The 280,448-nt window shown below is 49.3% G+C and overlaps 7 protein-coding genes across 10 annotated transcripts; 5 read left to right on the top strand and 2 right to left on the bottom strand.

The window, feature by feature from the left end:
• Positions 1–49,365: 49,365 nt before the first annotated feature.
• On the top strand, positions 49,366–62,061 carry RBBP8NL (RBBP8 N-terminal like). The gene is made up of 13 exons (XM_040080202.1): positions 49,366–49,432; positions 50,782–50,824; positions 51,227–51,322; positions 51,670–51,782; positions 52,803–52,875; positions 54,133–54,299; positions 54,740–54,828; positions 55,767–55,930; positions 56,924–57,749; positions 58,169–58,277; positions 60,285–60,346; positions 60,677–60,797; positions 61,922–62,061. The coding sequence occupies exons 1-13, from the start codon at positions 49,366–49,368 to the stop codon at positions 62,038–62,040; spliced, it is 2,049 nt and encodes a 682-aa protein (XP_039936136.1). The 3' UTR covers positions 62,041–62,061.
• An 8,652-nt stretch (positions 62,062–70,713) lies between these two features.
• CABLES2 (Cdk5 and Abl enzyme substrate 2) lies at positions 70,714–92,471 on the top strand. The gene is made up of 10 exons (XM_040080197.2): positions 70,714–71,219; positions 82,815–82,886; positions 83,079–83,171; positions 83,904–83,981; positions 85,436–85,544; positions 86,083–86,248; positions 86,963–87,066; positions 87,460–87,566; positions 88,866–89,070; positions 89,491–92,471. The coding sequence occupies exons 1-10, from the start codon at positions 70,714–70,716 to the stop codon at positions 89,629–89,631; spliced, it is 1,581 nt and encodes a 526-aa protein (XP_039936131.2). The 3' UTR covers positions 89,632–92,471.
• An 848-nt stretch (positions 92,472–93,319) lies between these two features.
• Positions 93,320–96,859, top strand: RPS21 (ribosomal protein S21). Its single transcript, XM_040080044.2, has 6 exons — positions 93,320–93,383; positions 94,035–94,122; positions 94,748–94,811; positions 95,807–95,878; positions 96,557–96,612; positions 96,804–96,859. Exons 2-6 carry the CDS (start codon positions 94,073–94,075, stop codon positions 96,811–96,813), a joined length of 252 nt encoding a protein of 83 aa, XP_039935978.1. The 5' UTR covers positions 93,320–93,383; positions 94,035–94,072; the 3' UTR covers positions 96,814–96,859.
• Positions 96,860–128,179: 31,320 nt separating this feature from the next.
• Positions 128,180–212,789, top strand: LAMA5 (laminin subunit alpha 5). Its single transcript, XM_040079701.1, has 80 exons — positions 128,180–128,464; positions 134,093–134,245; positions 164,232–164,349; positions 167,715–167,833; positions 168,172–168,342; positions 168,791–168,888; positions 173,731–173,846; positions 174,679–174,797; positions 175,570–175,660; positions 175,810–175,944; positions 176,359–176,421; positions 177,538–177,678; positions 178,046–178,183; positions 178,426–178,560; positions 179,018–179,152; positions 180,517–180,654; positions 180,819–180,871; positions 181,040–181,139; positions 181,635–181,687; positions 182,086–182,191; positions 182,972–183,071; positions 183,223–183,379; positions 184,991–185,129; positions 187,866–188,008; positions 188,105–188,211; positions 188,911–189,064; positions 189,355–189,515; positions 190,016–190,124; positions 190,629–190,726; positions 191,226–191,427; positions 191,821–191,947; positions 192,127–192,266; positions 192,981–193,096; positions 193,363–193,574; positions 193,682–193,886; positions 194,042–194,186; positions 194,716–194,856; positions 195,215–195,376; positions 195,504–195,605; positions 195,691–195,774; positions 195,994–196,224; positions 196,656–196,769; positions 197,040–197,167; positions 197,391–197,471; positions 197,881–198,095; positions 198,364–198,464; positions 198,907–199,087; positions 199,302–199,445; positions 199,526–199,677; positions 199,760–199,870; positions 200,707–200,818; positions 201,359–201,529; positions 202,361–202,557; positions 202,644–202,760; positions 202,837–202,991; positions 203,215–203,356; positions 203,586–203,688; positions 203,773–203,886; positions 204,000–204,179; positions 204,574–204,716; positions 204,909–205,085; positions 205,328–205,464; positions 205,544–205,697; positions 205,807–205,940; positions 206,048–206,210; positions 206,655–206,783; positions 206,979–207,130; positions 207,514–207,646; positions 207,935–208,075; positions 208,231–208,361; positions 208,445–208,612; positions 208,704–208,836; positions 208,951–209,108; positions 209,224–209,410; positions 209,662–209,814; positions 209,931–210,090; positions 210,195–210,325; positions 210,418–210,508; positions 211,216–211,335; positions 211,448–212,789. Exons 1-80 carry the CDS (start codon positions 128,180–128,182, stop codon positions 211,600–211,602), a joined length of 11,070 nt encoding a protein of 3,689 aa, XP_039935635.1. The 3' UTR covers positions 211,603–212,789.
• Positions 212,790–212,921: 132 nt separating this feature from the next.
• On the bottom strand, positions 212,922–219,719 carry ADRM1 (ADRM1 26S proteasome ubiquitin receptor). Of its 3 annotated transcripts, XM_040079702.2 has the most exons (10): positions 219,645–219,719; positions 218,738–218,948; positions 218,374–218,490; positions 218,171–218,294; positions 217,650–217,736; positions 215,479–215,560; positions 215,038–215,267; positions 214,550–214,707; positions 213,777–213,879; positions 212,922–213,147 (listed from the first exon to the last, which is right to left on the bottom strand). In XM_040079702.2, the coding sequence occupies exons 2-10, from the start codon at positions 218,945–218,947 to the stop codon at positions 213,041–213,043; spliced, it is 1,218 nt and encodes a 405-aa protein (XP_039935636.1). In that variant the 5' UTR covers position 218,948; positions 219,645–219,719; the 3' UTR covers positions 212,922–213,040. The 3 variants fall into 3 exon arrangements, with proteins under 3 accessions (XP_039935636.1, XP_039935637.1, XP_058278695.1); XM_040079703.2 differs by lacking the exon at positions 217,650–217,736; XM_058422712.1 differs by lacking the exon at positions 219,645–219,719 and having other exon boundaries at positions 218,738–218,952.
• Positions 219,720–220,770: 1,051 nt separating this feature from the next.
• On the bottom strand, positions 220,771–254,966 carry OSBPL2 (oxysterol binding protein like 2). 2 transcript variants are annotated; one of them, XM_040079699.2, is made up of 15 exons: positions 254,885–254,966; positions 254,027–254,115; positions 242,171–242,335; positions 236,167–236,314; positions 235,845–235,920; positions 234,606–234,740; positions 233,479–233,576; positions 232,626–232,808; positions 230,009–230,116; positions 229,010–229,099; positions 228,249–228,369; positions 226,291–226,419; positions 225,434–225,557; positions 224,683–224,773; positions 220,771–223,475 (listed from the first exon to the last, which is right to left on the bottom strand). In XM_040079699.2, the coding sequence occupies exons 3-15, from the start codon at positions 242,205–242,207 to the stop codon at positions 223,373–223,375; spliced, it is 1,443 nt and encodes a 480-aa protein (XP_039935633.1). In that variant the 5' UTR covers positions 242,208–242,335; positions 254,027–254,115; positions 254,885–254,966; the 3' UTR covers positions 220,771–223,372. The 2 variants fall into 2 exon arrangements, with proteins under 2 accessions (XP_039935633.1, XP_039935634.1); XM_040079700.1 differs by lacking the exon at positions 254,885–254,966 and adding an exon at positions 254,384–254,570.
• A 20,571-nt stretch (positions 254,967–275,537) lies between these two features.
• Positions 275,538–279,931, top strand: HRH3 (histamine receptor H3). Its single transcript, XM_040080028.2, has 3 exons — positions 275,538–275,772; positions 276,293–276,459; positions 277,306–279,931. Exons 1-3 carry the CDS (start codon positions 275,565–275,567, stop codon positions 278,182–278,184), a joined length of 1,254 nt encoding a protein of 417 aa, XP_039935962.1. The 5' UTR covers positions 275,538–275,564; the 3' UTR covers positions 278,185–279,931.
• Positions 279,932–280,448: the final 517 nt, after the last annotated feature.

Genomic DNA, 280,448 nt, shown 5'->3' with positions numbered 1-280,448 from the left:
CCTCGGAACTATCAATTGCCTTTGTTCAAAGGTTGCCTGCCCAGATGATTTTACAACATGGCTACAATGATTTGCTCCATTTTGCACTTTAAACTGATGCCACGGTGATTTCCACCAAGTCAGCGAGCGAGTAATGAAGCACTTGAGCCTATAAACACATGTTGTTCTTGTTTATGGTCATATTAATAGCACAATAAAATCATTGCTCACCCAAGAAGCTGCTTAAAAAAAAAAAAAAAAAAAAAGGCCTAAAAAGTTTGTTTCATTTAGGTTTCTGCATGGAAAATGGAAAGTTGTGGTTTCACGTCTGCTGGACCCCCAAAGCCCCAGACTCTCTAATGGGGTGTCACTTATGCTGGAGCACAGAACCATCATTCTTCCTGTGCTGCACACAGAAATGTTCAGCACAACTTGTGTGGCAGCTCAGCTGCTGCCTGGGCTCTGCCTGAGCTGCAAATACCACCCAGCTGGCAGAGGGGTTTGAGCGTTCCCTGCACGAGCCCTGGGGACACAGAGCCCCCAGGAGAAGCTGTGCACCAGGTCACTGGCTTGGCTGGTCTGTGGGAACCTGCACACCGTGGTCATAAGGGCATCAAACCTCCTTTCCTTGCTCCTGTGGTTGAAAAGTCTGCCAAGCATTATGGGGATCCAAGAGATTTCTCCTGGAAAGAAGGTGGGAGGTACAGCAGTGGTCTAGGGGGTGAAGGGAGTTAGGGCTCTGTTGCTGGTTTTTAATCTCTCTGGAAGTGATTGGTGATACACAGAGGGTGAACACTGATAGTCCAGTGTTCCTTCCCAGTCTCTGTCCACTGCTTCACTACTCCTCTCCAAAGCTTTGGGGTGTTTTTGCCAAGTTGGTGCGGTGTGTCAGCCAGGAAAACAACTCACGTTGCTTTCCAGGTCAATGTGCTGCAGTAATTAAATATCCAGGCTATTTACTAGTGCAGCAGCTAAAGCAGAGGTGAATATTCAATCTCACCATTGTATGCATAGAAGGAGAAAACAAATAACACCGGTCCTTTCATCACATCAGGTGGTCCTTCCTGGAGAAAGCTTTGTGACCAGGGGTTGGTAAGAGGTGATGTCTCCAAGAATTTCTTCTGTTCAGTATCAAATTTACATAGAATACACTTAATGAGGAGCAATAACACCTTCTGCAAAGTGATTTTATTTCAAAGAAGTTCCTCCTCAAAGGGAAGCTTGTTGAGCAGCACATTCCAGAAAGGCTCTTGTTAAAGGGAATTTTTCCTCATCCAGCTGTCCTCTCTGAAAAAACACCCATCCCATGTTCCAGTAAAAGTTCTACCTAAGAGCACCACCACAGGTAACATGTCAGAGATACAGCAGGTGTTAAGAAAAAGGATGGGGAGAATATTTGGACAGGTTTTTATGGCAAAACTTGGCAAAAAGCATCTTCACCTACAGTTTTCCAATGCTCTGAGGCTGCTGGGGTTTAGCAGGGGTTACCCTGTTGCTGCAGGCTCTCCTTAACATCATTAGGAAATGCATTAATATTGGAACTTCAAGATTTTATAAGCAAGCATTTCCACACCAGTTAAATGTGGCTGACAGCAGACCTTGACCATTGTGCTGTTTGAAAATGTTGGAGGCTGAGCTGCTTCCAGGGCCAATTTCTCAGCTGGTGCAAAGTAATACTGCTCATCAACTCTCCCATAGAAACAATTAACCTCATTAAAGGGATGCTGTTCGCATTTCCTGATGACCTAGAAGAAAACAGGAGGAAGTAGGAAAGTTTTATCATTCAAGTAGAAAGTTTTATCATTCAAGTAGAAGATTCTGGCTTGGTTTGGGTGTAGAACTAGTTGTTTCATGCTTGGAAAAGCTTTGGAAGCCCTGGTATTGGGAATGAGTGCAAGTAAACACACATGAGGGAAAAGCTGGATAGAAAACAACAAAGATGTTTCTAATGATTTCGTTCCTCCAAACCAAGCAAATGGCTCCAAGCAAACACTGGTAGAAACTTCCAGCCCTTGCTCCGGTTCCACCTGTGCTCACATTTCCCTTCCCTAGGGAAAGACATGGGACTGATCCTTCTGTGGGGCCACCTGAGACAACATCTGGGAGGAAAAGAGAAGTGGGCACAGACAGGATGGGGAGCAGGGTCCTCATGTCACTGTTACTGCAGTGTTGCTATCATTCCTCCCACCTGTTCACTCCTTGCTTGCAATAAAGAACAGCTCCAGTTCATTGAATGAATGGAAATGATGGGAATGTAGCCCCAGGAGCCCACTGTAACACCTGGCTGGGGGCTGTTCAAGCTTCTTTTAGTGCTGTGGCCTCAGCCAGGGGTTGGGAAACACTGCTGGAGACCCCACCCCTCCTGCATGAGCAGGACTAAGGTGAGCGCCAAGGCGGAATGGGCGTTAATCATTTACCCCCGGAGGCTGTAACAGACACTGTGTGTGTCTGTAGGGATCTGCAGCAGGAACGCTCAACAGGGAAGCTGCTGCTGCTCAAAGGGCACCAGAAAGCGGCCTTTTGGGGAGGCAGCTGGTTCAGATCCACCTTTGTTTGCTTTGTGGCAGCACATTCCCCTGTCACCGGCACGGCCACCACTGCATGGGGACTGCAGGGTGACTGCTGCTCCTGAGCCTGACCTTGACACCTTTCCTCCCTGATTAGAAACGCCACAGCACCAAACAGGAGCAGGGAACTTACAGGTGACAGCGAATGGTGAGTCAGGAGTGATGGTGGTGTTTGAGCCTCACTCCACGGGAATGGCTTTGGAAGCATTTTAAGCTGGCTTTTCTGCTGTCCTAAAGCATTTTTAACATATTAGGTCATCATGGATATAGTATGTATGTATTTCTTATTAAATAATGCAGATAGAACAGCAAGCCAAGATTTGGGACTGAGCTGGCTCCCAGGCGTAGCTGAACATGTTGTTATCACCTTCCTTCAGGAGGAAAAAGTGATAAATACAGGTTGTCATTCCTCCATGTCTACATTCATCCCAGACAAAAGCAACCCAGAACTTTCTATCTTCAGCTTGGGCTTCTTCAGTTCATGCCCAGAACCAGGCTTTCCCCCAGAGAAAAGCCTCCCTCTGAGCTGAGGTGCCAGAAGGATCTTGGAGTTCCATGTGGAAAACCCATGATAAAAAGCAAACGGTAAAGGGACATAATTCCTGAGTGTGTTTCTCTCTTGGTTCATTGCAGAGCTTGCTCCTAAATCCAAACATGCATCCACAGAAAAGGGTCAGTGAGCACGAGCCTGGTGTGCCAGGTTTGTCCTGTGCTCTGCATCCAGGGTGAATGCAGTGTCTGTGGGTCACAGGACAGTCCCAGTACATGAAAGATCCCTCACCTTCTCCGGAAGGAGGCTGAGGACCCAGCAAAGCTGTTCCAGAATCATCTCTCCCAGAAGAAAAGTTGGTCTCATCAGTATTCCTGCAGCAGGCTTTGCTGCATGCCCAGGAGTGATTGACAATGGCTTGAGCTTCGCCTTTAAATCATGCAGCTTTGCCTCGTATTAACACACAGCTAGAAAGGATTTAGCAATTTAAAATATTAATAATGGATAGCTCATTTCCGAGCAGACAGTTTTACTGACAGTGCTCCTTCTCGGGCGGGCTGTGCTCTGAGGTTGCTGACTGACACTGCTGCTTGCCCTCACCTCCTTGCAAGGATGCAGAGCTGTGTTCCCCCCTTTCCCTGCTCGTGGGGCACCCTGGGCACTCCGGCTGCAGGGACAGCGATGCCTTTGTGGTGTTAATGGCACCAAGCCTGGGGAGAGAAGAGCCACACCTGCCCCATCACCTCAAAGTCACAGAGCTGGGAGAGCAGGAGCACCCTGGGGTGCTCGTGGGTGCTGGACCTGCCCTTGTCTTCTGCCACTGGAAACTGTAGACACATCTAAACCAAAGTGCAAACAGGATTTTTATAAAGCACTCTTTTACACCATTTTGGGACAGCCAGGGCAGACTGGAGACACCACAAGCTGCCTTGAGAGGTCGACACCTTCTCCTCAGGAGCTCCAGGTTTCAGAAAGTCTCTGCGCTCACACAAAATGTCCTCTTAAACTTCTTAAAGCCTATGGCTGCTCTGAAATGTCGATAACTCTTCACTTTTCTTGGCTTGCTTTGCCTTTGTGGCTTGGTTGGTGCCTCACCAATCATTTTGGCCACAGTGGTGTCAATGAGGTTTGGAACATAACCACAAAATCAGACACATCTGGAGAAAGCTGTGCTAGGTCACCAGACTTTTTGTTTTTAAAGGCAGCCTGGAGAAATGTCAACCAAGCCCTCTTCCACTTGCAAGAGGCAAAAGCCAACAATGAAACCACAATAGCATCCACAATTTCTAAAATAGCTGGCTTCCACTCCTGCAATTAAATTTAGTTTCGATTTTTCTAAGAGCAACTGGCTAAAGATCAGTCCCTAATTCATGGCAAATTGGTTTGGATAAAATAGAAATCTATTTACCTCTTTATCAGAAAACAAATGCAAACAAAACCAGAATCTGATCTGAGGCTTATAATCTTTTTAAAACTCAGTATTTAAGTGCTTCAGAATGCCTCACTGAAACCCAAAACTAGGAGAAAAAAAAAATATGTCAGGGAGAAATTGCTGTGATTTCTCAGCAATCTTTGTCAGAAGCAGGAAATTTGGGGACTTGCTCAGAAGGTTTCTTGGGAGACTGACATGTTTTCCGTTATCACTGATGCCTTTTATTGATGTGCACAGTTGGTCTGCAGAAAACACGAGGCAAAGGTTTCGGTCATTTTTCCCTCCCGAGCCAGGCTGCCCAAACGTGGTAATTCATTAATTGTGTTCTGCTCCCGCTAATTGGCAGCTTAGGTCTAGGCTTCAGTGTGGAGCGTATCCTTGGAGTGGAGCCTTATCTCGGGAGCTTCCTGAGTCTGCAGAATTGAATGAAAGTCTCACCAGGAAAAGTGGTTTGTTTTGCTTTTAGTTTGTTTTGTAAGAAAGCTGAGAGTTTCCCTTCCCAGCCAAGGCTGGACTGACCATTGGGAAGCTCACAAATTTCAACGCTTTGGATGGTCAGGCACTCCAGACTCCAGAAGTGCTAAATTCCTTTTGAAAAAGTATAGCTGCACATTTTCAGTCCTCCACTGAAGTTACTAATTCTGTTCTGATTTGGAAAGAGGCTGTGAGAATGCTGCCTTGTTGTCAGTTGATTTCTTTCCTTTCCCTGGAGAGATTTTTGGTCAAACAGAGATAAAATGTTTATCAGACTTTCAAGCTTGGCTCTCCATTTTTAACCCTGTAGTTATGAGGGCACTTTCTGTTGTCATCTTCGTGATGGAATTAATTCAATACATCCACATTTCCTCAGTGACTGGAGCTGGGATGTCATGAGGCAAAGTGACCTGGAAAAGGTCCAGGATGAGGTCAGTGGCAGAAATGGCCCTGGTTTCTTGGCTCTGGATTTTGTTGTGGAACTGGGGCAAAACCAATCCATATAATAAAGTTTAGATTGTGTCTGAGAAGTGAAACCACTGCTAGGGAACAGTGGGTTTGTCCTGCTGAGGGACCTGAATCTACAAACCCATCCTAGAGTGGAGCTGAGCTGCTGTTGAACAGCCCTGGCCGCCTCTGCCTGCTCCCAGCTGTAGTTCTCCAAAGGCTGGCAAAATCTTCCTAAAAAAAGGTCATTTCAGGCTGAGAAGTCACAAAGTTTCTCCATTTCAGACAAAAAAGAGAGATTTTTGGGGGGTGTGGGGGAATAAACTAAATTTGGAAAACACTTAACCAAGTTGCCTTAGCTTAACAACAGCTTTTATTAGATTGCACTTGTCCAATGAGATTAATGGACGTTTTCCTTTGAAACTCTGGGAGTCTTTCCTAGACACTGGGAATAAGTAGGTTCCTTCAAATGTTCTGCTTCCTACAGGATTTACTGGTGAAAGATTTAATACAATTCAGCACAAACATTTTAACCTTTCCATCTAAAACGCTGAATTCAACCGTTTCCTGAATGTGTATAATTTAAAGGCTCGTGTTTTCCTGTGTCATGCTCTCCGAAGCATTTTATGTCGCCTTGCTCCTATTGACTCTTTTAAGAAAACACTGCAGGAGTATACAGTCACTTTCAGATAACTCAGATTGTTTACTTTATGAATGAAAGAGGAAATTGAATACTCAAATAAAGTTATGCATCTAAGTGCCCGGAGCTAACTGCCCTCTTAAATTTGCTTGTCTCCTTGAAAGAGTCTTTAAATACAATTTATGACGTAAATAGCCTTTCTGTAGTGCTGAGAGGGATCTCCACTGTCTCTGTTATAAATGGATGCTCTCAGCAGCTGCTGGAGTCCGGGCCAGGGACAAATGCTGGGCTTTCAGGAGCTCTTGTGCATCCCATTGACCCATGTGGGGTGCAAATAAGCAGGGGCTGCTGCCTGGGCTGCTGTTTTGACAGAATTATATGTTACAGACTGTGGAAAATAAAGGAAAAGAAGGTTTTCTAGCATCATCTAACCACAGTCATACTAAACTTTAATATTAGGTTTAGATCTCACCATTGAGGGAGGTGGTGTGTGGCTGCCTATGTGAGCAGAGCTATTTGTTGTCCTGTTTCTCCTGCCCCTGGTTTGGAACCACTTTAACCTGGTTTGTGTTTAGGGATATAACTCAGACCAGTCCCAGGTTATCCTTGTCTCCATGGTGTCTTAGCACCTGAGGTAATTGGTTTTTTCCCTTAAAATAGATGCCAAACATGATTGAATTTGCACTGAATTAAAAAAAATAAAGCCATTCCCCTGTGAATTAACCTTGCAGATGCCCCAGCCTGTTTCTCCACCCCTTTCCTTCAAGAGAATTTCTCTCAGGATCTCATTCCACTGCACTAATGAATCGCTACAGTAATGGGATTATGATTGACATGTTAAATGTCCTTCCTTGAGCCAGCGTGATTCGAGAAAGATTAATATGAACAGGCTCATGTGGCTGGTTTGGCTCTGACAGCTACAGGCAGGGGTTTTGGGGAGGCTTGGGGGATGCCAGGGTGCCAGAGGGACTAAAGTGCAGCCCCCCCAGTAGAGATTTAATGCTCATAAACCAACATTTGGCACAGGGCTTTTCCAGGTTCACATCCAAATACAATGCTCTGACATATACATCCCTTTATTTACAAAAAGAGGAAAGATTCAGAGCTCCTTTGGGTCCTGTTGGCTGGGATTTGACAGCAGGATGAGGGAACAAGGTGAATTTCATGGATTCCAGTTGGATGTGGGGGGTTGATGGCCTTAAGTTCTGCTCTCCTCAGCAAAGCCTTGACGTGCTCAGAGCAGAGAGTGACCGTGGAAAGCTGCCTCCTGATGTCCAATATCCTTATCCAGAAGAAGGACCAGGGGCCAAACTCTGCTTCACACAGTAACCTTTGAGCCAAGGGCTGCCATCACCTGGACTGTGGGCATGGAGTGCAGAGATTACCCTTGAATGGATTATTCAGGTGCCAAAAAGGCGAGGTCCTTGAAACCTGGAGTGATTGAGAAATTGTAAGATAAAGGGCAAGAACCCAAACGAGATTATGGCCTGAAGAGTGGGGGAAAGGGCCAGATTTGGCAGGTGGATTGATGGGGAGAGGCTCTGATTTGCATCCAACCTCCTCTTCAGCCCCTCAGCGTCTCCCCAGCACAGAGTTCTCCCCATTTCCCACAGTCCTTCCTGATGTAAATTTGGGAAGCTTTTGGGGCGTGAAGGAGACTTGGAGAGATGTGATTATTCCCGTGGGTCGTCCTTCCTGCAGAGCACGTTGCACAGGGGCGATGACTGGGAAGGAAGTGTCCTAGGCCTTCCTGTCCCCTCCCAAAGTCACAAATGCCCCTGTGTGAGGGAGGTGCTGGGGGCTGAGGACAGGTCAGCCCCACAGAGGTCACCCACAAGGTCCCACCTCTCCCCCTGCCCCACCAGCAGGACCTCTATCACACACTAATATTGGATTATGATCGTGAGACTCCGCAATGTCGCACTGATAAGGGCCGGGGTTTTTCCCCGAACGAGCCTGTCACATTTTAACACCTAGGTATGTCAAGTGAAGGGAATATTTTCCCTTCTGCATCAGACTCCAACTTTGCTGGGGTCGGTCACGGGAGAGCGTGTGCAAATGTCAGGGGGACATTTTTCTGGCAAGGAGAGCAGTTGAGGGGTGCAGGGTGCTCCAGAGCTGTGGAAAGGGAAGCGGCTGGGATGGGATAACGTGGATCAGGACGTGGTGAGGATAAATCTGATTTTCATGACTCACGCTGGCAGAGCTGCCTGGCTCCGCGTTTCAGAGGTTGCTGCAATGTTACAAAGACAGCTAAATCAGGAATAGTTAGCAGTTCTCCCAGGCTTATCCAGGCAGTGTTTCTGGAGTGTCTGGTGGACACCTTCACTCTTATTTTCTGAGGTTCTACTGAAACGAGCAGGAGCTTGGTACAGCTTGTGAGGGTCTCTCCCATCTGCACTTACACTGCCCATCAGTGGCTTCAAAATGTGCTTCGAAGGCAGGGAGGGACCCAGAGTTGATGCTGGAAACATCGTACTGCACTGACTGAATGAGAAAGCACTTCTTGCAATCCTAGATAAAAATTTTCACCAGAAAGTGATGATGCAACAGAAATACCCCGCGGGCTGAAAAATTTGATGTTGCTTCACTTGAACACAGCCTGCTTGCACAGTGCAATCCCAAACCTGGTAATATTTGGGGAAAGAGAGATGGGAGTCATTTGAAGGAGAAAAATACGGTGGAAAAGAGCAAATATTCATTTGTAAATCCCGTTGTCTAGGGCCTCTCCCACACAGGCAGTGTGATCACCTCCTCTCTCCCTCCAAAACCAAGGGTCCCTGGGGGAGAAGATAAAGCGGTGCTTGAGGAAGTGCACCAGTTTCCCTTGGGCTGAGCTCTAATGAATGAATTAAAATGCAGAAATGCATCACAGCTTGTGTTCCCTGGTCACTTCCTACTGAACAAGCCCTGCAGAACCTCTGCCAGCTCCACGAGCATCCAAGTCAATATGTGCACCAAAATGTCAGAGGGGACAATAGCAACTAAAAATAGGCAAAGACAGGAATTTGCCTATAATATTTTTAACCTTGGAGGATGGCAAAGTTATATATAGCTAATACAGAAAAATGGGGTTTGTTGCTTAAATGAGGAAAACAAAGAGTGTGTCTGTTTAGCTGGGTTGAGTGTGGGTGGAATTTCAAACCTAAGAACATTTTTTTGGCTCTGTACCTGTGTGCACTTCTCCTGGGGCTGTTGGATGGTGTGTGGGGGAGCTGGGGAGAAGGATGGGGTCACATCATAAAGGCACAGAGTGTTAGTGGGGGATTTTATCCCCTTGTCCTGTTAGCTGTTTAGCCAGGTAGGGAGGGCAGGGCTGGGGTTGCAGAGACAGTTTTTGGAACTGGGCTGGTGCAGTTGCTGCTGCCTGCTCCATGGGCAGGGCACCACGTGTAAGGTGGCTCCTGACATCATCTTTAGCTCTCCAGTCTGTGCTGGAAATTTGCCCTCCATGCTGCTCCTTGGAGGGACAAGGAGACAAGAGCAAGGCAAGGCTGCTGAGGCTGAGACCCAGCAGTGCCTGTGCCCAGCCAGGATGGGAACCCCCTGCCAGAAAAGCTGCTTGGTAATGCTCAAAAGGGCAGTTTTGCCTCACAGCAGAAAGAGATGAATAAACAGGAAATAAGGGGTTGAGCAACTGTTCTCTTTTTTATTTTAATGTATGTCTGTGACAAACCATGACTTTTAGCAAAGAATATCTTGATGATAAAGCATTCAGGATCCAGCACGGAATCAAAGAAAACTTTACCATTTAATTTAATGGGAACACGTTCAAGTCTGTAATCTGCAACTAGAACTCTGCTTTTTTTTTTCCCCCTGCAGATCCCTTTAATCCTTTAGCAATCGTGGGTTTTTTTCCAAAGAGGTTTTCTGTATGTCCCGGGGGTATAAAATCACAGTGGGAAAGAAGTGCTGCCCATAACCCCTGAGCAACTACAATCTGCCTCCCACTCTGCTGGTAACACCCAGTGGATATTTGCTTCTCAGAGATTAGAGGAACAAAGCGAGAAGAGAGCAGCGTTCCATTATGGTGGAGCATATAATATTGTGATTATTACTCATGCCCCCTGTCTAATTAATCATTATGTGTGTTATTTGAAGGCAAACAGGGCCTTTGGTTCATTATCGCTTATACATACACAGAACTGGAGTCACTTCAGTGCTGTCAGACTTGGTTAATCCCTGCCTGGGTTTTGTACATGTCTGGGTATCTGAATCATGTACATGGCAAATGATCTACTAATATGTTTGCTCCACCAGTTTGTTCATATGGAGCCAAATATATGAAAGCATTCAAACTCCGGAAGGTGCAGATATGGTCCTAATGGACTTGACAAAGGCACCTAATGTTAAAGGTTATGAAAAAAGGGTTGCTGATGAAATGCCTTTTTTTTTTTTTTTTTCCTTTCTTTCATTTCCAGTATTTTGTTTGTGTTTCTTTTATTATTTATATTTTATCTTGCTTGGTGTTTTAAACTGGGAGGCAGGAAAGGGGATCAAGAAAGCTCTGAATGTTATGAGAACAGACTTAGGGGGTGAAACCATCAATTTAATCTGAAGTAAAGGGCGGTTGCTGAAGTTGGGTGTGTTGTGGTACCCAACACAGGAGCCATGCCCAGTTACCAGCGTTACTGGGATGCTGCAGGGGTGGAATAAAACACTATGGCAAAGGTTATCCAGGTGCAGGTATCGTGCCTGCCCACCCCATTGGCGCAGTTGCTTCCATCTTGCCTCACTGCATGGCAGCACTCAGAAAATCTGGGCCATGAATTTTAAAATTTAAAGAATCTCTGGATCCTTCTTCCTCACTGCTTGTTTGTACGAGAGCTGAGCCTGCTTTGAAGCCCTGCACTTGGAAGACTTCACATTCGGGCTGTAACATTTTGATTACAAGTTATATAAAATGCAGTTCACTTTATTTCCTAATTAATGACAGTACATAAGGCAACAGTAAACTCAATTGCTTCCAACAGCTTTTTATATTCACTTGGAGGCATTTACAGAAATATGACTCGTGTACCCAGCAAAATCTTCCCTTGACCAGATGTAGAAGGAAAGCAGTTTTATTGGCTCCATGATAATATCACTAAAGAGGAAACAAGCTATAAAAATAATAAAAAAACACAAGCCACACTGAATTTGAGAGTTGCTAAACTGAAAGATACAGAAACAAATACAGAGAAGATAATAAGGCCTTTTACTGATAGTGCTGTCCTGTGTAAATAACGCAGACACCGAGTAAGTCCCTCTGCAGTGAGACTCATTAGAAACACGTACATCAGCCCAGAGCAATTACTTTGATGGTTCCCCAGCTGCTTTTCACAACTGACGTCCTTGGACCCACTAAGGTTGGAGTCAGGTCCTTGCAGATACACAGCCACGCTGGAAAACAGGGAACTGCCACGGGTTTCCCTCTCGGGAATCTTGGGATCGTTGCTTTATAGACCAGATTTTAGGGGCAGTCCTGGTCCAGGGCAGCTGATTAAACAAGTCTGTTCAAACAGAGAGAGAATGAAGCACCCATTTCCATAAGGAATGAGCACGGCCAAGGATTATACCGATCCATGGCTGTCCAGCACAAAGATCTTGGCTTGGGTCTTGCATCTGAGGAGTGAGATGCTCCTGAACTGCAAAGAAATCCACGTGGATCTGGTCTTCCTAAACATCAAGCCTCTCCACAAATTACTCTAATTAACAGGTTTTTTGCCTGAAATTAGAGAAAACAGTGTTCTGCGCACATTGACGCTCCTAGAACGCAGCAGTGGGTTTTCAGAGATGGGACTTGCCTTGCAGAGGTATGGCACAAGTACCCACACTGGAAACCAGCTGTCTCCTGGGGGAGCTGCAAGAAGTCTAGAGAGCTGTTTGGCTGAAAGTCAGCAACGAAAGCTAAATTTCCTAAGGTAAATTTTCTTCTTTTTCCCTTAGTTTTAAATATTTTGCCTGGGGAATGTCCAATGAAAGAACAAAACAAATTAACATGGGAGACTACAGCCTTTGCAGCACAATCGAGTGCAGTGTAATAACAAACATAAGCTGAAAGCCAGTCAGAGTGAAAATACATACATTGAGGGTAGTTTTGTCTCTGTATTTGGTAGTTTGAAGGTAAGGAGGTGAGTGAATGACAAGAAACACTAAAGAAAGCAGAAACACTAAAGCTGACTCTGAGGCATAAAATTTCATGGTTGCATGGGAAAAGGTGAGCAGTGAGAGTCAGCAATGGGCAAGACATCAAATAAATTTGTGTATCACTGTTCCTAAGTGACAACAAGCACTTCCTCTCCTCTTGTCCCAAGTTTTTCCTTCTCTATACATGTTTTACAGAGGGATGGGACAAAGCCAGCCCAAAGGCTTTCTCTAGCAGGAGCGCAGTGGCTGAATGTCCAGCTTCTGAAGAAAATTTTTATTTTGCCATGACCATCTTACCATGAAAACGGAAAGAAGGACACCGCCTTCAGCAAGGCAGGAAAATGGGAACTGGAAAGCATGAAAATATATATGGAGAAAATTGAACGGAAAGCAAAGAGACATCTAGGATTTCCTGAGATCCCCTTCCCTTGTGAGGGTGCAATCCTCATGAATCAGAACAGGTATTTGCTCCGAAGAGTTAATCTTTATTAACAGCCCCAGAATGCCCTTCAGCTGGTGCACAGCCTGGTTCAAAGGTTTTCCAGAAAAACAACATACCATAAACCAAAGGGCAACACTAATTGGAAGCAGTGTAATTCTGAAAACAGCAATACCTTTTTGTGGGTTAATAACCGGAAATTAAATTTCATGTATGTTAGCAAAGCCCATCATAAAGCACCAGGTGAATGAGGGGCACGGGCAATAAGGGCAAGGGTTTGGGGCACGCACCGTCACCGTCCAGCACCAACCCCTACTCCTTGGTCACAGCCGGTATTCCCAAAGGATTAGTCCCCAGCCTTGAACCCCCAGCTGAAGGAAATGGTTTGCACAACGTGGCTGCTCGTTGCTGCTTTGGTGGTGGAACAAGGAGTGACGCGAATTCAGCCGTCCCCAGAATCAGCGTTGCTCTGCTCACGTCCACGTGGAGTCAGGGCAGCAGCAAAGGGTTGCTGTGGCTCGTCCCTCTGCTTTGATGCTGCCCCAGTCCAGTGCTCAGGCTGCTGGTGCTGTGAAGGACCTTGCCGTCTGCACTGGATACACAAATGAGAGACTTGCCTGAACAATTAATGGGGTTTCAATGTTAAAATGTCATGCAATGGAGAGCAGGCACGGGCGCATGCTGGGGTTGGGTTTGCTGCTGATGGCATTGCCTGAAATGGAAGCTCAGCTAATATTTGGACTGCAGGGTGTGCGTCTCTTATAAGGAAATGGCTTAATCTGGAAAAGGAGGCAGAAACACAAGGTCAGATCCTCTCTCCTCTGCCCTCATTTCCTCTTCTGGCTGCCCCGGCTTCCCCAACACCGCAGAGGAGTCAAGAGATTGATGTCTCCAAGACCGGGTTGTCCCTCTCTAGGGATTCCTGCAGTGTAAGCCACCACCCCAAGCAGGGCTGTGAGGGGTGGGTGCTGGGCAGAGATGCCAAATCACTTTGAGTTCAGTGACACCTTGCAGATAGCACAGCTCTGAGGAGATGGATCCCATCCAGAAATTGTCCTGACCCTGCCTGACATAATAAAATCCTCTGCTGGTCAAGCCAGGCTGATCACAGTTAGTTGGAGACACCCATGGACCATCTTCATTCCTGGGAGCTCATTTGTGAACAACCAGAGCTGTGGCCTCGGGCAGGTGTTGTGTCTGTGGTGGCAGGTCCTCCCCCTGGACAGTCCCTCCACGGCGGTGCTTCTTGACACACTAGAGAAACATTTGCGGCTGTTCACTTTATTTACAGCTCTTGGAGGTTAAGATGAAGAGTGGGAAAGCCTGAAAGCCAACTGGCAAGAGAAAAAGCTCTCCAAACACTCCATGGGCTGCAGAAAAGGATGGTGACAACCAAGTGTCCCTGAGGAGGGACAGCCCCTTGCAGCTCCAAACCACAAACTCTGCTTGCCACAAGCTGCTGCTGCTCAGGGTCTCTTTTACTCTTCCCTGTCGCTGTGTTTGAGAGACTTTTTGTCTGAAGGCCTCTCTCCCACTGAACCCATCCATCACCAGTGCTGACAGAGGTTCCTGCTCCCGAAATGGCCAGGAAGACTCAGTGGAGCCAGAACCTCAGGGGTCAAGTCCAGGTTGTCATGTCTGAGAGATCGCTGCTCCGGATACACGTGGCCCAACGTCACATTTGGAAGACAGTGGAGGACGAAGAGGGAGGAGAAGGAAGGATAGGATGTAATCTTTCATCCTGAGAGCAGGCATGTGGGATGGGAATATTTCATTCTGCTGCTGCTGATGGTCTGGCTCCGAGGAGGTGGAGGAAAGGAGTCCCCAGCCCAGGCAGGGAGCAGCCGCCCTGGCACCGCTCTCCTGCTCGCTATTTTTGGCTGCAGGAAAAATACAAAGGCAGGGAATGCTGGGGACATCCAGGAGAACTCAGTGATGCTTCTTGTGTCATCAAAGAGGAGAGGGTCTGAAGGTGCACGTGTGCCATGGTCAGGGCCCAGATCACACGTGTGAGCAGAGGAGGAAGGCTGCAGGCGCAGCACTGAAGTGATGGGCACAGAATGGGCTCAGGGTACCCCAAAGCAGCTGGCTCCCGGCTCACCTGATGGGTGCAGGGCTTCCTTTCTCTCCAGGGTACCACCACCAGCTTCCTTTTCGCTCCTGCCGGTACCTCCAGCAGCACCAGTAACTCAATAAAACCTGCAGCTGGTTTTACCCAGAGCTTTTGCCCAAAGGTAAAACACATCCCTCCGTACCCCTGCCAGTGTGACCCACAAAACATCAGTCTGTTGTGGGGATGAGCTCTTACGGGCTCCCCCAGCCAATGGGGACAGTGACACGCCACAGTCCACCTCAGCACCCCACTTCACATCGGACAAACCCCATAAAGCGATCCTTGTTCCACACCACGTCCCAGAGACGGGCACCCTGAGCTTCCCTGGAGCAGGCACTGCGGACGCAGCGGTCATGGCCCGCTCCCAAATCGCTCTTTGCTGGGTCCCACGTCCCTGGAGGAGAGCTCTGCTCCCCACAGGGCTGCCTCCTGCCCCGGGAGCAGCCCCAGCCATGCACAGAGGGGCGAGCGCCGAGTCACACTCACATTGCTTCAACACATTAGCTTAATTAGTTTATCAAGAAATGTGTTTGGCCTCGTCTGAGGAAAATGCTGTCTGTCATTCCCAGGCATCCTGCAGGGCCCTGGGGAGCTGACAGATCCTGGCTCCTTTCTATCTCTCCTTAACTCCATTTGCTGGGCCTATTTCCCATTTTTTTTTTTTTTTTTTTTTCCATGTAGCACTCCCTTACCATTTTGGGATTAAAGTAATAGATAACAAAATTATGTCTAAAAGAAGACCATGACAGGTAGGGAAACAATGTAAGGACTGGGAAGATTATTTGGAAATATGTGAAATCGATGGAAGGGCAGGAACATGAAATTACTTTTTTGTCACTCCAGACAAATTCGCTGTCGATTGGACTCACTTCATAGAAGTGGCACTGAATGAAAAATTACTAATTATGCATAAAATATTAATTCTGTGCTTCCCTACAGGGAGCAAAGGATGCTCCATCAGTGTTGTTTGGCCCAAATGAGAGGTGGGCATGTGAGCAGGGTATCCCCCAGCCCTGGCTGGAGGGGCTGGGATGTGTAAGGGAGGTTATTTGGGTGCTTGGGTGCTGCTGGAGCAGGGAGACGAAGGCACTGCTGGTCCCAGGTCAGCAGCAACCTCCAGTGATGTCACATTTACCCCATGTGAGCACTTGCTGCTCTCCTGGTGTGCAGCAGTTGAGGTTCAGAGGCCAAGCAAGCCCAGCACACGGGAGAGAGTGAGAACCACAAACCTGCTCCTGCCCGGGGCCCGTGCAGTGTGTTAAACTGTGTGTTGTCCCAGGAATGCAGCTTCAGGGTCTGAAGCAACCCTGGCCTCTTCCAGAGGTGCTTCATTCATTGGTGGAGAAGCCTGAAATCTTCTCCCCTCGAGGTGATGGGGTCTGACCTTCCTGTTCCTGTTCCCACACTTCTGCTGAGGACAGGGAACTTCCAGAGTTTCTAGGCTCAGTTTTGGCAGAACAGGCCCAGGGAAGATCACCTCTTAGCTGGACCTGTAGCTGTTTATCTGTGCCTGGGGTTACTGTGGTGATGCAGACAGTCCTGGCTGCTTTAGCGGTTTTGTTGTGATAACAGCTGAGCACTTTTAAACCATTATTCTTATTCTAATCCTTCCCATGGTTCCTGATGACAAGTTTGGATGTATCACATGTTGTTTCCTGTTGCTTTATAGCCATCTTCTATCAAATTAAATTAATAAAGTGGGGGGTATTTTCATGTGTGGAAGATAATCCTAGGGCTCTTACTGGTTCTCCTGTCACAGCTGTGGCAAGCTGAGTGTCTTTGTGACTGTGAGGAACTCAGCTCTGGAGGGTAGTAACCTGCTGCAGCTGATCTTCTCCTCCATGGCAGCCAATTAATTACTGTTTGGCAAAGCCCCATGGTGTCCTAACTGAGGTTTCATAGGTTTAATGGTTTAATGCCCTTTTTGCAGCTTCCTTTGTGCCTCAGACCCAGTGAGTTGCTGTCAGCCCTGTGATCCTGGCACAGCAGCCAGCTCATTACCTGACATTACCACCACCAGAGCAACACTACAGCACTGGGCAGGGCTGGAGCAAGAGGGCTCTGAAGAGGGGAAACTCAAAAATCTGTTCTTGTCTTGGTGGGTTTGATGGAGATACGTCTGTTATGGAATGATGAGATTTGACTTTTGCAAGCTGCAGAAAAAAAGCAGTACTACGGTTTTTAACTCCTGGTGGTCACCCTGCTCTGTTAAACTAAACCAAACTAGCTCTGGTTTGAGGGAAAAGGAGCTTATTCAGTTCAATGCTTGAAAGAGGAACATAAGATGGGTTTTCAGACTGGTTCTCTCTTCCTGGGTAGGCTGGCAGCCCAATGCCAATGATAAATCTCTGCCCATCAGTAGTGGGATGTAGAAAAACATCTTTAACTGCTTCTGTTAGAGCCTTCATTGCACTGATGGGTGTAGGGTGTGATAACTCACAGTGCAATGGCAGCCGTGTTTCCTTTGTCCCATCAATCCTGCCCGTGCTGACACCGGTGCACTGATGGGTGTGCCTGGGACAGGTGGAGTGGGGTCTGTCCCTCTGCCCCAATCACACAGGAGACACCGTAACTCATCCCTCTGGACAGAGACGTCTCCCCCCTGGCTCAAGATGGGAGCAATTCCCCCCGATCCCCCCTGTCCTGGTGGGGACTGGGAGGAGCTGCAGGTCCCGTTATCACCCGTGGGACGGAGCCAGGGCCGGCGGTGTCGGGTGATCCCCGCCAGTCCCCGGCTGGCACTGCCAAGGCACGCAGGGCTCTGCTCCAAGTGCTCCCACCACAGAGGAACACGGCTCCTGCTGCCAAGGGGGCAGGAATGGCACTCAGCTCGGGGACAGCAGGCCGTTTCAGTGTGACAGCCACTTCAGCAGTCAGTCCAGCAACGCTCTGTGAAAACAAAAGGTGTCTCCATGCCAGAAGGACTATCTTCACCCCCGGAGGAATACATCAGATGTCTGGAAATTTCTGGGAGCCTTCCTCAATAAAAACAGGAGGGAATGGGAGTGATGAGTTGCACAGCAGTGTCCTCTGAAGTTCAAGGCATGCTGGCTAAATATATGTCACATTCCTATAGCTCTTGCCAGGGTAAAAGCTGTACAAGCTACATCCAAAGTCTGCTTTCCTTCTCCATCAAAAGCCCCTCTAGATCCGAAGATATCTGAGCCACTTACACCCTGGATTTCTTTCTGCTTGATTTTTTTTTTTTCTTTTAAAGCAAGCCAATAACAATGGATGCTTGCTTCTCAGGCAAATGTAACACCATTTCTTTGACCTATTTCTATGTGCTTCTCTCTCTATCACAGCATCACTTAAACACAAGGCATAAGACAAGGGAATCTTGTCTCCATTTTAGCAGTAAAATGTTTGTGTTTTCCTTATCCAGAATTGCAGAGAGGGTGGAGAAGCACTGAAGGAACACCAGTTCTCAATCATGGGTCTTTAGAAAAAAAGTTGGAGCAAGCTGGCACTTTCACTGTCCAAAAAATGGACAGAAAATAGCAAAATATCACTAAAATTTCCTGTGGATATGAGACCAGCGTGGAGCTCTCTAAATAACTGAAGAGTTCTGAATAGAGTTCCTCTTTATGTAGAAGGGTCAGTTCTCACTAGAAAAAATTTGGCGCATACTGCCCAATCTAATGCCCACAAGCAGACTTCCTATCTTAGTGAAATTTAGGCTGGTTTAAGTACAATTTAGGCCCTTGCCTAAATTGTAGGCATGGAGTGACTCCGCTGATGTCTCTGCTGTGGACAGTGTGTGAAGGGTAAATGCTGATGCCCTTCAGAAGGTGACCAGAGCTCTCTTCCTGAAGCTGTTACCAGCTTCTTACTGACTGGTCACTGTCCCTTGTCCTCGAGGGATGGCCTGCAGTTGTCTAAAATCACTTCTCTTCTGCAATGTTTGGTAGCAAGCACATGAAAGGCAGATAATTAAAACACTTCAAAGAACCTACTAATCCAGACTGGGATTGAGAAAGGAGCATCAGTCTGCCACCACTGCTCTGCTGGAAGGGCTGTTTGTTTCCTCCCGTATTCCAGATTTCCCAAGGCTGTCACACTGTCAAACACTGCCGCGATCTGTGAGTCTTTATTCCCAGATAAAGACGTGAACTCCCGGCTCTTGTCACAGATAACGGCGCAAAGCGTTACAGCGACAACACAAAGACTTAAAACTCAGCTTCAAACACGCAGCCATTTGTTACTGTCCTCAGCCAGGGCCAGGCTGCTGCAGGTTGCTCACAACTGGGAGAGCCGAGCTGGGAGAGCTCATCTCCATGTCCTCGTGCTCCTGAGGGATTTCCATCCTGTGTTGCCGGGCCAGTGCGTCTGTCCCCACCACCAGCTGCTGCAGGGCTGCTAAAGGCTGCTTACCAAGGGAGGATGTGCAGCCTTGGGGTCCTGCGTGCCAAAATGCCAAAATTCCTCATCTGTGTCCCCACAGGCGTCTTTGCTGGCAGCGGGGGCCGGATCATTTCTGTCTGACTGTGTGAGCGCTGCTGCACATCTGGCCTGTGGGTTTCCCTCCTGTCGTACTGCAGATCAAGAGCTGAGATCTCATTTTCCTCTTGCAAGTGTCAGACCCATCTCCACTGGGAACCTCTAAGTCTGGTTCATTCACTACATCATAGCACAGCTGTAAAAAAAACCCAACATACCAGCTTTTATAAGAAAACCTGTTTTGAAATAAGTCGATAAATGGAGATACATCTGGAATCTTCTACTTAAAATTAGTTTGGGGTAAAATCATATTATTTTTTGAGCAGTACACAGAAAGAACTGCACCTTCTGAAGGTCGTGTCATTTCATGTAGAGTTGCAGCAGCTCTGGGCTGATGTAGCTGATTTTGGGGGACCATTGGAATTTCTGATGATGCATTTCATTACCTACTTAGAGCGAGAAAAGTCCCTTCTATCTGGCAGAAAACACTTCAAAAATAATTCTCTGCTCCACCAAGATGCAAGTAACCTTTTCCACGGAGCTGGAGGCTGATGGTCTCCAACATCCTCCTTTTGCTCAGCCCATCCCGGTGCCTGTGACCAGGCAGAGACCGGCAGCTCCTGCCGGAGGCAGGGCTGGAATTGGGATCCCCAGCTCCCATTGTTCCCGGCCTGCCAGACAAAGGGTTAAGTAAATGTTTGGAGAAGATAAGGTGCCCTGTTGACAAGCAGCAGGCTCCAGCGGTCTCAGCAGGATCTCTCCCAGCAGTGATAAATGGGGAGGTTTTCAAAGTGGGATCAGCAGACGCCACGGAGAGGGCGGTTGCTGATGCCGTGATTGGCAGTGGGGAAGGAATCTGAAGGTGTTTAATGATCCCACACTCTGCCGCAGCTTTTTTAAAGGCTCTGTGTCTAGCCAGAGGAAAATCCTCTATCAGCCACAGAGGCTCACGTTCCCGGGTCTTTTTTGTTCTTGTTGCTTTTTTTTTTTCCTACTAAAACATGGGAACGTCCACTGAAAGGGATCCTGATAAGGACCCTCTGCGATTCCTCATCCTCTCATATCGGTTTTGTCTCTTTTAATTTTCCCTTTGAAGTGCCCTGTGTATAGTAGGTGGACTGTTTAGTTTGGCTAACTGTGGTGAGTAACTGTGTTTGGGGGAAATAGTGTCTATTAAACTAAAAATTTGGCTCTTTTCCTCTCTGCATAGATGTGTTATTCCAATGACTGGCTTTTCATTCTTTTGCTCTAGTAAGTATATAATTAAAATTACATCAAGAATAAAGTCCTTGGAATCATTTGAATCCCTGATGTGACATTATTTGGTATTCAGTCCATTAAAGGGTTTCCTTCCTTTTAAATAGATCCCAAAAGCTGTTTGAAGGGCTGACCACCAAACTTCTTTTTTTCCAGGTAGGTGAAATATTTTCTGTCCTCATCTCCATGTGAAAGCTGCCCTGGGCAGTAGGAAAAGCTGCAATGTTGGTGTGGGAGGTAGAATAGAGCAGTAGAGCTGGGGAGGAGGAAGCTTTGCCACCTACATCCATGGACTGCCCTTCAAACCAGGATTTTGGTCAGCTGTGCTCCCTGTGGAGCGAGAAATGGATATAAAACACTGTCTGATCCAATTTATGCCTGATTTTAAGAGAAGTGAGAGAGCCAGGAACATTGATGGATAACCAGGAACCAGGCACAGGGAATGAGCTCTTCCTTTGGGCAAACCTCATCCTAGGAAGACTGGGCTGGGTGGATGGGTCTTTTTGGGGGGAGAACGCAGTCTGGGCAGTGCTGGTGCTGCTGACCTGGGCGGGCTGGAGGGAGCCAGGGCTGGGAGGCTGCTCCATGGGCGGAGATGAAAGGAGCTGGGTACCCCCAGCAAAGGGCCAAATGAGTCGGGACATGAAAAGCAGCGGAAAGCATCTGAAGAATGTAAACACCAAGGTGGAAGAGGAATTATTTAGCGTGTTACAGGCTTGGAACTAGGTGCCAGGGGATGGAACAACGAGGAAAACTCCCTCTTGCTAGCAGGGAAGCTTTGCTAGCGGCTGGAGGTGGAAAGAGAAGCAATAGTTTCAGCAGAGCAACTCAAGAAGTCTTCTTGCCTGGAGGCTGCTGGGGCAGGGGGGCGATTGGAGCCGTGGCTTGCAGAGTGCATTCCCACTTCCCCAGCCCAGGCTGGGAGCCAAGGGGGGTCACGCCGAGAGCAAACAGGATTTAGGGATCGTAAGAAGGGAATGCAAAATGCCCGGAGGAATTTTGATTGAAATTTTATAACTTCAAGAAAAATCGGTCGTAGATAAATCAGGAGGTGGTTTAATAAACAATTTGAGAGATTAGTATTGAAACAAATCCCAGTTAAGTCTCAGCAGAGGAGCGGGTGAGGGAAGACCACTGCAGAGAAAGGACGTCAGGGGTATTACAGGCACTAAACAGAAGGCTTTCCAAATATATAAACAATCTGGGGAGGGGGCAGATTGGGAAACCTGTAAAAATAAGCAGAACCACATTAAAAGGCTAAGCAGTGGAGCACAATCAAATATTGAACATGGGATTGCGAGGGAGCTTTCATCTCTCAGCTCTGGCCAGGCCATTCGTTCCCGGCCAGGAGCCAAGGCCAGGTCCCCCAGGGGGTGTGGGGCTGGAGGGGCACAGCCTGTGCCATGGTGGGACCCTGGTGAGGTGTGGCAGCCAGCAGCCAGGCTGACCAGCATCCTCCTCCAATGGTCACATCAGGGGAAATATTCCTTTGATGAGAATCCTAAATGCTTTAGACACTAAGCAGATGTCTTCCATACAAGATTTCCTAATATCTGAAGTACTAAAAGGGATTTGTATCTAAAAAACTTCATAGCAAAGCCCTGAAGATCTGCAGGACATGGTGATCCAAAAGAGATGAAGGATTTGGCAGCGTGTGTGCAGGTGACTTACACGGAGTGAAAGCTGGGCCAGCAAAGTCTCTGTAAGCAACAAGCCCAGGAACAGCTCTGCAGGGATCTCACCCACTGGGGCCACCCCAAACCCATTTCCACCACAGAAATCTGTACCTTGGTCAGTAATGTCCCTGAGAAAAGGAGATGGTGTGGAGGCAGGGATCTTTAACTTGGGAAATCATTTGAAGCCAGAGTCTGTGACAAGCACACAACTCCAGCCACACATCCCACTTTCCCCAGAGCACCTGTGGAAGAGCAGACACTGCTCCTTGCCCAGACCTTGTGTCTCTTGCCTGCCTGCAATGAAGCTGCAGGTGGAGTCACTAGGAACTTCAGAGCCATCCATCAGGTACTTTTGACTCCCTGGATGTCTGTTCCCAACATCTCTGTTCCCAGCATCTCTGCCATCAGTGTGAGCAGTCCCTGTAACCAGGGTCTGCAAGAGCAGGGCCCCCTCAGCCAGAGCCAGCGCACACTGATGCTGCAGGCACAAGCAGGTTCCCTTGGGTGACGTCTGGCAGAGGAGCAGGGTGTCCTGGCGCAGCTGGTGGCATCCTCAGGTACCACTGTCACATCTGCCAGGACCCATGCAGACGAAGCAGCGTTGCTCCATCCAGTCCATCTTCAGGCTTTCAGCTGTGCAACTCTGTCACCTGGGCTCAAGCAACCAGTGCCTGAAACACTCAGCCCACCCTGAGAAGGGAAAAGCGTGTCCTTGGACAGTGGGACTGCTGCTGAGGGGAAACAGGAGAGGAGAGCGATGGAGCTGGGACCAGGAGGAGCTGGTGCCTCCATCCTGATCCTCTGGCTCCCCGGCAGCAGCGCAGTGACAGACCCTGTAGATGTCCATGGAGGGCCTATTTTTAATCACCTTTCCACTGGGTTTTTTTGCAACGCCCCGTTCACACTTGCTCCGCGAAAAAGGATGTCAGAGCAGATTAACAGCTGGTTCCTGCCTGCTCCGACAGCTCTGACAATGCGTCCCTTCTTCTCAAGGTGACAGGAACATGCAGCTGCCTAATGGGTACAGAAGTGTCTATTCTTTCCCAGTGACATTTATTGTGAAATATCTGAGTGGGACTGAGAGACATGCAAGGCTTTCCCTCCCTTATCAGGCGACCCTGGTCAGTGTCCTGCTGTCAAGGACTAAAGTAATTTATGTCAGAGCTGCAAGTGTTTACTTATCTGCCCCAGCGCCCAGCTCGGCCGAGAGCAGCCAGACTGGCTCCAGTGGGGCTCACCAGCCTTTTCCTGCCGCTGGGAAAAGCTGGGTGCCGGCCCTGTCCCAGCCAGACGGGGCAGGAGGGGCGAAAACGGGCCAAAAAAACCTCGCTGTGGCTCTGATGGAGGAGGACAGCGGCAGCACAGACGTGAGAGATATGTCAGCAAGAAGTGACATCCCGGAGCAGAAGGGACTAAAGCAAACCCTGAGCAGCAGCACGAGGCATCTGCTGGCAGTGGCGTGAGCTGAGGTGTGAATTTTGAGAGGGTTTTGTCAGGTGGAGCAGAGCAGCACCCGGCCGGGGGAAGCTGCAACTGCTCCCTGCGTGGTTTTCCTGGGCACCACACCTGGGAGCCACAGACAGCGCTGGGGAAGGGGGGAAGAGCTACTTGACAGCTTCATTCCTTCCTGTTTCCTCATTTTATGGACCTCTGGGGGTTTATTGAGTGGAGGCTTTGTGAGGGCAGAGGGGTTCCAGGAGGCAGAGCTGTCCAGGCACCAGGACAGCCCGATACTGGGGATTGTTGGCTCTGCAGCAGCTTGGCAAGAGCATCCCAAATCCCTGTGAGCCTCATGGGTGGCTTTAAAGGACTGGTCCAGTGCTTCTGTCTTGTGTCATGGCAGAAACCGGAGATTTCAGTGCATCTGGTCCTTAGACTGTACAACTTTCCCTCAGATTTGGTTCCAAAACTCGCCAGTTTTTGTAAAGCAGCACAATTCTCCCGGCAGTCCTCCCCCATGCTGGCCACCATCCGTCATCCCAAGCAGGGGAACAGCTTTCATCTCTGTGGAACTGCACATCCTTCGTGGCACGGGAGAGATGAGCAGGGGGCTGATGGCTCTGCTGCCGGGGCTGCCTCCTTCCTGATGGATGTGCCCAGAGATAAATATTAGGCACTGCTGGTTTCCCCTCCAAAGCTCACAAAATCTTGTTGTTGGGCGGGAAACCTTTAACCAGCAGGGATGTCGTGAGCAATAGATTAAAGGAGACAGACTATCTCTTGCTAAATGAGCTGTTATTTGAAATCAGCTTTTTCTTCTTTTTTTTCTTTTTTTTTCTTTTTTCCCCAACTCAGGGCACTCCTCAGAAAAAAAAATATATATATTCCACCCACGTTGTATTTCTCTTGACAAATGTTTTTCTGAGCTGTCTCCCCTTCCCACCCATCAGGGCATGATCAAAGGGCTGGTCCTGCTCCGGGGAGGAGCTGGGAGTGCTGGGGCAGCTGCAGGGCCCTGGGTCTGTGCTGCCATCCCTGCCTGAGGGGCATGGTGTGGATACTGCAGGAGCGCAGAACCCTCCAGAGATGTCCTTTGGGGAGTGAGCTTTGGGCCATCAAAGAGCCATTGGTGGTGCTGATGCCAGGAGCGATGCCAGAGGAGTGGCAGAAGCAGTGAGGCTCTGCAAGGTGCCTTCCACCTGCGTCTCTGCACTTTCAGGTGCCCGGTGTCTGCTCAGCTTGTTGTCAAAACACCAGGAGATTTCTGAAGTGCAAGCTGATCCCATGAAGTGTAACCTCTCCTAGTTTTTGCTGAAAACCCAAAGCACAGCAGTCAATAACACACAACCCCAGAGCTCTCCCTCCATGCTCTCGACAGAGGCTCGTAGGCAAAAGTACAAAAGCCTCATTAAAAAAAAAAAAAAATCAGATATTTATTATGCCTTTGATGTTCCATAAGAACAGTTGTGGCTTCTGCTTAGTCTCCAACATCCGATTGACAATTGTTTATTAGTTTTAAAATAGCTGAAATTCATGTCAAACATTCCGCATGTTAGAAAAATGTTTATGAAGTGTTATCATAGTTTATTTAACTGTGAATGTTTAGGAAACTGGCATAAAATATAATGGACCACACAAGGCTCTTGAGCAGCCCAACAACGAGTGGTAGGCACGGTTTATGGACCGTGGGGAAGAGAGGTGCCACCTTATCCTCGTGGAGAATCCTCCTGGGCCTTGGGTATGCCGTTGTGGCATCAGGAGACGGAGAGAACAGGGCTTGCTTTATTTTTAGGGTGTTTTTCCTGAAAGGTTGGCAGGAGCAGTGCTCACAGTTGCGATTTTTGCACAGCTGCGTTGAGCACAGGTTTTAAACGCCAGGAGGGAGGGATCTCCTCCTCTGGGCCGTGAGGGTTTGCTGATGGACACCAAGTGCCCTGAAGGAGGTTTTGGATGCAGGGCATTGATACTCATTCACCATGAGCAGTCACACTACCCAAGCACAACGTACTCTCCAAGGCACTGCGGATTTGGCTTTATAATCGAGATGAAGATGCCTTTCTAAGAGGTTTGGGTGGAATTTTAGTCCTTCTTGCTCCAGATCTGCCATTCCCAGGTTGGGGGTGTGCTGGCAGCCTGACCACGCAGCCCAGCTCTCTTTGTGTTCAGCTGGAGCAGGGCAGGCACCATGCTCCAAACAGGAGACCCCAGATGGAATCTGGCCAAGCAATGCCCATCCTTTTCAGACCCTTCTGCCCTGCTTTGCAGCAAAATCTCTTCATCTTCAAAGAACAAGAAGAGCTGCAGAAAAATATCATAGAATCCTGTAATGATTTGGGTTCAAAGGGATTTGATTTCATTTCATTCCAGCACCCTGCCATGGAGAGGGACACCTTCCACTATCCCAGGCTGCTCCAAGCCCCATCCAACCTGGCCTTGGACACTTCCAGGGATGAGGAAGCTTCTCTGGGCACCCTGTGCCAGAGCTTCAGCACCCTCACAGGGAAAAATATCTTCCTAATATCTCATCTGAACCTGTCCTCTTTCAGTTTAACTCTCTAAAGACACGTATTAAAGCAGCAAATGATTGCAAACCAGCTCAGGAGCATCCCAGAACCCTGATTCTGTTCAGAATCATGTCAGTGAAATTCAGATTAGAGCCATGCCGACAAGTAGCGGCCAATCACATCTGCTTGCCACTGATGGTTGCACACGGGATCAAATTTTTAGAAATTCCCCATTTTTGTGAGCTTTCCCTTGAAACCTGCACGTTTAGCTGCAGGCCACAGGAAGGAAATGCCAGGTTATTCTTCCCAGTGGCTGATAGAGGAGTGGAACAATAGGAATGGATATTTTAGTCACTGGGTTAAAAACGCTTTTTTCCCCTGATAAAAATGAACTCGTGGGACTCTTTTTTGTTCCAGAGCCCGGATGAACCCAGGAAGCAAAGATGTTCCGATGCTGTGAGCTCTTCTATGATATTTCTCAGAGCTCAGAATAAAAACAGAATAATCCATACCCAGTTTAATTGATTTTAGCTCCAACACTTGCATTTTACATCAAAACCTCGTTTCTTTCATTGATTTTATTTTTGATCACTGGCACATAAGTGGATCTGGTTTAAGCAGCTTTGCTTGCCTGTTGTTTTACAATCTAACATTATTTTGTGCTTGCATCTCTGATCTCTGGGGCCTGGCCATGCTCCCATTTAATTAAAAAATCCCTCTGGTTCCCTGGTTGCAGAATGGGTGGAGGGAAGCGTTGGTACCCCAGGCTCAGCAGCTCAGGGTCATTGCCCTTGGTCACTGCAGCACCACCAAAGGTACCAGCGTTTTATTTCCGGCCTTTTGCTGTTCCCACCACCATCGTCCGAACATTTTTTTTCCCCTCCGATCATAAAATTTTCCACTTTTGATATTTAAAAATCTTATTTCTCATAAAACTCCCAAGTATGAAAATTTCTTTTAAAAAAATATACCATTAATGTATCTTTATGATGTGCAGCTGATGCTCACAGCATGGGCTGTGACTTTTTTATGTTCCCTACTTGTCCTCGAGACGTTTTATTTTGACACCATACCCTCACATTCTAAATTAAAGCATATTTTTATTATCTGTTACACGCCGGCAGACAGCAGTGCCTCAAAGCTGTTGTACAGCTCCTCACGTCCATCTCAGGCCACCTTCCCCTCTTCCCCTCCGCTTCCCCCGTTGCTTCACCTCCCCAAAAAAAGCCAGGGTTGGGTTATCCATGCCGACAGCGATTTACAGTGCCCATTAACGGTCATATAAATTCCAGCGGATCAAGGCAGCTCGGAGTGTATGATATTCAGGCACAGCTAATAGCTCTGGGCTAATTGCCATCTCGCGTTTCTGCTCCCCAGCCCCAGTGTTTACATCTGCAGCACAAGCAGGCGGTTAAACGAGTTTCCAGGTTCTCCCAGTGACCCGGGCAGGGCTGGGAGCTGCTGGCTCCAGTAGCAGGCGGAGGGCTGGAGGTGGCAGTCACTTCCCATATTTCATGGGAGATGCTCCTCCGGATCCTGGAGGAAAGGAGCCGGCTCTGATGGAGCTCCTGCAAGAGTTGGATGGGAAAAGGTGTCAGCTCGGTGTCATCACTGCTCTTGTCATGGCTTGAGGGAGCAGAGAGGGGTTGGTGGCTTTGGAGGAGCCTGGTAAATAATCTACGTTAAAAAACGCGCTTTTCTTTTTGGAAATCCAAAGGTGGACTAATAGGGATATTTAGTGTGGAATCCTTTGTTGGCTTGCAAAGCTGGTTGAGCAGGGATATTTACGGTGAAATCTTTGCTGACAAATAAATAAACACTCGGGTGTTAATTGTCGAGGGAGTCTGGAAATCGGGACATTGCTCCCACTGTGTGGGACTGTGTGCTGGTAGCAGCACGGAAAGGTGCTCCCTTCTCTCACCAGCTGCCAGCAGAGGGGTTGTTCGTGCCGGGTATCTGTGTTCTGAGCACTGCAGGGCCAAGAGGAGCACGCCTGTGCGCCTCAGGGTGTCGTTTATTGCCTTTCCCCATCTCATTTGCTGCCTTCCAAGCCAAGACACCCATTTTCTTCTTCTTCTTCTTCTTCTTCTTCTTCTTCTTCTTCTTCTTCTTCTTCTTCTTCTTCTTCTTCTTCTTCTTCTTCTTCTTCTTCTTCTTCTTCTTCTTCTTCTTCTTCTTCTTCTTTCTTTTTTTTTTTTTTAGGAAATGAAAATTAACTCTCTCCAACATGCACACTCTTACTGAATTATTTGTGAGCTCATGCCTTTCACGTGTTGGTGGGGTCTGTCAGCGGTGTTTGCTCTCGACTGATTCACCCTGCCCTGTGCCAGGGTGTGGGGGGAGATTCGATTATGGCACAATTAACCCTGACAAGGTTATCAGATGACCCCTGGAACAATTGTAAAGCGCTTTCCATCTTCTGCAAGACAGACAGGTAGATCTTGTGGGGCTGCTTAGGTGCAAGAGCTGGAAAACCCACCTGGGGTGGGACTGCTGGGGAGGTGCAGGGCAGAGGGCAGGGGTCCCACCTGCGTCTGGGGTGGGTCACGTTCGTGTTGTCGGAGCGTACAGAGGTGATCCCGCCCCCTTCTCAGACATCCAGGCCGCCCCTGGGGTTCCTGGCAAGGATGGAAGCCAGCCGTGCTCAGCTCACAGTGCAAAGGCCGATGGATGTCGCTGGCCACAGGCTGGAGGTGTCACCGCAGAGGAAAAATGGGATTTAAATTTGCCCATCACCAGTGCCAGCGCAGCGTGTACAGACCTTCCCCCTTGCACGCTGTTTCCATGTCTTTCTGATCACATCTCAGCACGGAGAGAGGGCCAAAACTATTAACATCAGGTGGGAGTTTCACCCTCCCACCCCAACACACTCTCCTGCTCCTCTCCTTCCCAGAATGTGCTGCTATCCCCAGATGTTTGCTGATTCACTCGGTTCAGCAGCTTTCATCCTCCTCATCGCTCCCCAAAACATTTGCTTCGAGTATTTGTAGAGCTGACCCAGCCCTCCTTCGATATTTGGAGAAAAAATGGGTTTTCTGCTACATATTTTTCCCCAGAAATCATCAGCAGGGCTGAAATCCTCTTTATCTGAAATACTTGGATTGCCTGGGAGCTGGGACTCTGGGAGGTGTGTGTCAGACTGTGAAGGATTTGCAGAGTTTTGCCATCACTGCAGCTCAGCCATGAGTCCCTTCTGGGCACTGCTGAGGGACAAGCAAGCCTGAAGAATTTTGTCCAGACTCTTTGCACTGCTTTCCACTAAATCTGTTAAAACATGATTTTTTTTTTGCCTTAAGAAGTCTAGAAATTAAAATAGAGGAGTGGCTACATGGGAGCACTGACTGATACCTGCTGAAGTGTCACAGCAGAGTGACACCCAAGCATCTATTTTTCCTTTCTTTCTTCTCATTATTTTATTATTATGACCGCTGGAATGACTGACACGACATCACAATATTATTTTGCACGTGCAGATTTGCACTTTCCAGCAGATCTTCCACACGTGAAGTCCACGTGAATGTTTTCACACACAGGACCCTTTCAGCAGCCCCTTTCCTCAGCCACATCCTGCACCCCCATCCCAAACTGCAGCTCCTGACGGGCTCCTGAGACAACCAAACCCCCTGCCAGAGGAAATTGGCCATTTCCTTGGGCTTTTTCAGACTTTGTTTTTTCAGGTTGGACTCTTGCCCTCCTTGGAGAGGTGCAGTGAGAGGGGCTCAGGTGGGCAGCCAGGCAGAGAGGGAAGTTCTGTCGGTGCCAGGAGAGCAGCCGTGGCGGGGAGGAGGAAGGGAGCAGGGACGTGCAGGGCTCATCTGTCCCCAGACACTGGAAGGGAGAAGCAGCAAAGCCCTGGACAACAAATGAATTCAGCTTTTCACTTTTGTGATTTTGCAGTAAACCCAAGATCAGTAAATTGATTTTTGTAGTAATAAAAGCTGAACACTCATAACCCCCAAAGCGATAAACATTTTACTGCTGTTTAGAATTTATATTTTTATTTCCAGTCTTTTCCTTGGAAATGCCCTGAGGGGGAGGATTTTATGTGCAAGCTCTATAAATGAACTGAGTGAAAATATTTTTATTTTCTGCTAAACATCAGAATTTTGATGCATCCTCATGAGGCCAAATGCACTTCTCAAAAGTACAGTGAGCCAGCAGAGTAATTTGGCTGGGCTTTTTTCTGAAGGAAAAACATGATCAGTAAAAAAGCTGGGCAATGGGCACTGGGCAAAACAGAATGGCCACTATAACTACCAATTTCTCATTTGGACTCTTTTGTTTCTTGAATTTGAGTTAGAATTAATCAGGTTTTTTTCTGTGTTTATGAGTCCTTGTAATTCCCACTCTGAGAATAGAGGAGATGATATCGAAGAGCCCCAAGAAGAATCATTCCTTTCCCTGGTTCTTGGATCAGTGTTTCCTTGTGTTTCCAGTGTTTCCAGTGTTTCCTTGTCTAGGTCTCAGGGTCAAGCCTTGTGCTGCTGTACAATAGCAAGGTTTGATGCCTTGGACCGGTGCTGGGCTGATTTACACCCGTGAGAAGCTGCTCCATCTTCTTAATTGTGGTTAATAATTTCTAGGAGGGTGTGAAAAGAGTACATGCAACACTCACTTGGAGCCTTGGGATGTCCCAGGGTTCTGAAGCTTAAAATAACAGCACAGTGATGGATGAGGAGACCATTACAGGTGAGTTTTAGAGATTTCTGAAATGTTTGAGCCGTAACTCTTCTCTCTTCACAGTCCTGGGTGGCCAGAATTCATGACAAAAAAAGCACACCTGGCTTTTTATGCCAAGGGATAAAAGAAGCAATGCATATAAAGGATATTAACGCTCTATAAAACATCCTGGAAATATTCCTTCTGTAAAATTATATATATATAACACACATCAATGGCATCTCATAAAGGTGACCCAGGTGATTCGGCACTTGGCTGCACATGAGTGGTGTGGCCATTGCTCTCCCCATGGCAGCAGCCTCTTTGTGCCATGGAATGACATCCAGGAGATGATGTACAGTGCTTTGTACAGGTATAACTGAAGGCTGGGAGAGCCAGAGGCCAGATTTTGGTGAGCTCTCTTAACCATGGCCACGTCTCAGAAAACCTGATGTGGGCAGGAGCCTTATTTGTGCATTTCTGCAGCCACTCTCAAGTGCCTTGCACCCCCAAACCTTGCCATTCACACCCTCTTTTTATTTCCACTGGAGTTTAAGATCCACTTCTATCCTTCACCAGCACAAGAATGGGAGATGGAGAAACTTCTGCTTGGCACCAGCTCCTAAATTGCCTTCTCATCTGTGAATCCCCACCATGAGCCAAGCTTAACGAATCAAAATGTTAATTAACACGCACATAAATTCAGCAGCCCTGGATGGGTGATGCCTGGCCCCCTCTGCAACTCTGAATTCCTCCCCCTCATCATCATCACATCTTCTGGCTCTCTGCTTCATTAGTTTTTATTTGATGATTTAATACCACTGTTAGTCAAAAATTACCAGCTCTAGCGTGCATGCACGGCAAGCTGCGAGTCACAGCTGTAAAACATGAGGCAATTCATGCTGCAAAGATGTCACACAACGAAAGAAATCCGTCCCTCATTTCCACTGAGGATTGTATGGACACAAATCTGAAATCCGGGGCAGTACCCATGGATAGCACTTGGAAAAGCATATAACCATCAGGTAAAATGAAATCAAAAGTAGCTTCTTTGCAATGAGACTGGGTATCCTGGCCTGAAAGAAAAGCAAAAAGTTGTAGGAGTGGCATTTTAATGTGTTTTCCTCTCATGAGTGGACAGATCCAGCAAGAAAGATGGACTGCCCTGGTAGAAACCACTCCCAGCCATGGGCTGAGGAGCTCTGGGCTGCGAAGAAAGCCCTGGGCTGATGTGTCCCCTCCAGGTGCCTTCTCCTGCCCATCAGCATTCACTCAACATGCTCCTATCAGTTTGCATTTTGGGGACCCAGCATCAATCGCCGTGGGGAGAAGTGTTTGACACCGAAGCCTCTGGGTGGGCTCAGAGCAGTTGCTTTTCTTTGGTAATTAAGGAAGATTACACAAACGATTAAGCCTTTATTTACCATTAATGACTGGAGTTTACTGAGCTGTGGCACTGACCTGTCAACCCCACAGGCTGGGGACTCACCCTGAGCACCAGGAGCCAGAGGAGCCCTTGAGCAAGAACAGAATTAGGATTCAAAAAGGGACTTTTGGAGAAGGATGCGAGCTTACAACCCTGGCCACAGCTCTTGAGCTGCCAGGGATGCTGCTGCAGCCGCTGCCTTTTCTGGGATTGCCCTGGGATGCCGAGCAGCAGGGAATATGTGAAATGTCCCAGGCACTGACAGTTAACACACACACAGCCCGGATGGCTTGTGCACCAGATAAAGGAGAGAAAACACCTCCTTGAGACAAAACACAGGATTTCTCCCTCTGCCATCCTTCATCTCTGTTGACTCCTGATTGCAATCTCCCAGCTCCCTGGGTGGGTGGCTCCCAGCTGCCATCCCTTGGTCACAGGGCTTCCAGAGACGCTTTCTGCAGCGTAGAGCAGCCTTCCCTGAAAACCATGACCTCAGCAAGGTTCCCTACGGACTGTGTGGCTTTTGGGGGGAAAACAGCTGGTTTTTGTCAGGTCCTAGTGGTGGCTCCAACAGGATAAGGTCCCAGGGATGTGGCACACCCTGGGCCACCCTTCATCTCTATTCTTTCTAAACATCTTCCCGCATTGTGCAGCGTAAAAATAAATAAATAAATAAATAAATAAATAAATAAATAAATAAATAAATTGCAAATGCCTTTCCTTTGGCTTTGAGTGAGTGAAATGTTTCTGGATCAAGCCCAAATATTCGAAGTTCTTGCTTTCTGACATCCAAAGAAATACAGAGGGTTTTCTTCTGGAAGAAAGAAGAGAACTGAAAAGAGGTCGACAGGTTAAAGAACGGTGAATGTGGGGGGTTAAAGAAGAAAACACCTTCAGAATTAAGTATCTAAGACTAAATGCACTGAACTATACACTGGAAAATTTTTGTCCATCACGCAAGGGCTTGGATCAATTTGTTCTGCCTTTGCACCACCATCGCTTTCCACTCCTGGACCATTAGTGCTGCCAGGGGCCTGCCTGTGCGTGGGGGCTAGAGGCTCTGCTGGAAATCTTCTCATCTCCCCTCTTCACACAGGGAAAAAACCTCAGAGCTGTGCAGCCCTTCAGAAACAAATCCCTTGACCTTGCTCCTACGTGTCCCTGGTCACTGATGGGTGTTGGGACCCTGAGATCCCCCCATTGGGAGCTGCAGGAAAACTGCTGAGCCCGAGTCAAGGATGGATTGGGTGAAGAGGAACGAAATCTTCCATTAAGGGCCAAATCCTGCTGCCAGCCCAGACAGCTGGAGGGCTGCACATGTGCCAGCGTGGGCGGACTCGTCTCCTAAAATAGCTTTGGGATTGATGCTTCCAGGGCTCAACACTTTCCAAGGTGTGGGGGCAATGCTTTGTTCTGATGTGCTGCCTTCCCCCATAACCATAGCAGGGACCAAAGAAGATGCAGGGAAATCAACTGGAAAACTCTCTCATTGCCCCCAGACTGTCACCCCCTGTGAACACAAACCCACAGTAATGTCACCAGCTGCCTGCAGCGACAGCAGCGCAGAGATCTCATAGAAAAGCAGAGATTTCAGGGATTTCCTTCGCTCCTGACCCAGGCAGGGCCAAGGCTCTCTGGGATTGTGTTAGTGGGAGTAATTTTCATTTGATCACAGCGTTGGGAAGGATTTAAATTCAGGCTGCCTCCATCCCGTCTTTCTGATTTTATTTCTTTAATACGAACAAAAAAAACTGAAATGGAATATTTGTACCCCACAGTCCTTGGATGTCAAGAATCTCTCCTAGGGTTTTTATAATGCTGAAATATCACAGAATCATAGGATGACAGAATGGTTGGAAGAGACCTTGAAGACCATCTCATTCCACCCCTGCCATGGGCAGGGACACCTTCCACTATTCCAGGTTGCTCCAAGCCCCATCCAGCCTGGTTTGAACACTTCCAGGGATGGGGCAGATAAGATTTATATGGGCAGGCTGTGACTCACCACCCACACAGGAGAGAATTTCTTGTTAATTCCTAAACTAAACCTATGTAAACGTGGCACCTGCAGTCCATCCTCTGGAGCAGGGAGCCATCACAGTCCTAATCCACCAGCAGCAGAGGGAAAAAGGGATCAACCACTTCCAAACCACTGGGACCAGCAGCACCAATTAAATGAGAATTGCTTTTTGTTATTTCTCCACAGCCTTGGGGTTTTTGCTAATCTTCAGGAGTGGGGTGAAGCTGCAGGGACAGGGTTTCTGTATTAACCCAGAGACACAATGCTGCTGGGATTCACACCCATGCCCAGGTCCTGTCACAGCAGCAAAGTGGCCAGCACGCAGAGATGGGGGAAAAAGATTATGGAGAAAGGAAAGGGCTCCACTGCACCCAGATATGGATTAATAAGTGAGCCATTCATCTGATAGCAACACGAGGGACGTTTGCAGGTATTCATCCCCACTACAATTCAGTAATACCACTGGGCTTTATCTCTCGCCCAAGTAACACAAACATTTATGGAATTACATTTTAAGGCTTTTAAAGGTGTAGTTAGAAGGTGTTTCCTTTGAAGTGTTATCTTTGCAAGCTCTCATACTCTGATAAAAGCCGTGTTTAGCTGCCTCGCAAGGAGCACTCGAAAACTGTCGGTTCGGAGATTTTTCGCTCTCTTTGGGCAGGACGGGGCAGCCTTCCCGGGGGCTGTGCTTTGCCTCATGCTCCTGGCATTTCCCACAGCCCTTTCCCAGTAGAGCCGCGCTGTTTGCAGGAAAGCAGCAGTGGGAGGTCTCTTGTGGTGGGACCGACGGCGTGGGGCAATCCTTGGAGCTGGGCGACGTCCTCGGAGGCTGCGGAGCTTTGACACAACGGAGAAAGAGCCCTGGGGTTTTGCAGACATCGCTGCCTTGAGCTCCACTTCCCTCCCTGGGAACCTTCAGGAGAAGGGAAACGGCGAATGGTGAAACAAATGACTTCATTCCAGGCTGGTTCCAGTTAGCATCCCCATCCCTCCTCCCAGCCCTGCCCAGAGATGAAGACATTGTTCAACAGCTCATCACTCACCGGCAGGCTCCGAGCAGGCAGCCAATGCACAGACCCCAAGCCTCATCCCACAGGCAGAAGACTTGACCCAAAGCTCCTTGAGACCCATGGAAAGGCTCCAGTGGATTTCTGTGGGCCTTGGATCTCAGCAAATGTTGGCAAACTCCGCCAGAGCTAATGGGAACGTTGCTGGCAGCACAGACTGACGGGTCAAGCAAAGGGAGAAAATTAATTTATCAGTCAAGAGGATTTGTCTTGCCTTGAAGTTTCCAAGGAGTTTCTTAACAGGATGCTCATTAACATACCTCTGAGGGAGGAGGGACTCCTCTCTACGTGCCATTTCAAATACCAACAGCTCCAGATTGGCAATGGCTACATGGCAAACAGCTCGAGGGGGTGGAAACAGCTCTCCCTGCTCCCTTTGACCCTTTTCTGGTCCTCCCCAGCTCCATGCAGGCTGTCTTGCTCCTGACCTCCACCCTCGACTGGAGCCGAAATCTTGGTGCTGGAGCTGGGCCATGATCACTCCAGCCCTGCTCAATTGCCTTTCTGGAGTTGCTTTCATTCATTTTCTTCACCCCAAGCATCCCCCCACCTCCAAAATCACCACGCACAACTTGTCTGAGCGTGCGCCGAACCCGATAAGCTTTTGGCAACCGCCAGAATAAATTGCTTTAATAAAAATGAAAACCATTTTGAGGGGGGAGCAGGGAGGGAAGGGAAGCAAAAGCAAATACAAAAATAACGTGCAGGCAAGGGGCCATGTGATCACCTGGCAGGAAGAGGCATTCCCAAATCAAAGCATAAATCACGGGGCCGGGAGCAGCCAGGCCAGCGTGGGGGCAGGCAGAGAAGCCCTTCACTCCTAGGTTCACATCCATTGCTGCAAAGAGCATGTAGCAGGGGTTGCTTTTACCAGGTGATGGAGAGGAACGTGCTAAAATACATCCCCAAAGGAGCTGTTGGAGGGGCAGGCTCCTGGGGGGCACCCGGGAGTGGTGGCAGCAGTGGTGTTACTGGGGTGGGCGTGCTCAGAGCCCTCCAGGCAGGGTGGGTGGATGTAGGGGAGAGGGAAGGTTGGCAGGATCCATCCTCCTGCCACCCCCGTGTGCCAAGCTCCATCTCATCCCACAGCGAGGCGAGGGAGCGAGACGGGCGAGGGGAGCCTGCAACAACGCGTGCCTGGAAGGTTCTGAATTGCGCACAGCCCTTGTGGGGGAGAACTTGGCCCAAACCTAGCGCATTCCACAAAGGAGTTTTCACACTTGGAGAAGGATTTTGCTGAGGTTCTTTCAAATGCTTGGGATGATGCTGTCTTTATCTGTGCTCAGGAGGGAGGGACACAAATCCCAGACGTGGCACGGCTGTGTGCACCACGCTGGCAGTGCCACACTTGATGGAGAGCTACTGCAGATTGCCTAAAAGTCGATCATCCACCCCTGCAAACCCAAATAATTGGGTTTTCTAGGGTTTTTCCTTAAAAAAAAATAAATTTTATTTAGAGATTTGTGAAAAAACAGTGAAGGATTAGTAGATTAGATGCTGGTTTGACATTTGTCTTTCCACTTCAGCTGGACTCAGGGCAGATCACCTCATTCCTGCATTTTGTTGTGGCGTGAGCACTTTGCTGCTGGTTTTCCATCATGGGAAAGAGGAGATGGAAAGAGAGGGAAAAAACCCAGCTTTGGCACATTCAGAGTTCCTGTGTTGGGTATTCAGGTGCTGCCACACTGGAAATAACACATCAGGGAGAGCCAAGGAGAGCTATGGAGCGTCTTTTCTTTCCAAGGATCTCTGCCAGGAATGAAGTTCAAAATAAGTTTTCTTGTCTTTAATAGTGATATATTATTGATTAATTAATTACAGAGGGATAAATTACATAGTTGTGTGTTATGGGTAAACCATTTAAAGCATGAGAGCTGTCATCCTTCCCCAGCTCTGGAGAGCAGGAGCCTTTCCAGTGAAAAGCTTTGCTAATGAAGCAGTTGAGAAAAATATTTACTGCCAGAGTTTCTTCAATTGACATTTGCATCTTCTGTAATTTGCAAACTCCGTGCAATTTGAGCCATTTTCATGGGACTATAATTTATGGGAAGGGTTTTGCCTTCACTTCTCAGTGTCCATGTAAAAAAAAAAAAAAAAAAAAAAAAAACCAAAAACCAAAAGCATCTTTTGCTCTGAAATTCACACTTAATTTTTTACTTCTTTTTGGCCAGGGGAGGAGGGAGGGGCAAGGGAAAATGGATATTGCAGGAGACAGAGCAGAGATGGAGGAGTAAGAGACAGGAAGGACTGTTAAGTGCAGAGTTTTTCAAACTATGGGACATGACCACTTAAAAGAGAGCCAGGATGTGTCAGAGGAGAGCGGAGTCCTCCTTGGTTTAGTCAAGAGGGAGCCAGCTGAAAAAGGACCTGGATCCCCTCTACCCATAGATCAAAAGATGAATTTTGATCAAGATTGGCATCCTGGTCCAGCCTAGATGGGAATGCAGGTTGGAAGAGCGGCTGCCTGGATGTCCTCCATCCCTGGGCAGTGGGAGCTAGCTGTGAACTCCCCCTACATGTTCTCATGGCAGAGAGGAAATGGCTACAAACCCCTAATTGCATTAATCTCCTCCTTGCAGAGGGAGGGGAAGGCAGAGGTGAAGAGAAGAACCCCAACATTTCAACTCATTTATGTATTCCCAGCCTGGGCTGAGCTGCTGGCTGAGAGCTGGCACGGAGATGGATGAGTGAAAAAAAAAAAAGAACATTTCTGTAAAGTTTAAAAGTGTTTGTTTCAACTTCAGGCACAGCCCACCCAGCCCACAGCACCCTCAGCAGTGAGCCCTGCGCTCTGCAAGCCACACCATCCACACAGACAGACAATCCTTTTCAGGGTATAAAATATTTACACTTTTGTTTATTGGCAAAATGTGAGCAACGGGAACAGGTGAATTTAGGTGACATCACAAAAACCTACAACGCGTTTCCTGACTAGACAAGCTGTGCCAAAGCCTGGCACCGACAGCTACCTTCCCACCACCCCTTTGCACTTCTTTGAGAGCAGCTGCCACCCAGTCTGGTGGTGTCTTTGTACTCCCCTGCACGTCCCCAGCACCTGGGAAGGCAAGAGCTGCACACCCAGGGCATTCGCAGCCCAGATGGTGGAGGTTGGAGAAGGTGAAGGAAAACAGCTGGAGTGGAAAGGACTCATCTGCTTCTCCTTCCAGCTGAGAGAAAACCCTCACACCTGGCTGCCCTTTTCACAGCTGATCTGGTTTTGTATCTTTTAGTAATGGAAATTCAAGGTTGTTTGTTTGTTTGTTTGTTTGTTTGTTTGTTTGTTCTGTGCACATTTCTGAGATATGTGGTGACCTCCAGGGTTAAAGCATCTCTCGTTCACCTGCACCCTGTGTCACTCAGTGCCACCCCATGCAAATCCAGGGAGAAGCGGCACAACCACAGCCCACAAAGGCTGCCTTTGTCATTTAGTGTAATTTAAATGCTTATAACACCAGAAAACTACTGGCTTAGCTAAGCCTCTCCTTGTCTCACTTTTACAGAGCCTTCCCACCTTTTCAAGGTGAGAAAAGCAGCCAGCAGCCTCCTCGCCCTGGCCCTGCAGGTAGCGATGCTCCATCCCTCGGGCCCGGCACCCAGCGCTGCCCAGGGTCACCGGAGCCCTCCGAGGCTGTGGGCTCCCAAATCCTCCCCGGGCGACGTCCCGGGGCTGTGTCCCGTGCAGGCAGCTGCAGGCAGAGGAGGTTTTCCGAAGCCATCGAGCAGCCTCTGGTGGAAGCTGCCTGCTATGTGTGCTGCCTTCCGCGCGTGTCCTGCCGGAGCCCGCTCGGTGCTCCTGGGGATGGGGCGGCTCCTCGAGGGAATATTTCCTTCTCTCATTGCAGCACCCGGCTGGTAACCTCGATCTTCCTCCCCTTTATATTTTTGCCTTTGTTTCTGTGTCTGCTGTGGAGCAGCGTCTGCCCAGCGATGCCGTTCCCCTGTGCTTGTTCTTGCTGCAGGAATTCTTTCGGGTTTGCTCTGACGGGATTTGGTGGGAAGCCCAAGAGGATCAGGCTGTGAAGTGCCCTCAGGCTGACGTGTGAGGAGTGACAGGACTGGGGGGAACGGCTTCAAACTGGCAGAGGGCGGGGTTAGATGAAAATTCAGGGAGAGATCCTTCAGATGTTGGCACAGGCTGCCCAGAGAAGCTGTTTGCCTCATCCCTCGTGCCTATGAGTTATTGCTAATGACGTGGGGATGCTTTTGTCGGCACACTAATGGGCTTTAACAGCGTCCTCACCTGGGGCCTCCATCCACATCCATGGCCCATTTCAGCCCAGCACGAGGCTGTCAGCTCCTGTCCCAGCGATGCTGCAGGATGCTGGTCTCCAGCTCTGGCCACGTCACCATGAAATCACCTGGGGACTTGGGCTCTTGGATGTACCAGCATTCGATTTCCAGCTCAGCTCAGTGCTCAGGGACTGCAGCCCAGCCCATAGGGAACATCTCCCCTGGGTGTCCTCAGAGCCCTGTGGTGTCCCCTTCAACGGGAACAAATCATGTGCTTTCCTTCCTGAAACAGGGGTACTTTTTCCATTCTATTGATCCTGTGGAGTGAAGGATAAGCTGCATCCATAACAGATGTTGATTTTGTTGGCCAGCTTTTCCTGAAAGCCTAACTTGCTCTTTGCCTTTGTGTAGGGGTCAGTACGACTGAGCTCTGGGGATGGGTTCTCCCACCATCAGAAGAGTTTCCCCATCACATCTCCAGAAGGTAGGTTGGAACCTATTGAAGATCCCTCTTTTCTTGCCCAGTAAAGATGGTCTGTCATCTCTCTGGTTTTCCAGCTGCAGCCACCTGTCTCAGTCTTGATAAAATAGCATCAGAGGATTTGTATTTCTTATTTTATTGTTTTCCTTCTAGAAAAAAGGCTTGATTTTTTTTTTTTTTTCCCCCAAGTCCCTAGATATAAAGAAATTCATTCCTGCCCATACCTTTTGGCTCTCCAGCCAGGAAGCAGACAACCCTTGGTTCCTGTGAGCAATCTCTGTGATCATCAGTAGACACCTGCAAGACAAGAGGAGGTTATATGGAGATGATTCCCAGAAATGTCCATTCTGCCTTCTTGTGCACCAGCACAACACTTCCAGACAGCTGCTCTGCCTCAAACCTCTCAGACCCACCAGCAGCTGCTCCCATCAAGCCCATCTTTTGGTGTTTCTCTCCCTGATGCTCCAGACAGAACTGCTGGAGGCAGGTGTGGTGTGGTGTCAGTGCCCCCATGGCTCGGTGCCCCGTGTCCCACTGTCACTGCTCGGAGGTCTGGCTGCTGCAGGCGATCTCCCCAAGCCCCACACCTCCCAGTTACCCCGCTGCCCCTCCCATGATGTAACCAGGCTGGTCCGAGCAAGGATCTCTCTTCCATTGCCATTAATTCCACCACCGCAAGCATCAGCCCGAGGTGCCGGACCATATCAAGCAGTCGATCTCAAATTGTCATATCCGACAATAAAACAAAGGGCTCAAAAGGAAACACGGAATATTAAGGCCAAGAACTTCCCTCTGCCCACTGCAGGTGGCTCATAAGAAGGCTTGGATGGAAAACACCCCCATAACCTTGCGCCGTGTCCCTCTCGCAGAGGAATGAGTCAGGCATTTCATGCACGTAGAGCAATCACCAAACAGTCCCTACAGGTCTGCCCGGGACCACGACTTGCCGAGCAGCTGCTTGTTTACCTGCCACCCATTTCCATAGCATGGGTGTGCAGCCGCATTCCTGGGAGCCCCAGCTGCTCCCACCTGCCCGACCTGTCCGTGAGCGAGCAAAGCTCGAAGCCGCCGTTTGAGAGATGTGATTGCCACAGGGAAACACTGCCAAGGATGCTCAGTGCTCCTCTGGGATGACTGAGGAGCCAGCTCAGCAGCTGGGGTGTAAGACAGCGCGGCGGCATCACGGCTGGTGGATGGAGGGGGCTTTACCCCAGCAGAGGGTCTGAGCTGCTGGGGATGCGCGGCGTGGACTGACTCACGGGAGGAGCAGCTCAGCCTCAGCGCTCCAAATCCCCTTCCACGGGAGCTCTCCCTACCCGCTGGCCCTGGAAATGTCACAGGGAAACCACCCTCCCCAGGTTACGTGTCCTATTAAGCAAGAGCGACGCGTCCCTCCCGAGCCGGAGCCGCGCTCCGAGGTGGCTGTGCCAGCACAGCAGGGCCCTCTCGCAGGGCAGCTTTCGGCACAGCAGGATGTGCTGCCTGGGTCCCAGAAAACGCAGGCAACAACTTTTTATTCCCCTTATCGGTGCCAGACTGATGGGGAGCAAGAGCATCTCCTGCTTTTTGCCGGAGCCGCTGCTGTCTGCAGCACTGCGGGGGAAGGCTGTCCCTGCGCAGCTCGGGCACGGGAATCCGTGCCAGCATTTTCCCCAGGGGATGCTGAAGTAGCTGCACTTCAAAGGCTCGGGAAGTGTCCATTTTGCCTTCGGCTCCACCAGCCCACGGTTTAGGGTGAAAGCTGCTTGTGTCAGCAGCTGGAGCTGGGAGGAAACCCGGGCTAAGCTAGGGCTGCTGGCCAGGATCAGCGCCCAAGTCACCTAAAGCATCCCCAGCCGCTGCAAAGTGCCCCCAGAAGAAAATCCAGGATGAAGCTGCCGCTTGTGTCAGTCTGAGGGCGTCCTTTTCCCTCTCCCAAGTGTTTTTTGTGTGCCCTGGGCTGTGCCACTCTAGTTTAGTAAGATGCTGCTGCTGTCACATTTCTTTTCGTTTTCTTCTCCTCTTCTCAAAAAGTGCCAAGCGGTATAAAACAAAGAAAACTCCCCATCTTAATGCTGGATGAATTATTTAAAAGGGTCTGTTTGCTAATGTGATTGACTTCAACCAACAGCGCAGGTTGAGCTGTAATTATGGGAAAACAATCAAATCTCTATCTGGGTTCACACCATACTGGTCTTGCCACTTTTCGTGTTACAGCAGAACCTGTTGGGCAGCTTTAGCTAAGCTGAGCCTCCTTTCTGCTGCTGGGGCAAAGAAACGCAAACCAGTAGAACCAGTCAGGCTGCAAGGAAAAATTACTGGCTTATTGTCTGTGCAAGTTCACCCACACTGCTCACTCCTGTCTCCCGTGTCCCAGATGACCGTCTCCTGATCGCGACCTAGACTGAGCTCTCCGAGGCAGAGACACAGGCGCTGTCCTCCGACGTGAGTATCGTGCTTGCGCTGACTTGGATCTGTCCCCCAGCATCCCGGGCAGGGCTGTGTAGCTGGAAGGGAGCTGGCGTGAGCCACGCATGGAGAGCTGTCCAAAACTCGCCCAGCAGAGTGCCGGGAGGGCTGTCACTTGGTGCCAGCGGATGGAGCGCGCTCCAGCTCGCATCTGATGGGCAGAGGTTGGTGTGTCACGGGTTTGCTTGTTTTTCTGTCCCCTCTCAGAGTTCGAGGAGGAAATCTGGGTTTGCGCAGCAGCTGAGGAGCCGATGGTTTGTGGCAAAGGGGCGGCTCTGAGGGGTCGGGGGGAGCGGACCTGAGCCCGCTCGGGCTGCGCTGCGCTGCCCGGCCACGACCCCGGGGCTCTCCTCTTAACAAAAACTTCTCCTCTGGCGTTTTCCACCCGAGCGTGAAAGGTAATGGGATATCCCTGCGATCTGAAATGCTGAGAAATGGCATCCAGCTCCACTCAGATGGAGTGAAATAGCTGTGGAGAGTCAGAGCAATTTGTGGATGTCAGGGTTTGTGTGAGTACCGGGGAGCCCGGTCGCGTTTGCATCCGGCAAGGGAGGACCAGAGGCAGGAACAGAAAACTTCTCTGAGCAAATATCCAGCAGTGTGACAACCACGGGGGAGCAGAGCTGTGGCCGTGGGGATGGACTGTGGGGCTGTGTGGGATGCAGGATGTGCCCATCCTGGGCAGGCAGCCCCTGGGTGCCAGCGCTGGGTGCTGGGGAGGCATCACCCCCTTCCACACTTCATCCACCTTCCCTGCAGCATCTCAGACAGCCCTGGCCTGCACCGAGCCATGCACATGCTGGGCAGTAAATAACTTTAAATTGAGTTGTGGGTCTCCCTTCCCACCCCATTTTGCACCTTGAATTCATCTGTTGCCAAAGCTGAGAACAAATTTGCTGCTTTTTCCCTCAGTGGCAGCTTGGAGCTGGATTGTGGTGACCTCTGCTAGCTGGCTATTCCTGTTGTGTCCCTTGTGGGACATCCTGACTGTGCCCTCCTGGGCTGGCCAGATATGTTCCTTCAGGCAGTACAAATATTCAGAGAGGCTGAAGCTCACTGGGCTTCCAGCAGCCCCAGGCTCGAGGTGTAATGCTACCGAGGGCTGGCATCCTGCTTCCCTCTTTTAAATCCAGGAGGAAGGAAGTGATGGTGGGATTGCTGCAGGGGAGGGACTGTGCCACACACACAGCAAATGGGGGATTGTTGCTGTGGGTTGAACTGTCCCCACTGCCTGCTCCTTGTCCCTTCTGGTGGGGCAGTGCCACGATGGGGAACGTCCTGAGAGCGTGACAGAGGAGATGGCCACAGATCCTCCGCTGGAGGATGCAGGGCACCCATAAATTGATTCAAAACCTAGCCTAGGTAGCGATGTGTCCCCAACACCAGTGTGTCACCGGGCATTTGGGACATCCAGAGAGGCCTCAGCCTATAAAAATGCCCAGCTCAGTCTGTCCCAGCTGCTGGAGAGCACAACATGGGGCCGAGCTGGCAAGTCTCATCCTCGGTGCTACAGGAGGGTTCTGCAGGGCTGCCTTCCTAGCACATTTCTCCTTTTTTAAATGGTGCTGAAGAGAAAAGCTGATCCTCTTCGAGACTTCATCATCTGGGGATAAGCAGGGATATCTCCATACCCAGGGGAGAGAGGTCTGGTTTTCCCATTTTCATGGCCATTTTCTTGCCTCAGGATGCCCATGCACCCTCACACAGCAGGAGCAGAGGTTGATGGAAGTGTGGCTGAGCGGAATCTTCACGCCCATTCTCCCACACAAGACCTGCTTTCCCAGGCAGGAGCAGGAATGCTGAGTTCCCCATGTCAGGAGCAGTGTGGGCTCCGAGCTGTGCTGCTGGGGAGGTCTGTGCCGTGGAGGAGAAGACAGTGAGACTGAGATGCTCTCCAGGCACCATGAGCAGCATAACGGGTTCCCAAGCAGAGGGTGGGGTGATAACCACCCTCTATCAGAGATTCCCAGGGTATTTTCCTGCCAGGTTGCCCAGCCAGGGGCTCTGGGGCTGGGGGTGGCAGTGGAAGTGTTTTGGATGGGCAGCGACCATGTGCCTCCAACCCCAACAGGGCCTTGAGCTATTCCTGAGCCTCACCACGTCTCAATTAAATCCCCCGAAAAACGTGATAATGCCTCATTACCCACTTCCCAGAGCATTTTGAGGTGTTAATTGAGCAATGTTTATAGAACCTGTGGTTACCCTGAGATGCACAGGCAGATACGTGGATACTTTTATTCATCTTCTGCATCCTCCTGTGGGCAGACAGGCTTGCCCACAGATCTGCCCAAAGCCCACCACGCTCTGGGGAGCATCATGGCATGGCTGGTGGCTCCAAATGTCATTTGTCCTCAAGTGGGGAGCAGAACTAATATTTACTGTTAAACCTCAGCAAAGCAGCAGGAGTTGGGGAGTGGGAGGACAAAACCTCCCTCCCATCTGGGGCCAGTGCAAGGAGAGACCCCCAGACTGCTCACCCTGCTACGTAAAAGCCAGTCAGATTCCTGGGGATATTCAGGAGTTGCAGAGGACCAGCAGCTCTGGTTTTAGTGATCCTGCAAGCCCAGGGCGGCCAAGACTCCGTTGGGAGGAGGGATGTCCCTGTTGCAAAGAATAACAAGGACCCTTGAGGGGAATAAGGGCTCTTGAGCAGAAATGAGGTAATGGAATAAAGCTCAGACTTTATTGTTGGTGATTGCCACAGCAGCTGGAAAAGCAGGAGCTGCCTCCACAGGGCCAAGGTGGTGGGGCAGAAATGGAGCTGCTGGGTTTGTGATCGCCAGGGCCGTGCTGTATTGTGGCAACAGAGGCTTTACAGGGTAGAAGTAAATCAGTGTGCAGGTTGGGACTTGAGGCTGGAGCTGCATCTTGGAGGGTTTGCTGCAGCTCAGCTCTCCCTGCAGTGGGACACGTCTGTGCACACACGGGCACAGCATCTCCCTGGTGCTGCTGATCCCGTTGAACTGGTTCAGGGGGCTGTGACCAGCCCCAGCCTCCCAAAGGGCCATTGGGGCAGGTCACAGCCGTGCAGCAGCTCTGCATCACCCCAGTGGGACCCCCATGCAGCTGCCAGCAGAGGCAACCCTGAGGCTCGCTGCAAACCGGCCCCTGAGCTGGTGGAGCAGCACAGAGGAGCTGCTCTGCTCCAGGGAGGATTTTCAGGTTGTGTGAGGTAGAGGAAGGCACCAAATCCTCCTCCCTGGAGAGGCAGGAGCCAAGGCTGCTCCTCCTGTCTCACTTGTTGGGAGGTAATTTTGCAATCTGGCAGCCCACGTGCAGCACCCAGAGCAAACCCAGCACGGTGGAGAGCAGGCATTGGGCTCCATTTTAGGGCAGTCTGTGCCATGCTAAGTCATGCAAATAAATAGATATCCAGAAAAAAAAAAAAAGAAAAATAATTCTTCAACACCCCAAAAAACTCTTCTTCAAACTGCCAAGCAAGGAGCATTAGCTCCACACTGGCCTGTGAAATACTCCTGGCACTGCAGATTTTCCATGAGTGATCAGGCAGTATTTCTGAGTACAAGCTTGTTTTACAATTCTAAAATTATACCAAGAACATAGTAGGGTAGCCAAGGAAAGAACGTTTGGATGGTCAAAGCAGCTCTGCCCAGCAATCACCCAGAGAAAGGTGTGTGACATCAATCCAGCCTGGAGCTGAGCAACTCCAGCACTGCTGATGAGGAAATATCTGGTGGTAAATCCATTAAGCTTCACTGATCCCACAGTATCAAAATGTCCCAGTCCTGCCTTTTTTCTTTTCTGCCCTTTTTTAAATTATTATTTAATGACTTAAGCTCATTTAGCTAATGAGCTGCTTTATCCTCCTGAAAGGAGACAGGGCTCAGGGTAGGGATGTGCTGTGGCTCACTGTGAGTGCGACAGGCAGTGCTGGGGATGGTATTGAGAAGCCAGGAACTCCCTGGGGACCAAGGAATGGGGGTTGGCTGTGCTGTCAGAGCCAGCTGTCCAAATCAACCCCTTCCCCAGCCCCACCAGAAGGGACAGAAAATCACCTCCCTGCTGTTTTGCTGTTTTTCCTTTCCGCAGCCACAACAGGAGCATCCAGCCCAAGGAGCGATGCCCTCGGTGCCCAGGAGATGCTGGGGGCTGCCCCAGCCCCGTGCATGAGAGCAGCCATCCCACGGACCCTGTGCCCCAAACCAGAGTCCTCATCCCACCCTGAGCTGAGCATCGAGGGGTGCAGAGAGCAGGTGAGCAAAGCCACAGCAGTTAACAACAGCTCACCCCAGCCTCGGGCTTTACAGACCCTCCAGATCTGGGGCTGGATGAGGAGTTTGCCTTCAGTGCCCATGCCAGGGCTCTGCTTGCAGAGGGCACCCATCACTCTGAAATACACCCAGCCCTGCCGGGATGCCAGAGGGCTGCTCCAGCTCCACCAAGGGGCCACCACCAGCTCTATTTCACAGCGACAGCGCTGCAAAGGGCTCAGGGCTGTAAATGAAATCCCTGTCTCAGGCAGCCAGCTCCACACTGAGGGACTCTGTGGTCTGGCTTCAGCAATAAATCTCTCTCAATAAATCCTCCGGAGCAGGGTAGAGGAGCAGGGAGCTGCGGCTTCACGCCTTCACCCATCCACTCCGGGTGAGAGGGAGCAAAGCTGAGCCCCCAGGGAGCCTGGGCTGTCGGTGGGGCTGTTCTGCTGCAGCCAAAGGCTGAATCCTGGGAAAATACATATGGGGAGTGATGCTCATGAAGGATCTGTTACCGTGAGTGCACGCAGACGAGACCCGAGGTCCTCGCCCTGTTTGCCACGGAGTGGCTGTTCCATCTGCAGGCTGAGATCGGTTCTGGCACCTCAAAAAGCACCAGAACTGGCAGCTTTTCCCTGCTGATTGGATCTGCAGCAGGCCACAGGTCCCCACTCACCCGAGGGCTCTAAGAAAAAGAAAATCAGGAGTAAACCCCAACCCTGGTGGCACCACAGCCTCAGCTGTGCACAGAAGGCGAAGCTGCTGCCCACAGCCCGGCCTCAAACGCTGATCTGCCGGGCTCTGCCCGCAGCACTGAGTCACAGCTGCAGGGAGCCAGATCCAGATCCAGCAGCGAGCACCTGGGCTGCCCCCACACCTCCACCACGGGCCAGCCCAGCCCTGCCTCCCTGAGCAGCGGGCTGGCACCTGGCCCAGCCGGGCTGTCACCTTCCCGGGGTGGCTGAGCTGGGTCTGTGTCTGGAAATGCTGGGTTCAGCCCTCCGAGACACCAGCCTTGGGGAAAGGGCTGTACCTTGTAGTACAAGGAGGGCAGGACCTGAGCCAGCAGCAGGAGCACAGGCAGCCACCAACTCCTCTGGTCCCAGTTGCAATCCCTTCCCAGGTTACAGCACTGGAGAATGCAAGGGGAATTAGTGCCTGAGTGCTTCAGAGCCTTCCCAGCTGGCACCTGGGGTGTCAGTCCCGTGATGGCAGTGGTTGATCTCCCAACCTCCCTTCAGCCCCGGGAGGTGCTTTGCCCAGGGCAGAGCCTAATTTAGGACTCAGTGATCCTGGTAAGTGCATCCCATTAACATCAAGAGGGGTTTCTTCTGTTTTGCAGTAGAGCTGCACGTTATTTCCCCCGGCTGGATTTTCAGCTGCAGCTCCTGGGGCTGAGATCAGGTCCCTGTCCCATTTCACGGTGTCACATCTCGAGCTGGACGAGCTGCACCGTGCTTTTATCTGCTGGCTTAGATCACCCAGCCCTGGGAACAGCAGCTGGGTTATGTCCAGGGAAGCAGGAATAATGAACATATTTTAATTGTTCCCCCAGAGAGTGAGATCTCTACTCTGTTTGCACCAGATTTGCTCAAAAGCCAAACAAAGTGACTGCGGGATGGTTCGTGTTCAGGCAGCTGCTCCGCCGATCCGAGCGTGCCGAGCTCGCCGCTTGCGCTTGCTGGCGCGTGCCTCCTTTCTTTTGAAAATCAGATGCTTTAGGGGAAACTTTCTTCTTCCAGCTCTGCGTGCCCACATCTTGCATATGCAGGCGATCTGGCACATCCCTGCTCCGCGTGCAGATAAAGGCAGGGCGGGAGCCGGGCTGGGAGAGCGCTGGAACGCAGCACAAACCTTCCCCATGGGGCTACAAAGCCCAGGTCCCAGCCCACTCTTCACTTTCCAGCAGCAGAGGGGAGGTGTGCTCTCTGCTCATCTCCTCGTGGTTGAAGGCTGAGCATCCAGGTGTTGCTGGGGTTGGAGTTACTCGCCATGACTCACTAACCCAGAATGGTTTTGGGGGGCAGAAGTTCCCGCGTGGAGATGCTGAACGCCTTCATGTGGAAGTTCCTCTTTCCCAGCGTGGTTTTGGTGGTTCCAGAGGACCCCTTGGGTGCTGTGTCCAGACCAGCTTCCTGCAACTCTTGGCTCTGGACACCACCTCTCCTGGTTTCTCTGTAAAACTGGGCGGAAAAGCTCTGCTGGGTGTCCCCCAAGGGTTCCAAGAGGCTGCAGCCACCGAGGCCATGCAGGAAGGCTGGGCAATGACAGTGGGTGGCAGAGTGCTGTGTGCTGCCTCTGTGAAAGCTGTGCATGGTGCCAGAGGGAGGAGGGATGCAGGGGATCACCCCAGCAGGAGATGGGTCCATCAGACTCAAGCACCAAAACTGCTGTGGATTTCCCCACGTGGTCCCAACATGAATTCTGCAGTCCCTTCTTTATGCTCAAGAAGATGCCCTGCCCCACCTCATCTCAGAGAAATGCAGTTTTAACAGCTCAACGAGGAGAGGAAAAGCTTGATTTTCCAGCTGGACTTCTCCCAGTATCTAAGACATGCTCTTTGCTACGCTCAGCGCTGAGGCAGGGTGGACAAAAATGCATCCCATGGTTTAGCAAATTATTTCCTTTCCTAGCTTTGGGCTTTCCCTTCCTAGCTTTCCAGAACACCACATACACCAGACACATCACTTTTGTTGGACTTTTTCTTTCTATTTTAGGCTGAAACCTGAATAATCTGAAGCAAAAGGACGTCCTCTCACAGGACACAGCCTGGTGTCTAGCTCAGCCCTGAAAATGACCACGGAGAGTTTTGCAGAGTTCCTGAACAAGCTCAAGGAAATCCATGAGAAAGAGGTCCAAGGTAGAGAGACAAAAATTTCTTATCAAAAACTGGCCAAGATCCATTTCTTTGTAATAATACCACCTCAATCCGTTTGGTGTCAAATAACCCGAAGGGAGGAGGAGCAGGTGTGGATTAGGGAGATTTGGGGATTAGTGCTGAGCAAGCAGCACCCACGGGGATGGATTGGGACATGAGGTCACAGCCTGTCCCTCAGAGGAGAACACCACTGATGGCACATTTGTACCTCTGAGAAAAAAGTCACTTTTTAATCATGAGATATGAGTGATGTGAAGGAGCAGAAGAGAGAGGACGTACCTGCACTCCATGCTCCTGGAGAGCAAGCCATGGAGGTGCTCAGCCCCTGCAGGAATCCCACTTGCTCCAAGCATTAACCACAGGGGATTTGGCTCCTTTCCTGCCCCTGCTGTCGTGGTGTGTGATAAAGGTGAGCTGGGAGCTTTGCAGGGGGGTGACACACATACACACACACTCACACACACACTCACACACACACACACCCCTGCTGGGCACCTGCTCCGAGCAGCGAGGATTGGAGTGCATTTGGATACTGAGGAATCAAAGGGAAAGCGGAAAGATGCAATAATCTGTAAGACAGAAGCAGCAGGAGGTGAAGCTCTGTTAAAGAAAACATTTGAGTCAGGTTGGATAGCTTATTCCTCTAGGGAATAAATTATTTCTCAGGTCATACATTATTAAAATAAAACCCATTAGGTTAAGCAACCAAGTGCCAAGTCCAATTGTTTTCCTATTAGAATAATTCCCAGTATCAATATTATGAACAAAACTTCAGCACTTTTGGATGATTCTGGCTTATGAATTCATTCTTCTCTTGTGTAATTTCAAGCTCTGTGAGAGTTAGAGGAAACTGTTGAGCAATTTAAACCACATGTTTACATCTACTTTGCATAAAATAGATTTGACAGGATACAATGTCTGCAGATCCATCAAGGAAAGGCGTTCAGCCGTAAATATTCTCCAAGACGCTTTCCAACCCTGAAAGCTATAAAATACTGCCCACCTGGGAAATGCGGGCTGTAGTGAGAAATCAGTAGAAACAAAACCAAACCAGACTTTTTGGGTCTGCAAAGGAAACGCAGACTCATTAAATAGTGGGGATACAAAATGAGTATCACATCTGGGGATTTCACGACTTTCCCAGCTACATTAAACTGTGATTGTGTTTAACACATGCAATGCGTTATTCCTTATCGGAGATGAAGCTTGTGGATGGAGGAGATTTCTGCAAAGCCACGCACCTTCCTGAAATTCCATCAGCGCCCTTTGCCCCTGGGCGCTGGGGAATTGGCAATAAGCACCCACCCCTCTGTGTCTGTTCATTATTCCAGGTCTGCACACCAAGGTGACGGAGCTGACGACAGAGAAGTGCCGGTGAGCGATGCTGGGGCAGAGGGGAAGTTACACCACTGGAATTTCAGACTTCCTGAGTTACTCTCCAAAACTGCTGCTTTGGAGAGCACCGTGTGCCTTTCTGGCACTGCCAAATTCAAGCCTTTTGGCTCCAGGCAGGGTTTGGGGTGATCCCAGACTAACTCCAGTTTGCCTTCACGCTGGCAGGTGATGCTTGTGCCACCCAGTGCTTTCTCCCTTGGAAAATAATAAGTGGGAGGAATTAAGCTGCTGACTCCAAGGAGGGTGTCACAGGGCAGCTCCAAGCTCCAAGGCATTTCTTTCCCCTCCTGCCACACAAGTAAAAGGGCACTGTGGATGAAGGCACGGGTTTTGGGGAGAAATCAAATAACCCTCTTTTCTTTGTTCTGTTTCTTCAACTAGCGATGCTCAGAGAATTGAAGAGCTGTTTGCTAAAAATCACCAATTAAGGGAACAACAGAAAGTCCTCAAAGAAAATGTAAAGGTGTTAGAAAACAGGTAGGATTTGCTTTGAAGTAGGGTGCTGCTGAGTGGCAGCGACCGCATGGTGCTAGGGGCAGAGTTTGGGGTTTGTTGCCTTCCCAGGAGTGGGAGGTAACACACGAACCTCTATTTTTCTATACTCAGCTGCTGGGAGAGCTGAAGGAGTCTGGGCACGTGCATAGGAGCTTTCCTAGGCTGGTGGTGGTGGGGCTGGATCTGGGGGGGTGTGAGGGCCAGTGCTGGGCTCTGGGGGTGATTCTAGGTGATGGTCTGGGTGTTCACACTTCCCTGTGGGGAGGGCAGGGATTTATTTCTCCAATGGAAACCGTGTGGTGGCGAGCTGTGGGGTTTCCTTCCTCCAGGCTGCGAGCTGGTCTCTGTGACAGATGCATGGTCACCCAGGAGCTGGCCAAAAAGAAGCAGAATGAGTACGAGACCTCTCATTTCCAGAGCCTGCAGCACATCTTCATCCTCTGTACGTACTGACACCCACCGTGAGCTTGGCTTTGGCAGGCTCAGCCTTTGCTCGGTTGATCCCTCTCCCAGATATTTGCACGTGAGCCCTTGTGGTGAGCAGGAATCTGGGAAGGGTTTGGGGATGGGGAGGAGGGAGGGGGCAGGACTGTGGATGGCAGCTCACGTCCCCCCAAGCAGACATAGCCCTTTACACAAATCATCAGAGCTGGGGGTTGCAGCCCTCCACACCTTCAGAAAAACGAGAGATTCCAGGCTGTGTCAGCTGCCTGGAAAAAGGATGCATTTGGCATGGCAGAAGCAACACTCTGGCAAAGACAGGGAATTCACAGCAGCAGCTCAGCACGGGTAAATGAAATCAAGCAACACATGTGATGGATCTTCTCCTGAGCCTCTGGCAGAGCTCCCAGCACCGCCGAGGCACAGCGTGCTTTTCCCTGGGGATCTGACCAGCCCAGGGAGGGCCATGGGGGCAAAGGAGATAAGGCATTTAGGAGGGATGGAGAGGTGCCAAGAGCCCTTGGTTTATCTCCCCTGCTATGCTGCTGCTCCCTGAGTGCTGCTTTTGAGCAGGAGCAAGGCGAGGCACCACGCCTGGGAGCCCACCCATGCTCTCCGTGGCCTCCTCGCTGCAGCACCCGGTGCTGGGTGCTCACATCTCCCTCTGGCCTCTGTCTGACCCCCCGAGACCCCCGGCCCTCCCCCTAACACAGCACCCACTCATCACCCTGCCCTGGGTGCAGGGGCAGGATGTTCACTGTGCCCAATCCATCGCTGCCTCGTCTGGGTCGTGCTCTTCCCCTGAGCTGGGTGACCTGAAGGCCGACCCAATCCTGATGAAACCCGAGTCAGAAAGTTGCTCCTTTTTATCCCTTAGCCCCATCAGGTTTACAAAGAAGGAAGGAAATTCGGCATCCCTCCAAGGCTCGGTGCCATTCCCTCCTCCTCCCCCGGCACCCAGTGAGCTGTGAGCGGCATCCTCGCAGCGCCTGAACTCACAGCACCGTCTCTGTCCCCACAGCAAACGAGACCAATCGCCTGAGGGAGGAGAATAAAACTCTCAAGGAAGAACTGAAGAGGCTCCAGAACCTGGAGTAAGCACTTTCCTGGTTTCACTCTTTACAAGGGGCATTTGCAACAACCAGGGCATCCCCAGAGCTGGGCAGGGCAACATCCAGGCTGTGGAATCCTCAGGAGCATTTGAGCACCTAATTCCCGTGGGTTCCTGTGTATGTTAGGCATGGAAAAATCCCCAATGATCTCAAAATCCTTGTTGACCGTTGCTCACTCCCCTGTCCACCAGCATCCAACAATTCATTTTTGGGAAACAAAAATATTTAACACTCCTGAAACAAAGCCCTGGGCAGCTTGCATGGACCTCAGCCTGGGACTCCATGGCTTTTCCACGGCACCAGTTCCCCTCCTGCAGCAGCCAGAGAGGGTCTGCAGGAAGCAGGTGGTTTTAGGGGAAGGAGAGTGATACACAAGGGACAGTGATGGGGTTAAAGTGGGAGAAGTGATCTGCACCAACAGGTTCACAGCCTAGCAGAGCGCTGTGCTGGAAGCCAAGTAACCTGCCAGGCTGGCCAATATATACAAATCAGCTCATTCCTCAAGGGTTTAGAGTCCAGAGGAATTAGCACTGAGGGATTAGTTTAGAAATGTGTTTTCTTTGGAGCACAGGAGCACCATCCGCTTAAGGAGAAAATCTGGCTTTTACTCCCCAGTGCTTCCCAAGTGCTGAGTACTCCAGAGCCGTAGGTTGGGCTGGGCTTGTTGAGCACTGAGTGATTCTGCTGAGCTCTGCTCTCCCCTGAGATGCTGGATAGGAAGGTTTCCAGCAAACATCCATGTCTCAGCATCAGAGTCCATCCTGGACTCTGTGTGTGTCTCCAAGGCTCAGGCACTCCCTTGTGTCACCCAGAGCATCATCCTCTCCACCTTGATTTGGTGACAGGGGGCAGGCACCACATCCCTGTGCTGAATCCACCCCTCCAGCGGGCTGAAAGCCCAGGCAGGGACAGGTTCCCACAGAGCTTTTGCAATAGCCACAGCTGGGTGCTGGCTTACCCAACATCGTGGCTTCCTGCGACGTTACCCACAACCAAGTGGGGCAATCACACCTCAGGCTGTCGTGCTGGCTCTGTCCATGCTCCAGACTGCAGCTGGGCTGCTGATAAGCTGCAGTGGAAGGAGGTGAGTCTGAGGATCTGCCATATCCACATACACACATGAATAAATATGTATATTTGTGTATCAGGCTCAGAGCTCTCAGTACAGTGGCTCCAAAACCTTCCTTCTCCCGCCCCTTCTCATTCATTCATTCATTCATGTCCTTTTCCTTCCCACAGGGACAGGACAAAGACCCCAGGAGTCTCCTCCAGAGAAAGCTGCTCCACACCAAGCTCCCCTTTGACTTTACTGTCCCCAGTGAGCAGGAATGCCAGCACAGAGAAAGCAGAGCACAGGGAAGCAGAAGAAGCCCATCAGGATGTGCCAGACCTCGAGCTCGGTGAAGGTGGGTGCTGCTGGCTCCTGCCACCCTCGAGGGATCTGGGGATGTGAAGAGTGACTGAGCCATGGTGCAAAACTGCTCTGGGAAAGGGTCTGGAGAGCAAAGACCGAGCTGCTGGCAGCTCAGATGGGGATTGCCGCGGGCAGAAAATCTGATGGGGGGTAAATGCAGGTCAAGGGAGAAACACCCCACTCTGAATTAAAGCAAAAAAGTGCTTGGGTGCCCTCACTGAAAGACAATTCCTACAGAGACCATGGCATTCCCTTCCTGCCACCCACACAGACAACGAAGGGCACGTTCAGTCAGGTGCTGGCTTGAGCCAGATGGTAATTTTGACTCAAAATCTTCACTGAGATGTGGTTGGTACCAGCCAGTGGCAGCCCTGGGAGGCTGCAGCAGCTCTGGGGGACCATTGGGGCAGCTGCTTGTGTCTTCTATTGCAGAAAAGCCTCCAGAGAAGCTCCAGAGAAGCTCTCCAAGCAGCAGGACTTCTCCAGGCACTGTCCTCCAAGAAGTCAGCCTTGCAGAAATGGTGAGTTCTCAGAGGTAGCCTGATGTCCTCAAGCCTTCTCCCCACTGCTGTGGTCATCTGAACTGGAACAAGACACGCAGATTGGGATAGGGAAAGAGCAGGAGGCACTTGGGGCATGGAACAATCAGTCAGACTTGAGAAATTTGTCATTTCCAGAGCCTAGCATTTTCAGAGGGCCTGACATTCAGTGGTTGCAGGGACAAACACAGAGAGGGTGTCAGCCCAGGGCTGCTGAGTGACATGGTGACACTGGGCACTGGCAGATGAGACTGCAGGACCCAGACCTTGCTCATGGGAACTGAAGCCCACGTACACACCCACACAGATTCCTCTGCTTTGGCACAGGTTTTGCTTACTTGATCTCCACAAAAACTTGAAAGAGCAAGTGAAGAGGGGTTTTGGTAAGGCTGCAGGCAGGCTGTGGGGATAATTAATAGGGATCACAGGAAGGGTTGGTGACATCTCCAGGTGGGCAGGGGAAAGTCAAGTCAGAACATGTGGTGAGCCTTTCATGACAGCTGATGGAGACAACGATGTCCTGGCCCAGGTACTCCAGCAGAAATACACCCACCAAACCAGTGTGTGCCAGGAGCTTGCATTAATAAAGTCTTGCATGAGTAAAAAGGCCTGACTACGGGACCAGGAATTTGCAGGGTCTTATCTTGGTTAAGGCACTGAATCACGACTTAAGAGGAGATGCAAAACTTCCTGTGCTACCAATCAGTGCAGCCGGAAAATAGAGTGTACATGAAGGGAAAATTTCCTGGGAAAATTAATAAAACTTGATAGAGCTATTGACCAGAACCCTATCAAGCAGCACACTTGGGAGCTGTCTGTCTTGTCCTCATTGGTGAGATGTGTCCCAGTTCAGCCAGGCTCCCCGGAGCCTGGGGCACTCTGCAGAATGGCTCACCTGGACTTTCTCTCCTCTGCCACAGGCGTCCCAGAGGATTTCCAACCAGCTGCATGGAACCATTGCCCTGGTGAGACCCGGCTCCAGACCTTGCCTCCTGGAAAAAAGTCCTTCAGGGGCAGCAGTGTCTCCACCAGCCAGGAAAACTCCTCTCCCTCCGGAGCGCGAGCACAGCCCCAGCCTGGAGGCGTGAGTACCGGCCTGGGAGTCGTGGTGTGAGGCTGACCCACGGCCCACTGCAGCTGCCCCTCGATGGATGCATGGCCAGTGTTCACTGTGTCTGCCCACCTCCCTCTCCAAACTTGTCCCACAGCCTTGGGAAGGGGGGATATCCCAGTTTACAGCAGTAAAAAATGGAATCCAGCCCAACGAGATCAGGCTCTGGTTATTCCAGCTCCTCAGACAGACCCACAAGGTGAACCGGGTGTCCCCACATCCAGGCAGAAGGACTGTGCCAGGCAGGCTGCAATTCCTGCTCCTCCTTATCTATTCTAATGGCCTTTCCTGCAGGGCTCAGCACTTCCCAGGCTTATCCTCCCCACTGATTCCAGGAGCACAGAGGGCTGAGCAAGGCCACTGAGTTCACCTGTAGAGACAGTGAGTTTCCCAGAGTGTGAGCTCTGCTGAGCATTCCTGGGAACAGCTTGCACTCATGGAAGCTGCCCAATAACCAGCGGCAGCAGGGACTGGGTTTGCAGGGCAGGTTCCTGTGCAGTACCAACATTCCTAGGATGGCTGCAAAAGATTCCCATTGAGTCAGATCAGGGAAGGGTGGGCTGTTCCTCTCTCCTGGGGGTCTTCAGGCACTACAAAAGCCCAGGGGGCTAGTTAGGATGTTGCTGGCTGTAAGACAGTGCTCAAAAAGTGACTTCTCAGCAGCAGTGCTGATGTGAGAGGTCACTGCATCCTTACCCTCACTCAACCCCCTGCCTTGAGCTGCTGTGGCCTAGGGACAGGGGATTGCTGCTGGATGGTGGGATGGGAACAGCTTCCTGCACTGTGTGGAGACCAGTGCTGGCTGCCCAACACCCCTGGCTGCCAGGACAGAACCCAAAGACAAACTTGATGTACTGGCCAAGAGCTGCAACAGGGCATGGAAAGAGCAGGAGAGACCACACACATCCCTGCAGAGCTGGGAAACCACGGGAAAACTTGAATGCTGATATTTTTTTTTTTTTTTAGCTATTTAACAGCGGGCAAACTGGACTCCCCCAAGGTTGCTCCATCCTACGAAAATCTAAAACTGAGCGCCCGGAGAGAGCAGCTCTGCCTGCTGCACAAGCACCTTTCCCTGCACCAGCTGGGGCTGGGCAGCCGCTGCTCCCCGGCCGAGCGGGACTCCGCCAGCTTCCCCAGCCACTTGCTCCGCACCAAAGCCGCCGACGGCAGGACGCGGTCCCGGGACGGCTGGGAAGATCCCGCGGCCTTGCTGAAGCTTCCAGCCACCATGGTGTACGTGAGGGACCAGCAGCTGGAGGAGCAGCTGCACCTCCTGAAGCAGCGGGAGCGGCTGCAGCATCTCCTGCTGCGGCAGTGCCAGCCGGGCCAGCGGGCAGACCGCGACACGAAGCCGCCGCCCGGCGAGCGGCCCCCGTCCCCGTGGCTGGGCATCGCGGCGGGATGCAAGGAGGAGAGGTTCTTCCTGGAGGATGCCGCGGATGGGAAGGAAGAGAAGGAGTTTTGGCCGAGCAGGGAGCGCTGCGAGCTGCGAGCGAAGGTGAAGGAGGCGAGGGACGACGACGCGGACGCGCCGCTGGATCTGTCCGACTCCGGCCGAGGCAGGGACACGGACTGGCCCGGCCGCCGGGAGCCGCGGGGCTGCGGCAGCCCGAGGGACAGCCCCGGGGACAGCCCGGCAGCCCGCGGCCCCGCCGGGGGACACAGGGCACAGCGGGACCGCCTGCGCTGCCCCTACCGCTGGCCCAGTGCCACACGGCCACCGCCTGCTGCTGCCAAGGAGGAGGAGGAGGAGGAGGAGGAGGAGGAGGAGGAGGAGGATGCAGCTGTGGTAAGTACAGCTCTTCCTGGCATCCACTGCGGCCCCTTGCCCGCCGCAGGGTGTCCAGCGCTGCTGCTGGCATCGTGGCCAGCATTAATACCCTGTGGGAGGATGGGTTTGATGTGAGTGAAGGCAATTTGCACATGGCAGAGCCGTGGCTGCTCAGTGCTGGCTCTCATTCCCCAGCTCCCCTCCAGGGGCCCACAGGGATTCCATCCAGGCACAAGGGCAGGCAGTGCCTGTGCCCCTTCCCGCAGGCTGCTGCAGGAGGTGCTGGGCTCCCTGCAAACGCACCACAGTGCACAGGAACATCTCTGTGATGCTTGTCCCCGCGGGTGTCACAGTCAGCTGCAAGTGAGGGCTGGGGACAATCCTCTCCTGCCTGGTGACAGCAGTGTTTGTGCTCCCTGTGTCCCTGTGTCCCACAGCTCACGCTCTCGCGGGCTTATCTGACAAACAACTCCACACCGAGCGACCCAGAGCCGCCTCCTGAGGCTGGGATGAGACAGAATGTCAGTGCACAGAAGGGAGAAGCAGGTAAGAATCCCCAGGCAAATGTGACATTTGAGAAGGCAAGAGTGAAAGGTGCCTTTTGCTGAAGGCATTTCGCAGCCCAGAGCTCTCTGCTGGGCTCTGCACACACCTGCAGACCCACCTTCCAGGGAGCAAGTGTTGCTGCCTCCCAACTCTTCTGGGCCTTTGGGGAAGCTCCAGGTTTCACATTTCTGTCCGTGAGAGCTCAATTCTCTACCCTAGAGACGTCCAAAATTCAGGCTCAGGACATATGGGGAGAAAATAATCCTGGTTCTTCTGGAGAAAAGCCCAGTGTCTCTGTCCAGCACGGGCAGGAGCCACCCCTGGAGTGGAGTCCTTGCACACTCAGAAGAGCACTCTGCACTCCACACTGAGGGCATGGAATTCTCCAGGAGATAAGGAGTCAGTGTAGCTCCAACCTCTTGGCAAAACCCACCCCACCGTGGGCAGCAACAAGACAATGTTGCTGCTCCAGCATTTCCCACTCCTCTCAGGGAAGAAGCAGCTCAGAATGCCCCAGCAGAGACAGGGAAAATGCAAGATGTTTGCAGGACCAGCACTGGAAAACCACCCCCGTCTGTCCCCTTGCTCCAAAGTGTGTCCTGTGATGACACAGCACACAGGGTTGAACACAGAGCCAGGGATGCTGGTACCTGCAGCAGGTAGATCAGGATGGTTTCCTTCCTTTCCTTGCTCCATCCTCCATAAGAACCCTTCCAAGGCTTTCTCCTTGCCTGACCCCCTCGAGACACAGGTGCCAGGTTTGTCCAGGCAGGTGGGAGGCAGCAGCCATGGGGATCACAGTGGGAAGCACGTCTGCTCAGTACCAGCCCTACTGGCTTGGCCAGAAAGTTGAGCTCGCCTGGATTAGTTGGTCTGGGCGTGTCGGAGTGGTTTGGGAACACTCTCCCAGAGCAGAATTTTTCAGGGGTGGAAAAAAAAAAAAAAAAAAGAAAAAGAAAAAGGAGTCCTCTGTGATTTACATGCTAAGGAGATATCATCACGGCAGAAGAATTTCAGCTGATTACATTCTGGGTGTGGGAATACAGGACTTTCTTCAGTTCTCACCTTGAGGTTGACACAAAGCCCGGGAAACAATACACAAATACTTCTGCACTTTCTCGTGAACCTTAAACCTGCAGAAGGATAAGGTGAGGATGGGATCAGACTACAGGGAATCCAGGAGTGCCTGGAAGCAGCATCACCTGCTCTCCCACCTCTGTCTCAGCAAGAGGGGGCTGCCCTGCTGAGCTCCACCCTGGCTAGACCTGGGTGTGATGAGCAACAAGTATTGATCTGCTGGGGTGCCCCTGCCCTCAGAAGAGGGCACAGCCCTGTGCCCAGCCCTTTCTGCCCACCGTGGCCAGCAGAGTGGTTACTGTGTGTGCAGACAGGCTGATGCCACCACCAGCAAGGCTTGGCCCCCAGCCCATGGAGATTCAGCATGTGCAGAGGCCGGGTGTGTGCAGGTACATGTCTGGGGCTGTGTAGCCCCAGGGTCCGTGTACAGTGAAATGCTTTTGCTGGGAAGGGAAGTATCTCCCCTGCCTTTCCTTCCTCTGCTCCTCAGCACACATTGCCTGCCAAGAGCCATGGACTGAGCCAGCAGCAAACATGGGACTCTCCCTTTTGGCCTCTTCACCCCAACATGCTTCTCCCCTCCTGGGGCTCGAACATGAAGGTGCCATCTGGGGCTTAAATTCCCCCCAGTTTCCCACCTGAATGTAGCCACAGATGTTGGGACAGCTCTCGTGACCTTGGCACAGCAGCAAAGTCCTGTGGATGCAGCTTTCCTGGGAGCTGGTTTCCCAACAGAGTCTTGTTGGATCACTCCTAAACATTCATTCCATGCCACGTAGCTTGCAGTGCCTCTGCTTCACAGCACGCTTTATTGCTGGAGCTGCTCTCTGCCTCAGTGGCTCTATGAGCCTGGGCCAGTGTCTCTGCGTGAGCTCATGAGCTTGTCGAGCCTCCCACCAGCCAAAACCCCTTCTTTTTGTGCTTCTTTAGATGACAATGATGCCGAGTCTGGGAAGCAAGAATCCGATGAGCCAGACACGACAGACAGCGAGGTCTGTTTGTTTGTTTGTTTGTTTGTTTGTTCTCCTCAGCCATCAGCTTAAGCTGTGGCTCCCAGAGGCAGCAGACAGGTTGTCCCAGCCCAAGCTCCCTCCAGATGGTGATGGCTCTTCCTGCACCAGGTGCCAAACCTCATTCCCACCCTGTTGCATAACTTGCCGCTGAGGGGTAGAAATGCCACTCTTTCCAGCCAGTCAAGAGTGTTTCTGAACAATAGCATCTGTCATCACTCCACAGCAATGGTCACAAAGGTCCCTGGCAAAGCCACCAGCTCCCTGGGAAAGCCAGGGTAGTTTGTAGACTGATTGTTCTCATTGGTTTAGGAGAAGTATGAAGATGAGATCCTACAAGAAGCCGAGGCTGACGGGAAATACTTTTGCACCAAAGACAAAGTTCATGTGCAACAGAGGAAGAGAAAAAAGGGACAGGATCTCTGGATAAAAGGTAGGGAGGAGATGTTCCTTGTGGCATCAGCTCGGGGCTATGACTTCTTCCCTGTGAGAAATTCCCAAGGACAGTGGAGAGGAGAGCTCTTCTCCGTGCTCCTCTGAGCCACGTTTTGGCAACACTCATATCTCCAGCCAGAGGAGCCCCTGCTAATGGTTAGCCAGGACAGCCTGGGCAGGGTGACCAGGAGAGCACCCCAAGCACCTAAGCTAACAGAGCTTTGTCCTTTGTGTTTGCTTATCTGGTCAGGGAGGTGGTGACTGGGGAAGGCCAGATTCCCAGGGGTGAGTTATTGACATTCAGAGAAAGGTTTCTGCCAGCTCTGTTAATCTTCCAGTGTGGCTGTGGAGGTTTCCCTGCTGACAGAGGAATGTGTTGCACCCATGTTTCCTACAGGTGAATAAAGAGAAAACTGCTCCTGATAAGGGCAGGGATAAGACAGTTTGTCTGTCAGGCCTTAAAAAAGTGCTCTGTCAGAAAAACCCTGCTGCTCACCCGCCCCGTGCTGGTGGTAAAAACAGGGAACCATAAATGTAGAGAGGGCTGTTGCTTAAGGTTGAAGGGAGCTTGTTTAACAGCCCGGCCTTCAGAGGGCCCTGCTCACTCAGGGGACAGCACCACAGCTGGGTGACAAGAGGATTGCTGTCCAAAACCAGCCACTTGGAGCAACGGGGAGGAAGCTGTCCTGTGTTGCCCAGGGCAGACCCGCCAGGACCGGATAGGGATGTCCCTAGTGAGGGGTGGGTGCAGCTGTGGCAGGAATGGGGTGATGGAGGGGTGCAGCACCTCTCTCAGCATGTGGTGTGGGCCATGAACCACACTGGAACAAGAAGAAATCCACGGAATGCATCTTGCTGGTCTGGGTACCCTCTCAGGGACGCTTCTGCGTCAGGTCTGTTCTCTGCCTATTTCTGCTTCACATGTTGTTTTGTGTCCAGGATCACAACAGCCTCCCCTGGATACCCACACATCTCACATGTGAGGGGTTTCTCTTCATCTTTCCTTTGCTGAGCTTTGCTTCCTCCTGCGCTGTCCCTGTTTTGGGATGAGGCCATCCTGACTCCAGAAGTGCAAATCCATTTCTCTGTGGTTAACTCCTGCTGTCATCTGGCTGTTTACAGGATCTAAGAAGCCAATGAGAGGAAAAAAGAAAATCAAAGTGGAGCAATGCCCGGTGGGGATCACAAAGGAACTGGAGAATTGCTCTGCTTCCCACACTGATCCCTCCAAGGAGAGTTAACAGCAGGGCAGCATGGAGCAACTGCAGATCAAAGGAGAGGGCTCAGAGGCCTCAGAATCCCACCCATGCTGGGAGAGTGAATCCTCCTGCCATGCTGGGCCAGGCAGTGGGGAATTCATAAGGACTCATTTGTGAGCAGAGCACCCTGAAACTCCTCTCTCAGTGCCACAGGAGAGGCTGGGCAAGGATGAGCCACGCAGGTGACACCTGGAGCTCCAGGTCACTGCTGGTGGAGCCCCACAGTCAGTGACCCCAGCCCTGTGCCAGAGCAGACCCTCAGACTGGAGCTAGGAAGAGGAGATGTCTCTTTGTAACCCTCACCCTGCATCAGAACCGTGCTCTTCCCTGGGATTTCACACTCGGAGAACGGACTACCAGACCCCTCTCCTCACGAAGGGTGTCCCAGTGGCTGAGGGCTGGTGACCAAACCAAACACTGCAGAGCCCCGTGCACAAACCTGCTTCGATTAAATCCCTACCCAGGTTTCACACACACGTGGATCTTGTCTGACCTGGACAAAGTCCAGGGTTTTCTTTTCTAGTTAAGTGAGGAGCAAGCACATGTCAGACAGATGGGATGAGCCCCTGGAGAGGGCAGGGAGAAGAGCATGGGAAGGGAGGGTTTGGGTGCTCCCTCTCCCCAGTGTATCCTGCACTGCCTGGAAAAGGTCAGAGTGTGAGACCCAGCTGTAGCTCACAGCGGAGCACCAGCTCAGCAGTTCGCACTGACCTTGGCAGGATTGCTGGGAGCTATTTTTCACGTGCATAAACTGTTCTTAGTAATTTTTTTTCTTTTTTTCTTTTCTTTCTTTTTTTTTCTTTTTTTTTTTTTTTTTTTTTTTCCTGGTGGGATGAGATGGGAAGGGCTGGAGTGAACATCCTTGCTCACAATATCGATCCAGGGGCCACGCTGGGTTGTTCCTGGCACACGGGTGGAGAACAGGGACAAAACAGAGAGCAGAGAAGTGCCAGAGCCAATTCCTGCTGTGATGCACTCCCACTTCCTTCACCTGCAGTTATTTCTGTTTAAGCGCGGGTTTTTTTTCCCTGTTGGCAAGAACGAAGGCAAAGCACAGCCAGCCAAGAGCAGCATCCTTTGGAACCCTAAAATCCCGTTCAGAGCGCCCCGGCTGCGGGGGAGCAGGGGCGGGAGGGTCCAGCACTGCCCGGGGCAGCCTGGCATGCACCCAGCCGAGCGGGAGCGCTGCGGGAGCGGAGCGGGACCGGGACTGGGACCGGGAGAGGTGCGGGCGATGTGGGACCGGGAGCGGGAGCGGTGCGGTGTGAGTGGTGCGGACTGTGCGGAACCGGGAGCAGTGCGGGACCGGGACCTGGAGCGGTGCGGGCAGTGCGGACTGTGCGGAACCGGGAGCAGGATCGGGAGCGGTGCAGGGTCGGGTGCAATGCGGGACCGGGAGCGGGACCGAGGCGGCGCGAACTGTACAGAACGGGGAGCGGGACCGGGAGCTGTGCAGGACCGGGAGCTGTGCAGGACAGGGACCGGGAGCTGTGCAGGACAGGGACCGGGAGCTGTGCGGAACTAGAAGCGGTGCGGGACCGGGACCGGGAGCGGTGCGGGCGCTGCGGCGGGCGGGCAGTGCCGCCTGCTGGGCAGCGCCGGGCGGGGCTGGGGCCGCTCCCGGAGCTCGGGGGATGCGGTTCAGTCTCCCCAGGGCACGGCAGGTCTGCCTCTGACGGCCGTGGAGCCACGGGAGGGGGAGCGGGAACAGCCGGCAGCTCCAGCTCCAGCAGCGCGGATGGAGCGGCGGGAGTCCGCGGGGCTGCTGCTGCTGGCATGGAATTTCACAGGAGCGAAACTCTCCCAGGCTGAAAAATTACTGAGACAGCCTCATCTTCCTCCTGTCTTCAGTGTTTGGAAGAGCTCGTTGGATGATGAGGAAGGGTCTGGAGCACGGATCTGCTGAGGGAGCTGGGGGAGCTCATCCTGAAGAAAGGAAGTTTGGGGGGACCTCTTCCCTCTCTGCAGCTCCCTGGTTGGGGGGTTGGCCTCTTCTCCCAGGTAACAAGTGACAAGACAAGAGGAAAACGGCCTCAAGTTGCACCAGGGGAGTTTGGATTTGGTGTCAGGTAAAAAAAAAAAAAAAAAAAAAAAAAAATCACTGAATGGATTATCAAGCACTGGAACAAGCTGCCCTGGGCAGCGGTGGGGTCACCAGGGTTGCAGGGCTGATTTATCCCAGCTCGAAGTGTTCATCAGGTCATGGCCATGGGAAATGCATCGGGACTATCACTGTTGCTTTCCCCTCTCAATCCTGGGCAGACGGTACAATGTCTGTCACTTCTTAGACCAGCTAAGAGGGGAGAGAAATAACCCACTGAACACGGTGGTGAATTGGATAAATCTGTCTTTTAAAAATACCCCAGGAAGGAAAAGAAAAAAAAAAAGGAGAGAAGTTGAAATGCAATCCCATAAAGAGGCCCCTCAGACTGTAGGGAGGTTGCTTGGGATCGGGAGAAATGAAGGAGGGAGGGAGGGAACTTTTGTGGACTATAAAATAATCACCTCCCTCTGACAGTCCCTTGATAAGCAAAATGTGCAGAAGTCCTGCCAAAAATAATGAAGTCCTCAATTCTTTTTCTTCCCACAAAGATTTTTTTTTTTTTTTCTCTCACATTGCATGACACCACCACAGAATGCACCTTAAATTATTGGGGGGTTAATACCTTTTATGTTGCCTTTTTTCATTAGACATTTTCACCCGTATCTCATGCTGGGCGTGTTTGAGGAGCTGGCAGGGACACATATTTCACAGTTAGGGCAATCCCATATCTGAAAAAAACAAAAAATAATTTTGTCAGTTCTGAGCAAAGTGCTCCTCTGAGCAAGTTGTTGAAGTAAATTAAACTTCATATGCTGCACTTGATCCAGCCCTGGAATTTCTCTGCTCCTACCTGGCTTGCTGTTACCTCCTCATCTTCCTACAGAAAGATGGATAATTGCTGAGGTCCATTAATTCTCAAAATTAGTTTGTCAGTCTTTTGTTCAAGTCATTCTTGACAGGTAAATGCATGTATTGATCTGGTGATATGCAGGCAGGCAGCCTCAGACTTGAATTATTCTGCTGTAAGGAAGAAATCTGAGCCCTGCGAGCAGCTCTGGATCTCCACAGAGGTTTCCACGTGAAGGTTCAGCCCTGCCTGAGGTGCCGTGTTTGCAGGAACACACAGGGCAGCGTTCAGCACAGCAGCCTTTTATTAACTCCACAGGAGTTTGGTTAATGACTCCAAGTGGCATTTGTGTACCAGAGCCAGCAGTCTCTGCCTTTTGCAGAGTTAATCCCTTTTGTTGCCACACTTCTGTTCAGTACGAGAAGGAGCTTTTACACAATAATCTTCAAAAATGCACTGAAATTACCCTTAGAGTGGATGAGTTACACCTCACAGAGCAATAGAGCAGAAGGGAAGCTGTCCCAAGAGCAGACCAGTTCTTCTGGGAGGCTGGGAGCTCCCACTTGTTTTGTTCAGACAAATTACAGCTCTGATGTCACCAGGGCCATGATGCCAGTAGGACATCTGTGTGCAGTGTCAGAGCCCAGCTTGGGTTCACCCAGGTCAGGGGCTGGATTTGAAATGGCACAGAAATCTGGGAGAGAGAGATGATGTCACCATTTCTGTTCACTTCTAGTCCATCGGAAAGAGCAATGAGTGGTTCCCTTATTGCCTGTCAGACCAAACAATTCCGGTAACAGACCACTGCAACTCCTTCGCTTCCTGATGCTTAAGGATCTGCACATGCTGAATCATCCTCACAGCACAGAGCTCTGCTCCCAGCTCTCAGACCCTCCAGGCCTCCCTGTGCATCAGCCTCCCACAAAACTCACCAGTAAAACAACATTTTCTGTTTCCCTCTTAGGCTTAATTTGTAAAATTTTGTAAGAAGTAAATTTGTGCAAGTTAAGCCGTGAGTATAAATCTCTATCTCAGGGGGAAAAAAAATCTCTCACCACACAAAGGTTCCTTTGTTGCGTGTGTAAGGGAGACAGGCAGGAAAGGTAGGAAGTCCCACAAGCTCAAAGCAAGAGGGAACTGTGCTGGGAACTCAGCTGGCTGCCATGCAAGTTCCAAAAGCTCCAGAAATAGAGATATGCATATCAGATTCTTCCCCCTCACAACCTTCTGCTGTGGCATTGCCTTCATGGCAGTAGATAATTTGAAGGTGGTTTAATCCGTGCCCTTTTCGTGAGCCTGAGCACCACCTTCTCTGCAGTGGAAGGTTTTTAGTTGCTATCTGGTCTGTAAGCAGTGCCCATTTATAGCGCTGCCTTTGGAAACACAGCTTCACTCCTCAGTCCACCGCAGCAAAAACTCATTCCAAGCATTACTGAAGTCTTGCTTCAATCCTGTTTGGGGGATTTAAGTGGGATGGGCATTTTGTGCAGGTCCTTCCCAGGGTCAGATGTGCCCTGAATGTGTGAAAAGGCAGGAGAAGGATGCCGACAGTCTCACATGCAGCTCTGCAGTTCACAGCCAGGAGCTCAGAGGGAACAGGGACAGGGACAGCTTGGGTGTTCAGAACACAGCAGAGGGACCAGCCTTCACACTTGTGAAAGGAGGCTGTGAAGTTGTGGACAGATTTAGCAAATCCAGCAAGCAGTAGCGATTCTTGGAAGGGAGAAATTTGGGGAGTTCTTTTGCTCCTTTATCTCAAGCAAAGTTTAGTGTAAGAATTTTTGAGCCAAAATACAAGTTCTGCTTGCTTCCCTTGGGTATCACAGCTTTCTGTTCTGCCTTGAACATTATCACCAACACTTCAGGAGTTCCCTAGGCTGTGCTGCACACCCTGCTCATACCAACTTGTTGTTGGATGCGCTGAACTCCAGTGGGACCTCTCCAGAAAGCACATTTTCCAAGATTCTCCCATGAAAATTATTGAGTTATTAATATCAGCGTTTAGTTCATCACCATGTGCTTCAGGGAAGAGAGTTTGATCCATTAATTCACAAATCCTCCTGTAAACAGCACACAACGTTTTCCTGACTCGAGTACAGGGCCCTTCTGAGTGCAGAGAGATATGATTAAATCAACTAGCTGAGTGTCTTTTAAATACCCTGTGTCAAGCAGGAGAACCCGAGTCATTCTCCCAGGCACTGGGGCTGCTGGCAATGTTTGCCTCCCGAGGAGCAGCAGCTGATTTGCTGTAACTGTGTACATGCAGCAAGAGCAGAGGGTTGTGTCACCCACCAGGGCGAGTACACGGCAATCCAAAACAGGGAATGCTGCTACTCTGCTCCAGCAGCAGCCAAAAGGAACCAGGATTCCAAACTGGAACCCACTGGAGGCAGATTAAAACTATGGCAGGCTGCACAGCTGGTGGCACTGCCAGCTTGAGTCAAACCTGTCTCGCGGGTTTGGGATGCAGGAGGAGAGAGACGGGGACGGATGTGCCAGCAGGGAGCAGGAGTGGTCCAACACGGGAATGCGGAGAGGAAGGGTTTCATCGTTCCCTACACGACTAACACAAGCACCTGCCGATGTTTTCTGAGACAGACCGAAGAGGAGGGAGAAGGGGAGCTTAGGAGAATTTGTACTCTCAAAAGTTCACTGGCTGTTCTTTGTATGGATGTGGTGAGGGGGAGGCTGAGCTCCAAAGAGTGCTGGTGCCCCCAGATGTGCTGATTGCAGGAGAGGATTTTAAAAGGGTGGATTAAGACAGGAAATTTGGGACCAGGACTAGAGCCTGTTCAGGAGAGAAGGGACAGTAAGTTCTGGATGCAAATTGCACTTTTGTGTCAACCTCCCAGACTTTCAGAGACCATCCTGTGAAGTCTATTGGACCCTGATTCCCACCCTGCTTAGGCTGAAAAAATGTGTACAGCAATTTCTGATGCCTTATCTTAATACCAGTAGTTTCTCCAATTGGAAGCTGCACTTCTGGTTCCCAGCCTAAATATACTTATGACCTGTTTATCTTTGCTTGATTCAGTGCCATGATTTTGCAAAAAATATAACAGCCAGCCCACATAAGTACTTTAAAATGCTGTCTCATATCAGATGCTCAGACCAGATCCTGCAGTTCTTGCATGGAGAAAAATCCTTGTGACCTTGGTTACTCTACTCCCCAAATAGTATTGGAATAAAGATTTGCAGACTTGTACTCTTTCATACCAGCTCCTTATTCCAGTAGCCCCTGACTGCCAGACATGTATCCAAACAACCCAGGGCTTCCTTTAAGGCAGAGCAGAAGCTCCAGGAGTAAAATAAGTGTGAGTTTAGTGTTGGTGACTCAGAGTAGCATTTTACATCTGTAAAATAATGTCGCTATAAATGTAGAACTGCCTGCCTTTCTCTTTGTCCACGGATTTTGTGGTGGTTAAGGCTGGAAAAGGCTTCAGCCAGAACTTGAAGCTGCTGTGCAGCAGTAGGGTGGGGAGTCCAGCCTTTCTCCAAATCCCTGTGTATGAATGAGAGAACATACATGAGCTTGGGCTTGCTCCATTCCCTGCTCCAGGGATTCCCTCACTGCAGAAGACAGGAGAAAAGGTTGTTCGGGGTGGTACCCAGTCACTGCCTTTTGTGGGAGTGATGCTGATGTGCCACTCGTCTGTTTTAGCATCAGATTCTCTGAAACACAGCACTGTGCTCACTGTACTCAAATGCTGTGACTTGTCAGACACAGATAAAAGCTCCCCAACATTAACAGCAGCAACGTTCCAACCGCTAAATTCAGCTTTGAAGTTAGCAACCCACTAAGCCATGGAGGCTGCTCCTTTCTGTGCTGACTCAGTGGGGCGATTTACATCCCACGGCTATTTTTACAGGGAAAGAATGAGAAAAAAGCCACACATTTATTTTTCAAAATCCAATCTTGGGTTCTAGAGAATTGTTTGCAGCCAACCTAGATAGGTTTCTATGCCTATTCATGCCCTGACTTATTTGATGAGCTTGCCAGCAGGAAGGATTTTAATTCCTTTTTATCCCAAACTATTTTTTCCGCAGCTGCGATATGAAATGGTTCTGCCAAATCATCTAGGCTCAAAATCTGACCTATATTGCATAGTGCAAGATGCTGAGCATGTTCTTGGGATTTTAAAGGCAGAGTTTGTACTTCACTGTGGGATTTTTAATGGAAGCCTATGAGAAAACATTGTCTTAACATCTTTTATCCTAATATTATTATTATTATTATTATTTATTATTATTATTATGTTACTAATACTGTAAGACATGTTGATGGCCCACTTGCAACAGCATACAAAACAGGATCTTATGAAACAGCCATATGAAAAGACAGAACCTGTATGTATTTTATAGGACAGTTTCAAAATGCGTCTTTCACTCAGCACACATATTTCAGGCCATATGATCAGACATCAGTTTGGTTTCTGGTGTAGACTCCAAGCAATATTAAGAGTTGCCTCTGGCTTCTCCAAACCTATTTGGCAAAAAGCATTCACCGCTCTAAGGGTCCAGTGTTGCAAATACAGTAATTGCAACTTTTAATGGCAAACACCTCGAACGGCAAATTTGGACTGTACTTTAAAATATGTACTGTGTGGGCAAAATCCTGCTTGGGAGCACAAGCTGCTTCAGGGCATGAGAGGTGGGAAGCATGGGAAGGCTTCATTTCGGTTTCAGAGGAACACAGAGGCCACCAGCACCCACACACTGCTGTTCTCAGCTCCAAAGGCTTCTTCACGCCCAGCGCAGCTCCCAAACCTCCCAAACGGCGTGGACATCGTCAGTACACATCAACGTCCTCTGAGGAAGGGAAAGGGCCGAGCTTTCTGCCTTGGCAGGCGGTCAGGGCATCTTCCCGGGATGTGGCAGACGCTGGTTCAAGTGCCTGAGGGGAATGTTTATCCCGCGCAGTATAAACACGCCGGTCCGGGAAGCAACGTATTGCGCAGAGATGCCTTGAGTCACTTTGTAGAGATAAATACTAAGTTTATGTCCTCCCAGCCCCGGGTCTGCCTTGCCCATATACGGCCCAGGATCAGCACTGCCTTGGCTTTGCTTCAGGAGCTGGAAGCGTGGGGATCCATCCCTCCGCACGGGCTTCGGGGCTGCCGGTGAGTCTGAGGGCTGTGCACGGGGGTCCGCGCCCTCGGGGCCCGCGGATCGGGGTCCGCCCCAGCCCTGCCAGACAGAGGCTCGGGTACGACACCGCAGGGATGGAGCAAGAGGATCAACGACCTCCATCCGCTTTGACACGAGCGCCTTGACGTCCTCAAAAGCCTGCGATGGGTTTAGCAGATGTGTCCTCCTGCCTCCAGGAAGGCCGGGACCTTTCGGGAACAGGCGGCCGCCAGCGCTGCTGATGGTTTGGGTGGGGAGATGAGGGGAGGAGAAGTTGTTAAAAGTAACACAAAGGGACGCGGTGGGTGGTGGTGCGGGGACACGGGGGGGTGTATGCACGGGGGCACGGCGGGCTCGTGGCTGCGGCAGGGAAGTCGCCGAGGAAGGAAAGGGAGAGGCCGGGGAGAGGCCGGGGGTGCCGGGGCCGCCCCGACCCCGCGGAGCTCCCGGCGCTGCCCCCGCCGGCGGCGCCAGGACCCGGCACGGGCCCGCGGGCCGGGGGCGGGGCCTGGCGCGGGCGGCCAATGGGCGCCGGGCTCATTTGCATTCGGGCGCGACGCAGCCAATGGGCGAGCGAGCCGCCGGCCGCGCTGCGCTCCAGCGGCCCCGCCCGGGCGGCCCGCGGCTCATTCGGAGAATGGCCGCGGCCACGGCGTGCGGCTCCCCGCCTCCCCGCCCGCCCCGCGAGCAGCCGCCGCCGCGCAAGCGGGGCGACTCCCGGCGGCGGCAGGCCGCCCTCTTCTTCCTCAACAACATCTCCCTGGACGGGCGGCCGCCCTGCCCGCCCGCCGAGAAGCCGCAGCCGCCCGCCGGCCCGGGCGACGGGGAGGAGGCGGCGGCGGAGCCGGCCGGAGCCCCCCCGCGTCTGCTGCCCCCGCCGCCCGTATGCCAGCCGCCGCCCGCCCTGCTGCTGCCCGGCGTGCCCGCGCTGGCCGCCGCCGGAGCCAAGGGGGATGCGGACCCCTCCCGCGGGGGCATCTTCCTGCCGCAGCTGCTGCTGGGCGGCCCGCTGTGCCCGCCGCCCCCGGCGCCGCCCGCCCTGCCGGGGATGCTGGCGGCTCCCAAGCCGGGCGCCCCGGGGCTGCTGAGCCCCTCGCAGAGCGCGGCGGGCGGCGGCTTCGCGCTGGAGGCGCAGCGGCAGAGGTGAGTGAGGGGACGGGGCTCGCCGGGCCGGCCCACAGCCCCCGCCCCCGCCGCGCTGACCCCGCGGGGCGTGGGAAGCGCCGGGACCCCCGCGGGCCTGGGAAGAGCCGGACTTTCCCAGGGCCCTCGGCCGGCCGGCGGCTCCGGGAGGGGGGAGCGGGGCATGGGAAACGGGCGCCCCCGGGGAGAGCGGCCGTGGGAGGCGGCGCCGGCCCCGCGGTGGCCCCGGGAGGCAGCACCTGCCCCGGCGGCCCGGCCGGAGGTACGCGGGGATCCGGCCGGGGAGCGCTGCCGCCGCCTCGGCAGCGCCGCTCGGGCCCGGGGACGCGGAGGATGCCCCGGCCGGCGCAGCGGCGGATGAGGGGGATCTGCGGAGGGGATCTCTCGCTGAGGCTCTGTCTGCAGGTCTGCGGTACCCTGAACCCTCCCTTCTGCTTTTCCCCAGCCCGGTTTCTGCATTTCTCCCTTTCCAGATGAAGCTCGTAGGGTCACTGCTAGGCAGGACGCTTCCTCCGTGCACCGGCCACACTGCTGGTGTTGTGCCTTCTGCTCTTTGCTGCTTGTCTCTGCAACTGTGTATTAATGAATGCTTGTGCACAGGGAACTTGGAGTCAGCCTCGGGGGAGGATGCTCTGGCCTTCAGAGCAGGATTACCATTGCATTTCCAAGGGACTTCTGTCAGGCTGAAAGTGTTGGTTTTCGAATCGACTGGAAGGCAGGCTCTTGCTCAGATCTTGGGGATTTGAGCTCTGAAAGAACTCTTTTTCAGGCCGTTTCTTGCATAAACAGCTCTGTAAAGTGAGCTGGCCCTCTGAGCCTTCAGATAAGCAGTTGTGTCGAAGGCTTTAAGTCTCCGTGGTCTTTACAGTGGCTTCAAGAGCTTTGTTAGTGAACTGAAATAGGGATGTTGTCAGTGCTTTAAAGCAGGGGAGTTTGCTGTTGCAGTTGATGGGTATCCCCTTTCAGTGTGCATCTCACAGTGGAGATGTCCTGTGTATGTCCAGCTTGGGGGTTCAAGTGAATTTGAAGAGAAATAGCTGGTTGTCAGTAATGCGGGGACGGTCCTCATGTGTTTTCCCTCCTGGGGTGTTTTCCTCTTGAACTGTTATTTACCACCCACTGCTTTTCTTGTCATGGAAGGGACCTTTCCCTCCTTGTTTGTTGGAGAAATTGAAGCTGTGGCTGCCAGCTGGGTGCCCTGCATTGTGCAGTTGTTGAGCAGAAAAGCCTGGACTGATGATATTGTTGTGGAACAGTTCCTACCCAGCACTCCTAGTCCACAAAAGCCAGCACGGGAGGTGCTCTGTGATTTAATTTCATTGATTTAATATTGTAGGCAAAGCTCTTGAGAGCAAGTCTTGCATCAAGAGTTTTAAAGCGCAGTTCCCTTTGTGGATGTGGCTTTCGTTGTGCCTGTCCATACTGAGTTCTGGAGCAATGATCTTTCCCCTTCCCATGCCAAGTCAATAGAACACTAAGAACAAAAATATTCCTAGGATCTTCTCATTTAGTGTTCTTTCTGCCTCTTTCTTTGGCATCAGGTTTGAGCTGTTCCACTACAGTAATTCTAATCAATCTGACTGAAAAGAATGATGAATCAGAAATAAAAGGTAGAGAGAAATGCAAGAGGCAGTCAAGGGAATCAAAAGGCTTCTGTCTGAGTAATGACAAAATAAATCACAATTTTTTTTTTGCTTGGAAGATTTGGCTGGAAGGGTATATTGTATTGATCAGTTTGCATACTACTTTTGGGGGTGATTTGAAGCGAGAGTTCATCTGGTTTTCATCTTGAAAGAAAAAGAACATCCACTGAAACAATCAGACAGAAGATGCACATGTTTACATGGACACACACATCTTGTGACAAAAGGACAGTTTTGTGCTGCCTGTGGAGATGTGTTAGACCCAATGTACCTCATCCCAGTCACACTGGGCACAGGAGTGGGTGAAATGGACCATCCCCCTGTAATGACAATTTCACTGTCAATTTACAGGATGAGGGACTTACCGCTTTATTTTTCACTGGACAGTTTCATGCTTTGATCTGTGACAGAATATCTGTCCATCCCCACTGAGCAGAGGCATCTCTTCTTGTTGTAAACACACCAGGAATGATTCAGGGAATCACCGGAGGAATGTCCTTCAGGACAGCGGTGCTTTTACTCCTTCTCCCTCTGTGTTGGCTGAGCTGTTTGCAAACTAAGATTCCGAAGTCAGCAGTTACAGAATGGATCTTCTTCTGCTGGGACTTGGGAATCTGAGGATTGTTTTGCCATACAGCAATGTTGCTATTCTGGATCATTCACTACCTGCATCATGTAGAGGTACAGAGGAGTGAAGTTGGTGGAGGGAAGAGGGAGTGGGATCTGCACTGCCATCCTGACCTTTTCAACCTTGGTGCCCACTTTAGGCAGCTGTTCTCTTCAGAGTCCTTTTTGAGTCACTGTCAAGAGCTGCTTTGAATTTTCCTCAGATGCGCGAGGATCACTGGCTGCAGGGTCTCCAGACTCACTCTGTGTTCTGTGACCAGCCTTGTGCCATGTCTGGGAATTTCACTGTGCTGAGGCTTGCCCTGATCCATGGAGATCTCTATCTACTATCAGTATCTCTATCTACTGACAGTATCATTGGGCAGAGTTTTATTACAAAACTTGATCTTGTTTGACTTGATTGAGGGGTTGCAAGAAGCTGATGAGACCGGCCAGCGTGGCTCAGGGCAGGGCGTGACAGCACCTCTGCTCGAGTTGGGGCTTAGTTATTGGTAACAGGCAGGATCTGCAGCCCAGCCCAGCCCAGGGCACGAGAGATCTGCTCACCTGATGTAACCTGGAGTTCCCTGGGGTTCCTCCGTGGTTGTCAGGTCCTTTAGGATGGAAACTTAGCAGAGGAGGCACCATTCAAACCTGGATGCTCAATTTCATTGTGCTGCTGGCTGAAATTATAAACTTAATGACTCTAACCTTCCACTTTCATTTTCCTAAGGATGCTTCTGTTTACAGGATCTTAAATTACAATGCTGTTATACCAGCTTGCCTGATCTGCTTGCCATCCCTCTTCCCTTCTCCTTTTCCATCTTGCTCTGTTCTTTTGTTCTTTCAAAGAACGAGCCTCACAGAAAGCAGTGGAGGGAAGCAGCAAACAGGGAACAAATCAGCATTCACAGATTTTTAATGGATTTCTGCAGCTGGGTCTGAAACTGGCTGAGCTTTCTGGAGAAACACAGATAGCAGAGAGCCCTGGAAATAGCCAGGTTATGAAGGCATGAAAAATGGAAACAACAGCCCTGAATGTCAATGCTTGTTGTGCTTCTGAGGTTTCATTATAGTGTAATGTGAAAGCAGCTGGTTTTGCCATAATTTTCTGCATTTTGCTGGGCCTAGGAATAAACACAGTGACTAAATTATTTGTGACTGATGCTTTAATGTCCTTGGAGTTCAGTGGTCAGGGAGCTGAACTGAGTGTTCATGATAGCTTAGTCATTTCTGATTTATCAGCAAATTTAGGTCATTTTGAAAGTGGGAGTTTAAACAGTAGTTGATAACAGAAACACTTTGCTTTTGAGTGTTAATTGGATACCAGATTGCTGACATAGGTGTGATCAGATTAGTTCCGTGGGTGGAACAGCAGAAATGCTTCATCAGGATTTTATACTTATGGTGGTTAATGTGTTGTTTTGTCCTACTGTCAGCTTAGCTGCTGATGTCACTTCAAGAAATATAAATATTTTTATTTAAACCTCTCTGCTAATAAACAGATATTATTGAGATGGGTGAAATAAAAAGTCTTAGTTTAAATTTTGAACCTAATTTGGAATAAGCTGGGCACGTGGTACTTTTCAGGAAGCAGTGAGCTCTGTCAAAGATGGCAAGTTTTGACCTTTCAGAGGTGAACAGTCGACTGGGGTGTGCTGCTTGAGGCTGAAAATGAGCATATTCTAAACCTGAACTTCATTTAAAAGTCAGCTGAAATGTTTAGACTGCAGTCTCCTCCCCAGGTTGCTTCAGCAGATTTCTCTCATATTCTTGACTGCAGGTGAATTACATGTATCCAACATTAAGTGTTTTATAGCTGCTTGTAGACATTCCCAGCCAGGTGTATTAAGCAGAAGTAAGTTGTATGCCTAGCAGGAAACTTGGAGATCAGAAAATCCATGTCCTTGTATCCTGTACACTCCTGTGAATGAGTCTGGGTCAGGCAATCCGAGACACTTCCAACACCAAGGTTATTTGACCTCTTCAATTTAGGCAGTCCAGAGGCTTTCAGGATCTTTGCTCTCCAGGCAGGAGAAGTCTGTGCACAATTAACTGGTCTGGCAGCTGGTTTTACCTGTGGATGGATTCTGCAGCTTTTCAGAGAAGTGGTGCAGGAGGCCTGGCAGGGGGTTTCGGGATGCTGCAGGCTTTGGGATGCCAGCTCTAAGCTCCTCTCTGCAGGAGGTGATGAGAGTGATCAGAATGATGCTGCCTTGCTTCAAGTCAAGGACTCATCAGCCACGAATGGAAATGCTAAGTTAAATATAAAAACCAGATTAACTTAATTTTGGGAATCCCATTCAGACCTCCAGTGAGCAAGTCCTGTAGGAGTGTTACAGTATAGTATATCAAAAGTAATTATTTAGTTATATATAGTATATTAAATATATAGCATATTGAATACTGTGTTCTCCCGCTTTCCATCTGTCAACCAGTTAAAGCTGTGAGGCTGTCAGGCTGAGCGAGCTTGAAGATATTTTTGAGCCTTCTTTTGAAGGTTGTTCTGAAGGTGTCTGGCTCTGTAGTTGGAGTTTTAAAAATGCACAATGAAATTTGGGCTCTTTAATGAGCACAAGGTATTGTTGATGGAGCAGGTGAAGGGTGCTCAGCTAAAGCCACTCAGTCAAGCCAGTTCTGCAGACAGAGCTCCAGTCTCCTGACCTTTGGTTTACAGCTATTGTGTATTTAACCTACTGTAATTGGAATTCACCTGGAATTACTGTAACCTACTGTAATAGGAATTTGTCTATTCCCTGAAAAGGTATTAAAGGAAGAACCTGCAGCTTGCCCTCTGTTTCACAAGACATACCAAGCCAAAAAACTCAAAGCTTGCTGTCAGCTAACCCTGCTGCTGAGGCTGTGATCCTGGGAGCTCTTCTCCAGGGAATGCTCTTTTTGTGCAGCTCTTGCTCAGGTGGTGGTACCCAAGCTGCAGACCTGCCTCAGAGCTGGGCAGCTGCTTCATTTTGGAGTCTCCACAGCATGGGCTGAACTGCTGCTGGTGAGGGCTGCTTGCTCAACAGCAAAGACAGATTTGCACTTGCTCTGTTGTGTTTGCTGCAGTTTAAGCAACAAATTTTTCCCTAGTAAAGCTACAACCTTTTGACTGTGCATTGAAGGGGGTGACTGATGCAGTGGGAAAAACCAGGTGCCCATAAAAACACCCCTCTGGACTTGCTTTGATTGGATTTCCTCCAGTCACCAGTTTTAATTTTCTCCTTCCCAGTTCAGAGCTTCTTTATTCTCTTTTTTTTTTTCTTTTACTTTTCAGCTTGGGAGCTTATTGTGCTGAAGGCTTTTATTTAGCAAGGCACATGATGAAATGACAGCATCATCTCCAAGTGAAGTGCATGAATATTTCTAGCATAATGCCCACAGTGTCATCAAGGACACTCTTTGCATTTCACGTGCCTGTTTTGGTCAGCAGTTCGCTGCTGAGTAAGCAGAGCACAAAGCACAGGGGGCAACAAGGTTGGTGAGCTATGAATGCCTCCAGAAACTGGGAGAAATTTGGAGGAACACTGGTGGTGTTCTGGCCAGCACATCTAGTCTGCTTTGTGAGAAGCAGCAGGGATTTTAGGAGTGAGCTTTAGGGAGAGGGCCGTGGGCACAGCAAACCTTACATCTGGTTTGGTGGTTCTGTTGCAACAGCTGGGCTTTCACAATACTTACTGGAAGGCATTATTTTCTCCTTGCATTGTCTAAACACTCTGAGCACCAAAACAATGTGATTTATGAAACTCAAATGAATATGAAGCTCATTCTCTATTAGGTCTTAATCATATGTGGTTGTGAATCAGCAATGAAGTAGCAGCTGCTGTGAAGATTATCTAATTTCTTTCCTTGTTAGTATTTAAAACTCTCCAGGCTTAGTGAGCTTCCCACTTACTCGGTCTCCACCTTCATTCAAATTATACTTCATTTCTATTCATTCTCATCTGATGCACGGGCTGTGTGACACATTCTTCCCTTGCATGTAGCTTTACTGGAGTTGGAGAGTGCAGGATTTTCTCCTGGCTGCTTCAGACTAGCAGGAAAACCCCTGGTGCCCTGTCAGTTTTGCAAACAAATCTTGAGTAGGAATACAAAGGTGAAGGAGTTAGGCGTCCTCCTTCATCCTGGGCTCTCACAAAGGGACCTGCTCTGTAGCCTAAAAGTACTTTTCATGCTCATGTGGCTGATTTCAGTTTACCCTTTAAAATGAAGATTACTGAATGAATAAGTTAAACTAGCCTTGCGGTGAGACTTGTATTTATTCTCTGGCAGGCTGGTGCTTCAATGTCAGAAAGCTTCTGGGATGGTGGCCTGCAATCCATATGCACGTTTGTGGTGCCATAAACAGCGAGCAGCTGACTTTGTGAAGAAGGAGCACTGAGCTGTGCACTTAGTTGGTGATGCAGAGTGTCTTTCTTCTCTGCCACTGCCTCTCAAGGAACATCTGAGCTGAAATCATCCACCCATGAAAATGGCCTGCTCAGTGCTGGGCACTTCATGGCACAGATCCTTTGTGAAGTCATTTGTTTTACCAAAGACATGGTTTTGATGTGATTCAGTGTAAATGCAGTCTCGGGCTTCTTTTGGCTGTAATTACTGAGAACTTGTTGCTAGCAGTGAGCTGTACTCAATCTGCTTTTGAGCAGGGAACTCATTAGTGGGAGCGCCGAGGGTGGTGAGGCACAGGGCACTGATAGCAGAACAGGGATGCTCCCACTCACACGCTCTGGGATGCGAGCCTGAAATCACTGAATGTCTCCTGGGCTGCAGAAGAAATGGCAGCTGCTAAAAAGTAAGCTTAAATATGACTAGTAGCTTTCTTAATCCCCCAATACCTATATTTTACCTAGTGAAGCCCAAGCATAGTTCATATATGTTTGTTGTCTTGCCCATAAGGAATAAAAACAGCACAGTTTAATCTGTAAAATATGTCTTGGAAAAACAAAGCTGACAGGTATGTCTTCCTGTTGTAAACAGGATTTAGGATCTGGATTTCTTGTGCAAATTACCTTTGACAGTTGTTTCTAAGCTAGTGCTTCCAAAAACCAATAAACGTTTTTTTTCCCCTTGTTATATTAATAACTCAGCCTTTTGAAAGATGTGATCATACTGTAAAGGACATTACAAAGGGACATCGTATTAAAATAAAACTCAAGTCAGAAACAGGAAACCAAATTCTATTAGGCCTTAATTTTACGCAGTAATTAAAAATCCTTGACCTCCCCCATTCCACTCATCTGTTAGCAGCACGGATGGCTAAAGAGCAACAGAGGATATCGGCCCTGCTGCTAATTTTAGCCCAGTGCCTGGGGTGTGTGCATGCAGCATCAGCAGGGCCATGGATGCAGCTCCACTGGGAGCAAATCCACACTGCTGGGCCCCTTGGAGGAGGGCCATGTCCAGCTTTGGCAGCATCTTTGAACGCTCCTCTTGCAGGGCTTGGAGATCCTGGAGGTGATGGGGATAAGGGATCACAGTGTAAGATGAACCGGGGGTGCCGTGTTGGTGGAAACAGCTGAATGTTGGTTGAACTCTGGCTGTGTGAGGGGCTCAGAGTGCAGCCCTGTGCCTGAGAGGGATGGAGGTTAACCAGGATGGGGAGAACTGCTGTGAGATTTCAGAAACTTCCAGTTTCACCCTTCAGGAGGCCAGCTGGTCTGTTCACCTGCTGTGGCAGAAATGCAGGAACCAGAAGGGCAAAATGGAGAGAAGCTCTGAAGTGGCCAAATGGCAGCTGCACACAGGCTTAAGAAAGAACCATTGGCCACTGTCAGGGCCAGTATTGGGAGTTAAGGCCCAACTTTTAGGGGTTAAAATGAGATTTGTGAGGGCTGTTTGTTGCAGAAACTGTGAGTGCAGACTGGGGTCATGGGTGCCCAAGGGAGTGCCTTAGAAGACTGTAAGTGGCCAAGGAACAGGAGTGGACGAGGATTGTCTGTGCCTGAAGCCACATCTGACAGCACAGGACAAGCATCTTTTGCATTCAGTACCTTCTAGAGAATGGTCAGCTTGCACACTTCCAGCTGCAGGAACATCCCAAAGCTTTACCCTTGTCCTCCTGGGTGTCTGCAGGTAGCCCAGTGCGGGTGGTAAGAGGGAGAAAACTCTTGGCAAGCCATCAGAAAGGTCAGTGTTCCCTAATGTGGAGCAGTGACTTAACAAGCTTTCTCTTTTCCATTCATAAGACAGGACATGTAGGGATTACCATTGCTATACATAGATTGCTCTTAGCTGTGTCCTGTCCTGCTGGGAACACTTAGGAGCTACGTCAGCCTCCGGGCTGGGGATCCCACTGCTGCTTATCCAGTGTCCAGCCTCTGCAGAGAGTTTAGTGGGACCCTGGCAGGACCAGAAGATGACAACTCTGAAGCTGGAAGCACTCAAACACTGGGTTTCCTCAGTGGGAGATCCACCAGAAAGAATAATGGTGGGCTGGCTACCGCTTCCCAGGGCAGGAGTCAGAATGTAGCTCTGAAGTGAATTTGTTGGTGTTTTTTTCTGAGCACGAGCGGTTTTTTGGGCTTTTTTTAGTGCGTGTTTAGCTCGTCAGGGATTTGGCAGTGGTGTTGGATTGTGTGAGCCCGTGTGTGCACATGGAGATAACGAGCCAAGGCATAATCCAGAATTCCTCTACTTGATAGCCCCTTATCTCTGGGCATGTGCTCTGTGTGTTTTTGCTCTTGATGGGTCCCCTCGAGGTGCTGGCTCTGTAAACACAGTTGCTGTTTTTAATGGTCTGGGAGAGTTGTGCTTTGGCCTTTATTGGCTCCTGAAATAAAAGGCTGGGGAGTACCCAAAAATGAGCTCCTGGTCAGGGACATCCAAGCACCCAAACCCTCTATGGCTTGTCAGAGCAGTGGCTCGTGCTGACAATCATGTTTGAACTTTCTGTTGGAATTACAGCCTGCTCCATGGAACCCAAGAGCATTTTAATATTGGCTATTTCAGTTTCTAATTGCCAGGTCACACATGGCTAAGGCTGCATAACATAACTCAGCATATGTAGAGATGTTGGTATTCTTAGTATTTAGGTTGCTTTCAGCAGCAAGCACACTGTGTAAACCTCTTAAAATCCTTCAAATTCCATGGACCATAGCAAGAAGTGTTATTCTAGGTGAAGCTGCTTAGCACAGGATAGGTGACTTGACATTTTTTTGTCATCAAAGTTAGCAGGCGCTGGAGTGACCCTGTGCAGCCTGTTGTCCAAATGTGAGTTGGCTGCAAGAGAAGAGCACTCAAACTAAAGCAAACGTGTGTGTGTATATATGTATAAGTGCAGACTACTCAAAAAGTGTCAAAGTTGCTGTATTCTCCAAGTCCTGCACTAGTGACTCTCTCAGAACACACTGAGGGTGCTGTGTTGCTGTGAAGTGTTGGAATGGGCCTACAAACCATTCTGGATTAGTGAGAATTCATTACATACACCCCGTTTTGAGATTTGAGGGAGTGTGTGGCTCAGTGTCAGGGATTCCTCCAAGGTGACAGCTTCACCGAGGGCAGAAATTATTTACAAGTGTAGCTAAAAATGAAGTTTCCTGTTGGCAGAGTGGGGATGAGTCATTGTGGTTCTGAGTCAGGGGGTGGGATCTTCCCTTCACTGCAGCAGGGTTTTACTTCCAGATCTGCTCTCGGTTCAGGTGTTTGACACTCTTGTCCCTGTTACTGAGAAAACAAGGGGGTATTCAGAGGGTGTAACACCCTGGATGAGTCTCCACCGTGGAGTTAGGAGTGAGGATCTAGCTGTGGCTCTCCCAGTCCATCCTGTTACTCACACCAAGCCCTGTTTTACAGAACTGTGTGCTTTATTTGTACCAGTGCCCACTGGCATTAGCTGTGTTTTTCCTCTGCTTGCCATACACGGCGTCTTTCTGTCTCCATCTAGCCAGGTCTCCCCTGGGAGGGGAGGAAGACTCTGGATGTTACCAACTGCATTAAAGCCAGGAGATTTTCAGTTACTTCCTTGTTTCATGAAGGGTTTTTTGTTGAATTTTAGATGCCAGATTAGACTGGAGGGCCATGTAAATGTTAAAGTGTTAAACGTTCGTGTGCCATTCTTGCTGAAAAGCAGCACACCAGTAATAATTTTAAAACTGAAATGATGGTGGAGGGTGTTGAAGCTGTGCCAGGAATGTTCCTCAGTTGCACCTTAATGGCTGTGGATTTGTAGGAGGCAGTCTCTAGCAATACTGAAGGTGTTAGTCCTGTGGGAGGGTTTGCCTCCCTTGTGTTTGCAGAAAGGGACAGTAATTCTTCATCCTCCTACCTGAGTTCTGAGCTTTACTTCCTTTTAAGAGTGCCTGAACAGTGCAGCTGTGAGTCTGCTTTGCTGTAGCTTGAGGTTTGATTTTATTTTTTTTTCCAGCAGCTGGTCTTGTCAAACCAGAGTCCTGCAACTTTTGTCTCGTGTGCTGCTTCTACATTGACTTCCATGGCAGCATTGCCCATTAGTTGAGTTCCTGTGTCACTTGGGAAGAAAACCTTGGACTTGAACACATGGCTTGTGCTAAAAGTGTAGCACAATGTATGCTTAAACAAAGGCAGAAAATATGGACTCTTGATAGCTGTAGTGTCAGCATTTTGCTGGTGCAGTGCATTGTTCCTATGGAAATTGCATAATTCATTTGTAAATCTCTACCAACAAAGAAAGACTTGACTTGGACAATAGTAATGTATCTTACTTTGGCAAAGTCTATTTTTTTTTGCTTGAACGTAATATCCTATTACGGTTACACTAACTCACATGAGCCCTACTATTATTCTTGCATCTTCCATTCTGAGACTTCACATGGGTGCAAATACTTTTTGCATCCTCTAATAACCCTCTCTATTGTTTCTCAGAGAGATCTGTCAGTTTTATAGAGCTGCAGTTGCAGACTCTCTGTCTGCCCACTCCTGCAGCTGGAGACAGCTCTTCTGAATGGAGAAAGCACACAGATGGTTTGGTCATCATACAGATATACCTGCATCCGGACTTAAACTGATATCAAATGATTTATTCCCCTGCCTTGATGGGGAGATCTTTTTGTGACATTCTTGTCAGATTTTAAATTAGTATTTGGAAGCTTTTTCGTTGTTTAACTTATAGGTAGGTGTTCTTCTGTGTGGCAGATAATGAATGGTCTTGTAGATGAAGTTGGTATAAATATGTATTTCAAGGGTCCTAGAGGGGGAGACAAGTTCTTGGCCTTTTAAGGAATTTTAAACTCTTAGTTAAGCACTCTTGCAACAACGAAACAAAAATCCAGAAGGCCTGCCATGCGTCCTAAGAGCTCGTAGATCTGTTGCAGTTCATAACTCGGAGGCCATGAACTAATTCTGTTCACTCTTCGTGGTGTTGTACATTTTGCAGAAGGCGTTTTATCTCCCAGCGCTGCTCTCTAGACTTTTTAGAAGACATAGTGGAATATGCCAGTGTACGAAGGTACTTTTTTTCAAAAGCAGCATTAACCTCAACTCGTTGCATGCAGTCCTCTCCTCCCTCCACCCTCTTCCACGCCAATATCTGAGGTCCTGCATGCTAGTGCTGCCATCTGATCATACAACTGGCATGAGTTTTTCGCAGGACACTTAACAGATTTGGCTTTTTTGTTTGTTTTTCTTCTTATCATTGCAGAACCAAGCATATATCTGGGTCTCCAAGACACAAAAGTTTGAAGAAGATGCACTTCATCAAGAACATGAGGCAGTATGACACCAAGAACAGCAGGTAACGTGTGGAGATCAAGGTTTCCCCTGTACTTGTGTGCAATAGGAAGCAGCCTCCAGTTCCATGCAGTAAGACATTTAATATCAGTAGAATTAGAGGATGCTCCTGGGGCCCTGATAGTTTCATCCAGACTTCTATCAAAGGCAGTAGGTGCTCTTATCTGCTATGTTTGCAGCAATACGCTGATGATTCTGCCATCCTGCTCTGAGGAGGTTAAATAATTCTCTCTTTTCTTCTTTCACTTTTTTTATTTCTCTCACTTTCCTTATCTCTGGCACAGAGGTCAGAGCTGAGGAGGATTTAAGGAGAATGACTTGGTTTAGCCAAATTCTTGGCTCATGGTTGCTGAGCAGAAGAGAACGGGAGGCTACATTTATGCTTATTATTAGTAGAAGTGTGAGGTTTCATATAAATATAGAATATTACCTACATCTTTTCACAAGGTTTATGTAAAAATTACATAGATATATATTTAAGGACTAGGATCTCCTTTGAGGAGCTCCCAAGGTGATGGCAGCTCCTAAACTCTGAGGTTTGAGAGAGCCCCAAGGACCTGCAGGGTCAGCGTGAAACCTCTGCTCTTCTGCTGCTTTCTGAAAACATGAAATCCATAGAGGTATCTATGACTTGCAGAGCAAGATAAGAAGAGCCTTGCATTAATACCCCATAAAAAGCTGCTTTGTAACTTCTGGATCTTAATTCATACCCTGATCTTTCCCCATCTGCTTACAGGATAGTGTTAATCTGTGCTAAACGAACACTGTGTGTGGCGTTTTCTATCCTACCTTACGGGGAGGGGTTACGGATCAGGTGAGTCTCTTCGACTGCTTTGTGAAATGTCTGCTCGGTTGTTTCAAAAGATCTTCTGAAATGAGTGTGCTTGGTGTAGGTCTCCTCTTCTGAAGCAAGTGAACCTATTTAACCTGCCGTTCGTGTGTGAGGACAAGAGCTTGCTGTCAGAGCAGTAGAACCAGACACTACCACAGTGTCAAAGTGTTCATTCGAACTCCAAGAGAAAAACAGTGGAAAAGGAAGAATTTTCTACCGTGTTTATTCATATTTTAAAGCACTCCAGTCCTGTGAAATCTCTGGAATCAGCTTTGAACAGATAATGTGATTGGCTGCTGTGTAGGTTTTCTATACTCCTAAAGTGGTCAGAAATGAACTGTCTTTAGAGCCACAAACAATGGTGTCAGCAAAAAAGCGCAGGGAGTTTCAGGGAAGGATGCTGTTACCTTCAGTGGAAATCTTCAAGGTTTTATAATGAATTTACACCTAAATAAATTAAAGATACTTTTCTGTTTCTCAGCTCTAAGCCGTGAATGGCACTATTTGCAACCTAAGAAACACAGAAACAGTTTGGACTGATTCACACTGCTTTTAGTGTTCAGACTACATTTTTGTTTACAACTGTCAGTATGATCATTTATGAGACACAAACCCCACAAACTGGATTTCCCTGCATCTTTCTTCAATCCCTTGTGAAGTTTAAGTCCATTCTGGGAAGGTCTGTTATCCACAAATATACCATAGAAAACACTAGTTCTGTTCTGGCAAAACAATTGTGTTGTCACTTCTGTGCTGCCCGTAACTTATGGACAAAGGAAACGGATGCTTAGTGGTGGGAATTGTATTGTATGCAAATATGTGCCATAAAAATAGTTGATGGGAAAATATTCTCCACATAATAGAAAGGCAGCGAGGTCACTGGAGCTATTTCAGAGCAGTTCTGAGCACTGTGCTGTTCTGCTTGCAAGCTGGCGAGGCAGTTCTTCACTTGAAAACTGGTTTTTTATATTGGAATACTGGTGACAAAGCCACGTGCTGCCATCGCTAACACAGAGATCTGCAGCTTCATTCTTAGCTTGAGTTTGTGTGCACAGGGGTTGCAAAATTGCACTTGAAAGGCAGGTTTCTAATGCTGGAAAACAAGTAATGTAAATCATGTTTGGTGTTAGGTGTTGGAGCATTAGAGGGTTGGGAATGGTGTGGTCTTGTGCATCAAGATCGTCCTAAAACCAGTTTATTTTCAATAGGTAGATTGGTAGATTTGTGTTAAACTGGAATGAAATTTGATTCTTTGGTTAACAAACATCTCCACATTTTGAAAAGAGCAGTTAAAAACTAACGTTCTCCTGGAGGTGGCATTGAGGGGTTGGCTTGTTTCCACGCAGGAGAACTCTGACCTGGTGGTGTTGGTCGGTGTTTTCCATGGGAAGCTGGGCTTGCATTTTTTGATTGTGCTCTTTCTTACCTGCATTTAGTGATCTGAAAATGGAAGGACAGAAACAGCGACATCCTTCTGGGGGAGTTTCAGTATCTACTGAGATGGTGCTTGGACTGGAAGGAGTAGAGCTGGGTGCTGATGGCAAGGTAAGGACACTGATTTTTTCACCATTTCATGCTGAGACAAATCAATTTATGCAGTGCTTTGCTATCCATTATGTGAGAGCTGTGGCTTTTCAGAGCAGTGGAAGTTTTAGGCCCATAATTTGAAATTGTGGCTTGTCATAATGCTTTTTCTGAGGAGGCTGCTGAAGCTTATGATCACTTCTGCCTCTGTTTCTGGAGAATTGAGTTGATTTTGCTATCTGAGGCAACATGTGAGTGAAGTTTTGATAGAAATATGGATGAAATTCATACTGCTTTAGTTAAATTTATAATGCCAGAATTTACTCGTGATTCTCGCCTTTTCTTTGCCATCCCACCAAATCTTCTACACTTCATTTTAAACTTGAGGAAACGAGGCATGTCTCATCCAACTTTTCCCTTCCTCCTCTCTCACAGTTCCAAGGTCCCCACTCCCAAATCCAGCCTCTAGGGGACTCTAATTTGGAAAATCCTAGATGTCTTGAAATAAGCTTTTCAGTGAATTTCCCCCCCTAACCACCACAACCTGCTCTTCTTTCAGGTTGTGTCCTATGCAAAATTCTTGTACCCGACCAATGCTCTGGTTGTTCGCAAAGCCGACGCCTACGGTGCTGTTCCCCCGTGTCGAGCCAGTGCTCCCCGGAGTCTTCCTGGGTCAAGATACAAACCTGTGACAGCAAAAACGATACCAGCAGGGACAGACATTGGTAAGGACAGGAGGCAGCTCGGTCATCACTCGTGCACACAGCAGAAAAGGCAGAGATTTGTCTGAGACAACTGCAAGTGGTCCATGTGTCATTGGGACGGAGGTGCTGCAGCTCATTAGTGCCGTGCAAACGATGAGCCTTAGGACTGAGGCTTCCACAAACTCCGTACATCCTCCATATATCTGGCCTGGTTCTGTTTATGCCATTCAAGAGGCACAAAGCTTTTCCTTGGGAATGTAAAGTTTTATGTTACTCACCAAGAAACATCTGGTGTGCGTGGATCCAGGTGGTTCTCCTTGCCTTCTAGCACAGTAACAATGCAGAAGCCAGAGTTTGTGCCAAGAATCCCTTCTCATTTGTAAAAGAGCAAACCTGACAACTCTGCTCTTAAGGCTACAGGCAAAAGAATTCAGTCTTGGGCAGTTGTTTTCTGGGTATATTTGTAGATGCAAACTCAGTTTGCACTAGATCTAAAATTGTGTGTCAGGCATGGTGTGTTTGTGGTGGAGAAAGAGTTTGTATAGTTTGTTTAATTGTTTTAATTAGTGACTGGTGCATTTATGAAATGCAAACATGTGCCTGTAGCTGCAATTTGTCTGTACTGTGAGATCTGCCAACACTTAACATTTGCTATTTGAAAACTTTTTTAAGGAGTAAACAGGGAATTTGAAGCTCTTTATCTGCTGACCCAATGTGATTTCTTCATTCCCTCAGGAAGTGAAGCTGGAGAAGCTGCAGAGTACGATCCAAATCTTCTGGATGATCCTCAGTGGCCCTGTGGAAAACATAAACGTGTTCTCATCTTTGCCTCTTACATGGTGAGTGACTGGCATACCTGCACAGAGGAGAGACTCCCTGACAGATCCTCCTATAAAGAGTTTTTTTGAGGAAGAAAAATTCCCCTAGGAAGACAAAGTGTTTTTTCTGATTATTGATCAGGAAAAATACAAATAGTTTGGTTTGTACAGTGAGCTTGTCAAGGGCCAACCTGACACCTGTCTTCATGTTGTCATTTATTTCTTGTAGGCATTTGGTTACTATATTTTTTAAGACTTTGTCTATAGTTGGTATACAACTTTGGGACATTTTAGAAATGTTAAATTGCGAGTAATAAAACTCAAGTTTGCCTTGGCATTAGTGTTTTTGGAACAGTTGTTTGGCTGTCAGTCCTGTTCACAAGACAAATGATAAATTTTGTTCTTGCATTTCAGACTACAGTCATAGAGTATGTGAAACCCTCAGACCTTAAAAAGGATATGAATGAAACCTTTAGAGAGAAGTTTCCTCATATCAAGTTGACACTGAGCAAAATTAGGAGGTAAGAAATAAGCCTTGAATAACAAGAACATCATCCACACTGTCTGAGGCTGCACTTGTATGGAGCAAATACTAAATCTATTAATAGCATATATGATTAAACACTAATCTCCTGTTGTCAGTTGAGCTGACTGTAGGATGACAGCCCTGTACTGGAATCTTCAGGATGCTGAGAAAGGGTAACAGTTGGTTTTCAAAGTTCCACCTCAAGGGTTTTGTTTCACCAACTGTGGTGTACTAACACTAGGAGCCAATTAACAGTGGAGTAGCATTAGCTTTGAAACAAACACTTGTAACCTGATTGCTTGGCTGCAGTGCAATCCCACTCCAACTGGATTGGCTTTCTGGGCCCTCTGGCTATTTTTGCCTTTCAATTACCAGACTCACTGATGACCACAGACTCTAACAAGATTGTAGGATAAAGAGTGTTAGATCTGGGGAGACTTGGTAAAGAAAAGCTTTTTCTGGAGGCCACGCAGAATTTCTCATCCTTGAGTAAATGCATTTGGTCGCTCCTCACCAAGAGATGCACTGTTGCACCTTCAGAGAGCTGTAATCTTGCTGGTGTTACAGGGAGATGAATGCAATCAGAGCCTGTTGAAATAGCCAGCTTAAACACGGTTCTGCTGAGTCACCAGGGCAAGGTGTAGCTCAGCTCCAGGGGAAGGTTTGTTTGGGCAGTCTGTTCTGCCTGAGTCCTGCATGCTCCTCTTTGCAGCAGTTCAGAGCAGTGTGTTTGTGCAGAGATCGTGCAGTTACAGTGTGGGGCAGCCCTGAGAGGAGCCATCCACCTCCAAGCCTGCCTAAATGCTGAGGTGAAGGTCTGGCTGTGTGGGAAGTGTGAAAAGCAGGCTGCCTTCCCCTCACACCCGGCTCTTACACAAGGTGTGTACTAGACAGGTTTCTGCGCAGCAGCTGCCATCATCTGCAGGGCTCTGGTGTGGTTTTCTGTAGGTCAGAGTGGTTCACTCTTCTCATATGAATCACAGACCAGTTTGGGAGCCCAGAAGGAATCCTACAGCCATAGCCTGTGTGTCAGTGAGGCAGCTAAGCTCTGGTGTTTATGGGCAGATGAGGAATTGTTCCAGCACAGTGGATGTTGTCAGCCAGGTGAAATCAGTTTGTGCATCAGCACCAGCTTGCTGCCAGCTGGGCTTTTCCACTCTAGGATAATACTTGTCATGGTTTTCCAAACAGAAGTCTTGCCCATATGCTCCTCGGAGTTGCTGTGCTGCAGTATTTCTACAACATTTAATAAAATCTGTCGTGTCTGGGGGGCTGTCTTTTCTCCTATTCCCAGTTTGAAGAGAGAGATGAGAAACCTGAGTGAGGAGTGCAGTCTGGAGCCAGTGACTGTCTCCATGGCTTATGTTTACTTTGAGAAGCTCGTCCTCCAAGGCAAACTCAACAAACAGAACCGCAAACTGTGTGCTGGTGCTTGCGTTCTGCTCGCAGCCAAGATCAGCAGTGACCTCAGGAAACACGAAGTTAAACACCTAATAGATGTAAGTGCCGTGAGCCTTGTTCCAGCTCTTGTCAGAACCTCCTCCCTAGCTCTTGGGCAAAGATTAAATGCAAGGTTTTCAGTGGCACGTGCTTGCATGAAAGACCAGCTCCTTCAGCCAGTATTATGGCTCGTTAGGGCTCTTCCTTGCTTTATTTTTTTAATTCATTAAAACTATCTGCCTGGTGCAGGCTAGTGTCTTACTGATCCTACAGTAAAGTTATTTTTGCACTTGGATATGTTTGCCAGAGAAGCAGTAACTGTAGTGTGGGTGTCACAGCTGAGCTGATAAGCTGGTTTGGATTCTGAAGATACAGCTCAGGCTGTGCATCACTGACTTAATCTAACAATGCCTTGAAATCACCTGGATTAACTGATTCTTTCTCCCCTCCTGTGTTTTGTTTTGTTGCCGCTGTCATAGAAACTAGAAGAGAGATTCAGATTCAACAGAAGGGATCTCATCGGTTTCGAATTCACCGTCCTCGTAGCTTTGGAACTGGCTCTGTATCTCCCTGAAAACCAAGTTTTACCTCATTACAGACGGCTCACACAACAGTCTTAACCAAAGCTCCGTCCCAGCCATGCTGGGATCCCACCCTGGGATGCTGCTGGTGGAGGTGCCACTGGCTCCAGCTCGTTGGGAAGGCTGCAGGGTGTTGGGAACTGTCGAGGTCTATGGACACAGATGCCAAATCTTGGGGACGGTACGAGAAGAGTTATTGAACTTTTGTTTTCTTTTGGACATTTAAAGCACAAATATTCACCAGTCAGCTGTCATGGCTGCTTATTATTCCTTATTTATCTTCCTGGTTTTACTAAAACTGTTCTTCCCTATGAAGAATACTATGGTATTGGTTCTTTTTCTTTTGTTTTGTTTTAAGCCTTTATTGTATTCCTTGAAACTGAAGGAACATCACTTCCATTCCAGTGCACCATAAAGTTCAGATGTTTCTAAGAACCTTCTCACATTTTTACATTAATGAAATGCATACTTTATTTTTTTAAAGATGTGCCTAAAACTGGCTGGTCTGGTACCAGTGCTTTTTAAGTTAGTTCTGTTATTTAGGGGGGAATCCTGAATTTGTATAGCCATTTATTCTTTACCTGCATTGGCCTTGCATACAAGGGAAACAATTCCAGTATATCTGCACTAATAATATACAGAGCATCTACTCTATGATCTATAAGTAGCGAGATTGAAATTACTCCATTTCAATTTATTTACTATAAATACCTTAAAAATATAGATTTTACTTTAGAAGGAAGAGTGGTTTGAAAACCTGTCATGAAGTACCACACATTGAGTGAGGTATCTGGGAAGTGATTGCCCTCCTGATTCGCTCTTGAGTGAAAGATGAGCACTTGACTAAGAGCAATTTGCTGTCAAATGTAACATTTAAGGGTTTTATTTGTTTCACTGTTCTGTAGCCTGAAATAAGCACCTTTTTTTAGGATGACTGTATTATAGATGGTCTTATGAAGCCAGTAGAGTTACTGCTGCCACCTGAAGCCAATGAAACAAAGCATGCTCGCTATTTAAACAGCTACTTTTTTACTCTCTGTTCTTCCAAGCGTTGCATCACTGTGATTGTCCTCATAAAAACTGGCATTTCTTGCACATCTGAGCAGCCACTACTGGCTGGTGCCCAGCAGCTCTCTAGTGCACACACAGAGCTCAAATAACTTCTCTGCTCTTTGGCTATTCCTTCCTTTATTTTTACAGTATCCAGGTTGGGAATGACTTCATGATTATACGTGGAACCTTCTGTGGTATTGGCTCTTGGGTTTATTTTCTGAAGCAATATTATGATACAAGTTACTGGGTCCGTTTGCAAGGAACAAAGCTGATACTTGGTTATTCCAACTGAGAAAGATGAAATTTAAGTTTGACTCATAAACTGCCAGACCTCACGCTGAGGTCGGGGACTCGCTATCCAATATGTAAAGTAATGTAAATTCCTGTTCCTTGTATTAAATATTGGTCATAGCCAAAACCAAAGCTGAATCTTTGCTCTTCAGCTGTGTTTTGTCTGAAGCTGATTAGGCTTCATTAGAATTGCAGCAAACTTTACTGGAGCCCCTTCCTCTCTGAGTGGGGCTCAAAGTGTATTCTACGTATATAATAATTACAGTGACTATCAAACCTTTTGTAACTGTGCTCAGCTGTATGTAGCTTCAAATTATTTGTGTAAAATTTAATATGCTTGTGATTTCTTTAACACAGAAGGACTTTCCAGTCTCCAGAAGTGAGATGGTAGCTAATAGCTTAGACAACAAGCTTGCCAGTTATCTTCCAAAAGGTTTAAAAAAATTGCCTACTAGTTAAACTTTCTACTGAATATAGCTGTCCTTGCATGCAGAAATAGTGGTGTATTAAACATCTAGTGTGTAATGAGCCTTCAAATTAGCAAGGAGTGGTGCAGACAGCTGAGGTGGTCCACCACTTCCCAAGGCATTGTGGAGGGGACAGAGGTACAACAGAGCAAAGAAATTTCTCACAGAACAGCTTGATTAGTATGAATGAAATCTGAATGTGTATTCCTCTGGGAACTTCTTTATTTAATGTATAAAGAGTTTTCTGTAACAAAATTAGCTTTCCTTTCTCACCATCTAAGGGAACAAAATGTGCTTTGGGTTGCAACATTTTGCAGTCTATTCAGTGAAAGTTTGTCTAGTTCAAGTGGCCATTTGGGCTGTAATTACACTCCCAGAATCTGCGGGTTTACGTCATAAAACCGGCCAGCTTTTGTTTTCTTCCAGGAGAACAAATTGGGACAAAGGAGCATTAAATTACAGAAAGCTGAATGTTGTCTCACAGTTATTCAGAACTTGGCTTGGGCACACGCTTGCGTTGGGGAGCACGGGCCGAGGATGACGCGGGGCAGCGAGGGCTGTGCCAGCCTCGTCTGGCAGAGCTCGGGCTGATGCTGCCCGGAGCCTGGGGTTGTGCACGGGGTGCGAGTGTGTCTGTGCAGGAGCAGCCCTTCTGCAGGGATCCGCCTCTTTCCCGTTCCCAGAGCGCAGCTCGCAGTCCTGTGTGGGAATCTCTCTCTTTTCACCTAAAAGCTGCCACCATGTGGCAAAGGACTACCAGTACCTCGTCTGTCACAAACTCAGCGCGGGACCCAAAGCCAGCCCGAGCTGCCGGTTTACGTTTGCACAGCCAAACTCCTCTTGCTCTGAAGAGAAACAGGTTTACACCGAGGGGAAGGGGGGGTCTGGTGCTTTGTGAAGGTGCTGCTGGGGTGGCTCAGCACGGAGAATGCTCTTGAAAAGAGCCTGTACATTTTCCTGTAAACAAAAACTCTTCTAGTTTTGTCATATTCCATTATTTAAGTCTTGAGTTGTAGCCTGTTTTGGTTTTTCTTCGTTTTGTTTTGTTTTTTCTTCTGTGAAATTAAGATGCTGTGAAATAAAACCTGTTTTGGTACATGGTTTGTAAGCAAATGTCTCATTTTGGAATAACAGAATGGGTGGTTGTTGGAAGGGGCCCCTGGAGATCATCCCATCTGACCCTGCTGCTGAGGCAGGTCACCCGGAGCAGGTGACACGGGAATGTGTCCAGTTGGGTTTGAAATGTCACCAGAGATGGAGATGCCCCGATGTCCCTGGGCAGCTGTTCCAGTGCTCTGCCACCCTTAAAGGAAAATTAATTCCTCAGGGCAGGATTTTTTGTGTTTTAGTTTATAGCCATTTCTCATTGTTCGGTTGTTGGGCATCACTAAAAAGAGTCTGGCAACATTTTCTGCCACCCCTTGGAGATATTTGTACGGATTGAGGAGCTCCCCTGTCATTCTCCTCCAGACTAAGCAGGCCCAGCTCCTCCTGAGAGAGATGCTCCAGAGCCCTCACCATCGTTGGCGCCGGACCCTCTCCAGGAGCTCGGAATGCTCTTTTGGGTTTCTGCGAGGTTCCGGGGTGGTCTGGTCACAGAATCACCGAAGGGTTCAGGACGGAAGGGAGCTCTGGAGAAATCCAGTCCAACGCCCCTGCCGAGGGAGGGTCCCCTGGGGCAGGTGCCACGGGACCGCGCCCAGGTGCGTTTGGAATGTCACCTGAGGGGCCCGCTCAGGCGTGCACCCCCAAGGAGGGGCTGTCCCGGGGGGCACGACCCCCGCTCCGCATAAGGGCCAGGCCTGGCGCCACGGCCCCTGGGCAGCCGGCAGCGCTGTGGGGCGGGCTGGGCCGGGGCTGGGCCGGCGCCGCCATGGCCCGCGCCGTGACGTCACGCGGCACCGCAGGAAGCGCCCCCGGGGCCGTGACGTCATTCCGTGTCCGGCCACGCCTCTTCCTTTCCGCCCGGCCGCGCGCGAGGTGGGAGCGATGGCGGCGGGGCCGGGAGCGGTGGAGGGGACGGTGGGAGCCACGGGAGCGATGGCGGCGGGGCCGGGAGCGGTGGAGGGGACGGTGGGAGCCACGGGAGCCATGGCAGCGGGGCCGGCGGGAGCGGGCCCGGCGGGAACGATGATGGGAGCCATGGCGGGGCCGGGAGCTGTGGCAGCGGAGCCGATGGGGGCCATGGCGGGGCCGGGAGCGGTGGCGGGGACGATGGCGGCGGGGCCCCGGGATGATTGCCGAGGCCGGGGGCGGCGGGGACGGTTCTCCCCGCGAGGTTCGGCTGCAGCGCGCACGCCGTGGACCGGGCTGGGCTCCGGCATCACCTCACGGCGGTGGCAGCTCTGTTCGCTGTGGCCAGCGACAACACGTGAAGGAAGGGCTGGAGCTGTGTCGGGGAGGGTGAAGGTGGATATTGGGAAAAGGTTCTGCCTCCAGAGGGTGCAGGCACTGCCCAGGCTCCCCGGGGAGTGGGCATGGCCCCGAGGCTGCCAGAGCTCCAGGAGCGTTTGGATAGCACTCCAGGGATGCACAGGGAGGGATTGTTGGGATGCCTGTGCCGGGACAGGCTTTACACTCGATGATCCTTGTGGTTCCCTTCCAACCCGCGATATTCCATGATTTTTCCAGGAGCTTCTGCTTAGTGCCTCAGCAGGGAGCAGGACGAGATGCAGAACGACGCTGGGGAGTTCGTGGACCTTTATGTCCCTCGGAAATGGTGAGCAGGGACCGAGGAACCTGAGGAACCGAGGGGCTGGAGTGGCCCCCGAGGCCCGGGCCACCTGTGCGAAGGGGCTTTTTGTGGCAGCAAATAGCTGTGAGGGGAGAGGGAAATCAGTTTTCTGTCAGTTTAAAAAGTCACTAGAAAGAAGCCACTTGTATGAATTTTATTAGATTAAATCAAACATGTTTTACAGCCTGTGATTCCTCAGCATTTTCACCCTGAGTGTCTTTGACAGCTGTAGTGGCTCTCAGCAAAAAAGGCATAGAAACTAATCTTACACATTATCTTGACGGCTGTATTGTTGCATTTTAGAAAAGAAAACAACATTCTGTGTGTTTTGAAGGCCTGTACTGTCCTGTACACTGTATGAAGGTGAACTGGGCACATAGATACTAAAGTGAAGGGATAATTGACAAATTAGTGTGATGCTACTAGTGAAAATTTCCTTTAAAAGCACTTAAAACTGCATTTTAATCTTCTAAGTAATGGAAGCTTAAACTCTTACTGTCTAAATGTCTTGTGCAATTTTATTTTGCCTGTAGAATTGGCTCTAGTAGCTTTTTTGTCATTGTCACTGCCTGTTTCCTTTTGTTTAAGTCTATCCTGTTTTATTCCTTAGCTCTGCTAGCAACAGAATCATTGGTGCTAAGGATCATGCTTCCATTCAGATAAACATTTCTGAGGTGAGTTTATTAACATTTTGATAAAAGTTATGTAATTAAACAGTTTGTGATGTATTTTCAGTAATTCAGTAAAGAAAGTCACAAGAGATCTTGACTCGTGCTGGTTCCCATTTGATACATGTGGGTTTCAGTTAATTTAAGCTCCTTGTACCATGGTTTGGGGGAGGTTTTCCCAATTATTTATTAAATTCAGCTTTCAGGAATATTGTGGATACTATGTTCCTGTAGCTTATGAACTACAGAGCTTGATTTGGTTCTTGAGTGGGAGATCACATTCCCATATCTTTTAAGAATCTGAGTCTCCTGAGTTATCTCACCAAAAAAAACCTTTAAAAAACCACCCTGGTTCTGATTTCTTGTAGTTGTTATGGTAAATACTTTTCTTGTTCACCATGTTTCATTCCTTCAGTGATCCCTGTTCCTTGTTTTCAAAGGATCAGAGATGAGCAGAATATGGAAATGAACCTACCTGGTATTACAGGGTTCACTACACTGTTTAATTCCATGATTTATATTGTTTAGTCTTTTTCCTGTTAAATTTCTCAGCAGCTTGAGAAAGTGAGACAGTTTATGTCTCTCAGCTTGGACATTTTCCTGCCCATGTAACAAGTCCGTCCCCTTCCCACTTCAGTTCAATTTTCCATGATAAGACCTTAGTTAAAAGAAACAAAAAAAGAGTAAAGGCAGGAAAATCTGCTTTACACAGAGCTTTTCCATTTGTTCAGAACTCAGATATTTTATCTTTTGGCCACCATTTCTTGTCAATCTGTGTGATCCACTAAATTTTGGCTGCACTATGTAGCTACAGATCTGCTGTGCAAAGATCACCGTAGCTGACTTTCTAACTTCAGTATTTGCCTTGAAATTTTGTGGTTTACTTTTTCAACACTGCAAGTATTTTTCTGCAGTATTTAACTTTGGGTGCTTGGCAGGTATGATGTGAGGGTGTAAAGCTTTGTAAGAATCTGTGTGCAGCAGCTTTGCTGTGATTGCAGGTGGACAAGGTGACAGGCAGAGTGAATGGCCAGTTCAAGACCTATGCGATCTGTGGCCCGATCCGGAGAATGGTGAGTGCCTTCCTGACCTGCAGAATTAATAATTAATTAGATGTGTGTTTGGCCCTGAAAACTGTATGGAGTGTGTTTTCGCAGTGGTTTTTGGGGATCATGAAGGCAGAGTGAAGATGTGAACAAATCCACAGAATCACAGAAAGATTTGGTTTGGAGGGACCTTAAAGCTCATCTCATTCCACCCCTTCTGTGGGCAGGGACACATTCCACTGTCCCAGGTGGCTCCAAGCCCCATCCAGCCTGGCCTTGGACACTTCCAGGGATGGGGCAGCCACAGCTTCTCTGTGCCAGGGCCTTGGATTAACTTGGAATAATCAATTTCTTCTGGAGATGTTTGTTTGGTTTTTAAGTAAAGGATGCTAGTGATTCTCTTTCATTTAAGAACGTATACCAAGGTACTAATCCTGTCTTTTATCTGTTCATAATTCCTGGAGATTATATTAGCTTGACTTAAAAATGGTGTGAGGAGTTCATCACAAATCCACTTACCCATAAATATATGTTGTTGATGCAAATGCATATTTTTATGCAGTTAAAGCAATTTCTTACCCTTAAGGATGACAAAGAATTAACAGTTTATTTTGAAAACACTAATCTGCATTAACTACTGCAGCTGCCTCTCTTCCACGTGTCAGCAATTATTTGGACACTTGGGAATATTTTCTCTTTTTACAGGGTGAATCAGATGACTCCATTTTGCGTCTGGCGAAAAATGATGGAATTGTTTCCAAGTACGTATGTTTATCTTATCCTCTGACTCTTGCAGGGGGAGCTTCCATTCCCAAATCCAGCTTTTAGGATGACAGTCTGTACCTTGTGTTTATAGGATGGTTACACAGCTGGTAAAAGATATTTACTTGAGCTGTTGAAGCAAACTCATTTGTAACAATGATTTTTTTTTTTTTTTTTCATTTTCTTCTAGGAACTTTTAACTGAAGAAACTGGTATGGAACATGTGAAATAAACAGTTCAAAACTATATTGTGCTGTGTCTTTTGTTCAAGTCATAAACACATGTGAGTTTATTATAGTTAGTCTTAAAAGACTTGGAAATGTGTCTTAAAAATATACATATTCTGAGTTCTTGAAACAAAATCAGCGTGTAAAGCAATGCCAGAGTTAAAAGTCAAGGGTTTTGACTTTGTTCTTGGCTTCATTGTTCTTTCCTAGATTTAATAAGTTTTGCATCTGTAATGGAACACTTGCAATGTAGCAATCTAACTGAGTTTGCTGCTTTTTCACTGGAAAAACTAAAGGGATTCTTCTTGTTAGGACACAAGAAAGGGTCTGTCCTTTCTTCCAGGTGCTGCTTTTGTTTGTCACTTTGTGATTGTCATTTAAGTAAATGTCACGCATGGGTTTGGGTTTAAAATAAGCTAATAGGGTATGACTTGTATGGAAAATTTCCCATCAGCTGCATTTTCCCCATTCCATAATACCCACAGCTACCCAGGGACTCTCCTGGCGGTGGATCCTGATCTGCACATTCTCAGGCATTACTCAGAGGTTATATCCAGATTACACTTCCCTGCCTGTGGTCATCTCTGGGTTAACATTTGCAGTTGTCCATCCTCAAATCTCTGCACAGGCCCTCCCAGAGCTCTCCCAAGTGGCAGAGGCTGTTTGGTGATGCTTTCCTGTTTATGCTGCGAGCTGTCACCTTTGAGAGGGGCTTACCATGTGCTTTATTTCTTGTTTGCAAGTTACTGTGGGTGCTGTGTGTGTGGGAAACGAGGCTCAGGCCTCTCTCAGGACAGCCTGGAGCAGGGATGCTGTTTCTCTGGACTGGGGAGAAGGGCTGAACAGCCCAAGTGTGGTATCTTTCTCCTTATCTGTATTTTTCCTCTCAGACATGACCAAGTGCAGTGTATTTTATTTGGAAGGTCCTGTATTGGCTCCATGGTTACCTACTGTATATTAGCAGAGCAAATCAGTTTGCCACGTTAATGTGTAGTTACTGTGTGGGTTTGGGGTTTGGTTTTTTTTTTGTAATTTTAGTAAGTTTTTTTTGCAAATCAGAAATTAGGATTTAGAGTGTAAGCTACTGTTTGGATACAATGAAATCCATAACTGAACCTTTATTCCGGGAGCAGCAGAGAAGTCAGAACTCAAAAGGCTCAGAGCCCTTTTTAGCAGAGCCATAACCTGGAACATCTTTGGCTGCATGGTCTCCCCACTGATGACACTCGAATTTACTACTACTCTGAGCTGATAGAACTTTCAAAAGATGAACTCCTGGGTGTTGCAAGTAGGGAGGAACTCAGCTAAAAAGGCAAAAAAAATTAGTTTATGTTGAATTAATGTTGAACTTAATACACAAAGCACAGGAGAGAAACCTTCTAAATACTGAAACAAGGGGGAAGTTAATCCACACTTTATTTTTGAGCTATTTTCTTCTGACATCTAAGTTAACCATGAAAGATTCATTTAACAAAAGGGGGAGGAGGGATGACAATGTTGTGATTCTCCTAGTAATAATTCATTTTTCCAGGAGATAAATCTGTGAAAACATTTTCTGGAAAGAAAAATACTGTCTTCAAACCAGAGAGATTGCAGCTTGGCTTATGTCCAATCCTTATTACTTTCCTTTGTACACAGTAAGAGGAGATAAGTTTTAATTGGACTTGATATTTTTTTCTGACATATCTTAAATTAGCTGCTTCTGCCTTGGCATTAGGGTAGAACTCTAAATAAAACCCTTAACTGTTTGCTGCTGATAAATGCCTGGTTTACCAAAGAGTTTAAATATTGTTGACTTCTTCCTAATCCCCTGAGACTCTGTTCACCCATGTGGATTTCAGTGGAATTCCTCCATAAGGCACAGTGAACTGACAGCTTAAAAGTTCAAGATGAACTTGAGTTTTCTCAGATGTCTTTTTAAGCAGCACAACCCCATTAGTGTACAGCTGACCCAAATTTACGCTTCTGGTTTGAGTATTTAAGGATTATGTTGTAATTTAAAATGTTCTGTGCTTTGTAACACTGATGGTTGCCATTTGGTTTTGGGAATTTTAAAAAAATGGAGACAAATTACTCTCGTTAATTTCTTGTCAAAATATGAAATGTTAGTGGTGCCATATCCTGAAACAGTTCAGTTGGGAATGGATTAGTGCTGTGCTAAAGGCTTCCTGAAGTTCACACCATCATCACCAGCATGTGACTGCATGTGAGTCCTACCAAAAATTCTGCAGAATCCTATCAAGGGAGGACATGTGTCCCTTTAAAAATCCACTTTCAGTTGCATTTTCTGGTATTGTGATGTAAAATGTTCTTTGTTTTCCTGGAACAGGAATAGTTCAGATGTTGGAGGGCCATGAAAGGGAATGAACTGTACTCTACTGTACAAGATGGACAGAGTTGCCCTTACATGGTTACATTGCACCAAGTCGTGAAATTCTTTGCTGCTACGAGGACTTGGCAGTGGCATCCTAAAGACATCTGATTTAACTGGGGCTATTTTAGTGTCTTTGGCCAAAATTCTGCTGCTCAGACAAGAGCCTGAAACTCCTGAAAACACCTGGGGGCTCGGTAGGAGCTTGTAAATGTCATAATTCTGATTTTTCTTCTTAAGCCTTGGCATTCTTCTAAGGAACCACACGGTGCTAAAAAGCTGCTTCAGCGTGTCTCAGCTGTGAGCCTGCTGTGCTCAGAGCCCCGGGTCAGGAGGTCACTGCTGCTGCTGTGGGCACAGAGTTACCAGCTCTGGTGACATCAGCCCTGCCCAGGTGCCAAACAGGCACAGCCCAGCCCGCCCTGGGAGGGCACAGAGGCAGAAGAGCTCCCCTGGCACTGCTCGTGCTTCTGCACAGAGGAGGCTGAGACTCAGGGAGGAGTGGAAAAGGCCAAGAGTGTCCTTTTCCTGATGTGTGTCCAAGCACCAGAAGAGTTTTTGGAGCAGAGCTGTCTCACCAGGGCTCCCTGCAGAAAGGGAACCTGGGACAGCTCTGTGGGATATCATTTATTTTTCCAGAGCACATGCTGATGCTGGAGGCTGCTGAAAGCGTACCCAGACCACTGAGATAATCTAGTTCCACCAGATCTGGCAGCAGTTTTGTTTTCCAGTTGGATGTTACGGAGGGCTGTCTATTCCCAGCTCCTGTTTTTAGTTCAGTTGCTGTCACTCTGAGTAAAACACAGAGATATATACACCTCTGCTGCAAATATTACTTTGAGCTGGTTAAGGGAGGTTTTGATTTTAGTTAATTCATTTATGGCTGTTTGTGTTGAAGCATCCCTAGGGAGGCAGCTTCCCTGTAGGTATGTTGGACTAATCAACCATGGAAAAAAAACCAAAGAAAATTATGCTTTTTTTCCTGCTAGGAAACACACTATTGTTTAACATCAGGCAGGAGTTCTGCTTGGCTAAATTCTCAACAGGAACTGCAGGTACTGAGATTTTAAGAATTAAGAACAATTGATAAGGTCAATGTGGGATTTATTTTTTTAATAAATTACGATGAAAAAAGATATTATTTTAACATCTATTTTCAGATAGCTGACAATGAGTAAAACTACCATGACCAGGTTGGACCAAGTGTATTTTGCAATATACACACCTGAGAGCGTTAACAAATGAGCAAACTTTAATTATTAAGAAATCCTCTTCCATGGCTTATTTCTACAGGGCTGGGACCATGGAGAAGAGCAGGTATGTGCCTGTTCTGCTGAGGATTGGGGTCCCTTTGGCTGCAACAGGGCAGAAAATAGGGTGGAAAAGCACATGGGTGACAGCAGGGAGCTCACTTAACCAATTACCATCATGAGCAAAACAGGAAAATCCATTTGTTGCTTATTAAAACAGAACTGAACAGAAAACAGAAAACAGAACACCAGGATTAGGCTGCAGATCATGGGAGCCCCAGAGCTGTACATACATTATCTGTTAATTCAGGTGCTTTTCCTTGTGCAGGGAGCCAAGGCTTGTGGGGCATTGACTGGGGGCTCCTGAAGGGATGCACACTTGCATTTTGGTGAGCCACCTGTAAGCTGTGTGCTGGGACACAACACATCCATCAAAATTAAGGTTATCTGACTCTAAACACAATAATCTTTGCAGTTTTCACTGGGCACCAGAGCCCAGACAAGCACCTTGATCCGTCCTTCCATCAATACCAAAATACAATGCACTGGTGCCCTGACGTGAAGTCACTCAGGCTGTCTCCCTCTCATGAGCAGCAGTGCCTGTCAGGTAAGTCAGGTTGAGCAAAAATGTCAAAATACCACGTGCTTTATTTCACAGAACAGCGTTTTCATGAAGTGTTTAGCACAACTCAGTGCGGGGTGCTCGTCGAGCTGGGAAATGTGATATTTTGTGCTCCAGGCAAAATGTTTCAAATGTCTGAGGCTGAACAAAAATAGCGCTTCAAAATAAATTGGGTAGTGCACAGGGGAGGTGGCAGAGATCATTACTTGCTGCTTGTCCCCGCTTCATTCAGTTCTTTCCCCTACAAGGGCTAGAAAGGCTGGGGATTTAATTCTCCCTTTGACCAATTTGAGGCTAAATGAAAGGGATTTACACGCCTGATTTCTGTTGTGGCCAATGGAGCCATGCTCACAGCAAACTCCCTCGGCATTCCTGGGAAAATGGGGTCATTTGTGCTGGATCACTCAGCCAAGCATGGCTGTGTGACAGTACAGCCCCCAAGCCAGCTGTGCTGAGAAAATAACCTTTAAAAGTTGATGCTGTGGTTAAGTTCAGTGTCTGCTGATGGGTCACTTTTGTTCCTGTCCTGTGTCTGCTCTCCAGTGCCTGGAACCCTTATCCCAGGCTCCAGCACATGAGCTGGTAATCTCAAACTTGGAAGAGTTTCCTGGCAGGCTGACCCAAATCTGAGGATCTAATACCACCTGTACCCAAAAATAAGTAAATGAAAGGAAGCTGATCCCAGATGGTGCTGATTAAAACACAGACTACAAAGGGAGGTGGGGGAAGCGGCTTTCAGGCTGAGATGTATATTACCTGAGAGGGAGCTTGATCACTGTGCACAGAGCTCATATATCTGGGAGCAGCGCTGCCTTTGGAGGGCCTGCATCCTCCTGCAGAAGAGAACAGAGCCAAACTTTGGGTCCTTTGATTGCACAGGGAGTTAACATCTCGGCAGTCTTCTTGGAGAGTGATGCAAGTGTGGCCACAGTAGGGATAAACCCCTTTCAGGGCAAAGGGAGACAATTGTACAAGCTTTTTATGACCTTCTCCCAAATGCTGAATTTACCTAGGAAACAGGAGGCTTTGCAGGTGTGGGACAGGTGGCAGTGCCTGCCTGCCACTGCCACTGTGGCCAGTGCTCACTTCTGATCTTGCCTGAATGCTTGATAACAGATCTGCTTTGGTCTTAAGGCGCCAGGTGCTGATCTTTTGTTTCCCTAAAGGTACTATTTGTCACCTATCTCTGCGGTTTAGCTTTTGCAAGCTCGTTTGAGACTGTCCTGACAGGAAGGTTAATCCTTGCCTCAGTTGAAACAGTGCTGACTCACTGCTGCAAGTCGTAATTCCCTGAAAACTTTGAATATCCAGGAAAGTCTTGCACACAAATCACACCTTTCCACATGGCTACATAAAAACCTCAAACCGTGTCATTTCATCAGACACCTTGTGGCTCATGCCTGCTCTGTTACTCAGCCTTCACTGCTCTCAGTGCCTTTAAAAAGAAACAGAAAAAACAAAGTTGTGTTTGTTTGTGCTGAGCAGGGAACTGCTCCTGGTGTGCATCCCAGGCATTCCATAAAACGACAGCACTGGGACCGGGGCTCAGGAGGCTCGTTTCTGCTTCCAGCAGTGGCATTTGTTTTGAGCAAGACCTGTCAACTGCTACATCCTACACCAGAATTCACCCATCTCTCACGTGAATGTGATTAAAACAGTAGGAAGCTATAAATCAATGTAAGGAATGCTCAGAAAATGCAGTATGAGGTGGCAGAGTTCTCTAAATAACTTCTACAAGGAGGATAAACTTTCAAGATCTGCAGTGAACTCAGTAGAGCTGAGCCAGAGGCAGGTATGCTAATTTACTCTTTTAACTCCCTGGTTTTATCCTCTATCCAGCAGGGGAATTTTACCCCACCAATTTTCTGGACGTGCAAATAAAACAGTGTCATTTTTGTCTTTTGGAATCCGGGAACATTTATGGGGGTAGGACCCTTAGAGTGTTCTTTCTTCCTTTAGGGAGTGGGTAATGAGAGGGAGGGCCATAGCAAAGCTGACTGCTGGAAAGAATTAACTCTGATTTACAATGCTCTGCAGCGGGAGATAATGCCTCTGGTATATGGCGGCTCTGAAATGCAAAATGCAGCGCTCACGGGGAGCCTGCTCTCAGTCACCCCTTGCTGCTATCAGCAGCTGGCACCCAGGAGTGCAAATCCCACAGGGACTGGTCACTGTCAACCCAGCCCAGGGCACAAAGCTGGAGCTGCCACATCTGCTCTGGCCCAGCCTAAAGACTTCCTGCATCTCTAAGGTCAATGCAGCCTTTAATGCAAATTCACAGGATACCATTAGCCTTAGATTCCCATCTTCATGAATTTGCAAGAGACAACGTGGACACTCTCCAGAAGTGCTCGGAGTTGGGAACAGAACAAACCAAGAGAAATTCCAGCAAAGGGGGGCGGTGTCTGATTCCAGCCCCAGATAACAGTTCTTATCAGAAAAGCTCATAAATCCACCCAATTTAAACAGAGTGGCAGCAGCATCCCGTGCTGCTTTGTGTGTCCCCTCAAGGGACCTACAGCTTCTTGTTCCGATCAGCAATTTCCATTCTATCCCTCAGGTTCCCAGAAGCTGCTGCTTCCTGGAAAACATTTGTGGGAGTGCTAATTCTGAATATCTGCGTGGCCTCAGAGGGAGCAGAACATGTTGCTGTTCTAATAACCAGCCCAAATTACTGTTTGGCTGTCACTTGTGATCAAAGCAGCAAATATTGAGAAAAACAACGTGCCAGAAGTAGGGAACTTGTTTAAGTGTTGGCTTTTGGGTCTGAGCTTCAAGTGCCTGGTGGAATATGAAGTTTTCAGTAAGACACAATATCAGTGTCTCTCCTGGGGACCTGATAGCCCTGCCCTTTCTGAAGCACAGACAGGGGTAACCCCACCTTCTCTGGTCACTGTCACCCCTCTGGTGTCATCACTGCCACTGCAGATGATTATTTGAGGAGAAGGACACAAGACCACACCATGGTCTTGTCCCTCAATTCTGGTTTTACCCCAAGAATTAGTTTGGGGTTTTTTTAAGGTACTATGTCCTAACAAAAACCAGGCAGAAAATATACATTTACTGTTTGGAAAAGAAAAGAATCCCACAGCTTCTTCATGGAAAGGTGTGGGTTTGGTGTTAAAGAATGATGTCGATGTGAGAAAATGGGCATCCTGTCAAAGAGCTGGTCCTAAGTAAAATATCAGGCTGACATTCATGTGCCCCAAGAGATTTCTGAACTCCTTCCTACTCCATGAAAAAATATTTGTATTGTGGTCAGCCCCCCCTTTTAGGGATGTGCTGCAGCAATTATGAAGAGTGAGGGGGAGTCATGACCTTGCTATTTTAGTGACTCTGTTAGGGGAAAATCTGTGGATTTATTTCAGCCACATTTTGACTCTTCCAGCAAACATTCTGGTAGTTTCCAACACACCAAGATGAGCATGAGGGGATTTTGTCTCCAGTGTTGTGACTTTTGAATGACCTCATGGAACAATGACCAGATGAAGATGTGACCTTATAAAATACTCTTTTAGGAAACCACCATGTCATACACTGCTGGGACGAATTGTCCAGAACAGGATACTGGGAACAACAGACGCTTTAGAGGAACCTATAAAACAAAACTGGACTTACCCCATGAGAGACAGAGAGTATGGAATGGGAAAAGTTTCTTCTGCCATGGGAAAAAAAAATTCAGCCTCTTGGCCAGCCCCACAAGAGTGTAACAGCCCCTTCCTGACTTGTGTGGTGAGGAAACTTGGGCCACAAAAGCTGTGTCCTTCTATTCATCAGGTAATTTCTAAATACGCTGTTTGTGCCCAAGCAGAAGGGTTGTTGTGTGCTAAGACCCAGTGCTGCAACAGCTCTGGCTCCAGGGGTGACACAGTGCAAAGTGGGATTTCCAAAGAACAGCCCTGGGAAGCAGCATTTAGGGGAGCAAATCAATAAAATAAGAAAAAAGAGCCACAAATATTTTTCTTTTTCTTTACTCTTGTAAAAAGTCACTGAAATATAAGGACAGATGCAAATGTTTGGTGGTTAGTGAAAGGTGAATACAGCAGCAAGGTTTTCTCACTGTCCTGAAAGGAGCTGCTGACGTGGATGCTGAGGCCATGATCCTGGGTGCGTCCTCCTGCAGGTTTGGAATGTGCTGCACAAGGAGCAGGAGATGCTCCACAGCTGTGTGCAACCCTCTCTCCTGGCTGGGCAGGGAGGGCAGAGGGACCCTAAGAGAACACAAGAGGTGAGGTGTGAGGAGGGACAGAGGGGCTTGGTAGTTAGATAAAGAGCAGAGAACTGGAATTGAGTGGAACTGGAGCTGGTGCCACCAGAGCAGGAGATACCTGAGCATGTGGAGTGAGTCTGCTTGTAAGGAGGGATAAAGCAGGAGAGCTGCAGGAGCAATGGGCACATTCTGGAGCAGTGGGAGAGGAAGGAGTGAACATCTGGCAAGACTGAGGTGCTCATGACTTGGGGGGAATTTCAAGGAAAGCCGTGAGAGATCTGGAGGGAGGCACTGCTGCCTGCTGGAAGAGATGGGGAAGGGAGAGCTTTGGTGTATTTATGTGCTCTGTGGGGCCCAGACACTGAGATCACTGTGCAAGCTCTGGTGTTTTTTGTAGCTGCATGGGCAGCTGGATGTGTCCCTTTGAACCTACACCGTGTTCATCTGCCCTGTCTGGCACTGGTTAATCCTGAAAAGACGCAGCACTTCCCTGCCTGCTCCTTGGAAGTGACCTGAGCAGCAGCAGCGTAATCACTTGCACTAAACACATGGCTGGAATCCTTTAGATACAATCCAAGACACGGGACAGCTTCCTAGAAACTGCCTCAGGGGCAGACCTGAGCGTCTGGCTCCCATTGTAGTGACATTTCAGAACAGTTTTATTTGTTCCGGTCGGCTTTAATTGAACATCTGGGTTAACAACGGGGAGATTCCCAAGGTTGGCATCAGAGTCGGGAAGGAAAAGGAGTCATTTTGGAGTCCTTCCTTAATCCCAGCTCCTTTGTTAGAAGTGTTGGTGTTATTTAATTGACTGTTAAATCCCAGTCACATGAGCACCCTCGAGTGTAATCTCCTGTGATAAATTGCCCAGTACTCGTGTCAGAGGCACATTCTGGTCTCTGGCCTGTGCAAGAGTCAGTGTCCTGTGATTACAGCTGACTTTTGCACAGGGAGCGAGGGAGGAATGGATCTTAATTCAGTTTAAATTGATTTAAGAAGACAGTCGACTCCAGATTTGGATAAAGATGCTTTTCTCTAACCTGCTTGAGGCCGTTGTTGTTGCAGTTATTTTTTCCAAGCTTTTCAGCAAATGTTTACAGGGTCCAGGTCGTATCAGACAAAGGCAGACAGCCCTTGGGGGGAAAAACCAGACAATTGCACAAGGTCTCATCTCAGAGGTGGGACAGAAGGAAGGGAAAGGGCTCAGTTAGGGTTAGGGGGGCGTTGGTTATCTGTTGGAAACAGCCTGCACACAGTCAGATCTCTAGGATCAGGAAAGAGAATTTGAATGTGGAAATGGAAACTAGATACAAAGAAGGAACTGAGCAGATAAGAGGAGGAGGGCAAGGAAGATCTGTAAGACATCAAGAAAACCTTTTCTGTCCTACAATCCTCTACAATTCCCCCATTGGATCCCGTTCACTCTCCCCCATTAGACATGGACACGTGCAGCTGGGACAAGAGGTCCTGCACCAGGCTGCACCCGGGTGCAGATGCAGGTGTTACATCTGGAGGAGGGCTGCAGGGGCTGGTCCTGGTGCCAGGCATCTGTCTCCCAGCCCATTGTGGCAATTTCCTGTAATTCTGAAGCTGTGGCAGCGAGGGAAATGGCAGCCTGCTGTGGTGTGCTCAGGGAACGGTGGTTTGGGGGAGATTTTAGCCCAAAAATTTGGGGGGGTTGGGTGTTATCTGGGGGGATTTGACCCCAAATTTGAGGGGTTTGGGGTAGGATTCCAGCTCAGATTTGAGGGCTTTGCAGTGATTTTGGGGTGGTTTAACCCCAAATTTGGGGGACATTTTAACCCCAAGCAGCCTGGCTGAGCCCCTGGGCTGCGATGTCCTGCGGCAGCTGTGACAGGAGCTGTGCCACCACACACAGCACGTCCTCTGGCGTGGCCCTGCCCGTTCCCTCAGCCCTCCTCAGTCACATCACAGCCCATCCCATTTTATCCCAAAGCCATTTCCCCCCTCCCCAGCCCTGAATCGTCACCAGGCTGATAGCAGTGCCCATGTGTCGGTATCAAAGGAATGCCTGATAATATCCTGGTTTTCTCCTCAGCTTTTCCCAGCTCCCTTCCAATCCAGAATAATTTGTGCTTCCTTGTGACCCCAAAGGCACCACAAAACAAATGTATCAACGTGAATGTAAGCACTTTAATCAGTAAAATGCAAGATTTAAAATAATAATAATAATAATAATAATAATAATAATAATAATAATAATAATAATAATAACAGTGCCCTGCAGGGAGAGAGACTGAGAAGAGCAAATAAAAAGAAACACTCTGTATGTTCTGGCTGGGAGCCAAAGGCCCTCTGGGCCAGGTTTGGATAAAATAGGGCTTAATTTCTGGTGTGAGAAACCGCTAGAGTGAATCCGTAGCAAACAAAGGCCAATTCACAAAGGGACATAGGCCAGGGCTGGAGGAGGAGAGGGCAGCCTGCCAGTTCTGCCAGCTCCCGTGATTTTATCATGTCTTGCAGTATCAGATGTTTTACTGCTAGCTTCCTTTTCCTCTTGCTTTTTTTTTTTTTTTTTTAACTACATTTCTTCTCATGAAATCTATAGGGGAAAACTTAGATACACTCCAGAGACAGTCCAGAAAGCAAAATGAAGATAACAAACACTAAAATTCATTAACTTAATGGAAATTAATTTGAGATTCTTAAGCAAGGCTCGGGGAGAGGAGGAGATTTTTAAAAACCTTTGGGCTGGGCAGTGTGAAATGCTTTCCTGGACCAGGAACAACTGTTTACATTTGAAAAGAAATGCTGTGTCAGCAGTGCCAGTGGGCTCATCGCTCAGTGACAGCATTATCTGCCTGGAGAGCTGCCAGTGCCAGAGGAGTGTGAGATCCCCCAGATCTCACAGGGCTCAGCTCTGCCCTCTGCCACACCACCAAAACCTCTGCTCTGCGCATCCCCAGGCTCAGGGAGATGCCACCAAGCCAACTACGGTAACGGGGCAGTGCAAACCTACCAAGGGAATTCTCTCCCTCATGGGAATCTTGCCCGATTCTTAAAAGTCCGCCCCTTTCCCTCGGGAGCACAGCAAAGAGCTCGTACCCACAGCAGCGGCATTTCCATCTCACCCCACAGCAAGGGTGGTGCTGTCAGGAACGAGTCGTGATCCCGTTACTTCTCAGACTCCTTCCACCAAACGGAGCAGGGGGAACGGCTCGTCCTGAAAATCCACAGCTCTGCTAGGAGCTGCACGCCGCGCTTAATGCCCTCCATAATTAAGCGGTTGGCTGCTAGAATATACTTCTTTTTCTCTCTAATTGCTCAGATCCAGGCACTCTGTTGGCCCAAAACTAGATATACCCCTGTTTCTTCCTGGTTCGCTCTCTCTCTCCTCAGCCTCCTGGAACATCACATCGAGAATAAAGCTTGGACGGAAGCTGGTGGTGAGAGCCACTCTTTTGAAATCTCTATTCTGTCTCTCTGAAATATATTTCCCTAAAACCCCTGAATAACTGAGCTAGCGAGAGCCGGGGGGTGGCTAGAGGGAAGTGTATTTTCAAGCATGTACTGCAGCTCCAGGAGCCCAGGGGCATTACGTGCAGCGGGGACAGCTTTAGAGCCACTTCAAGAAGGCTGTTGGGGATACAGGATTGCTTCCCCAAGGGTCATCCCTGGATTTTCCCATGGTATTATCTGATTTTTGAGGCCAGTTGTGGCTGCAGGAATTCTGCCCACGCACATTTCTTCTGGCTGCTGTAGCTCCTGGGATGACAGTGGGTCGGCCCAGGCGGGGCAGCCTGTGGTCAGTTACCAGCCCACAGCAACATAAGCTCAGTCCTCATTTCTGGGTTTGAGAGCCCCGTTCTGGGAGTGTTCACAACTCTGCTGCCACCACGTCCACTCTGGCTCTGCCTCAGGCCACCACGGCTTGGGCTTTCCCCTTGAGGTTTGTGATTGAACACAGGCCACGTGGGGAGCGTTCGTGGAGTGGTTTGGGCTCTTTTGAGGTTCAGTCCCAAAGGAGGCACTTCTAGAAACCCTTGCCTGAGTTGCTGCACTTCAGCAGGCAAAATAATTAAGTTTTCAAGAAGACATTGATCTGAGGAGCTGTCACGGGGTCGTTGGTTGAGAAGAGGCTGATGGTGTTCACATCAAAGCCCGTTCTGTTAATGAAGGATTTATGTCTCATCCCAAAAGAAGGGAGGCCATATATGCAGTGGGAAGGTAAGGTTTTCAAGACAACAATAAAAAAATTTGGAAAATCCAAATTGCTCCATGCCCTGTGAGCTGGAGGGGTGCTGCCAGGCACATGTGGATACAGATTTTTGTACACCCAAGTGGCTTTGGTGACAGCCAGTCCTGTAGCATCGCTGACACGCATTTCCCTCCAAGACAAGAGTGCTGGCACTGACTGGGGGCCAGCGGCCCTCTCCCAGCTTTGGTGCCATGCACAGGTGTCCCTTGCTGGGGAAGGGAGCCAGAGCCACGGTGTGCTTGGCCACATGCCACCCCTTCCATCCTGCCCGTGCCCAGAGGCCAGCCCTGGCACTGCGGGGAGGGTCCCCTCGGTGGGCACCGCCCTGCCCCGTGCCCACAGGCAGATGCAGGCTTTCCACTGCGCTGCACAGGCTCAATGGGACTAATGGAAGGGAAACAAGGAGTGTTTGACCCTCGTTAGTGTCATAATTCCAAGTGATGCCCACCCCTTCCCTGAAGAGTCTTCTACACCCGCGGGGCTCCGACAAAGAGGGCTGTGTTCTTGCTGTGGATGATTAACGAAACGCTGTGCTGGGTGTACCAGGCTGAACGGGGAGCTGAGGACCCTGTCTGCAGAGATAAAGGACGTGCAGCTGCACTGGCACAGGCAGTGCCTCTGCAGGAGCGGGTTTGGAGAGGAGAGAGAGGCTGCGTCCTGTTCTCATCTTGTTTGTAGCTGTGGCACTCGCAGCACATGAAATTTGAAAAATCCCTTTGTTTGGCCGCCCTCGGGCTTCCCACATGGAAAAAGGGTGTGTGGGGATGGGAGGGCACGGGCTGTGAACACAGTGTGCTCTCTGATCCAGGCTCTGGGGAGGGAAGGAGCAGTCATTCCCCCAGTTAATGGGAATTGTTCGGTTACCATCACCACACAGGAGAGGCTCTGCAGGTCGCCCATCAGGGAACTCCCCCAGGGTTCTAAACCTGTTCTCTTCCCTGCCCCTGCCCCAGTCACACTGTTTAGACACAGACATGCCCAGACACCACATTTTTCCTGCTGTTTCCACTTGCCTCTGTTCTCCTTAACCGAGACCACATATATCAAAGTGTTACAAGGGACGGGTGCTCGCAGGGTGAGGAGGCACAGAGAAGTCCCCAGGAATTCATATGCTAATTCATGTCAGCATCACCTGTACCCTCTGCTCATCACCTAACACTGTTTTTAGTACTCATAAATTTTCAAATGGAGCAAAGAAGTTCGGGCAGCTCAATGCGAGTGCAAGTGCTTTTGGAGATTGACAGGAACAACACTTAAATTGTCACATTCCTGCATAAGCATACTTTTCACTTCAGATATTGGGATAAAAGTGATATATTATGATGGTTTTCCAGGTTTAGTTTCACCTAGAGCATCTTGCATGGCAGCAGCTATCAGAAATGAATGATGCCAGAACCAGACAGAGCCTGTGCTCTTAATTGTAGGAGCCATTTGTGCGGTGCTGATGACAGACAGTGTCTGCCTGTGTGCTCTGACTTCACCTGCTCATGTGATTCTTGTTTTGCTGCAGTGTTGGGAGTGGAGGAAACTGAGAATATCCTTTTTGTACCAGCTCTGGTGTGGTTTTTCCACCCCCCCCCAAGTGAGCTGAAAAATCAGCTTGTACTGGGACAAGTGTGATGTTTCTGAGCTGAATGGAGAGATGCCCACTTCAGGAACTGGTCCAGAGGACAGAAGTCAGAAATTAATACTAGAGTCCACCTCATCCTGGTATGGCTGTGTCTGAGCTGAGACTGCACAGCTCCTTCCAAGCAAGTTCACTCAACAGAGGAGCAGGTATGGAGGCAAATGGGATAAAAGAGCCTGCGCACTTTATTGCCCAAATACGAGTGCTGTGTGTGCAGAAGCAGCTCAGCACGTCCTCCTGTGGTGTTCATTAGCACACAGGGCACCACACTCAGTGGGTTTATGCTCAGGTAAATATGCAGCCAGTGGCGTTGGGACAAGAGGGAGACCGACACTAGATGCTTTCTGAAAGTGACATTAGGACAGTCTATTTTGCCTGGCTTGATTTCTGTTTGCAAATATTTTCACGTCTATGTCTGCACACGGTGGGTTTCTTTTGCAATGACTCTTCACCTGTTTGCTAATTGCTGCAAGGCAAAGCCCTGCTGCATTTGGCATCTGGTTTCCTACGAACACCTTCGCTTCTGGATATTACTTTGATAATCCAAACAAAACCAGCTCGACAGCTCTGACTGATTGTCCCCATTCACAAAACTGCATCTTAATACCTAATCCTCCCCACCACTGCCAGCCAGGCAGTTCCATTGTTGAAAAGATTAAACTGTTATCCCATGCAAACACCAATCTCTAACTTTTAAACGTTAGGCTGGAGTCTTCCAATGATGGCAAATGCCAGGATGCATGGGACACTGTTTTCCCTGCAGTTTCATGGCCAATGTGTTTAAAACTCATGAAATATTAGTCACTGCCTCATTCATTACTTCTGTAGGTGAATTAGTGTCCCCTCCCCCAGTGCAGTCCCAGCTGCTTTGTAACTCAGAAATGAAAGTGAAGCATATTTTGTTTTGCTTTTAAAATGTTTTTGTGGGGATTTTTTTTTTTTTTTTTAATTCTGCTTGAGTCACAGGCTAAAATTATAGTTGATTTTGAACTATTTACAGCACGAGGACTTTAATAGCAGGCACTCACTGAAAACTCAAAGAACAATCCCCAGACTTGGACAAGTTAAACTCTTCACTACTGGGCCTTGTGTTAATACCAACTTTTTCCCATGGACTGGTATCAGACATGACCTAAGCGAGGTGAATTTTGAGTCAGATTCCCACTCTCTCAGAAGAGCGGAGTGGTTGGCTGACTCAGGCACCTTCCTGAAAACTTGGAGCACTTTGGGTTTTATCAGCTCTGCTCTGAAAGCTGTGATATCACCCCAACATAAATTTTAAACTGACCCTCTTTGGTTTAGAGGAATCTAATGCAGAACAGATTGAAGTAGCTTGAGCTACAATCAGAGAGCCCCATGAGGTTGTGTTTGGCCAGCTAAACACTTGCTAAAGAGTGACTCATTTTATCTTTGTCATCGTGGGAGATGGTGCATGGTGCAACCACAGGAGAGGATGAATGGAACAGTAAAGCTTTGTCCAGGCAGTGGGGCACTGCTGGGAGCCCTGACCAGGAGCACAGCGTGGGTGCAGATGCCTGTTCTTGTGTGTGAGCAAAGGCAGCAGCAGCCCGAGCTGTGGGGTGGATCATGGGGCCATGGAGTGGATCATGGGGTCCTGGGGTGGTTCATGGGGTCATGGAGTGATACACAGGGCCCTGGGGTGGTTCATGGGGTGGTTCATGGAGTCCTAGGGTGGTTCCTGGGGCCATGGGGCTGTTCAGGGGGTGATACATGGGGCTGTGGGGTGGTTCATGGGGCCATGGGGTGGTTCACAGGGTGGTATGTGGGGCTCTGGGGTGGTTCATGGGGCCCTGGGGTGGTTCATGGGGTGGTTCATGGGGTCCTAGGGTGGTTCCTGGGGCCATGGGGTTGTTCATGGGGTGATACGTGGGTCTCTGGGGTGGTTCACGGGGTCGTCATTCATTCCTGTCACTTGCTGGAACTGCTGAGCCATTGCCTGCAAGACCTGGGAAGTCAGCATGGTCCAGAGACAGTGATCAAACAAAGATCCGGGGCCTAAGGAAATGCCCTGCTTAGCTGAGATTTATGAGCCACGGTTGGAAATGTCACTTGAAACTGCCAAAACACGGGGGGATGGGCACTGGTCCTTCTGGATGTGGTGGAGAGCTGCAGGCTGTCCTTTCCCTTCCATTTGTGTCCCTGCCACAACGCAGTTGTCTGAGTGATGCCTGCAGGTTCAGGGCTTTTCCTTGGTGTTTGCTGCTTTGGCTTTTTTCCATTGGTAAAAAGGAGTCTGTGGTCTTGCTTATTTCACAACTTCGATTAAAAAAAACCCAAAACAAACAGTGTTTTTCTATGTGGATTTGTCTTTTTCTGTACATTTTTTCCTGAGCTGAGGTGAGGAACTGAGGCTGCATGGTGAGGCTGTGCAGATCCCTGGGTTTGATCCATAGCTGCCTGGGGAGTCTCTTGCTGACAAAATGCCTCTTCTCTACAGGAGGAAAGGACTCTGAAGTGCATCTCTCAGGTTTTCATAAGGCAGCACCTCTCTGCTTTGCCTGAAGTACGAATGGGACTGGAGTTAATGGCTTGTGCTTCTGCGATTTCTGCTCCCACCTGTTCTGGGAGTGAAGGGTAATCACCAGCCTCCAGCTCCTTTTCAGAGCTAAAAAGAGCCAGGATCCAAACTGGGAAGAAGATAAAGCAGACATGCACAGATTACAGTGCTCTGAATAACCAGGAGTGACCCGTGGCACGAGGGTCTGTCCTCTCTCTCCCGTTTCCCCCAAAGAAAGGTGCAAGAAGTGCCAGGTCACCAGTGGCAGCTGTCCCCTTTGCCACGGCTGCTTTGTTGCGCCAGGAGGTGACTGGGAAAACAACCAGCCACGAAGCATGGAAACCCCTGGAATGCTGACAGTCTTCATCTCAAAGTGGGGGTGGGATCTCCCTGTGCATTTTGTGTTGAAAGCATTTTATTAAGGGGGAAAAACCAGAGCTGCAGGGGCTAGAGATGGCAGGGAGGTGATTTCAGAGGAGAAAAATGCTCCTGAGCCTCTCTGCTCCTCCCAGGCAAAGAAGCTGCCAGCCTTCCTGTGGCATGTCATCCATCACGCTGTCACCCCGGGCTGCATGGGTTCACCCAGGAGGGAGCGCGGGGCACACCTGTAACCTTTGCCTCCGGAGCTGTCGGAGGTTGTCCCCAAGGCCTGTTCCTGACTGCAAATGCTCCCTGGGCTGTGGGGGAGGCGGGGAGGGGCTGTGGGTGTTCACACCGGCAGGGCTGGGAGTGGGGAGCGTGGGGAGGGTGCCCTGGAAAGCCTCAGCTCCGCTGTGCTCTAGCCCAGGGACACCTGTGTCCTTACAGGGAGCAGCTCCTCTCTGCCCTGGGAGTCCTGGCGCCGCACCCCAAACCCACAGGAGATCCATTTTCCAGGAGGGATCCCTACTGCTGGATTTGCCCACGCTGAGGGTGGTTAAGAGCTGTTTCAGAAGATTTCTGGTCACTTTTGTGGGATGCAGAGCACCTCCCAGACCTGCAAGCAGGCGTCTCCTTCCTAAATGCTGGGGCTCGGGTTCTGTTTTGAGGTAACTCCTCCTCTCCCCATCAACCCAAGGCGTTCAGGTTTTCCGTTTAATGCCGGTTTCCAGATGTCACAGCAGCTCAGCCTCGTGGTTTATCTCAGAGCAAAGCACAGAAGAAGAGCCCTGTGCCCATTGCTGGCTGTGCACGGGCAGCAAAGCTGCAATCCCACCCCGCTGGAGGGGCTCGAGGTGCGCTGGGCAGGCTGAGGGCATGTATGAGCTGCAAGATGCCCACAGAAACGATAGCCAGGCAGGAGATAAAAACCACACCTGGCAGGAGAAATGAGTGGGTATGTATGAGCTGCAAGATGCCCACAGAAACGATAGCCAGGCAGGAGATAAAAACCACACCTGGCAGGAGAAATGAGTGGGTATGTATGAGCTGCAAGATGCCCACAGAAACGATAGCCAGGCAGGAGATAAAAACCACACCTGGCAGGAGAAATGAGTGGGTATGTATGAGCTGCAAGATGCCCACAGAAACGATAGCCAGGCAGGAGATAAAAACCACACCTGGCAGGAGAAATGAGCGGGTGCCAGCTTCCTTTGAAGCAACACGTGAGTGTCTGTATAGGGGGAGCGGTCTTTCAATTAGGGTAAAGCATTTACTTGAAGGACTTATTATCAGGCCAGTAAGTCCCACTCTTCATGGTTATTGTATAATTTATCCAGCGCTTCAAAGGTACCAGGGCTCTCTGCAAGAACATACTGGGGGGAAATCCACTCCTCAGAAAGTCTGCGCTGTGACCTTACAAGCATTAAATCCCCGACTCTCCCTTATTGCTGCAGCCTGGAACCCCCCTCTCTTCCAAAAATCTCCTGAGGTCCCTTTTCCTTCCCTTCATCAGTTGCTTTATGCTCATGACATGTGAATTTATGGATTAAAGCAGACACTGCTCTCTCTCTGATATTTAAGAGGATGCTGCTGTGAATCAGGGAATCAATTTCCTTTCTTAGCTGCTGAATATTTACAGATATTTTATTTTTAAAAAAAAATTCTTGCTCCTCTTTTTGTTGTTTTGTTTTTCTTGCTGGTGTTTGTTTTCTTTTAATTTTTTTTTTTCCTTTTGACCTCTCAGCTTCACTGGGAAGTGGAATCTGGGTGGCTCAAGTATTTCTGGTATCAGGGCTGTAGCGTTTGCTGAAGATCAAAGGAACCTTTTCAAACATCATTGTTACCATTAAGAGGTGGCAGCCGCATTTTAAGTAACCAACCTTTTCATCCGAGGCAGGGGTGATTGAGACACCAAACCCAGCTGGGGGGGGCTGGATTTCAGCTCCTTTCTGGTCAATTTGGGCTGCTCAGTTCTCTCGCAGCCCAGCTCTGGCCGCAGTGAGCCCCCAAGGGGTAAATTTAGTATGAATTTAGATCTGCACTGTGACTTCTCTAGATTATGACTGCCAGAGGTCCTGGGGTCACAGCTCTCCATCGTCAGAGCGCTTCCAGCTCCCAGCACACTCCCAGTGTGGGAGAAGGGATGCAATTATTGATGCTGTTTTTTTAAAAAAAAAAGAGAAAGAAAAAGAAAAAAAGGAGAAAAGCTGGATGTAAAAATGACAATCTGCTGGAGCATGTCCCTGTTTCGACTGCTGTATATTAGAGATGCTTCTGACTAAATATAAATGACACCACCTAAATTTCTGGTGTAGGACAACAAATTATATCTGGACACGTCCCAGGTGGTGTTTCTGCCACCTTACAAATGGTTAAAGTAGAAGAGCCGCCCTCTTTGCTTAGACAAACAGGGTCTCTGTGTGAATAGCTTGCAACCCCCAGTCATAATCCCTCTCTGATCTCTGGTTATAAAAATGATAGATGGAATGTAAACTCCATAAAGATTAGTAATCACCAAAAGAGTAGAAAAAATATTGGGAAGAGTTGTAAGGTTTTATTTTGCATTCCTGAGGAATTCTGCAGGGATTCCTTTTCCTTGGTGGGGCTCGTGCCATTCCCCAGCTCATCTCCTCTCGAACTTGCTGTCTGGAGACGTTCATGGAGGATTTTCAAGTATTTCTGAAGAAGTCTGGCAAGGATTCACTGCAACCTCGTGTAAATGACTCGTGGAAATGATGATTTCCGCACTTGTGAAGCAGGGCAACAGGATGTATGTACTTGTCAAAGAATCTGGGGCTTTGCTGCTGGCTCAGGTCGTGCTGTGGTGTTCTCAGGGAAGGAGGTCTGACCCCAAAGCATCCAGGACAGCAACTCTCCGCCATGCTGTACATTTCAGAGTATTCCTGTGGAATCCTTTTTTTTTCCCAGTCTTTTGCACACCAGGCAGAACTTCCAGACGCAGCTGTTGATCTCGTGTCTCGTGCTGCACGTCTGATTTTCAGAAGTTCATATTTCACCTTGCAATGTAACCATTTTGCAGGGTACAAATGCAGATTGCAAGTCACATCTCCCTCAAAAAACCCCCAAACTCAGTCCTTTAGTACACTTTGTGAAATATTCTGGGGTTAAAAAGTGTGAAGGTGGATCTCCCCAAAAATGGAATAGTTGGGAACTGGGTTATGACAGTGGCAGCCTACGACAGTGGAATATTTGCTGGATTTGAAATTAAGTTTCTGCTAGTTGGTGACAGTAAGGCAGTTTAGGGATGGGGAAAACACACTCAACAAGAGACGGTCCCATCCCTTGGGATGGGATGGGGTCTGGGGGTGAAGGTGCCAAGTCCAGCTGGCGCAGGTGGTTTGGTGGGACAGGGAATATCCGCAGGGAACCCATCAGGCACTCGTGGTGTGGCAGAACCACCAGTGCAGAAGCCATGCTTGGGCTGTGAGCTGAAGAAATTTGGGGGAAATGAGGAGGTGGTTCCACCTACACTTCTGCAGGGTTTTCCCACGTACCTCCCACCTCTGCAGGGCCCTTGGACCGTGTTCAGAGCAGCTGTGGCAGGTTGAACAGCTCCAGGGACAAAGTCAGGCTTTCATTTAGTAGGAAGGTGTTTGAGGTATGTTGCCAAGATGGTGTTTTATTGCAAATTATCGATGTAAGCTGCATCACAGACCACCCAGGATCTCCCCTGAGAACACGGCTGTGCTTTGAAACTCCCGTGAGATTCTGTTGCCATCTTGTCCCTGCAGTGGGTACAAGCTGCCTTGGGTCCTCTGCTGATGCCATGTGCCGTGGGTGAGCCTTTTTCCTGTTATCCTAGGAGAGTGTTTTACTTCGATATCTTTGCAGTCTGATTGTATCTGCATTCCATCTGGGAAACTGGGGTGCAGGCAAGCAATCCTTCCAAGACCATGTAGGAAACTCATGAAAATCAAGGACTTAATCCAGACTCCAGATAAGCACTTAAAATATTTTGGGTTTTTTTCCTCTTTTGCTGCTGATTACTGCAGCTCATTTATCTTTCCTGACAAACTCAGCCATCCCCATTGAAAATCTGGATTTGGCTGGAGACTACCCCAGCAAAACATTTGGGATTTTGCCCTGACAAGATCTGTAAGGCTGGCTGAAACAGCACAGCTTCTGCGTGCTCTAAGAATTAAAAACTCTGCTTTAAGTGCATTGACCTGTCTTTCTCCTGCAAAACAGATAGATCACTTTCAGTTCTGCCCTAATGACACTCCACTTGCCTATACACCGTTTCTCCTAATATTAGGAACTCCTGTCTTAAATCAGCAAGAGCTGCACGTCCCTTTCAGCAGCTTGCAGCGCTCACCTGTGTTAACAGCCTCGCACAGGAATAGTTGTGCTTGCAGATGCCTGACTTGTGCAGTCTCACAGAGAGGGCTATTCCTTAAATGGGTTAGGAGAGCTTTAAAAAAACAAACTGCAAAGGAATTGTTTACACCCCTTTTTATAGCTGGGTCAGTTCACAACCTGGTTCCACAAATGGTTCTGTTGGCACAAGCAGAAGGGAAGAAGGGCGAGCGCTGATTGTGTCAGTGCTGCTGCCAAAGACAACATGTTGTGAAGCCACAGCCTCGGTGCCTCCTGCGTGGGGAGCAGGTCCCCTCCACTCCCTGCGGCCCCAAACACCAGCCACAAACAGCAGAAGGGACTCTGACGCTTCCCCTCCCAAAGCCAGCGAGCGCCTGTAATAATAAGGATTTGATAAACACCCCAGAGCACTTACTCTGCATTTTCAGGGAGCTGCAGGCCAGGGAACAGCCAGAGAGACATTAAAGAGCAGAAGGGAATAGAGTGCAATTAACTTTAAACCCCCATCAAGCTCCTGCTGCTGTGTGTGGCAGGCTCCCTTTGGAACGCAGCTGGGTTTAGCGCGAGTTCTAATCTCGGTGTCAAGTCAAGGCTTGTCCAGAGAAAGTGTGCGTGCCTTTGTTAGCATGCAAATCACACATCCTCCTTATTACACTGTCTCTGCATCCCTCCCTCTAGAGCTGTTTAGTAGAAGCAGGCAAGAACTAATTAAATTGCTTTATTCATCCCTCATCCTTGAAGTGCAGCGCCCAGGGCAGGAATGCCAACGGGCACACGCCCATACCCTCTCTGCTTCCACAGGCAGCGTGGCAGGCCTGACCTTCACCTCATTAGGCAAGGAATAAATCCCCTGCCACGGAGATGAGGATGTCAGGCACTACATGCATAAATCACCCAAGGAGTTTCCAAATGGCTTTCATCTTGGGAGCCCTTCAGAGTTCAGAGCTATGGATCAATCCAGAGTGGGTATCTCTCAGCAGTAATTCCGCATCTGAAGTTCTTTAATGATGTGGCTCCTTTAAATAAGATTCTAAAAGCCCAAGCCAACTGAAATGGTAGCACACAATCAAGTTAATTACTTTAATTACTACAAAATTATCAGACGGTGTATTTGTAATTTTAATCTCCTAATCCGCAAAGTACCTTTTTCCCTTTAGTGCTCCTGAAGAAAGTAAAATAGCTTTTGGTTTCTTTGCCAGCTTTTCAAGGATCTTTGAAAACTGAGAGGAAACCTCCCACAAATAGCCTGGCTGTGATTATGAGGTTTCTTTTTTCGTTATTTAAAATACCATCCTTTATATGAATGCATTTAGAGGCAGTAATAGGATCTATCCCAGCAAACCAGGCATTTGAGTCTGAGATTCCTTGGGTTACTTGGACTGTACAAAGGTAATGGACAACATAAACCTTCTCTAAAGTGCTGAGGAAATTGGAGCTTATGGCAAGGGAAAACCAGCAGCCAAAGAAGGAGCCCAGGGCTACTCTCTGTTTTGTTTTCAGCTGCCTTATTTGAAGTGTTATGGCTGGAAAACCGCACTCAGAGTTTTGCACTGAAGGACCCCAAAGTGCTTCCCCCTGCTATGAAGAAGGGTTCCTGGCCTCCAGAGCTGCAGCCATTCTGCACTTCAGCTCATCTTCTGGGATGATCCAAGATTCTCCAGCATGGCAAGGCAGTTTTTAGAGAAACATCCCGCTGCAACCTCTTGAACTCCCAGCCTGGAGAATCGCTCAGGCTGCCCTCAGATGAGAGCTGGTCATGACTTTTCCACTCACCAGCCCTTGGAGCTGAGTTTAGGGCTCATTGTGTCTCTGATCTGTGTAAACCCTGACACACCATCAGTTCTTGTGCTTGCTGTTTGGTCTCTGGGAAGTGGAGAGGCTGGGCAGAATATGTGGGATATTCACTGAAGTTTATTGGACCTATGGCATCCAAGCAGGGCTTAGCTGTTAAATCCATTTTTTACAAGCTTTAAAATATACCTGCATTGGATGGTTGAGCACCTTACAGCTTTTATTCTTATCATAGCCCTGCAACTGCTACTCCTTTTCATTTTGAGTTGATGTAAAGAGGGAAAGAAAAAGTTAAGTGGCGTGTCCAAGGTCATGCAGGGAAGCAGTAGTGAAGGGATTTGAGCTTCATACATCATTTACGTTCTTGGCTGTGGCACCATCTCTCTCTGTGATGTCTGAAACAGGTTCATAGCTCTTCTATTTTCCTATTTGCTACCTCTTCCTACTGGAGAGAATTATTTTTAAGCACAAAACAGCTGGCTGTTCCTATTAAGCTACTGTAGGAATAATCTGCGTGGAAAAAAAACCTCAGATGCTTTCCCAAATAGGAAGTAATTTAGATTTCAGATTAATGGCTGTGACAATGGAAATATATCAGATCTTTTCCTGATATGGAGCCCAAAGCAAGGGTTGTTCTTATCGATGGTGGACACAGGTGTGAAATCTGTCTCGTGCTGCACACAGGGAGCAAACACTAAAGAGAGGCACAAATATCTCTGTTCTGGAGAGCTCCCAGCCTGCGGTGTGCACTCAGTGTGTGAGCCAGCTGGTGCTGCTGAATGATGACAACTCTTGCTCTTGCAAGCCTTCCTCTCCTGCAGGCACTCTGCCTCAGGGAAAAGAATCGTTTTCCCAGAAATGAGAGCAAGGAGAGAAGTAGGGAGGATCAGGGCACCCACTGAGTTGTTCTGTCTGGCACCTACAAATCCTCAATCCTAGCTGTGAATGGGACGTGAGGGGAGAGGCTGGATCAGAGGTGGATTTTGTGGCTGAGATCTGTGCATGGAGCGTTTCTTACTTTGCATTGCACAAAGGCCCTCAGCACTCCCCACGTGTTCCACTCTCTGATAAGGTTAACAGGATAAAGAAAATGCTACCAAATGCATTCTAACAGATGACTGCAATTTGCACTCAGCTGTTAAGCTGCTGGCTTTTCTGTCTTAGAAACTGCAGAATGGGAAAGCCTAGCCTGTGTTATTGAGAGGGGTGAGATGAAAGTGAGGAGCTGCACGGTGAAGATCCACAAATTTCTGTTGCACTTGGTCAAACTACAAATAATCAGATTAAGCCATAACTGTATAAATGGGGCTTGAGTGTGTTTGCTCTGCTGACTTGGTCATGCATTCAGGAGGTTCAGACTGGTGTAACTACAGCCCAGGAGGTATTAGTCACGCTGGGAGGACTTCAGTGAATATAAGAGGGCTTCATCTGGGCAGTTACCAAGGCAACCCTTGCTAATATTTCATTACAATGCTTTTGCCCTCTGCAAGTCCCACAGATTAGGACTGGGAATCTCAGAAAGAAGAGCTGATTGTCAATATTGTGCTTGGATTGAATGTATCCCAGATGGGGGAAAAAAAAAAAAAAAGAAAAGGTAAAGCATTTCGCATAGGCAGAGCCGACAATGAGCAGCTGGAGCTAAACTCCGTCTGTCATCCAGCACTGCCTTGTGCCCTGAGGAGAGTCTTGGGTAGCAACTAATCTCCCTCTTTCCAGCTCTGAAATAATTGGGAAATGCAGGTATGAACTCATCCTCATCCGTGTCGAGGTGCAGAGCAGCAGAGCTGGGCCAGGTTCCATTCGGAGTACACACACCAGTACTGGCACCAGTACAGGCTGGTGCCCCCAAACTGGGGGACGGTGCCCCCCTCACTCCCAGGGCTGTGGCTGTCGCTGGTGTGTTTGCTGGCTCTGTGCACCTTCCTCTAACTGCGCTCCTTGTCACTGACACCAGAGCTGTTGCTGATTCCCTTGGGAGCCACAGCCACAGTGTGTTGGACTGGGCATCCTCTCCCTCTGGGAAAACACGTGTGAAAATAAAAGGGCATCTGCTGGTGTGGGATACTGCTCGAGATGTTCTTTCCTCTGGGCCAGCTGCTGGGGCCTGTTGCTTGTTCCTTATTTTCATTAGCTGTGTATGGTTTCTCATAAATGAGGATTTATTAGGAAAACGGCAATACAACTGTCCAGTATGGCAGAGATTAGAAGCGCTACTGGGTTTTTATCTGCTACCAGTAATTCCCACCTAGGTTTTGAAAAACTGGATACGTTGTGTGGAAATGATGGTGGTGGAAGCCAACAAGGGATGTCATGACCCCGTGCCTGAAGAGTATTTATGTGCACATAGCCACGGGGCACAGAGACAGCCCCGGGTGAAGTCATCTGTGGGAGGATGAACTTCCCGGCATTCAAAGAAGTTGCAATGACATAGTAGGAAAAGTCCTGTTCTCTGAGTCAGCCTTGAGTCAGTTTCCCACTGGCAGCGCTGGATGCATCCCACCTTTCAGACAAGGAGCAAAAGCATGTTGTGTGTGTGTGTATGTGTGTGTCTCCAGGTTGCTCTGCCACACTCGAGCAGGTGTGTAACCCCTGCTCTGCCCTGGTTCTCACCCCGGGCACATTCACTCATCCCTCTGCTTCCTCCGTGGATTCGACTCGACACGGGCTCTTGGTCCTCCTGCAGTGCTAAACAACTAGCAGAGCTCACCCCAGGAGTAGCTGCACTTTTCTGGTGGGTGAACTGATCTCTGTTGACATGTCAGCTCGTTAAATCTGCAGGGCCCTTCTGGCTGAAGGCAGGGCTGTGTGGCACACATCTAAAGCATGATTTAGTTATTAACATAAAAGCAGCTGTGTTCCTGTTTGAGCTGTGCAAAGAAAAACACGTAGCTAATGATGACCGAGCCCGAAGCGTGCCTAGGAGACAGCGCTTACGTACGTTTTCCATGTGCCCCAGAATAATACAGAGTTTAGGCTTTAAAAGAAAGTATTTGGGTCCTTGCCAGGTAGACAGACAGTATGAATGAAACACCTGTTCTGGCTTTGGGAGGGTTTTGGAACCAGTTGATTACAGGGAAGGTACAGGCTGACCTTAAAGTGAATTGAATTCTCTGGTGTAGAGTAACATGTCCTGCTACATTATGAATCTTCTTGATCTCTTTGTGAAAATGTCCACAGCAGACAAAATACAGATGTCCTCTCCTTTTGGTTTTAACTAAAAGGTCCTGCTTGGACATGGCAAATTGACCAGCTCTGTCTCAGAACAGTCTTTTTCAATTTTGAGTAAATGTTAAAGGAGGAACAGTATAAAGGAAACAAAGATAAAACACATTAAAGTAATTCTACTGACAGAGGAGAAACAACTGTTCATTCCAGATGTGTCCTAATCCGGTTCTTGCCAACGCTCCTTGGTACTTGGCAGTTTTAGGGGGTTGCATTTTCACATGGTGTAATTCAATTCTAAAAAAGATAAAAAGAGTTATGTCTTTCCTAGAGTTGCTTCCTATTGAATCGCCTTATCAGTCTGGTTTGGTTTGTCTAGCCTTAACTATTTCTGTTAATATGACAAAACCAGCACCAGGAATACTCTCATAGAAGCAGACTACAGCAGATGGCAGTGTGATGGGTTTGGTCATCCCCTCTGGCCTTTGGCTTTATATGCTCATAACAACCAGTCTGAGAAACCAAGGCAGATCCTGGTCAAATTCCTCATGCCCTCAACAAAACCCTCCAGTCCTTCCCCACTGTAGATTCAAGCTGTGCCCCAGCTCCCCCGATGCAGAAGGGTTTAAAAAGCTGTAATTGAGCTGTCAGTTTGAAGAACAAACAGAGGAAATGTCCTCTGGGTCTCTGCTTGGGGGCTGTTTGCAGAACTGTCTGTATGTGCCTGTGTGGGGGTCTGTGTGAACAGGAGGGGAGCTCCTTCCTGAGCCTCTGTGAGCACAGCAAACCCAGGGCAAACCTCACATGGGACCTGCCGATGCCGTTTGTGGCTTTGTTTCACAAACAGGTTTGTTTCCTCAGGTAGAGCCTGTGGAGGCTGTAAAATTATAAAGCTGGAGATGTGCTTGAAGGATATTGATTGCACTCCTGGCTTGTGTTAGTCCAACTCCAGCCCATGCAGAATCAGTCCTTAGCTGCTGGTAGCTGCTCCTGACACACTTGTGTCAAGACACAACACGCTCATAAACGGTGAGCTTGGCGTGAAGTTCTTGGGTCAGCGGAGAGCACAGCGCAGGAAACATGTTCCTTCACACAGCCTGCAGCAGGGTAGCGGGAAAGCGATTAAATCTTCCCCAAGATAACACGTTCCTGACCCTACACCATACAAGAACCATGTGCTCACTTATTTCTCTTGGCTCAGGCCCTGCTCTCAGTGATGGCTCTGCCTGTGGTGGTGCCTTGGTAGGAAATGCTGCAAGTGAAGGAAAGGGGTCTTTCTCCATTGGCCATATGTTGCTTTTCCTGGAGCAAGGAGAACTCTTTACATTTCTCTGTGTAATAGACAAGATAAAGCCAGAGAATTTATTCACAGGAAGCAGAATGTGTCTGTGTCACTGCTGAGTTACTCGCTTCTGGCCGTGGGATGGTTCCCTGTGCTCCTGCTGTAGGTTAAAAGGGTCTGTACAGACAGCAAAACTCTCACTTGTAACCTGCAGAATCTTTGTTCAGATTTAGGAACTAGATTCCCTCATTGACATTAGTTGTTTAGAGCCCATATGTTGAATTTGTTCTCAGATTTCTTTTAAGCACTTCCTCTCCCTCCATGCCCCCAAACCCCCTCTGTCACTCTCCAGCTTGCTTGAAGAAAGAGCTTGTGGTTTCTGGTGGCGGCTTTGGACAAGTTCCTCATGGTCCTTCAGTTTCTAGGGAGGCAAAAGCAAAACCTTCAGTGGAACTCGGATGCCTTTAGCGGATGCAGACAGATAACACCACAGCTGAGGTCGTGTTACTACATGTAGGCTCAGAGAAGATTGGAGTAGGAATGCTACAGGCTGGATTCTTTTTTTCCAGTTCTTTCTGTATCGAGTGGTAGTGGATTGGATTTAAAATGAGAAGTCTCTTCTACTTCAACACCTCTCATTTGAGAGCATGTCACTGTGACCGGCTTTGTGAAGCAAAGCCAAGAAGCACCACTGCCAGGCTCAAGAAACTAGTAAAATTCAAAGAGGGATCAGAGCTGTAAAAGAATGGCAAATGTCCAGGGATGTTGAAATTTATGCTTAGAAAAACCTCTTAAATGGAAGAAAAGCTCCACTACTCAAGCTAAGTTCTAGCTGTTATAAATCAGGCAACGTCTTTTCTGGGAGCAGAGCATTCCTTGCCCACCCATGGGGGTTTTCACTGGAAATGTTTGCTGCTGGTGACTCTCAGATGAGATGTTAGACCAGATGGGACCCGTGTCCAGTTCAAATTAGTAAATATGAGGGTTTTTTCCTGAGTGTGGCTGAAAAGAGATGGCATCAGGGAAGGAGTTTAAGTTGTTAACCTCAACTTTTTGGTTAACCTCTAAATTGAATGTTTAGCAATGTTAGAAACCCTCTGTCTTTTTCTTCCTGTGTTGGAAAAAGACCCTCAGAATGCTCTGTCTTTAATCTTTTTCCATTGCTTCTTGGAAAACTTCAGATCCCCTCACTTACAGTAGCCTAAGTATGATTTCAGTCTTCAAACTCTCTTTGGAAGAAGCTCTGCAGTTGCCTGGAGGCCAGTTCAGACTGCAGAAGGGTGATTTTTTTCTGCATGGTGCTCTTGAGTGTGTGCCACACACATTAAAAAAAAAAAAAAAAAACCCAAACTGTGATTTCACTTTCCTTAATTGCATTTTGGAATGGAGATTAATTATATTACCACTAGAGGGATTACAGATATTAGACTGGCCCAAATGTTTTGCCCTGGAACTCTTGTGGGGGTGGGAGAAAGTTATTTCTCCTCTAATCTGTGCCCTGCTTTCCTTGTTAACTCTTTTTATGTATTTACAGGTGCCGTGGGGTGTAAGTAGCTAATTAAATACGGCATTTGATAAAGCTGAAGGAAGTTTTAATTCCTGTCCTGGGGAGTATTGGTCTCCCCCGCATAAACATGTTAGTTAACGATTACTGCAGAGCACAAGTATTTTCAAAGGTGGCTGTTCCCAGAGGAACCTACCCATTTTCAAGCACGGTTTAAAGGGCAAAGACTGTCGGTTCTCTCGATAAGAATTTGTTTTTAAAGGTTCTGTTCAGCTTTTAAAGGATACATTCATCCGCGGGGAGATAAGATCTCGCATTAAGCGGGGAAACAAGGGGGAAAGGTCTCCGAGGAGACGGGCAAGCAGGAAGGGGTTAAAAGCCGTCTGAAAGCGCTTTGGGAAGTCTTTCTGACTGAATGGGTTTGGCGGCCGTGCTTCAGTGCTTCCTCGCCATGTGGAACCGGGCACCTCTCCGCGCCCTGCGCTCGCAAGCCCTGATGTCATGGTGATGCGATCGCCGGGAAACAGCTGGCACGGGATGCTGCCCATGGCAGGGCACTCCTGCTCCCTCCACCTCCCGAGGCTGGCACCCACCAGCATCCCCGAGCAGCACCCGCCCGGAGGGCTGCGAGCGCCCCGCTGCCTGCAGAACCCTGTGGAAAGCTTACAATACCTCGATATAGACACTTACGTACATTCACAGTGTGCATATTACATATTACATATTCATTATGTATTCATTATGTATTAATATTACATATTAAATACGCAGTATTACATATTACATACAATATTACATATTGCAGTGTACATATTACGTGTTACAGATACAGCAAGAGGGATCTCTCCAAAGCCCCCAAAAGTGCTGAAATCAACGTAATTGCAGAGCCTGGCTGGCGCACGCCGTGTGGAAATTCAGTGCGTGGAGCGGTACATTTGAGCCACACGCATCACAATGTTTATTTGGGTTTCCTTTTGGGTTTTTGTTTGTTTTCTTTTTAAAGCTTTTCACTCTTTTAAAGCTTTTCACACATACAGTAACTTTTCCAAGAGGACTGGTACCTCCTAGGCTGTCCACCGAAAATAAGAAACAAAGAGGGTGATGTGATGCACAGAGCAAATGCCCAGCGGCAGCCTGTGAAGACCTGGACACGCTGAAGAGCTTGTTTTGCTTCCTGTGGGGTTCAAATACCGCAACAATCCAACTGTTTGGAGTCCAGACCTGGTCTCTTGGCATGTCCTGGTTTAAAGATGCAGTCTTGTCCAGTTCAGGCACAACATTTCACGGGTATTGTTACTTCATTATTGGATTTTGAGAGTCTCTGTTCGCAAGAAAATCAAAGCAGTGGTTTGATGAGTTAATTTATGCGTTGCTCTATATTTATGTTCAGGTTTTTATCTGTAAAATGCCTTCCTCCCCCCGGCAGCATATAAAGACCTGATAGTGCATTGTGTCCCCGCAAGTCACACCGCAGAGAGATTGTCCATGGACAGGGAAGGGATGGGAGAAAGTTGGGTTATCGCTGAGCTGCTTCCTTCCCCCTCGGCTGAGAAGGTAAAGTCATTTCCCCAAAGCCATCCTTTCCGGGGAAAGTGGAACTAAAATGTTCACTGCCCAAATTAAACGAGAACCCACAGCACACCTCGAGGAGAGCGAGCCGGCTTCGGTCAAGCCTCCCCCTGTTTTGTTAATCAGTAATAAGAGTTTTTCCTGTAGATAACCCGATCCATCGGTTAATGGAGTTTAACGCACTAAAACACCCGCGAGCCGCCGCGGGCAGCGCGGCCCCGCAGACACAATGGGCACATTGTTCCCGGGGGGATCCCGTCCGCGTTTATTTGGGAGGGGGCGGCATCGCTTCACCCCGCACTCGGCCTCCCCTCGCTCCGGCGGGGCCGGGGGGTTCCCGGGGCCGCAAAGGGTTAATCGGGGCGGCGGGGCTGCCGCGGCCCCTCCCCGCCGCCGGGGCTGAAGTAGCGCGGCGGCGGCGGAGAGGGGCAGAGCCGAGCGGAGCCGGGGGGAGCGGGGCAGAGCCCAGCCCAGCCCAGCCGGTGCCGCAGCGCTGCCCGGCCCCGCCGAGCGAAGATGGCGAGGGCGGCGGAGCGGGGCGGTGCGCGGCTCCTGCTGCTGCCGCTGCTGCTGGCGCTGCCCGCCGCCGCCGCCCGGCCGCCCGCCTCCTTCCCCAGCGATGTGAACGGGCACAGCCTCCACCCGCCCTACTTCAACCTGGCCGAGGGCACCCGCATCTCCGCCACCGCCACCTGCGGCGAGGAGGCGGCGGGCGCCGGCAGCCGGCGAGCCGTGGAGGATCTGTACTGCAAGCTGGTGGGGGGCCCGGTGGCCGGGGGGGACCCCAACCAGACCATCCAGGTACGGCCGGGGACGGAGCCCGAGCAGGCGCGGGCGGCCGGCGGAGCCTCGCCGGGGGCGCGCTGCGCTCCGAGCCCCCCCCTTGGTGCGCCCCCGGTTCTCGGTGCGGCGGTGCGGGCAGGGCCCCGCTCCGCTCCGCGAGGTTTCGCACGCATCCCCGGCTGCCCCGGGCGGGGCGGTGCTGGGGGGCTCGGGAGGGGTGGTCCCCCGGCATCCCCCTGCCCAGGCACGCACGTGTTCGCTCGCTCTCCCAGCCTTGCCGGGGGTCGAGTGAAACGCGGCTCCGCTGCGTTCTCGGGGCGTTCTTTTTAGACTCGTGTGTTGTTTTGTGTTTATAAAATCGCGGGCAAGCCAGCACCCAAATTCCGTTTGGTAGTCAGGGAATCGTTGTGGTAGATGCGATTCCCTTGATGCGTCCTGAACTGGTAATATTTACCTCGATGTGTTTTAACTCCGCCGTTCCCCGTGCGTTCGGTGGGGCATCGGGATGAGCGGAGGGGAAAGTTACGAGGGAGGATTTTTACAAGCGAATGTCAGGTGACTTCTCTCAGGGGTCCCATTTTAAGCTGCCCAGAGGGAGCTTGCAGCCAGGAATGCAGACGGTACAAGCCGCAGTGTAGTTTAACAGCTATGGCTCCCTTGGAGGAAAGGAAGAACAGTTGTAAAACGGGCTTGTAAAACACCGGGTTTAGTTGCAGCAACTCCAGACCCAGTGTCCCCCCTGAGGGCAGCCCAAGCCGGGAAGAGCAGCTCTGATTTGAAATGCTCTTCTTGCTGCCTGAAGCCAGCCGTGGAGCCCCCAGCTGCTGCTCAGTGTTTTCTGTGCTGCTTGTGAGGGTGCTGGTGCCGCTCACCTGTTGCAGCGGAGCAGCAGTGTTGTATGTAACGAGAAGGGCGAGCAAAGGAAATCTGTCACTTTCTCAAAGGAAATCTGTCACTTTCTCAGCCTTTTGGTGGGGGAGGCTCTGTTACAAGACAATCTCTGAAGCATTTTTCTCATTCTGGCCACATTCTCCTGAGTTAGTGCTTGCGCTAGGAATTTTCCAGCTATTGTGTGATTATGCCATGGAATTTTGCTGTCTGTGTGGTATAAATGGTTGAAGATGTCACTGGATGGCAAAAACCTGACGTGTCCTCCTCCGAGTTTTGCCACCTTTTAAAGCGATGTTTCACTTCGCTGCGCTGTAAAATAGAGTAGCTCCAAGAAGCTTTGCCTGAAGTCCCAGCAGCAGGAGGCTTTCAGGGACCTCGATGCAGTAATTGTGCCTCCAGTGAGGCAAAGGAGTAAGGAAAGGTGAAGAATTAAGGGCTGTGCACTTGCGAACAAGTATGTGGATGATGTGCCAAGCAAAACTGGGAGGGTAAGGCTGCTTGGAAAAGCTGGCAAATGTGGGCATGCATTTATCACTCCACATGTGTCCAGCTGTGCTCTGGCCACCCTGCTAGTTCAGCATGACACGCAGCACTAAGGATGCTGCTGACCGAAACGAACCCTTCAGGCTGTACCAGCTCCGGGGGCAGCCCCAGCATCCCCCTGCTGCCAAACACAGCTCCTGAGCTGTGGAATTCTGCAGCGACCCCCTCCTGTCCCCTGTGCAGCTCTGGCACAGGGGGGCTTTGATCTGAGCACCACTTCCCAGGCCAGCAGGCTTCGCTCAGTCTGAAAGCTTTAGAAAATTCCTTTTGTAGTGGCTCCTTTCCGTGACCACAGGCAGCACCTAAAAGGGAGGGGAAGGAAACAGGAGGCATCAGAGCAGAGGTCAGAGTTCCCAATTCATCCCCTTTAGGGGTCTTGGCACCACCCGGTGACTAAAGCAAGGAGGGAGGTGGGAGGGAAGTGTTCAATTTGAGCAGACTGGAACAACAATAATGAACTCCACATGCATGTCCTCACCAGCCCAGAGTCCCTTCCCTCCTTCGTTCACCTGCTCGTTACTGCTCATGTGTGATGTGGCTGTGGCATAGGGAGTTTTCATCAGGAATACTGGAAAAATGCCGCTTGGGACTGTCCAAGAGACATCCACGTGCTGTGGTGAAGGGACATTTGCTTGGTTAAAAACCTAGGATGAGCAGTAACTACAATCACCTAATGAATTAGTTCAGTCAGTTCTCTGTTTTCTGCTGGTTTAATTTGATTTTATAGAAGACTTCAGAAAAGGGAGTTCACTGACTTTTAAACATGATGGTCTTAAAACGTCAATAATCATTAAGCTTTCTGAAGTAATGCTGCCTTAAAGACACTTGCAGTGCTTTTGGCACAGCTTGTGGGAAGGCTGTAAACCTTTTCAAGGAGTTTCCTTTGCTTTATTCAGGGCTTTTTTGGCAGAAGACTGCATTTCCAACTGTGGGGGTCTTTTCAGTCTGGAAGGAGGTGTGCTGAAAGGGACTTGCCTTGGAGGTTTTCTTTCCTTAATGAATTCACTTCTCAGTGTGGCACAGCCCTGCCTTAATGATGTCTTGAGGATGAGGCAGAAGAGAGATCTCTTTAGGTTTCTTTTTTTGTTTAAGCTTTTCTGGAGGTGCTTGTAACTATCTGTCTTCCACCACCGCCAAGTCTGCAAAGGCACGGCCGTGTGCTCGTGTTCCCCATCCCACCCCTGTGCCTGGGGGCTGTTCCAGAACCAGCAGGGATGGTGCGCTGCTCCCGAGGGTGGGGCAGGGCTGACGATGACTATTTCAGATTAGGAGTGTAACAGCGAGGCAGGTTACTGGCATTAATTAAAGCAATTATAGACCTCAGAAGTTGAGAACATACAACAAATTCGACTGATTTCAAGGCGGTGCTGCTTGTGCCTTCCTCTGAAGCGTGTCTTTGCCCTGTGCTCAGCGCATTGCTTTGCACGCTGAATTGCTGCCCTTGCCCGAGCAGTGTGGGCACTCACCAGAGCTCTGGCCCTCTCACTCTTCCACGTGTGGGTAACAGAGGAGACCCGAAGCTGTTTCATCCCTGAACGTCTCAGAATTCTCTTTTGATAAGCTGCATCTGGCTCAGCCCGGGGCTCTCAGTGCTCCAGGTGCCAACTGGTGCTGTATCTCTCTGTACCTGTCTATTCTGTGTTTGCATCTATGATAGTGTTGGATTTCAGTGGTTTAACTGTGGCTGAAAACACAATTTTGGAACAAGTTTTTGTTGCCCACAGAAAAGACACGTGGTGAGACAGCACCTTCTTAGCTCTGTGTGAGCAGCTGATCTGCAGGGACAGCCCTGGGAGCAGCTTGCAAGCTGGCACTTTGTCTGAAACACTACTTTTTACACCCCATTTCCTGCCCCTTTTACCCGATCCCCAGCAGCCCCATGTTCCCTGTGGCTTTCTGATAAATCAGGTGAGGGGTGGTGGGTCATGGCAGGGCCAGATGAACCGGGACCAAGCCGCCTGTGTCCCCTGGGAGAGGTGCCAGCAGGGTGCCCAGCTTGTCTTTATGCTCAGGAGAAACTTCAAAGGGTTCTGCCCTTTGCCACTGCCCTGAGCAGGATCAGGCCTTGCAGGTCTCTGGAAGCTGCCCCTCATTCAAACCTCCTCCTTATCTCTCCCTCTCTGCAGTTTGCTCTGATAGTGGCAGTTTTCTGTGCTCTGAGCTGCCCTGCACCTCCTTGCATTGCTGAAGCTCTTTCTCTGACCATACCTTTGCAGTGTCCACACCTCTACTGCTCTGGCAACCTGCAGTCTCTGCTAAGCCTGCAGCTCACAGCTGCTTTTTAATTAAAATCCTCTTGCTGATGTCAGAACTTCCCTGCAGAGACCCTGACACAATGCGCAGGAGCCTGAGTTGCTCTAAAACACAAATAGCTGGAAATTATTCTGGTCGGGTTTAGGTCTGGCTCTAATGAAACAATTAATGAGCAACTGGTGCATCCGAGAAGCTAATCACACTTTGAACAGCAAACCTGCTTCAGCTGCTGAGCTGTTCCCAGCCCAGCAGGCTGCCCAGGGAGGGACAACAGCAGCATTATAAATGTGGAGCAGCTGATCCTAATTTCTACTCCCCTCTTACTCAGCTTGAGTTGACTGTCTCCCATCAACGTGAACTTTGGGTTCAGAATGGCTTTTACATCTGTAGCAAGAATTTAAAGTATGAAAGCACTTTTTTTTTTTTTTTTTTTTTTTTTTTTTTTTTTATTTATCCCGGTTTTGTAACCTTGCCTCGCTTCCCCCCCCCCCCCGCCCCCACCTCAGTGCTGTGCAGCAGAAATTTCCACACAACCTGTTGCACCGGTTCCCATTAAAGGTTTGAGCTGAAGAGTTGGGTCAGTTTTATCTGGTCTGCTCTCCCTGCTGGCTCCAAGCGTGTCCAAACCAGCCTTGTGACCTCTCTGTACACTGACTGCTCCCTGCATGAATGTCAGGGTTACCTGGAAGGTTTCAGCCTCCCTCCTCTCTGGCCTTGTGCCTGCCCGTCTCTATTTTCACACCTCCAGAGGAATTAATTTAAAACTGTCCTTGTTCGCGATAATTCGTGTCGCGCAATCGCGTGCAGTAGTGGGGAATAACGCTGTCCATTCTGTTTCCTTTGCGCTGAGATCCCTCCAGAGTTTGGAGCATCTGGGAAATCACACGCCCTGCGGTGGCTCAGTCTGGCCCCAGCCCTCGAAGGGGATTGCCTGTCTTGAGATCTTGTACCTGGTGTAACATTAACGCCGGGACGGGCAAGGGCGGCATTCCTGCCTGGGGAAAACTGCGCCTTTAAAAGGAAAACTGCCTGTAACACAGCTCCCTTCCCGGCTGTTCCTAGCAGCAACTCAAGTGACACAACAGCGGCTCCACAGAACAATTTGCCAGTTTTCAGGGCGCTTTGCGGGTTTCTTTGAGCGTGGGTCAGATTCGTTTGTCCATTAATGAGAGAGAAAGAATTGCCCCTAACAGCTCGGGTCTTTGTCTGGTCCTGCTCAGGAGGTGCTGTTAAAGTTGCGGGGTTGTTTTCTCTGGCAGCGTGTCCATGGAGCTGACAAAACCACCCGGGCCACAAAAGCGAGGCAGAGGAGTGATGGCAGTCCCTGGCCAGCTGACAGCTGGGGCTGTCCCTTTCTGGCCTTGCCTTGCAGCATCATCAGCAAAAGGAACTTGGCTGCGAGACTAAGCTTGAAAATGCAGCCTGAAAGGACCGTATTGTGAGATGAATAGGTGGACAAGAAACAGCTTGCAGGGAGCTGGGCAGAGGAGCTGCCAGTCTGAGTCCGTGGGAATGGCTGAATGATTTGGGTCAGGATCCCTGGGCTCAGCAGGGTGGGTGTGAGTGGCAGCCGCAGCGCAGGAGCTGCTGACCGGGGACTTTGGGCCCCTGCTCCCCACTGCAGTGCAGCTTCTCCCTCAGATACTCCTTCCTCTGCTTCTGGTAACCAGTCCTTTGAGTCCTCAGTCCTTTGAGTCTGGGATCCTTTGTCTGTGTTCCCTGCAGATCTGAGATTCAGAAGGGATGCTGCTCTGGGCAGCCCAGATTCTACACTGGGTGACTGTGGGGGTTTTCAGACTTTTCACGGACCTTTTTGCATCCACACCTTAAACTGGTGCGAACAGAACTTTCTGTATGTTGATTTGCATTAGCAGGCTCCCACCCTGTATTTTCTGAATTGCTGTGATACCTGACTGCTTTGTACCATGAGTTAAACGTTGTTTTTGTGCTTTCCTCCAGGGCCAGTACTGCGACATCTGCTCCTCTGCGGACAGCAACAAGGCTCACCCCATCACAAATGCCATCGATGGGACCGAGCGCTGGTGGCAGAGCCCCCCTCTGTCCCGGGGGCTGGAGTTCAACCAGGTCAATGTCACCCTGGACCTTGGACAGGTAACACAAATTCTTTCTTCGTTACATTGTAGACCGTGCTGGTGGGGAACTGCTTTTCTGCTTCTAAAATCCTTTCGTGGACCGCGCTGGAAGCGTGGAACAAAATCCACTCATTTAATGAGGCAGGGGGCTTTGGGTAAAACAGAGAAGGGAAAACATCTTGCCTGTTTGTAATACAAAGATCTACATTGTGCTCTTTGCTGTTATTATTTAGATCTTCCCTAAAAGTTGAATCACTCTGAGTCCTGCAGCCCCAAAGGCTGAGTGTGGGACCTCCTTGGCTGGGAAGTCTGTGGGATGGGGCAGTTTTGGTGCTGTGGACAGCTCACCTCTCCTCCCTGTTTGTTGTGATTGCTCAGCAGCATTTTGGTGGCCAAGTCACAGCCCCTTTTGGGAGTTTGCTTTGCAGGGATGTCGAGATTTTTCGGACACCAAAACTTTCCAGTGACTTCGCAGGTGGATCTTTCACTCTCTCTGCTAGAGTGAAGGTTCATTTGTCACTGCAGTTTGCAGCTTTTACTGCAGTATTTACATCCACAAACAGCCAGGCTGTATTGATGAGGATACCCTTCACTTAGATGCCTCAAGCACACGCTTGAGTCCCCAGGATTGGCTCTGATCCGCTCCCTGCCTTGCTGTAGCACTCATTTGGAGTCTGCCCAGCACCCTTCATAAATGTGCTCTCTCTGTGAGTGCCAGCTGCCTAAAGCTGTGCTGTACCAGCAGCAGTGCAATATCTGCTGCTGCCCAGGGCACAGGAGCTGTGTGGGCAAAGCGTCCCGGGGCCGCACACGGGGAGCTGAGCCCTCGGCAGCGTAGGTGGCATCTGCTGTGTCTCAGAAATGTCCCAGCTGGCAGAGCTGTGCTGCTGGATTGCTTTGCACTCGCTCCCCCTGTCACCAAGGGCCAGCCTGCTGTGTGGCTTTTCCATCTCTGGCGAGGGATTTTTCGAAGATCAGCTTTCCTGAGGTGTTTCTCCTCCTCTTTGTCACTCTGTGTGGCAATTTTCTGGCTTTAGGCCAGAGCTAAGCCAGCTGCACCGTGTGCCTGCGAGCTGCTGAGTTTGGCTCACCTGGGGACTTGCAGCCTTCAGGGCTCCTGTGCTGGGAGCCAGAGCCTGGAATAATTTGGGAGGACTTCAGTACTATTAAAACTGAGCTGGTCTACTCTGACCTTCTCTCTCCTGAGCCCTCAGTACCAAGGGAGGTGGGATTGCACCGTCATTTCTGCAGGATTGGTACCAGAATTTCCACGTGTGGTGGAAATTCCAGCTGGCTGATGCTTCACCTGGTGTGGATTTTCTCTGGGCTCACAGACCCTCTGCTTCCCTGTCACCTTTGCAATAATCATAAACCCAGCTGGTCCCAAGAGCAGCACAAGCCTGAAGCTTCAGCTGGTTTTAGCGGCTTCCCCGTCATGCAGGGCCTTATTGCATGTAATTGCTGTAATAACCTGTTTATGCTCCTGGTGAGAGTCAGTTCTTTGCTTTTAACTCCTTTGTTTTGGCAGGTCGGGCAATAGAAACAGATCAAATGTTACAGAATCGCTAATTTCCTCCTTTTGAAGTTGACTCTGGTTGAGAGCATAGAAGAGAGAGAAATTCTTGGGACCCAGTTGTGGTCAGCAGGGCAAGTGGAGGATCAGGTCAGTGTACCTGGCAGCCAGGCTTCCCAAATTCCTCGGATACCAGTGAAAGCTGCACAGGTAGCAACACCCTCACAGGCATGACTGGCAGCAAACAGGTTTTTGGCTGGCAAACAAGCCCTCTCCTTGCTCTGTGTGTCAATCTAGAGAGCTCTTGGACCAGTTACGGTTTAATTTAAGGGACTCGCAGCCGCTAAAAGCTTTTGTCCCTCTGATGGCACTGGGGCACACAGGGGCTGGCACAGGGGGTTGTGGTGTCAGCCCCTTCCTTTGCTGCTGCGCTTCCCTGCTGGCTCCATCCCTCTCCAGCCATAAATGCTTAATTACCAGCTGGAATTGGGTTTCTCCAGCGTTTGGCGTGGCCGTGGCAGCTGGGAGAGGGTCAGTTAATTGAGCAGCCTGTTGGTCTTTGCTTTTTGCTGGCCAGGAGCTTGCTCTCCTCTCACAGGGGTGTTAAAATCCTGTGGGAAGGAGGGAGGGAGGAATATTCATAGCCAGCAAATAAGTTCCAGAGTGGCTTGGGCTGGCCACCCAGCTGGTGTGAGGGTATTAAACACTCTCCTCACGTCATAGTGCCAGCAGCAGCCTGATCTTAATGGCTTCATCAGCAAGGCGGATCAGGGCTCCCAGCATGGCTTGGGAAGGGGCTGTGTCCGATTATCTCCGGGGGTTTGGGTGGGAATTGCTCCTGCTGGTACCTGGGCTGTTCCTGCCTCCTTGGGGAGGAGTGATTTTTCTTTTCAGAGCTGGTGGGGGAGAAGTCACTTGAAGGTTTCCTTGTCAGACCCAGATCTGAGCACCAGGAATATGACAGACAGCTCCAGGGAGGAAAATTAAATGGATTTTGGGAGGTGCTGAGGAGTATGGAGAGGGATTTTTTTTCTTTTTTCCTTCTTGCTTTTAATCATGACCTTGTGTGTTGTGTATTTAGGATGAATGTCTGGGCCAGTGCATGAATTTGGTGTAAAATAATCCTGGCACCATATGAAGCACAGCTCAGGTTTTGGCGAGTAGAATTGAGGGTGCTGGGAGGACACTGCTGTCGCTGGACAATCTGGACCTGTCCAAATCCCAAAAACCCGCTGTCCTACCTGTCTTGGAGGGCAAAGGTCCATGTTGGGGTGGAGGTTCTTAAACCTGCCCCACTGCTGCTCTTTCTTCTCCTGCCTGGAGCCTCCAGGCCAGCTGGAAATGGGAACGTGCCTCTGCTGCAGAGGGGCTGTGCAGAGAGCAGAGGGACAGGACACCGTGACTCACAGCCACCATGGGAACTGTCCCCTGTGATCCTGCTGTGATTAAGTGCCACAGTGGGTGGAGGGGGAGGAAGGGGTGTGATGGAAGATTTTTTTTTTTAAATTTTTTTTTTTCTCCCCCCCCAAAAAAAGGTCGTTTGAGTCAGAGCTGACAAGGTTTAAAGAAACATGAATGGCTGGCTCCCTGCCAGAGCCTGACATCTTCCTTGCGTGAAGGTGAACCCAGGCCAGCCCTTCCTTGAGATGTTTATGGGTTGTTGGTGCTTTATGATAAACTCTGGGGGAGGAATGCTTGCAGTCATGCAAGAGCAGGAGCTTCGTGCCAGTGCTTGCTTGAGGTTAATTACTGCACTGCAAGGGTGGCTGGGTGGCAGCCCCCATCTCCCCCTGCCTTGTCTGCCGGCCCTGGTGACACTAGAGAGCAGCAGGATTTCACACTGGAGCTTTGCTGAGGGTTTGGGTTGATACCCCAAAGGAATTTAGTTGGGCGGTGCCTGGCAGAGATACCAACATCCGTTCACTTCTATTGAGAGAAGAGAAGCCTCCCCCTTTGGAGACCTCCAGAACTCCTTAAAATGCAGCTCCCTCTGGGCTTAAAATGAGGGAAAAAAAAACCTGCATTCATTGGTAATTCAGAGAGATGGGCAGGAAATTAAAGGAATTGTGAGCCAGGCTCCAGGGCCGGTGTGATGGTGTGTTTTGTAGTCACTGTGGCTTGTGTCTCAGCAAGGGAGTGGATTGATAACTTTTGGGGTGCTTTGAGAAGCACCTCTTGAGTTTTCTAGTAATTACAATGGGATCTGCCACAGCTGCCACTTTTTCTGGCCTCCCAGCTGATTAACCTGTGCTTGCCAGGCACATCTCCAGAGTAAAGGTGTTGGAACACAAAACACACGAGGTGCTTCCGCCCTTGGCCAACGGGCTGCTGGGCTTTCAGTGTGAAACTTGGCTCAAAAGGAGCTGGGTGTTTTTCCTGTAGTGGATTTTCAGGGCATAAACCTGCTTCCCTTCCCTTTTGCACTGCAAACGTGGCCCCTCAGGGCCAGCTTTGCACAATGGTTGGATGTGCAGGGTGCCTGGGAATGTGCAGGTGTTGATGAACAGCTCGATCCTCGTGGTGTGATCTATATTCTTGTCAATGAGTGATAAATTCTTACTCATCTTTGGCAGTTCTGGACTGGGTTAGATCTGGCCCAACTGGTGCAGAGCACGGTACCCTGTGTGTAACAGCACTGAAATTTTCTTTCACCTCAGCTTCTCACCTCCCGTTTATTTTCATTTAGTTGAAATGGTAATGGGAGCCGCTGGTGGAGACCTTCAGGAGCCCTCTTCAAAAGGCTGGAAGGAAATCCCTGCAAACTGATGGGCTTGAGGCTCACCTCCCTGTTCCCAGCAAAAGCCTTCAATGTGAAGATGAATCTGATGTTTATTCCCTGGCTTAATTAATTGAAAAATCCCTTTTGAGGAAGTCAACTCATGAAATCCCAAGAGAAGACTCAGGGTTCTTAATGAATAAAGATGATGTCCTAGAGGCTGCTTTCCCTAGGCTTGATGTGGGGTAGGGGTGATGGTCACCCAAACATTTTCAGCTGAAAACCATTAAAATTTCTCCCTGTTTTCACCTTGTTCCTTTTGCAGCTTCATTTCCATTGCTGTGGGAACACTTCCAGCCTTCAGGTGATGAAGCTGCTGCTTACATTTCCCTCGAGGGCACTCTTGTTCATTCTTGCTGTACACAGGGGGAAAGTTGAACCCAGTCTCTTCTTTTCCTTGCCCTCACTGGGGATGTCTCCTGCAGCATTTTCCCCAGCACACATCCCTGGAAAATGCACAATGTCCATTTCTCTTGGAGCCTCAGGCTGCCTTACCTGCCTGGTGTGTTTTTCATGGAGCATTGCAAGAATGGGTGAGGATTTAAGATTATTTTTTTTTTAATGTGATTTTTACTTTTCTTAACTGTGATCTTCACTGGTCTTAACATTGGTCTTCACTGTGCTGAGGCACTGCTGTGGGAAAGGGGTAGGAGAGCTTAGTGACACTTATTGTGAGCTTTTGCACCTTAAATAAAGGGCTGGGGCGTAAAATCTATAACAAAGACCTTCTTTCTCAAATTGTTCTCTGGCTGTTGGAGCAAAAGCAGCATTAAAAATAAAGCACATTAAGTAGGCTGAGCAGAAATCTTTTTCACTTTCAACAGCTGGGGCTGGGATCTCCTCTCCTGTGTAGAGTCCTCTCCAATTCCCATAAAATCCTTCAAAAGTAGATCAGGATCTTTGTTTGTAGGCTTCAGAACTGTAGTTCCCTGATCAGAGATGGTCTGTGGCTCACAATTAGCTGCAGAGCGTGTTCAGTGCCGCTGTCCTTTGCCACGGATGTGGGATGGAGGCAGGGTGTGTGTTCGTAGTGCTTCTTCTGGGAAAGGCAGAGAAGCTGTGACTGGGAGAGGGTGCAGCACTGGGAGCTGGCACCAAGCCCAAGTGGCTGGATCGTCTCTCCCAATTTATTTCACACTATATTGTTTAAATTAACTTAGCTGTGAAGTCTCTTCTGTTTCCTTCAAAGCTGCGGTTCCCCTGACCAGCACCAGCGGCTATTTAATTTTTTTTTTTTTTTTGGTGCTGATAAAGTGAGATTTTTGCTTTCACTTAGCACAGAAGGGTCGAGAAGGGCCATCTGCCAACTCCCACCAGATTCCTGGCTCCAAGGGCTGTGTGGGAGCCGCTCAGGTGAGCGGGAAGGGAGTGTCTGGCTGTTAATCAAGTGGGGATCTGTCTCCTCTGGCAGCAAGAGCAGACCCATCCTCTCCTTTTCAAACAGCCTTGCCAAGTTGGATGCCAAGCTCCAGGATCCAGAGCAGCCAAGGCTGAAACTTCTTTCCTCTTTGTTGCTGCTGCTGTTGGTTTCTGTTAAGGGAAAAGATGTGCAGAACACTGGTGTAGGTAAATCACGGGTGACACATGAGTTTTAATTGTGTGTTATGTTTATTCAAGTCATGAACCAGCACTGCTTAAAATCGCTCTTCCAGGGCTGCAGTGAGTAGGAAGGATCTCATTTGTACCCTCTGATTCCCGAAAGCCCTGCCTTGCCTCACGTCTGCCAGGCTGTGAGCGCAGGGAGGAGCAGGAGGCTCTGGGCAGGTCACTCAGCTTTGTGGCACCTTCTGTGGCCTCGAGGAGGTTGTATCTGCCTGTCCTCTGCATCTGGGACAAGTGACCCTTGTGCTCCAGCAGCTTAATCTTCCCAGAGGCTGTGCTTGCTCTGCCTAGACCTGAACCAGGTGTTAAAATAAGCCTCAACCTCCCCCCCCCCCAGAGCAGCTCCAGGTAATGACTGATGAAAGGATAATTGCCGGTTCTAAGAAATGCACGCAAGATTTCCACTCTGGTTTCTCCCTAGGTGTTGGTGCCTGTTTATAACAGTCAGTGTGATGAGAAACAAAGAGGCTGACAGTGAGATCTCCTGCTGTGGAGCTTCTTATTTCCTCCAGGCTGCCCCTTCCTTCTCAACTCCCTGGGATTCTTCAAAGATTAGGAGAGAGCCTCGGGGTGAGCGTGGGCTGGGGAGAGGTCAGGCTGGAGTAGGGGAGGCTTTAGTTTGTAATGAATAGCTGGAAGGCAAGTCTGGTAATTTCTTGCTGTTCTCCTGGAAAGTGTCTGCCTGGCTGGGCTGGAGGACAAGAGCGTGCCTTGCCTGGGCTGTGTGTGGGTACACGTGCTGCGGGGTCAGCTCTGTCCAGGCCGTGTGTGGCTGTGCCAGGAGACCGCAAACACAGCGGGACCGCCTGGGTCAGGCCCCTGCTTGTTTGTGTTTGTGCTTTCCTCCCTCACAGAGATGTTACAGGGAGCTTTTTGGGAAGGTCACTGTACTCAGTGGAAGGAGAGGGGTTCACAGCTCTGACCCCAGAGCATGCTGGTGTCCCATAGAGTGGTTTAGTGTTTTCTGTGTTTTGGCTCGTCCCACCTGCAGAATGGGAATGCTGCATTTTGTCTCCATCGTTTTCTGTGCAGGAGCCTGTGTAGCACCAGACCAACGACTACCAAATCTGTTGCAGAAAAGAAAGTTTTCTCTTGGCTTGGCTCTGTGCAGCCCTTCTCCTCTGTCTGTCACTTTTTCAGCAAGTGAGAGCATCCCCCAGCCCTGTGGGTGCTCAGCTGCCCATGAACTCGTGTCCTGCACGCAGCCCCGAGTGCTGAAGCTGAGGGCTGGGAGCCTGGAGTCGCTGCCAGTCCTGCCCTGTGTTTGTGTGGGGCTGAGAGACAGCCTCATCCTGTGGCACTGCACAGGCAGTTCAGTTCCTGACGCTAGTCCTGGTCAGGATGAGAAGCCCCTCAAGTGAGCTCTTCCTGCTTCCTGGGGCACAGTTCCAGGAGCAGTCCTTGCCCTCCACAGCTCCAGCTCAGCTATGTCCTGGCTCAGATCCACAGGGCTGGCAGGGAGGATGCTAAATACACTTTTGATCATCTGCCTAGTCAGCTTCTCTGCTCTTTCAAGCCTGTTCTAGCCCCCTGCACCTTTCTTTTGATGCTTTACCAAGCCTGGCTCAGCCTTACATTCATCTCTGCTTATCCTTTTATTATAGTCATAAACATGGGCCTTCAGGCTGTGCCCAGCCTTGATCCTCAGTCGTTTCCTGTTTTCTGGATTCAGTGCTCTTCAAATTCCAGACCTGTCCTCCTGTGTGTAATGCCAAGCAGTGCAATAAATAGTACACTGCTTCCCGTTTGATAGGAATAAAAACTGAGATCAGGAGGAAGACACAGGGGGAAGGCACATGCCTGCTGTGGAAGAGCCTCCCTAAATGGTTTAAGAGCAGACTCAGATCGGTGTCAGTTATCAGTGAAATGTGGCCTATCCACACAGCCCTGGTAACTGAGGTTTTTAGAGAGGAGAGATGGGAACAGGGCTGAGTCACACTGGGAGATCCAGGGAGGAAGAGGACAAAGCCTTGAGGGTGACACATGGATGACTCCGCACCAGGCAAGGGCTGAGCTGTGCTTTGGGGCTTCTTTGGTCGCCAGAGACTGTGACAAGAATGAGAGGAAAGACATTTTGTTCCCCACAGAAAGACTTGCCAAGCATAACTATAAAAACGCCTTTGTTAACATGAGGTCAGTGCTAATGGAAGGTGGATCTGGATGGTGCCAGCTCGTGTTTGTGCAGTGTAGGAAGCCACGTTGCCTGTTTCCTTCAGGCACCCCAACCTGGCCCCAGGGCTTTGGCAAGGCAGCCAGACAGAGGCAGGGAGAGGATGAGCAGGTAACGGGGCCAGCAATCGCTGCTGCGCCGAATCCTGCCAGGACTTGTCAGCCAGAGCTCCTGGAGAAGAGTGTTAGGATGGTGGTTTGACATTCTTGTCCTTCCCTCAGTCAAACAACAAAACGTTGATGGGAGTTGGTGTGGCAGAAAGCACCATGCCTCTTGTTCCCAGCACATCCATTCTCAGCCTGGAGAGGCTGGGGTGCAGCCAGCAGGGTTAAAGCAGCTGAGCTCCTCTGTTGCGTGGTGTACGTGGTTATCTGGAAGTTAGAACAGTTTCCCTTAGAAGAATTTGCCTTTATCCTAGAAGATTTCCACATCACTGATGGCTTTGTCCACGAAGCTGCGTGCTGTAAACTGCATCTTTGATGGAGCGGATCTCCTGGCAAAGCTTGTGGTTGTAACTTGTTCTAGTTGGTGTGCCCTGCCTGAGAATCACTTTGCATCTTTTACTTGGCATCTTGAGTTCTTGCCAGTGGTTGTTTGTGTAACTCATGCAGGGACAAGCAAACAGCCAAACTGAGAATTGCCGCGGTTTATTTTTTAGTTTCTCTTTCCCATTTCTTTCTCTGCCTGCTTTGATACAGAGCTCTCCTCACACACACACGCTCAGCTGAGCTCTATTTATGGGTTCCTGCAAGTTCCCATTGCTGTGGATTGGAGCATGCCCTGTGCCCAAAATGCAGCTGGCATGCTGCTGGAGGCATCTCTTGGATCTAGTGCATAATGCCGAGCCCCTGGTGGGAAGAGGAAAAGAATGGCTTTCTGGTATTTGCACATAGTTGCAAACTGTAAACACAGACTCATGACTGCAAACAGAAATCTGTATCGCTGGCTTCATCATGACTTCACTGTTGTTGTCCTGGCTGTTTGCTAAAGCTGTTCCTTAATCCTATTCCAGGCTTTTGCAAAGTCTGCATCAACCCAAACTTAGTGGGCACAAAGATTTTGGCTGGACTCCAGGAAGGGGTTTGGTTATTTCTTTCTCTACCACTCGTCGTTTTCTGCCTTGGAGCAGGCTTGCTTCAAGCTTCTGTAAATGGGGCTGGAAATACAAGGGGGTGTTGGGGGGGGATTGTGAGGACAAACCCCGGTGTTCTTGTGGGTCTGAACAGCAGCGGGAGCTGCAGACGGACGCTGTAGCTGCAGATCCCCGCTGGTGTTAGCAGTGCTGGAGGGAATGTTAATCCTGCTGTGACCCTGGTGTGCTGCTCTCGGGTCAGCTCCCCCGGCTGGGAACGGCAGTGTCGCCGTGGGGAACCTGCTGACAGATGCTAACGGGGTGCAGGTTTGGGGAAGAATAAACCCGCTTGCATGTGTCGGGTTTGGCTTTGTTGAAATCTGCTAACGACCAGGCTTTAAACCCAGCGCTGTCAAGGCTTGCAGGGACCACGCAGGGGAATTACAGGAAGGCGCTGCTGCCTGGGAGCTGGGCGCAGCTGGGTTTGATGCAGGCACCTAACACAAGGTGCAAGGGGGATTTTTCCTGTTGGAGGTGGGTCATCGTGGTACATGTGGGATCCGGAGCCTGCCAGTGATCCAGAGAGGGGCTTTCCAAAACCACTTAGCCCTGGAAATGGTGAGCTGAGACAAACAAGGAAAGACAGGCATTAGCCACCTCCAAGAACTGGGTTCAGAACCAGGCAGAAACAAGGTGTCAGAGCTTGGGCATCCGTATGCCCTTCCAAATCCAACGGAGCGAGGATTTAAGTAGACTCCTTTAGGGTGCTGGAGAGTTTGGGGTTCCTGAGGCTTCTGTGAGTCATTCATCATTGGCACGTGGCCATTTAAAATGAAAAGCCTTTCAGGGCTTCTGGTGGCAAGCTGAGACCCCTCACACGTTGTGCCAATTTTTAGCTAATTCGTCCTCTTCCGTTTCCTTCCCCTCCTCACCCTTCCCATGCGCGCAGGTTTGTGACAGGATATCCACTTCATCGGAGGGAACTGGGGGAAATACTTTCTTGTAGCGTGGCCTGCTGCCAAGGCTGCTTTGTTCTCCTTGTCACAGAGAGAACAGCCCAAGGAAACCCTTGGAGCTGAAGCTGGCATGTGACATAGAGTGGATTTCCTGCAGCTCTGGAAGTGAAGTGTATGACGTGTTTTGTTTTTTTTAATCCCATAAATGCAAGGAAAAGGAGGACTTTGGTAGCTGGGTCTGCAATCCTCTCTTTGGCAGTAAATTGCTGTGTCACAGACGTACAAGTTGTGCCTTGTCAAGAGTAAAATCGGTCCTGGGGATTTTTTTAGTCGAATTAAGAGCTGAGATGCAACAGGCCTGGGGTTTTTAGTAGAATTCAGTTTGTGGTGGGGCTGGTGGTGGACCATGCACCATTCAGTGTGTTGTAACTGGAGGCTCTGCTTAGCAATTCCTGAGCGCTCCATGGAGGCATAAGTCATCATTGTCACAAATTCAGAGGTGTATTGATAATGGCAAGAAAAGCAGTGGATTGAAGTGTCTGTGACTTCTTGCTGTGGCCAAAGCAATGATGTCTAGGGCCCTGGGGTGTTGTATGGAGAGGATGAGGCAGCTCTTCCTTGCTGTGGTGGGCTGACACCTGGGCTTGTGCTCTGCCCACGGTGGGACACAAGATTTGGCTTCTGTTTGTCATAGCAGATCAGGTGGCATTTATCTGTGTACATATGATTTGGTGAGATCCTGACATTCCTGCCCAGGACCTCCAGAAAGCTGGGAATGTCACAGAGATCTAATTTGCTGTTGGCCACAGAAGAAGCAGATGCTGTTTCAAGTCTCATCCAAAGCACAAAATCCTGTTTGTATCCTATGGAAGGGTATTGAGTGTTTCTTTTTCCAGCCCCTGATTTAGCCAAGGGCTTCCTGAACAAACTCAGCAAATCAGCAAGGCTTTGGCAGTACTGAAAAGGGTCTTACTATGGCTCTTTTATAGTATTTTTTAAATTTTATTTTTAGTACTGCAGAGCCTGGGATGTCTGGATGGAGCAGGTCCCAGATCTGAACAGCTCCTAGCACGCTCTGGAGAGCCAGTCCCAACAAGCTTGGGGTCCTGACTGATGGAGCTGTGCTTGTAAAACTCCGAGTGTAAAAACCAGCCTGCAAGCTGTCTGAAGCACAGACAAGCATTCTTTTGTCTGGCTGCTCCCTTTTAATTCTAAACTGGCCCAGGAACTCCTCTAAGAATATTTAAATACCCTGTGCAGTGAACCTGTATTGATCTTACTTGCTACAACTCAAACAACCCATAGAACATACACTTGGGAGCATTTGTTTGCTCTGGATGGCAGGAATGTCCTCTTGAAAATGTGCTATGCTTTGGTAAGAATGAATAGAGGGTTTTTCCACCCCCTCTCCAGGTTTCTGAAGGCCAAAGTCTTGAAACGGCTTGGAAAGGCTGCTGGAGCTGCTGATAAGATACAGCAAATGTGCTTGAGAGCCTAATGTAGGAACAGAAATGTCTGAGCTGTTTGCTTTCCCCTTAACAGTGTGAAAAATTAGTGTGTCTTATGAAGGAGCCTGGGGAATTGTGTGCTCAGAGTAAGGGCTGTGCTGAGCTGTTGCTCCTGGCTTGTGTTATCCCTGGGGCTGGCAGCTGAAACGCTTGGTTTGGAGTTACTGGGTAGGAGAGTGGAGCTCATTTTGGACCCTGCAGAGCCCCAGTTGTTGCAGTTTTGTTTTTAGCAGTCTCCCTCAGGCTCTGAGCTTGCTGCAGAGATGGGATTGCCTCTTGATACAGCAAGTTTGGAGGTGTGATTTTTCTATCCAGTGTATCCTTTATTTTCTTCCTCCACCACCTTGTCGTTCACGTGTCTCATTGCTGGAGGAAGCTCTCCAGAAGTTTTGGTAGCAGGTCTGTGCACCTTCTAGGAGAGAGTGCTGGGAGCTTTAGGTGAGCTGTGCTCACACACCATCCGCCAGGTCAGGGGGAGGATGCTGCTCCGCACAGAGTATTTTATACCAGCGCTGCTTTTTGTCTGAAATGTGAGTGCTCACCCTGGGCTGCACTGACATCCAGGAGGCATCTGCAGACAGCCACTTCCATGAAGGCCAGCTGGACATATTTCAGGATGTGGTGCCATGAGAATGACAATGTAGCTGTTGCTTAAAAGCTTGTTTTTTACCCTCTGCAGTCAGACAGGCCTGTGCTGTGCCCCCACCCTGGACGTGTGCCATCCCATATGCCTGCCCTTCTTTCAGCAGTGGTCTTTATTTCACTGGTTTGTGCTTACTCGCCCAGACCTCTTATCTCCACTAAATCAGAGCTTTCTTAAGCCCCTATGTTTTCTGTAGCACTCCCCTTATCTCTGGTCCTTCCAGGGCTGGGCAGTGGGAGCAGGGAGCCAGGAGGGGCTGAGCAAGCTGTAAATGCCTGTTTGCCCTGCAGTGATGCTTTGTGGCTTAGCAGCAGGCGAGGCTGGGAGCACCTGTAGGACAGTTGGGTTTTCTCAGGTTGCTGGGCACTTGGGGGTTCTGCAAGGTGTTTTCATTTTTTAGGGTCTGAGGCAGTGGGATTTGTAGTGTGTTAATGCAGTCCCAAACTGCAGTTTCTCGTGTGGTTTGCAGGTTACAGAAGAAGGCTGGGAACTGTCTTGCAGGTTGCTGTCAGGTGTACCTGTGGTGTTGTCACTGCTCTCTGTCCCCTTGATCTTCTTCACAGCCATCAGAGTAAGGATATTGTGAAATCCTGTGGGAATGTGCCATCCCCAGGGAAGGGCAGCAGCTCCACAGCTTACCCCACCTTTACCCCAGTGTGGACTCAGAGGTGCAGGTTTGGGCCATGATACCAGGCTGCACCTGCAGGTGCTGGTTTTTGGGAAAGCTGTGCAGAGTGAGTACACCTGGGTGAGGTATGAATGCCTGCCGTGGTGCAAGCAGCTGTGTGGATGTGCATATCCTTGGAATAATGTCTGCCCAGTTGTACAGCACTGTCAGTTTTGTGTTTGTGAGGCATCTGACCTTTCTTTTGCTAGGGCTTTCGACAGGTCAATTTACAGCCTTGGAAGGGACCACCCAGAGCACGGTTCTGTGGGGAGAAGGAAGGGAGGGAGCTTTTCAAAGAGCGGAGGAGCCAGAACTACTCCCGTGGCCTGTCTATTGATTTCATGAGCCATGGGGCTCCGAGGCAGATGCCAGTCTGCTTTGCTGTGATCCTGGCAGAATGTGACCCGTGTCCCTCGGCAGCAGGGGCATGGAGGCGATCACGTTTCCCGGGGCAGATCCGATTTCTGGAGGCTGTGAGGGTGATGTACCCTGTGCCTGGGAACGGGGCCGGGAGGCATTGCAGGGGAGGCTTTGGCTGTGCCTGGCAGACACACATCCAGTGCAGACACCCACCTCAGCAGCTCTGGGGACCCATGCCAAGCTGGATTGATTGTAGCTAGGCTGTGTGCGTGAATGGCTTTGCCTTCCTCGCCTTTGAAGATGATGATTCCCTTTTGAAAACAGGAGATCAGGAATCTGTTCTCAAGACGTGTTGAAAGACGCTATTTACAAATGTTTATCCCGGAAAATATTTATAAAGCTCCCCTCGGGAGCAGAGCCTTACAGTACAGTGGCCTTCTGTGGACTGAAGTATGGCTGTGTGTCTGCTCATGAGCCAGGTTGGTGTCCTGCTGACATCCCACCTCCTCCCAATCACCACTTATTGCAGACCCCCTGGTGTTTATGTCACTGTTACACACGGGGCTGTATTCAGTGCTAAATTGCGCTCAAAGGGCTCTGCCTCTAGGAGGGTGGTGAGTGTTTAGCAAAGGGTAGAAGTTATTTGGCTGCTCTAAAGGTATTTCGGGATGTTCACACTAATAAAAGGTCAATAAAAGCTTCTGGTTAATCTCCCAGTGGTGTATTGTGCTAAAACACTGCTACTGCCGTCTCCAGAGTACCAGCCTCGTGTTTTTGGTCCTTGCCCCAAGGAGCAGCCCAGATTCCAGACTGCAGCGGCAGTGTGGGGTGACGTGCACTGTCCCTGCCTGAATCAGAGCAAATCCCAGAGCCTGACCAGGGCGAGCTCCCTGTTGTGCTGATGGTTGCACACATGTGCAGCGGGGACATGCCCTGGCTGTTCCAGACGTGCCGAGTTTGCAATCCCTGGTTGTGCTGTATCCATAACTAGTGCGTGAGTTCCGGTCCTTTCCTTGCATTGAGGGATAGTGAATCACCCCTGGTGATGTTATTTTCTGGGCAGGCAGCGGGGATAAGGACTTGGATTTCTGCACCGGTGGGTCTGATCGGTTGTCATGTCCCTGCACTACCGGGAAGGAAACGTGAGATGGCTGGGGCGCTGGCTTTGGTGCCGGTGTTGGAAAGGCTTTGGGGTTTATTTTCCCCACGCCCCAGCGTCAGCAGTGAGCCTCGGTGCGGCTCAGCGTCCCTGCCCTGCGTGCCTCGGTGTCCCCCGGGGCTGGGACAGGATGTGAGCGCGTTTGTGGCGCCGTGGCCCCGGCTCGGGTTGCTGAAAGGGAGAGGGGTGACAGGTGCACGGCCGGCTCCCTGCGCCGCGCAAGTGAAAACCGCGGATTCGGAACTGGGTCAGGAGCGTGACCTGAGACACACCGAAGGGTGGGCTCGAGGGGTTCTGGGCTGTGCCGCTTCCTCCCATCCCTGGCCGCTGCCTCAGCCAGAAATTGGCTGTGAGAAACGTGAGCAGGTGGATTAGTGCTGCTGCTGGCTGGGTGCTGAGTGAGCACAGCGCTTACAGTGGGGTGCTTTGCAGCTCTGGCCCCTTTCCTTTGTGTGCCAGGCCCTTTGTGACCAGCGTGGCTGGAGGTGTGCTGAAAGCATCGGCCCTCGGCGAAGTGAAGCTGCTGCAGTTGTGCTGGGCTTCTCTGTCGGCGGCAAGACCTGCTTTGGGCAGGTCAGAGGAACGCGGGGCTTTACAGGGAGCCGAGTAAGGCTGCTGTGGATGTCTGAGCCGCAGGGGTTGGAGAGCAGAGTGGCCACACGTGTCCGCAGCGTGCCTTGTCTTAATGTGTTGTTTATGTGATGTGCTGTTTGTTCTGGCACGGCCAGGGCGCATGCTGGGGGGGATAATGCTGGAGAACAGCGTGAGCTAACCCTGCGCCTCAAAGAGAAGTCTTGAATTTGCCAGAAGCATCTTCCCTCCCAGTGCCTGGTATGTGGCAGCCAGGGATTCAGGCAGGGAGGGAGGGGAGTCTTTGCCTGTCCCCAAGGCAGGGGATGTGGCACGCTTCGTTTTTGGAAATGCCTTTGGTGCTCAGCATAGCTGGAACAAACCTGGACAAAGGCTTCAGGCTTCAGCTGCCCCACAGTTAAAGGACACAGGGTGCATGGGATGGAGCATCTGGAAAGGCTCTGGATTCTGCCTTCCCTCTTCCCTCACATCTTCTGCTGGCCCTTTGAAGGGTGTTGGTGCTTTCCACAGGCTCTGCTGCACAGGCAGCACACAGGATATGGCCGTGGTGGGGACAGTCAGCAGCCTGCCCCAGGGGGACTGCCTTGTGTCCCACCACACAGCAAGCCATCAGTTTCCTGTTAGTGGTTACAATAACACAGCACCTGTTTAAAAACGGCCCGCATTAGCCCTCCCTCTGAAAGAATTCAAACCTGTCATGACAGTTAGAGGAGAAGCATTTTCCCAGACATCTCATCCGAAGCGGAGCATTTCTGTTCTCGTCAGCTGCTCGTGCCTCTGGGAAGAGCTCTCAGTGCATCCAGAGCAGGGCTTTGCTGAGGTGTGGGGCAAGGAGCACTGTCCTGGGGAGTGCCCACCCAGCAGGACCCTCTGTAGCCTGGAGCAGAGGCAGATCTGGGCAGCCTGCCATTGGCTTTGGGTGGAGATTCAGCCGTGGCACAGGGCTTCCTCAGCAGATAGCGTGTAGCCCCGCAAACATCATCAGTGACTGCCTCCAGACCTGGAGGTGCACTCAGGGTGTGGAGGTTAATGGTGTTAACAGTGCAGGGAGAGGAATAGGGGTCCTCTCGTCCTTTGGAAGGGTTAGTGTGAGGCTCTGGCCTGGGCAAAGCAGTGTTCTGCTTGCCAGCACGTGCTGTTGTCACTCCCTGTGTTCATACTGGCACAGGCTGGAGGAGCTGGTCCCAGGGACAGTTCGAAGCTGAGGGAGTGGAGGGACCTCACTTGTCATCCCAGGGGTCAGGGACATGTCAGCATCACCCAGCGTCTATCAGCTGAAACAATGTGGGATGGAGATTAAAAATCCTCTGATATTTCAGTGGCTGATCGAAACCATACTGAAAATCTCTGCCAGCGTGAGTTGCTGCATTTCGTTAAATAAAAACAGCTTCTCTTCATCCTCTTGGAGTCAAGCTGACAGGGGCAGACAAAGACCATGGCATTGATATCACACTCACAATATGATCTTATCAGCCCCTGCCTGTAAATTGTGATCAAGTTTGATTCTTTCCTCAGCTTGACTTAGAAAGGTTCCTCTTCCCCAGAAATTAGTTTTCCAGATGCTTACTTTAAAGAGAAAAAAAAAAAAAAATAGGGATTTTCTTTGGCCACCTTTCCAGCTTCCAGCTGTTAAGTGCTGGAAATGTGTTCTTCATTATGTCCAAGGGAGAAATGTTTCTTTCTTCTGATCGGGGAGGCAATAAATATTTCACAGCATAATATGCTGTGGACAAGTGAGTTAGTGTGGTTTGTTCTCTGGGCAGCAGCCCCGGCGGCTGCCGTGGGGAGCCAGCGGCGCTGGGCTGGGCACGGTCACTTCACTGGAGTACAGATGCCACAACCGAGTGTCTGCTTGTGCCTTCAGAGCCAAGCCCCACAGCAGAAACCAGCAGCAATTCACTTCCCAGCTCTGCTTAAAGCCAAGATTCAAGCTGCCTCCTACGAGTCCTTTCTCCTCATCTGACCCCAAAGCAGTTCTGGGTTGAGCCTGATGGACCAGCAATGGGGCTATTTTGGGTTAAGAGGAGGAGGGGTGAATTCCAGCTTTGTGGATTGCTCCATCCTCTGCCAGCATCGGCTTTGGTCCTAGCAAGAATGCTCCAGCTTGCTTCTGCTGGTCTTGGCCAGCGTGGCCTGGGCACTTCCACAAATTAGAGAATTGCAGGATATCATCCAGCACTCATTCCAGCTAATGTTAGGTGGTTAAGTTGCCAAAGTTTGGCACCTCCTCTTTGGTCATGGGGTTAGAACAGATAAATTTGGGCATCTACAAGAGTTTCTGGCTGTAGTCACTGTATCCATCTTGGAGGTGCCGAGGGATGGTGATGCCAGGGACTGCCGTGACGGTGTCCAGATCTGAGGGGAGTTTCTTGGGAACGATGGAGATGGGAGCTGTCATTGATGGTAACAGCAACCCGTGACCTAAATCATGGAAGTGGTGCTGTAATCAGGACGCATCCGTGAAGGAGTCCTGGGAGCAGAACAGCAGCAGTTGATACAGTAGATGATAATTTGTAGTGTGAAAGGAAAAAATGTCAAAAATGCTGTGGGCTGATTAAAACTCAAAGGAGTATGAGCCAGCATGAGCCCCACCAGGGAGATGAGATGACCGAAAGAGGCAAGCTGGAAGATAGAACTGCAGTATTTCTGGGACAGGAAATGAAGGAGCAGCCCCGTGGGTGGGGGAAGGTGGTTGATTCACAGGGTGGGGATTTCTCTGGGGTCTCTGCTGTGATCCCTGTCCTCCACCTGGCATGGGGAGCCTGTGTGTCCTCTGGGAAACGTAAGGATGCACAGATATCCAAATGTTGGGCAATTTACCCTCTGTGATTCAACTGTTGGTGTTGTAGTTGCTGTCTCTACAAAGCTTAACATGGAGCCTAAATCACCTGTTGTGATTTAGGCTCTCTCCTGCCTACGTTCCTTTAAAAATTATTGAGTTATTTTTGCTTCTTGCATTTTCTGTGGCAACAGCCCAAAACTAATGGGAAAGGCAGGAAGGGACTTTTCAGATGTTCTAGACCCTTATTCCCAATATGGGAAATGCTTTAAAATATCTGCTTTCACCACGAAAACTGCAGCATATTTTCACTTAAAAATAATGTTTAATAAGATGCTTTTAAAAGCAAATTAAAATACCAATAGAAGCAGGAGGGTATAAGCCAAGCATTAAGAAAAAACCCTTGAGGATAAAATGAGTTTGTGAGCAATTTGGTCTTGAACTCTGTGGGAATGGGACTAAATCTGTGAAGTCTTCCCAGATATCCCAACATAATTCGAAGCCCTAAAAATAGCCCCAAACGTGAATAGCCTGGATGGCCTCGAAGCTGCTTTTCAAGAGACTTTTAGTGTTGTCAGAGTAGGTGAACACCCTGCAGCACATCCAGGATTCAGGAACCCCTGATGAGTCAGCTGGGGGATTGCTAATTGGTTAGCGCTCTTCATTAGCATCAGTCTTTGATGGATGGGGCTCCCGGGTTTGCTCCTTCAATAAGCAAATAGCGGTGGGGCACAGTGGCTCTTTTGGAAATGTGGAGCGAGTCTAAAGGGCCCAATTAGGAGGTCCCAGGGGGGACTGCTGCACAGAAGACCGCAGCCCTCGCTGCTGCCGGCTGTGCTGGCCCAGAGCCCACGGCAGTGATTTATTCCTGGGCTCCAGCGCTGACCCACAGGGCTGGGAGGAGGTGCAGGAAGGTGCTTAGGAGGGAGCTCTGCTTTGAAACAAAGCAGCTGATTTCCTTTCACCACAGCCAAGCCTTGCTTATCTCAGGAGATTGTGATGGTCTCCAGTGGAGCCTCTGCTGTCATAACCGTGCTCTTCCTGGGCAGATAGGTTTGTGCAGAAATCCCATAGCGGCAGCCTGGGATCTGATGGAGCTGTGACTTGGTGCTGGTACCAGGCAGTTTGGGGCTTTTTGGTTTGTTTTTTTGTCATTTTGGTGGGTTTTTTTTTTAAGCTGGCAGATGAGAAGAGCTGCAGGAGCTGTTGTAGAGAGGCTCAGCTCAGGTGTGTTTTGAGGCATCTCATGGATGCCTGGCTGCTGTTCTGGGTCTGTGCAGATGTGTGGATCCTGCTGTGCTATCAGGAGAGGGCTGCTCACCCACCTGGGATCTGTCTTGCTGGTCTGACACACGTGGGGATTTCTCCCAGTGGTCATACATGGATGCTGTCCAAGGAAAAGGTCCTCTTTGGGATGTGTTTACCCCAGCCAGACGGAGAAGGTTGTTTTCTCCAGCTCCTGGGAAACACTTCTCAGTGCACTCTCACAAATACAACTGCAGGAATCAACTGCTTACAGGGTTGTTGTCCGAAAAGTTTGCAATGTGAGTTGTAGATAAGCTGCTTAGTACATCATACCCAAGAATGGACCACAGTTTATATTCCTGGCACAAACAGAACTGAGATGTGTTTGTCTTTTTCCCTGCTCCTGTGCTCCCAGTGGATGCTGCCCAGCTCGAGGTTACTGATGGGCTGCAAATAGTTTGGTCTGGGGGAATTCTGTAGTTACCCTGTCCTCATCAGCCAGGAGAGATTATTTCTTCTCATCTCTTCATGCAAAACCCCCTCTTGCCTCTCCAAGTGTGCTGGGTAGCAGGTTGATGAAGATTTTGGGCTGGTGTTTATATATATATATATATATATATAATTTTTTTTTTAGCTCATTCATATTGTTCTGTGATGCTCTATGTTCTTTTTGAAGCCGGGGCAGGAAGAGGTTGGAGATAAGACAACAATGAAAGGCTGGAGTAAACCCTGCAAGCAGAGATAATGTACTTCAGAGAATATGGGTGAACTGGCAGTCTGGAAAGTTCAAGGAAATGTGAACTTTTGGCCACTCAGAATGATTACTTTTCCCACCAACTCCTCTGCACAGCCTTGGCTTGTGAGGTACCCGAGACAGCTTTTAGTTTAATTGGGACCACCTGTTAGATACAAGTTCATAATGTTCAGACTTGTATGACATCGAATCTATTACTTTGCTATTTTTTTTTATTTTAAATATTGATTCATTTAAAGGATTTTGCTCTTAATACCTGGCCTAAATCAAAAAGTTTCTCATGTACCCTCCTCAGCTTTTCCTCCCCTGAATTCTTGTCCACGGATCAGTCTTGTGATATCTGAATGAATAGCTTCTAGAAGAAATTTATCAGTGTGCATTTTGTCTTGATTTGGCACGCTCCCACCCCAGCTTGTTGGGAAGTTGGTGTTTTATCGTTAGGGTTTTGCTGACCCCGTGGAGAGAGGTCTCCTTGCTGCCTGCATTGCAGGTTTCTGTCTCTAAGTGCCTGGGTCTGGGAGGTGTTGAAGGCACAGGGATGATGGGGAGGTGCAGTGAGCTACAGGACGTGGTTGCAGCGTCACACTGGCTCCAGGGGCTTTCAGACACCTTCAAACAAAAATCCTTTCTTGAAGGTTTTGAAAATTGCTGAGTGTTACATCTCTCAGGACCTCGGTTCTCAACCCAAACTGAGAACCCGGCAGACTCCTTTCTGACTCTGCCAATTTCTTTGCTTGGCTTGAAATGCCCTTGAGGGTTCCATATTTGTAGGCTCCCCACCTTTATTGGGGTGTAATTTACCCACAGACAGCGTTTGGTAAGTTTAGACACCAGCAGTACAGTGTAGATGCCACATAATCTGCCACACAAATTTGCCTCAGTGCTCCCAAATCCTCAGCAGCCCGCGCTGCTTCCATACAGAGATGGTGCAAAAATCGATGTCCCGGCTGCGCCGCTTTTTAACTGCGGAGCAGAAGAAATGCAGTGGTACGAAAGGTCAGACCAGATTTTTTAGTGAGTAGCTGTTTGGAGGAAATTGAGGAATTTTGGCCCGTGCTGGCTGAAATTCCTGCTTGGTTGTGTGGGAGCTTCATCTCGGGGGAGGCAGCTCCGCTCACAAATCCATCGAGGCTTCACCTGGACTTTTATTTGTAAGGACACGAATGGCTTGCACCTTGCAGGGTGTGCTGTGGTGGCTTGTAAGAACGGGAATTGGAGGAGGTGTGAGAAAAACCCCTCTGCCTCCTTCCAGGCAGGCTCAGGGAGGAGGAGGAGAAGACCTGAGCAGGGCAGAGGCTCTGAGCTCTGTCTGGGCGTGGGCTGGCTCTTTTGTCACAGCTGTGCCCATACATCTGGCTCTGGAATGTGCCCTGCTTTAATGGCTTGGTTTCATCACATTCACTGCCAGAGTCACGGATTCCTCCTATATGTTTGAAAAGCAAACAATCCATGACTGAGGACACTGTTCCCTGTGCGTCAGCACGCAGGCAGCTGCGGGAACGCTTACACCGAATTAACCCAGAGCTGTTAAATTATTCTCTGAGGAAGTGAGAAAGACGAGTAGCAGCGACTGATGAGCTCTGGGTGAAATCCTCTCACGGTGGCGATGTCGTTGGCAGGTAGAGGAATGAACACGGGCTTTTAATGGAATTCTTTTCCTTGTGCCCAAGGTCATGGTTTCTGCGCTGTTGGACTGCACATTGATAAACAGGAGGTACCAGGCAGGGCTGGCGTTACTGAAAGTCTTACAGCTCGTGACTTTCAGCCCATTCCTCTCTTGTCCCAGCAGCAGGTGCCCAGGGAGGCCTTACAGACAGTATCTACAGCTGCTGGGGCAGTTTGGCAGGGAGGAAGGGCCTGAACTGGGCTCTCCTCCCAGCAGCCATGGCCAGTCACTGGGGAGCAGAAGAGGGACAGGTCTGTCTCTAAATCTGGACTTTCTCCCCAAGAACTAATGGATAGACCAGGCTTTTTTAGCCACGTGGGGTGAGGCTGAGGCAGCACCATCCTCCCCTTCATGTCCCCTGTGTGAGTCTTTTTCACAGGGCTCTCAGCTGATGTCCTTGGAATGCAGGTGTGCGATTGTTCCCTGAGCAGAGGCAGCGCTGGGATCAGCCGCTCTTGAGGAGTGCTGTCCATGTGAGCAGGGGCATTGGAGAATGACCCAGATGGACTTAAAAAGGTTCATTTCCAGATCAGTGCCGTGCTGGAGCTCAATGTGAGGTACTGTGCCCTTTATCCTGGGCACAGGGACTGGCCGTCTCCTTCCAGGACAGAGATGTGTTCCTTATGTAAAATTTGGTGAATTTCCAAGGAGATTTGTTTATTTCCTTTCCAAGTCTATCTGGCATTAAAAGCTGAGTCAGTTCTTTCCCATTAGTTACAAAAATCCCCCCTCTCCCTGAGTGTGGAGTGACAGCGCCCTGAAGAGACTCTGCTTCTCTCAGTCTCAGATAACTGCAGTCACTTGACATTCCTCAAGTCTTAACAATTTCAGATTTAGGCTGCAAGCACACCGCTTTTTCTGTTTATAGGAAGGCATTTTTTTCTTCTGTATGTTCTAGGATTATGAGAGTTTCTGCTATGTTGTAATTTTTATTTTGCTAAAATAATCTCAAACTCCTGCTTGTTTAAGGGAGGATAATTAAGGCAGTGGACCCAAGGCCCTTTGAAAATCAGCTTTGAGAACCACGTGGGGTTTTTTTCCCCCTCTGATGAAGTAGGTGACTGGATTTATTTGGCTGGCTGTACTTGAGTGACTTCCATTTAAATTCCTCTAGAATACCAAGTCTTCCTGGGACACCTGCTTATTGCTCACCTGCCTGCATGAAGCTGCTTGCAGGAACTTTGGTTTTTCACTTCTGTACATTGGACAGCACAGCACAAGCACATGGCTCTTCACAGTGAGGGCCATCAGGGCACTTTGTGTCTGTGTAAAAGAGTTTGGTTTTTTTCCTTTCAGTCACTTTTTTTCTTACCCCTCTTCTCATGTAATACTATATTCTACTGGGAGGAAGACCGTGGTATGAACTGCCACTAATCCTGCCAGCTAATTATTAATTGACGTGTTTTCCCAGAGCACACCACTCCTTAAATAAATTACCCACACATTCCCAGAAGCTTCCTAGGAGCATTTAACCATCAAGGACAATTGACACCTCAAGGTAAATAGTCTGAGAACCTGAAATCCTTATAGTGTCTTATCTCTGCAGCACCAGGAAGTTTTAAGGGTCTCTTTACAGCCACCTCTGTACTGGGTTTTTGATGGTGTTTGCAGGGGGATTAAAGCAACTGGAGAGGGTGGGAGTCCTTGTGGTGGGGGGAACCTGACCCTCTCCACATCCTCTGGGCTCAGTCAGCTGCTGGGCTGAGCTGGCCTTGCAGAACAGCGCTTTGTACCCCTTTTACAGGGTGCCCGAGGACAGGGGAGTCCACTTAGCCATTCCCTGAGGTGGTAGCTCAAGTTTGGGCTAAAAGACAAATACTTAAATCTTGCCTCTAATGGGTTACTTAACACTTCGCCCAGCAACTTAGAAAGTTGCAAAAGGCCATCTCAGTCAAGTGCAGGGAATCTCCTACTGCACAGTGAGAGGCTGGTGTGGGCAAAGTCCTTCTCAGTAAGTGACTGAGGCCCCATCCCAAGGAACTCCAGCCATCCCCCTCTGTCCTGACCAGTTCTGCTCTGCTGTGATGCCTCTGGTTTCCCAAATCTGGCCGCAGTGACCTTTGGGTGACTGATCTGGATTCAGAAGGAACCCCAATTGCTGGGCTATAACAGCTTGTGTCGGACCACGTACAGGTTGGTGTGTCAGCATCCCTGAACCCTGTAGCTGTGTGGCTCGTGCTGTTTGCAGCTCCAGGTGGGCAGGGATTTAACAGGACCTTCCTCTGTGCCTCTCCTTAGTGCCAGCTGCCTGAACCTGCTGCCCTGCTGGAGGTTATTTCTAAAACTTGGCTGTCCAGATCTTCAGCACTGTGCAGGCCACAGGCGATGGTTCTGCCCTGCCACGTGCCAAGTGCTGCAGATTTAGTCCCCCAAGGATTTTTGGCAGGAGGTGTGTGTGGCACTGGCGGGGGGGGGAAGGACAGCTTGTGCAGGAGGATGCTGTGAGGATAAAGCGGTGCTGTGTGTGAAATCGGTGGACGAGCCAAATCTTTCTCAGAAGTGGTGTTTAAAGAAAAAAAATCCTTTGTGGAAAATGCTCCATCAGCTGTTCACCTAAGCCAAGCTGCTTAGGAAGGGAGCAGGCACTGTTTAGAAAATAACTTCATGAAGTATTGGGCTGCTGCTGCTGTTTGGTGACAACTGAGCAGGCTTCATGCTGGCTGGTAGCTCTGAAGCTGTGGTTTCATGGAGAGTGTTTTCTTCACTCTCTCTCAATAAAAATCCAGAGTTTTGAGAGGAAAAACTTGAAAACAAGTTGGTGCAAAACAGGTCTGAGTGCTCACCTCCCTCCCAGCCCTGCCGAGGTGTTTAATAGCTGCCACTTTGCACCTCTGTCCTTCCCCCGTGGTGAAAGGGATGGGTGGGTGTTCCTAAAGCCTGGCTGTCGAAATCTTGAGTTAAAGCACAGGGAACCCTCTCATTCAGAACCCTGTAACCCTCCACGAATAAGTTGGAAAAAGGTAATTTTTAGGAGCGATGATTTGAGACACAGACGTACAAGAACAAGCCAGGAGTTGCTGTGAGGAAAAGAGCAAAATGGGGGCAAAGCATATTTCGGTGCACACCCCTCTTTCAAACACTGACTTTTGTGCTTTTATATGTGGGGTTTGTTTGCTCTCAGGCACTCGAGTATTTCATAAAAAAATGACTGGATAAAAAGCCGTGCCCACTTGGAGGGGAGGCACCTTTGTTTGCTGCCTGGAAGAGCCGAAGTAGTTCTTGTGTGATTGAAAGCTTTAAAAAGCAGGCAGACACTAAATGTGAGAGATCTTATTAAAGGATTTTAATGGATGGGCTGGGGAGAAATAAATCTGCCGTAGGACTGCAGAAGCTCAGCAGGGGGACAGTCAGTTGTTAATGAGTAAATTCACTGCTTCCATGAGAATAAATGACTACGGGCAGAGGATGCAAAAGGGGCAGATGGCTGACCTAGAGAAATTCAAAGTGAGTCAGAAGCTCTCTGCCTTTCCAGGGCTTTTCCACCTCTTGCATATTTGCTCATGGGGATAAAAGGTGCCCAGAAAGGCACCTTATTAGCTTTAGCTGCTGCCAGGGCTGTGGTGCCAGCGCTGCCGAGCGTTTCCAAGGCTGATTCCTGGCAGCTGAGCAGCCTCTCGCCCGGGCTGTGGACAGAGGTGACCTGTGCTCCCAGAGGGATGATTCCCCCTGGCGCTGTGGATTGATAACCCCATCCAGGCTCTGACACCTCCACGTTTTCCAGGTGAGCTTGTGGCTGCAGCGATGGACCAGGCAGTGCCTGGGGGTTGGATGGGCTTGGGAGGGAGTAAAATCATTTGTTTTTTGAAAGTGAGGAAAAATAAATTAACACTTCCCCACACTTTCCATTACAGTTCTTTTTTCTGCTTTCCCTGCTTCTGAGTTTTGCAGATGCCTGGAGCTGCTGTGCAGTGACCCAGACCGGGGTGCCAAACCCCCCAAAACGCTGCAGGTGCCTGCTGAGGGTGTCCTGAAGCCCTTTGCTGTCATATCCAGGAAGCCTCGTGTGTCCCTAAAGAGTGGGAGTTGTTGCTCATGCCCTGGTGTTGAGCTGCTCCTGCTCAGCAGGTCCATCCAGTCATCCCAAGGGGATGATCCAATCATCCCAAAAGGGGATGAGCGGTGCTGGTGATGCTGTCCACACACAGGGCGATGGAGCAGTGCTTAGGGGGAGGTTGAACTGCTTTGTTTTTACATGGTGTTATTTTCATAAGTCAACAGCAAAGGTAATAAATCTGTCCTGTGGAAAATTAGCGAGTGGTTTATTGTATAAACTGCTCCTTGCAGGGTTTGGGGCCGGGAGCAGAGCTGGGTTTAGCTCCCAGCCAGCACAGCCTGCTCAGACTTTTTAATCCCAGAACCAAAAAGAGCTCCTCTTGCTGTTGGTGAAAATGTAGTTGTCAATATTGCAACAATGTGAAGATTTATTTTGGTTTTTGAATGTTTCTGTGTGGCTTTGAGGTGCCTTGGAGTATCAGTGAGACTTGCCCCAAACTCCCTCACCAAAGAATACACAAGAAACAAACCTGGTCCAGCTTGTTGTCTTCTTCCCACGTGTACATCCCAGAGCTGGAAAAATGGGATCAGTGTCCTGAGGAAAGGAATAGAGAAGAAATGTGTGAGTTTGCCATCATGTGCTGCTCACACAGAGGGATGGATGAGCAAATGGACAGAGAATGTTCTCTGAAAGCAGCTGAGTTTCTCTTGACTCTCAGGAATCTGTGTTTACTCTTTAAGTCTTTGCACTGTCACACTGGGCAGTAATCAGCATTATATTTTAATGGTATTTTAGTGCTGGATAAAGCTGCCCACCGTCTAAAGACACAAATGGATGGTGTGTGGGGCACAGAGGAAATGCCCTCATCTCCATCTTCCCCTCCTGGCTCCATCCTTCCAGGCACTGGGGCAGCTGCAAGTGATTGTTACTAAGGAAACTTGCTTCAAAACCACTAACAGCAACATCAGCTACATGTAGAGATGTTACTATTTTCAAAGAAATCTGGTTGCTGATTAAAGTAGTGTCAGAATTTCCTGGCTGGAAGGTCGTTTTATGAAATTCCAGAGGCTGGTCAAAGGTTGAGCTGCACCTGGCATGTTTTCAGAGGTAGGGAAAAAGAAGGGATCTGCCTGGAGACAAGTGTGAGCATCAGGTCTGGTGTTTCACCTCTTTTCTCCATGAAGAAGGGAAGGAAAAAAGTCCAAAGTGGCTGGGAACATAGAGGTTTTTATTCATCTGACTGATAATAGGAGCTAAATAAAGGCTTTGGAAAAAAAAAACCCAACCATTTCCCTTGCAATATTGGTTGGGCAGAACTGTACTGGAACTAAACATGGAATGAAAAGTCTGGCTTTTCTGCCAGCTCTATTTTTAGAGCTACTCCTCCAATCTTTGCATCTGAGTTTTCTCAGCAGATGCACTGGAAACAGGCAATTTGCTGTTATTTTTTCTGGCCAGGCTGTGATACTCTGCAAAATAAGGATGTTGGATGGAGGGGCAGGGGACTCTCCAGACTGGACAAAAATCCCCCTGAATACCAGGATGTGGATCTTGTTCCAGGTTTGAGGTTTGCTGCGGTCACAGACTCCTGAATATTTTCTGTGCTCCATTAGGAATGACCCTTCCATGCTGGAGGGGGAATGGTTGTGCAGTGTTGGCTGGCTTATTTGTGTCCCAAGATTGCGGTCACAACTGGAATAAAATCCAGCAGCAGCTACAGATGGATTTAGGTATGGAGAGCGGAATTGTGTTTGGCTTTGAGAGCAAATATCTGCCCTGGCTTTCAGCTGAGTTATTGCAGATGATGCTGACATATCCAGCAAGAGCCCAGAGGTTACTGTGCTTTCCTGTGAAAAGCAGGAATGGAGGATAAAAGGTTGTGGTAGCCCTGGTCTTGGACATCTAACCCTGCCAGTGAGGCTGGGATTTGCCTTCCAGAGCGCTCCCAGCAAGCACGGACACGGTTTTATCTGCAGTGCCCTGAGTGTGTGTGTGACTCAAAATGTACTGACACCATCTCTACCTCCTTCTTTCAGAGGGGTCAGGAGCCTGTGGCAGCTCCAGGGCCATCTACACCAGAGCTTGCAACCTGCAGCACTGAGGTTTTTTTCTGGCTCTTGTTTTCACTTCGTGAATCTCTGAGCCCAAGGCTCGGTTTTGTGTCAGATTTCACTGTTTGGGTAAAAGCTGCCCCAGTTTGCCTGTGTGGTAATTCATGAGGTCCGGAGGGAGGGGACTGAGAACCAGAAACACGAGAGGAATTGGACTCCAAGATGTTTAATTAGGATCACTTTCTTCCAGCACAAAGCTGAATAAAGAGGACAACCCCCTAGAAATTCCGAGGGATTTACTGGCAATAAATTCATGACTGGTTTAGCAAAAAAAGAGAGGCAGAAGAGAGGGATGCACCTGACATTTCTACATCTGTGTTTGTGGTTGCTGTTCATTCAGAGCAGAGAATCCCCTGTGCCTGCGGCCAGAACATGTCCAGGTATTTTTGAGCCGTGAGGAATTTTGTCCGGCTTCAGGCAGTGCTAGAATCCAGCAGGAGCATTAATTTATTCCCTGCAGAATAAAGCTGGAGGAGGGTTTAGAGTAGAGGGAAGGTGTAACTTCACAGGCTGGTGTTCAGCCCTGTTCCCATGCCAAGAGGCAGATGTTGAGCTGTGAGAACTGGTCCTGCAGAGAAAGCAGCTGCCTGAGCTGGGGCCTCTTGGGCTTTCCTATGGAAGAACAGCTCTGCTGAGAGGGTAAGCAGGCAGAAAACAATCTGCTCCTCGAAAAAAGCTTGGTCTTGTATGCCTTGATAACACATATGGTGCAGAGGGGAGCCAGGGCAGCACTGAGGTCTGTTTTCCCTCAGTTTTTGAAAAGGATTCCTGTTTCCCCCTTGGCTCTGCTTGAATGTCTTTTGGCAGCAGAGAAGTGAGTTGGGTGACCACTTTGGTTTCTTTATTCTGGATGGCACCAGAATTAGCCGTGCAAACCCTGAGAGTGGTGACAAATCCCACCCTCCTGCCCATTCCCAGCTGGAGAACAGCCTCTGACCTGCTGTGCTTGCTGTTCATGTGGATTTCCCAGCTGGATTTAGTTCACTCCTCCCTGAGCATCTCTCTAAAGCCCCTTTAGTCTAGACCCAGGTGTGTTTTCAGGTGTCCCCAGCCTGCAGTGGGAACCAGCCAGACCAATCCCCCTGGTAAGTGGAGGAGAGGCTGCCCCAGAGGCAGAGGAGCGTTTGGGAGCATCCTGAGGAGGTTTTTGCCTGAATGTCCTGGGGGAGGAACTGAGCTGGTGCCAGTCCTCAGAGCTGCCCACACCCCCTTGCTCCATATCACCACACCAGCACTCTGCCTGACCCCAGCAAGATCTGTGCTTTATAGATGGCTGGGTGGACTTAAATACCTCTTTCTTGTTTCTCCTGCCCGTTGCTTGCCCAGTCTGTGTGTTGTCAGGGCTGCTTTGGAGGTGTGCTGTTATTAATGCCTGTCCTGTGGCTCAGCGATGCGTGTGGCCGGGCAGGGCTGAGGTGCTGGCTGCTGTTCTGGCTCTCCTGCGTGGCTGAGATGGGCACGGAGCCGTCCTTCTCCTCCCCTCGCAGAAATGTCCCTCTGCATATTTGTCAGTCTTTAGGGGGTTGTATGCTCATACAGCCCCAGCCCTGCATAGGGAGGGACTCCTGGGCTATAAATCTCTGCTTTTCAAGCACTAAACTCCCTTTTGGGTTGTTTTTGACATTAGGAATTTCCTCTGATAAGAGAACTTTATTTGCCTTTAAATATCACTTTGTGACAGGATGATGGAGTGGGGATTCTTGGAGTGAGCCGGTGCCAGCCGGGGAAGGGAAATTCTGCTGGGGCTTTTGTTTCTCTCTAGCACTGACATTGTAGCTCTTTAAAGACTAGGTTTATTTTATCCTTGGCAGGAGTGTGTGTGCACATGTCAGTGTCCAGACAAATGGGAGCAGCCCAGCGTCGGAGCCAAGTGGGTCTCCTGCTCTCCCCTCCCTGTGGCACCTGGGGAAGAGGAGCTGTGCTGGGTTTTTCTGGAACAGGCTTTAAAACACAGGTTGTGTTGGTGAAGCAGGGCTGGTATGTGGCATGCCTTAATAAAAGCAGAAAGAAGGATTTTGTGGTAGTACAGTCTGCAAGGTCCAGTCGGATGTTCCCTGGCTGGCAGGCCAGTGTGTCACCTGTTACCCCAAGAGCTGCCCAAAAGCCAAGTCCCCAGGGCAGCACTGTGGCTGGTTTGTAACGCAGCCTGCTCAGGCTAAGCCTGAGGTGTCTGCCAGCACAACCTGAGTACAGCCTGCAGCCACAAAGTCTGAGCTGTGTTTGCATTCAGTGGGAGCTGAGCTCCCTAATCTGCCTCTCTGCAGCAGCCGTGTCGTATCACCGTCCCTTTAGATACGGAGGATTTCGCTCCGCAGGCTGCTTGTGAGCAGCAGGAGCTGCAAAGTGCCAGCTCATTTATTCCACTTGGAGCCCGTGAGGTGATTTCTGCTTTTCAGGATGCCGCAAGCAGCCATCTAACTCCTTGTTCCTCTCTTTCAGCTCTTCCACGTAGCGTACGTCCTGATCAAGTTTGCCAATTCCCCTCGTCCTGACCTCTGGGTGTTGGAGCGATCAACTGATTTTGGCCTCACCTACGAGCCCTGGCAGTATTTTGCCTGTGAGTATGACAGGGGGCTGCAGCTCGGTGCCAGGTAGTGAGGCTGTGGTGAAGATAACTCTGTGCAAATACAGAGTTGGGTTTGGAGCAGTTCCTGTGTCGTTGCTGTGATGCAGCACATGTCTTCTGTTTCATCTGCCCAATAAGGCTGCTAGAGTTGAAAGTGAAACGCTCCTCAGGAGGAGGACTATTTTGCTCTCTGGTGCTAAATGTGTTTTTTAAAACACTGCCAGGATGTGTATGGGGGTGCCAAAGTTGGCACCGGTGTCCGCAGTTGGGTGTTGTTGATCGAGGTCTGAAGGTGAGATTTCTTATCTCCTCCCCGCCTTCCACTTTCTGGCTCTTCCCTGTACCATGCCAGATTGTATTTCAGCTCCTCCAGAAGCCGGGCAGCAGCTCTGTTCCAAGTGGCTGCTATCACAGAAAAGTCTGGATGCAGAAAACATTCCCTTGTGCTTATCAGCACCGGAGATTGGATGCAGCCTGTGCAGGGCAGGGAAGCGCTGTCCTGCTGCTCTGCAAGGTGGGATCAGAGACAGCTGGCTGGAAAGGAGATCCAGTCAGTGCACTTGGCTTCCCAGTTCCCTGATTAAAACCTTAAGAAACAGCTGGTTCTACAAAACTCTTCTCCCAGAGGGTCTGTGGGGTAGCCGGATGCCGAGGAACTTGTTAACCACCAGCTCCTCCCAGGAGCAGCAGCAGTAATTGGGAGAAGATGTGAGTTAAGATCTACAGCCAGAGCTTAAAACCTGGCAAGAAAGGACTTGGGAGCACTCAGAGGCCTTGCCCTGGGCTGTCCCTAAAGGCTCATATTTCTGGCTTACCTGTCAGGCTGTGCTTTGGATTTCTGGCCTCTTCTTGTGCAAGAAAGAGCTGCAGACGCATTGCACTGTGTTGCCTTAGCAGTGGTAGCTCCTCTCTGGGGCGGATGTTTTTCTCCCTGCTGTGTGCTAGTAGGGAATTACTGCTGTCAAATTCCTGCTTTGCTTTTTTTCTGTCTTCTCTGGGAATTTCTCTGCCAGCTCTGAAGCCTCTCTTGGGGCCCATTGCAGTCATGTTCCTGCGTGGTCTGGAGCTGCACAGGGAGCTCTTGCCCCACTGGCTCGTTCCCGTGTGTAGTGGCAGTGCTGCAACATCTGGAGTTCCCTTCCCTCCCAAAACATCAGGGCCTGTTACCACTCCCCTGGAGAAGTGACCTGCAGTGACACAGCCCAGTGGAAAATTCCCATGGAAATAAAAGAGGTGGCTGCTCCCAAAACCTGCCAGATTTGCGAGCACAAGAAGTTCTCCGCGGAGGTTTATTTTTATCACGGGGAATTCTGTAGGTGGTCTGATTTAAAAACACTGCCAGGTCAGTACCAGGGTTAAAAACTGCTGGCAGAAATGCAGGGTTTCTTCAGAGCCTTGCCGGGGTAGCACTGTGGCACTGCCCACCCTGGCTCAGCGCTGTCCCTCGAGCTGCTCATCCCAGGAGGTGCCGAGGTGCTTTTGGGCTTAGCTCAGTGGGAGGAGGGAGGAGTGACTGCTGGGTGAGGCTCTGTCCTTGCCCGTTTCCTTAAAGCACTGCTGGAGTTTAAGGCTGATGGGTTACTCTGTTTTAGCTCAGAATGCCCAGCTTCTGGCTCACATGCTCGTGCAGATTTTGCAATAACTGGAGGAGTTCTTTGGTTTTCCTGAGTAGCTCCTTGGGCTGAGCATCCTGTCTCCATGCGGCCGTGGCAGTGCTCTGGAAATCAATCATCTCAAGCCGGTGGTGACAGGTTCCTTGCCTGGGGCTTTAAAAATAAATTGCCTTTAGAAAAGCACCTGGTGAAGCAAACCTTGGCGGCCAGAGACCTGATGTTAAATATTTCCACATCTTCCTGTGGATGCAACTGAGCTCTTGCTGTTGCCAAAACAGTGTTTCCTGGAGCAAGGCCACATGCTGGAGACAAGGTGTGGATGGGTGCAAGCCAGAGGTGAAGACAGGGAGGCAGAAATGCTCTGCCCCTCCTTTGCTGTGCCTTCTGCCTGGCTCAGCCTACCCATGCAGCACGTGGAGTGGGGGACCTGCCTTCTGCAGGCACAGTGAGACAGATTTGGGAGGATTATTCCCATGCATTGGGTTGACATTGCCCCTTCAGTTTCCTGTGTGAGCTGAGCAGCACTGGCAGGAACAGGAGATAGTGTTGGCTGCCTTTTCTTCCTTTTTCTCCCCATGGAAGCACCCTCGGGAGCGCTGCAGTGACATTCACTTCAGCACGCTTGGCTGCGAGCTCCTGGCACAGGTGAAAAGGGAGTGGGAAGGAGCAGCAGCTTTTGTCCAGGCTCTTTCTGAGGGAACAGTCCCTGGGAGTGGCACTGTGTAGGTTTTTGCATGGGCAGATGCTCATGGGCTCACCCCCCCGCCCAGTCAGGCCCCGAGCTGTCCCAGCAGTGCTTTGGTTGTCTCTGCCAGCACAGGGATGTCACACATCTGGGGACAAGGGTGCTGGACTTGCAGGAACTGTCATACTGGGAGGCCAGGCCATTCCTGTAGCTGCAAGGAGAGTCTTGGCATTCATTCCATGTCCCCAGAGCAGGTCACCATGCCAGCAGAGTGGCTGCTGGTGATGCCTGTTCCCTGACTTTACCCAGCCTTGCATTGCCACTTAGTGGCAGGAGCCCTCGTTCGCTGTCCCTGAGGAGTGGTTCTTGGTGGCTTTGGCATTTCTGGTTTGTGGCATTGGTTTAAGGGCAGAGTTCAGAGTAAGGTGTGAGGAGGGGACCTGCAGCATTTGGGGGAGGCAGAGCAATGGCTTGCAGGATGTCTGCTTGTCCACCCTGCCTGGTGGGAGATGTGCCAGCAGTCACTGTGGCTTGTGGTTGCTCCTCATGGGTTCTGTGCTGGCTTCGGGACTGACCCAGGAAATTTAGGAGCTACGTGAAGTGATGGTGCAGCTCCTACATCAGGAGCAGAGCCCTGGCAGCAAAGAGCCCTTCTGCAGTTCAGTGGAAGTGGTGTAGCAAATCACTGCCAGCAAGGCAAGAGATTGAGACCAGAGTTAGATCTCAGGCTGGTTAAAGTGTGAGCTTAGTGCCGAAATTGAGGGGTGGGTTTCTCTGCAGGTGGTGGCAGTAGGCACAGTGGCTGTTCTGACCTTCCTCATTTACTGCAGGGAGGTGACTTGGGGGCTTTTCTGCCTATTACTGTTAGACTGACACCCTCCCTTAGTGGAGGACCTGTATTTAGCCATGACAGAACTAATGATACAAAGCAATCTCTACGTGGTAAATGCTTAACAAAGATTGTACACCCATCTCTTCCGTGATCAGCGTGGGAAAACCCAGAGAGGGCTGGGAATTGTTCCTTTCCTCTTACGCTCTCATCTCTGGTTGATGAACAGCTTCCAAGAGAGACTGCATTGAGAAGTTTGGCCAGCACACTGTGGACCGTATCACCAGGGATGACCATGCCATCTGCACCACCGAATACTCCCGGATCGTGCCTTTGGAAAACGGGGAGGTGAGAGCTGCCTGCTTCCATCCCCGGGAGTTTCCAGGGTTACTCAGTGGCTGTGGGTACTCCTGTCATAGGCTCCCTCCCGCTTTTTGGGTACCACTTCAAGTATTCAGTTACACCAAATCAGATTGACGGAGAGCTGATCCAGTCGTCTGGGTGACTGGGTTCAGCTGAGGGAGAGGTTAATTTCCTCCCACCCCACAGGATTACAGAGATTTGTTCTCACAGATCCACAGAACGGTTTGGGTTGGAACAGACTGGGTTGAGCAGATGCACCTTCCTCTAGACCACGTTGTTCCATGCCCAGTCCAACCTGGCCTTTTCCCCACTCCTTTTCCCAGATTGTTGTCTCTCTGGTGAACGGGCGCCCAGGAGCCATGAACTTCTCCTACTCTCCTCTCCTGCGGAATTTCACCAAAGCCACCAACATCCGGCTGCGCTTCCTGCAGACCAACACCCTGCTGGGGCACCTGATGGGCAAAGCTCTGAGGGACCCTACGGTCACAAGGAGGGTAAGGCAGACCTTGGTACCTCTTGCTGGTGCGGTGGAACTGTCTGAGGGCGGTGTAAGCCACCTCTGGGGAGAGGACACCCTGGGTGTTGCCTGTGGGGATTTTCTCTTGTCTTGCACCCCCTAAAGCTGAAGGCATCTGCAGCCGATGCTGCTGTGGCTGGAGCTGGAGGCTGCTTGGGAAGACACCAACAATGTGAAGCTGGGAAACATCTCTAGGTGTCACATGTGGCTTTCTGGCTGTGCTGGGAGCCCCCCACTCGTAGCTAATGGGCTCTGTTGGAGGTGGTGGATCTTGCCAGAGGAAGATACTGCACCTGCAGTGTCACTGTAAGGGAAATACCCCAGCACATCATTTTACTGGAAGAAGTCCTGCTGAACCTTGAGTAGAATGGTTATGAAACTGATTTGTAAAAACGGTAATGGCCCTTTTTTCTTGTGCTTTCCAGTATTACTACAGCATCAAGGATATCAGCATCGGAGGGCGCTGTGTCTGCCACGGCCACGCGGACGTCTGCGATGCCAAAGACCCCAACGACCCTTACAGGTACCTTTTGCAGAATCCCAGTTCTGTCTGAAAGCATTTGAATTGCTGTTGTAAGAATGGAAGGTGATGCCAGTGTTAGTTGTGTCCTCTCCTGAGTTTGTAATGGTGCCGTCACTGCTGTTTGTGTCTCTGCCCTGAGAAAGAAGCAGAAACTGCTCCAGACAAAGTAGCATAAATCACATATTTTGTCAGACCGTTTTTCAGTCAGATCAGCTCCCTGGTCAAGTTTTCCTGTCCACAACTTTGCCATCCCACTGGAGCAGAGTGTGAGAATGAGAAGGAGGGGTGATGTAGGACTGATGTAGAACAGGGAGGTTTCCATCTAAGTCCTGGGATCCTGCCTGAACTTGTGCAGAGAAGTCTCTGGCTTCCTCATGTGGCTTCTTAAGCGTTGGGACAATGCTCCCATAGATAGATGGTCTCTCATGAAACCAGAGACTGCTTCCCATTTCTACTCATAAGAACCATGGATTGGTTATGTACATATCTGAACAACTCTTTACAAAAGAACAAGAAGTTGTTGTAAAACTGTAAAGAAGTTACATTTTGGCTAATGGAACTTCCCATCTGCCTTGGCAACTTGGAATGCCAAAGAGCTGCTTCAGACCATGGAAGTGTTGCTTTTAGCCATCTGTTTGCAGCTTGAATGTTGCCTTTATGAAAGGGATGGGTAGATTCAGCTGGACGAGGGGAGCTTGTATTTCTTTCTCCTCAGGATCATGTAGAACTTTTGGATCGTCTAAAATAAAATTCCAGTGAGTCCTAGCCAAGGTTAAAGCTGTTAAGGATTAAAACAAAGATGTATTGGTAAGCAAGCCCGCCTGAGTGTGCCAAACTCTCTGACAAAAGGAAGTTCATAAATATTTGAATGTACAGTTCCTTGTTTTTTAGACATTGGGTTTGCTGGATGCAAAGTGCACCTGTGTGCTGGGGCAAAAGGCTTCATGGGGACAAGTTTCTTTAACATGGAAATGCCAGGACCTTTCTCGGGTGTATCAATGGTTTGGGGCTCTCCAGGAAGGGAGGGAAAGCTGAGCAAGGAGGGATATGTCAGATATCCTTGTTCAGTGCCACTTCTGCTTGCAACCATCTCTGTCTCCCGAAATTCCTCTCCTCCACCCTCATTCGGATGCATTTGGCATCTTCACTCTTGGCCCCAGCCTGTTCTCTGATGTTGCAGCACACATTGGTAAGCAGCTGCTGCATTTCAGCCAGAGCAGATCACGCTGGCCTGAGGGAGAAAACATTTCCTCCTTGTGTACTTTGTACAGTCAGAACTCAACAGCTGTAAGTCCTTTGGGATGCAGCAGGAAAAGGTGCTGGGTAAATAGATCTTCACACGGCATTGCTGTGCCCTTTAGCAAGCCCAGGAGCACAGGCAAGTCAGCAGAAATCTGATACTTTCAGCCGAGAAAATGAGTAATTGATGAAATGCTGCCATTTTCCAGGCTCTGGGAGCAGCTGTGCCCAGCCTTCCCATTGAAGTGGGCACTGCTGGGCAGGATCCCAGCCCTCCTGCCCTGACACAGCACAGAGCCAGCTTGGGGATATCTGTAATGCCACATCAGCAGGGCTCAGACACACTGACCCCTTGAGACACAGGCCCAGCTACCAGAAACTTGTCATGTTTTCAGCAATCTGTGCAGTGTGCCCTCTGCACGCGTCCTGCCTCTTCAGAATCTGATGTGTGACAGCAGCTGGGCAAGGAGATGCAAATAAAGGGATGTGGATTGACCTGGCCCTATTCAAAGTCCCACAATCTCAGCCTGTTGTGGGGTCTCTTCGGCTCGTTTTAACTTCTCTCTTCTGCACATCCCCATGTTTCTGGTGCCTGTTGCTCAGAAAGGCAGGATGAGCACTCTGATAGACGTGAGGTGAGCTAGAAATCTTGGCCAGGACTTCAGGACATGATGGAGCATGTCCATGAGCTGACTTTCTGGCCATAAATGATAATATTCATGCAGCTTTGGAAAGTTTGTGTGAAGTGCCAATCCACAGAGGCTGCACATCCAGCTGTGCTGAGCTGGCAGCACATCTGGGCCCTGTGTGAGTGTTTGCAGGGACCTCTGGGCAGGTACAGCCTCCTCAAGGCTCTCTGCACTTCTCACAGCTTTCTGTCTTTGCCCTAAGTTGGAATGGGCTGAATTAAGCAGAGGGAAGGAATGTGCTCCTGGTTAAAGGTGAGCACCAGCAGGATGAGGCACAGCCCTTGCTCCTGGCAAACCCTTGGAGCAGTGAGATAAGAATCATCAGGGACCTGGCTTGGAGAAGCCAGACAAGAGTCATGTGTTAGCAGGCTGAGGGAGCTCAGGAGAAGCCTGTAAGGGTTCTGCATCTGTCTGATAAGAGCAGCTGTTTCTGTGGCTTCCCTGCCCTGTCACAGATGCCACAAGCAAGAGGGGAGACAACCAAAGACCCCAGCTGCTCCTTCTGTGCCTGATGCTGAAGGTAACCACAAGACAGCAGCAGCCTGGCTGGTCAGAAGCACATCCACAGATGATGAAGGATGCTTTCCCCCTGCTGGATGCTGAACTCCAGCTTCCCCTTTCCCATTTGGAAGGGAAAGCACCACGTGTGCCAGTAGATTGGTGCCATCTGTCAGTCTCTTTTTGCAGGTGGTTTTTTCTCTGTACAGTCAGAAACAGAGGAAGGGGCTTTTTTTTTTTTCTTCTTGATTGTGCTCCTCAGATGTCCCAGCCAAATCCAGATGCTGCAGTGTTTGTGTGCTGCTCTCAGTTCTGCCACAGCTGCTCGCTGGAAACTGTTTAGTCTCTGCCATTGAGCATCAATTCCAGCGGGAAGATTGCGGTTTCATCTCTTACAACAGGGTGACCAGGAAATGTGTGCTATGTGAACACAGCCGCTCCCTCTTCTTCCTTGTATATACTCAATCAATGAAGCATGTAAATATTGTGGTTTATGCACATTTGTCTGTAATTCATTAGCAGCACGGACTCGGCACAAGGTGCAGTAAAGCCGTGATGGATGAGCTCTGTGAGAGGTCATTGCTTACTCTGAACAGCAGAGACTAAATAAATACCTCCTTCTCCATCTGAAGTGAGCATCTTTACTCATGCAGTGCCATCCCCTTGCGTTCTGGGAACTGAACCAGGACTTTTCAAACATCTTGAACGTTAAGGAGCCTGGGATGTGTGGCTGGAGCCACGTCTCCCTCAGGGAGATTAACACAGCTCAGCAGGTTTATGAGTTCCCTGACTCAGTGACCATCTTTCTCCACATGCATGTATATGGATCTTAATCTTGATCTCCAGCTGCTGCCGTGGAAAGAGACGATAACATTTTGTTTCCTTGGAAGTGCTGAGTGGTAGTCAGCCAGGTGAGAGGTCTGTGGGTGGTTGCATCCCAGAGACGCAGCCAAGGTTTGCCTCTCATTGAGACTCCCCCTTGGGTCTGCAAAACACTCGAAGAACAGAGTTCCTAGTGAATATTTCAGGGCTGTGTTCTGCCGCTTAAGCTCCAGCCAGGGCTTCAGTTTTGTGCCTGGGCTCTGCCAGCTACAGCCCAGCCTGTGAGTGTGGGCAGGGACAGGGCATGAGGAGTGCTGAGAGAGCTGACTGCAGCAGAGCGTCCCATGGCCTCTGCAAGGGAAGGGCTGGGGGCAGCACTGGCACCTTCTGCCTCTCAACCCCTCTGCCTGAAGCAAACATGCTGAGTGTGGATCCTGCTTGCATTCCCCCAATCTTTCAGATCGTCTCATTATTTTCATTAAAATTAGATCACTTTTGTCCAGTGCCGCTGCCTCTGTCTGGCAATTCACTGTACGTAGACTTGCAGGTCCCACATCTTAAAATTACACGTAGGTGGAAACTGTGGCACTCAGCTCACTGCAGAGTGTCTGCACTCCTACACTTCACCCTGAATGACTGCTCCTTTTGTTTCTAACGTTTTAAAAAAAAAAATTACATTTATTTTTAAACACGCTGCTTTTGAATGGAAAAGCAATGGAGGAGGGAGAGATGGGAGTGGCAGACTGGCCCTGAGGGGAAATGAGTAATTGCACAGATAAAAGCTGGAACACACTGTATTATCCATAAGTCTAATACAACAGAAAGCGTTTGTGTTGGATGGGAATCGCCCTGTGCTGAGTGGAGGTTTTGGGGCTGATGTCACTGCCGTTAATGAATCACCGTTGTGGTCGGGCAGGGACGAGATCCATCGGGTGCCTGTCGAGGTTCCTTGCCTTGCCTGGCTCCGGAGCCGCCTGTTTACCCAGCACAGCCCTGCCCGGAGAGCAGGAGGTGCAGGGCATGGGGAGCGAGGGGCCCAGCATCTGCTCAAGTTCTTAGTTCAAATTTCATGCCCTCCTCCCTGCAGCACAGGTGTACCTGGAGGAGCAGATACCGCCTCTGTAGCCCCATCCCTCTCCAGCTCTGGGCTTTTTCTCCTTTAATGCTGCCCCTTCGTGGTGGTGGGGACATCTTTGTGCCCCTGCACCACGCTAAACTCTCTCAAACAGCTTCAGCTCAGTTTCTGCCACTGCCACCTCCAACCATTTCACATTTTATTCTCTGCAGAGCTGGCTAGGCAGTGGCACACTGGTTTTTCTCTTCCTTGTGTCTCTATGAAGGAAAAAAAGGAATGATGGTGGAGGAGAAGAAAGGGAGAGAATATTAGAGGGAGGGAGCTGAAAGTTTGATGGTGTTTGAAAAAACCAAATCAGTTAAAAAGCTGGGAAAAAGCCTTAGATGCCTCTTTTCCAGAATATTTGGATTAGCAAATACCCCTCATTCACGTACCAGATCAGTGACAGCCACGCACAGCAGGGTCACACGTGCCTGTCATCGCCCCATCCTTGTCTGTGCCCCGTTGCTGTCCCTGCAGGCTGCAGTGTGACTGCCAGCACAACACCTGTGGTGGCTCCTGCGACCGCTGCTGCCCCGGCTACAACCAGTTCCCCTGGAAGCCTGCCACGGCCGACAGCGCCAACGAGTGCCAGCGTAAGTGGGAGCCGGGCTCTCCCTTCCTGCCAAGCGCAGCTGGGCGCCCTGCTGCAGAGAAGCTGTTCTCTGCTGGGGCCGGGGGACCTGGAGGGCACAGCAGAGGGGACTCTGCGCCGCAGGTGTTGACCTTCAGGTGAGGCTCGGGCAGGGAGGTCGCCAAGGTCCGCGTGGGGCTTTGGCTCTGCTCGCGTTCCAGCTCCTCCTCTGCGTCCGAGGGTTCGTGCAGGAGAGTTGCTCAATTCCGTCTGCGAGATGAGTGAGGTTTGGAAGCGTTTACATACAGGACGTCTTTATTTGTCTAGAGAAACCTCTGGTCAGTGCCGACAGCGGAATTTCTGCGGCGCTGGGAGCGCTGAGCTGCACCACGCGCTGTCTTAGAAACGCAGGGTGGCAAAGGCTCTTAATCCGCTGAGTTTGTAAAAGCCTCCTCAGCTGCTGCTGGATTTTACAGCTCACCTCTGTTTGGGGTGGGATAAAAGAGGCAAGAATGTTGCTCTCTAAACCAGACTACTCGAGGCCACACAGCATGGTAGTTTTTCTTTCTCGTCCATACGTGCCTGCACATACTTTACTTGTGATTTTGTGCCCACTGCGCTCTCCTGGTTGCAGACCAGACCTTGTGAAGGAGCTGCTGCTTCTGTGCTTTTGAACTGAAAGACTTCAGAGAGCTTGGGAGATCGTGTAGTGCCCCAGATGCATTCAGGGATCCTTCCTCATGGAAAAGCCAACCCATCAAACCCAGGAGGGAGAGCTGACATCTTGAGATGCAGCTGGTGGCTGGAGGACCTCTGAGGACGGGTGGTTTAGCTCCCATCTCTTTGTTTTCCAGCCTGCAATTGCAATGGCCATGCCTACGACTGCTATTACGACCCGGAGGTGGATCGGCACAAAGCCAGCAGGAGTCGTGAGGACAAGTTTGAAGGGGGAGGTGTTTGTATTGACTGCCAGGTAGGCCTGAAGAGCTTCTCTGCAAAAGGCTGTTGCAAATGTTTGTGTTTGTTTCTGCTGTCAACCTGGAGTTCAGCCTCCCGGGACCTCCACCAAGCCCCTCTGATATCTAAATTAGGTCTCTGCCTGGAAATTTAGTCTCTTTGCCGTGGATTAAAGGAGCGTGCACCAGTAATGAGAGCAGCACTTGTGTTTCTAGCTGTTCCCTGGTAGTACCAGTACCTCCTAAAGCTTTGGTTTGCTGGGGCACCGGAATTGAAAGGGACAAATTGCTGCCCAGCACATTGTGTAATCTCCATCTAGTTCACAGTGCTCTGGCATTTCCCTGGATGTCTCTCTGCCCACCAAAATGCCAGTCTTCATTCTCTGTGAAAGTGGAAAAGTAGCTCTTCCCTTCCCAAGATGACAGTGACTGACGATTAATTCATGTACTGGCATGAAACTCCTGGCTGTGCTTCCTTGCTGAGAGGAAACAGTTTGTTCCTACCCTCCAAGCACACGCCAGGACATTTTGCTATCTGATGGAAGTGAAATGGGCTCAAGGTCAGGTATGAACCTGAAACTCACACTGTGTTTATGGGAGGATACAGTTTGCAGGAAAGGCTGTGTTCCCAAGTCGGTGTATGTGGAATTTTGAGCAGATTTGGGTGTTTGGTGAGCTGATGCTCCTGAGCTGCTTCGTCTGTAACCTGGAGCTGTTCGTAAATCTGGCAGATGAATGTGGATCCTGCAGGCAGAGGAACTGATGCCCCTCTAACCCCCTGTCTTTCAGCATCACACCACTGGCATTAATTGTGAGAGGTGCATCCCTGGATACTATCGGTCCCCTGACCACCCCATCGACTCTCCATACATTTGCTACCGTGAGTGTGACCTCCTCTCCGGTGACATCCTGCTGGACTTGGTGACACTTGGGAGGGCGCTCCAGAGGGTCAGGCTGAGAGGTTTTCCTGCTATAAGGGGTCTGAGGCCTCAGTCAGTGACACTGCTGCTGGCTTGTCCCTCTCTGCAGGCTGTAACTGTGAGTCTGACTTCACCGATGGCACCTGTGAGGACCTCACCGGGCGCTGCTACTGCAAACCCAACTACACCGGGGAGCACTGCGACGCCTGTGCCGAGGGCTACCTCAACTTCCCCCACTGCTACCGTAAGTGGGGGCTTCACACCTGGGAGCCCACGGCCCCAGCAGCTGCGGGAAGGGCCAGCAGCTCCAGCTGTGGCTCCTGGGATGTCCTTTCCCCGTGCCACGTGGCACTCCTGTCCCAGGGGGAGTTCTTTCAGGTGGGCACAAGTCCACATTTGGCTTGGGTGGAGGCTGCACCAGAGCTGAGCTGCTTTGAACGCAGTCAGCAGGAGGTTCCCATTTGGCTGGAGTTCCGTCTCTCAGTTTCTTATGAAAGCCTAAAGAGGGCTGTAGTGGATTGTTGTTTAGTGGGACATTCATGCTTTGTTCCATGTTCCACGTTTTTGTTCAGCTGTGGGACTGACAAGTCCTTGATACTCCATCAGGATTTCTCTGAGCGTGTGTGGTGACCTGTGCAATGTGTCTTTCTCTGCACAGCCGTTCCAGCTTTCTCTCACAACGATACTGGAGAACAAGTGCTTCCTGCAGGACAGATAATAAGTAAGCAGTGCAATTTTCCTTGATGCTTTGGCAGTGCTGTCATTTCTGTTGTACCTCCCATCCAATGCAGGATCAGGTCTTCAGCTCACTGGGCACATACATTGTATGAGGCAGCCCTGAGTGGTTTTAAGAGAGTACAACCAGAAGCTGAGCTGGGGGGAAAGGAAGTTTTATGATCCTCTTTTTATAGATGTGGAAATTCTAGCCTAGAGTGGCAGTGTGATTTTTTTTTCTGGGGTCCAGGCATGTGGGGATGTCCCTTCTGCTCTGTGAGGAACCTCCCCCAAAGGTCACTGAGGGGCTGTGGCTGAGCTGGGAGCTCTGCTGTGGGCACCTCTGAAGGGTCATGCATGGGCAGCCACTCTATCTGTGTCACTTCCTCTGTTGTTTAGAAAACTTATCCATGCTCTCATCCCTGCTCCCCTCCACCTCCCTCCTCTCTCATGCTCACTCCTCTTGGTTCATCTACTCCCTTGTGCTTTATTCTGTCTCTTTTCCCACTGAATCGTCCCCTGTCTCATGCTCCCCAGCACGCTCCAGATAACCTTTTCCTTCCTTCTGATATTTTGGAGTCTGTATCTTCCAGACAGGTTTTTTCTTTCCTGAGCTGGAATTTCTCACTTCCCTTCTCATTTCCCCACCTCCCCCTCCCTCTGGCTTTTGGATGACGTTTGTCCTTCCCTCTCCCAGCCCAGCACCCCACACCACTGCTGGTGGTGACAACAGGGCTGGCTCACACCCTGCCCTGTAAGCGGGAAGGTTTCGGGGTGCATCTGAGCACGGAGTGACCAGAGAGAAAGCCCAGAGTTCACCCTGGTTAGCTGAAGGCTCTGATTATTCCCACACTACAGTGAATCAGCTCTGCCTGGGCTTGTGGAAGCAGCATTGCCCTGCTGCCCACCCTGCACCTTCACAGCAGCGTGGTGCTGAGCCCTCCCGGCCACCCCGCGAGCCAGGCGTGGTTTGGTTAGAACATTTTCACCTGATAGGAAGGTTCTGGAAGCAAATGCTTGAGCGTTTGAGTTGCCTCCTGGCAGCTCCTGCCCTGTCCTTGTGGGACCTCAGGGCTGGGCTGACGGCCGTGTGTGGTGTCACCCGTTGTGTGTCCCCATCCAGACTGCGATTGCTACGCGGGCGGGACGGAGGGCAACGCCTGTCGGAAGGACCCTCGGGTGGGGATGTGCGTGTGCAAACCCAACTTCCAGGGAACACACTGCGACCAGTGTGCCCCAGGCCACTACGGACCCAGCTGCCAGCGTGAGTACCCGGCGGGCAGCGTCCCCAGGCTCGCCCTGCTGGGCTGCTCCTTGTTCTCCACACGTGCTGGGGAGGGGGAATTCCACAGCTCCACTTCCAAGTGATGAATTCCCATGACGTCTGCGCTTTTGCTGTTGTTTTCCACCCAGACCTGACCCTCCAGCATTCTCTAAAGCTATGGGGGGCTCTGGAGGAGTTCCCTATGAACATGATCTATGGGCCAGGCACGCTTGCTGTCAGCTCTGTTCCCCATGCTTTCTCCAGCAGCTGCTCTTCTACCCCAGAGGAGCAGATGCTCTGGCTCCTTTTCTGGGAAGGCTGAAGACACAAAACCTGCTTGTTTACTAATGCCCTTGTTGCTTTGCAGCCTGCCAGTGCTCTGGCCCTGGTCAGTACGATGGCACCTGTGACAGCGAGACAGGGCAGTGTCTGTGCCGGACAGGATTTGAAGGGCACTCCTGTGACCAGTGTGCTCCAGGCTACTTCAACTACCCTCTGTGCCAGTGTGAGCATCTGTCCTTCACGGGCCTGGGTGGGGACACACAGCCAGAGTCCTCTGGCAGGGGTCTGAAGGACTGGGAAGTGGTTTTGTGGGTGTTTCAGAGAATGCATGCCACGGGCAGAGTCTGCTGGTTTGAACGCTTAGAGCAGCACCTAATGCCAGTCTGAGAACGCCAGGAAAGGACAGTTTTGCCGTGAGCTCTGTGCCGTGCTCCCGGCTCAGGGCGGGTGGTCTCTGTGTTGCAGTGTGCGGCTGCAGCGCGGTCGGGACGCTGCCGGGAGGATGCGACTCCGCCGGGAATTGTTTCTGCAGAGCCGAGTTTGCTGGGCCACGGTGTGAGCAGTGCAGCCCTGGGTACCACTCCTACCCCCACTGCTACGGTGAGCACCTGGCAGCTCCTGCTGCCTTGAAAACATACCTGTTCTTGTAAGATTTTGGTGTTTCTCAGTATCAGATCCATGTGGTTTGCACTGTGAATTTGGCAGGCTCGTTTTGGAGGTCATGGATCATAGCAAAGCCTGGAAGACAGAGCAGTTTTTATCAGTCACACTTCCTCATCACAACCCTGCTGTGACCTGGTGTCTCAGTTTATGCCTTTTTGGGGTGTAATTTTAGTGCTTTAACCTACTAAACTGCTGGGGAACATTGAATGGGCTGTAAAGACCCCTCTGTGGCATTTTCCTGGTATGGCTCTGAAAACGATGCGTGATTTGCCAAGGGATTAAGAAATTAATTTTTCCTGATGGAAGCGACTAATTCCTGGGGGGCTGGATGATGGTTCAGACCAGCAGTGCTTGGCCACAGATCACAGGGATCACCAGAGTCCTGCTCTTACAGCTTGCTCCTGCGATTCCCGGGGTGCAGTGGACAACAACTGCAGCCCAGCGGGGCAGTGCCGATGCCACGGGAATTTTGCAGGACACACCTGCAGCCAGTGTGCCCTGGGCTTCTATGGATATCCCAGCTGCACACGTGAGTAACACCTTACCGGTCTCTACGACCACCTGGGAGGAGGGTGTAGCCAGACCGGGGTCGGTCTCTTCTACCAAGACAAGAGGAGTTGGCCCCAGATTGCACCCTGGGACTTTTAGGTTGGGTATTATGAAAAATTTCTTCACCAAAACAGTTGTCAGGCATTAGCACAGGCTGCCTAGGGCAGTGGTGGAGTCGCCGTCGTTGGGAGGATTTAAAAACTGTGTAGATGAGGCACTTGGGGACATGGTTTGGTGGTGGGCTTGGAAGTGCTGCGGGATGGTGATCTTAGAGGTCTTTTCCAACTGTAATGATTCTGATCCTATCCATTTCCCTGGGCACTGCATCACTCCTGGGCTATTGCTGCTGGTGCCAGGACTGGGCAGTGCCTGTGGCAGGTGCCTGCAGCCCCAGATCCTCTGACCAGCCTTCCCCAGCTCTGGGCAGAGTGTCCCCATCTCCCTCCCTGTCAGCAGTCCCGACTGGAAGCCAGATGTACTCTTACGTCTCCCAGCAAGAATTTACTGCTCATTAAAAGTAATCCGTGATGCAGTTTCCCTGAAGCAACAAAAGAGCATCATCACCCTCTTGCACAGTACTAAATGTGGACTCCTGGGCCATGCCAGCTGGCAGAACACTCCTCCCAAATGCTGATGCCGGCAATATGCCTTTGAAGAGGCTGGAGGCAGAGATGAAATGATCTCACAGGAGTTCAGTAGTCACTTTTTTTTTTTTTTTGTCTCATAAAGCCACAGCCACATTGCAGAGCTGTAGAAGACCCACAGCAATGAGAGAAAAGAACCACCTGATTTTTATATTGTTTTAAAATCTGTTGTTTCCTGAGCAGTCTTTCGCTGTTAGCCAGTGTGGGGGTGACAGCCCAGAATGTCTCCTTTGGCAGGGATTTGGGGTGTGCTGTCTGGGCAGGGAAGGCACGGGCAGCTCCCTGGCAGCTTGCTGACCTTTCCTGTGATTGGGCAGTGGATCTCTGTGCATTCATGGGCAGCAGGTTCTCCAGAAGCTGTAGAACCATTTCCCATGCGGCTCTTGAGTGTTTGGGATTTCGTAGGGTCTGATACGCCACTGGCGACTGACTTTTGGGGGATGAGATCACACCCCTTCTCCTCAAACAAAACTCTTCCCTGCCTCTGAAATACACATAAATCTATGTGAATGGATGTGATAAACATTGAGACTTCTATTGTTTTTCTTAAAAGATGGGGTGGTTTTAACCAAAAGCAAAGAATGAGAATATTATTTATAATCCACGTCTGGCTGCTTTAGGTGAAGGTCAGGCAGACAAAAGAGGCTGTTGCTGGGAAGCCCTGAGTGCCGCTCCAGCAGCTCTCTCCCCTCTCTTGCAGCTTGCCAGTGCTCCCGGGAGGGGTCCCTGCATGGCACCTGTGACCAGGACACGGGGCAGTGCAGCTGCCGGCCCAAGGTGACGGGGCTGCGCTGTGACAGCTGCGTGCCTGGCGCCTACGGCTTCCCCCACTGCCAAGGTAGCCCCTTTTCCCTGATCTCTTGGGACACTCCGGTCTCTTGGGTGCTGGTAAATGCGTTTATCATCCCCCAAAAGCTTTGCAAAGGGAGAAATAACCCCACTTAGGGACAGCCAAGGGGTGAGCTAGCGCTATAAATCCGTTCTTTTGTCCCTCTTTTCTAGTGGGCTCCTGTAACCCAGCAGGGTTGGAGACTGCAGATCCCTCGCTGGCCTCGGTGAGTATCAAATGAGCCTACCACAACCCCTGCAGGTCATTTTGTATGATCTACTTTATCTCTTTTTCTGGATCAAGTCCTTCCTTAAGCTCAGCCAGAGAACCAGCCACGTTCAACCACTGTGCTGCAAATTCTCACCTGCTCTTTTTTCCCCCTGCCTCTCCCCAGGGCTCCTGTGCGTGTCGGGCATACGTTGAAGGTCCAGCCTGTGACAGATGCAAGCCTGGATACTGGAACCTGACTCCAGAGAACCCCTATGGCTGCCTGAGTAAGGAAATGGCATTTGCACAGCCCACAGAAGACCCCTCCGTGGGGAAAGGGCCAAACCCAAGCCAGTGAGCAGTGGAGGGTTGGTAGCAATGGCCTTCCTTCCATCTTCACCCAGGAGTGATGTATCAAAGTTGGAGTCCTCTGGGCAGCCCTCATGTGGAAAGGGGAAAGGCCAGAGCCTGGAGCTTTTTGCTTGGGATGAAACAGAGGGCTCATGCAATGAGTTACGCCATTCTCAGCCCTCCCTGCAGATACTTAATTTTTTTATGGCCAAATATGCAGAAAAGGCAAATGTCTTTGGTAGCTGTGTCCTTGACAGCAGCTGTCCAAAATGAAATCTGAGCCCTTATGCAGGGCTACCTTCTGCTTGACCAGTTCCTGGCTCCTCTTGCCCCATCCAGTGTCCTCTGGTGTGGTGGGTGCTGACCCCATCAGGCTTCTTCTCAGGGGCTGATTGACCTTCTGGCTTTTTTGTTCATCTCCCTCTCCTCAGGCTGCAAGTGTGACACCAAGGGCACGGTCAGCGGAATCGCGGAGTGCCGGCAGGTGGGTTTGTTCCTCTGCTTCCAGGCTCCTCTGTCTTGGGAGCGCTCAGCTCCGTCTCTCCCAGCAGCTGCTGGACAGGCCCCAACCCTGAGCTCTCAGCGCTTGCACCACAATCTGGGCTTGCATGAGAATGTGGGATTAAAACCTGTCATAAATTAGTCACCTAAATATTTCTGGGTCTGTCCCAGGATGCCTGGATTTTTGTTTGCCTGCATTGTTGGGTAATTTAAGTTATCTGGCCCTTATCTGGCCCACCCACGCGCAGGAAGCCGTGTGGAGCATGAATCTCAAACTGCTGCTTCTGCAGTGTCTCAGACCAGAACCCAAATAACTGAGGAGCAGCTTAGCCATGACAAGCAACGGGAGGGAATGAATTTCCTTGCCTGCTTCTCTCCCAGGGCGATGGGCAGTGCTTCTGCAAAGCCAACGTGTGTGGGCAGTTCTGCTCGGCCTGCAGGGACGGCTACTTCAACATGGAGAACGCAAATTACTTTGGCTGCCAAGGTGAGCCCCTTCTGTGATGTGCTCGGTGAGTGAGGGGGGCCACCAGAACTGACCCCACTGCTCAGGCTGACCTGTTGGTGACCTTGGAGAAAAGGGGCGAGAGATGTCCCACCTTCTGTTTTGGGTCATCATTTTTGGGGAGATGTGGTGAAGTGCTCTAAGGGTTGTGGTGGCAGTGCTGGGTTGTGATGGCTGGAATCCAACGATCTTAAAAGTCTCTTCCAACCTCGGTTCTGTGATTTCTATACCACAGCCCAGAGCATGGGCTGGGGATTACTGTGAGTCTGGAGATCTGAGGTCATGCTTTTCCACTACTGGACACAGGTCTGTCAGGCTGGGGAGCGAACAGCGGGTAAGGTACCCCTTTGGGTACCAGAAACTGGTGTGTTTGAGCCACTGGTCACACCCTTGCAGCAATGCTCCTTCCTCGTGCTGGGGGAGGGTGGGCATGGCCACTCTGCACCGTGTCCATGGGGAGAAGCAGAGGAGGGGATCTGGTTGCTCTGAGCCATCCCAGGCGGTGCTGGCACGGCTGGTGGCAGGGCTGCAGCGCCCGGCCGTGAGGGTTTGCAGACCTCGTTCCATCAGCCGCCTGGAAATAGCTCGGCGCTGAGGTGGAAGAAGAGTCCATCCAAGTGGGGCCGGCGCCAAATATGAAAACGGATACAATGGAATAAAAATAGTGGCCCCAGGCTCCCCGCCCGCTGGGATGCGCCTTTGATTAGCGACCAGGAGCTCGTTAGCGCGGGGGGAATGTAAACAGGCGCTTCCTGCCCGCAGGCTGCCGCTGCGACGTCGGCGGGGCGCTGGGGCCGTCCTGCGAGGAGCGGAGCGGAGCCTGTCGCTGCCGGCAGAGCACACGGGGTCCCACCTGCACCCAGTAAGCTGCACCTTGGCCCGCTCTGCCTCCCACGGTGTCCTGTGCCACCACGGGGATGGGGACCTCATTGTCCCGGCTGCTGTCACATCAGCCTGGCGGAGGTGTCCTCTTGCCGCGCCCGGCAGGTGACGGCGCTCTCTCTGTTCCCCAGACCGGCACGCGACCATTATTTCCCTGACCTTCACCACTTGAAATTCGAGCTGGAGGAAGGCACCACGCCGTCCGGCCGGGCCGTGCGCTTTGGCTACAACCCCTTGGAGTTCGAGGGCTTCAGCTGGAGAGGATATGCGCAGATGTCCTCCATCCAGGTACGCCTGGTGGCTGCAGCCCAGCCCAGCTCCCCGCGGGGAGGATGTGGCCGGTGGAGGACTGATGTGCTTTTGGCACACATCTTTCACCCCAAGTGCTCCTGAAACCCCCAAAGCCACAGGATGGCCAACATAAACAGCACAGTGTATATATAGCCTGTTTGTGCAGATATTTCCTGTAGTGCTGGGGGTGGCATAGACTGATGAGGGGAAAGATCCTGAACTGGGAATCCCATGATATCCTAATCCGTTTAGACAAAGGTGGTAGCGTGGTGGTTACTTACAGGGATGTCTATAAACACTGTCTCTCGGTTTCCTTGTTCCTCTTTTAACTGACTCTGCTCTTTCCTATAACTCTGCATAACCTTTCCTCCCTTTTCCAAAAATAAGTATCTCCTCCTCAGCTGCCGTGTTCAGCTTGGACCTCTTGTTACCCTTCAGCCTTTGCCCTTGCTGTTAGCTGGTTTGCTGTAACAATGGTTTATGCTAACCTGGAGTTGTGTAAGTCCTAGAAGTGAAGCTGTTTTTTCTGCTGACTCTTTTTCTCTTCTTGGTGGTTTCTTTTGCATGGCCTCTGCGGAAGTGTGTGTGTGTTTGGGGATGGAATACAGAGCAGTGATTGACAGTCCTGTCCCATGTAAGATGCTCCTTACTCTGGTGCATGTACTATCAGTTTTCTTCACACTTTTGTGCTTAGGCGAAATAACAGAGGGACTGTTTCCCACTGAATTTTAGGTAGGAGCTAAACAGTGAACCCCTGTGGGCTCCCTTGAGAAAATCCCTGCCTTAAAGCTTAAGGACGGAGCTCATGCTCAAGCTCATAGCTCCAGTGTTGCATGCAGCCTCGGTGTTTGAGCTAATAGACCTTGACAGAGGGGCTGAGATGTGGCTTTCTGCTGGCAGGTCTTACTGTAGTTTGTTACCATCAAAACCCTTCCAGTTTGCTCTCCAGTGGGGAAGATAGTGTATAACTGGAGCTTTGGACTTCATTAGAGGTCTCCCTGGGCAGACCCCACCTTTGCCCTGTAGGCAGGAGGTTATTTACGCCTAATTCTCTTTGAAATGGGTCAGACTTAAGCATCTCCTTCGCCAGGGTCTGGCCGAGCAGTGTCCAGAGAGGTGGAGGGGAGATGTGCCATCAGTTCTATGGTCCATTAGCCTTGCTGGTCCTTAGCACTGCACATTCCTGAGGACAAGGCACCAGCTCAATTCCCAGCCCCTTGTGTAGGCAGCTGGGCAGAGCCCCAAGGGCAGGAGTTTGGTACCTGGCGGCTGGACGCAGCACTAAACCCAAAAGCAGCACGCCGATAACAAGAGCAACAACTTCCTATAACCAGGCCAGCTGAGCCACCCTGCTGTGCCACAGCATCTTCCAGATGCGACCACAGCCTTCCCACCCCCTCCCACAGGCAGGTTGCTCGCTGGGTGGCCGGCCCCAGGCGTACCCCGAGGTGCCGTGAGCAGTAGGGTCCGTGTGCTTGTCTCCTCCTGGCGCTGTGGCATGTTGCTTTGGGAGCAGTGAGCCGAGCGGCTGCGCTTGGGCCGGCGGCGTGGGCGGTGGAGGTAACTGAAGGTGTGCTCTGCTTCTCTCCCCTTTCTCTCTCCCACCAGCCCAAGGTAGTGGTGACTCTCAATGTGACCTCCCCCGACCTCTTCCGCCTCGTCTTCCGCTACGTCAGCCGGGGGCCCGCCAGTGTGGAAGGGAGGGTCTCGGTCGTTGAGGAAGGAAAGTTTAATGTTTGTGGCAACTGTAAGTGCATTTTTCACTTCTAGACTAACTCAGAGCATCATCCCACGCTGCGACACTGCTCCTCTGCCCCTTCTCCTGCCCCGAGGTGTGTCCGTCCCAAGTGTGCCCGTGTCAGGTGGCCGGCCAGAGCCGCGCCGTGGGCTGGCGAGGGAGGGGGAAGAGAGGCAGGCAGGCAGGCAGGTAGGGCAGGTGGGCCAGGCCCTCCCCAGAGGGGGTGGGCGCTCAGGAGCTGCCCCCTCAGTGATGTGTGCCCCGTGTGCTCTTTTGCTTTTTGCAGAATAAAATCAGAGTCACTGTAGACGTGAAGGAGGCAGAGCTCTATCTGTTCCATGTCATCCTGAGGTATATTAATTCAGGAGGGGCCACTGTGTATGGCAAAATTACAGCTTATCAGCCACGAAGGAGAGGTAAGGATCCCAGACTGCTCTGCTTCCCTGTGCCATCGCCACCTCCTCCCCATCCCAGGCAGCCTTCTGCATCATCCTTTCCAGAAGACGCTTCCATATGGCTTTACCCGTTAGTCCTGCTCTCCCAGTTGAAAGGCTGATTTGAGTTTGCAGCCCCCTTTATTTACCAAAGCAGCAGCAAGGTGAGCCCAGCCCTGGGGCTGCACGCTGAGGACTGATACCAGCCAGGCTGGTGGGAGATAAAGCTGTTGTACAATTCCACACAACCTTTCCAGCACGGGACGAGATCACCCTAGCGACCCAGGCAAAACTGAGCTGACTCTCCACAAAACCAGAATGGGCCAAGAGCTGGGAAGTGGATCCAAACTTGGGCAGCTGGGTGTGGTTTTATTTACCAGATGCCCTGATGTGGCAGTCCTGCCTTTCCCATGTGCTTCTCCCAAGCCAGGCTGCTGGCTTCACATGAGGTGTGGGGCTTGGAAGTGCCATGGAATTCCACGTCTTACACCGGCATTGCACTCGGGTGCAGTGTCCTCTCATCAAGCCATGAGCTGCTGGAGAAGAGCCACCAAAAGATGTCTGAACAAGCCTAGAAATCCGGACAGCAAATATTCTGGGAACCAATCTGAGCAAGACTACATGGGGCCACACCTGAGGCCGTGGTGGGTGGTTGGCTGGTGGATTTTACCCCTTCAGATGCCACAGCAGCACGGTCCTGCTGAAGCTCTTCCTCCAGACCACACGTGCACAGCACAAGGCTGTCAACACTACCTACCTAATTTATCAGCGTGTGGAGTTCTCTCCTCTGTCTTGAGTTGACACAGGTTCTGCCTTTGATGTGATATGCAAGATCTGAATTGCCAAAGTACTGTTTTTCTGACTTCTTTTTATCTTTTTGAGAGGAAAAATGGCTTATTTTTATGTCCAGTCATATTACACAGCAGAAGAATAAGAAGAGCAGGAGCCATGGTTATGGCTTTCGGATCCCACCAAAGGTCAGGAAGTTAATTTAATCTGTCCTACCCAAGCAGCAGAGCTCGTTTGCCTTAAAAAGTGCTTCACTGCTTGTGCAGAAACAATGTGATTTTTCTAGTGCTGAGGACAAGCAGCCAAACTGATGTACTAACAACAGGACCCAGGAGGGCAGCATCTTTGGGAGGCTTCTGGAGTGCTGAGCCACCTCATGTCCAGATGGAAAGGGCTTCACATGGCAAAGGACAAGCTGCCTGGAAAGAAGTTGGAAGATGGGGCTTGCAAAAGGGGAAGCCTTCTCCAAGTATGGGATTTTCAGCCTGGTTCCTTCCATTCCTCCTCCAGAAGCTGTCTCAGTTGGAGTTGTGTATTGCCTCAAAGGGACGTGAAACTTCAACCTGTCAATAAATCGACCCTGTTGCCAGTTCAGGGAAATCTCTCCACTCACCTCTGCTTCCCATCTGGAAAAGTGAGGTCCCAGCCTCAGCTGATGCCAGGCATGTCACAGAGCTGCCACACGTGGGAAGGGGTTATCAATCACACCAGTGGTAGCACAAGCCCTTGCTTTAGCTTCTGGCCCTGTGTGTTGTGCCCTGATGTCCATGTACCACACCAGGACAGTGAGTGTGCCACATTCTCCACTTCCTTCTTCATCTCATCTGCTCGCCGTGCAGCCATTCCTGGTGAATCCCTCTCACCTGTGCTCTTCCAAAGCTCCTGAGACTACTGGGCTGCTTCTAGGTGTTCTCTTGTGATTGCATCCATTAATGAGGAGGTTGTGGGACTGTCAGATGAGCCAAGGAGCTGTTCAGCAGCAGCAGGATCACGCCTTGCACCCATTCTCTCCTGTCAGTTTAAAATAATGTCTGAGTCTCGAGTGCAGAGTCTGTGGTTGGCAGGAAGAAAGACAGGAGCACACCTTGGGGGCCTGAAAGTTTGCCAGAAGACAGATGTCTTGCCTGTGGAGCTGGGGTCAGAATTTCCCTGAGGAAAAATGTATCTGGGCAATTCTTTTTTGTCTGTCTCACGGTTAACTCTTCACAGATGAGTTCTTTCCTTTTCTAGCTCCTTGGCTTGCAACGCTCTGTGCTCTGCAGTCTCACAGCACACTGTGAGAGCTCTGGATTTGCATTCAGGATTGCAGTGATTTATATTTCTTCCTCCCATTAGGCTGTTGAGCAGATTGAAAGTGGTTGTCTCTGTTCCAGGACAGTGTGGGATTGTGGTGCACCGAGAGAGTGGGAACCTGTCACTCCCCACTGCCCCACAAAGCTGCTTCGCTGACATAACCTCCCTGTGTCCAGCCCCGGGTTTTCCATTCCAGTCCCTTCACAGCCTCTCATCCCTCCCCTTCCAGGTACAGAGCAGACCAAGCAGATCGTCTTTGCTCCCAGCACGGAGCCAGCCTTTGTCACTGTCCCTCAGAACAGCTTTGGGGAGCCCTTCGTGCTCAACCCCAACACCTGGTCCCTGGTTGTTGAAGCAGAGGGTGTGCTGCTGGTAAGGCCCCGTGCTCCACACACCGTGGGGGCTTCAGCAGCTCCCTGGGGGCAGGTGTCCCAAGCACAGTAACACCTTTCCCATCTCTCCTCCTAGGACTATCTGGTTTTGCTGCCCAGCTCGTATTACGAAGCACCAATCCTGCAGCTGAAGGTCACGGAGCCTTGTGTCTACCAGCCAGCCCCTGAACAAGCCACCCAGAAGTAAGGATCTGCACATCTTTGTGCTGTGTGGGGCTTGCTCAGCTCCTCTTGGCCCCGGGTTAAGGAGTAGACACAGCCTGTCCTCTGTGATGCAGTAAAACTGCTTTGTAGAGCACTCGGCTGTGGTGCTAAAGCTCGTGGAACCTGCACTGGCCCAGAAAGCCAACCCATAGATCTCCCCATCCATGATACAGCCAGTCTGTGCTTTCTCATGGACCCTGGAGGGCCAGCTCGCCCAGTGACACCGCAGCCCACCTCTGCTGGGCTGGGTTCCCAGTGCCAGGCTGTGTGTGGTTGTGTCTCCTCAGAAATGGCTGCCATGAGTAGATTTTGCTGGACTGTTTAAAATTAACAGAGTCTGGTAGTGTTTGGAGCATCTCAGTGCATCTGCTTGCCCAGCACATTTCTGTCCATGTTGACAAGAAGGCTTTCTGAGCTCTGGACACTGGTGGTCCCATCCACTATAGAGTGGTCCCCAGGATAAAACCCATTGCAAGGGCAGAAGCTTTTTGTTGTTGCTGCTCTCCCTGGTGCTGTAATGCCCAGTCTTGCTGTCCACTGACCAGAGCTGCTCCTTGGCCCTCCTGATAGACCAAAGCCTTTTGCAAACTTGGCTGGGTCCAGGCTGTGTGGCTGCTCTTTTATAATCATGATGTAACTTTTGTACTTCACTTTTTTGTTTTTTCTGCCTGTTTCCAGCTGCCTCTTGTACAAGTACCTGTCTGTGGAGGGCTTCCCTGCCGTGCCAGGGGTGGATGCAGTGTGCAGGCTGGACAACCGGCTCCCCAGGCTGTGTCCCACGGAGCAGCTCACCCCCTCCCACCCCTGGATGGCCACCTGCAGTGGCAGTGATGTGAGTGGCACTTCAGTTTTGTCCCTCTCCCAGCCACTGCAGCTCTCACCCCCCTGCCTCCCCTGTCTGGAGCTTTACCTACACCTGGCAGGTGAGCAGAAAGGCTTTACACCCGTGCAGCTGTCTGCAGCTGTGTGCCCCGTTCAGGGCACCCAAACCCAGGCTCTCACATGTGAAGGTTGACAAGGATCTGATGAGATTTGTTGTGTCATCCCCTGAGCTGCGGAGGAGGCTGGTTTGTAGCACGGGCATCCTGCACACCCTCCCTCAGTCATCCCTCTGTCCTGCAGGTGGAAGTGCAGCTGTCCCTGCCCGTGGCCCAGCCTGGGAAGTACGTGCTGCTGGTGGAATATGCCAACACCAACGCCCTGCAGAGCGTGGGCATCGCCGTGAGCTCGCCGCACGCGCCCACGCAGCCGGGCACGTTCACCTTCTACCCCTGCGTCTACAGGTATGGGCACCTGGGGGGGAAAGGGTCCAGTTCCCTGCCATGGCAAGGACAGCCTCCCCTCCAGCTGAGCTTTGTCACGTAAACAAAGCAATTCGGTGTTGTCCATCTCAGCTCCGTGTGTCCAGACTCGTTCTAGCTGGACACGGATTTTAGTGGCTGGCCATCCCATCTCAGGGAAGTATGTTCCTGCCTCTGCCAGGAGATGATCTTTTTGCATCTGTTCACAGCTGCATGCGTTGGTAGGGACCTTGACTTAGGGAGTGACCTATGGGCAGGTTTATTGGAGACAGGTCAAACCCTGTCTGACTTCAGATTGCAATCTTTGCAGTAGGAAACAAATGTTCGGGGTGTCCTTGGAAAACTTTGCTCTTGTGAGCAGCCAGAAAAAACATCAAAAGATTTCCAGGGACTTTGTGTAAATCCCCTCAGGACACAGAAGGACAAGAAACGGGTCATGACCCTGTGCAAGGCTGGCTAGAGAATGTGTGTTTCTCTTACAGTTTCCTTTGTCGAGGGATTGCTGTGGATTCCCAGAGTCAAATGGCAACTTTTGAACTCACCTCAGAGGCCACTGTTCGTTTCACCTCTGATCTGGCTGATTTCTTCCTGGTAAGGCTCACTCTGGGGGCAGCTCTGTCAACAGGTCACAGGGAGGAAAGGCTGGGCTGGGAGCCAGCCTGGAGAAGGGTTTTCCAGTCCTGTGTGGGTTGGATGCTGGATCTTAGTGGGGGTTTTCTAGTCCTGTTTGGGCTGAATACTGGACATTAGCCTGTGTCATGACCAGTCCAAGTGGAGAACGTGGTCAGTTTTGATCATGGGGCTGGGATTGGGGAGGAGATGAGAAGGGACAGCTGCTCTTGCAGAGGGAGCTCTGTAGCAGTGGGGCAGTTCCTTTTTTATCTTGAAGATGTTCCTTGTTTAGCCAAGGGTAGAAGAATCCCCTCAATATGTGGAGCTTCTAAACGCCCTAAGGCTTGTGCCAGGGAAAGGAGGGGCAGTAAGCAGAGGTGTGAGTGCTGTGCACTAGCTGGAGTGGCTGCTGGGCACAGGGGCTGCTGTGGCTGCAGTGGCAGAGGCTGTCACATAACCAGGTGTCTGTCTCCCATGTGGCAGCACAAAGTGTACCTGATCCCTGCTGCACAGTTCACCATGGAGCTCATCGAGCCGAAGGTGCACTGCATCAGCGTCCATGGCACCTTCTCATCCAACAGGTGAGAGTCTCAGGTCCCCCTTAGCTTTAGCATGAACAGGACTATTTCCAAAAAAATTTCCTTGTCCAGCTTCCCTCAGGCTCAGAGGCTGTGTAAAATCTTGATGAAGAAATCTCTAGCTGAGGTAGCTCCTTGCTTCAGACCGGGAGTCAGACTGATGGTCCTGTACCTGAGCCCCACTCTGCCTCCTGGGGCAGGCACTCTAGTGTCATCCCAAATAGGTGTTCTGTGCTTGCTCACGGACAGCAAGACAGTCGATGTATCCAAATTTTTGACACTGCTTCAAATAATTATTTGCAGAGGAGTTAGCCTGTGCCAGGCTCCTGTTCTTCCTGCTGAGCCCATATTCCAGAGCCCCAGGGGTGCTGGTGGTGAGCTCTCCCTCAGCAGGCACACGTTGTGATCCACCAGGAGTTACAGGGCATGCTTCCTGCCAGGCCCCCAGAGCCTCTCTTTCTTTCTGGAGATACTCACATCCTCTTTACTCCTTGCTTTTCAGCAGCTCCTGTGTCCCCTCGAGGTTCCTGAAGCTTTCTCAGTCGATTGTTTTGGAGGGTGCCCAGGTTCTGCCCATCGCCCCAGAGGTGCCCCTGGCTCAGGCTGTGCATGTGGCTCCAGCTGGGGTGCCGGTGGAGCCTGCTCCTCGTCCTCCCACGGCGATGGACCCCACTGCAGAGCTCATCCTCCTGCAGTCCCCACAGGTAGGGGCACAGGGGCTTGGGCTGGTTTGCTGGTGCTGTGACACTGGACCACTGGGGCAGGGAGAAATTTTCCTTACCTGTTGATAAATGCTTTATCAATTAGCATTTTTAGGATTTAATCTGAGCTTTAAACTTCTCCCTGAAGCTGTAATTCCTGTGGACTCACCTTTCCTGGCTTTATCCAACCTTGTTTGATTCTCTGGAGTCCCAGGAAAAGTTTTTCAGGTGGCAGCATTAGAGGGGAGAGGGTAGAGGGGCTTGACTGACTGAATTCTCAAGACCTGGCAGTTGTGCAATAAGACCACAAATCTGTGCAATGATTAAAAAACGTCCCAGCTGTGGGTGCAGGCGTCAGACGTGGATTTTTGTCTGTGTTCTCCCGTTTTGGGGCAGGCTGCAGTGGTGTTTAACAGCCAGATCCAGAGCCTGGGACGCTACGCCTTCATCCTGCACTTCTACCAGCCCAACCACCCCACCTTCCCCGTGGAAGTGCTCATCAATGGTGGGCGCATCTGGCAAGGTGAGAAGAGCAGGGACCTGGGGAAGCTGCTGCCTGGCAGAAGCCATGGAAGTTTTCCATGCCAGAGGATGACTGTGGGTTCTTCAGGGATTGCAAAAATGACTTACCCCTTCCAAACTGGGAGGATGTGATGGGAACTGGAGGGATGTGTGAGACCAACACATTTCTTGTCTTTTCAGGTCAGACCAATGCCAATTTCTGCCCACACGGTTACGGTTGCCGGAGCCTGGTGGTTTCTGAGGACCAAATCGTCCTGGATGTTACTGATAACGATCTGACTGTGGTTGTTCGAGTGCCAGAGGGCAAGCAGCTGTGGCTGGTGAGCCTCTCTCCAGGAAACTCTCAGAGCATGCTGGGCAGGCTTCAGCAGGGGGCTTTTCATTGGATTTTTGTCACTGTGTGACCGCAGGAATGTTTCCCACCATCACTCAGTCTCTGAACTATAAAGTTGCAGTCTCTAACCTTAGTGGTGTGGAATTGAGGACAGAATTTATAGGAGCAGCTTCTGTATATGACGGTGTTCTTCCTTGTCTGGTTTTGATCTCAAAACCAGGCAGAAACTGAAGCTGTTACTTTGCAGTATTTTAAACCTGGGTAATATTGTTTGTCCTCATCATGAGAGTAGATAGCCCTTGTTATTCTCCGGAACAGGACTAGAAGATTGACCAAAATTCGGATAAATGGCTGAAAGACAGAATTGGAACCCAGGTGCCTTCATGTGTAGAAATTTCAGATGATAAAAGACTGCCTCCCTGCTGAGGCACAGCCAGTGCTGTGCTCTGGGGGTATTGTGCCTGGTTTTAGTCCAGTGAATTTGTGCTGTTCCTCATGTGGAGCTTTAGGTTAGATGGACCCTGATGGACAGGCCTCAACAGAGAGGCAGCTCCTGCTCTTTTTGCAGTACTTGGTGTGTGCTTTGTTCTGTCCCAGCAAGGCAGGGAAGGTTAAAGGTGCATTTGGACTTTGGAGTCGTTTTGGATGGTGTTTGTCTGAGCTGAGAGCCTGGCTCACCCAGCTCGCCCTCGCCTTGCAGGATTACATCCTCGTGGTGCCTGAGGACAGCTACACCTCCCAGTACCTGCAGGAGGAACCCCTGGACAAGTCCTACGATTTCATCAGCAGCTGCGGCGTCAACAGCTTCTACATCAAGTGAGACGCTTGGCTTTGGGTGCCCGCTCTGCTGTCCACAAGCTGCGCTCTCCTCAGGGAGCGGCACCCCTTCCCTTCACGTGTGGCAGGGAAGGGGGCTGGCTGAGGCTTTCCTTCTGTTGACCAAACGTGGCTTTTTGGGAGCTCTCGCTCCCGCAGGGCTCCCCCTCCCAGTAGCTGCCCCTCGCCGCAGGAGGTGCTGGGTTTGGGCTGGCGGGGAGGCTGCGGGGATGTGCGGCACTGACTCCTCCCGCCTTCCCCCGCAGCCCCAGCACGTCCTCGAGGTTCTGCCGTGACTCTGCCATCTCGCTGTCCCTCTTCTACAACAACGGGGCGCAGCCGTGCCGCTGCCACGAGGCCGGGGCGCGGGGCAGCCAGTGCCAGCCCTTCGGGGGACAGTGTCCCTGCAAGTCCAACGTCATCGGCCGCGAGTGCTCCCGCTGTGCCACCGGCTACTGGGGCTTCCCCAACTGCAGGCGTGAGTTCTCCCGCTCTTGCCTTCCCAGAGCTGGCTCTCTGCCCGTTCCCCACGCTTGCCTTGGGTTCCTGGCTCGCCCAAACCCGGCCTTTCTGTGCCCCTTGCAGCCTGTGACTGCGGGACACGTCTCTGTGATGAGGTGACGGGGCAGTGCATCTGCCCCCCGCACACGCTGAAGCCGGAGTGCGTTGTCTGCGAGCCCCAAACCTTCGGCTGCCACCCCCTCATCGGCTGTGAGGACTGCAACTGCTCGCGGCCCGGCGTGCAGGAGCTGACAGAGCCGGGCTGTGACGTGGACAGTGGGCAGTGCAGGTCAGGGAGCCCTGTCCTGGCGCTGGGGACGTCTGGCAGCATCCCTGGGCCCTGCTGAAATGATGGGACACCTTGGCAAGCTGAAGGGAGGGAATGTGCACAGTGTGGGGGTGAGAGAAGCTCTGAAAGCTCCTCTGGCTCTTGTGTCCACCCAGGTGCAAGCCCAACATCATCGGGCGGCGGTGTGACCACTGTGCCCCGGGCTACTTCCACTACCCCGACTGCCGGCGGTGTGACTGCCACCAGGCTGGCACCGAAGCGAGCGTGTGTGACCCGGTCACGGGGCAGTGTCACTGCAAGGTCAGTCCCCTGATGCCTCCGTGTGCTGCCTTTCTCCTTGGCTCAGCTCTCCTGCCCTGGCAGGGGCTGTGTGTGCCCAGTGTGCCAGAGGGAGCAGGACAAGGAGAGAGCCTGAGCTGCAGCCAGCCTGCCCCATGGGCTGGTGGGTTCACAGCTCCCTGAAAAGCTTTTATCTCCTCATCCCTCCTGGCCATGAAGGTTCACTCCTTGGGCTGTCACTTGGGGAGATGGCCAGCCTGAGCCTGCATCAGAGCTTGTTGCAGGTGGAGCTGTCAGCCCCATAGGCTCCTGGCTCCATGGTAGCAGAGTAACTCAAACAGCTTCTGAGCTGCCTGCTGCAGCCTCTTTAGGGCTTTCTCTAGGTGAATTTAATGTTTGGTGGGTGCTGTGCAAGCAAACCTGTTTGGGGGACTGCTTCAACATCTTCCAGCACCACAGCATTGTGCTTTGATCACTCACAGCCATCCCTGTCCTCCACTGAGCCCTTGTGAGAAGCTGCTGACGCCATTGAGCTTTGCTTGTCTTTCAGGAGAATGTGGAGGGCCTGAGGTGTGACCAGTGCCGCCTGGGGACGTTTTCTTTGGATGCCACCAACCCCAAGGGCTGCACCAAGTGTTTCTGCTTCGGTGCGACCGATCGCTGCCGCAGCGCCGAGAAGCACCGAGCTGAGGTGAGCGGGGCTGGGGGCCACCAGAGCCCGCAGGTCAGCTGTGTTCTCATCCACCTGGCTGCCTGCTGCCCTCGGCTCTCTGTCCTGCATTAATCCTGCTGAAGATATGCCCTGAGGAGGGTTATCTTTGACTCCCTGTACCCATCTCCTGCTTTCAGCCCCTTTTCCTGGTCTCTGGGGTCTCATGTGCTGGGCGGGGGTGATGATCAGCTTTCCTGTGGCTTCATCAGGATGCGTGTGATGTGTGAGCCTGTTATTCCCCTTTCTTGCTGCTCTGGGACCTGCTCTTCTGGAGCATCAATGCCCAAATACTTTCTGTAACTCCACTAGAAGACCCACGGTTGCTCTTCTCCTCCAGTTTGTCGACATGAACGGGTGGCTCTTGCTGAGCAGCGACCGCCACGAAGTGCCAACAGCTCTGAGCCCACGGGAGCAGCTCGTCACTGCTGACCTCAAAAACCTCCCAGATGCCTACCAGGAGCTCTACTGGGTTGCACCCAGCTCCTACCTTGGGGACCAGGTAAGAGAATGGGGATCCCCCCTCACCACGTGCAGGCACTGCTCACACTCCAGTTGCACTAGGCCATCTCTGTCTTGTCTCAGCGGTGTGGACTTGCAGCAACGTGTGGGATTTGTCTCTCCCTCAGGTTTCCTCCTATGGAGGGCACCTTCGCTACGAGCTGCACTCCAACCCTCGCAGGGGGGACGTCTTCATTCCCATGGAGTCCCGGCCGGACGTGATCTTGAAGGTGCAGCCCAAGAAGTTCCCTGGTGGCCCCTGCTAATGCAGGAGCAGGGTGAGGTGATGACTGACGCCTTCCTTGCTTTTCCCAGGGAAATCAGATGAGCATCATGTTTCTGGAAGGCGCCTACCCGTCCCCAGGGGAGGCACATGAAGGCCGGCTGCAGCTGGTGGAGGTGAGTTTACACACACAACTGAAATGCTCAGATAATGCAGGAAAGGACAAGACCTCATGCAGACAGAGGAGCAGTTGCTTTGAGCTCAGCATTTTAGGTGCTGCAGGGCTCTTTCACCCATGCAAAGGGGAAAGATTCCAGCAGCAGGGGTGTGGAGGCTGGGCTGGATGTTCAGATGCCTCCGCTTCCTGCCAGTAATGCCAGCTTTTCTCCCACCAGGGTAACTTCAGGCACACAGAGACTCACAACCCCGTGTCCAGAGAGGAGCTCATGATGGTGCTGGCAAACCTGGAGCAGCTGCATATCCGGGCACTCTTCTCCCAGCTCTCTTCCTCCGTGTCCCTGCGCCGTGTGGTGCTGGAAACGGCAACGGACACAGCCACGGGCGTCCGTGCCAGCAACGTGGAGCTGTGCTTCTGCCCAGCTAACTACCAGGGAGACTCCTGCCAGGTGAGGGGGAGGTGGATGTGCTGTTCCTGTCAGAGGGTCAGGTGTTTTGGGTACCAGCTGCCTCCAGGCTGGCTCTTGAGGGCTTCAGTTGAAATGGCAGCTCGGCTTGTTCCAAAGGAAGGAACGTTTCCCCACCACAACACCGTGCACTTGGGAGAGGTATAAAAGTTTCCTCTGCCTTCTTGGAAGGGACATGATGGGGAAATCATTCAGGTGTTGCAGTACCTTGGAATGGGTCGTTCTCTCTGGCCAATTCTCTCCTGGTTAAAAGGAGCAGGAGCTGCACTGACAAATGTTCATTGTTGCTTACAATCTTTTCTCCATCAGTACAACCCAGTGGGAATTCTGTCGTTGAAGCTAATTTAGTTTCTTTGCTTTTCCCAAAAGCATCAGGCTGTTTTTCAGATCTCTGCCTTTTTCTGTCTCCTCAGGAATGCGCTCCAGGTTACTACAGGGACACCAAGGGGCTCTTTCTGGGAAAATGCATCCCCTGCCATTGCAATGGCCACTCAGATCAGTGCCTGCCAGGCTCTGGGATATGTCTTGTAAGTAAACAGTAGAGCAGTTGTTATTTTGGAGTTATGAGGTCTGTAGCATGTGATTCAAAAGCTCTTTACATCCTAACTGGGCTGGAAGAACCATCCCTGAGTCAGAGCACTGGCTTCAGTATTTCTGGTGACCCTGCTCCAGGTCAGCTTAGGGTGCAAGGCAGTTTGGGAGAGAGGAAGGACTGAGGCATCCTGCTGGGGAGCTTTTAGTGCATCCACCATTTCTTCTTGTCAGTGCTGAGCCCAGGGCTTGCCTTTTCCTTGCAGAACTGCCAGCACAACACAGAAGGAGATCACTGTGAGCGATGCAAGGACGGCTACATGGGCAGCCCCTCTGCCCAGGAACCCCTGCAGTGTGTTGGGTGCCCATGCCCTCTTTCAGTTGCCTCCAACAAGTAAGCGCCCCAGGATGGGATTGCCTGTTTGGCCTCCCTGTTTAACCACTGGAACCACTCTGTACCCCTCAGGGCAAGTGTCCCAATGCCAGCCTTGTCCTTGTCCCCAAACCACGTTGACAGCCTCTTCCCCGAGGCCCCAAAAGCCCACAATGAGTGATCAGCTCCCCTGGCACCACATCAGGAGTAACTGCTCCTCCCTGTGTCCCCGTTCTCATTTCAGTTTTGCTGTTGGCTGTGTCCACAAGGGTTCCAACATGCAGTGCCTCTGCAAGCCAGGCTACGCTGGACCAAACTGTGAGCGGTAAGGGGGTGGCACCTGTGTTTGGGGGGGCCTCAGACACTAACCCTGTGTAGCCACTGCTGTGGCAGAGAAGTTGTCCCCTTAAGGACTGCTGCAGAAACAGTTGGCTCTGCCCCTGTGTGCTTTGTTCTGGCAGCATTTCCTTGAGTCACTTTCACCCTGCAAATGCCCGACTGCTGAAATTCTCTTACTGTGGGTGTACAACTTAGGTGTGCTTTGCCTTGACTTGCAGCCCGTGATAAAGGCACCTTTCTGAGGTATCACGAGGCAGAACACAAAGTGCTCTGAGATCCCTGAGGGTTGCAGCAGTTACAGGTGTCGGGCGCTCACGCTGTTCCCGTTGTGCATCTCCGGTGCGCGGCGCGGGCGCCGCAGGATCCTCGCTCTGTTGTAACTTGCGTTTCTCCAGGTGTGCCCCGGGGTACTACGGCAACCCCTTGGTGATCGGGAGCTCGTGCCAGCCCTGCGACTGCAGCGGGAACACGGATCCCAACATGCTGTTCAGCAGCTGTGACTCCCTGACGGGCGCCTGCTCGGGCTGCATGCACCACACGGCCGGCGCGCGCTGCGAGCTCTGCGCGCCCGGCTACTACGGGGACGCCATGGTGGCCAAGAACTGCACACGTGAGTGGGGCAGGCAGCCAGCCCAGGGGCAAGGGGAGCACTGCTCCCAGCACTGCTCCTCTCCCCTCGGAGGAACAGCAGCCCAAATGCAGCTCGTGTAAGGGGTGACGGGAATAAGTTGTTGTGAGAAGCAAATCCAAGTGGAGAAAGGCTCTGTCTTAACTTTGACGGATAGATAAGGGGGAAAGAGGCTCCTCTGTTAGCAGTAAGTGTTGAGAGTGGCTGACAGGCTCTTTGGTGTAATATTGGGTGTATTTTTCCCTGGCAGAGTGCAACTGTTCGCCTTGTGGGACTGAGTCCTGCCATCCACAAACGGGCCAGTGCTTCTGCAAGACTGGAGTGACAGGCCAGCGCTGTGACCGCTGCGAGGTGAGGGTCACCTGGGCCCTGGGATGGTGCCTGGCCTTGCCATGGGGTGGAGGGGCAGCCCTGGTGTGTCATCCCCCAGGCCTGTGAGCAGAGCAGGGCTGGCTGCCAGCTGGTGAAGGCTGCATTTGCACGAGCTGAGCTGTGCCTGGCAAAAGCCTGTTATAAAGATCCGGCAGCAAGCAGCGGAGGCAGCATTCCAGTAAAGTGGCATCATTTGGGAAACTGCAGTAAACCCCATTTTCCTGAGTGCATCCACCTTGGGCAAAGGCAGGTTCACTGTGGTGTGTCCGTGCTCTCACAGCAGCTCCACACCTTGACCATGTTGCTTTGAGTTTTGTGGTGCTCAAAACACACCTAGGAAGGAAAGCTGGGGTCCCGCATCACTGACCCAGGAGAGAGGCACACTTGCTGACCAGAGCATCCATGTCCTGCTTTTCCCTAGGAAGGATACTACGGCTTTGAGGGCTGCTCGGGCTGCCGGAGGTGCGACTGCGACGTCGGGGCCGTGGGGAGCAGCTGCCACGTGCAGAGCGGCCAGTGCAGCTGCCTGCCCGGCGTCAGCGGCTCGCGCTGCCACCAGTGCGCCCCGGGCTACTGGGGCTTCGGCCAGGGCGGCTGCACAAGTGAGTGTGGGCTCCCAGCCAGGGGCACCGGGACAGGGCTGTGCTGCTGGTGCGGTTGTTGAAGGTGGAAGACAGCTGGCAGCTGTCTGAGGGCCTGTGCACCCACCCCCAGCCGTATGGTGCGTGGATGGGCACAGCTGGAATAAAACCACTCCTTCCCCTCTGTGCAGAGTGGTAAAATCACAAAATGATTCTCTGTTACTCGGCCCTGCAGAGTGTGAGTGCAGAGGGGGCTCCTGTGACCCTCGCACCGGGGAGTGCACGTGCCCCAGCGGGCTCACGGGGAAGCAGTGTGACGTCTGCCTGCGCGAGCACGAGATCCTGGTGGCAAACGGCCCCGGCAGCATGAAGTGCGAAGGTCTGTGTCCCGCCGTCCTGGGGAAAGAGGGGAGGGAAGCTCGGCAGAGGGCCTGTGCTGACTGCTGCGTTCCCCTGCAGTGTGTGACAGCTGTGTCCTGCTCCTGCTGGAGGACCTGCAGAGCATCGAGATGTCCTTCCCGTCCATCCGCGGCCAGCTGGTCACCCTCAACGCCAGCTCCATCGCCTGGGCTCGCCTCCACGGCCTCAACGGCACCATAATGGCCATTGCTGTACGTGGAAGGCTTCACATCACCTTCTGCCCGTGCTTCCTGCCCTGTTGGCCTGATTTAGCCTCTTTTTTTTTTGTCCTAGAACCAGCTCCGTGAGTACCACAGAGCCATGAGCAGGGTCAGGCAAAGGACTGATGAGCTGGAGGATAAGAACATGGATCTCACGCAGGACCTGAACGCGCTGCAGCACAAAGTAGGGTATTTCTCCATCTTCCTTTGCCAGAGCACAGCTCCCCCTTTTACCAAAATGAGGGCTTTGAAGGCTGTGAGGAGCCTGGTTCAGGCAGGTTGGGTCTTCTGCTCAGCCAGAACTGAGTTGCAGTGTTAGGTGCTAAAGGTAGATTACCTGCTTTTCTCCCTCGGAGAGCTATTAAACATCTCGTGATACTAATAGTTTTTCTTGATTAAATTCAATCAAATATCATTTATAGAAGGGACATACAGGTAAGGAACACAAAACATCTGGGTCCCTCATGGATGCAATCTATATCCAGTTTGAAACCTGGCAGTTGTGTCTTCAGAGAACGTATAAACTGAGCAAGATTTGATTTCACTTGATTTGATTTATAAAGTGCCTAAATGCTCCTAATCTGAGGGAGAGGGAAAAATCTCTACTTGATGACATACGTCCCCAGAGAGCTGCAAAGACAGACTGCCCCTGTGTGCACCAAACAGACAGACTGAGCCCCTTGTCTCTTGATCAGGACCCAGGCGTGCCTGGCTCTGGGCTTTGGGGCTTTTCCTATATTAAGGGCACAGAAGAGTGCTGAACTCTGTGGTGTTGGTGATTGTTCCAGCATCTAGCACCTGTTTCGTTGGAGCTGTATTTAACACTTGTGCTTCTCTGAAGGTGCTAAATAAGATCATCCTTCAGTGCATTGTAGGACAGCACCTCGGGAGAGACTCGTTCAAGGACCTTAGAAACTACACATTCCCAGGCCTTGTGTGCCTTTTGGGAGCAACAGTCCCACTGACAAATCACGTAAAATACCGTCTCATACTCGAACTAAGCCAGTGTTTTTGTGCTAGATGACTGTGACTCACAGAGAAGCGATTCGCGTTGAACAGCACACGAGGGACATGTACCAGAGGGGGGAACAGCTCCTGCTGCACATCCAGAGCATCCAGAGGGGCATTGCAGGTATGTCAAGAGGGGGCTTCACTTCGGGGTTTTTTCCCTGTGGTATGCCATGCTCTTGTGGTCAACCACTGCCAAGTACTGCATAGCTTAGAAAAAGCCATGGAGAGAGCCAGGGAAAATACAAATGAAGATCCCTGAAGAATCCCAGCTTTTACTTTGACCAGGCTTATCGTGAGTCTCAGCTGCTTGGCTCAACACAAGTCTGGGGAAAAAAGCACATTAAAACTTCCACAAATATTACTAAAATGCATAAAACAGGGGCAATCTGCACTGCAGCTTCAGGAGAGATTGACCAAAACAGCGTGGCTGGATCTTGTACACGAGGTAAAGCCGCAGAAAGATGCTCAGGATGTAGCGTGTGTTACTGATAGTGGACAAGGAGGCAGAAACATGGGGCAGTGCCTCTGGGTGATCTGAAGCCATTTGTTGTCTGAGTTGCTGCCTGAAAGCTTTCAGTGGTTTGTGAGGAGGAAAAAGCCTCAGGGAATTAAGAAGGACCTGGTTTGGCGAGTCTGACAGGGGGTGTGGGTTTCTCTGCAGACCTGGTGCGGCAGATGGCCAGGCTTGGGGCAGCGAACGCCAGCACCGCGTCCGGCGAGGAGTTCCGGCAGAAGGTGGCCGAGGTGGAAAGGATGCTGAGGGAGATGAAGGAGAGGAGCCTGGGAGCCCAGGAGGAGCTGGCAAGGCGTGAGCACGAGGAGGCTCAGAAGTGTGAGTCCAGCTCGGTGGCACAGGGCTGCCCAGATCCTGCTGGGTCTGGCTTGGAGCCCACGCAGGCGCTGCACATCATGGTTCACATTTAGAGCGCTGTTAAGAGCCAGGCACCCCCAGCAATTTTTATAGGAGTTTGAGTCCCCTGTGGCACTCCAGTGGGATAATTTGTGGTTCCTTTTCCCCTACGGCGAATGTCAGGGCAGAACTAACTGGGTAGTTCTGTTTGATGAGCGAAAATGACAACATTTAGAAGCAGGAATCGCCATTATTATGCAACATATTCACATCACGCATGGATGTGAGTAAGTCACACCATGTTTCTTCCCATTTGCTGTCCCCATAGAGTAACAACCAGCAGCCAGCACACACAGTAGCTCTGCTGTGCTGAGGGCATCCTTGCAGGAATCAGAGCAGTGAGCCCTAGCAGGAATGCTGGCACTGCAGGAAGGGAGCAGTTCTGATTAACAGGCCCTGGCAAAACATAGCTCAGCAGCTGAAAGCTGGAATTATAAACTGGCTGTTGTTGGAAATAAGGAATTTTTCACAGTGGAAGTAATCAAGGCCTCAGGTGGGGTTTCTCAATCATCTGGATCTTTTCAGGCATGGCTGTGTGTCTTTGAAAGATCTCACCAGCACTGAGGGTTTGGAGATAATCATGGACAAGATCATGTGCTATCTAGGCTGAAAAGGTGGGAGGGATGGAAAATGGTCACTTCTGGCCTTGACATCTGCCAAGACTAGAGCCAGGCTATAAGGCAGCCAGGCACAGAAAGAGTCTGTTTAACACAGGGAGAGGAATTAGCAACAGCTCTCATCCCCCCTCCCCAGTGCTGCATCGGGTGAGGAGCGAGCTGCACGCCCGCTGGCAGTCCAACCAGGACCTGGTGAGCAGCATCCAGGAGCGGCTGGCCCAGCACAGCTCCCAGCTGATGGATCTGCGCGATGCCCTCAACGAGGCCGTGAACAAAACCAGGCAGACGGAGGACTTGAACAGCCTGAACAGAAACAACCTGGAGGAGAGCCAGGTAGACCTTCCCCACGGTCCTGGCCGTGCACTGAGGGGTGGCTGTCCCAGCCCTGCTGGTCCCTAACCCTGGGTCTTTGCGTCCAGCAAAAGAGCCAGGAACTCCAAAAGCAGCACGCGCTGGTGCAGGAGACCCTGCAGATGGCCAAGGGCGCCCTCGCCCAGGTCTCTGACTTCCTGCAGATGATGGAGCGCGCAAAGGAGGTGAGTGGCAGAGGCACTTTGGCATGGGCAGAGGGAGAGGTGGGGCAGTCCCCAGCAGTGACGGGTGTCCTTGCAGGCGTACGAGAAGCTGGCGGCGCTGCTGGACGGAGCGAAGCTGCCGCTGACCGAGCGGGTGAAGAAGTTCTCCCCAGCCAGCAGCAAGATCCCCATCGTGGAGCAGGCAGAGGAGCACGCCCGGCTCCTGGATGAGCTCGCGAGGAACCTGTCTGGGTGAGGCACCCGTCCTGACCCTCGCTAGTCAGGCTGTCTCCTGCCAGGGCTGGGGGTGGGAAACTGCAGCCCCACCATGGCAGTGGAACAGCGGGGTACCACCTCCAAAGTTTTATACTGGAGCGCACGCTGTGCTGAGGAGCCCAGAAGGGTTTGTCTGTGAGGGCACGGGCAGGAGCCTGAGTGTTCTTCATGGGCTCGATGGCTTCATCTTCCAACACAGCATTATCCAGGACACAAACCAGGATGGCTTCATCCAGCGGGCGGTCGATGCCTCCAATGCCTACGCCAGCATCATTGAAGCTGTGAGGAAAGCAGAGCAAGCAGCCAACGATGCTGACAAGGCAGCCAGCGAGGCCCTGATGGTACGTGCTGTGGGGAGCCCTGTAGAGATGGGCCAAAACCAAACTGCTTTCCCTCTGACACGTGGCCACTGTGCTCTGTGCCCGAGAGCTGAGTCTGCCCCAGCTGGGGCCAGTGGCCGTGTTTGGGTCTCCTGTCACACCCCGCTGCACTTGTCTGGAGGAGCATTTTTGTGTGCGTGCAGAGCCGGAGACTTGAACTCCTCTTCAGAGTCCCGTGTTTGTTTCACAGAATGTCATATCAGAAAACCTCGGGTCCACCTCTAGAATCCTGAAGAGGAACAGTAGCAGCCTGGAGGAGGCTGCGAGGAGACAGCAGAGCAAACTCAATGGGGGTGAGAGACGCTCCTCTCAGGATCTGGTTTCCTTTGGGCTGGACTGAGCTCCAGCCAACAGCACGTGCATTTCTTTAATTGCAGCTATTAAAGGCACCCTGCAGACAGCAAAGGACAAGGTGGCTGACCTCCGTGTGAGGAAGGAGCAGCTCCTGACCCAGCTCCGGTCTGTGCAGGACATGCTGGGCAGGGAGCAAGGTTTGTTCTGGGGTGGCTGGACTGATTCTCTCTGCTCCCCTCTTTGTGCACTGTGACCCAAGGGTGCTTCCTCCCTGCTCCTGGACACCTCAGAGATACTTCTTTCTTTGCAGAGGACACAAAGGACACAATCCAGAATGCTAAAGCAGCTGCTGCTGAGGCCAACGAAACAGCTGCAAGAGTGGAGGACGCCCTGAGCACCATGAGGAAGAACCTGGATGAGTGGAAAGACCAGTACGGAGGCCTCCGAAATGAAGACCTGAACCAGGCAGTCCAGGATGCCAGGAAATCTGGTGAGTGCTGAGCCTGGTGTGCTACCAGAATGAGTCTGACATGAGCCACTGCATGTAGATACCCCCAGAGTATTTTCAGAAGTGGTGCTTTGCAGCTCCAGGTCAAGAGCAGAGGGAGGTAGCTAATACTGGGTGCTTTAAGCATTTTTTTTTAAGTCCTTTTTTTTTTTTTTCCCCCCTCTCCTACAATGTCTATATCACCTATAGCTTTACTGCAGGAGGTTGCATGCACTGGTGGATTCTCACACGCACCTCAGTGCTGATGGATTCAGGGAGAGCTCTCTGTGGCTGCTCCCAGCTACCACTGCTTTGACTTGCATTTCTCAAACTGCCTGAACTTTGCATTTCCCTTCCTCACTAACCTCCAAAACTCCTGGCTTCTCTTCAATCCCAGTGTCCAGCCTGGAAAGCACCATTCCCCTGCTGCTGGAGAAGCTGAGCAGCTTGGAGAACAGGAGGAACAAGAACGCCACCGTGTCAGAGAACATCGTGAGGATCCGGCAGCTCATCACACAGGCGAGGAACGCTGCCAGCAAGGTGAGCTCCGGGCAGGGTGAGGGCAGGGGGCCTGGGGTGGAGCAGGGCTTAGCTGAGGGTAGCATGCAAAGGGGGGAGGGTGTTTGGGGCCACCAGGCAGGGTCCCTTTCTCGTGGGATTTGGTAGAACGGGCAGCGAGCGGAGAGGTGGCAGTGGGTTCAGTGCCACAGGGCTGGATTTCTCTCCCTACAGGTGAAAGTGCCCATGAAGTTCAATGGCAGCTCAGGGGTGCAGGTCCGGATGCCCAGCAATCTGCAGGATTTAGCAGCCTACACATCCCTCAAATTCTACATCCAAAACCCCGAGCCCAGGAGCCAGCCGGGCGAGGCACAGGGGGGGCGCTTCGTGTTGTACCTGGGCAGCCGAGAGGTGAGATGGAGCCAGAGGGTGGAGTGAGCCCTTGTTGCATCAGCAATGTCCATGCCTGGACATCAGCCCACACCTGGTCCCTGAACATTTTTGTGGGGAACACAAAGCCCCTGGATGCTGCCGTCAGCCTAGGTGGGGGGGTGGGATAGGGGCTGTTTGTCCAGTGCAGCCCTGGGAGCATCAGGGAGAGCTCCTGCCTGTCCCAAGTGCCAACATGTGGCCCTGTCTCTCCCTGAGTTCAGGCCACTGGAGATTACCTGGGCATTGTGCTCAAAGACCACAGAGTGCATTGGATCTACAAACTGGGAGACGAGGAGCCAACCTCGCTGAGTGTCGACGAGGATATTGGAGAACAGTTTGTCACCATCAGCATCAACAGGTAGGGCCTTTGCTCAGGGAAGGCAGGGTTTGCTCCTCTGGGGGTCTCCCCTGGTCTTGACCGCCCCTCCCTGCCGCAGGATCCTGCAGTACGGGCACATGTCGGTGATCGTGGAGAGGCAGAGGGTGCACGAGATCAAGGGAGACAGCGTGGCCAAGGGAGAGCAGGGGCTGCTCAACCTGGACCCACACAACGTGGTCTTCTACGTGGGGGGCTACCCCTCCAGCTTCACGGTGAGGCAGGCAGCAGGGAGGGGCAGCGGGTAGTGGGAGGCGTCAGCGATGCCTTTGGAGGGTCTCACAGGAGGGAAAACCCGTTTCACCGTCGAGTTTCATTCCTCAGCCCCCTCCTGCTCTGCGCTATCCCAACTACCGCGGGTGCCTGGAGCTGGACACGCTGAACGAGGAGGTGGTGAGCCTGTACAACTTCCAGCACACCTTCGAGCTGGACACGGCCGCCGAGAAACCCTGCGCAAGGTGGGCGCCGCGCCGGGAGCGGCCCCGCTCCGAGGCCCTTAACCTCAGCTCTGCTCGCTCCAGCGCACAGCACGTGGCTTGGGATTGATGCCTCGTGTGTGTCTCAGGTCCAAGTCCACTGGGGACCCCTGGCTGACTGACGGCTCCTACTTCGATGGCTCCGGTTACGCGGAGATCAAGTTCGAGAGCCAGTTCGGCACAACCAAGCGCTTCGAGCAGGAGATCCGCGTGGTCTCCTACAACGGCATCATCTTCTTCCTGGAGAACCAGGCAGGTGCTTGCTCCCCTGGGGAGCCTTCATCCCTCAGTGGGTGGGCTGGGACAATCCCAGGCCTGCTTGCAGGCATTCCTGGTTCAGGACAGCGGGGAGAGGAGAGCTTTGGAGGTCTCGGCGCTGCTTTGAAGCGGGATTTCAGCACTGTGGTTAAAAGCCACGAGAGGGCTGGACCCAAATCTCACAGCAGTGCTTGGCTAGTGCTGGAGGGGCTCCTCAGAACTTGGAGACCCTCCAAGCTGGGCCAGGGTTCACTGGGACAGGCAGTGCTGCAAGGAGCATGTCCAGCTTGCGGGGCTGCTGTTTGAAGATAAATCTCAAATAACTGTGACCAGGGCACTGGAAGTGGGACCTGCTCCCACCAGTGCCAAAGGGCAGGTGGGCTCAGTGCCACAGCTGCATCCTGGACACCTGCTGAGTGTCCATCCTGCCTCCCCCAGGGTCAATTCCTGTGTCTGGCCATCCGGGATGGGAAGCTGGCTCTTTACTATGATTTCAGCTCTGGCCTGGAGATGGCAAAACCGAGCAACTCCTCCTCCCTCACCATCAGCAGCACTACAAACAAAGCGGTAAGAGGGAACGGGGCTCTCGTGGAGGGAGGGCTCCTCATCCAGGGTGGGGGAGGCACATGGACCCTTGTTTCTGAGGGGAGAGGAGCTGCAAGACGTTTTTTGACTTGAGCATTAACTAGACACTTTGTCCTGCCCTCTGTGATGGATCTAACTGCTCCAGACTGATGGATCATTTCTCTGTTCTGTCTCCAGATCCAAATCTTCCTCCTCAAAATGAATAACAAGAAGCGCATCCTGGTGCGGGTGGAGCGCCTCACCATCTTTGTGGTGGAGCAGGAGAACTCCCTGGAGAACGCTGTCTCCTACTACCTGGGGGGTGTGCCCCCAGCCGTGCTGCCCCCCAGGTGGGTCCAGCCTGCAATGGGGTGGGACAGTCAGCATGTTCCCCTCGAGTCCCTGCTGGTGGCCCTGGCCCTTTCTCAGCCTCATCCAGGGCTGTTGGAACCCTGCTGGAACTGTGAGGGAAGTTTTCCTTTCCCTGTCCATCATCCTGAGCTTTTAAGGATGGTAGCTTTTCCATCTCTGGTGATGGAGGAGGTGCTGGTGGGTGTCACCAAGTCCTCCTCTGCCGTGCTGCATGCTTTGGAGCAGCCCTGACCCCGGAGATACCTGTGACCATCACAATTCATTCCCAGGCACTTTGCCTGAAGAGCTGCAGGGCCAGTTCTACCCAGGGCTGTGTCCTGCCTGGGGCTGTCCTTGTTGACACTCTCTGCTTCTCCTGCAGTTTGAAAGCTCTCTTCCCCACGGGTGGGCCCATCCGAGGCTGCATGAAGGGTTTGAAGGCTCTTGGCAAATACGTCGACCTGAAACGCATGAACACCGTGGGCGTCAGCTACGGGTGCACCTCGGACCTCCTGGTGAGCACCAAGCCCTGGCAGCCCGGCCAGCGTGCTGGGGGAAGGGTCTGTCAGGGAAAGGAAGCACAGGACCCCCAGGACAGACCCCACCTCCCCTCACTGACACAGAAACAAGCATAAACCTCCCAAGTCCTCAGCGCAGAGGGATCGTGGCGAGGTTCTTGCCCCACGTGGTTGGCCATAGCAACAGCCAGACCCAGCAAGGAACCAGAGCTCCTCATTCATCTCCCAGCACCCCAGCAAGGCCAGGGCCAGGCTCCCACCTTGCCTCTGTGCTGTGTCCCACAGGTTGCCCGCTCTGTCAGCCTCCATGGCCACGGCTACCTGACCCTGGCTCTGACGGATGTGCCGGGGCTGAGGGACTTCTACAGCGGCTTCAGCTTCCAGACAAGCCAGCACGAGGGGCTGCTCTACCACCACTCCACCCAGGTGGGCACCTGCAGGTCCCCAGATACCCCAGCAGCGGGGATTTTGGTGGGGCCAGGATGTGAATCTGCTGCGAGATCAGCACCCTGAGCTCCTGGAGGGCAGTGGGGAAGTGGGCTCTTCCTTGGGGTTCAGCTGCTGAGTGATGCTTTCTGCAGGAGGGGACGTGCCAGGTGTCCCTCCAGAGGGGCCAGCTGGCCCTGAGCCTGCTGGGGAGCGAAGTCACCACCGACGGCGCCTATGCGGACGGCAGGGCTCACTACGTGGCCTTCTACAGCGATGCCCGCGGGTACGTGTCCTGCTGTGGGTGCTGCTGGGGGGCCGGCGTGCCCACAGCCACGCGTCCTGCTGAGCCCCCGCTGCCACCCCCAGGGTCCGGCTGTACGTGGACGACGAGCTGCAGGACGCCAGGACGGGTCCCGGGCCCAGCCGGAGGCAGCGGCGCCAGGACGGGCGTCGGCTCTTCCAGCTCGGGGGTTCCCCAGACCCCGGGGCCCTCGGCAACCTCACCGGCTGCATCGGGAACGTCTTCGTCAGGCGGTGAGGACTCAGTGCCGCTCCCATGCCGCAGGGCTCAGCCCCTTCCCACCTCCCCGCTGGCGTGACGAGGATCTTTTCTCCCCGTGTGCAGGATGTCAGGGCCGCAGATGGTGGTGGACCTGCAGCAGAACGTGGAGAGCGTCAACGTCACCATGAGCTGTCCCTTGGGCGAGCAGTCGCAGCAGCTCAGAGTCACTCCCAAGAAGGACAGGCGGAAACCCAAGGTACCTGCTGCTGCCTCAATTCCCCGCATCCTCCTCCTCAGCTGGCACTGCTCAGCTCTGCTGGCACGTGCAGGGATGCTCCCCTCACTCCGTTCCCCGGTGCCCGTTGCACAGGTGCCGGGCAGACCTGCGCCGAAGGGCCGCCGCCACGACCAGGACGGGCTGTGCCAGCTGCACCCCCAGCCCCGCGCTGCCAGGGGCACCTTCCGCTTCGGGGGGGCCCCGAGCAGCCGCTGGGAGTTTGATGAGATCCCAGCCTCCTTTGGGCGGAGGTGAGCCTCGCCCCGTGCGCACCCCATCCAAACCTGGCCCCGGGATCGCGGCCTGGAAGCACACGGAAGCCGTTGCAGGAGAGCCGGGTGCTCCCATCACTCCCTGTCCCTTCAGGTCCCATTTCTCCCTGGAGGTGAAGCTGAACTCCTCCAGTGGGCTGCTCTTCTACGTGGCGGGCGAGCGGGGCTCCTCCATGGCTCTCTTTGTCTCCAACGGGCGCTTTGTCTTCCTGGTGGACGTCGGCGGGCGCCGGCTGCGCATCCGCAGCAAGGACAAGTACCGTGACCGGCGGTGGCACACGGTGAGCGGGGCACGGGGCTCGGCAGGACCTCCCTGAACCACATCAGTGCCCCTGCAGGGCTCGGCACAGCGCAGCCCTGCTCTGGGCAGCGCTCCTCGATCGCACGTGGGATGCTGCAGTCCCTGGGGAGCAAAGGGGGCAGCAAAAACACGGCCGGGGCTGGCTGAACCTCTGAGCCGAGGCCTCCCTTCCCTGGGCACCTCCCAGGCTGGGAAGGCCCCGGTCTCGGCACTGACCTTTGCTCCTTGCAGGTTTTCTTCAGCAGAGACCAGAGCCGGGCCCAGCTGGTCATCGATGGGCTGCGAGCCCAGGGTGCTGCGGTGGCCACCCCAGGTCTCTTTGCGGCCCAGACCCCCTTGTATGTGGGGGGGCTTCCAGCTGGAAAAACCAAAGCTCACATACCGGTAAGGGCTTGGTGGCCCCACGGCATCACCCCCTCCCAGCCTGTTCCCAGTCCCATGGCATCACCTCGTGCCGCCCAGCTTCTGCTCCCTGTGTGCTCAGTGGTCTCTCTCCACAGGCTGCATCGGCCTCCAGCTTTGATGGCTGCCTGAGGAACCCACAGCTGGATGGGAGGCCCCTGGGTCCCCCCTCACGCACCTTTGGGGTGACACCGTGCTACGAGGGCGCGCTGGAGAGCGGCGTCTTCTTCACCGCGGATGGCGGCTCCATCGCCTTAGGTACCTCACTGCAGCCTGGAGGGCCACATTCCCTGGGAACAGGAGGATCACCTCCCATGGGAACACCCTTGGTCCTCTCCTCACCAATGGCTTTTCTCTTCCAGCTGAGGCGGTGATGACTGAGCAGGACTTGAAGGTGGCACTGGAGGTCCGTCCCCGCAGTGCCTCTGGCCTCATCTTCCACGTGGGCACGAGGAGAAGCCACCACCTCCTGCTCTACATGGAGGACACCAAGGTACTGGGAGGATGGCTTCCCCACGGGTTTTCAGAGGGAGTGGGTGTCGCCTGCCTGCCCCTTTCAGCTCTGATGGGTTTGTCTCACTCCAGGTCACTGTGAGAGCAGGCGCTGGGGCTGATGAGTTCTCGGCGTCGGTGACGTGCCCAGCTCTCTGCGACGGGCAGTGGCACACCATTGCAGGTGAGGTGACGGCTCCCCTGGTTCTGTGCCTCTGCTCCAGCCCTGCTCAGCCCACGTCTCCTAGGGGAGCTCAGGGACAAGCCCAGCTCGGCAATTTAAACCCTATCCCCCCTGACGTACACACTTAATTTGGGAGTTTGTAGGTGCCGTGCAGTCAATTTCCTAATTAACAAGAATTCTTGCCTGATTTTAGCACTGTCAGCTCTGGTGGGCGGGAGAGACAGGTTGTTTTTCCACTTCATAGAGCTGCTGGCAAGGCCAAGGATGTCCCACAGGATTTCATCCATCCTGGACTGTATCCAGCTTAAAGTGAAAGCCCAATTTGCTTTGGTGTCGAGTATGTCCAAAGGGCTCCAAGCCCGCAGCTGGGAGCAGGAATTGCAGGATCCATACCCCTACAGGAAGCCCAGCCTTTAATGTAGCTGCCATTGAACAAGTGTTTTGCATCAAGCCCTTTTTGGAGTTGGGGGCACAGCTGCAGCCCCATCTCAGCACAGCTCTATTTTAAACTTTCATCTTGTTCAGCCAGTGCTGGGTGAGGTTTTTGGGGGAGATCTGGGCTCTGGGCATTTCCCAGGAGCCAGGCCAGGCCCTTTGACCCCCCCCAGTAGTTTTGCTCTTGCTCCAGCTCTGGTCTAGGCTGGAGAGCAGAGGTGGGCTTGCTCCGTGGGTAAGGAGGAAGCACTGACCGTTGTTTTCTTTTGAAGTTACCAAATGGAAAAACATAATCCAGGTGGATGTGGACACAGAAAGCAACCACACAGTGGGACCCAGCCAGCCTCCTGCACCCAGCACAAGGGCGACCTTCTCCCTGGGAGGGCTGCCAGGTGAGTTGGGAAAGATGTGCTCCAGGCTGAAATATCCCAAGTTCCTGGTGTGAGGAAAAGGTATTTAGGCCTTTGCCAGACTAAAGCCTGCTTTTCCTTGTTTCTTCTGCAGAGACAGACAAGGCCAGCACAGGGCTGCTGTTACCCTCCCTCCCTCACTACGTGGGCTGTGTCAGGAACCTGCTGATTAACCGGAGGCACGTGGACCTGCCTGGAGCCGGGACTGCCCGGGGCTCTGTCGGCCTGAAGGGCTGCCCCGTGCTCTAAGGGCCACATCCACGGACAGCCTGAGGGACAGAACGCTGCTCCGGCCCCGGCCTCACCACCAGAGCGCTGACCGTGCTCGGGCACACCACTCTCCAGCGACTGCAGGCACAAGTCTGGGCCAAAGAGGGGCCACACATCCCAGGGGAAGGAGGGCAGGGGAGGACGGTTGGGGAGAAGGGGGCACTTTGGGGATGTTTCACAAATAGAACCAAAAAGTTGGAGCGGGATGTGGCGACAGGTGAGTCCTTCCTGGGTGGTCATTGATCTGCAGCAGGGCTCGTGCTGCCCCGTGGCTCGTGGTGGGAGCGTGGGCTGGAGCACAGAGCAGCCCTGCAGCACGTCCTGAATCCTGTTCCCTTCACCCCACACGTACAACGCACGTAGATTTAGTTCACCCAACACTTGAGGCCGTTAATAAATGTCAGACCGTCTGCTGATGAAGGCTGCAGGCAGTTTCTGTTTTATGATAAATGTAATTAGGACAAACTGGATTAATTCCATCAGTTTGGGGGTTTTTATAAGCAAGGGTACATTTAACCTCACCCCGAAGGGCAGTCTCAGCTCACCTACTACTGCTACACAGAGAGCTCTGCAGGGGGGAACTTGGACAAAATTCTGTTGGCAGAATTAGCATCTTCTTATCAGAGTAATTTATGAGAATCAAAAAAAAAAAAAGAACAGAATAGGCTGGGAGAACTGCTGAGGGAAAGCAGAAAAGCACAACCACCCCTGGCTCTGCACTTGCTTTCAGCACTGGTAGTACACTGACAAAAGTCCTGTTGTGTGAAGCAAGACACCCTTGCTTGAAAGGGAAGAAATAGGTTATCTCCACATCTGGCCAGGTGTGCAGGGTGGCACCTGACCCTGGCCCGCCCTGGCTCCTGCTCAGCCTCCCTCAGCCCTGGTGTAGTGCAGTCTCCACTTGAAGCAGCTTTTTTCTCCCAAGACACCCAGTTCACTCGTGCACTTACACGTCATATATATATTTGTGTGTGTATATATATCTCTGGCCACTTGGGGACAAAATTTTGCTTCTGAAATGGACTTGTAACTTATATCATTATATTGTGGGGGTTTTTTTTTATGAGGGGTAAATATTGTAAAGTGGGTTTTTAACATGTCCATCTTAAATGTAATTATGACCTGTTTTTAAAAGTTGTAGTATTAAAGATGGTCTTTGTAAATCACTGGTACATACTTTGGAGTCAAATAAAGTTTTGTGTTACCTTCTTTCACTTTACCTGGGGAGAGTAAGCTGATGAGCTGGAAGAGGGATAATCAGCACTGTAGGGGTACTGTACAGATTGGAAGGAACAGGATGGCAGATAAAGAAAATTCCTTTATTTGTAGATTTATATAAGCATAATATGAAGTTAGTAATCCTACTGCAGTTGCTTAAGTTAGTATCTAGGAATATCTGTAAGGAAGAGCAAATAACTTAATCTAAACTCATATCTTCCTCTTCATCTTTCTTGTCCTTAGAGTCTCCTTCCTTTTGGTCTGACTTGACACTGTTCTGCATGGCTTTGGCAAAGGCTTCTACATCTAGAAGTTAAACACATAAGTTACTGCATTTCCTGGGCTGGAACTCGTTGTCCACACAAGGTTAAAGTTTCATCACTTAGAAAGCAAACAGTTGCTTTATTAAGAAGTAGCAGGGAGGAAAATTTTAAACAATAATAACACACATCCAGATCTCTCTGACAGAGCATTTTATGCACTTTAATGGTGCATAGACATCCTAAGACCAGAATTCTTGCAGTAATGGGAGGGATGCTAAAAGCTCATTGGGGAAAAGGGACACCCCACCACCAGAGCTGGCCCTGTGTTCACGGATTGCAGGTGAATCATTATAGACTCCCACAAGAAAGGCATTCCTTTCAAGGTGACTGTTACACCTCCAGAGTCTTTTGCGTTTCTAGCAAGAAAACAAAGCCAACACCTCTCTGCAGAACCCCAGCTTCTCTCACTGCACATCACACCTCACTCTGTCTGCTGGGAACACCTGTCCCACCAGCCTGTTCCTTGTAAACACCAGTGCAAGAGTCAGCTTGCAGACTCAAGACACTCAGGGAAGGAGAGAAGCTGATCTTACACCCCACAGAGTGGTCGTGTGCAGTGCCAACACCCCCAACAGCCCCCTCTCTCCTGCTCCCACCAGCACCAGCACTCACCGCCTTTATTTGCTGCATCTACTGCCTCTGCAGGTAGCCCAAACTGGCTCATGAGTGGGCCCAGCTGTCCTGAAGCTAAAGCAGCACTGAACATGCTCAAAGCCTGTGGATTGGAGTCAACAGCGTAAAAAAAAAAATGTTTGCATCACATTCCTGCAGCAGTAACCCCAGGAGGAGAGCAGTCCTGTCCAGGCAGGGCTTGGGAACAGATATGCAAAAAAATAATCACCAATTCTATGTCCTTCACTTCCTTTTGTCGGCATGGAAGTTGCTACAGTTTAATCTAAAACAGTCATTTAAGCTACTGAAATTTTGCGAATTGACAAATTTCAATCAATTGGTGTAAATTACTAGTTCAGATTGGTCTGTAAGACAACAGCTTTTATCACACAGTGTCCTGCAATTAAGGACTGGTGTTTCAAGGGATATAGTGTAGTAACCATGAGCATCTCCTCCCTTCAGTCATCTGAAATTACCTTTAAGGAGCCATTGGGTGAAAGGGAATAATAAATTTGCTACTACTATCATTTGCCAGGGAGCACTTACAGTAAAGAGAAAGGTAAAGCCCAACACCAAAAGAAAAAGTAAAAATCATTCTGCCCTTGAGCGACTGCAGGAAGAACTAGTGCTCTATTAAACCATGTCCCTCCTCCTTTCCACTTCTACTGAGCAACTTCCCACTCTGAACAGCGCCAGGAACCTGGAAAAGCGGGGCAAGGTGCATCAGGAGGACGGGAAGGAGAAGTGCACTTTCCCCCAGAGCCAGCATCTACCTGCTGGAACTGAGGAGACGTCAGGGTGTTCTGGATCTCTTCCGCAGTCTGTGGCAGGGATTCCCCTGAGGGAAGGTAAGGCATCAATCGCTCCTGAACTTCAGCGTTGGCCAGGATGGGAGCCATGATCTCGGGAGTCAGAACAGCTGCCAGGTCCACTGGGAGAAAACAAACGGTTGGCCATTAGACTACACCCCAAACCCCATGTTTTTGTCACATAAATCAAATTATCTAGTCAGGGTCAGAGTACTGAAACTTATTAGCACACTGCCACCGTTTTTTCTTCCTCTCAATTTTGAAGTGAGAATAAGAAGCCTCCTGAAGCAGTCAAAAACAGCACTGAAATTAAAAACAAAACGAAACACCACACCAAAAAACAGGAACAGTAAGTTAAGAGACCTTTCAAACCAATGTGGAATAGGACAGGACAGTAAAACAGCTCCAAAGGACCTCTGGATCCAGCAGCTGCCTGGTGAGAGCACTGTTACCTTGCTGTCCTCCTGCTCCAGATGGCACATTCATAGTAGCTAAAATGTTCTGAAGGTCACTCAGTTGAATGGGCTGGGTCGGGCTGGTGGCTGAGCTGGTTCCATTCCCCGAGCTGGGAACGGGGCTGGGACTGGTCCCGGAGGCAGCCGCAGGAACGGACGGGGCAGGCGTTACACGGGTGGAAGAAGTGGTGGAAGATGGAGTCACTGCAGCCGACTGGCTGCGAGAGCTGGGCAAGATAATTAGGATAATTAATGCCCTGCAAAAAACCTCTTGTATTCTGAAAAGCTTCTTTTCAAATCCTTACAATATGAAAAACTCCTACCTCATTTTAGAGAGGTAATAAGCAGCCTTGATTCCCACCATATTCCCCATTCACTAAGCCGTGATTCCTCCCACAGCAGTGGCAAGTTCACATTACAATAGGCCAGGCCTCCTACCTTGATGATGAGCTGCTGGTTGGGGGTCCCCCACTCCCGAGCAGACTGGCCAGCCCAGGCCCCGTCAGTGCGCCCAGCCCACCTTCCGTAAACATAAAAGAAGAACAGGTTTAGACATTTATTTCTTCAGGTTTTCTGCACCTCTCTTCTCTGGAGAGGCTGATCTTCTACCTGAAAGGTTTTATTTGCTAAAATAGAGGAGGGGGTGAAAGAGCCCAAGCCACCCTCCCATGCCCTTCTGTAAATTAACAGAATCTTCTTTTCTGATCTCGCATCCCCATTAGAGAGCTGAACATCTCAGAAATGACTCAATTTCTAGGTGTACACGAGGATGAAGTTACTGAGGTTTGTGCTGTACACACATCATCGTAACACAGCCCTCTCCTCTTATCTGCTACACCAAAAATCCAACTTTTCTAAGAACTTTAAAACGAAGGCCCTCAGCAGAAGATCCCAGAAGCGCCTTTGAGTCACCACCACTCTCTCCTCACAGACCAGGGGTTTGCAGCTTCAAACCTAACACAGAGATGCAGAAACAGAACCAGCCAAGCTCTTACAGACAAAGGACAGCTCCACACACCAAGCGCTCTCAGGGGAGCAGCCTGCAGGAAACCAACACCCCAATGCCAAAGAAACCAGAACCAACTTCCTCAATCACACATCCCAGCTACCAAGGACTTATCGAAGGGTAAAGAACCTCAGCTGGGAGAAGGCCTGGCTGCTGGCCCCCGCAGTTGTCAGGGGCTCGACTGTTCCCCTACAACTCCTTTGAGCCACAGCAGCCAAACACTCCATTTCCCATCAGCAGTTCCTGATTACACGCACAAAGCACCTGCATTTCTCACCCACCTCTGGGAGCACCCGGGAACAGAGGACAGAACAGCGCTCTGTGAGCAAACCCGTAGCCAACAGCAGCTGCAGACCCTGTGGGTCAGAGCGAGCCCTGCCAGTCCCTCCTTGTACAGCACCAATCCCATGGAACCAACACTTCCTGTCACACATCCCAGAGCTTCCCCAGCAGCAGGCACAGCTCACCTGCCTGCACCACACAATGCCCCACTCCATTTCACGGTAAAAGTGACCCAGGAGCAAGAGAGCTCCTTTAGAGCTCTGCAGAGCCCCAAGAGATGCAAACCAGATGTGAAGAAGACGACACTCCCAGGGGAAACGATCCCCAGGGATTCACCACAACCACTGTTTGCAGCAGCAAGCAGATGGTTCTCTTTCTGTTACATGTCAATCTGGCTTATGGCTGGATGTAAATGCACGGAAAGAAGAATTGCTGAGGAAAAGCGCTGAGAAAAGGAGGACAGTCTCAGGATTACCTGAAGCTTCAAGAGGAAGATCTTTTCCAAACACATCCTAAAAAGGCCAGATTTTTCCAACACTAACATGAAATTTGCATCTGAACATCCCACCAGTATGAGACTTGCATCCGAAGCTAAAAAGACACCAGCTAGATCCACAAAAATGGAGTTCTGAGCTTAAGCACAGAACCTCTGTCACTGCCATCTGTGTTCCTTTGCCTATTTGCACTCAAGGGGCTGACCTGTCAGAAAATGCTCCTGGAGCATGGATAGCATTGAGAACAGACCACAGCAGGGACTCCAAGACAGCCTTCAGCCCCTTCAGGAACCAGAGATTCCAGCACTCCCCAGGGCTGCCCAGGAGAGAGAGACCTGCCCTGAGCCTTGCCTCTCTAACTGGGGAATGTTGCAGGGTGGGAACACTCCCAACCTTCCTCTCGAACTCTTTCTACTTTGCACACAAATATTCACTGAATCAGAGACAACATAAGCAACTCCACAGCTTGGTAACCAGCATATTCACCAGGAACAAACCACTGTTTTTTAGCCCTTGCTCCAGTGAATATTTAGGAAGAAGAAGAAGGATTAGAAAAAAACAAGGAAAAAAAAAAAAAAAAAAGCAGAAGATTCAGTGCAGCAAGGAGCAGAACCATGGTTCCTTGCAGATCAAGCCCTGAGATGAGTGCTGTGGAGAATATGGTACCCTTTTTCCGTCCCTGAGCTCATCTCTGAGGCAGGGCCTCACCTTCTCACATGAAGGAAGCACTATTGAGATCAATAGCACTACTTGAAAATATTGTCAGGTAAGATGTAACCTGGCAGGAGACAATACCATTTTGGCATAAAGATATTAAAGCATTTTACCAAGTCCTCCTAAGCCCGTTGGTCCGATCAGCTGCATGAGCTGGTTATGGCTCATGTTTCCAAGAAGGCTTTGCAAGCCACCCTCACCTAAAAACAAAAACATTCTGAAACACAACATATTCACATAGTTTTTTTTCACAGCACTCCGGCTCAAACGGCAGGAGATTAATTGGTATCACATTGTGTATGGAAAAACAGTTTCAAGTGTTTACTGATTCATGATCTTCATAAAAGATAAATGTAACTTGGCTTCATAAAGAGGTAAGACTCCAGAGAATCTACTGCAAACAAAGAGACTTCTCCTGGCAGTCTTAGCTTTCACCCTACACCTATTTTAACAGCACATTTTATTCTGCTAAAAGCATGTTTATGCTTCTGGTAATTACATTGTCCCCAGCTCACCCTCCACAGCCATCAGGGATTTCTTCCTAGAGAACTCTAGGGGCTTAGCCTAGACATAAATTAAAAACAAACAAACAAAAAAAAGCCTCAGACATGAAGGAGCAGAGAATGGACTGTACCTCCTAGTGCTGAGAGCTCGTGGCCGCCGCTGGCATTCCCACCCAATGCCCCTGGCATGGGGGGATTGTTGAGATATTCATTCACCTTACGGCAGTGCTCCTCATCCTTGTCTGTCTTTGGCTCCTGCAAGAGAATTGCTCTTGGTATGAGTCACACTGGGGGTATTCTGATCCAAGACCTTTGTCATTGGCTTCCCACAAACCTGCATCCAGAAGAAGAGTCGTTTTGATCCTGCCTTGAACTTCAATACATACACACGGCCCGTGGTGCACTGTGGGACTCTCTTGAACTCACAGTCATCAGGAAAAATAATCAAATCCTGGAAAGTGTGTCAGGAGAAACAAATGTTTGAGAAAATACATCAATATTCCTTTTCACCTCCCAAATCCTTCCACCTTCCTCCACAAACTTTCTTCCATCTGCTCCTGAGAGCAGAGAGGATGTGGGAGTGCAGGCCTGTCAGTGACATTGTCACCCTAATTTGTCCTGGAGGAGCTCTTTCCGCAGTGCAAGCAGATCAGAACATGACACAACACCTCGGCACTGAAACACAAGCTCATACTCACATCCTCCACGTTGCCCGAAGTCCTGTCCTTCCAGCAGAAGTGAATGAGGGAATCATCAGTTTGCTGGATGTAAACAAGGCCTTTTCTCTTGTCTGGAGTTACAGTGCTGCCTTTCAGGGACATCTTCCCTGCCCGAAATTCCACCAGGTATTTGCTCGAGGAGCCACGAGAGCCTGGCACCAGGCTTGGAAATAATGCACCTGAAGACATCCTGCAAAGAGAGGGAGCAGCAGGTGTGATGAGAAACCTTCCCATATCAAGTTTCAACCTTTACCAGGTGGCTTCACAAAAGCAACCTGTCCTCCCGCCTGGAGAATTCCAGAGCGATTCAACTGAGCTAAAGCAGAACCCTGGCTGAAGACAGGAGGCTCTACAGTCCTCTACTAATAAAGGACAGCCTGTGTGCTGAGGCGCTTAAAAATTAAGCCACCGTCCTCCGGCGTTTCCTTCTTCAGTTCGAACTGCGGCTCAAAGCAGGAAGCCCTGCCGCTTCAGGCCGCGGCTCCAGCACCCCCGCAGAGCCCCACGGCCTGCCCCGTGCTCCACGGACCCTCACGGTCACCCCTCACGGCGGCCCCCCGGCCCCCCTCCCGCACTGACCGACCCCGGGCCCGGCGGCGATGCCGGGCCCGGCCGGCCCCGCGGGACTGTGCGGCTGTTCCCGGGGCCGCGCTGCGCTCACGGCCCGGCCAGCCGGGCTGGGCAACAGTCAGGGCCGAGTCGGGACAGGGGGGTTCGCGGCCCGGCCCGGGCACCCCCCGCCGCCCGCCCAGAGGCCGCGATCTTCTGCGGGCCCCCGAAGCCGCCGTGCCGCCTTCCCCCCGGCTTCCCCACGACCGGGGACTCCCAGCCCGGCCGCCGCTGGGCGCGCGGTGCCGGGGGTGCCGCGGCGGGTCCCGGCCGGTACCTTCAGCCTCCTCCTCCTCCTCCTCCTCCGCCGCCGCCGCCTCAGCTCTTCCTGCGCGGCGCGCCGGAACCCCGCCCCGCGCGGGGCGCGCGCCGCCGCGGCTCCGCGCTATTGGCTGGCGCGGCTGTCAATCCAAGGGGGCGGGGCGAGGCGCCCCTGCTGTGTCACGGAACATGGCGGCGCTCCCCCCTCACCCCCCCAAACCCTCATGACCCCCGAGCCCCCATCCCAGCCCTCAGCCAAGCGCAGCCCAGGGCCAGCGCGTCTCCAACACCTTCGGCTGGTTACAAAAAAATAAAACCTGCGAAAGCACGCCGGGCCCGTGGCCAAAGCCCGGGTTACCTCACAGCATTTCAGTTATTTCCCCTTGACCCAAATCGCAGGTGTTTTCAAGGAGCAGGCGGTGTGCGGCCTGGCTAACACAGCTGTGTTCCCAGCAGCACCGCTGGGGGAAGAGTCTTTGGTTTGTTTTTTAAAAGTGGTTTTGGGCAAAAAGTTTACTGGGAAATTGTTCTTAATTATTAAAAAATAATAAATCGTTCTCATTACTTCTCTGAGTGATCCAGGATACATGGTTCCTGTCCTCGTCAATCCGGGTGACAGGAGTTCTATAAATGCTGGATGTGTGAAAAGCTGCTCCGCATTTACCGCAGGATGTCACCTCCAAGATACAAACGTTATACAGCAACTACAAAATTACCTTTCACATCTGTAACATTTTTTACCAGAAGTCCACTCTCTCCCCAGCTCCAGCTCACACCTGGCCCCTCCATCACCACACCAACGTGAGGTCTCAGTGCTGGGAGCTTCCCCAAGGTTCTTCCCACTGCCAGTTCCCGGCCACTGCAGGATTCGGACCCAGCAGCATTGCACAGCCCTCGCTGTCCTGCACCCCCACCACCCCACGGACTGCAGGGCAAAGGTGCTGAGCAACAGAGTCCACCACGGCTGGACACCTCCACCCAGGGCTGCAGGGGTCCAAAGCTCCAATTTAAATCATCTTTGTCCAGTGAACATCACAATGAAATCAAGGTTCAGCCCCAGAGCTGGCTGAGCAAAGCCAGAGTTCTCCTGCCCCCTCCACCAGCGGCTCTGTACGGGTCTCACAAAAATCTCTATCACCATCCAGAGGCCCAAAGGGTATTTATTAAGTATTTATTATAATTTCTTTCTAGCTGGTTTCTCTATGTAGCTGTATTAACATATACTAACACAGTTATCTTATATACAGTGTTTAATCAAGTTATAAAAGTGACATTCTTTCAAAAGGTGCAAAGTTATTAATGTTTTGACACGTAAACTACTGAGGCGAGATCTGCATCAAAAGTAAAAACTTTTGGACTTTGAGAGCATTAAGAATGCCAGGGCTGGCCAAGCAGAGCCGTGTTGGCAGCGCAGGGAAAAGGGTTCTGAAAGTGTTGCCAATGAAGAACAATAAATTAGAAGAAAGGGTTTGGAACTCATCTCAAATTTTACTGAAACTTCAGACTAAAGGAAGGGGAGACGGGGGTGAAGATGTAACTAATGAAGTGCTCTTATACTGGAAATGTTCCCAGTTTCTTTTTATATCCCGTGAAGATTCTATACTGAAGTTTGGATTAAACACGGTACAATTGTTTCAGGCTTTCACATAATGACAAGGCTTTAGGTCTTTGAATTTTAAATCCTGCCTTAGACAAAAGGAATGCTAACCTGCACACCTCCTCTTAGAAACAGAAGATCTGTAGTTTTTTTCCATTCAGGCAATTTCTATTTATATACATTGTTTTAAAAACATCACTCCAGCATTGAACATACTACGTAGTTAAAGCGAGTTTTAAACTCCCACTGGTCTAATATGTGACTCCTTTCAATCCCCACCTAACAAAGAATTCCCTATGGCACAGGCAGCACACCTGGAAAGGGGTTAACAGCGCCTGACACTTGTTGAAGCTCAGGTTTTTTTTATCAAAACTATTTTCATGCTGTTCCATGTGGATCAGCAGTGTCTTTTCAGAAGTGTCTGTGCCTGTACTAGGAACAAACACAATCCCACTGTGCCACTAAGTCCAGCTCAAGTTCTGAGGACTTCCATCAACACAAAGTACAAATTTTGGCAACAGAATCAAGTTGTCATGAACAAGAGTCAGATTGTGCCCTTCCTTACTGCCTTGAATTTTACAGCTTCTCTTTTTTTTTCCAATGAAGACAACTAAATTTCCCCAAAATTTAATCTAATTGTTTACACATGATTTGATGGAAGAATTTCTCTATGAATATGTTAATTTTCTTTTGCTTTTTAATCCTGTGGCTGAGAGAGAAACACTTCAAAAATCTACCTTCTGGATGAAATCACAGATGTTTTGGACACAAATCAGACCAGTTCTTTCTTGAACTCTTCATGTTGCTGGCACTTAACACCAACAATGTCTAAATTACTGTAAACTTCACAGCAGCACAGCCGCTCTCCATTTTTGCCTGGTTACTCAATTAAAAACATTCATAAAAGAAGCAGCAACATTAGGATTAGTTTTAATTACCGGACCTAATTTTTCAAGCCTCTCTGCCCACCCTGGCCCCTGAAATGTACCACTTGAAAGACAATGAATGCATCAGTTCAGTAATTGGTTATTTCCAGTATTATAACGGCTTTGATGGTTTGATATGGAACAAAAAAAAAAAAAAATAAAAAAAAAAATCCCACTTTTTGACATCACGTGCTCACAGGAAACTTGTAATAGGTATAACTCTGCCAAAGCTTTAAATTGATTCTGCTTTTTCACGACATACAAAACAGACATGACCTAATAATGAGAAACATGCAAACCAAAACTTCCCCAAAACATGAACCAGTGTGGATACACACACACACGGAAGTGCTTCCAAAGGGAAGTTTAGTCTAGAAGCATACACAGTGCCAAAGCTGCCAAAGGTAGTGCAGAAGAGTTAAGCCTCCAAGTGGGAGCAAGCAATATATTGTACATTGGAACCACCTCGATAATCCTGCTATTGCTTCCAAAGCTTCTCCTATGATAAGAACAGCATTTGACCTCAGGAAAAGCACATTTTGCGTGTGCCCTTCCCTTCTCCTAATGTATGCTCTATGGGATTTATCACAGGTATACAGTTTAATGCTCACAGTGTCCCAAAGTTGTGAAGACTCTGTAACAGACAACTACAGTGCGAGAGGCTCGGGCTGGGTTTTGTGTCCCGAGTCTCTCAGGTATGGAATTGTTGAGGGGGGGCCGGCAGCTCCCGTCCCCAGGGAATGCTACATACAGTACAGGGAGTGTGACAGGACGGGGTTTGATCCTGTTGGTGCCACGTTGGTTTTTCATCCCTGCTCCCGAGTGCCAAAAACTTCAGCTTCTTCACTATTGTACTAAGTAACAAGGATATTATCGCTATTTTATTGAAGTAGTTTTCAAGGATGTTATGTGCTCTACGGATACAGAGTATCCTCCTGCCAGAGAAACTAGGGGAGGAAATGGAGAACCAAAGGTCCCTCTGAAAATTAGTGAAAACTTGATGATTTCAGGTGCAATTTTATGGAATGAGCGCAACAGTATTTAAATATTTGGCAATCCGACATTAGTGATAATTAAATCATTGATTGTTGACTGATAGACTCTCTGTTAAAATTTACTTAGAAAAGCTGGTTTTTGCTATCAACAAAACCAGAGTAACTGGCTTGGAATGAAATCTAGTAACTAGATGTCCGGATGAGATGAGCAATTGGTTCTGGAATTTCAGTATATGTCTGGACAGTCTGAGAAATTTCTATCAAAATAGCCACCTGAGTACAGCCAATCTGGAGTCCCAGTGTATGGGTTAGTGCCTTGATGAAACCATCTGTAACACAAAAAAGAAAAAGGAGAGAAACGAAAAAAGCAAACAGAATGAACAGTTATTAACAGGGAAAAAACCCTACTGTTGCTTCTTTCACTGAAAGTTCTAAAAATACACGGTATTTCTTATAAATATAATTCTCAGGAGATATTCTGAACATGAAAATCCTTGAACTTCCTACACAATTATCACCACCTTGCAGAGCACCTTTTATTTTAGCATCAAGTCAAGGAGTACGAAATGGATTTTAAAATTTCTGTCCTATTCCAAGTAAAAGTAACATTGATACTCCAGATTATATATATATTAATTTTTACTTTAAAAGAATGCCAAATCAGTTACACAATCATTTCTGGAAATCTGTCCCAAGAGGAAACAGTTTCTGTTCTATGGAGCTGTGCCCTTGTCTTGGTTTGGGACAGAACATCAACAGCTGCTCACTTTTTAGCCACATTAACTAAACAAATTTTATATTCCCTGGAAGAGATTTTTCAAGGCATTAACTGGAATTAATCTGTAGCTACTCCTCCACGCTTTGGGAAAAGAATGCTTTTCTCTTCTGAATCTCATAAAATCACGGAGCATCCCAAAGTTCTTGCCTTTGAAGGAAGTAACTGCAGCGACTGGCCATGAGCACACACTTGACTGCACGGCACTGGCAGCTGTGAAAAGCACCCTGTGGGAGCAGCAGCCAAGTCACACATCGCTCCCTGATGCACTCTGTGACTCAGAAATCCCTTGAATATGCAATCAAAAAAGCAGTTTCTGAAGAATCCAAGCCAAGAAATCCAAAGAGTGTGAAAATAAAAGGCCTTAGAGGGCCACAATGTCTTGCTCAACTACCAAAAGCTGTACAGGAATTGGTTGAAGGAAAGATGACACTTAACATTTTAACATTCTTTCTAACAAAAAAATTACCTCTGTAGGTTTAAAAAAAAAAAAAAAACAAAAAAAAACCCCAGCATTACCACAGTAGTTAATTATGACAGATTTCAGCATTTATTATTAGATAATTTGTCCAGGACAGACTTATTAGCAATTTTGGCTTCTAGCTGCATACTTAATTGTTGACTCAGCAATGCTTTAAATGACACTAAAAATTGTGCTGTCATGGAAGCAACCAGATATCTGCTGTCCTGAATAAAAACAATTTAAGCAGTGTACCCAACCATTCCAAGCTTAAACAAATTCCTCCTTCCTTGCTCCTTACCGTGTGTGCCACTCCACCTCGTCTTTTGCACGCTCCTTGCGAGCAGCTCTTTGTTTCTCTTCTAATCTCTCCTTCTCTTTGCTTGCCACGTCTAGCCAATGTTTCAAGAGAAATTGGTAATTTAGCAAAAAAGAAACAAAAAACCAGAAAACACAGGAAAGACCAGAGAAATGAAACAGAATTCATTTAAGCACAAGAAAGCATTTGCTGTACACAGTCTTTACAAACAACAACTTAAACTCATCTCAGAAAAGTTGCTGCTACAAACACAGAGCTGAATCCAATGAAATGTTGATGTTTTATCTCTCAAAAGCATCGCACTGAGACAGCAGGGAAGAACTCAGATTAGGCATAACAGAGAGAGTGATTTTTTTCACTATTTGACTGTGTGTTTCCTCCGACAAACACCAGGGCAGCACAGCACGTCTGCTCACCACATGTCTCCCCAGACAAACTCCAGAGCAACTGGAGCACGTCTGCAGCTCCTCCCAAGCTAGCAAACATGCAAACACACCCTAACACAGGATAGCAGCCCTGGGATCAATTTGGGATGCAACTGCCCCCCCAGGCTTTTCTGGGAGAAAACAGACATCATACACTGTTCAAAAGCATGTTCAGTGCACAGGATGAAAAGGAGTTAGGGCTGCTCTGGGAATGAGAAACTGAAGACTGTCTCCTGCATCGATGTCCCTTCAGCCATCCCTCCCAAAACTCACTCAATGTGCAAGAATTTCCTGCAGCAAACACATACCCATGTTCCCGTTCTCCATGTTCCTGATATCCGGACGTAGCCGGCAGTCTGTGGGAGCCAATATCGCTTCCATGCCCTTTTCCAGCTCATTGAGGCTCACAGCAAAACTGGTGAAATTGTACATCTGAAAAGCAAGTTGAAGGGAACACACAAGTTATTGCAGCAAAGCACTGCTGGCTTCCCTACAATGAATGGATACAACTAAACTTCCAAGAGAAATTGCTGAGTCAAACCCCTAACTGGCTGCCCTGAAGGCAAGATTAGGTTCATACAACACCAGCTAGATTTTTTTATTGGAGGGGAGGAACAAGAAAGGGCAGATGGGGATAGAAATCACAGCTTTTATTTTTCAAGCAGTCTTTGCTTGTGAGGATTAAGACAGATTTTCTACGATAATGATATGTAACATCATGATTTTTAGGAAAAAGCAAAACAAAACAAAACCACCCACACCAAAAAGACCAAAAATTCTTCCTGAAACGATGGAAATTAATATCCAGCTGTCCAGTTACTGCACCCTGTGGCAGCTTGTCCTGGAACAGCAAGGCCAGCAGAAGGGAATGTGTATCCATATTTTAGCCACTCGGTGCAAGGACCTCCCAGAGAGGTTAGCCTAAGTCTCCAGATTCCCAGCTGCACTTGGGGCATGCATTCCTTGTGCCAGCTCAGACACAGCAAGGCTGCTTTCAGCACAGGACCGAAGCAGAGCTTGCTGGAGTGTCATTTCAGGGCAGCAACAAGTGCCAGAGCCTGGTCCTGTGCCAAGGAGTGACACTGCAACAAGGTTCCCTGGACCACTGTGTTCCCCTGGATAAGTCACCAGCAAGAGCAAGGCACAGGCTAATTGGAACAGTTACCTGTGATGAGTTTGGTGGCCTACAGTTTATTCTCCAAAGCAATTTACTGCCTGGTATGAACTGCACTGTGTCTTGAACCTCTGGCATATCATCAGCCTCATCATTTTCAGATTTAATATCGTCTTCACTCTGAAACAGATAACATTTGGCAGAGGAACAAAGGAACATTGGATGGTTTCATCTAGGATTCTGAAGAATTTGTTCACATTTAAGATACTGAACACTCCTGTACTTCTGTCTCATCCCTCCTGTTTGCTTTTCCTCACTCTGTATACAGTCCCTCTCATTTTTATCATGTCTTGCTCCTGATATCCCTGAACAGTCTCCCAACACTTAAGTAAAACTTGAATATCTGTTTTAAAAGATCAGTAATAGTAATAATAGTGAATTAATGACTTTCAGGAGTGTTTTCTCCAGCTTCCCTTCTATCCTATGCCATAGTTTAATTTCACCTCGCATGACCATTATTTCTTCAGGTGCTAATGAGCCAAGACTGAAATTTAAACCAGATCCCAAGTTAGTTCTTAAGTCATAAACAGGGCACACCTGCTTTTGGATATTGCCTCATCATTTGCAAAACATTCAGATGTGTGGTTAAAAAAAGACAGGCCCTCATTTCAGTCTGATCCAGACTCCAATCACAACTATCACTGCCAGTTTTCTTGCTGTGAAGACTGTGTCCTTAAGTTTATGAATACAGTGACTTTCCTTCAAAATTCATTTCTTATCTACCAGCTGCACTGCTGTGCTGCACATATAAAACTCCAATGGTTCAGGAGGCTGCTCACAGAATCTGAGAGACTCTGATTGCTGCAGGACACAGACAGCAGCGTTGTGGAATTTTTAGAGGATTTCACCATGAGAACCCATTTAAAACCATAACAACCAGAAGGGAAGTTGGAGGCAATAACATCCTGGAGTGACAGTAAGAGTTTTTCTCACTCCCACCCCCTTTCTATTTTCTTTCTGCCCTCTCTAACATGGCTGATTTGTTTCAATCAAAATTATCCTACTAGGTTAAACAGGGCCTGTTTTATACACTAGAAAACAACTCCATATGGTTAAAAGTTTAATTTCAATCATTTGGTTCAAGTATTCATTATTTAAAAAGACACTTCTAGGCTACTTTCCATGTCAACATCTGGTTTACTGTTAGACAGTTCCCCATCTAAATATAGTCTCAACAGGAAGGAAGGAAGGAAAGAGTTGATTTTCTTAAGATGAACAGAACCTTATTATTTTTTTAAAAAGAGTCCAAATATAAGCCTGTACCATGACAGAATCCAGAGCCAAAAGCAAGGCCTGTTGTTGCTCTAGATTCTTCTGATGTGAATACTTTTAAAGCTTGAGCCTCTTAACATCAAGAGTGATTAGCTTCTGTTTAACTTTTCATTTTCAGTGAGTAACTGTTGATATAAGGGAACCCAAAGCCCTCTGCTGCAGCATACAATATTTCCCATTTTCCACGTGACACTGAGGTTTTGGCAGCAACTTACCTGACACTGCTTACAGGTGTAGTAAAAACCCTGCATGTTTCCAGACCTCTTTATTGTAAAGATTCTCTACATCATAAGTTCTGAACATCTCCATCACCAAAAAGCATATTTGACTTAAACAAAATTATTGCTGTTTTTTGCTGCCCAGATCCTAATATTTTTACTGCTGGATTTAGTAGTAGAGCCACTTTCCTCATTTCAAGGACTGGACAACATCAGCTTGGGGGTTGATATTTGATGATCTCTTTGACCAATCTCTAGCAGACACCATTCCTACAGGGTCCCTTCCATGCCAGCAGCTCACACAACAGCCTGCAAAGCTCAAAGTGCCCAGTGCCTTCTCACTGCCCCATCCAACTCCTACCAAATGAGCTTCAACCCTTCATTTAACCTAAATAAGATGCTTTGATTTCATTCCTGACATTTCAGAATCTTTTCTCCCTAAAGAATCCTTCACCTTACCGACTTCTTCTTCTGCTCACCGCCTCTCTTCTCACTCTTTTTGTAGGTCTCATATGTGGTGGGATCAGTGCACCACAAACACTCTGTCCACTTGCCATAGATCACACACAGCTTCTTCCTGCTGCAGAGAAAGCAAAGGACACTGAGCTCTTCCCTCAGATTGAGCCCGCTAAGCTGAGCCTTGCAGATTCTGATCTATATTAAATACTCAGCTTCCTACTTCACTGTATTTTATGCTTCTATTTGCGGATTTCACAGAATCCCAGAATGGGTGATTCTTAGAAAACACAGATGTTTGATAGGCAAAGTCAAGGTTTCAGCTCATTCCAGCCTTCCAGAACAGATCCTCATGACAGTCACATGCTTTTGCCACTGTTAAATGAACGTGGATACATCAAAGCCAATTACAATACAGATACTCAGAGTCACAAAACAGGTTTGGGTTAATTAAAAACTTCTAACAACCACATTGTCATTATTTTAAACTGAAGACTGGAATTATGACTGTACACCAGTAAATCATTTGCACCTACTCTGCATTTTCCCTTTATTTCCAACACCTGGATTGGAGAGTTTTTTCTAATAATGCTTACAAATTAATATCCTGGAATCAGGGGGTTTAATACTGACACAGAGAGCAAAACTGGGTTACAAACTACATTACTAGCAACTTTAAAGTCACATCATTGTGGTCACTATGCCAGCAAAAGAAATGCCCCAGTGCTCAAAAACAGAAAGACCAAGAGGCTTTTATCACTTACTGCTTGTCCTGGATGTATCCCTCTACTCTGTGAAGCTCTTTCCCAAACAGTCCACACGGTTTAAAATTAAGGACACATTTATCTCCAGTACTGTGGAGGAAATAAGTACATGCTTAGAGAAGCAAGCCCCTAAATACATCAGAAAATTTATTTTACCTTATTTAGCTTTTTTGATATAGTTACAGTTAGCTGGTGATTAGTTAAATATATATACACGTATATAATTATTTAACTATAGTTCATTATCTGACCAGGGCATTAAAAATGGTTAAAAATTTCTAAATTCCATAGAAGTAACAGATTTTGTGCAAGTAGAGGAGACAGGATTACAGATTTGATGTTATGAGAAGTATCAAATAGCAGCTTGTTGGATTTAAGCTCTCTTTTACTGATAGAGCAATGTGTGCAGGAGTAATACTTTTCACAGACTTCCTTCCCTCATCATTTAGAAGGTGATTTACTTTATATAAATGAAAAGCTTTTATACAGGCAGTTGGTAAAACAGTTGATGCTCACCAAAGTTCACATTTCCCAACTCTGCAGTCATTTTTCTGTGCTGTGCCCTTAAATTATGACATTCTCCATTATCTAAACTAAAAAAAGTGACAAACACCATGGAGGTCCAATCTGCCTCTGACAACTCTTCCATGTAATGGTTCTGGAGTTAAATTCTGTTCTCTGGCAATGGGGCTGAATTTAGATGGGTAACTCACAAATGTAAAACCTTTGCTCTCCATAGGCCATTTGCCTTTGTGCCATTTCATTAATAATATTATGATGGTAAGCCCAGGCCTAGGGAGAATTTGCATTTGTAAGGAGAAATTAAAAAAAAACAAGCAACCCCACAAAAAGACCAAAAAAAAAAAAAAAAAACACCACCCACAAGACTTTGGAGCTACAAAGCAAAGCTTCCTGTGTGTCTGCCAAAATCAAAATGTGCTCTGTAACACAAATGACCACAACAATCCCTACAGCCCCTGGGTTCATAATCAGCATTACCTGTGATTTACAATTTCTACCACTCCGTACTGTTCTAACCACAGTTTACCAATAATTACATTATGTACACAACAGGTTGGATTTGTCCATGTGTAAGCTTCATTGTGCCTGTCAAGGAAACAAGAGAAAGAAATCGTTTTCTTGAGCTTGAGGTGGAAACCTGTTTTCATTTCTGTTCATGGCAGGGCAAAATATTTAGCACTACTCTGAAGAGCCAGCACTCAGCTTCAAAACAGAACAGAAACAGATTTTCTATACAAGCCAACAATGTGTTGTATCCAAGCATTAGTGCAAATTAATGAAGTGATACTGCTCTTATTCTTCTCCCTTCTCACATAAGTTTCACGTTGCTGTGCTTTGGATTACAAATTTCAGCTCAACATAAACAGCAGTCCAGGAATTCACCTTTTTCATCTGCATTTTTAAAGTCTTAAGTGATAAAATATAGTTTGCAGGAGAACCAGACTAACAAACTAATGCCTGACAGTGTCTCCTATTCAATTGCTGCAGCAGCAGTAAATTGCATAAGTGGTTTCCACAAAAATGCCACAAGTTTTCTCATCAGTATTTGAGGCCTGTTCCAATGCCACTGAAGGTAATTTTGGGGGGTGTGAGTGGTTTTTGCTTTTTTTTAGTTGGTTAACACCAGTGGGGCACAACAGCACTATTGCAAGCTCCACGAACATGGCATTTTGAATTCAGTCCAAACTAATCAATCCTTTCCCCAAAGATTTATTGAGAAGAAAGAAATATCCTAGAACTGATTTTCCACTTGGTTTTATTTTTGGTTTTTTGGGGTTTTTTTTGTGAAAAGCTTTTAAGGTGAGTTAACAGATTCTAAATCCTTAAAAGATATTATTCCATAAACAATCAAAAAGGTAAACAACAGGATTCCTACTGTCACTAGCAGAGTCCAAGCCATCTAGTCACACTCATCTTTCCACGCTGGTAAGGGAAATACTGCAGTTACCTGGTAGGCAACCAATCCAGCTTAGAAAAGCTTGTAAACTCTGTTTTAACAGAAAAAGCAGTGTCCTCTGTAAAAAGTGCCTCGTACTTCTTCCAGTGAGTATTGGGAGAACACTCCAATGTAATGTTTCCAACCCATCTGTCCAGTACAGCTTTTCCAGTACAGAGAAATAACAGATCATTGAAGTCTCGCTATTTCCCACAGCTCCTTTTCTTCAAGGAGGTTTAGAACAATGACTGCCCTTCAACTGGGGGAAAAAATACCAGAATCCCCCAAATTCATCCCCCAGCCTTTAAATACAGTTTTATTCCTGAACAATTCTGACACCAGAAGAAGCTTTACAGCATAAACCAAAACACAACACAAGGCACTTATGGTTAGGGCTGATGAACTGAAGAACATTTGTGCTGGAGAAGGGAGGGAAAAGTGTCTTCTCATGCTCTGAAAAATAGTCATAGCCAACATAAAGGCACAATTTAATACTGACTCACAGCTTTGCTTCCCAAACAGCTCCTTGTTCTCTAAGCCTTGAGCAGCTCTCAGACTCCAAAAAGCAAGAGGATAGCCTGAATCACAACACTGAGAGGCTCAAAATGTGATTTCAACTTCTGCTGCTAACTTGAAGCAATTATTTAAAATAAATGCTTTAACTGTTTATATTCCAGTTTAAATCTCAGCCTTGATTAGGCTCAGCAAGAATTTTAATAGTCTTCTAAAGAAAGGCTCTCAAGGAACAAACATTATTTTGGTAACACCTGCATTCTGCACTAACATTCACAGTTCTTTCTACATTCAGAGGAAATTCCCTTTATTTCCATCACCATTTATCTCCAAGACCAGTTCATACTCTTATGAACTTTGGAATATTCGATGCCAACAGCTGAAAAAATAAACTACTTCCAAAAGAAAGTACAGCAAAAGTCAATGCTTGCTATGGGAGGCAAGTTGGTTTGTTATTGAAACCAAATGTCTAGAACGTTCTTAAATCAACATTTCAAACCCACCTCAGAGTCAGGCCTCAGAAAGGCTTTTATAAAAGCACCAAATGCAGAATACTTTATTTGCAACTGTTCTAGTGCATCCTCACGTCCCACTTGGGAAAGATCCAGCCTTTGTGCCACCAAGACACAAAACAACTCATGGGACATCACGTAATTTATGAGACAAGCCTGGGAGCAATCTGGAGAGGCATTCTTGATTTTAGGAGGAAGCTGATCCTTCTCTGGAAGTGGCAAATCCTGACAAGTTTCTCCTGTTCCCTTACCACAAGAACAGTTATTGTCAGATGCAACTCTTTCCACACAAACCACCAAAACCAACAGCAATGCTGAAAACTGAGATGAGCATGAAAAGCCCAGTAAGAGAATTTTATCTCTGTATTTAAATTTTACATGCCTTCACAGAACTAGCTTTCAGTAGCAACCAATTTGTAAGAAATGCTAATTTTCATGGTGGAGAAACTGGGTCAGATCACTACAGCTATGGAAGCATAACAGATTAAAAAAATAAAAAACAGCTCTGAAATTAAGCAGTGAAAATTAACTTGTAAATCAATTCTTACAATCTCTCAGCAAGGGGCTTTTAGAAACCTCTGAAAAGCCAACTGGGTTATTACAACAAGTAAAGTTATTTACTTCTCATACTCACTTCAGAAGCTCCAAAGTAATTGTTCCCCGAGGTTCTGCTTCTATACTCTTCCCCCAGAATTTTAGTTTGGGATAGATTGATCCATGAAATATGAAGTCCTTATTGAGGCCTTCAGAATAAAATGCACTAATAGGTGGGTGGTGGCTGACTTGTTCAGATATAAACCTAAATCCTAAGTCCTCCCTGGCAACAACAAAAGAAGAGCATTGAACGGTAAGTGTATTTTTAATATCGCAAGAGAAAAGAGTCGATACTTTAAAAATGGTGACGTATTTTTAGATTAAATGGAAGGTGAGACGCTTCCTTTTCTAGTTCCATGACACATTTACAATTAATGGAATGAAAGAATTTCTACTCTGAACACTTTCTTTTTATACCCCAAACCAGATTTCTGCCCCAAAAGGCATCTGAAGCAGTTTCACTGAAATTACTCATGAAAATACAGAAACCCTTTGGGCAACATGAAAAGGTCTGACTGAAAATTCTTTACTGTAGACATATCACCCATTTCTTTGAGAAAGCTCAAAGACCTTCAGACTAATTTCTCTATCTGACATGATCAACAAAACAATATTTAAATTAATTAATAGTATCTGCTCAGAAAGTGTCTTTGGCAGAAGAACATGAACAAATTTACTCTAAATAATTCACAGAATACTGTGCCTAAACTTAGAAATAACATTATTAGCTTTCATAACAACTTCTCAGAAATTTTGAGATGGTTTGAGGAAAAGAATTTCAGCTATCCCCAGAAATACACTTTAGTGGCATTTCACTACAATCAAACCAGTGTGAGAGTCTGCTAAATCAAGAACACAAACAGCCCCAGCTCCCAATTTAAAGTAATTACTACCTGGTTAATTCATAGGTTTCTCCTAACAGTGGGTTAAATGGTTTGCCAGTTCTCTCCCACTGAGAAGCTACAGCAGAAACTGCAAAAGCAGCTACAGCCTGTAAGCAAATTAAGAACACATTGTTATGAGAATAATGCATTAAAACTCTAAGTTTAAAGTACTTTATTTGTTGCACATTACAGTATTAATTATTCCAAAAAAGGAATTGCTTTATATTGCTTAAGGCAAAAACACCTGTAAGCCATAGAATAAATGACACAGAAGTGAGGAAATATAAGCACTTATTAAGAATCTTATTTCCAACAGGAATTACTGTCTGTGGTAAATTCTGCCAGATTACACTCTGCCTCACCTACTTCTAGAAGATCAGCTTGGTTTTTTAAATCTACTTTCTCCCCCACTTTGACTGCTCCCCACCCTCAGCTCATTGGGAACTGAGCCTCACTTTCCTAGTGCCAGGTAAGAACTATTTCTAGCACACATGAGACTTCTTGAACCAGGTTCAGGTGACACTGAGGAGCTCCTGCAGGCTGGGAAATGGAGGTATGGGCCACACAAACACAGGACCCAAGATAAACATTCCAGTTCCACTTAAGTAAAACCAGAGCTGTGAGCAACACCAGCATAACCTGATGCACAAAGGTGCCACCATATTCACTTCCTTGGTGTGAGACCAGCCAGGTACTGTATCCTACTCCCAATAATGACCAGTTTTGGAGAAGAAAAAAGTGGTAAATTTCTCTCTGTCACAACAATTTTTCATTCAGAAACTTCGAAATCATGAGGCCACTCAACAAACCAGTTTAGAGTGACATAAATCCAAGATTTCATCCTCACAACACATAAAACCACAAGAAGAGTCACAGGGTCTAATTAAAGAAATTGAGATCCTTGGACATGGTCCATTGTGGCACTTCCCTTTCAAACATGCACAGCATGGAGGGTCAAAGTGTCACAAATATCTGACACAGCCACTATGGAAGAAGAAACTCATCTAGACAGACAAATTGGGCATTCCTACAGTGGCCCCTGAGAAAGAAATACACTCAAGTGAGAAACTGTCTTAAAATGAAAGACTGGGAGAAAAAAACTTGGGAATTATCCAGAAGGTGGTGGGGGTTCTTACCTGCATCCTTTCCAGGGGATCTGCATGACTACAAGCCTTATTGATGAGGTATATATGCTCCATATATTCTGTTATCCTTTGAAGGAAACTCAAGGGCTCGTTGAAGACGATGGGCATCGTAATCTTGGACAGTTCCTACATAACCAAAGGGCAAGTTGACTTCTTAGACACAACACTAAGTTAACAACTGGCAACAACAAGAATTTTGAAAACAGGTTGTGGGTGAGGTTATTTATAGTGTTCCCCAAAGGATATTTGGGAAGCCTGAAGCAGACCTCCAAGTGCTACAGCTGAAAGGGGCTGGAAGCACTGCAGAACCCTACTTGCAATCTGAAATGACAACTGAAAGCATTGATCCAGCTAACCTAATAAATTCACAGAGCATGTTACCTTCTCAGCTGTGGTCTGTGTAAAGCAGAAGAGGTTAAAAGTCCCCTAGGTAGCAGTAATAATGTGCCAACCAGCTCCGAGCTGATGCTGAACGTGCCACACACTCCTTGGAAACCCTCACAAGCTTATTTGCATAAAATCTATCTGTTGTACTGCAGCAACCACAAATTATTTTTTGAAAGGAACAGTTACATGAAGAATAGTACTTGAATTGCTCTAACAGATTTTAGTGGCTTTATTTAAGCAACCTGTTATCTGTGTCAGACCGTTTCTGGTTTCCCGTGTGGATACAAGACAGACATGAAGTACACACAGATTTCCAGCACCCCAGGTCTTTTACTACACCCAAGCAAATTTGGCTGTTTAATTACAAGTTGAAGTTGCATTCATGAATGAGCATTAAAACATTTATGTAAGTGTTTAAAACTTAGCAGAAAGCAGAATGCCACCAGATGAAGTTAATGCAACGTTTTCCTCACCTTGGCACAGGCAAGGGAAGAAAAATGTTAACCTTAAGTAATTTAAACTGATTTGGTCCAAGCAAAAGTTTTGAGTAGACAGGTCACTCATCCCACCAAAAGGAGTTTTGAGAGAACAACTGTATCTCCTAGATGACATGAATTAATAAAATAAATTCCTAAATTTTGCTAAGTAAAGAATAATTAAAAAAAAGCAGGTAAGAGATCATTGTGTCAATCAAATATATTTGACTATATTTTAATGGCTGTAGGAAAAAAAAAAAAGGAAAATGCACCAGGTGTTACATTCTGTGTCTTGATGTTTAAGCAATAAAATCAATCAGCTGACATCACGAGACCTAACACAGATGCTTCATCCAAGCTAACTTACCAGTCCAATGCATTTTTTTAATATGCTCCACACACTAAAATCACTTCTAGAAAACATTGGGGCAGGTAATGATGTCCTGTAATGGGAAAAAAAATCATCCAACTGTCATTATCAGCCCATTAAACAACAAGCCATTTTCTTTTCTATTGAAGCAACTTATAAAGGAAGCAAAGCATCACCCCAGACTCAGCACAGGAAGCAAACAGGGGAAATGACTCTCCAATCCCAGAGAATTACCTTCTGCATGAGAACAGCAATGCCCCAAAAGGTCTGAGCCAGCACACACTCACCTCTCATCCCCTCAGCAGCTCTGTGGGTTTACCTGTGTCTCTTAATCCCATTTTCTTGTATCTCTGTCTCTCCATTGTGCTTTCCAGTCCTATTGCTTTGGTGTGGATCTAGATCAAGCATTTCTGGAACTTTATGATTTGCTTCTGAAAACTCTCCTGAAGAATTGTCAGAATCAAAGCCTGTATAAAAAACAAAAGGCAACAGTTTTCTTAGGAACCTTACCACACCACAGAGTGCCACTCATATTTGCAAGTCTCACACTTGAAGTACACTTAGACTAGATTAGTTTATTTCTAAGAGTATCAGAGTAAGAACCCTTATTAAGTGACCTAATTTCCAGGAGTATTATGAGTCAACTATTGCATTAGAATCAAGAATTATCATTTTTCACACTGCTGAATATAAAACTCATTTAGAATCTTAAAAGCTCTCGAGGAGCTCCTAATCAGATTAGCTGCATTGTCTCTTTTTCAGAGCTGCAGTGTAATTACAATAATTTGTTTCAGTTATGTAGTTCTCCTCAAAGACCTCAAATAAATTAAACTTTCACTGCTAATAGGCAAGGAGAAAAAGAAAAAAGAAAAGAGAAAATAGCCATTTCACAATGCAGGGGCAAACACCCAGACAACTGGAAGCACAGAAATGTAGGATATTGAACTTCTTTTCACCACCCAGATGTGCAATTCACGCAAGGCACACATTCCAGAAACAAAAAGCTGCACTTTTTTCAGGGATCAAGACCATGGCAATAACATTCAGAACTGCACCAGGAAGTCCCAGTGATATGATCTTATTTGCTAAACAGCAGGTGTCATGGGTGATGTCATGTATTGCTCTGTCTCCTATGTTTTGATGTCACAAGAATGTAATTATATAGCAATAACCACACCTTGGCACTCTTAGTACTCAACGGGAAAGCATGACAGTCACATATAGATTCAGGTCATTAAAATGAGGACTACCCTGAAACACCTGTCTTAAAAAAAAAAAACCCTTCAGTCAACTCACAACAAAATATTTACGATTTTAGAATAGTATTTTTAACCATATATCAGCAGTTTGGGAACCTGCTACAGTACAAGCAGCAAAATAACTTATTAGCTTCACAGTAAGTTGAGGAGAAAAAGAACCTTTTGATACAACATCCTCAACCAAAAAACTGACCAAGTTCACACAAGGAACATCATCACTTCAATGAGATTACAACCTCAATGTGAATGGAAAGCTTACAGCAGGAATAGAGCACTGGCTTATAAGAGAATAGTTCTGAAAAATGTTACTGTCATTTCAGTCTTTACATTGTAGCTAAAACCCTGCAAATCCTATCAAACAGTTATTGTGTTATCCATGTTAGTGTTTGTGTTTCCTATGATTCAGAACTGTTTTGTCCTGTTCCTGAAAAGCACAACAGGAATTTCGATTCAAGTATATATATTATTTATGGACAACAATATATCAGTGGTAAGTAAATAAATGCCAATTCAAACGAGTGTCTTGCAGACAAACAACAAAAAATAAATCCCTGCTCCAGAAAAGGAAGTACATCAGAAGGGTAAGTTTGCTTTTATTGGACTGCACTTCCACCTAATTACTGAAAAAAAAACCAAAAAACCCCAAAAAAAAAAAAACCAAACCAAAATCCCTGTGGTACACAGCCAGATAATCACAGACTTTCAACTATGCTTTCCACCTTAGCATCACATGACTTATCCACTACAAGCCCATTGAGAAAGTTTCAGAAGATGCTTCTCAATAAAGTCCTAGGCATTATGGTTCTATTAAGAACTATCCAGATACTGTTTTATGCAGGAGTAGATCTGGAAGAAAAACAGCTTACAGAAATGATTTGTCGTAGTTTTTCTAAGTTCCAAAAAGAGCCTTACACCAGCTGCCAATAAAGCTTTGAACTTGAGAAACTCAGTAGGTAAGAGCTACCTACAGGACAGTTTTCATACTGAAAAGCCACTGGGAGTGAGGATAAAAGTGGAGATTTAAAAGGAGGATAGGGGACCAGAGACAGAAATACAATGTCAACAGTTAGCTTAATTAGAAGTTCCACTTACATGCTTAAAGAGTGAAACAAAAGCTTTTAAAAAGTCTTAAACTTCCAAAGTAAAATACTCAAGTTGGATGCCAACATAAATCTATTTCAAGAGCTTAAAGAACAGTGACTTGCCAGTAACTTTAGTTCTCTTAGCCTTCCTCTTCCACATGCTGCAAATGAAACAAGTCCACTCAGTGTGCTGTGCATGAGCCAAGGCACAGAGGCCCCGGTTCTGAGTCACGGACAGAGACACGAGACCTCCCCTTTGGACAGTCAGCAACCTCCCTGAGTGCTAATTAAGCCTTGTCAGCCAGGGCAGAAAGGGAATCAAAATACCTTGGTAGTACTGAGAGCCTTCAGACCTTAAAAAGGCATAAGGAATAGGATAAACGTGCTGGAAGTGCAAGGCAGCAAGCGAAGCAAGAGGTATTGTTTTTCCTTGCCAGAAATTAACCACTCTCCACTTCCCAAAATAAGTCCGCTGTCACAAGCTGTAGCTGATGGAGGCAGGTTTTTCACAACACCTGCAAGTATTTACAGAGCCACTGATTCAGTCTGATCCAGACAGAATGAAAATATATCAGTTTGGCAGATGACCTCACTTCCTCCTCGCCATGTGAAAGCAACGGGGAACAACATCCTCACAAATACACCTGGCTGGATGAGCCAGCTGAGCCTCATGGGTACAGAACACATTTCCATGGAACTGCAGGCTAATATTTAAAAAAGCAAAATTAAACTATTCGTGTTCTCAAAAATAAATTATCCTGGTAAAGAGCCAAGCATTTTCCTGCTTTGTGGCAGCGCTTCCACAGAACGCTTTGGCAGAAAGATAATATCAATAAAGGATAGAGCTCTAAAAGAGGTCCCTGATGGCACACAGCCTTTACAAAGTCTCTGATGACAGTAACACACCCAAGGTGACATAAATCAAAGTTATATGCTCCTTGTCTCACAGAAAAACTCAAAGAATCTGAAATTCATCCAAGGATTGACCACCTTTATCCCGAACCAGCCTCAAGAGAAGGCAGCCACTGGAATCTGAGAAAAAGCAGATTCTTGACAGCTGTGATGTCTGGAATTAAGTGAGATCACAGGTAACATTCCCAAAGATTCCCTAGGGGAGTACTCATTCATGAGGTAAGGCTGTCAAGTGTCAGCAATGCTAATAACCTCTGACTGCAAAGAACCTTCTCCCCATGGAAACTCTTTGTCACCAACTCAATTCACCCCCTTGATTCATCGATACCCCAGTCCATGCTGCACCTCTGCAGGTGCCATCATCATCCAGTCAGGGACAAACCATGTGCCAGGAGGATGATTCCTTCCCTTGAGCAAGTCTTTTGGATGAGAGGGGACAGTGTCAGAAGCAGGAAACTTCTCAGCCAAGGAGTTAAATTCAGCACTACAAAAATCAGGGGTCTCCTTAGGAGAGGTTCATATTCTACAAGTGGATGTCATTAATTAATAACTGTGGAAAAGCTGTGACTTCCTCAAGGAGTGAGTCCATACTCCCTTAAAGGAGGCAGGAAACTACCTGGGCTGCTGCTGAGTGTGATGCAGAATTCTGAAGTAACTTCCACAGAGTCCAAGTGCTCTAAGCCTGGTTTACATCCTGAAGGACACAAGTCCCGGTACCCAATTCCTAAAATCAGTGAACTTTGGGAACACACTACAGCTCCTTCTGTGAAAACCAGGGACCAGGACGCAGTAGGAGCAAGAGAAAAGTATGGTACACACACTGTTTTCATCACAACACTAAAAAACAGCTGGAAAATGTTCCTGGCAGCCACATCCCAACCCCAGACTCTGAGTAGATTAAGCACATCTGAAGGCAACTTCTGCCCTTCTACTGATCTGACCTAAAAATGAGGAGAGCATCCTTGGGAAGAGCAGACCAAGGAGCCTGCCAAGGGAGTTTCAGGCTTTTTTAATCAAAATTTGGAACCTCAGATCCTGGAGTTTTCACTGGGAAACCTGGAAGCTCACCTTGGCTCAGAAACGAATGTGATTGTGGACTTGATCTCTTCGGAGTACTGCATCTACACCTACCATGTCCAGACCATTAAAAAACTAAGAGACAGGAAGGCACTACCAGGACCCATTAACACCTAAAAAATTCACTAAAGCACCACATGAAAGATCCACAGTGTTAACAGGAGCAGAGAGTTACCACAGACATCAGCAGCCAGGGAACATGAAGGAAGAGAGGCCCATTTCCAGTTGTTCCTGGCATTCCATTTCTGAATGACCTGGACAAGACACAGCTACAAAGAACGAGGTCTGACTTCACTAGGTCTGTGCAAATAACTCCTCTAAGTGTCAGCATCTCCTAAGGCACCCAGCTGCAGAAAGGGATTGAGCACTTGCCCTTAAAGACAGACAGTCCTGAGGGAGAACTAATCTAAAGCAAAGTATTCCAAACCTAACACTGCTCTTAAACCAAGTACCAGGCTCCAAGAAACACATACAACATTATATATAGACACATATATATATATAAACTTATCTCCTGCCAGCACATTTTCCCCTGTGAAGAATAAGATGAGGATGGAAGAAGGAGTGCTCACAGAACTGACACACAACACCCCAGTTCTGAGCAGTCTGCAGGTACAAGGACAGCTCATGCACAATAGCTCAGTCACCACCACCTAGAGCACCTGCGGGGGGAATCAACCTTTTCAGGTAGAGGGGAAAAAGAAGAGGAAAGAGGACAAAACCAGAATGTCTAAAGGCAGATGAGTCAAACACCAAGGGCTGTGCAGTTCTGCAGCAAGGGACAAAGGAATGTTATCACCACCAAAGCTGTACAACACAGACCTCAAGTTCAGAGGCACATTTCTTTTCACACCTTTTTCGGTGGAAAAAAAATCGAGTTCATTTATGGCAGTGACCCTGAGCTCTTGGAACTGAAAGATTACTAACGACATACAGAAACAAGCCATTGTGTTTTCAAGATTTTAATGGTACAACGGTTTGATTTTACAGATGAATTTAGAGTACTAGCCCCCATCACTCCCAGCTGGCATGAATGCAAACCAAATTTCCTTCTCTCTTCTGTGACATAGTTGTGACAAGTCCTGTACAGTCTGCTGTCAGTCACACTGCTTCCCCCAGCCCCCTCTGTTTACTCCTCACATGAATTTCCAACCAACCATGTCTAAGTCTACCTTACCCACTACCACGCCACTTCCATTCCTTCAGCTTTCACACTTACCATTATCCTCTTTCCATTCCTGTGATTTTACTTTAACCACTATACACTCGGTATTTCTCATTTCGCCTCTGCTACAGGATTTCTTAAGAAACATTTCAGCGGAAATCTTTAAAATTGTTTGAGATTTTTAAGAGGATTTACTTTTTTGTTATTAAAATACTTCAAGCATTTTATTTCACCGCTAAAGCCATCTAAAGCTCTTATAAATAACTATTCATCCTTATTAGTTGAAAGCAAAGTACTATTTGATACACTGCTCAAGTGTGAAGTGATTCATGTTTGCTTTTTTAGAAAAAAAATAGGATTGCAAAGACTTTTGGCTCCCTATCTTGAAAACATACTTTTACAGCAATTTATTTCTGACTAGAAAAACATTTTCTACTTCAATTCTTTAGAATATGTTTTCCATTAAAATAAAAAAAATGAATACAGTAACACTAAAAACAACCCACAGGAAATATTTCACCTTTCAAGGAGCCTGCTTCTCAAGCTGCTATTAAATTGATTTTCACAGAAAATGAAAGCAAGACCTGGCCACTAAAGGCCTGTTATAGTGATGAAATAATAACTGGCATTAAGCTTTAGCAAAAAACCCCCTCATTTCCAAGCCTGAACTTGAGCTACAATTTTCCTTTCCTACTTTTCAGAAGACCGCATTACAAGTTTTACCAACACAAGTTTACTTTTGATTTATTATTAACAGCTACATATTACCACACACACAATGCAATTTACAGGGGTTTTCTTCCCCGTGGCGCTGTGCCCATCACTCACCCGTAACGGCATCATAAAACTCTTCTTCACTGTTCATCCTTCAGTGTGAAATCTCTGTGCAGCCAGCGCAGCTCTCTCTAATGCATCGTTGAACTTGATTTAGAGATTAAGTATCTGTGTGCTGTCAGGGTCTTCTTTTGCAAATACCCAGCTGCTTTAGATGATCTATTTGACAAGACAGGGAAAGAGAATTAGCAGCTTCCACGTTTCTCCTGTGTACGAACACTCACACCTGACAAACACTGATTTTCCTGTTTCTTCCCAATGGCAAAACATGGATTTTTGAGTTCATAAGTAAACAGCTTTCTTTGATACCACAGTAATTTTGAGGACAACTCCTACCTGCCTACAAGAACAGTTGATTTACTGTGCCACACTTCTCTCTGTATAAACACTTCATATACATTACTGTAAAATGTATTTTATTTACAGCAAGTTAAATTTCAGGCAAGTACAGCTAGAAGGAGCAGAGAACTGACAGAACAAAAAGCCAGCTGGCAAACCAAAAATCCTCCTTAGCAAGAGGATAAGCCTTACTGCATCCTTAACCAAGAAAGCTGGGAACAAGAAAGAACCTTGGTACCTCAAAGTCTGACCACTGCATGAAAACGTTGGGTCTGACTCTACATCATGCAATCAATATGTAGTGATCCTGAGAGAAGTTTTTTCAGGCTACTGCTATGCGCTCTTGAAGAGACAACTTCAAGAGATTTTTCCCTCTAGAAGGAATGTAAAGAACCAATGAATTTTTCCTCAGTAGAACCGCACACTCTGCAAATAACTTCCAGATTTATGTAGCATTCCAGCTCTACTTTATGGATAGACTAAATTAGATTTTTTTCCAGATGGTTGGCAATGGTGTAACGCAAATATTTTTACCTCACTCAATTTTAGTTTAAGGAGAAGAAGGAGAAAATTTCGTTTCCACTCTTACAAATGTTCACCAGGTTCCACCAATGAGCCAAGTACACAGCAATAAATGACAGCATGGCAATGCTATCGATAGCTCCTCCAAAACAACCTCAATCTGTCATCTCAATTTTTTCTGATCCTGAAGATTACACCGCTTTTGTGACAGTAGTTTCTCCAGAGTAATTATAACTTGCACAATTCCATTCCAATTAAGCGAAACAAAGCCAGAAGCGCACTCTGCTCCAAGGAGAAGAGTTTACCATGTTTGAAGCCAATTCCTTCTCTTTCTCTGCAAGAAACCAGACTGTGTATCAAGTCTTTTTCCCTTCATCGCCCAGCACAAAAGCTGCTTGAACGTCTCTGCAAGAAACAGACTGTGTATCAAGTCTTTTTCCCTTCATCGCCCAGCACAAAAGCTGCTTGAACGTCTCACATACATACAGTTCTTCTAACTGTCCATTCAGAGGGAGGAGCTAAACCAGCCCATTATGGGACTCACCTAAGTTAATTAATTTGGTGTTTGTCTTGAAGTGTTTTATGTCTTTCAAGGATAGGTATTTTAGTTTGCCACTTTTCCCTTAGGAACCTCCTATTTCCTTGCTGCCATGGGATTATATATCAAATTCTGCACCAGCAATATCATATTTACAAGCCTTCACCCTCCAAGTAGCTTTGAAGATGCAAGATATTTATGCTTTAAGTTGTCTGCAAGCATTGCATCCTTCCAGCAAAACAGCTGCCAATATTTCCAGAAGGCAACCAATACATGTACAAGACACAGCCCTCTCATGATCGGGACTACAACTACATTATTTTCTCCATGTTTTCTTGCATCTTTCCTTTTTCTGTTTAGTCTTGTGCAGAAGGCACTAAAAAAATGAAAACGATGACTTACAAAACTGTCAAATGTCATTAAGAGCCTCAGAATAAATAAGGTCATACAGATGAATGCCAGTTTGTCCTATCCCCTCTCCTGCACAATAATAATTGCATTACAAAAGGCCTTGTGAAGTGGAACTACAACCCACAGTGTGCAGTTTCACAGCAGAAACAATGAAGCTTTCCTATAAAAACTTCACCAAGTACAAATGAAGTGACCAGAATCAGAGACAAACGAAAAGCAGAGTTATGTTGTGCATCTCCTGACACCTGAAGCTCACTGCTATTTGGAAGTTCAATCATATGCCTGTAAGTTATATACAAAATATTCACTGAAATCACTTTAAATAATTACAGTCACAAATTGTCCTAAGGTGTTAGGAGCATTTTAAAAAGGCAAAAAATAATACGTTTTGCTGCGTTACACTAGGAATAACCTCCCACTTGTATCACTTCTTTTACATTCAGTTCTTTTACACAGCGGAGATTAACATGAATTTGCACGTAGCTGAACACACGGTGATAACAGCATTCAGCTTTCATGAGCCAAAAAAGCTGGGATTAAATCCTGTTCTCAGGAAAAGTTACTTTCAACTAGGCTGAAATACCAGAAGACAAAAACATCCTGGTGACTTCATATTCAGTATCTGTAAATCTGTATTTCCTCCTCCATTCCCTGATGTTCCCAGAAGAATTCACCTGCACATCAGCAAGTGTGGTTTTTAACAGCTTTTATCAAAATTGCTATTAAAAGAAAGGTGTAACACTCCTGTGTCAGACACACCTTCAAGAGCTCAGGACAGCTGCTGTCCTGGAAAATCTCTTATAAAGCATAAACATCCTGTCATGGTCTCACCATTCAGTCCTACAGCATAGGAGAAACACAAAGTCTATTTGGACATTTTCTTGCATACACAGTAATCAGTGGGAATGTAACAAAGAGGTTTCCATACAGATTTCATCTGTTGAGAGAAGTTTCAGCAGTTGAGGTTTGCTGGTTTACAGGCTAAAATTATCTTAGTGGGCTTCACTTTCCAGGCAGGGCCAAGGGGCTGAGCCTGGCTGGCCGACACAGAGAGACCCAGAAATGTGCTTTTCCTGGGGATCTCAGCCCAGCTGCCCTCACCAAACCATCTTATCAATAACAGGGAAAAGCTGCAAGTAGAGGCACCTTGAGAGAACTGGAAATCCTTCATTTAACGATGACAACACACCCCTGGCCACAACCAGTACACATTTTGTGGTTTACACGATAAGCAACAAAGCTTATCTACTTCCTCATATTTTAAGGCTGTGGATTATTGGTACGAAATAATTTGATTTATTACGGGATTTGTGTGCATGAGTACAAAAGGCAACATTTATGTTTGTATCAAAATAATTTCCCTACAGGAGAGATGCTATTTTTGAAGCTCACACTGAAATACAACAGATAAAAACACCCACAAGAAGCATAATATCCATCCCAACAGCACAACTTTGATTGAAAAATTGTACTGCAGCTGTATTATCTATTTTATTCTGATAAATTCTCTGATACATTGTCCAGAATATTCACAATAAGATTTTACTCTTTGAAATTACCTTTAAAGTTGAGCATTAAAGCAATTTATAGAAAACAACTAAGCCTAACATAATTCACTGAAGCAAGTCTTGAACAAGTTATTTGGGCAGAACCTAGATTTTCTAGTCATTTTGCTCATTTGCAGGCCAACGCCTAAAGTATGCAAATCCAAATTAGCTAAGCATAGGATGTGAAATCAAAAACTTGTAAGAGCTTCTGGCAACTTCTAGCCAAAGAACCACCTCTTTGGTTCCTCTGAAATAAGCTTTAAAGCTTGGTGATGCTGTAAAGCCATTCACAAACAGGTTAAATAAGATATTATGTTGTCCAATAACACAATTTAGAAATGCAAGTACCAATGCTGAAATAAAAAAAAGCCACTTCTGTCCTAAGGAAGAAGCCCCAAAACCTGAATAGGTAAGGGATAGAAACATAACTAACTACAAATCACATAGGCACAGACCTTGTTTTTTTTTATTTTTGCTGTTAAAAAGTGTCATTGGCACTGCACAACAACTCAAAAGCAGGTTACCTGAAGGGAGCCTACAGGAAAGGTGCAGAGGGACTTTTTAAAAGAGCATGGAGTGACAGGACATGGAGGAATAGCTTCAAACTGACAGAAAGCAAGTTTAGATTAAATATTGGAAAAAATTCCTCTCCTGTGAGTGTGCCCATTGAAGCTGTGGCTGCCCCTGGATCCCTGGAAGTGTCCAAGGCCAGGCTGGACGGGGCTTGGAGCAGCCTGGGATAGTGGAAGGTGCCATTGCCCATGGCAGCAGGTGGAATGAGATGAGCTTTAAGGCCCCTTCCAACCCAAAACACCCTATGATTCTGTGATAATCATTAAAACGCCTTTAAATTCTCATAGTTTATCAGAGAGGATCACACATTCCTGCCTGATGACCATGGACACCCCCTTTCTTAAAGGACGTGAGGATTTAGCAAAGGCAAAGGAAAAACCAAAACATGCAGCTGAAATAAAAACTGCAGAAACACATCCACAGCACACCTTGAAGTAGGTGCTACGGAGGGGAGGGAATTACTCAGAATTCCAGAATTCCTGCCTTCCAGAACTACAGGAGAGGGAACAAACAGAAAGGACTGTTCCTAAACATGAGGCAGGTGCCAAGAGGAGCTCAGGAGCAAACCCCCTTCTCCCAGTGACACCTGCAGCCGTGATGCTGAGAGTGTAACAAACTCTTCACAGCACCCACAGTCCCAGCCAGGGGCCAGGACAGAGCAAGAACAAAGTGCTAGCAGATCTGTCAGTCAGCTGGGTGTGAATAATGTCACACAGAGTGGTCTGTCGGGCACAGAGCTGAACCTGTCACTCGGCAGTGACACGTCCCAGGTGATCTGGCTGCCACGAATGTGCTCTGCTTTCCAAAGCTCTGTGCAGGTCAGAGTGTCCCCTACAAGGTCACAGTCCCCAGCAGCAGAAACACAAATTCTCTTCCAGAAATACACCAGTCCCAGACTCTGCACAATTCCTATTTTAAACCATTTCCTCCCACTTGAACTTATTTTTAAAACCAGGACAACAAAAGCACAAGACTTTGAAATCACTTTATAAACTGCCTCAATTGCTCCACGCATTCTGTGACATGCATGTGAGCATCTCTCTGAGAGGAGATGCACGTTCCACCTTCAGGGCTGCTCTCCAAAACCCATGTGTGGGAATCCACTGCCTTTATTCTGGTAAATTAGTAATCTCTCAAATTTGTCACTTCGTAGGCTTGTTCCTTCTCAAATTTCATTTTTCAGGAGAAAAAAATAACAGAAACAGCCAACTTATTTCAACCATGATCCTGGATCCTAGGAACCTATACACCAATTAAAGAACCCCAAAAACCTGTACCCCTGTAAGAGTTTAAACCTGTAGCTACCCTAATTCGACTAGTTCCTCCATCCTAACTTGTTCTTCCAGGTTAACCCTCAACAAAGACCCAGCTGGATAACCAAAAGTTACTCCTCCTTAAAGAAACATTTACATTTCTATAGAAAGACCAGCATTTACAATGAGCGGCTCACTGGGCTGGAATGTGGCTTAGCAAGCTCAGGTTTGAAGCTGGCTGGAGACAGCAGCAGAGCCTTTTTCCTCCAGACCTCAAGCTGAAATTTCTCATCATGCAGCAATTCTGGAAAGCTTCGCTGACATCACCCTGCTAAATTAAAAATCCTATTTTTTTTTTTCTTTGAAAGCACATGTTCTAGCTCTACATGACATATAAAACACCTAGATATTGAATCTACTTGTGAAATCCAGGTGCATTTAAGTAAAACCAAGTACGGAATCAATAAGCAGTCATTAAAATAACCACAGAGGTTCACCAGCACGAGCAGGTAGGGTGATAGGAGTTCTGTATTCCAGAATCAAGAGTGACACCAAAGAATTCATGAACTAGCACATTCATCAGCTTTTTCACATGCCTAAAAAGGTTTTGTTGAGTGTGACTTCCACTGCAAATTTTAAAATAATTTAAGTTTTTTAACGTGAAAAGAGAAAAATTGCAGACAATTAAGAAAAAGGAAGAAAGGGGGGGAAAAAAAGTCACTTGGGACGTTCCTCATGAAAAATATTTTCATTACTTTGATATGACAAGGACAAAGGGGAATGTGAATTTTCAAACTGACAGAGGGCAGGTTTACATCATGTATTAGAATGAAATTCTTCCCTGTGAGGATGGTGAGGCCCTGGCACAGGGTGCCCAGAGAAGCTGTGGCTGCCCCTGGATCCCTGGAAGTGTCCAAGGACAGGTTGGATGAAGCTTGGAGTCACCTGGGACAGTGCAAGGTGTCCCTGCCCATGGCAGGGGGTGGAATGAGATGACCTTTTTGAAGGTCCCTTCCAACCCAAACCATTCTGTGATTCTGTGACATCCTGTGTTCAGGATGTACCTTCTGTCCAGAGAGAGATTCCCAAAGAGCCAACAGAAGATCAAACACCCACATCCTTCATAATAACACCAAAAATAAGAAATGGGGGGAAAAACACAAAATTCCCCAGTCTACAACATAACTGGTGGAATGAGAGCCAACCCCATCGTCTCTTGAGTTGCCAGCTGAAATAAAACATGGCTGTAGTACTTCAAGGGATAGAAATAAATAACTTGAACTAGAAGATAAATATTCATGTGTGTTTGATTCATACACATCTCCTGAAAACATCAAACTGCAGTGTTTCATCTCTGAATGAAGGATTCAGCAAGGATGAATCTTAATTGACTCATGAAATTAGGTTACCAGCAACAATGGATCTAAAACATCTACAAAAATTAGCCAAGGAGCAAATTTAATTGGCAATTTAGATTAACTGTTACACACTTAAAATCTCTTCAGCCAGAGAAGAGCCATACAGATGGCAGAATCCAGGAGAGGATTTTCTTTACCAATTGAGATTTGTTTCTTACTCCAAAGTTTGAATGTAATATTTTCTGCCAGATGTCTTGGCAAGAAAAAGCTCTCTCTGCAACCACAGCAAAAGAAGGGCAACTTCCTTCTCAAGTCTGTTAAATAAAGCGTGGAGAGGCTGAGTGAAGAGGATCAGCTCAGCCACTGTCACTTTTCCATTTCTTTGGAGATTGCAGCTGTCCCTACCACAGGCTTTTATGTAGTTGGGAATTATTAAATGACCTGGGGACAGTTCAGTGCCAGCACTCGAAACGATGACTAAAAACTGACCATCTGAAAGGTTAGCTTTGAACAAATGAGCTGAGGGATTTATGGCAGGCAGCACCATGTTCTGTTCTCTCAGAAATACCAATTTCTGGTGATGCTTCACAGGAATTAAGAGACATGAGAGACAGCTGAAACACTACAAGTCTTGCTTTCAAAGGAGTAAAGGCCACAAAACAAAACTTGTTTCTGCACCAGAACAAATGACAGTAATAGTCACACACACTAATCACTGCCCCAGCCCAAAGCTCCAGTGCTGCTACCAGCAGCATTATTTATTTAACATAAAAATTGTGAAGATTAACCTGGACAGAAGAGTGCTCAATTATCTATGGAATCAAGGGCTATTCCCCACTTTCACTTCAGTCAAAAAGTTCTGTTCTACAGCCAAGGATACTGGCTTGCAGAACTTCGTTCAAATCTAACAAACAGATCAAGGAAACTTGATTCCAGCAGATTGATATTTTTTGATGCAAAACACTTCCTTGAAATTCACACAGAATTCTGTAAATGTTCTTGTTTCTTAACACTACCTCAATATCTGAGGCATTTTTCCACCTCAGAGCATCTGGTACAGCATTTTTCAGACTCTGCAGCCTTCCATTGGAAACTATTTCATGGCCCATGACTGTAAAAAATGACAGAATTCTGTTCTGCACACCTCTCCACACACGATGCATAATGCTAGGTTTGATCAGGAGTGATTAAGTCAGCTCATTTCTAGACACACTGTTAAATAAATAAATCATTCAACACTGTATTGTAAAACTAGTTATTCCTTAGTTGTTTCCTGGGAATCTGTTTTATCTTACTTGTGAGAGAGAAGGTGGGAGGTAATCAATAACTCCAAGCACAGTGGCTTTGGACACAAGTGTCAGTAGATACATGATTAATTATTAAGGAACACTTCTCTGAAGATAAACTTAAGGATGCGTGGGTATTTCTCATCATAATACAACCACCCCTGCAAATTGATCACTGAAACTTCTGAAGACAGTTACAGCATAAAACATCACTGGAGAAAACCCCTAGAACAGCAAAAATAGTTATATGTTCATAGATCTTCCTCCTCAAAGGCAGCTTTGTCTCTGTGGACTCATTCTCTCCAGACAGATGCAGGTTCACATTTACTCTGCACAAGGTATTTTGCAAATAATTTTCACAGAGACTCTTAGACAATTATGGTAGCAATTATATTGCAAATAAAGCAGGAGGATGACAGTGACTAACCCACTGCAAAGCCCTACAGTAAGAAACCATGTTTTTATGCCTACCACCAACTCCTCACACACACAGATTCCACAGCATGAGCTCCTGCATACAGCTAACAGACTATTTGGGGGGGGTTTAAGATGATACCACAAATCTGCAAAAGCTTTAGCAAGTCAGAGTTTATGCTATGATAGTATTTCCTTTAAAGCTGCATTTATAGTAAATACCTACTGGATTCCAGTGTAAGGTTGCTACTCCGTTTGCTGTTGTCAAGACATTAAAAAAAATAAAACAAAATTAAATCTGACTCCTAAAGACAGGACAAATATCTCCATTTAGAGCCTGGTTTTAATAAAGAATCCACCCAGCTATCTGCTCAGTAACATTAACCCACTTGGGTAACAAAACGTGCACAGCACTTTGTTTAAAACAAAAGGAGTACAAGTACACAAAGTTATTTACACCTCTGAAGATGGGTAGCATTTTTGTTCCACTCAACAGTTTCATTGTTCTAGTGCAAAACCTAGAAAGAATCCACACATGGGGCAGTTCTGCTCTCCTGAAAACGTTCTCCTTTCAGTCAGCACATGCTGCTGCAGAGCCCCTCATGAACAGGCTGGTGAGAAAACTTCTCTGCAGCCTTAACACACACAAGTTTCATCACTGAGAGCTTTTAAAGGGATTCTCCTCCTCACTTGATTGCCCTGACATGTTGTAGGGAGCAGAGGAGCTGGGTAGTGAGTTAGCAAGCTGAACAAGAGTGATGTGAACCACAGACACCTCAGAATTCACACTTCAACCTCCACTATCACTAGAATCAAAACACAGTGAGATCTACTAACAGAGCCTTTTGGGAGCCCTAAAAAAGCGTACTCGGGAGTGTAAAAATAACCCTAGTAAAAATATAATGAAGTTATTTGTCCAGTCATGGATTGACAAATATCCTAAGTATGCAAACTTTACAGTACCCCAGAGGTTCACAGCATCCGAAGAGACTTTATCTCTTCCAAAACTGAGCAGCACAGCAAAGGAACTGGGCTGGAGCAGGAACACCACAGACCAATTTGGTCTAACACCAAGCACAGCCATTACGTGTCCAACAGAGCAAAGACAGCTCAAGTTTGGGACTACAAGATCAAAAGGGCCAAGACTAAAAGGTCCAGCTCTGCAGCTGCAGGGACAATTCACCTTTTGTGCACCCTCCCTCCCACCAGATGGATAAACAAGCCCAGGAAGACAACACTCTGCAGCCTCTGCATTTTCTGAATGGAGAGCTGCTGCAGTCTACTACAAACCTGTCTCATTAAATTATGTGCATACTGAAATACACTGAATTAATCTAAATGATCTGTCTAGACCAGCAAATGAATTTCCAATTGTGACTGTATTTAAAGAAAGGGAAAAAAAATCATGTTTAAGTAAGCTTAGTCTATTCTTATAACTTATTGATCCTGAAAATTAAGACATTATCTTTGTGCACTGAATCAACAATACATTTTTAAAGAGTATAACTGAAAGTTATGGTAAGCCACGTTTGACACATTCTAATTGCTTGTTGCTCTTATGCAACTTGCTTTTACAAGCCTTTAAGGATACAATGCAAATAATTACATCATCATACCTTAGTCTGCACAGTAATTATTAAGATGCAAGGATTGACATAATGAATTCTTGAATTTGAAGTTCTGTGGTGGTCTATTCCATAAAACAGTAAAAACCATTAAAGATCTGCTATGAAGCATAACCTTTACTTCTTTGCACCAGGAAAAACATCAAAGTCCCCTATCTCCAAAGTGACAGACACAGAGTAACCAAGTCATTCCCTGCTCTCACTTTCCAATTTATTCAGCTTCGAGAAGGTACCCATGTGATCAGCTACACATTTACAAGCTCAGCAACAACACTCGAGCTCTTGAGCACTCCATATTCAACACATATTCTTTGCACACCTCATTTTGTGCATTTCTTCCAAGAATTGTAAGGACCAAGCATTTTAGTTATTTCACAAAGAGGAGACTAAACACTAAGCATTTTACAACATCAGACCAGTGTCAAATACAGACATTTCTTATATCTCCATGAAGCAGGTGACAAAGCTGATGCTTGAGTGAAGGACTAGAAAAATGGCACCTTGTAAACAGAAGGCCTAGATATGAACAGCATGATGTAACACTGCATTTGTTCAAGGACAAGCTACTTCAAATGCCAAAGCTAATAATTTATCTGCTTAAAAATTCAACGTACTTGCAGGCTAATCTTGCTTTCAAACAACAGCAAAAAAAAAAAAATCATCTGACTGGCACTACAAACAGTGATTTAAAAATATAGCCTTATCAAAGCAAAAAAAAAAGCCTGATTGGGACGTTTTCCAACCAACACTAAGATAACAGAAAGCAAAGCCTTCCACCTTTGTTCTAGGTCAGCATATGTGAAGTTCACAGAGTAGAATTCACAAGAAGAAAGACTGAAAGAAATACCAGTTTCAGTCATAAGATCTGCCAGCAAGTACGTATCATCGAAAGCCCTAGGAGGATTAAAAGTGACTTAAAGGAACCATCCAAGAGTGCAAACAATCTTCTGTGATCGGTTACCAAAAGATGTCACCAAACAAATAACTAATAACCACACTGCTTTTCAATACTGCAGCAACCTTTATCCTATCTAGTCTTTAACTACCTGTAGGCACAGTGTTTGTTGTCTAACCACCGTCTTCTATCTCAAACTTTTGCCTTCTATTTCTAAGATTATTTTGGCATGGCTGAAGAGCCAGTTCTGGAGGAAAGACACCATTATTTTTTTCCTGGACAGCAGACATCTCAGCGTTTCCTTTTGAGGACTTCCTGAAGTTAGAAGTTCATCATGAGGTGTTGCTGGTTCAGGAAAGCAACAAATAAGAATCACTCCTGATTCCATCCCAGACTGCCTTCAGCTTTCTGTCACATGGTCAAACATGACAACTATTTTAAGAAAAAGCTGTGTTTACTGTAACTGAAAACTCAAGGGGTTACTTAGGGGGAAAACCAGCGCTCGGAATTTCTTGCTTCCATGCTAGTTTAGCCAGTTCTACTCCCCTCCCACGGCACAGTGCTTCATGTTTGGAAGTGACCCAAGTCACTGCTTCCAGAAATTGCCCTGAGGCTTCCCAAGTCCCTCAGCATGCTGGTGTAAAGTTTGTTAAGACGGTAACACACGTGGTTGCCCCCAGACGGCAACATGAACGTGGATTTCTAGAAGTTCTGAAGGTTAAGTCAGAATGATCAAATTTATCTTCCTTCGCATGCAAATGTTTAAAAAGGAAACGCTATGGGAAGAGTGGGGCAAATCAACACTGCAGATCCATGTTTCCTTTTTACTTTCCCTGGAATCCCAATGAAGGCTATGCAATTTAGCTGAGAAAATGCACAGTAAATGGAAGAAGTATCTTCTTATACTCAGCATGCTTTGGCAGATACAAACACAAGGTTATGGCACACATAAAAGGCAGGAGGTGAATTGAACCTACATTTGAAATTCTGGCCTGCAAGTCCTGCACAGTCCAAAAGGAGTCCTGAATCCAAACACACAGAGAGTACAAACATGATCAATAACCAAATTAAATAAATGGCATTTTATACCTTTATTACCAAGCAGAAGTTCTGGTGTCATGTTATTTAAAAAAAAGCCTTTTTTCCTGCTATTTCTCCCATCTTGCTTGTCTCCTCCTCTGTAAGAGAAACACGGAGCAGGTAACTGAAAAGCAAAATTTTAAAAAAGCCAACCCCAAATAAACCCCAACTGCTCGCTGTGCTTCAGCTGTGACCTAAAAAGCCCCTTGAGGCTCCTGTACTGCGCTGAAACCGAGCCCAGCACATTCCTCTGGGGAGCCGGGTGGCGTAGACTCCTTTGCTTAATTACCCAGCTGCAAAAGCAATCGGAAAAACACGGCAAAATCAGAAAAAACTCAACGCTGGGGCTGACGGAGCTGCACTGACCCGCACCCTCCGCACAGCAACGTCCTTCAGCCCAATGGATGCGGTGGAACGGGGCAGGGCTCAGCCCTGGATGGGATCACGGGCACGGCTCAGCACCGAGGAGAAGCAGAGCACCGGGCAGGATTCCCGGCACCGGGCACGGCTCGGCACCGGGCAGGATTCACGGCACCGGGCAGGATGCACAGCACCGGGCACGGCCTCAGCACCTCACCCCACCGCTGCCGACGCTGCAGAACGGGCCCGCGGCCCGCAGCGCCCCGAGACACCCGGGCGGGTCAAGGCCCCCTCGGCCGCCGGGACGGGAGAAGCGTCGGGGCAGCCGCTGCCCTGCCCGCCCCCGCCGCACTGACAGCGCGGCCCGCTGAGGACGGGACCCCCGAGCCGGGCCCGAACGGGGCTGTGGAGGCACTGGGACCGGCGAGGGGAGCGGAGGCTCCGGGGGAGCGGAGCGGGGAGCACGGAGCGGAGCGCGGCGGCCCCGGGCCCGGCCCGCGGCGTTACCTGCACCGGCTCCAGCGACGGCACGGCGGACACCGAGGCGGAAGTGCGGCCCTGGCCGCGCTGGATTGACAGGCGCCTCCGCCAATCGCAGAGCGCGGCCGCGCCCCGCCGTTGCCAAGGCGACGAATCAGCTCCTCCGTCGCCCCGCTGGGAGGCGGGGCGAATGCTAATGAGGCGCCGAGCCTGACCGCCCCGGGCCGCGCCACCGCTGGGGAGACCGCTGGCCAATGGCGCAGGGGATATGCAAATGAGGGCGTGGCTATGCAGATGAGGCGGTACCGGCAGCCCCCGGGGCGCGCGGACGCTTCACCCAGCGCATTCCCAGGGGTTTTTTGGGGTCCCTCCGGGAAAGAATGACGCCTTGTGGCTGCTCTTACCTGTGTGATCTGTGGGACACTTCAGCTAGCAGCTGATTTCAGAGCGTAACTTGGCTTGCTGTATCAGCAAAATACGGAAAGCAGGAAAATACGGCATCCTCGAAGACGGGTGGAAGATTAATGCCCCTCTGATTTATCAGTTTCCTGATAGTTTATTGGGGAGGGGGTCTTCTGCTGGATATTGACTTGCAGATGTTGTAACTTGATGAGGGCTAATATAAAATCAAGCAGATGCGTAGGGTTATGCAACTTGCAGGCCAGCATCCCTGTGATTATGAATTCCTTCATCCCATTGACATCCTCCGTACTGTTACTCAATGGACACCTCAAAATCCTAGAGAAATGGTCCACAAAGCCATGTATGAATATGAAATGGTTGGGAGCGAAGTTGGGAGATGAGAGACAAATTCTTATCCTCAAAATTATTTTCTCTTACCATCGATTCAGCTCTCAGTGCAAAGCAAACACAGGGATGAGCAGATCAATTCTGCAGCACAAACGAATTCATCAGAGGTGGATACAGATGTTCTCTAACAAGGGAATTGCTGCAAGGGCAGTGGGAAAAATCATACCAAACTCTGAACCACTCCTTTGCTGCAGAGTTCCCTCCTGCCATCCCCAAATACTTTTGCTGGCACACTGTTGGTTCTGGAGTATTACTCACCCCTAAATGGGCTGACAGCTCTTGGCCATCAGCCACACGCTGACAGTGTACGAGACACGAATTAACAGTGATAATGTTCCTTGCTCTGGCACAAGTGTAAACATTTAATGAAGTCTCCACGGGGAATTTCTCACACACGTTGGGATTGAGGGGTGTTTTGGGGTGGGCACAGCTGCCTCCAAGGATGTCTGTTGGTCCTTCTCGACCCACTCTTGCTGTACCCACACGTTGTTCCACCCCTGTTTACCCAAAGCTGTTGGACTAATCTTTAGGGAGTACAAATCTTTGGGACTAAAAGGATAATTTGTATCACTCTGAAAATTTTTATAAGGTTTTCCTGGTTTTCCCAGAACTTTTTTTCCCCATAACCCCGATTCAGCCACCCCTCTTGGATTGCTGAACATTATAGTCTCAACACGAAGCACAGAAATATTTCTGCAGCAGCTTTTAAGCAAAGCCCCACAAACAGAAAGTAATCAGGAATTTAAATTATTATTTTCTGACAGTACAGGCCTTTGTCATGACTAAGCAGCTGATCTGGAAGAGTTCTCCAAAAGGACCATGGCAAAACAAATCCACTGATTAGATGACCAAGACGTATTGAATTTTTTCTGTTTTTAATTGAAGGCCTGGGCATCCTTCTCCAGGCCAGTTTGTAAGCCTTTCAGATTTCCATGCTTAGCAAAATTGAGGATAATTGACAATTTCTTCCTTTGTTATCAGAGGCTATTCTCTTGCAATCTAACACATAAAAACCCAAAACTGGACAGGGAGAAGAATTGAACTCTGTATTTGTCTCCCTTCTGCATTGGCAATGAGGCAAGAGAGCATTTACCTTCTAAAGGAGATGGCACGGAATTTTTGCCTTGTTGGCAAAGTTTTGCAATGTTAAAGTAATTAAAAAGGGGGTTTACAGTAGAAAGTATTGGGCAACAGTCTCAGGATAGGTGTAACCATCAGCTCCACCTATAATAAACCCAGCTGCTTCCCTCCTGTGGAGAAACAATCCACTCAGAAAACTGATCCCAGCAAACCTTGTCACTGCAGCAGATTTGAGAAACCTAAATGGTGACACGAGGGCAAAATGGAAAACCAAAAAGTCTAGAGATGTTGATGCAGAGATATTGCAAGGGAACGTGGCAGCAGAAATACTGATTGTCAGCAGCCAGTCCATCACCCATTGTACGGAGGCAGAGACAAAGACCTCTTCCCTCCTCCTCCACACCATCCAGTACCCAAAGCAGTCACTCCGTCCCAACACGTTCGGGCAAGTTGTCCAGCTCTGCCATGGGAAGCTCTTTTGAGCCCGTGACTCCTTGCCAGGGAGTTTCAAAACCAAACCCATTTGTTTAGTGAAGCATCTCCAGCTCGGTGCTGCGTGTCCCTCCTCCAGGCCGGAATTCCCAGCCCCCAGTGCCCGCACAGCCTTTCAGAGCCACAGCAGTGTCCTGACAGCTCTGTGCCAAATGTCCTTGGAAACGCTCCCAGCGCTCCTGTTCACCAACAGCTTCACCTTGGAGGAGTGAGGGGCTTGTCCACACTTGAAAGATTATTTGGATTAAGGGACAGTGTGAATTGAAAGCAGAATGGGAATCCCAAAATATCTCTTGGCAAAAAAAACCCTTCAAGTTATCAAACCAGTTTATGGAAGAGTTTTCAAGGTCTCTCTCTTCCTGCATCCCCTTTGAGTGAGCCAGACACTGCTCTGCAAAATGGGAAACGTCCAAATCTTCCATAATCGGAATAATAAAGATTTCGTCCTGCAGTCTACCTCATTTTAAAAGACAGGAATTTTGAGTTGTATTGGCAGTAATAGAGTGTTTTGAGCTGCTGGCACTGAAAAAGGGAAGACAGTGTGAAAGAGCTGCAGTCACAGAAATTTCTTTAATGTAAGAAAATATTTTAAAAGTGGACATTGGTAATACTGATAAGTCTGTAATAAAAAACGTGGTAATGCTGAAACCACATGAATTTTAACCAGTACCTTGAAGAAAAGCAATTCAAGAGAAAAAGGAATCTGTAAATAATGAGGAACATGGCAAAAGCTGAATAAGTAGAAATAGCCAGTCTGTTAAAAGGCTGAATAAGCATGTTCTTTGTAATGGCATGGAAAAGAAAAGACACAACAGCCTGTATCCTCCGCTTCAGTGATAATTTCCCTGGGAGCTGCACCCATTCAGTGAGGGCAGCTCAGGGGCTGAGCCACTTCCATTCAATATAAAATAAAGTTTCAAGAATCTCTGTGGTCAGAGTTGTGAAAGCTTGAAAACTCGAGAGCGCAAGGGGCTTTCTGCAGGAAGCCAGAAACTTTTTAAAAACATGTTTTCTCACAAAGTCTAGACACAATCACAAGATTGTTAAGGTTGGAAAGGACCTTTAAAATAATCAAATCCAACTGTCACCACCATGTCCAGCACTAAAACATGTCCTCAAGAGCCATATCCACGGGCTTTTGGAATATGTGATGTACCCCTCTGCTGAACCCTGAATTCTTCTACTTCCAGGTATGACTTCTGGTGCTGGAAAATCCTGGAGATGAGTAGAGATGAGCAGGAGCATATGCTCAGGATAAAAATATTTGGACCAAAGTAGCTCACCTTCATACATCATCTTCCCCGGGATGGAAGTCCATGGCTTTTTTGCATTTTCATGGCAGGGAAGAGGGGGATAGATCAAATCTAACTCAAAGCTCCAATCCTTCACACATCTGTATAGGATTTGGGAAGCTCCTTAGGGAGATACTGTGGAACCTGACTTTTAGGAACCCCTCACAGTAAGGGCTGGTACAGTTCAGCCTGAATTCCAGGAGCAGATCTGAAGAAACTTTATTTTACCAATGTCTATTGCACCACTGCTGCCAGTTGATCTGTCTTCAGTTAGTGATGCTTTATATGCTAATAGTGGTTTATTTGTCAAACCTAGCCACAGAGGCATCTTATTTAGAATTAATTCCCACTTCTGGGTTTAGCTGCGTGTAAAGCAGCGAGGCAAGTGACCCCTGGACTCTTGGGAGCACATTTCCCTCTATGATGGCAGCAGATCAATTCAGCAGCTCGTGTGAGGCTTCTTTATGGAAACTCAGGTCAATAGAAGTTAATCATACTTATTGATGCAAGGTCAGAATTGACGTGGGAGTAAAATTTAACCTGTCTGAGTGCTTCCTTGGTAACTTCCCTCTGTCACCAGGGTCTCACCCGGAGAAGCAGCTGAGCAGGGTGGGTGTGCACGAGGCAGAGGGAAGGAAAGCTCCTCACAGACAACAGGGGAAGGGATATTTCCTTTTAGGTACTGCCTGGGCCAGGTCAGACAGTTTTCTACTGCCCAGGTTAGCTGTTATTGGTGTTGGTTAATCTAATTTCATTATTCACTAAATTCAATGCTGTTGTTTCAGTAGCACAGCCTTTCCCCAAGGCAGCACCCGTTCCCTCTCCATTTTTCTGGCTTTGTGGACGAAGGGACAGCAACGAAATGTTCTCTGTGGCGTGACTTGTATTTTCTAAGTGTTCCTGATGACACAACTGCACTCTGCCCCTGGCAGAGCTGCCAGAGATGGCTGAGTTTGAGTTCACAGCACAGACACAACTGCCCTGACACCCAGGGTGCCACTTCCTCACGATGCAGCAGAGAGCTCAGGACCTTACCAGGAGTGGGCTCAGGAGAGTTCAGCCCTGCAATTTTGCAAAAAATCCCTGGATTTTAACCCTGTGACTTGTGACAACCAGCAACACCTACAAAAACAGAAACAAAAACAAAAACCAAAAAAAAAAAAAAAAAAAAAAAAAGAGGGGGAAAAAAGAAAAAATAAAAAGCCCACACTGTGTAAAGTAGACTGTCAGCTGTGTTTACTGATAGACTATGGATTGTTTTAGCATGTAATTTTCTCTAGCTCCATAAAATTAGCACCTTTGATCCAGCAAATATTTATATGCACATATTACTTGCTGGAATCATCTCCTGTACTTTGTAACCAAGTCCTGTCCACTTGTCCCTAGGCAACCACTAGAACAAACTAATTAGTAATTACAAATTCATACATATGCATCAAAACAAGATCCAGGTTAATTTTATGGTGCCTCTGTCTTTTCTGTGCTTAAAAATTAGCATCTCAACTTTCCCAAAATAAATTACACCAATCTACAGCCTGGTTTGAAAAAGGTCTCATCGTGAATTCCCACCAAAAAAAAAAAAAAAAAAAAAAAAAAAAAAAAAAAAAAAAAAAAAAACAAAACACGCAATGAAGTAAATAAGATATTTAAGCACAAACAAAAAGAAAAAAATCAGATCCTGTCCCAGATCCTGTCCCAGATGGAGTTGGGGAGTTTGGCTCTGGATCTGAAGGCTGCTACACAAGAAATCCCCGACAGGCAGACAAACTAATGTGCCTCCCTCATCAGCTTCTGTGTCAGCTACAGCTGACTCTATTTACTTTTAGCCCAGAGTAGGAACTGGGAGCAGAAGGAAAAGAAGAGAAACCTTCATTGATATTCACAATGCTGTCTTACATGATCAGCATTATTTTTGTCCAAGGAAGCTCTTTCAGAAAATGGGAGAAAACAAGTGATGAGGTGGAAGAATGGCCGTCAGAGGGAAAGAAAGGGCCCTGTTGTAGAGGAAGGAGTTTATTTTATTTTTTATTAAATACCATGAATCATGTTGGTTTCTGTTTGTATATTGAGTATAAGAAGAGTGAGTAGGATTCAGTCTGAAAAAATTGTATTTTTTACCATAACTGAGCTAGACAAAGTAGGCGGGCTATGAAGGTGGCTTGGTGGAAATTGCAGCTCGCCCTGATGGCAAAAATCCCCATTTGTCCCCATTCCCATGCAAAATAAACCATGTCCTGAACCCAGAGCAGAGCCCTGCTCTGGCCCAGGGGTGCAAATCCAGGCACAGAGCATTGGCAGGAGAGCTCTGCCCGGCTGAGCTGGGCTGGGCTGGGCTGGACTGGGCTGGACTGGGCTGGACTGGGCTGTGCTGTGCTGTGCTGGGCTGGGCTGGACTGGGCTGGGCTGGACTGGGCTGTGCTGGGCTGTGCTAGGCTGGGCTGGGCTGGGCTGGGCTGGGCTGGGCTGGACTGAGCTGTGCTGTGCTGTGCTGTGCTGGGCTGGACTGGACTGGGCTGAGCTGGACTGGGCTGGGCTGGGCTGGGCTGGGCTGGGCTGGGCTGGGCTGTGCTGTGCTGGGCTGGACTGAGCTGGGCTGGGCTGGGCTGGGCTGTGCTGTGCTGGGCTGGACTGGACTGGACTGGACTGGGCTGGGCTGGGCTGGGCTGGGCTGTGCTGGACTGGTCTGGCCATGCCATGCCATGCCATGCCATACCGTGCCATGCCATGCCAGCGTTTCCCAAGCGTTCATTCCCGGCCATCCGGCCCCACGGCAGCACGAAGGAGCCCTGCCAGCTGGCTGCCTGCTGAGGCTTGCCAGCAGCGAGGGACCATTCTGCCTGCAGCACTGCCCAGGGCCCCTCTCACATCTCCACGGATTCCTGTCTCCAGGGATGGGAACCCGGGAGGAGGAGAAGCCGCTTCACCTGCACACGGCCGCTCTGGATGCAAAGCACCGTTGTATTTTTCCAGCCCTGCCCTTCTGAAGGGGATTTTGCGGGTCCTCTCTCCTCGTTTGCACCGAGTGAGGGTTTCTCCCTGGCTGGCAGAGCTCAATTTTGGCTCTAAGCATGGCATTTACACTGCTGGGAATAATATCCAAGGAGGCATGACTGACATGAAACTTCTAATTGACCATGATGTGATTCACTGGGAGGCTCACGCTCTCTGGGTTAAAACAGCGTCACTAAAACAAGAGAAACCACTGAAACTCCCAGGCTGTGGCAATCAAGTGCCCCAGGAGCCTTGAAGTGCCTTTGTGGGATGGCCAGGGCTCTTTGCTGCAGGTGCAGCTGGGCTGGAGCTGCTGCAGCCCCTCACATGCAGCTCAAGCAGGGTCCAGCAATGGCTCTCCACTTGGTTTTTGGAAGGGGCTTGGCAGAGGCCAGGAAGAACAGCCCTTCTGTGGCAGCATGGGGGCAGAAGGAGTGAAGACTGAGGCAGGAAGGAGTGGGGTGAGGAAGGAAGCAATGAGTGTCACATTTCCTCAAACTAGTCATAGAATCATAGGATTTTCTCTAATTAGTCATAGAATTACAGGACAGTTTTAGTCCATTTCCCTTTTGATGTACCCTTCAAGCAGACCAGGTTGCTCAGCGCCCTGTCCAACCTCACCTTGAACACTTCCAGGGACGGGACATCCATCACTTCTCTGGACAACTTGTTCTGGCATTTTACCGTGCTCCTTGTAATTCTTTCCCCTAATATCTACACTGAATCAATCCTTTTTTAGTTTCAAATCATCACCCATCCTTGGCGGTGCTCAGATCAGCCCTGGGAGCTGTTCTAACCTGGAGAGGGATGAGCCTGGAGCAGCCCTATGCCAAGAGAGGAGACACAAGTGCCCTTTCAGCCAGAGTGAACTTCATCAGGTTTTCAGTAGGAAAAAAAACATTATCTGTTCACAACAGCAGCCTTGTGAGGCTGCCCATGCTCTCATTGCTTCAGGCAAACAGAAGTGGAAGGACTTTTTTCCTATCTTTTGTGTGTGCAGCCGCTATTTAATGTAAATGTACTTACCAGAAATTGAATAACTCCCACACCAGTAATTTTATACCCATCCAACATTTAAATTATGAATGCAATAATCTGCAGCACCGCCACTCATGAGGCAAGGCTAGAATTCCCGAGGCAAGAAAAGTCTATTTTTAGACCTTTGCAGCTGAGATTTTTTTACTAGATGTAGAAATTCGCTCCCTTCTGCTGCCTCAGGGATTAATTTGCGTGCAAAGTTTTAGGGTTTTGTTTTTCTGTCGTTCAGGGGGTCAAACCTGAAACCAGCAAAAACAAACAAGCTGCTTTCGGGGGAAGGAGAGTGAGAAGAAATCCACATGCTCTGCCCGGGCGGGGAATTGCCTAACAGGGTGACTCGGAGGCAGAGAAGTGATGAAATTGGTTGTTCCTCTGAGAACATCCTCTGGCTGGGCTGTAACCTGGCTCGGGAGCGGTGTGTGCTCCCCCTGAGCAGGGGCTGGGCTGGAATCATTCCATCTCTAGTCCATGCAGCTGGCAGCAGTCTCACAGAAGATGCTTCCGACTCGTAAATGCTATTTAAAATCTTGGGTTGTTTTCCTCGCTATCTTTCTTAAGGTTTGTTTGTTTGTTTGTTTTGTTTTGTTTTGTTTGTTTTTTAATCTGTTTCAGAGACTTGGTGTTTTACTCGTTACTTTTCTTCTCTGCGTGGAGAGACCAAAGCAGTGCAAAACTCTTTTTTCCCCTCTGTGTGTGACAATAGCAGAAAATGAACGAGAGAAAAGGATCAGATGCACCCCGATAATCAGAAGCTCCTTTCTGCTGGGCCCCACAAGGGATCTGTGTCATCCAGAGCATGGAGGCAGCTCTGGTTCAGGCAGAGCAGCTCAGGGTTTCATCGCTTCTTGTGACACATAAAGGCACCTATCAGCAGGGCTCGCACAAACCGGTGGATGAGTTGTGGTGCTCCTTCCAAATCAGGACTCTGGAGTAATGTTCTCCATGCCAAGCTCTGTCTGCAGTCACAGCCTGGTGAGAAATCCCAGCCCTGGCACTCTCCTCCCTTGACAAATCCCCCCACTGCCATTTCTTCTGCCCAGATGGGACCTCTAACACCGCCTTGCCTGCCCAAACCCAGCTGGGCAGCTGCTCGGTGGCAAGAGTTAAACACAGTTAGTTTGCCTCTGAATTTCATCTGTGGACCATGTGCAGAAAAAGATGCTAGATCTGTCTCCCAGTGCCCTATGAAAGGCTCTAGCAGAGTAGGTGGACATTAAGTTCCTCTCCTCTGCAAAGTAATGCAGTGCTTTCCCTGATGTCATCAGGCTTTGGTTGTGCTTGAGGGAAAAAATATTAAAAAAAAAAAAAGAAAAGAAAAATGTTGTGGCAAATGGAGATGCAATTCTTTTAAAACATTGTCTTTTTGAGAGGTAACAGCAACAAAAATTAGGTGAAGATCAAAGAGAAAAGAGGCTGGGCTCAAGGATAACTCAAAAATAATATGGGGCAGTTGCTGAGCAACTCTCCAATGCAAAGTATTGTTATTTTCTGGTCCCTTCCCCCATCTGCACAAGAGGGATGGTGTCTAGTACTGGTCAAAGAAAAAGTCTGTGTGATTGCCTGGGTACAATTAGATCTAAGGTCTTTGCAAACAGCTCCTATCAATCAGCCTCGAGCCATTGATCTTACATCTAAAGCACTTACTGAAAAATAAATTATGGGTTTTTTTGATCTAATCCACTATTAAGGATTCCTTTCTTCCTTTCTGAGGCTGGGTAAATAAAATTCTTCCATCAGAACTTGCTTAATAATTATGCTGGACACAGAGCGGACCAAATCCTGAGGGTGAAGCAAAGCGAGGACTCAGAAGCTAAAGGCTGATTTCTCTTTCTCTGGCCTTTTCTCTATTTTTTTGTTGGAAGAGCTATTCTTTAAGCAGGCATTGCACAGTGCTGAACGCATTCCAATAACCAGGGCATTGTCTGTTATCTGCCTGGAGCTGAGAAGCACACGTGCCACAGGGATCTGCTGCTGCACAGCGCTGCCCGAGGACTTTACCCTTCTCCTCCCACAGTGGGTCCGTCCTTGTCCTGCATTTGTGCAGCTGCTGGCCCTTGGTTCCAGATGCAAAAGTGTTTTTGGTTTTTTTTCCTCCGAGGAGGGATTGTCAGTGTCCATCCGTGGGGATCCTCCAGCATCAGGGTTGCACTGAGACCATCGGAGGGAGGGGCAGATGCCACGACAGCTGCATAGCAGGGCTGGGACACAGCTCAGGTGGCCACTGTCCCTCACTCCTGCTGGGGTCTCTGGGGAGATGTTTGGATCTCTGATAACCGTTGTGTCATCTCATTTTGTCACGGAAGGGAATGAGTTCCTGAGCTCCGCCCCAGCCTACAGAAACGATCGATGGGGAGATCCCACTTTTCCACCTCCCTCTCCAGCAAGGCAGGATGGAGATGTGGCCCAACACCCCACTGGGAAGGGCCCCTCTCAGCACCCTGGGAGTGGGGTCAGCCACAGGTCAGGTCCCTGCTCCACTCTTCTTCCCAGGGGATGGACCTGAGGCAGAACAGATGTTTGACCCACAGCACCATCAGTGTGACAAGGCTCGCCCTGCTATTTCCCGGTGTGGTTTGTTGGGTTTTTTTTAATACCACTTTGAAAGCAGTGCAGCCAGCTCAGCTCTGCCTCTTGGATGCTGGCAGGCTGCCACCCTTTAATTAAGCTTGCTGTTATGTCTAATGCTGGTGGCAGTGTTTCAGGGCACCAGCGCAGAGGCTGTGGGAGTGGGAGCAGGAGCAGGAGATGAGGTGGCTGCAGAGCTGGGTGGTGACTTGGATGTTCAGGCTAATGTGCCAAACTAAGGGGGTTCATTTTATTCTCCTCAGTGGTCAGATCAACTCGTGAGCACAGATCCAGCCAGGCCATAGAAAAACTCCTTTTCCTGCAGGGAGGAGGGCAGCTGAGAGCAGAGAGCATTGGTTTGAGACCCCACCCTCACTTTGTGGCACAAAAGCGCTGCCAGAGAGCTCTCTGAAATTCCCTGGTACCCGGCTGTGTGCCCACAGCACGGAGCCAGCTCAGCAGGCTCCACACTCCACTCACAGCCTGGGCACAGGGGCACCCTGCTCCTGGGTGAACGGGGCCTGAGCTGAGGAAGGGACAGCTGCAGCATCTCTCACTGTGCTGGAGGCCAGACTGCAGGTAAAGCCTGGGTAGTTTTCTCTCTGCTTCTGGCTGCTCCACACAGAGCAGCTCAAATTGGTGTGGTCACCCATCATGTTCAAGGGTTGTGGCCAGGGACATTTCATTGCTACAGAGCCTCTTAGCTGCAAGTCGTGACTTGATTTCTTCAGCCTCACTCCTCCTCACACAGCTCCCAAGAGCACAACTCTGTTCCCTCTCCTCTCCTCTCCTCTCCTCTCCTCTCCTCTCCTCTCCTCTCCTCTCCTCTCCTCTCCTCTCCTCTCCTCTCCTCTCCTCTCCTCTCCTCTCCTCTCCTCTCCTCTCCTCTCCTCTCCTCTCCTCTCCTCTCCTCTCCTCTCCTCTCCTCTCCTCTCCTCTCCTCTCCTCTCCTCCCCTCCCCTCGCAGCTGTTGCAGTGGTGCCAGCCCAGCATTGAGTTGCCATGCCGCGGTGCAATGGCCATGCACAGGTCAGGATGACGAGGCACAGCCGGGAGTGTGCAATCCCAAATCCAGGTTCCCGCGGCTCCCTGTCCTCACAGCTTTGGGAAATCAGCCTGGCATTGCAAAACGCTTTGAGATGCTGACTGGGATGCGGGACTCTGCCACCACCAAGCGCTCGGTGGAAAGAAGAGGGAACAGCCCGCTCATGGCAGCACTTGTGTAACCTCAGACTGGTGCCCGGCACCCTGAGATTTGCATTCTGCCTCTGCATCCGCAGCAGCTGCGCCCTGCTGCCCGTCCCGATCTCCACCAGAGCGGTTCATCTCTCCCGCAGCCCCCCAGCGCTGAGCTGATCTGCTCTGCTTGCAGACAATGCCCCCGACGGAGCCGCGCTGCGATTAAACACTCTCCCGGTTCTATGCTAATGAGAAGCAGGAACGGAATGCGCAATGGCAGGTAATTACAGGTGAGCAATTACAGACACAATCTTCCCCTCTTCCTTGTCCTTGCGCTGTTTTTTCCACTCTTCCGCGCTTGCCGGATGCCTGAGACGGCAACCAGAGCTCTGAAGGTGATGAGCAGAGTCATGAAAAAGCTCTTGGAAGCACGTTCCTGAAGCTCCATGAGCCCTGACCATCCCTTCCTGCCCTGTTTCTGCAGCCCTGCTGGCCAGGGTAGCGGGCAGGAGGTCCACTTCAGGTGGTCTGAGCTGTTAAAAGTAGTGTCATTAAGAAACCCCAACTTAATCATGAGAATTGAATTAGAGGAATGTTGTGGAATTTTTCCTGCTTGTTTTCAAGACGGCTCATAACTTGCTAAAACTTTTTGAAATCCAGCTGCTGTGAATAGCAGCTCATGTGCTTTCCCAATCGCTCACCTTTCTTGCTCAATACCGAGTATCTATTTAGGAACTGGTTTTCAAAACACTGTGCACTTTGCACAATTCATTTGGGGAAGTCTGTGGTGGGCCCCAATGCTCAGAAATGTGCTGTGACAAGCTGAGGAGATCACCTGTATAAAGTCAACCTATAGAAACAAATAAGCACATTTTTAGACACACAATCTCTGGCAGGATTGCTTAGAAATCGTAAAGTGTTTTAAAACAACGCCATAATATTCTGAAATGCCAAATGTCACGTGAAATATTATTCAGAATCACTTCTCTCTCCCTCCCAACCTGCCTGCAAACAAGTGGGATCTGCACAGCCCGGCCGTGGGTGCTGGGAGCAGCATCAGCTGTGAGTGATGCATTATTAACAACTGGAATTATTAACTCTGTTTCGGAGAGCTGTTCTGTGCCTCTCCACACCATCGTTTGCAGAATTATTTGGAAAATTCATCTTGCACCTGATCCCTCCCTTCTTTAATGAACCATGTCGTGCTGTCAGACAATGCTGATGGGCAGCATAAAGCAAGGAGAAAGGGAAATAACACCTGAGATGACAGGCAGAGCCTTTCCCACAGCTCTCATGGAGTTAAAGCAGAGCAGAACAAGGGGAGATTAAAAGGGAAATTGCACCCTGGGAGGGGGTGGCAGTGTGGTGGGACCTGGGTCCCTCTGGGGAAGGTGAATATCCCAGTTCCCCACCTACTGCCAAAGCTTTTAGCCACCAGGGAGATGTTGATGGCACCTGGCTCCAGTTTGGTTCCCTCCTCTATTCCCTGGCTCTGCTTTTCCAGCCACAGCTCCAGCAGCAGCTCCAGGGAGAACCTCTCTGCTCACGGGGCATCGTTGCTTTTTGTCTCCCTCAGCATCTGGTTGGAAAGTAGGAAAACTCCCTCTTTGTAGTGACCAGAGATACCCCTGGGCTCCAGGGGAGCTGTATAACCACTGGAACCATCATTCCGTGCATCTCATTCCTATTTTTACTGCTCTTCTCTTTTTCCAAGCAAATTGCTGAGGAATCCTCCACTCACCAAGCACCAACCCAACCCTCATCACATAATACTGCCTGCAAAAAATTTTAAGGCAGGGATTTTCGTGTGGTTGACACTCATTTTCAAGCCTCACAGTGTCTTGTAGGCCCTGTGAAAGAAAGGAAAGAGGAAGGTGGGGATGATTTCATGCTTGCCCTGCCCTGCTAGGGTGACGTTTCTCAGCCTCCACAGGGATGAGATGTGTGTGAAGCAAGAGGGTAAGAGGAGTTTCTGTGGCCAGTGGTTTTGGGATAAGCACGTACAGTTTGTCACGCAGCCTAAAAGGGGATCTTGCTTCTTCATCCCCCAAATTCTTGCTTCTCTACTCTCTGGGTCTACACCATGAAGGAAATTCACTGACTGACCATCATCCTCTGGAGGTGTTGGATTTGACCGGGGATCCTGCTGTGCTGAGGCAGAGAACAGCCAGGGGCATGACAGCAGACACCTTTCACAGGGATGATCCAGCTCCTGCAAATCTTGTTTTGCTACAGCTCCTGTGTTATTCAGTCCCTTAAATTACACGGAAAGTGATTAATGTTCCTTGTCCTCAACTTCTCCCCCCAGCATGGCTGTGCCCTGGTTAGGCAGAGGTCAGAACCAGCAGGACATGATTACTCATTGGAGAGAGAAGGACTTTCAGTTCTTCTTTTTACCTTTTTTGTTTTGTTTTGTTTTTGTTTGTTTGTTTGTTTGTTTCAGGATGGTGTGAACTCAGATCACAGCAGCTGTGACATCCAGGGGCAGCTCTGTAGTGTTTAGAGTCCCCCAAGACAATTTACCAAGACAGCCTTCACAAGAGGAGCCCTCTCATCATCACAATCAGGAAAAGGAGATTCCTGTTACTTTCAGCCACAGCAAACTCCCTCTCCTCAGGCCAGAAGCCTCAGCAAAGCCCAGGGTGGCTGATGAGATGGATTTATTTGCTAAAACCCTGTTTGCTGCAAGCCAGACCAATAAAGAGACCTGCTGGAAGTCTCAGCTCTCCACGCCCAGGAGGGCTCTGTTTCCTTTGCCCTGTACTATCTTTGCACAAATCTGATTCCAAATGATTTTTCTAGAGGTCAAACCAGTTTCAGCAACACGAATTTGGGCTTGGAAGAGGAAGACACTGGGTAGCAGCATAAGCAGAAATATCCTGAGCATCGTTGCATCTTTGCCTGCAGTGAGCTGATGCTTCCTAAATAATTCGTCTTCCTCCTGCCACTGTGTCCCTTTTCACTCCTCTTCCCCTTCCCTTTGTAGCTGGATTCCTGACATACTCCCTGTTAGTCTCTGCTGCCTTATAATGAACATCAGAAGAATGAAAAGATGATGAATTGGAGATCAGGACCCAGAGCAACCATTAATAGAAGGGAATACATTAGGCACACCACAGCTCAATAGGAAATACATTCTCCATCTGCCTGTGTTACACAGATCTAAGGGCAGGCTTGGCATTGTCTCAAGCAGACAGAGATGGGGTTGAGACAAGGGTTTTTATGAGAAAAGCCAGGAGTCAGGGAAAATCCTTGACCAGATGAAGGTCTTTCTAAATTAGAGTGATCTGAAGCCTGCGGGTCAGGCTTTGGAAGGCAGTGGGCAGGCAGGGAGAGCAGCAAATTCATAACCAGGGAGCTGAACAGAATCCAGCCCCTTCAAAAATGGAGAAGTGGCTGACAGGGGTGAGACAGGGAACTCGGCAGAGCTGACAAAGGCTGGAAGGACAAAGGGACAAAGGGACAAAGGGGTGTGTTACCCTCTCCCTAGGAAGGGCACCTTCCTCTGGAGAAAATGCATTTGACAACTGATGCCTAAATGCTGGATCTTAAACCTTGAGAGGGCTTTTAGAGACATAAACACTTGAAATTCCTGCCTGAAATGGCAGCATCTCCAGAGAGGTAACAGAGATGGTGCCTTGGTGGAGCAGTGCTGCCCAAAGGGCCTGGGCAGATGCTGCTGCATCATTTCACAGGAGCCACTGGAGAGAGAGAGAATAACAACAAGCTTCAGACCCTCCTGGCTAGACACTGCCCAGCACCTGGGGGCACCGGTTTTCATTTTCACAGGCCAAATAAACAAGATAAAATTAGCCAGGCTGCTGATTCTCCTTATCTCAGACACAGAGATTTCTTTGCCCTCTACGCTCCAGAGAAATGTGTTTCCCTCTATTCCATGTTGCTTATACAACCACTTATGCTTAGGGAAGAAGTGTCATACAGGAAATACGAGCTTTGGCTTACAGAAAAATCCCTCAAATACTGTGCCTGAAGGACCCTCCAGCTTGTAGGATACCTGATGGGAGCCTCTGGGGACAGCTTCTGCTCTCAACTGCCCGGGCATGACTCAGAAGAAACTCTTTTGGTTCAGCTAGGTTGGGCAGAGACAAGAGCAAAGTTGTCTATGTTTGTGCTTGGAAGGGATCTGGCAAACCCAGGGCTCCATCATCCTCCCTGATGCACACCAAGAGTTAATGGATTTGCATCTCTGTAAGGGGAAAGAGAATTGGGCCCACGTTGAGCAGCGATAATGAATTAAACTGAATTAAATTTTGATACATATTAGAGATATGTTAGTTACTATATAAAGTAATATACTTAATTAGCCCAGGAAATCTGTTAAATATTACATAAGGTTACCAATGAGTTCCTGCAGGAAGCGAGCGAGCTGACATTTGCAGGTCTCCTCGCATGAGAACCTGGTGGTAGCTCTGGAGATATCCACGGACTCCACAAATGGGTTTAAACTCTCCCCCTCTAATTACTTAATGACCCAAAGTTTTATGAAGTCTGGAATGCAAAGGAGCCCGTTGTGCCACAGCTTGCACCACGGCCCAGGGAAACCCAACTCATTTCTCCGCAGCTGCTCTGTTTTCCATCCGCCTGGGAACAGAACTGGCTTTGATTAGGAATGTTTTAGTCCTTCCCAAATCTCCTTTTGTCGCTCCTAACCCACACCGCTAGCTGAGTATTAAGAGTATTAGAGACAAAGGCCAGCCTTGCCCCTTAAACCAACCCCTGATGGAGTACCAAATTTAATGGATACTTTTTCAACACAGCTTTAACATTCCCTCCTCCAGTGTGGCAAAATGCTTCCAGCGTGGTTGGTAGCAGCTGCACACGGATTTCACATCTTCATATTCAGACCCTGCTGTCTCTCTCTGAAAACATCTATCGGTCTGAACAGCAGCTGCCAGCTCAGTCCAAGCTGACAGATGTAGGATGACTTCTGGTTTCATTCCCCACTGTGCTCTGAAATTTCATTTCAAAATACAATACTGAATTGGCCTTGACAAGAATCAGGTGTTAACTCTGATCAGACAGTTACTTCATTACTAATGGCATTACTCATCCTGCTCTGCGGTGTTTTCCTCCCCCAGAGTCGTTAAACTCAACATTCCCCTGCTCACAAAAGTGCTGTTGGCTTGAACAAGGGAAGAAATGTGACTTTTTGTGGTGACAGGGTGATTTGTAATTTTAAGGAGATCGTTCCCTAGGAGCCAAAAGCAGTCATGGTAGTTCGAGACAGGTCCAACTATGAAAGGTCTCCCTGTACTAAAGGATGCATTTTTTAACACTTTGGGAGTTTGGATTTGCAGGTTACAGCTGGGAATGGAGAGAAAGAACAAAGGAAGGAGAGGAAATATGGTAGGAAAAGAAAGAAGTGAAAAGGAAGAAGTGCAGGACATGTTTTGGACACAGGTGAACACACACTCTGCCCAGATGGGGACAGTTCCCCTCCAGAACTTGTGATCCTTCTCAGGGACATGGTGGCTTTGTGCCCATTTGCAGCTCTCAATTGCTTTGGGAGTGGAGATGTTAACTCCTCCCACCTCTCTGGAAGTTGGCTCACAGATTATTTCTTAGCATTTCCAAGGATTACTCCGGTCATGATTATCTTTGTTCGACATCAAACTCGCTCAATGATGTCCCTTGCAGAATGGTAAGGAGGAGACCTGCCACCAGCAGAAGCTGGTTTGACTCCTGGCTGAGCTGGATGAAGCACATCCAGCCATCAATTTCAGCATGTCCCAGCCAGGTTTGGATTGCCGTGCTGGTTTTCAGTCCTAATAGCTCCCCAAATTTTGACAGACAAGTTGTTGTTGGGTTTGTTTTTAAGAGAAACCTATATCAAAGAGTAGTGTTTCACTGCAAAGGCATCTCCAGCATGAGAAATGCTCCCCTGGAGTTTTCTGTGTCCTACTCATTTGTGTTACGTGTGAAATATTTATTCTGAGGGTTTGTGCTCTATGTTGGGGGTCTGGCAAAACAGGAACTCAAGGGCTCCTTGAAGATTTTACCCTCAGCCACTCTGGGATCTCTTTTCTCTGCCAAACTGCCCTCCTCTTTACCCATATGTGCTGGTAACTTGTGAGGGAATCTCAGAAAAGGGAATTTTCCAAAGAGAATAAACATGTCCCACGATGAAAGGCAGAAGAAAAGGAAATAAAACTGAGGGATGGGTTTCATAGTGGCAGATACTTGTGTGAATGCCAGAGGACTTTCAACCTTCATCAGTAAAGACATGAACACAAAGAGGTTTTTTAATAATCTCTTTCTTTAAAGTTTGTTTCAGAGGCAAACTGGCTCCATGGGACAGAAGTATGCAATGGAAAAACTACAACTTGTGTACATCCTCCTAGTTCTAGGTTTATAGAGAGCTATCTGCCGGCAAGATGGTGCAGACAAGAGAAGGCTCTTTGACAGTCTGGAGGGCAGCTGGAACAGGTTGTCTGAAGGGGTTATGGAGTCCTCATCCCTGGAGATAATCAAACCCCAACCAGACAAAGCCCCGGGCAACCTGCTGTATCTGACCCTGCTTCAGCAGAGGAGTTGGCCTGGAAAATCTCAACAGGTCCCTTCCACCCTGGACCATCCTGAGATCTGCCACCCCCAGCTCCTGTTTCTCAGGCACAACCTCAGAAAAAAAACCCCAGAAATGAGGTTCAGGAGAGCTTGGAGCTGAGCTACAGCTCTGACGATCTGGAAAGATTCCACTGTACAGATCCACAAGGATTGAACAGTGGCCAGGAGATCGCCCTGCCCAGGAGAGGAGAGGACCCCATGGCCTGATGCAGGGTGAACAGAACACTCTATATTTCCTTATATAAGCGCTTAGGAGCGTATGGGTTATCTGCATATATACATACATGGCATATGTACTGTGTAAATCAGGTCCAAACGTGAGCCGTCAGACCATCCGCTGGCACATCTGAGGGTGATCTGCTTTAACCACAGCTTGTGTGATTTCCTTTATTACCAAGATGGTGTGTTTCCTGAAATATGTTAGAAATACACTTGTCCTGTCTGCTGAAGCAAGAGAGAAACATCAGGATCAGGAAATCTGTCACCTGAGCTCTATCACCTCTTATTTATCCAACAGTCCTGGCAATTTACTCTGGATAAACAGTAACTGATTTGTCCGCATTTTGTTGTATCACTTTATAAATTATCTTAGGTACAAAGTGTTGGGGGGTGGGGGGGTTCTATCCGGATGGTGAAAATCCTGAATAATGGATGACAGCTAACAAAGAGCAAACTGCTCCTAGGGATAGGAGCTGCACAGCACACACCCCACCGTTCGGAATTTGTAAGCATTTCAATGAATACTAATGCCTGACTGAGTAGCTGGAGATTACAAATGACACCAGATCACAAACAGCCTCACAGTGAAAGTGGTTCGTGGGTTCCTTAGACATCACGGGCTTTAAAAAAAAAAAAAAAAAAACAAAAAACAAACAAACAAACAAAAACCCTGTTTCTCCATCACATCTGTGCTGACCGGCATAAAATTCTCCTCCTCTGTGCTGCAGCCGCGCTGCGGCTGCCCAGCTGGGCTGTGGTGAAATCCCGGCCGAGGTGGGTGGTTGAGTCTGACCATCCCCAAAGCAGCGCTGGAGCCCAGCACCGAGTCCCCAGCGCCGCCGTCCCGGTGCCCGGAGTTTCTCGCCCGCCGCATCCCCGGCGCTGCCAGCCGCTGCTCCGCGGGCGCACAGTGACATCCTCCGTCGGGATGCGGCAGCAGCGGAGCCCGAGCCACCCACGGGCCGGACTGGCCTGGGGACACCCGTCTGCCCGCGGCAGGGGACACGGGTGACCCGCAGCCGCAGAGCCGCCCGGCTGCCGGCTCGTTGTGCGAAAAGCTCGGCCCTGAACGCGGAGCGCCCCGCGCACGGTGCCCCGCGGCCGGGCACCTCGAGGGACAGGGTGAGGCTGGGTCGTGCGGAGGTCACCCTTTGGTGGGTGGCACAAAGGCCACCCCTGCGGGAGGGTGCAAATGATTCCCCGAGATTTCAGAGAGCCCCTCTCGGCCCCCTCCCAGCGGGCTCAGCCGCGGCAGCGAGTTTGAAGAGGAATTCTGTGAGGCTGTAGTAGTTCCTGAGGTGAAAATAGCTTTTGGAACAATCAGAAGGTGGCAAACCCCCTGGGCATTAACTACAGGCTTGTTTCACAGTTTTCTTGCTTTGCTTATGTTCTCTCTGTCCCTCACGTCTTACCAGAATTCCCGAGACAGAAGGAGAATCAGGGTCTCCAGCCAGAACCCTTCTCTGCTTTGCAGCTGCTGCTGTTCTCCAGAGGGGATGAGAGCAGAAGGGATCCTGCCCTGCGACAATACCTGTGAGGATGTTTCCTCCCCTGCCGCCTGAGCAGGCACCGTGCACAGGGGTTGTACAGAGGTAGGTTACTTCACCCTGCAGAACCACCAGCTGAAACGAGTCCTCGGACAAAAGTTACTCTCTTTAGCTGTGAAGAGTGAAAAAGCAGTGGAAGAAGGAAGAGTTCATCACCTTCCTGGAGCTGGGGCTGGGGGCCCCAAGGACTCCTTGGTTTGCAGACCAAGAATTGCCTGCAGCCCAGCAGCTTTACCTCTTCCTCCTGCTGCCCATGAGGAGCAGAGGCAAGATCATCACCCTCTATGTTCCCCCTGCCCAGGGAGCTCTCCCGGCTGATTAAAAGGCAGATGAAGTTCTGCCTTCACTTCTGTCCATTAAGGCACAAATCCCACGGCAGGAGCGACAAACTCATGGTGGACGCCTTGGAGAGATGCAGGAATGTTGCTGTGCGGCAAGCAAGGATTCTCTGGGAGAACAGAAGGATGCTTCTGAGTTGAGAGGGGAAAGAGGAATGAAGAGATGTTCTAGGGGGCGGCAAGGATACTTTGAGGTAATGCAGTGATGCTCCAGGGAAGGGAAATTGGAGAAGACACTCTGTGAGGATTCAGAGATGCCCTAGGGTAATGCAAGGATGCTTCCAGCTTGAGAGGGGCACGTGTGGATTCTCAGGGACTCTCTGAAGGAATGAAGGGATGTTCTGGGCTAGTTCAAAGATACCCCCCGGGCTGAGAGGATACGCGGGAATGTGCAGACGCCCAGGGACGCTCTCGAGAGCTGCAGAGACGCTTGGGCGGCTTTAGGGCCGCTCCGGGGGTTTGGGGGCTGCTCGGGGGGTACGCGAGGGTTGGGGGGGCGGGAGGCGGGAGCGGGCGGGACGGGGAGGGGCAGCAGCCCCGGGGCGGCGGCGCTGCGGGAGCGGAGCGGGCCATGGAGAGCGGCGGGGCGCTGAACGGCTCCACCGCCGGGAGCCTGGCAGCCGCGGGCACGGCAGCGCTGGGAGCGCTCATGGCCCTGCTCATCGCCGTCACCGTGGCGGGCAACGCGCTGGTCATGCTGGCCTTCGTGGCGGACTCCAGCCTGCGCACCCAGAACAACTTCTTCCTCCTCAACCTGGCCATCTCGGATTTCCTCGTAGGTAATAAAGTGCCGCCCGCCGGCGCGGCCCGGCGGCAACTCGGTGGCGGGGCGGGCAGCGAGCACGGAGCTCCCCCTGGGCTGATCCCCCGGGCCGTGCCTCCACTCCGGCCCCGCTCCTGCCCCCGACACCCTCCCGCTGTCTCCGCTCCCCTCCCGCTGTCCCCGCTCCTGCCCCCGACACCCTCCCGCTGTCCCCGCTCCCCTCCCGCTGTCCCCGCTCCTGCCCCCGCTCCCCTCCCGCTGTCCCCGGTCCCCTCCCGCTGTCCCCGGTCCCCTCCTGCTGTCCCCGCTCCCCTCCCGCTGTCCCCGGTCCCCTCCTGCTGTCCCCGCTCCCCTCCCGCTGTCCCCGCTCCCCTCCCGCTGTCCCCGCTCCTGTCCCCGCTCCCCTCCTACAGTCCCCGGTCCCCGCTCCCCTCCCGCTGTCCCCCCGCCGCTCCCTCCGTTCCCCCCCGGGCACCCGCGGGTCTCCCACGGTGCAGAGCCCGAGCCTGACCGGGAACGGACCGCTCCGCTTGCAGGTGCCTTCTGCATCCCCCTGTACGTGCCCTATGTGCTGACGGGGAGATGGATCTTCGGGAGAAGCCTCTGCAAACTCTGGCTGGTGGTCGATTACTTGCTGTGCACCTCTTCGGTCTTCAACATCGTGCTCATTAGCTACGACAGATTCCTCTCGGTGACAAGAGCGGTGAGTCCTGTAATGGCAGCTGAGAGGGGCATAACTCTCCTCCTGCTTTATTCTCCAGGTTCTCTGCGATAATTAAAAGTTCTTTGAGTTCTTCAGAAATTATGACTCATTCAGCCTGGGAGGCAATAATCATCCACAAATACATAATTCAGCATAATTCCTGGCATAATTCAATCACTTAAGGCTCAGTCCCCGTTGTGCAGGTGTTCCCTTCCCAGGTGACAGGATTGTAGTGTACAAGCAAGCCAGCCAGGTAAGCAGACTTTTAACTAACTTACAAGAGCTTGTTTCGCCCAGGACAAACAAGTGGATTGCAGTCAGACTCACAGCTTCTCCCTGGCTAGCACAGCAGCAGATTGCACTGCCGGCTTTGGCAGGGAACGTGGCGAGGTCTCTGAGTGTGTGGGAGATCAAAATGCTCGGCCTTTTGCAGGAGGTAATGAGCAGTTCACAGGCAGAACTGACCAACTGCTGTTTGCTCGTTCCCTGACTACAAATACAACAGGGATTTAGCCCAGGAGTTTGTCAAGTGCCTCTCCTTGGGACTTACAGGGAGTAGCTGGGGACAGCTCTGGTGGGCGCAGAGAACTGCCAGGCTCCAACCAAGTCAGTACATTTCCACTTAGCAGACACCATATTTTGGAGCTGTAAAATGGATGTTCTAAATCTTCCCTCTAAGAGCGTGGTTTATCTAGCAATTGCTCCTGTTTCCTATGGCATATCAATTTGTTGGACTGCTGGGATATTGCCTAGCAACTTTACCAGAAATGCTAATAGTCCATTTGTGAGGAGCCTCAGCCAGCTGGGGTGTGGGACTGTGTGTAAGAAAAGGCTTTCCTCTTGCAGGTCGCCTACAGAGCCCAGCAAGGCAACACCAGGCAAGCAGTGCTGAAGATGGTGCTGGTGTGGGTGCTGGCATTCCTGCTGTACGGACCTGCCATTATCAGCTGGGAGTACATATCAGGCCAGAGCATCATCCCCACCGGGGAATGCTACGCCGAGTTCTTCTACAACTGGTATTTCCTCATGACAGCCTCCACGCTGGAGTTTTTCACCCCTTTCATCAGCGTGATGTTTTTCAACCTAAGCATTTACCTGAACATACAGAAGCGCACCAAAATGCGCCTGGATGTTTTCCACGAAGTGCACAACCAGTCCTTCACTGAAGAGATGGAAAGGAGCCCGGAGGCAAAGCTTTCTTTGAGATGCTGTAAGTGGGAGCAGAAGGAGTCAGCTGAAACCCTCGACCTCTCTAAGAGCAAAGCTCAAGCAGCAGCCTCCTCTTCCAGCCTGGATGCCAAAGACCTGCTGGCAACAAGTTTGGAGAGCTCCAGGAAACCCGAGTGTTGCAACAAAAAGAGCTGTAAAAATCCAGCCTCCACTCTGTCCTCGGAGAAACGGGTGAAGATCATTTCCCAGAGCACGACTCAACGCTTCAGGCTCTCGAGAGACAAGAAAGTGGCCAAGTCGCTGGCAATCATTGTGGGCATTTTTGGGATCTGCTGGGCACCGTACACTCTCCTGATGATCATCCGCGCTGGCTGCCACGGCCAGTGCATCTCCGAGTTCTGGTATGAGACTTCTTTTTGGCTGCTGTGGATCAACTCAGCTGTCAACCCTGTCCTATATCCTCTCTGTCACTCCAGCTTCAGAAGGGCTTTTATTAAACTCCTTTGTCCCAAGAAGCTGAAGATTCAGCCTCACGACGCCCTTCAGAGCTACTGAATGTGAAGCCAGCCCAGCGTGAGGATGAGAAAAGCTCTGGTTTCCTTCTGCTCTACTGGTGTGGGACTGGAGCTTGTTTCCTTGGGAGAACCCAGGAGCAGTGGTGTGGGGCAGGTGAGGAAGGCAGAAGAGAGCCCACCATTAACTTATTTTAGTTCATCAACAAAAAAATCCCACTGCTAAGGGGGATAAAGGGGTTTATTGACATTAACCACAGGTAGTGAAATTTGTGTCCGCCACTTGTAGGTGCCACAAAAGAGCTCTGCTGCCACCTAGGCAGCCTGAGCAGCACCAGCATTTTGCTCCAATGAAATGAAAACTGAAAAAAAAAACAACCCTAATAAAAATAAATATCTGACTTAAACTACTGCACTAAGCTACAGCGTAGCTGTTGGCAGATCTGATCTTTCTCGTAAATGGGAGCGTGTTTTCCTCACACAGATGATGATGATACAGAAAGAAAAGAACAAACCTCAGAAGGAAAACATCTCATTTATCATTTTTGTTCCAGCAGCCGCAGCCATAATCCGGATCCCTGTTTCATGGGGTGCAATACCTGTCCCTTCCACACCCCAAGAAGGGACAGATCTCTGCCCTAAGGACTTTACAGCCAGGCTCTGAGGCACTGAGCATCTTGAAGCGTGCTGTTGGCAATGCCTGACCCTTCCCTGCTTCAAAACCGCTCTGATTTCCCCTGGGTCCTGCCTCCCAGAGCCCAGTGCTCCCGTGGCAGTGCTTCCCTCCTGCCCGGAGCCACGCCGCAGGAACGAGCCCTGGAACCCCCAGGAAAGGGTTCCTGTGAAGTGTGAAAGGTGCCAGCGCAGTTCCAGCTTCTGCACAGGCTCCACCCTGGCAGCACAAAGACATTTTCAAATCTCTTCTGCAGGATTTTAAAGATACTCTTCTGGCACTGTGTTAGGGAATGACAAGCTCAGAGAGAAGCACATCTTGTGTTGTTTTGTTTTGGGTTTTTTTTATGTTCCTTTTTTTAATGTTCTTTTCAGACCTTTTAAATTTTTCAAGTGTCAGAACTCTTGCATTCTTTCTTTTAAAATGCTTCGCTTCACTGGAGACCTGGGTTGAGCTGATTCAGTCAACACAAACATCAATTCTTTTACTGTTTAATTTTTTTTTTTTTTTTTTTTAAGAGCTGTCAACAAATTACACAGAGAGAGTCCAAATTCAAGAGACCAGGGCTCTAGCCTTGGTCTTACCATTTTATCTCTGCTTCCCATCTCATGCTTCATCACAGTTGCCCATTTGTTCTGCAACCTCTATGGGCACAGAGGCAGTGTGACCAAAAAGCAGATTAATTCCACTGCTGGCACTGCTCAGTGATGTAGTAACACAAATAAGTAATTAGTTGCCATGGCAAATGCTCGTATTTAACAGTATTGCACAGGGAACGTGCAATAAGTCCGAAAACTGCATTTACAAATAGAAACCTAAATGCTGTAAAGTAGCACCCAAAAGCTTATGGTGTTGTGATTGCCAATTACGTTTTGCTGTTGCAAGCAAACTGCTTTTTGGCTGCTGCTATGAGTAAGAGAAAATGCCATCCGACTGTATCTCAGTGATATTTGTCAAGTAGCTCAGTATTGTCATCTGAAGTCAGGTTTTAAATGATGTCTTGTGTATGTGATATTTCAGACTTGTGGCATGTTCTGTCAGTCTGTTATATATGGGTCAAAGTACACCCCTGGCAGTATGAATTGGCAGGATAAATGTTGAGCCTGCTCGTACCTTGCCCTGTGTCTGCTCCCTTCTGAAAACTTCAATAAAGTATTTTTATAAGAAGCTTGCTTAATATTTTATAGTGAACAAGGTGTTGGCGGAAATGATAAAGTCCAGCTGGAAGCAAAACATCTATGGACTTGCCCGAGGAGGCAGATACACAGCACAGAAAAAACCAGCTCTTACTTCTGGTGAGCAGGTTCCTGACAGCCCCTGAGGGTGTGGTGATGCACATCTCTCAATTCTCTCCAGCTTCTGGTCTTTTCCAGAGCATGTTACATGCAGCTGGGATCTGGAGAGGTTACATCAGCAATAACTCATCCTGTAACTTACAAACCCCACTGGTTTACCTAAAAATGACAAAGCCGTAACATGAGCAGAGCACCGGTTTCCAGCTGTGGTTCTCTTCAGTTGTTCTTCGGGAGAGGTGGAACTAGTAGATATTCATTCTGGTAGAAAAGGTGCCTGTTGTGACACCTTCCTTTCCCAGAGGGAAGAAAAGGACATATTTCCTTGTGAGCCTTTTGCCC

Source organism: Hirundo rustica, chromosome 16 (genome assembly GCF_015227805.2).
Source record: "Hirundo rustica isolate bHirRus1 chromosome 16, bHirRus1.pri.v3, whole genome shotgun sequence".
Classification (NCBI taxonomy): Eukaryota; Metazoa; Chordata; class Aves; order Passeriformes; family Hirundinidae; genus Hirundo; species Hirundo rustica.
This window is presented reverse-complemented; position numbering and strand designations above follow the sequence as displayed.

What these genes read in the sequence shown, in the direction of transcription:
- RBBP8NL (XM_040080202.1), top strand. Translation starts at nt 49,366, where the DNA reads ATGACCACGGAGAGTTTTGCAGAGTTCCTGAACAAGCTCAAGGAAATC. An exon ending in AGGAGGAGGATGCAGCTGTG is followed by an intron (nt 57,750 to 58,168) that starts GTAAGTACAGCT and finishes TGTGTCCCACAG; the next exon opens with CTCACGCTCTCGCGGGCTTA. An exon ending in ACAGGATCTCTGGATAAAAG is followed by an intron (nt 60,798 to 61,921) that starts GTAGGGAGGAGA and finishes GGCTGTTTACAG; the next exon opens with GATCTAAGAAGCCAATGAGA.
- CABLES2 (XM_040080197.2), top strand. Translation starts at nt 70,714, where the DNA reads ATGGCCGCGGCCACGGCGTGCGGCTCCCCGCCTCCCCGCCCGCCCCGC. An exon ending in TATGACACCAAGAACAGCAG is followed by an intron (nt 83,172 to 83,903) that starts GTAACGTGTGGA and finishes ATCTGCTTACAG; the next exon opens with GATAGTGTTAATCTGTGCTA. An exon ending in AAGTTAAACACCTAATAGAT is followed by an intron (nt 89,071 to 89,490) that starts GTAAGTGCCGTG and finishes CCGCTGTCATAG; the next exon opens with AAACTAGAAGAGAGATTCAG.
- RPS21 (XM_040080044.2), top strand. Translation starts at nt 94,073, where the DNA reads ATGCAGAACGACGCTGGGGAGTTCGTGGACCTTTATGTCCCTCGGAAA. An exon ending in CTTTATGTCCCTCGGAAATG is followed by an intron (nt 94,123 to 94,747) that starts GTGAGCAGGGAC and finishes TTTATTCCTTAG; the next exon opens with CTCTGCTAGCAACAGAATCA. An exon ending in GTGGCCCGATCCGGAGAATG is followed by an intron (nt 95,879 to 96,556) that starts GTGAGTGCCTTC and finishes CTCTTTTTACAG; the next exon opens with GGTGAATCAGATGACTCCAT.
- LAMA5 (XM_040079701.1), top strand. Translation starts at nt 128,180, where the DNA reads ATGGCGAGGGCGGCGGAGCGGGGCGGTGCGCGGCTCCTGCTGCTGCCG. An exon ending in TGATGGAGCGCGCAAAGGAG is followed by an intron (nt 202,761 to 202,836) that starts GTGAGTGGCAGA and finishes GTGTCCTTGCAG; the next exon opens with GCGTACGAGAAGCTGGCGGC. An exon ending in GCAGCACTACAAACAAAGCG is followed by an intron (nt 206,784 to 206,978) that starts GTAAGAGGGAAC and finishes TTCTGTCTCCAG; the next exon opens with ATCCAAATCTTCCTCCTCAA.
- ADRM1 (XM_040079702.2), bottom strand. Translation starts at nt 218,947, where the DNA reads ATGTCTTCAGGTGCATTATTTCCAAGCCTGGTGCCAGGCTCTCGTGGC. An exon ending in CGAGCTCTCAGCACTAGGAG is followed by an intron (nt 217,737 to 218,170) that starts GTACAGTCCATT and finishes TTTTGTTTTTAG; the next exon opens with GTGAGGGTGGCTTGCAAAGC. An exon ending in TGGAGCAGGAGGACAGCAAG is followed by an intron (nt 214,708 to 215,037) that starts GTAACAGTGCTC and finishes GTTTTCTCCCAG; the next exon opens with TGGACCTGGCAGCTGTTCTG.
- OSBPL2 (XM_040079699.2), bottom strand. Translation starts at nt 242,207, where the DNA reads ATGAACAGTGAAGAAGAGTTTTATGATGCCGTTACGG. An exon ending in TAAAAAAATGCATTGGACTG is followed by an intron (nt 234,741 to 235,844) that starts GTAAGTTAGCTT and finishes TTGGTTATGTAG; the next exon opens with GAACTGTCCAAGATTACGAT. An exon ending in ATCCCCTGGAAAGGATGCAG is followed by an intron (nt 233,577 to 234,605) that starts GTAAGAACCCCC and finishes ATTTGCTTACAG; the next exon opens with GCTGTAGCTGCTTTTGCAGT.
- HRH3 (XM_040080028.2), top strand. Translation starts at nt 275,565, where the DNA reads ATGGAGAGCGGCGGGGCGCTGAACGGCTCCACCGCCGGGAGCCTGGCA. An exon ending in CATCTCGGATTTCCTCGTAG is followed by an intron (nt 275,773 to 276,292) that starts GTAATAAAGTGC and finishes CTCCGCTTGCAG; the next exon opens with GTGCCTTCTGCATCCCCCTG. An exon ending in TCCTCTCGGTGACAAGAGCG is followed by an intron (nt 276,460 to 277,305) that starts GTGAGTCCTGTA and finishes TTCCTCTTGCAG; the next exon opens with GTCGCCTACAGAGCCCAGCA.